The sequence below is a fragment of the Condylostylus longicornis genome, unplaced genomic scaffold (genome assembly GCF_029603195.1).
Source record: "Condylostylus longicornis isolate FDR11 unplaced genomic scaffold, ASM2960319v2 ptg000033l, whole genome shotgun sequence".
Taxonomy (NCBI): domain Eukaryota; kingdom Metazoa; phylum Arthropoda; class Insecta; order Diptera; family Dolichopodidae; genus Condylostylus; species Condylostylus longicornis.
In genome coordinates this window covers 767972-1056329 of record NW_026578002.1, presented here as the reverse complement: position 1 = coordinate 1056329, position 288358 = coordinate 767972, and the positions used below count along the sequence as shown (strand labels likewise).

The 288358-nt window shown below is 26.5% G+C and overlaps 23 protein-coding genes across 25 annotated transcripts; 18 read left to right on the top strand and 5 right to left on the bottom strand.

Moving 5' to 3' along the window:
- Positions 1–19048: 19048 nt before the first annotated feature.
- Positions 19049–25340, top strand: LOC129608589 (cuticle protein 7). The gene is made up of 3 exons (XM_055520205.1): positions 19049–19215; positions 20597–20713; positions 24351–25340. Exons 1-3 carry the CDS (start codon positions 19201–19203, stop codon positions 24813–24815), a joined length of 597 nt encoding a protein of 198 aa, XP_055376180.1. The 5' UTR covers positions 19049–19200; the 3' UTR covers positions 24816–25340.
- A 20252-nt stretch (positions 25341–45592) lies between these two features.
- LOC129608590 (larval cuticle protein A3A) lies at positions 45593–59604 on the top strand. The gene is made up of 4 exons (XM_055520206.1): positions 45593–45864; positions 47624–47720; positions 47788–48021; positions 58958–59604. Exons 1-4 carry the CDS (start codon positions 45757–45759, stop codon positions 59071–59073), a joined length of 555 nt encoding a protein of 184 aa, XP_055376181.1. The 5' UTR covers positions 45593–45756; the 3' UTR covers positions 59074–59604.
- A 30798-nt stretch (positions 59605–90402) lies between these two features.
- Positions 90403–119571, top strand: LOC129608637 (putative mediator of RNA polymerase II transcription subunit 15). Of its 2 annotated transcripts, none has more exons than XM_055520280.1 (5): positions 90403–90533; positions 101284–102117; positions 117725–117924; positions 118002–118347; positions 118817–119571. In XM_055520280.1, the coding sequence occupies exons 2-5, from the start codon at positions 102091–102093 to the stop codon at positions 119210–119212; spliced, it is 969 nt and encodes a 322-aa protein (XP_055376255.1). In that variant the 5' UTR covers positions 90403–90533; positions 101284–102090; the 3' UTR covers positions 119213–119571. The 2 variants fall into 2 exon arrangements, with proteins under 2 accessions (XP_055376255.1, XP_055376254.1); XM_055520279.1 differs by lacking the exon at positions 90403–90533 and adding an exon at positions 91003–91021.
- Positions 119572–150327: 30756 nt separating this feature from the next.
- On the top strand, positions 150328–168546 carry LOC129608682 (cuticle protein 19.8). Its single transcript, XM_055520344.1, has 4 exons — positions 150328–150460; positions 163074–163220; positions 168066–168258; positions 168333–168546. Exons 1-4 carry the CDS (start codon positions 150458–150460, stop codon positions 168419–168421), a joined length of 432 nt encoding a protein of 143 aa, XP_055376319.1. The 5' UTR covers positions 150328–150457; the 3' UTR covers positions 168422–168546.
- A 32055-nt stretch (positions 168547–200601) lies between these two features.
- LOC129608685 (protein catecholamines up-like) lies at positions 200602–203857 on the top strand. 2 transcript variants are annotated; one of them, XM_055520348.1, is made up of 4 exons: positions 200602–200615; positions 200689–201045; positions 203385–203501; positions 203570–203857. In XM_055520348.1, the coding sequence occupies exons 2-4, from the start codon at positions 200757–200759 to the stop codon at positions 203671–203673; spliced, it is 510 nt and encodes a 169-aa protein (XP_055376323.1). In that variant the 5' UTR covers positions 200602–200615; positions 200689–200756; the 3' UTR covers positions 203674–203857. The 2 variants fall into 2 exon arrangements, with proteins under 2 accessions (XP_055376323.1, XP_055376322.1); XM_055520347.1 differs by having other exon boundaries at positions 200610–201045.
- Positions 203858–209917: 6060 nt separating this feature from the next.
- On the top strand, positions 209918–210935 carry LOC129608683 (histidine-rich glycoprotein-like). The gene is made up of 3 exons (XM_055520345.1): positions 209918–210364; positions 210442–210558; positions 210625–210935. The coding sequence occupies exons 1-3, from the start codon at positions 209956–209958 to the stop codon at positions 210741–210743; spliced, it is 645 nt and encodes a 214-aa protein (XP_055376320.1). The 5' UTR covers positions 209918–209955; the 3' UTR covers positions 210744–210935.
- A 4279-nt stretch (positions 210936–215214) lies between these two features.
- Positions 215215–216171, top strand: LOC129608684 (histidine-rich glycoprotein-like). Its single transcript, XM_055520346.1, has 3 exons — positions 215215–215544; positions 215603–215719; positions 215789–216171. The coding sequence occupies exons 1-3, from the start codon at positions 215250–215252 to the stop codon at positions 215911–215913; spliced, it is 537 nt and encodes a 178-aa protein (XP_055376321.1). The 5' UTR covers positions 215215–215249; the 3' UTR covers positions 215914–216171.
- Positions 216172–218728: 2557 nt separating this feature from the next.
- Positions 218729–219342, top strand: LOC129608624 (histidine-rich glycoprotein-like). The gene is made up of 3 exons (XM_055520258.1): positions 218729–219008; positions 219079–219195; positions 219248–219342. Exons 1-3 carry the CDS (start codon positions 218729–218731, stop codon positions 219340–219342), a joined length of 492 nt encoding a protein of 163 aa, XP_055376233.1.
- Positions 219343–221815: 2473 nt separating this feature from the next.
- On the top strand, positions 221816–222511 carry LOC129608690 (histidine-rich glycoprotein-like). Its single transcript, XM_055520354.1, has 3 exons — positions 221816–222105; positions 222179–222295; positions 222353–222511. The coding sequence occupies exons 1-3, from the start codon at positions 221826–221828 to the stop codon at positions 222445–222447; spliced, it is 492 nt and encodes a 163-aa protein (XP_055376329.1). The 5' UTR covers positions 221816–221825; the 3' UTR covers positions 222448–222511.
- Positions 222512–225153: 2642 nt separating this feature from the next.
- On the top strand, positions 225154–225800 carry LOC129608689 (protein catecholamines up-like). The gene is made up of 3 exons (XM_055520353.1): positions 225154–225433; positions 225511–225627; positions 225685–225800. The coding sequence occupies exons 1-3, from the start codon at positions 225154–225156 to the stop codon at positions 225777–225779; spliced, it is 492 nt and encodes a 163-aa protein (XP_055376328.1). The 3' UTR covers positions 225780–225800.
- Positions 225801–228847: 3047 nt separating this feature from the next.
- LOC129608688 (protein catecholamines up-like) lies at positions 228848–229464 on the top strand. The gene is made up of 3 exons (XM_055520352.1): positions 228848–229118; positions 229196–229312; positions 229370–229464. Exons 1-3 carry the CDS (start codon positions 228848–228850, stop codon positions 229462–229464), a joined length of 483 nt encoding a protein of 160 aa, XP_055376327.1.
- Positions 229465–232001: 2537 nt separating this feature from the next.
- Positions 232002–232645, top strand: LOC129608687 (histidine-rich glycoprotein-like). The gene is made up of 3 exons (XM_055520350.1): positions 232002–232301; positions 232379–232495; positions 232551–232645. Exons 1-3 carry the CDS (start codon positions 232022–232024, stop codon positions 232643–232645), a joined length of 492 nt encoding a protein of 163 aa, XP_055376325.1. The 5' UTR covers positions 232002–232021.
- A 2054-nt stretch (positions 232646–234699) lies between these two features.
- On the top strand, positions 234700–235345 carry LOC129608600 (histidine-rich glycoprotein-like). The gene is made up of 3 exons (XM_055520220.1): positions 234700–234997; positions 235079–235195; positions 235251–235345. The coding sequence occupies exons 1-3, from the start codon at positions 234700–234702 to the stop codon at positions 235343–235345; spliced, it is 510 nt and encodes a 169-aa protein (XP_055376195.1).
- A 1524-nt stretch (positions 235346–236869) lies between these two features.
- On the bottom strand, positions 236870–237493 carry LOC129608623 (cuticle protein 19-like). Its single transcript, XM_055520257.1, has 3 exons — positions 237232–237493; positions 237047–237163; positions 236870–236986 (listed from the first exon to the last, which is right to left on the bottom strand). Exons 1-3 carry the CDS (start codon positions 237491–237493, stop codon positions 236949–236951), a joined length of 417 nt encoding a protein of 138 aa, XP_055376232.1. The 3' UTR covers positions 236870–236948.
- Positions 237494–241047: 3554 nt separating this feature from the next.
- On the top strand, positions 241048–247144 carry LOC129608622 (histidine-rich glycoprotein-like). Its single transcript, XM_055520256.1, has 6 exons — positions 241048–241370; positions 241469–241585; positions 241645–241678; positions 244759–244768; positions 245966–246275; positions 247007–247144. Exons 1-6 carry the CDS (start codon positions 241088–241090, stop codon positions 247102–247104), a joined length of 852 nt encoding a protein of 283 aa, XP_055376231.1. The 5' UTR covers positions 241048–241087; the 3' UTR covers positions 247105–247144.
- A 1497-nt stretch (positions 247145–248641) lies between these two features.
- On the bottom strand, positions 248642–250903 carry LOC129608634 (glycylpeptide N-tetradecanoyltransferase). The gene is made up of 4 exons (XM_055520275.1): positions 250732–250903; positions 250451–250579; positions 249753–250393; positions 248642–249698 (listed from the first exon to the last, which is right to left on the bottom strand). The coding sequence occupies exons 1-4, from the start codon at positions 250838–250840 to the stop codon at positions 249132–249134; spliced, it is 1446 nt and encodes a 481-aa protein (XP_055376250.1). The 5' UTR covers positions 250841–250903; the 3' UTR covers positions 248642–249131.
- A 766-nt stretch (positions 250904–251669) lies between these two features.
- LOC129608663 (COP9 signalosome complex subunit 3) lies at positions 251670–254096 on the top strand. The gene is made up of 10 exons (XM_055520319.1): positions 251670–251829; positions 251941–252095; positions 252151–252244; positions 252312–252532; positions 252591–252785; positions 252839–253012; positions 253082–253213; positions 253317–253499; positions 253556–253632; positions 253737–254096. The coding sequence occupies exons 1-10, from the start codon at positions 251775–251777 to the stop codon at positions 253750–253752; spliced, it is 1302 nt and encodes a 433-aa protein (XP_055376294.1). The 5' UTR covers positions 251670–251774; the 3' UTR covers positions 253753–254096.
- Positions 254097–254307: 211 nt separating this feature from the next.
- Positions 254308–256220, bottom strand: LOC129608621 (beta-1,3-galactosyltransferase 5). The gene is made up of 2 exons (XM_055520255.1): positions 256037–256220; positions 254308–255454 (listed from the first exon to the last, which is right to left on the bottom strand). The coding sequence occupies exons 1-2, from the start codon at positions 256218–256220 to the stop codon at positions 254562–254564; spliced, it is 1077 nt and encodes a 358-aa protein (XP_055376230.1). The 3' UTR covers positions 254308–254561.
- A 15729-nt stretch (positions 256221–271949) lies between these two features.
- On the bottom strand, positions 271950–276652 carry LOC129608601 (cohesin subunit SA-2). Its single transcript, XM_055520221.1, has 11 exons — positions 276447–276652; positions 276057–276375; positions 275817–275990; positions 275558–275762; positions 275381–275475; positions 274057–275326; positions 273628–273986; positions 273381–273540; positions 273193–273323; positions 272601–273138; positions 271950–272544 (listed from the first exon to the last, which is right to left on the bottom strand). The coding sequence occupies exons 1-11, from the start codon at positions 276512–276514 to the stop codon at positions 272495–272497; spliced, it is 3369 nt and encodes a 1122-aa protein (XP_055376196.1). The 5' UTR covers positions 276515–276652; the 3' UTR covers positions 271950–272494.
- Positions 276653–280212: 3560 nt separating this feature from the next.
- On the top strand, positions 280213–282598 carry LOC129608655 (acyl-coenzyme A diphosphatase FITM2). The gene is made up of 3 exons (XM_055520312.1): positions 280213–280320; positions 280393–280639; positions 281223–282598. The coding sequence occupies exons 2-3, from the start codon at positions 280522–280524 to the stop codon at positions 282326–282328; spliced, it is 1224 nt and encodes a 407-aa protein (XP_055376287.1). The 5' UTR covers positions 280213–280320; positions 280393–280521; the 3' UTR covers positions 282329–282598.
- Positions 282599–283188: 590 nt separating this feature from the next.
- LOC129608635 (dehydrogenase/reductase SDR family member 4) lies at positions 283189–284504 on the top strand. Its single transcript, XM_055520276.1, has 4 exons — positions 283189–283467; positions 283544–283946; positions 284004–284138; positions 284196–284504. Exons 1-4 carry the CDS (start codon positions 283295–283297, stop codon positions 284364–284366), a joined length of 882 nt encoding a protein of 293 aa, XP_055376251.1. The 5' UTR covers positions 283189–283294; the 3' UTR covers positions 284367–284504.
- LOC129608636 (EKC/KEOPS complex subunit bud32) lies at positions 284437–285272 on the bottom strand. Its single transcript, XM_055520278.1, has one exon. It carries the CDS (start codon positions 285169–285171, stop codon positions 284497–284499), a length of 675 nt encoding a protein of 224 aa, XP_055376253.1. The 5' UTR covers positions 285172–285272; the 3' UTR covers positions 284437–284496.
- A 671-nt stretch (positions 285273–285943) lies between these two features.
- Positions 285944–287605, top strand: LOC129608669 (probable ATP-dependent RNA helicase DDX28). Its single transcript, XM_055520329.1, has 2 exons — positions 285944–286771; positions 286839–287605. The coding sequence occupies exons 1-2, from the start codon at positions 285989–285991 to the stop codon at positions 287556–287558; spliced, it is 1503 nt and encodes a 500-aa protein (XP_055376304.1). The 5' UTR covers positions 285944–285988; the 3' UTR covers positions 287559–287605.
- The last annotated feature ends 753 nt before the right edge of the window (positions 287606–288358 follow it).

Here is a 288358-nt window from a genome sequence, read left to right as displayed (position 1 = left end):
AATAATTAATATTTCTAAAAGGTACAAATAACTGTACATTCCTAAATCAAATTTTCTTATTAATTATATTGTGAGGCGGAAAGACTTGTATGATGCAACCAATTGTATGAAATTATAAGAATATTTATTCATCTGTATCAGACTCTTCCTAGAATTTATAACTCGATTGCGATATCAAATATTCTAAAATACTGATATATGTATGTATGTTTATTCAGTTTCTTTTCGAATTTACTAAATTCTTTAAAAAATATTCAACATTTGATTTGGGTTTGCAAATAAGAGATTTTTAGGTTTATTCTACAAGCGCAATTGTGCAACTTCCGTTTTCTTATTGTTCGTCTATAGAAATCTGATACTAATATTATTTTTGTAGATTTTAATCTACTTAATTTTTATTGCTGCTGTTTTTTAAAGTTATAAGAAAATACAAAGATCATAACAATCAAAAAGTGATTTAAAATGGAATGGTAAAGTTTAAATTTGCAAAATATTACCGTCATTTTGATTGTTGCATACAATAAGAGTGACGACAATTATTGTGAATTTAATAGCGTGAATTATTCTGTAATTGTTCAGATTAATTACAAATACATATTGATTTTATTTTCTTAAAGTTATTCGTGTTCAGTGTGACCATACCATACCTCGAATAATAAGATTATTTGTATTTTTTTTATTAATCATGTCCGGAACACCGATGATGAGAAAGTATTAACTAAATATAATGCAAATTTTAAATTTGTTTCTTAAACTACAAAATATACATGAATTTAATTCTGAATCATGTAAAATTGGCACTCCCTTATTTTCAAGGTTGTTTCTGTTATTGTTGTAACATAGTGGAAATAGAAAGAAAAATAAAACATAATTTAAATATAAAAAGTTGTAGACCAGAAGTTTAAGGCGTAAAAGAAAACTGCAAATGAATTTCTTTATTAAGTTTTGAATTTACACGGAAACCTCATAGATAAAAATTAATTTAAAAATAAAATTAACATCTTATTTTAAAATTCACGCTCATAATTATTGAAAGAACTAATCTTATAGTACAAACTCTATTCCTTTGTGTATTGAACTAAAAACTGTAACCTTTTTTATAACTTTCACATACATTGTATTCGTCCAATTCGATCACAATAGCCAGCCATAGTTTATTGTAGCCCTCCCATTTTCAACTTAAACTAACTCGGTTCCAAGTAAATACTTGGAGATATACCTCAGAGAGTTGGATGTGATCTCCCAACACTGAGAAAGCCCTGCTCAAACTATCTACATCTTCAGACAGTCAGGACAAGACAGTCACACAGAATATGTATGCCCGTCTTCTTGTCGTCGCGGCAGAGTTTACATAAAAATGAGTCGGATTTATTTAGTTTGTGGAAATGATATTTCACTTAATAATGCCCTGAATAATAAAGAAGCCAGTAAAAGCGCAAACCCGATTTCGATCTATCCCACGTAGCTTTGAGGAAAACCTCCTTGAGCAAGATGGAAAGAACAACTTCGCATAATGACATCCCTCAGCAGCCTCCCAGGGCAAGTGGAACGAAAGATATCTCACATCCCTCCATACCAATTCGTGAGCAATGTCGTTGCAATGTGCCCCAGCAGTCAAATGAGCGTTATTCTGGTTGTGCCGGTTGCACTTCGCTAACATGGAATGTATATCCGCCGAAATGTGGAAAAATGTGGTACTATCGCATAAGCTCGCTTACTGTATGCAATGTAGTAACTGAGCCTCAAATTTTGTTGCAGTTGTACTATACAAAGATAAATACTAAGACCAAGTCGTTAAAAAATTTTAATTACTAGGTACATAATTTCCTAAATAGAGCCTCCTTATTTTTCCCTACGTTCAACTATATATAAAAAAATTTTGAGTGTAAAGTTGAGCATTACTTGCAACAAATTAATTACATTTTAATAAGTATAATAATTTAATTTTAACTGTTATACTGCACATTCTATTTTTTTCTTCTAATTAGCATCAAGCTCTTGATTAAACTAAACTAGGTCATTACTAATATAATATTAATATTTTTACCCTAGTTTATTTATGAAATTGATTAATATCACAATTGGTAACTGCTTCCATTCTTGTCTACTAAACCATTTGGTATTATATAAATTTTTAATTTAGATTATTATTTTATACTACGAGTACAATATTTATTATTATTTTGAATATTATTGTATAATATTATTTAAGTCATGTACGTATATTTTTTCGATTAATTTTTTTTCCAAATTTAGAAATTATATATAGCTAGATCGAATTTAAAATGATAACGGATTAGTTGAATTTATAATTAAATGTAATGATATTAAGCCAAAGGCCATATTAAGGAAATAGTATGGAAGTAATATTTAGTCAACATTTGTACATATTTAATGTGTGTATGTACAATAGAATAAAAAATTAACAGATTTTGTTTAGAATAAACGGTTTTTTAAAAAATCACATTTTGCTTTAACAGTGTAATTTTCTGTAGTCGTTAAAGAAGTGGGGTAATGGGGGGTAATTATATAAGCTTTAAAAAGTATTGAAACCTTATAAATTGGACTGGAAAACAGAATTTTTCTTTGGTGTCGAATTCCACTATTAACTTCTTTTGACATAACTCTATTTTTTTTGCCGAATTTTAAAAGTTTCTCTCATTATACTTCAATTTCTCGTTTGACGTAGTGTAAAGATTTGTGAGAGAACAGTAAAAATTTATAATATGGCCAGACAATTAAAGGTACCAAAATAATAACCACATATTTTCTTATTACAGCACATTTCTTGCATGCTAAAAATTATGCTAAAAAGGAAGTGGACTGAAATGTGCTATGAATACGAGTATGAAGCGTCATTTGCAAATATGTTACATAATATTAGATAAAAACATATGTTTGAAATCAATGTGTGCGACAAAAAAAAATTTATATGATGGTTACTATGTGTAATATATGGATATTTGTTATAGGTATGTAGGCGTATACTTCAAAAGAATATTACATTCTGTTTTTGCTTAAAGTTATTTGCATATTATAATTTTATATAATGTAGGTATTTGAAATTTTTCAAGTAGGCTAATTATACACGTGTGGAGCACAAGAATAATTATTTCTTAAATTAAATGATTAGAGTTGACTGAAAGATTTATTTTACTATAATTAGAAAACTTATTCTTTAAAATTTTTCTCGGATCATTATCAAGTTATTAGTTCATTGAATATCATTATATTAAACGATAAGAAAAATTGATTCTAATTATTCAATGATTGCAGTACATTTTAAATATCTACACTGCATATTGTAAGGCACTCGGAATTTAGTGCTAACGATACAATGAGATATTATCTCACAATCTTGTAATCGTAAATCCTCTATAATCTTTTGAAGGGTCAGTTTAGCAATTGCGGTTTTTTTAAAACTATTTAATATAAAAATTTGTGAAATTGTTGTATATTGCAAAAATTATGAAAAGATAAACCAAATGGGATAATTAAATTCAAAAGTTGACGACCAAATTGTTTGTATGTAATTACATGGTTAAAATATTCACGTTCACAATTTTACATTATAAGTTATGCACTATAATGAACAACTATTTTGACGATTTTCATGCAATAAATTATTGGTTATCCACAATTTTTTAACTGATTAAATTAATTATAATGTACTAAATGCTCGTTGAGCAGAATCAAATGAGGTAGGCGCGATTATTATCTATATTTTTATTGATTTATTTTATTTTATTTGAGGTTGATGTTTGGTCAGCCATAATTTATATCTATTATAATAATAAATTTATTCATAAAAAATTAAGGGGGATAAAAATTAAGTGCATTTGACAATTATTTTTTTACAAAGTTTGTTGGGCATTAAAAGATTTTTGCACTAAGCGATCGTATTTCGAGCTACTACATTAATCAGTTGTCAATAGTTGCTGTCAGCGATTACCGTTATAATGACCAAACGCTTAACAGACTTTCCCTCGTTTTCTAATACATTTACTCATTGTTATACTATAATTCTCAATATAACTCTATAATTTTGTGGAACAAATCCATATTTTTGTAAAAGACTAAATTGTTTTAATGCATTAATTGTGAATTTTTCAGCATAAAGATTGGACTTCAATTCGAATAATAAACTTTTAAAATAATAAACTAATAACTCGGAAAATAAGCTTTGTATTTAAATATTGGCCCATTATATTGTACCTCATAATGGTCAGGTAATAATTGTATGACAATAACAATAATAATACGAATTAAAATAAAAAATTAATAATTTGCAACTTGAATGCATTTGCAATCCAGATAACCGTATTAAACGTTATATTTCGAAATAACTGTAATATTTCATAGAAATGAAAAGGGTTAACATGATATTAAAATTTTATTAATTATTATATTTAATATTTTTTTGTCTAATTTTCAGTTGCAGTTGTGATTATAAAGTATTTAAACCGCGTACAAAATCAGAAAATTGTAATTATAATCAATATTTTTATTACACGCTCACAAAAATTCTGTTCTTAAAAAATGGTTATGTTTTGTGGTCAAATTAATAGAATGGCTAATTTAAATTCAAAATTTGGTTGTTAGTTGTTACTTTGAAAAAAAAAAACACTTGAGGAAATTCGCCAGATATAAGGAAATTGCTAAGGAGAAAAATTCTCTTTTAGAAATTTGTTGTAATTTAAAGCTTTTAATAGATAAGCGCTAAATTTTTTTAAATATTTTAAAAACATTTAAAAACATCGTAAAAAACATATGTTAACCTAGGTCACATCGACTTGTCCACCTGCACATGTGAGGATAAGACTTCATCCCTGCTTTTATTCTCCCTGTCTATGACACCAGGGAACCCTTTCAGCAGCAGGCGCAATGACCCATCTACTACAACCTGCGATCTCATTTCCCTGTACTCCATTGCGACCGGAAATCCAGCATACGCTCATCCTGCACATATCGCAAAGTGTCCTTAGTGCTTCTCTCGATCGACTTACCAAAACTGACCTAACTGAGCAGGACGCCAGAAGCCCGATCGCTGCCCTACTATCCACGAAGATATCCATTCATCTAGCCAATTCCACCGCCTTGAGTGACGCTAAAATCTCTGCCTGGAAAACCCTACAGCCATTAGGCAGCCTAATCGACAACTCTATCCCCAATTCCTCGGAGAAGAATCCTGCTCCCATTCCTTCCATAGTCCCTCCAGCACCCCATTCTTTTGTTTGTGGAATAAAAATCCGGTAATCAACCTTTCAGTCGGTATATGGCAACACAAAGTCAAACTTAACGTCCCTAGTATATGCACTCCATTTTTCCCCAAGATCTCCTGTTTGTATAATATCTGCTCCCTAGTATACTTGTCATAACCCATGTATACGCAGCTATGAAAGATTACCATTAACCAATCAATGATAACCCGTGTAGCATTATTGGCCGGGGGTGTCCCCAAAGTAGTGGATATAGGCTTGCTATATACTAAAAGGAAAAATTAAATGTATTTTAATAAAACTATTTTTGTGTCAATAAATTTACGCCTCTGTTTATTGAAACAAATCTGTTATAAATTTTAACTCTCTTATTATTGTTAAAAATTATAAAACAAAATTGGCGGGAAATTTTTCTTTATATCCGATTTATTCTATATATCTACACAATGTGTACATTTGCCTGTATACATTTACTTAACTGTTACTGTTAATCACTATATATCAACTTTAAAATAATTATGTATTCGTAAATGGTAAACATTTTTCACCATTATGAAATTAATATTATGTTATACTTTTAATATTATTATTATAAGCCGGTAAGAATTAAAGGAAAAAAAAATTTAATATTAATGTGCTCGAAGAAAAAAAAAAAAAAAAGAGTTCAAAAGTTTACCTTTTGTTTTTTTTTTTTCTTCCTTTTGTTTATCGAATAAAAGGTGTGTTCAATGCGCTCGCTTTTCAGTGTACACGCTACAAAACTCATGGGCTATTGTTTTAAAAATTTTTAATACATAATAACTGCGAATGGTCAATTTAAACGATATAACCTTGTCAATGTCGTTACTATTTTGATATAATTTTCATTTTAAATCAAGTCTCATTTTTATTACTTCGTATTTTTTTTTAATTTAGATTTCTCTTGATTACTTTATATGCTTTACTTATGCTTGCTGTAAGAATTAATCTTATGGGTTTAGTAACATTCATATATTATGTGAATTTGCAATTATAACAAATCTTTATGAAATTAATTCTTTAAATTTACTAAATTTTAATTTCTATTTATTATTGTTAGTCACGGTTATTCTAGTATTATGTACTAGTATAAGGCAAATTCGATGCAGTAATTTTTATATATATTGTAGTGATGCTAGAACTACAACATACCCTATTTATGTAAGAACTCAATAAAATTTTTAATCTATAATATAAAATTTAATAAATGAGTTTGGGTATTTTGTTCAATAATATTTTGAATTTGTTTGAATTTTATTATAATTGAGTAAATTATTATTTGAAATCGGGATTATATGGTGCCAGGATTTACATATACTCGTATGTTGTGGATAAATGATAAAATATTGAATATTATATTGCAACGAATTAGAAAATAATGACATGTTGTAAGAGAAAAATTAAATTTTAATTTCGTGTGATTATTTTCTGTTATATAAGAAATTAAAGTATTCATTATTACCTTTAATAGGTTACTGAAATATAAATATATGAATGCTTATATATGGTTAATTCAGTTCCAAATGTTAGTCTACTACATATATTACGTATACGATTGTCTTTAATATCACACATATAGGTTTTCTCCAATATGAGTCGCCATAATAAAGAATTATTGAATATAAATGAGTATATGAAATTAAAAATCATTAAAATAAAATTATGGGGCACATGGTTTCGATATTGACTTATGATTTATTGTGTATGGGTATAGAATTATGAAATTTTGTATGTTAATATGAAGAAAAACTGAAATGAAATTAAAAAAAAAAAGTATGATTTATGCATTTTAAATTTATTAGAATATGGTATAGATAGAGTGTGAAAATTGTTCTCAATGTTAAAATTTAGCCCTATATGGACTTTTAAATAGAATTTCTCATATTCGCTTATAAATTTGGAATAAAATTGTACCAGAATATCCGAATATCGCTTTTGGCTCAAAGAAACAAACTTTAAGTAATGTAATAGGTATTGGTGTGAACATCGAATTTATTAGGATTTTAATTGATCTCTGAACCGATAGTGTCCAGATAGGAGATTTATGAGTATTTACACGTGGAATGTACTCATTCGTATTATTTTCGTATATAGCGCCTCTGGTCACAATTGTCTAGAAGCTCATTAGCCTGCCTCAGCTCAGGATGGATTCTCCATAACTCCAATCTTGCCATTTCTACTTCCTTCTTGAGTTCCTCCGGAAAATCCCACAATATGGATCCGGCACGATGAGGGGTTTATTGACCTCCCTTTTTGCTAGCACGGTAGTATACCTTCATTACCCTCTATATCAACATACTCCAGGTTCTAGTACAATCTAACTCGGCTCCGTCTGCGTAACACATTAAGATTATCAAGACAGCCGCAAATAACTGTGGAGGTTAACGAGCATAAGCTCAAGGTTTTAATAGCAGTGCGACTGCCAGATAAGATCGCTTATCAATTGCATACACCTATGCCCGGGAGGCATTCGGATATGTTCTAATAGGATCAAAGTACCTGAACCTTGACTCATATACTCCAACGCCAGTACCCATCGAGGTTCTCGATCCATTAGTGTACCATTTTATGTTGTGCGATCCTATATCGGATATAGCTCTAGTAATTATATTAAAAATTAAATTTCGGCATATATTTCCGATGATGTATAAGGAAGATTTGCCTAAGAAGTATTAATTTTAATAAAATTGTTAAAAATGTTAACCTTCAACTTATTACTCTAAAAATTAATTAAATTTTAAATTCGGATAAAATTATAGTTATTTTATTAATTAAGAAACTTTAAATATTGTAGGAGTCTTGGTATTCTTGTATGTACATAAAATTAAACAAATATATGTGTGGAAATAATCCAAAATCGGTAAATTTGATACTTTTATCTTACATAATTAAAAAAAGAATTATACCGTAAAAATAACAGGTCCACAGCAGTTCAATATTAAAAAATCAATTTTTCCAAATGTTGATTGATTTTTAATTTTATTTTTTAATAATAATTTTAAAGTTATTGAAATCCAATGTCATTTAAGGAATTAACCATGAATATTTAACATGTTAATCTTATTTTTCATCCTCTTTAGAGAGATTTTCAAATACTGAGCTGAAAAAGTAGATTAGATCAATGTGAAATACTACAAGTTTTTGTAGATGTAAATGTAGTCATTTTATCTATAGAATTATGCGATTAATACACGAGTGTTTTGTAAAAAGTCACGAAAATAATTATTCCATATAGTGCAGAATGGAAATCATAGATCAAGAAATCCGGTTAACATTTAATTTTATTGTCAAACATTATGAATTCTGATTTAAATTTTTTACGAGATCATTATAAAACTCGCATATACCAAATAATTTTACAACCTTGATCTGGAAAAAAAACGGCGTACGAGTATTAAAAAAAACATAGTGTGCAAAAACATAAAAGTAAAAAATAATTTTATAATTTTATTTAAAAGGAAAATTTGCTTTAATTGTGACCAATTTAAACAATATCCTTTTCGAACTTTGTAAATTTTCAAGTGATAAATCAAAATGCATTACAACTTACCATGTTGTCTTAAAGCTGCAGTGTTGACTGAAAAGTTCTTGTTGACTAATATTGAACAAAGGTTATTTATTGTGCCATAAAATTCCCATGAATCGATTGATCGACATTTTAAATAAGCCTTGGCTCCTTTGTTGTTGAAGTGTCCAAGAATTTATTATACTCGTACCTATAAAAGTATCAAATTTATTGGATCTTTTCCAATAAAAATAACATTTTATAAGGTCAAAAGTTCTATCCTGTTTTGTGTTAATTAAACAAAATTCAACTCTATGTCAACTCAGAAGTATGTTAAACTAAAACATGGGGTCATTGTCGAGTTGTTTCTTTGATTGTATATGGTTAATTAAAGTAAACAATTTCAAATGTAAGTTCTTATTCAAATAAACCTTTTGTCAACAATCCAAACTATAATAGGAAAATTGATTTTTAATTTTTTATTACGTCCTTACTCAATATTCAATTTACAAAATTCCTTTTTTATCTTTTTCCATTACATATTTTATCTTTTCCAAAGTATTGTCCAGTAAGTTATGCCTTCATGTTTTCAAATATTTTATTTGTTCAAATCAAAATAACATAAAACTATCTAGATTATATTCAATAGTTGTATTTTATAATCCATGAAAAATATAAGAAAAAATAATTTTAATGAATCGCTACTATAGGATACTTTATTTTAGTATAAGCACATATTGATCGGACATAAAATAAATCTAATATGGCTAAATCAAATTATATGAAAATATGAAATATGACAGTTTTGTCTGGATGCTTATGATTGAAAATGAAAGCTGAGTTAATTTGACACTGACAACTTTAACGAATCATATGTGAAGTTATCAAAACTGAGCTTGTAGAACAATCTCTAAATCCAATATAATTAAATTTTAAAACATATGTACAAAATAATGGACAGGTTCTGTAGTCCAAAAAAAACTGAGCTATACTCATCATGAAAATTGGATTATTAGAAAACACCCTGTACAAAATATTGAAAGGTAAAGCATAAATATATTTTTCCAAAATGAACGTATTCTTATTTCGCCGTGTCTGGAGAAAATTGATTTTATTTCATAGTTATAGCAATAATTTTAGTTTAACAATAACTTATATAATTAAAATTCTGTTTTAAAAACCATTATAAACCGTTTATGTCTAAATTATCGAAAGTCACATTTTCATTTCATACTATTGTTATACATAAATAATACGAGTTATGAGAAAATTTACAAAAAATAAAAATTATGTAAGTAAGTTGTAAATTACTACTAAATAGAATGGTATAACACTTACCAGACCTCTTATCTTATTACAAATTTTGAGTGAAAAATTTCGTAATTCGTATAACATTAAAAATAACAATGAATTGTCAATTCAATATAAATATTTTCATGTCACATACTATTGTGTAGGTGTTATATGGGTTACTATTATTTTAGAAATAAATTCTATGTAAAGTAATTCTAATGATAACAATCTTCTAGTACATAAAATAGAATTTTATAAGAACAGTAAGCGTTCTTAACATTTTGTGCTTGTGTTAGGCGTTCTCAACATTTATTAAAAGCATGCATGCAAGAACTTTTATATTGAGTGATTTTTCTTTTAATTTTGATTTAAAAACGCATAATAAAAAAAAATTATAACGGATCATAAAAATTGTTGATTCCATTAAAGGTACTTTTATAGTTCCTGTTTCTTAAAAATTAAAATTAATGTGGACTATATAAAACCTATATAAAACAAAAAAAAATTCTGCATCCTATTTTTGAGTTAAAAAAGAAAAAAAAAAGAGAAAAATCCCACGTATCGACTTTTTAGTCGTGCCTTTTTTAAAACACAAGTCATTCGATTTTCTTTTGATTTTTATTATTTTTATGAATTTTTGTGTTACTGTTATGATAATTGAGCGAATTGGTAATAAAAATATCGGTAATAAAATTACATACGCGAATACATTCAAAATAATAACAAGTAAAAACGTTTCACTCGGTATGAACCGATTGAATTATACCCTGCACCTTTCATTGTTGTATAGCGATTACTTAAACCTGTGAAACCATTCTATAGAAACTTCACGGATATGTCTGACCTATAACTGAACACACAACTACCAAGTTTCATGAATCTAACTTTATTACTTTTCCAAATATTTAAAATAAGCTTTTGGACTTGTATGGGAGCCACTCGAACCTGTCAAGCAATTCCACCAAAACTTCAGAAATATCTTTGACCTAAAATTGGACACACAACTGCCAAGTTTTATGAATCTGTCTTTATTATTTTTCCAAATATTTAAAATTAGCTTTTGGAGTTGTATGGCAGGTACCCGAACCTGCCAAGCAATTCCACTAAAACTTCGCAAATATATCTCATCTATAATTGGACACACAACTGCCAAGTTTCATGAATTTGACTTTATTATTTTTCCAAATATTTAAAATTAGCTTTTGGAGTTGTATAGCAGGTACCCGAACCTGTCAAGCAATTCCACTAAAATTTCGCAAGTATATCTGATCTATAATTGGACACACAACTGCCAAGTTTCATGAATCTAACTTCTTTATTTTTTCAAATATTTAAACTAAGCTTTTGGACTTGTATGGGAGCTACTCGAACCTGTCAAGCAATTCCACCAAAACTTCACAAATATCTTTGACCTATAATTGGACACACAACTGCCAAGTTTCATGAACCTGACTTTATTATTTTTCCAAATATTTAAAATAAGCTTTTGGCGTTGTATGGCAGCCACCCGAACCGGTGCAGCTATCTCATTAAAATTTTTAGAGCATATGTAGAATATAATTGGACACATATATACAAAATTTTATATTTATACCTTTATTAGTTTTTGAAATAATTAAAATAAACTCTTTGAGTTGTATGGCAGCTACCCGAACCCGTTGTCCGAATTGGTCCAATAACAATAGGGTTCGTCCTTGGCACAAAAGAAGCAACTTGTGAAAGTTTGGTGTCGATTGCATTATTCGTTTTTGAGTTATCGTGCGATCGGACGGACGGACAGACGGACGGACGAACATGTCTAAATTAACGCAGAATTTTACGCTGAGCAAGAATATATATATATGTCCATACCGCAGATGACTCCTTCAAGTAGTTACAAACTCCATACCAAAGTTAATATACCCTTCACGAAGTGCAGGGTATAAAAATACGGTATGATTAATGTAAAATAATTTATTGCGTAAATTTGAAATCAATTATTGATATTAAAAGAGTTCCGACAGCATTTAGGAGTGATACGGAAAAAGTTTAATCCGGAAGGAACATTTACATATACCCATGATATTTATTAAAATTTTATGGTATTTCTGACGTGAGATCATTTTTGTAACTTCAATATAATTCAAATGCTTTGTCACTATAACATAGTGAGCTCCCAAATATCGTCTCAATAATTATTATGCATGAAGAGATCCATAAATGTGGTGAATATTTTTCAAGTGAGGCGTGCATATTTTTCTAGTGAGAACTTTTGCGATGATTCTATATGAATGTATGTATATGCTTTCAAGTTCCTTTGCGCTTTCTTCACTTTTATATCTGTTGCCTTCCTGATTTTCATCTAAGAATTGTTTGCAAAATAAAGTTATTGAGTTTAATTAGAGTAAGAGATAAAAAATTTTAGTATGTCAGACTAGATCTATACATAAGTATATGTAATAAAACTTTTTGATTTGATCAAATTTATTTTTCCGGTTTTATAAATGTAGACACTTACAATTATTATGAACAAAGACAAAATTTAAACTATAAAATATACTAGGATTTTAAAAAAAAATAAATAAAACACCTGGCAGAAAATAAGTTTTATTAACTTGTAATTAAAAACAAAAAATCTACTTTTTAACCTATAAAAAAAGTTCAAAAAACAAAAGTATTTTGAATAAAGTACAGAGAGGTTAGTAACTCTTACTCATTCAATGTCCTTGAACAATATACAATAAACTTTAATGGTCACTATTGTAATGTAACGTTCAACTATAATTCTATTGAAACTAATCCGTAAGTATATTAGGAAATTTAAGTACATGCATATTGTATAACAGTATGCGTATTTGATATTGTCTAATTCTCAATATAACATACAGACATATATATATGCATATCTTTTGCATACAAATTATGTAGACCAATATTTAAATAATGAATATTTCACTAGAAAAAATTTAAATCATTTAAAGGTTATTCAAAATTATGTAATTCAGTTGAAACTCGTGCCATTTTTTCTTGAAATGGAATTACTAAATGTAATAAATTAAATAAATTTTAAAATTTATATACTTACACATGTTATATTAGTCATAATTAAAATCGGAATTAAAATTAATATTATATGAACAAAGAAATGGTGAAGCCAGATGTATGTGCATTCATAAGCTCCACCAAAGCTTTAAGAATATCTCATTCATATAAGTTTATTAATATTTAATTAGATAAAAATTCTTAATTATCTTCAACTTAAGTAATTGTTATACATATTATGTAGAATAGGATGTTTTTTGTAAAACTTTAATCATTTCAGTGGGAATATTAGTAACTGAATTCAAAATTAGCTTAAGTGCAGCGATTATGGAAATAATTGTGGATTCTATGCGTATTTGTCATTCATTTTAGAATAATAATTATTAAATTATTAAAGAATTATTATAGATTAATAATTAGAGTTGTAACATTGACCGTCGCCATTGATTTTTGCAAAATTAATTTTTTATTTATTTTTATAATTCCAAAAAAATTAACTCCAATTAAAATAAACCATTCATTGTAATATTTAATAGTAATTAAAATTTTGTATAATAGTTTCAATTGAAATTTTATATCTTATATTACAAAATATGCTGATGAAATTTCTTAAACATTGTATAGCAATGACAGTAAAAATATAAAACTATTGAACTTTATTTTTTTTTTTAAATTGTCTCATTAATATTATGAAATAATTTTATAAAATTAAAAATAAAATTGAAATATGAACTGATATAATGTAGAATTTTCCCATATAACAAACATACACATAAATATGAGTGTAATATGTAATGCAATTTCAAGTACATAAAACATCATCTAAATGTCAATTAATTGCAAAATAGTCAGGTAAATTTACAATTTTTAAAAGGGTTAGATAACCTCAGAATAAAATATAAAATAATATTTTGAATATACACATTCACATATGTCATACATACATCATAATATGCATATACGTATATGTAATGTGATTTAGACGTATGAGTACAAATAATTTGATATTAAATTCGTATAAACTCTATGTTAAATTTTTCAACTTCAATAATTTTTAGATTGATTGCGAGATTTTGGATTTTGGCGAGAACAGAATTAAATTAACTTCAAAAAGTCAAAACATTTGCTCATCTAGTTATTTGCACTGACATATTGTAGTTATGTAGAAACATAATCATTCACAATATTATAAATTATTATGAATTTAAAGTAGAAAATCAAATAAACCACAAAATGATATAAAATTCTTATTTTATTTTTAATTTTTTTTTGTTGAATGAATGAAAAAAAAAATTCTTCACATAAAATTTGAGACAGAATTAAAAGAATTTTATATGTGTAGCCACTCATGTATAGTTTGTAATGAGTATGTTGGTATAATAGTTTTGAAGCGGTACCGCAAAAGAGTGCAAAATTTTATTGTACATTAACCGGTATTAATGTCTCTGATGAGTTCTGCTCAATATTGATTTCTTTCAGTATGAAAGCTCATTTACCTTTTTTTGAGGTTATTACTTTTAGTTCTTTAATTATTATTTTGTAATTTATTAAAATTATTATGTTATTTTTAGGTAAGATTTGGTAAGAATATGTAGACGTTCAATATGTAATACTTTGAAGACATTAAAATATATTCGAAATCAAAATAAATATTAAGTGAGAGAATTGAACAGATTGTGAGAGTGTTTCGTGTACCATTGAGGTAGCCTCTTTAGTTTTCGGTTTAGTTTTGAGTACAAGAGCCCAGATTGCAGAAGGTAATTCTGCAATATTATGGGTCGACTTTACTTATTTTGCAGATTTGTGCAGATATAAAGTCAGTTATAATGAGAGCAAAAAATGAGAAACAAAATGACGGCTTAAGTTATTTAAATCTTTCTCACATTTTAGTATACTCTTGTTTTGAGGCGAATAAAATTATAACAGTAAATATACATATATAAAATTAAATTTAATATTAAAGTTTATGAGAAAATTTTTCAATTACTCATAAACTCTTATAATATGAAATGTTCTTTTTTTAATTGTATTTATTTTTCTTGTCATTCTTAAAAGCTTATTATTTTTTTTACCATAAATTAATTTTAATAATAGCCTGTGCCTCTATAAATAGGAAAATAATATGTTTTTATAAATTTTTTTTATTAAAAATCTCTTCATATGCTACTTATATAATGAAAGTTAATGCGTTTATGATTTGTTCTATAATTTTAATCATAATGAAAATGAAAATCATTATTATTGAAAGTTGCTATTTATTACGTAGTAGATTACGAAGAACACTTGCATTTAAGTACATGTATGTATATCAAGCGTTCATTTTATATATATATATATATGTATATTTAATTAATTGCAATCATTAAACATTTTTCATATTTTAAATAAAACTTAAACATTTCTGGTTCATTTACGAAATTTTTATTATAGTATACGTCACAGTCACGTTTGTTATGCTTATATAATATTGTTGATATTTTGCCTGTAAATATTATTTCCTGCTCAAAAGTAATTAACTTGTATACATATGGAATGGTTTTTTTAATTATAGAAATACAGGATTTTATAACAGTCTATTGTACTCTAGTTCCTTCTTCTATAATAGTGATATATTATTTTCTGGTGTAAATTGAAATTAAATGTTAAATTTAAATAAAAGTTAAAAAATATCGTCGTCGAACCTTTGACGTGATAATGCTCTCATATGTACGGCAAATTCCGCCGCCACCCCCTTCAATAGAATGTCCATCGAAATAAGGTTGAAAAATCCCTCGAGCTTTGTGTGAGTAGAGCACAAAACCTAATAATAAGACTGAATTTGCATTTAACATCTTTTAATCCGTTGTTACTGATTTAATTTTTAAACTTCCTATTGAATTTTTATAAAATTTTCAAATTGTCATTCAGAAAACTATAAATTTTTTTTTTTTTTTGCAAAAACATTCAATAAAAAAATTCAATTATTTGCATTCTTCAGAAATAAAAAAAAAATCTAAAAATCATAATTACGGTTAAAATATTTCAGAAATTGCTTTTTTGTATTTAGTAAAGTTCAAGTGTAGCCTTATAAAATTGCAATATTATACTTAGATTTTAAATTTTTTTTAATGTTAAATTAAAAAACTAATTTGTAATATTCATTCATTCATTCTACATGTCCATGATACTTAATTTTAGAATCGATTGTTAATAGGTGTACGTATACTAATGTAGGTATGTTTGTATGTAAGAAGTAGGTGAATAAAATCTTAAATTAAGAAATAATTTGCCACAAATTGTGTTGATTTTGTATATATTTGTATACTAATATAATTTCTCAAGAACATTATATAATATTATGTAAAAAGAGCTTACCTACGTATATGCTCTACTCCAATTACTTTGTAAGAATAGCATAGCTGGACTGTAGAATGTTTTATGCATACACTTATGCTATTTATTTTCCATCCATATAAACTCATGCACATACATATATATATGTATGTATGAATATTTTATATAGAATTTTATAACTTATTTCTAATGATTTTTCTTATTACTTTTAATAAAATATCAAAATCCGATAGAACACAAAGATAAATATTATTAATTTAATATAAATTTTAAATAAAGAAATACTCGTAATATAAGAAAAACCCATAAATCCATATACTTATCTTTGATATACTTACTTAGTTAGTTAGTCACCTAAGTTTTAACACACATAAAATATTGAAATGCTTAAATTTATTGTTATACCATAGATGAAAGAAAGACTAAACATGTACGAGGTATTTTGAAGTTTTATATTCAGTCTGCATATTCTGAACGAAATATTGAAAATTTTTCAAATTTTTATTTTGTTAACATTTAAAGCAGAAATCAAAGAATTTAATTTAATTTGAGTGCAAAACTTACGGATATTTCGCGATTGTTTTTTGTCAATTTTTAAATATCTGTGTACCGTATTTTGAATCTTGAAATCATTTTACAGCTGAACTCATTTAAAAATATCTTATACCTACATAATTTAGGGCAACCGTCGACAAACTTTTGTGGGTTATGGGCAAATATGTAGTATGTGAGTATGAGTATGGGCGACTGGACTTTCTTACATTACCTGCTTGTAAGAAGAAATAACATTTTCAACTGGTTGATGTTAAAATTTTTTTTAAAAAAATTTGTCAAATTTTGATAGTCGCAATTGAATATTTTTTTTGTTGCAAACAGAATGATGGGCTGCATGCTGCCTATAGGCCGCACTTTGCCGACGACTGCTTTAGGGGAAACGTGTTCAACGCCTTTATTTCAATTTGTTTAAAATTGAAAATTTTATATACTGTAAGTGAATTTATCCAAAAAATTATGCATTTAATAGCTGTAGACTTATTTAAAAATGAGCACTTAACTAGTAAAATTTGAGTAAATTTTGCGCGAAAAAAATTTTGAATCGAAAATTTTGACAATAAAGCCCAAATGCGGAATATTAGTTTATTATAAATCTCTTCGACTGTATTTGTTTTACGTTATCGTGTCTTCTTACTCATTTTACATTTGCTCAATATTTAACGATTATTTGCATGTTATATTTATTCATATAGTTAAAGACGTAACAAAACTGGAATTACTGTATATTTTGAATCATTGTGTTTTGAAAGACACAAAAATGTTATTTTGATGTGGTATAAGCAGATACGCAACATTTCAAAAATTGCATGGTATCATTGGATTTCTATAAAGAAAATCTTTTGCATCAATTAAAAAAATGTTTACTCTTTAAAAAGTAGATATTTTAAAACACAAAGTAGGGGTTCGCCCTGTAGGGAGTGCTGTTTTCTATCCGCCCTTAATTAATTTTTTACAAGACGCCATACATTTCAAAATGTTATTGATTTTTACAAGAATGTAAAATATTCAGAAAACATTAAGCCCTTCAAACATATTTTATAGAATTAATTGAAATTTTTTCGAATTTCTCAAAATTGCAAAATAGATCTTTAATAAACAAAGTACATAGATCTTATAATTTAAAAAAGACACTTTATTTTTGCTATTATTTAGTATTTAACATATGGAACATGTTCACTTTACGGACGTTAATCTTTTTCTATTCAAAGTAAAAGTAAATTTTGCATGAGGAGATAAAAACTTTCATACAAACAGTTTTTTCCAAAAAAGACTGTTGTTGATTGAATTTCCAAAGACTGTCGATTTGATAATATCTTAATTTTACAAGATTTAGGCTGAATTCTTAAGATTAACTTCTCTGGACAAAAAGTACAGATTTATTAAAATTATATTGAACTTTGCTTTAGAATCAATATTTGGGAGTTTGGATTTAAGTTGCTTATATTCTGCTAATAGTCTGCACCATATAACCGAAATCGTTAATTTACATTTTCCCACAAGCTTAAAGATATTTTATAAATCTCGTCCAATATTATTTGAATTTACCTCATATTTTTAATGTAATTTTTAACATTGAATTTAATTCTATATAGATTTCATTGTGTAATTTAATTCATAAAGATTTTTTTATAATAAGTCAATTTGTTGTGTGTTGTAAAAGGCAAGCATAATCTGTTAAAATTATAATAAGTACACATACTATTGGAAGAAATAAAATTTTTAATGCAACAATAACAGTTGAAATGCATTAAATGTTCACAATTATTTGAAAATAAAAAAAAAAAAAACAATAAAAATAGTGTTAAGCGTTTAATACTTTTAATTTTAATGTTTCATAAAAACTACCTACATTTATAAGTGTACATAATGTTGCTAAAAATGTTATTACTGATTAACATTACATTACTTGTATTTCAATCTGTTATGTTATATTTTTCATATTATTATATTTAGTTACCTGTATGTTTTTCTTTTACTTCTACAATTGCAAAAAAATAATTTTATTTTTGCCTTTGATTTTTTTTTTATTCTGCTACAATTTATGAATCTGATCAGATTGTAGTTGACTATATAAAGAGGGTTTTCATGTGGGTTCTAGTTATCAGTAACCTCAAGTCATTTGAAGTGTATTGTACTCAAAACTACAAGAAAGGATTTTTCTTTTTTATTTAAATTATAAAAAAAATAAATAAATTTATTTTAAATTAAATATTCGATAATTTGTCAAAAAGAAAAAAAGCAAATAATATAAAAGAAATGGCTTTCATTAAAGTGAGTGAGATTTTAAGTGATTTGTTTTTTTTAAAAAATTGCGGCATTTTTAAGTATATATTAGAATTTAAATTATAAAAGGATTATTAGCTTGGAATAACATAAAAAACATTTAACACATTAGAAAAAAGCATATTTGAAAATATTAAAATTCAGTCAGAGTGTTCTTTTTTTTCAAATATTTCACATTTGGACGTTTCTAAAATTATCTTAGTTCTGTGATACTGCAACAAGAACTAATTTTATTGATAAATTTTGACTTGTGTAGATAATCTAATTGCATATAGTTTTTGTCAAGCTTAGAATTTTGATCTTGTAGTAAATCATGTCATTTCAGAATATTTTTGATTAATTTTTTGGAATGTGGATTAAAATGGAAATGAAATTTTAAAATTTTTCCAGAAAACAATAATTTCACAATTGTTAGAAATTTTTTTAAATTTTAACAAAATATAGTGAATTATTTTTCATGACAAAGTTTCCTCGACTTCCAAAATGCTGTAATTGGTTGTTAATATATAATTCAGGAATTATCACTTATAAGCTGAATTTTGTATTAATACTGCATTATTGCATTTTGGAAGTCATTCTAATTAAATAATTATAATGAAATTGTAAAATAGATTTTGCTGGAAATAAAATTCAATATTAATTCGATAGAATTCAAAATTTAATTTATAGGTTTCTAAAAGGTATTTTTGAAAAAATTGTATTTAAATTTTGATCAATATAATTTGGAAAAATTGTATTGGCACATACATACATAATTTCTGGGAATTATTATTACTTCCAACATAGTACAAATTGATATTTTCATAAAAACTTGAATTACTGTTATTATTAACCCATTAATTGCTATAATCCTAAAAAAACATTCTCTTTAATTTCATACCATTGAAGATTTTTCAGTACTTTTGTAAAATTAAAGTTGTTATGCTTTAATTCTCAAGGATAGTTGTCAAATAATTCCAACAACAATATTTTAGACATCTTAATTGAAACTAAAACATTAATATTTTATTTTGAAAAATTTCAATATGTCAAACAAGTTTTCGATCTAGTTTTCATTTCATTTCAGAAAATAATTTTATAAATTATTTAGAATTACAATTTGAATTTTTTTTTTTTGAATTTGACAACATAATTCTACATAATTTTTACAAAATTCTTGTTTAACTAAACATAGCATGAACATTATGTTATAAAATTTATTTTAAATGAAAAATATTACGAAATTCTCAACAAAATATGCTTAAAATTGTAGAATACTCCATTTTATTCTCTGTTAAACTTCAATAAATTAGAATACTACTAACAATATGATATTGGAATTATTATAATTTAATAATAATTTTGTATTTATTATTATTTATATTTACAGTCAATTGTATGTTTAGCAGTTTTGGGTGTAGCTGTTGCATCAGTAGTTCCATTAGGTCATCATGCTGTTTATTCAGCTGTACCAGCTCATCTTGATGAAGAACATTTAGATTATTATGTAAGTTTTATTTATATTTAACATCAAAAATAAATTTCTCTACAATTACATGCCTTTAATATTAATTACATAATTAGTATTGTTACCATATACTGTTTATATTTAATATCAAAATATTTACTTAATTTAAAATTCAAATTGTCTTTGGTTTTAAAAAAAGAAAATTTTAAACTCGTGTACCCATATTTCGTTAAAGAACTAATTTTAGATTTCAGTATTATTGTTCATAATTAATATTCTAATCAGATCCATGATTATTTTTTTCATAAACATATAGAATTTCCTTTGTCTACATTATTATATACCAATATTTAATCTTATATAGACAAAATTTTTACTTTCTTATTTGGTAAGATTATATTTGCATTAATAATAATTATGAATTACGAATTGATATTATATAAGAAAACATAAACAATAAATCGTGATTTATGAATTAAAATCGGAAAATTTTAAAATATGCAAAATAATATGGTGTCTGTCATTCAATTTAATCATACATATATAATTCTAGAACGATATAGAAATTATTATACTAAAAGCATAACTTTAAGATATTCCAATGCATTTTGTTTATGAAAACATGCACCTGGTTACTTGAAAACAGAAGTTCTTTTTATATTTCTGTTGGTCATTGCTTTTTTCAAAGATTCACGACTTATTACAGAGTTTAAAATAATAAAGATTAGAATAAGGAAACTTGAAGCTAAATTTAACAAATTAATTCATGGTCTTGGAATTTTTATAATTTTTTTTATAAAAAATTTCTTTTTCCAATAGAATATCTTTTGTGTTATAAAAGCCATTGAGAAATTTTGTAAATATTGCAAGGAATGAATGAATTTTAATTGTTCATTCTAGATACTGAATTTGTATTCAGTTATTTCTTTAATTTCGGAGTTGATACTGAAATAATTGTTGACTGAATTTTTAGACCATTATTGGTATTCTGAACTTTAATTAAGTTATTGTGTCCAAATACGTTCTAGCGACATAATTTATTGTACAAGTTTATAAATTTCATGAAATAAGGTTTGAAATCAATTAAAAAATTTTTAATTAATTGAAATAAAGCTAGTTCACTATGTATTTCATATCAGAATTTTTAATATATTACAAAACAATTTTAATGATTCAGGAAATTCTAATTCACCCGGATAAACTAAAGTTTTCTACATCTGGTTGTAAATAAAATCTTATTCGCATATATAACGCGAGTGACCTTTAAAATTTACTTCTGCAATATTGCAGAAACAATAACAAAAAAAAAAAACAATTTGTCCTTGCACCGGTTTATGACGTAAAATATTTTTTTATTTCATTTCAAGAAAGAATAATTATTTCATCGTTCACTTACATACACACGAACAAATAATTCATATATAAAATTAAAGTTTTACTCAGTTTATGTAGTATTTTGACAAGTTGACTATAGCATTCTGATTCATAAAAATATTTTAAGTTGTAAGTATTGTAAGAAAATCAAATTCAATTCTAGTACATGATAATTACAAGGTTATTGAACGAATGTTCGCGTTTAATATTAATCTCAATTCAAATGTGTATAACATAAATTACAAAATATTTTTACTGTTATACTGTTACTGTTATTTATTGCTAAATGATTCTAGAGAAAAAATTTTTTAATTGTAAATAATACCGAGAATTTTTTTTTATATTGCAAGATTAAGGCAACTGTAAGTAAAACAAACATCCGGTTAATTCTGAATCTCTAATTTTGGCTTTTCTGGTTCGAATTCTATATTATTTTAATTTTTTAAAATTTATATTTTATTATAATTTTTTTTCACTCGGATATATTGTTTAAAATTAATATTTTTATAAAAGGATCTAAGATAGTTAAATTTAAAAGAGAAGATTAAAAAGAATATTAGAATGGTAAATTTCAACTCGAAATAATAAATATAAAGTTTTAAATGAGAAGAAATGAAACATTTATGTGAAAAGAGAATTCTCAAGAAATTTATTTACTGTTATAACAGTTACCTTTAGCATTATTGTCAAAGAACAAAAATTGGCATTACAAGTAATCGAATAAAATTTTGCTGATATCCCTCCTGCTCAGATTAATTTAACATCTACTATTGCACAAGATTTTCTATTAAAATAATTGCTTTCTATTAAAATTTATTGAAATAAAAGTTAATATTTCCTCTTATTTATTAATTTTCTCCATTTTTAAAATTTATTATTCTCGCATGCTAAATTGTACTAAAATTAATAATAAATAAATTTGTTCCCAGCTTCAATTTTGAATATTTAATAATATTAGCAGAAAATTTTCGAAATTCCTCAACAAATTATAGTATTTACAAAATTAACTTATTTTTATTTCTTAAAATTATGTCAAAGATAGCAGTTAAAAAAAATAACAATTAAATTAATTTTAATATTATATATATACATGCCAATGTTGTTAGTTGCAGTATTAAATGTTACTTATACAATTTAACTACATAATTATGTATTTTTATACATTTTGCTTCTTAAATTACTTTATTCATTATTAGAGCTATTAAAAATAAACAGTGTAAAATAAAACGTGTTTAAAATTACATTAATTAAATTAATTTAATTGAGCAATAACCCTGGCAATACTTGACAATACATAATATTATACTAGATCGTATTCTACTACTTTATCGTATTTGTACTCGACAATTTATTTCAGTGTATTATAATTCATTGAGAAAAATACTGTAAGAAAAAATGAAAGTGTTTTTTTCTTCTATAATTATTTATTCTATTTAAAAATTCAATTCATTTTCTATTCGAACTTATTTAATATAGAATTTGTTATAGATATTTAATGTATGTGTAGTGTGCGATGGTTAATTTATAGGAATTCTAAATGATCATGTTTTGTGATGAAAATATTAATTATATTATTAAAATGTTGTCATTATACAAATTAAATAAAATTAAATACAAAATATAATATTGTTATGTGGACAACCATATAGACAGTTGTGAAGATAATTTTAGAAAATAGATTTTTTAGCACCCCAACAACACTTTGGAATTTTAAGGTTAAAATTTAGTGTAAATGATTTTGATTTAATAGACCTATTAAAATAAAATGTTCGTGATTTCAATAATTTTGTTTTTGATTTGCTTTTATTTTCGAAAAATATTACTTTAGTGCTTGTTTCTTAGTTCTTTTGCAAAATTCTTTTTATACACGCACGAATATGCTAAATAAATATTGAGGTTACCTTTTTCGATTTTGAATTTAATACAAGTAGTGTTAAAATTGATTTCATTTAAATTTATCTAATGTTACTACAATTACTGCATGCTAAATAACTGCTATGCAAATATATTTATTGTATGACATAATGTAGTGTTATGGCACTATTAGATAAAAGAGGTCGCAAAGTATGACAATTTTAATGACATACTTAACTGCTAATTTGTTTTAAAATTTAATTTTATTCAAAATTTTCAATTCCTAGTGCTATAAGTGAGTTGTTTAAAAAGTGTTCCACATTAATCCTAGCCAATATTTTCCACCTTAAGAAAAAAAACATAAAATTTTGTTTGAATTTCATTCTTAAACTTATTTAATTTTTATTTTATTTAATTTTTCCATTTTTTTTTTCTGTATTTTAAACAGTCTCATCCAAAATATGCATACAATTATGGTGTTGCTGATGCTGTAACTGGTGATGTTAAATCACAACATGAAGTACGTGACGGTGATGTTGTTAAAGGACAATATTCATTAGTTGAACCTGATGGTTCTGTTCGTACAGTCGATTATACAGCTGATGATCATAATGGTTTTAATGCTGTTGTTACAAAAACTGGACCATCAGTTCATGTTGCACCAGCAGCTCATGTTGCACCAGCTGTTGTTGCTCATGCAGCTCCAGCAGTAGCAGTAGCTCATTCTGCTCCAGCAGTTTTATCACATGCAGTAGCACCAGCTGTTGTTGCACATGCCCCAGCTGCTGTATCACATGCATCAGTTGCTCATCATGCAGCAGTACCAGCTGCTGTACATGTTGCTCCATATGCTGCATATGCCGGTCCTGTAGCTTATGCTGCTCATGGTCATCATGGTTATCATCATTATTAAAACAGAAAACTTAAAAAGAATGTGAATACGAACTTTTGAAAAAAAGAAATGTATTAGAAGAATGCAGGCTATATATTTGATCAAAATGAGTTTTATGAATTGTGGACCCACCAAATTGATATTGAATTTTTTTTTTTATTTTAAAAATTTTAATTTAGTATAATTTAAATGAATGAATTGAAAAAATGTCTTCCCATCTTCCTTTTTAACTATATTTTTCGCATATGAACATTTACAAGTTATATACATACATACATATATTGTGTTTTTATTTTAATATTATGAGTCATTCTGTATAGAAAAACTGCCAATATAATAATTAGAAAGTAAATGTTAAAAATGTAAAATATTTAATTGTAATTGTGAATTGTACAGAGTGTTACAGACTATTTTCATTACATATACTCATTTATACAAGCATATAAATTTCAACGAATTTTATGTAAATTTATATTTTATGCTTTTTTATATTTTATTTCTTATATTATTTAATTTAATAAAAAATTATCTATAAGGACACTGAAATATTTTTGGATTTTATTTATTTTTTCCTTGCAATTTTTTTAACAACAAATTGTACGTATAACATCATAAGGTTATGAAAAAGTTATAAAAACTATTACTTAACAGTCAATTACAATTGACTTGAAAGTTATTGAAAATATTTTTGAGAATTTTTGGACAGTTTCCGTTATAAATATCATAAAGACATAAAGGATTGAAAGTTAGGAAACGCTTATGCAAAGGCATATGTATATTTGCATTAACAAAGTTTTGATGTTTTCATCCTTGACAGGAAAAGAATTTCGAAAAAGGATGTTGTGGTAAAGGTATTAAAACAAAATCTTTGCATTTTTGTATTCTTTACATTACCTTTAGCTTTTAATCATTAGCGAATTTTTGGAGATTTCAACAAATTACCGTTAAAGTCTCAATATGAAAAAGCAATATGAAGAGTCTAAACTGTGAGAGATGAGGATTTCATGAGCATATTTTCGAGTTTTCTTATAATCAAGCCTCTTTATAATCAAGGATCTTAAGATCTAACAGAGCCGACTTCCAGAAGTATATTCATAAAAAAGTTATTAAGCCTGTCTAGATCTTTTATTAGTTTAATATACACATTATACATAAGAGTGGGGCTCTAAGACCTTCGAACGATAACTCAAAAGTGATTGATCTAGGCTCACCAAACTTTCACAAATGATTTTTCAAAGTAAATTTGGGAACCCTATTTGAATTGGATGTGATATTTGGTTGAGGCAGTGGTTCAGGTAGTTGCCTTACAACTTCAAAAGTTATTTTTATACCTTAGAAATGATTGAAGCTATAATATTGGAGTTTCGCATAAGCAAGTATATATGACGGCTGTTATGTGTAATAAAAATTTCTGTTATTTGTTATACCGACATATATCGGTACGAGAGAAGTCCCGTTTGCGTCAGAAAACAGTTTAAAAGCGGCTCTAAGGCGGAACTTTAAAAATTTTTATAAAAATCGTTCCGACTAATTCTTCCGAATTTAGAATGAAACAGAATGGTTGTTCGACAAAAAAAGAAATGGCTGCCGCCTTAACATCATCTGATATTTGGATGCCGGGTATCGGTTCGCTTTTTCTATTTCAAACAAGCAATTATAAGGTTTCTTCTAAAATATTGTTTCAAGAAAAAATATGGAAAAGACACTCAAGGCTTCTTAACAAATAGGTTTTGTTTTAAAATAAAGTTAGATTTCTGTAGGTATAGAAACGAACACATTTAAAACACAAGAAAATACCAGAACAGATATAGTTGACCGTGTCAACTCTGTGATACCCGTACGAATAAATGATTTTAAATGTCCGATAATTGACATACGGTTTCGAAGCTTTCGAACATACGTTCGTACGGGAATGATCAGAATTATAATTATATGCAAGAAATATATAACTTAGTTGTGGTAATCAAAGAATAATGATAAAGAATGTCATAATAAAGATTTATATTAGCTAATTATATATTCATATGTACATTCTTAGATTAATTGTCTTTATATTATTTAGTGCCATTGTTTCTCCAACTATACAAATGTACTATACAAATTTGATATTTTTATATTTCTGGTGATTACCGCGCTATCTATTAACGGATATCAACATTAACTGAATTACATTGAAAAAATTTTTCTTACCGTTTCGATGTCGTTAAAATATTAAAATTTTTAATTTCAACAATTAAGTTTTTTTTTTATTTTTTGCTTTGTACACTGAATAACGAGAGATATAAAATTAGGTTAACAAGGCAATTAATATATTATCCCAGGGATCGCTGCTAGCTCAAAGTTGAAAAATGATATTTGTTTCTATATTAAAAGCTCTATATGCCCGTATTTATGAATTATTTTACGTTAAACCAAATTATTAGCATTATCGTATTTAAAATTTCTTTTTAAAACTTAAAACTTATTTTAATTGTGTTTAATATTTTTGGATTTTTGGTCACAAATAAAATCATGACTTCCCATATATTTACTATATTGTGTGTTCTAATAATATGAGTTTGAAAAATTAATTTATTCTTATATATCTTTGTATTAAAAATTTTTACTTTTGATAAACCACGGAACTTTAACAAAAACATTATTCCAATCAACACAATATAATGTTTATAAAAATAAATCTTTGGGCCTTTCCAAGATTTTATACCCTTATCCAGAATACCTATGATTTGGTGATTTTTATGAATTTTATAAGTAACTGTGAGGAAAAAGTATTAGAATTAGAAATAATTTTTAAAATGCAAAATGTGAGAAATGAATTTAAAATAAGGCTATAAGACATTTTCCAATAATTTTTTTATATATTATTGTTTTTTTGAAATTTATTAAAAAGCAAAATTATGAAAAATTAAAAATTCTGTAATTTATTCTATATTAGAACGATTTAAGACAAAAAAAAACATTATTGTTTAATAATTTCTTGAAAGTTTTTATGTGAAACCGCATAAAATTATTTTAAAAATGTGTTCTTGACCGATCAGAATCAGATCGAAAAATTTTTAATAAAACGCAATGAATGAATTAAATTTTAATCAAGGCGTTTGCAATCGTGTTTAATTTTTAATATTCTTTGGTGTAATTTCTGAATTTTATTAATAATGCATTAGAATAGTATCGTAATGTACTTGCGTATATTGTATGAATAAGAGGATTAACAAATTTAAAGTTCATTTTATTATGATAATTAATTATCTAGAAAAGTTTAAGGTTATTATCGAACGTAACATTAAGAAATTTCATTTTCAAGTTTAATTTTTCACTAAATGTAAATATATATATGTATGTATATTATGAAGTCTATTGTACACTTGAATTATTTTCTGTATGTTAGAATTTTATAAGAAAATAATGAAGTTTCAATCAAATTTACAATGTTCAGAGAAATTCTTACACAATGGAAATAAAGAGTGTTCTTCTATGAAAAATTTAAATCTAAATACGCATAATTTCTAATAACTCAACTGCTGACTCTTTCAAAGTTGTAACTTTGAAAGTAACAATTTTTTAGTACCCGTTTTTGTAATGTAAATATGTTTCATCAAATATTTTTAAATGTACATAACGGTAATTAAAATTGTTAAATAATTTAGAAGGTCAATACCGTAAAAAATATATGCGAATAAAATAATTATATACCATTTTTTAATTACCTATGTACTCCTTCTTATTTTATAATGTTTCATACATAATATTTTCCAACATATGTCTTTGCATATATGTAGGTTAAAATTGCAAAATTACAAAATTTTCCAGTTGTAATCCAGTTCAGTTAATTTTGAATTCGGTCCATTAATTCGTAATTAAAATTAATAAAATCAAATCATTCTTGCCTCTTCATAGCTTATTATTAAAGAGTGTGACATTTCGTTACAGTTATTAATTTAATTTTTATTTCTTCTTTTGTAACTAGGTATACGCAGACACTATGAATAGTACCTACCGCAATATTTAAGGCAATATAAGTATGTGTGTAGAGTACTTGTGTATGTACAACATGTTTAGGTAAAATATGCATGTATCTACGTGAAAACAATGTGATGACAAAATTAAAAAATTACAAAATAATGTTATTTAATTATTTTTTACTTTTTTATTACCTCTACCGATTTAATTTAGTATGAATTAATTGTAGTAAATAAAATTATTTTTCAATGTTATAAACAAGACATTTGAGCACAATATATGCGTGTTTTTTATTTTGACAGCTGTCATCTAGCCATTGAACTATATAGAATAACACAGTGATGGGAATTTATATGAATTTGCAATCGAAAAAAAAAATTCGCGTATAAGTATGAAATTGGAAAAGTGAATATTATTTTGAATTATTGGATTATTACGTAAGTGATAAAATCGGAACTAAAATTTATTCAACTGAAAGAATATACTAACAAATTGCAGTATTCTTAATATTCTATTGAAAGTTTAATATACAAAATTAATGGCATTAAAATTAATTACTTTTCTGTGATAATTTTCAAAATTTTGATATATATTTCAAAGTGTGTCATAAGTATAAGTGAATCAAAACTATTCAGTTAGTTTATTCCATACAACCAAAAACTCCTAGAGTATTGAGTATTCCGGAGTTTTATATTAAAAGATATCTGTGATAAAACACTCAAAATTTTGCTTTATATAAATAAAACATATAAAAATGTTAGAAAATTTCAAAACATAAATAACTTTCGTTTTCGTTCTCACTATTCGTTAACGCAATCGTTACGTCATAATGCAATATTTCCTTTATTACAAAAGTACCTCATTTTCGTGACAAATATCCACAGAATACTATTGAATTAATGTCCGAAATCTTGAAATTTGCCATTAATAAAAGTAAGAATTTTAATATTTTTTCTTTTAAAATTTTTATTTAAATAATAAACTATTGAAAATATTGAAATATTAATAGGTTAGAGACTTTGTCATAAAAAAAAACAAAGAATGTCAAAATGAAGAGGAACTATGCAATATAATTATAGTTTTTAAGTATTTCATTTTCATCTTTTATGCTTCATTTATTATTTATTTGCTTTTATAAAGTTTAAATATTGGAAAAATGCGGTGTTACCTTAGGCGCTTTTTTTTATAGTTCATAATTTTAATTTTGGTATTTCAAGCAAGTACAATAATAAAAAGTAAGTTTATAGAGCACATTTCCAGTAAAAAATTTTTTATGCTTGTTCTTATTGTTTGAAGGGTTTCTATTTAAATCATTATTCAAATGGTCTTACCTATAGCTTCGCATAAAATTACAAATTTATTATTAAATTATAATAATAAATATGTTATTGTAATGTAATAGTATAAATAACGGTTCCAATTTTATACTGTAATATTGGAACAGTCGAATTCATATTCTATGAAAATTTGAAATAGAAATAGATAAAAACATTTTTTCTTTAATAGTTCTAAAAACATTCAATAGACATGCAATTTGAATAAGTTTTTTTTAAATACCTAAATCACTCAAGCTTTCATCAAATCTTTTGAACAATTCCAAAATTCAATGCAAATAATTTTGCAAAACCGAAAAAAAAAATCATCAAAGAAAATCATTTAAGTGCTTATTAAAAGAATAATTTCAATATTTTTTTTTATTGTTTAACCAATTCAAATAAAAAATAAAATATGGGAAAAAAAGTGATTATTAAAGATCATGTAATCGAAATAAAATTATAAATTAAATAGAACAAAATGACATTCACTGATTAATGGTGGCACACAAATATTCTTTATTATGATTTCCGTGTAATTCTTTTAGATCTTGTATGAGTTGCTTAAGTCCAGACATAATCTATTAAAACTAATTTAGTGCTTAATTTATTCTACGCAAGAAAACCAATATTTTGGTTACACTTGAAGAATTAAAGGTGCTTAACAAGCACCAAAAAATTGATAATGATGATGTTGATGATAATCGATTGGAACATTTCTTAATGGTGCCAGTAGCCTTGTATGATTTTTTCTTAGAAGTTTTTGTTTCTTCTTTTTCTATAAGAAAAAATTAATGTTTATTTAAACAATTAATTTCTGTTCACCCATTTTAAATGTGTATAAAGCTTGCGTATTATAAGAAATTTAAAAATTACTGCTACTTCTTTTTAGATTTTTTTTAGATTTTAAAACTGCTAATTAAGACATTAATCTTGAAAATAAACTACTTTGGATACGAGTTAATTTGAATGGTTGTGCTGGTAAATTGTTGGTTAATTGCTGGTTAATTGTTTTTTGGGTTATAGAAGTACCAGATTCTTCTTGTTATAATAATCTTTGATTTTAATAATAAAGTAGGGCGATTTTTATAATTATCAATATTTTATATTACAATTTTCAATTTATTATTGCTGTTGAAGCGACATTATTTGGCTTTGTGTCCCTAACAAACTTGGGTCGACGACGTTTGGCCTGAATTTCAGCTAATCCAGTTAAGGTCCCTCCAGTACGTAGAACAGATCGTCGTTAGAGGGTTTTATGCACCACAGAGACGAAAAATTTTTAATTTGTTGTAAACAATATGATGTCGCAAATATGTGTGTAGGATGCTAATTGGGTATTTTGTTTTATCATTTTGCTTTTGCTAGAAATTATAGATCCTATTAATTAAATTTAGAATACCTATGCATATAGCTGATAATTTTTGATTCAACTGCATATCTTTTTTTTTTCAGAAATTTATTAATCTAATTTTTTCAATTAACTACATAAACTATAACAAATTATATATGTCAAATGAAACTTAGACATTATTTTAATGTAACCGATATTGAAAATATTTAATAATTTGCGCTAAACGCTACAAGTTAATTACATAATTTCAAAAGCTAACAGTAGATTTATAACACTAATGAGATTATTACTTGCGTTTCGCATTGTGACTACTCATGTAAAATTAAATCTGTAAGTATCTGAGTTAAATTAAGACAATTATTATAACGAACGATTAAAATAATTTTTATATGGCCGGTTATCCGGATTTCAGTCAAATAACTTGTTAATATTGTAGTTAGGTATATTAAAATAAAAACAATATATTTATTAAGGAACAATATTGTAAATCGGAATTTTTAAACTTTATCTGGTCGGATTTCGCAGAATGGCTCGGGACTATAAGGAGTGATGTTTTAGACTCACTGGATAATTCTTCTGTTGCTCAGCAAGGTAGTAAAATTTTTCTCGAAACTGTGCCTCCTTACTATGTCGTCTCTAGCCAGTGCCTGAAGCCGAATCACCCCGACAAAACGATCCTGATACCTTAGCCCGATAATTTCAATTCTACTTCTTGCCAATATTGAAATGGCAGTCTTAGCTCTCATCTCAACAAGAAGGTGTAAAGAGATGAATCCCAAAATTATCTACTTTACAAACACCTTCAAATGCAATCGTTCCAGTTTCCATCTAGTCGCTCTAAGGGCTACCGTTCTCAGCCATGTATTGCATCAATTCGAGTTTCTGCGATCGTTTCAGGTTCTTCCGAGCTGTTTCTAGAGCAACCCTTCTAACCCATGCTCTGCTCCATATATTAACATTATTATCTTGGGACAACTACTCTATTTATACTTGTTGTAGCGTTGTTGTAGAACATTACACTCCACAGTGACTTCAATTTTTATAACCTCTATGAGTTAAAAATAGATTCCGGTCAATGATATTCACCATATCCACTTTAAAACATTATGAAATGCACATATGAAAACAATACCCGTTGTATAATGATAAATATCTCAAAATATACCAAATCTATTGGAGTATATTTACCTACAAATGAAAAAGAAAATTTTTTTTTAAAAATATTTACAATTTCCCTCAAAATCCACTCGAAGAAAAAAAAAAACAAAAAAAAAACCTTCAAAATTTTCCCATAAAATTGAAACCTATAATCTATTTTATGCAAAAATTACAAAAAAAAAAATTAAAAATTATAGTTTTGTACACTATTAAAAATTATTTGAAATTATTATATTTTTAAAATTATATTAAATTTTATTTTTTTTATATAGGTACCCATAAAAACACCTACTTACAATGACAAAAAACAAACAAACGAAGAAAAGAAAATAATATGAAAAAAACCTTCAAAATCAAATTGTTTGTTCTTATAGTAACTGAGGAATAACTATAGTAATCAAATCTATAGAACTGCGACTTAATTTTCATTTTAGACCACATTAAATAGACATTAAAACGACACTATTTAGTTAAGATCTCGCATAAAAATTTTCTTATTCTTGTCATTATTAAAAAAAAAAATTTTTTCATATAATTTGTGACATTATGCTTGAATGTGTATAAGAAGTGTTTTATGATTAATAAAGCAAAATATTTTGACATAAATGGCTAGTATAACAAAGAGAATATCAATTTATTTATTAATTATATACACACATACATATATTTTAGGTTCATTAAATTTAAGTATTGTGTATATTATTCATGGCAAACAGTAATAAAAAAACAAAATATTAGAACAGTTCTATAATTTCTTAAATTATTGGTTTGCTGGTATTAGTCTTTATAAATTTGATGGGATTTGATTCGGTCTAATTAATTAAGAAAAACAAAAAAATGAATTCAAGGAAGTAATGTGGTTTACTTGCATGTTAAATACTCGTACCATAAGAATTTTTTTTTAATTTTTTTTTTTTGAGTTCAATGCCATTATGATATCTTTAAGATCTTTATTTAATAATGAGATCTCCATGAGAATTTTTTCTTTTCACTTATATAAAATAGTACAACTATACAATTATTGTTACTTAAGTAAAGTGATTTACAAAATTTTAGTCTTTGATTTTTAATTTTTCTTCTAAGAAAATTCATAGTTAATTTATGATAGTCTGGTTTGCTTTGTTTGCTAAAAGACAAAAAGTGGCTAAAGGTACACACAAATTGAAAAAAAAAAAATTATTAAAAAAAAAAATATAAACTTTTTTTTTTCTTTCCTTATATTGTTTAATTTTTGGTGGAAAATGAAGGTGCAGATTTTTTTTTATGATTAACGAAATAGCAGTCTGAATTTCAGTTCAAATAACACCATTTATATTAAACAAGTTAATAAGGAAGTAATAAAATTTTAGAAAAAGAATAAGCTTGTATTAAATTTTTTTTTTTTTATTTTTTTCCTTAAAAAAGAATTTTCAATTAAATTTTTTTTATTTCTTGGACTTGAAATTCATAATTATTATTATTATTTTATAGTGCAAAAATTAAATGAGATATTAGACTATCGAATACACATTTACGGTTTCTTTCTCTTGTTAAAGTTACTATTCTATTTAAATTAAACCTGGGGTTGAAAGAAAACTACAAATTTTAAAATTTATAATTTACTTGCAAGGGTCTGTTCCTTATTAAATCAACTTTATTTAAGTTATATTCAAAAAATTTTCTCTTGTGATTCTTTCATTTTGTTGCTAGTTGAGATGATTTAGCTATAATATTAATTGATTTTCTAAAACTGTTTCCAACTGATTTTCTATTGTTTACTAAAACCTGGTAAAATATTATTTAAAATTACTGTGTTCGCCTCTAGTTACTTAATATTTAAAAAGAAATCAATTTCTTTAACAAAATGAAACTGTTTCTAATATCGGAAGGCTATTGAACTTCAAAAATACGCAATATTATTCTAGATTCTAGATTAATCAGTAAATTATACGTTATTTAGTAGATGTGCGAATTTAAAATATATTTTTAATAAGTTCAAAAAATATTCGACGAAATAATGGTATTATTAACAAAATGTTAATTAAGACCGTAATATAAAAAAAATGCTTAACTGTTTGATAGTTACTTGCACTTTGCATTTTATCAGCAAATTTTAAGGCTTTGTTGTTTAAAATTTTTATGTACCTTTGTAATTTTCTGGGAAAAATTTATCAGAAAATGCTCATTGTTTACTATATGCACTCATACATACGTGCTTGTATTTTACATGTTATTGGTATGTATTAGGAGCTGTAACAGTGGTGAATTAGGAGTGAAAAAAAAATCATCAAATAAAAATTGAATAGTATAGAACTTAGTTTAGAAAGGTTTCGCATTTAAGTTTTCACTATGGTCGAAATTACAGATTATATTGCCCTAAGTTTATATATGCAATACAATTAGAACAAAAAAGTGTTCCAATGATTCCATATTATGTAGTCATTTTGAACCAACCACTCGCTATTTTTAGTGCCCAATTAAATACAGCGTCTTTTGAATCGGGCTTTAAAAAAGAAAGATAAAATTTCTATTTGAAACATCGTATGTCCTTTAAAACTAACTACACAATACATTTTCAATTTTATAGTTCAGTTTTAATTTTCTACATACTTAAACAAAATTCACGGAACAACATTGAGTCTTTAAAGCTATCGATTCATGCGTTCGATACAGTACAGGCCAATATTACATTATTATGCAAATTTAACCACAATTCTATGCCGTACCGCAACATAAGGTAAGCTTTTTATTAAATTCAATGAAATTTTTTTTCCTATCTGCAAGATTTTTTCCAATTTTACTTTTTAAATTGTGGTACTATATGAATAGTATAAAATAGAAAAAATTTTAGGATTGTAGAAATTATTATTGTTTTGGCAATTTTTTTCTTATAGTTTAAGTTGTTAATAGTGGAGGGAAGACTTCTACTTTATTTCTTTTTTCATAGTATTTTAATAATATACAAATAATGGGTACAATGTGAATTTTTACTATGTAATTTTGTTAAAATTTCATTGGATTGCAGCAATTATTCGTATATTTTAACTATTTTTTACTTGATTACAGAGAAATATGACATTTTTTTAAATAAGAACTGTAATAAGTGGGAAAATTAATTTGACGATTTGGTACAATGTTCATATGAATTTTATTTCTTACCAAACCAGTCATAAATCTATATAATATATGCATAAATGTTAACAGTTAGAGTGATAGATTTTTTGAATTTGATTAAGAATTAAAATGGTTAACAAAAAATACAACTTAATACAGTGTACCTCATTTCGAAGTGCACTGCTATAACGGTATACAATATAGATAATCAATGGTTTTTTAAAATTGAAAATTTGAAAATTCAAATTTTTCGAAATTTAAAATCATGTGAGATCGAAATTGGAAAAGGTTATAAGTAATATAGATATTCATGTGGAAGTCGTTGTTCTCAGATTTTCAAATCATATTTAATTATACGTTATGCGTCTACCTAAAACAAAAACCGAGTTATATTTAAAATTTCCAAATGTAAAAAAAATGTGCCGAGATTGATTGAGTGTCAAACATTCTTTCAAACGAAAGAGTGACCCACTAATGAAGTTCTATGCGATCGTATATAGCAGTATATTTAGATTCAAGACACTCTGATTAATAAAAATATTTTCTTTTTTTTTCTACTAGGTGAAAAAATTTCGAAAGACGAAGAAGGATGACGGTACCTGCCATTTTCCTCCGAAAGTTGGGGAGCGTGACTCCTACTCTAAAACATCACCTAAACTCTAAACGGATAAAAATAGTCCTATACAGACCAACTATTATCTCTGCGTTAACTTGGTTTTTCCGTACAGGAATTATATACCTTCCATAAGGAAATTTCGTGCTAAATCAAAAGGTCTTGTTCGTTTAAGTTTTTCCGTAATAACGCCACTGTCTAGCAGCCGGGCTGCTTCCATATTTACATGCTGTTCTAGACGAGCCCTATGCTTTGTAGCACAACTCCTAATTTCATCTACAACCGAAGGAACCCCTAAGTCCCTGCGGATATCACTATTACGTATATACCATGGCGCATTTACCATGCCCCCTAGAACTTTATTCTGGAAGGTTTGAATTTTGTTAATGTGAGTCTACTTGGCACAACCCCACAGTTGAATGCCATACAGAAATATTGGTTTAATTATTTGGTTATAAATCAATATCTTATTATCAATTGCCAAATTGAACTTATATAGGAGCCAATAATTTTCTCTATACATATTTATTTTCTAATTCTATGTGTTTCTTCTTTATATGCTCTTTCCACCTTAGCTTGACATCAAAAGTCATTTTTAGATATTTTGCTGAGCTATGGATTGCTACGTTCGTTCCAATTAAATTAATTTGTGGTGGATTCAATATTTTCCGATTGGTGAAGTTTATGTGAATCGGTTATAATAAATATGATATGTAATACTATTGTTATTGCTAAAATTCTTCTTTTTTATAGAAATTATAAATTTTCATATTCAAAAAAACATTTTCAGTACCTCTAATTTTGTATATACAGTGTGCAACTGTTAAAGTCTTATAAAATAATTATATTTTTGACAACTACCAGCTTTGGTTCAAATTGAAAATATGGTCGACTTAAAAACAGATAAAATTATATTTTTTATTACTAAAATTTAATAACAAAAATATTTTAATTTTAATTACATTTTATGTTACTGTTATGTTACTAGTGTACTTTATTACAAAAAAATGTAATTGTTTTATTGTTAAATAATATTAAGATTAATTTGTTTTTTTTTTCTGTCTTTCTAAATTAATTATTAAACAAAATAAACTTGTTAATATTTGTGCTATATTTATTTTAACTATAAATTAATTTATTACATACATAACTTTTAAATTTATTTATGCATATTATTTAATTTTGCAGTATTAGAAGAAAAAACAATGGTAATTATAAATTAATGTTTAAAATATACAATTAAAATTATATCGAAAGAAAATGCCGCTTTTTTAATTTTTATATTTTTTTTATAATTACAAACAATTAATTTCATTTTATAATCGCGCGCACATACACTTAATTAATCTCGCATAACAAAACTTGTTATCAATGTGCGCACACACATATGCAAGTATTTTAGTGTATACAATAAAAACTACTGCTATGCAGAAATTAATATGTGAGAAAATTTTTTAAATTTTATTTTAAATTTTTTTATTCTTTTACTTTTAACCACACTGACAAAAGAAAATCACTTAAAAAGCAAAATTTATTAAAGTTGAGAAAAATGAAAATTGTATTTTTAAGTTAGGATTTCGGTTTGATCCACGCAGAGGTCAAATTGTTCTAAGAAAATAAAAAACCTAACAATTTGTTAAAAAATCACAAAAATTTAAAAAAAAGAAGAAATTAATGTAAATAATTTGCAATAAAAAAAATTCGAGTTATCCTTGAATTCAGTTTTAAAGGTGCTGTTTTATTTGAGTTTTGTTTAAAGGTCTTTAATTTTTGAATAAATTTTAATTTACAAAGCAATAAGAAATTTTAACATTTTCTTAATTATTTTCTTTAATTTTCAGATTAAATTTTTTCGGCAAATTTTATGACTCTATTATATTATTTAATTTTCTGTAATTTTTTTAAATAAACCATGTGTAAGTATTGTTGAATATCATGTTTAATTGCCTTAATAAATTCTATAAACGAGGGCATTTTTATTTTATTTTATTTATTTTTTTAAATACAATAGGAGTACAAATATTTATTTTAAAAATGTTGTTAACAAAGTAATAAAAGTAATTATATTGCATATAATTTATTGGACTGGAATTTCACTATATGAAAAAATTTAATTAATTTTTTAAGAATTTTGAGAATTTTCTTAAAATTTGAATCATGAGATATTTGGACATTGAGATAATAAAAAGGTCCTGATGGAAAGTAGTTGATAATTTTAATATAAAAGGGATATGCAATCTAGTTACTCTTCGGTGTTAATGAGTACTAGTTACTATTTACTCATAACTATAGGTACTGTTGGAATTTTTTTCTTTTGCTTATGTAATGCTTATACGATAATTCTAATGTTAATGTAAGATTTATGAGCGTTCGATAAAACGTAATTGAACTAAATTTTAAATTTACACATTCATACGTCATATTTGACAGTATTTGTATGTAAATGAAAATAATTCATAAAATCTTTGCACTATGCACATTATATGTATGCAACTTAAGTATTTTCAGTGTATTAAATATATCATAACCACACTTATGTATAAGAAAAAATACATGAAAAAATTTTAATACTACTGTGACACATTCGCATTATTCCAATAACCTATACTCGTATATTCAGAGTTGATGAGACTTAATATGTACTCAGGAAGGAGGATGATACATTGGGTCTAGTCGGACCAAAAACGTCTTTTATACTCTCTATCTCAAGTTAAGAGACCTTAAAGTTGATTTTATTTGAGAGCCGCCCAATTTTTACAGTTATTAATCGGAAAATATGAGAGGCAAAGACAATTTGGTGAACTTATTTTAAAGTTCATGAAGAACATAAAATTTTGGATATTAGCAACTGTCAGTAAGTAATTGGATTTTTGGTATTTCATAATAATAAAATACGCAATAAGAATCGTAAACAAGACTTGGAATATTTTTGTTAATTTTTACTTGGAAATTACTTAGATTATTTTTGAATTTGATTTTCGATATTTGCTTGTAGGAATTCTTAAAATTTCTGAATATATTTAGTAATTGCGCCTTGAAACCCCGATTGATTAAATTAATATTAGAATAGATTATTTAGGAATCTGCCCGATTAGTGATACTAGGAATATGAGGAGCCGATATAACAGATTTTAACAGAGACAGAACGAGTACTCTTCATCTAAAAGTAATCAACCACTACGAATTCTCATGTAATGCATTCACGGATAGTAATAGTATATCACTATATTATACAGTATAACGTTTGTATAACACTCTCAACTATATCTTTCTCATCTTTCAGTAAAATTAAACACTTTGAAACATTTTTGATTGCAATAAATATAAAATTACGTTCTTAAATTCTGTGTTCACCTAACAAGTTTTTGTGTTATAAAGATACGACAACATTGACCTTATGACGGTCGTATAACATTTTTTTTTTCAATTTTTCACATGGAATTTCAATATTGCAAAATTATATTAAAATTAAATGTTCTATTGTGGTTTCAGTTTATTTAAAAATGCAACCGCACAATGGCCTATGAATATTTTCCATGAACCTTAATATTTTTTTTTTTAAATTAGAACAATTTTTTTTCTTTTTAATAAAATTTAGAACAATTTTATTGCATTTTATAAATTTTAATACTTTAAGTATATTTTTTAAAGTTTAATGAAAAAATGATGAACTTTATTATTTTTCAATAAGTAGTCAACTATGATTTTGTTATACTAAAGAGTTAAGTGTTTTAAGAGGTCTTGTGCTCTCTTTTTTTTCCAAATTCAATTAAATGCATCCAGTCCGATTTCTTTGTTTTTATTTTTATTCCAATCAATTCTTAATTAAACAGAAACCAAAGAACAACGTTGTTTATTGATTCTACATCTGGTTCGGATTTCTACATTTGAAAATGACCGAAGAGCCTTTAACTTTATATTTTACTGTGGCATACTGTGCAACGAAATCTGCAAACCGTGTATAAAGAGCTGAATTTATACATCTTTTAGCTTTTTTTCTTGTTTTTTTCTTTTTCTTACTATTTAGTTTTTAATAAAGAAAGGCTAGTTTAGATAATAGAATTGCTACACACTAGCATTTCCTCTATAAATTCCATAAATTTATGATAATAGCTTATTCTTTCTATTCAAGTTTATTGGAAAGAGTGTGAAATGAAGTGTTAAAGTGAAAATGGACTTTTAATAACCAATGCACCGAAAAGTTTCCTGCATTACAGTTACTGAAAATTAAAATTATTTTTTTAACTTAGTTTGTTCTCTGAAAAAGAATAAATTTTGTTGTCTACCTTAAACATTGTTGCATAATGTTGCTGTATTGTGATTGTTAATAAAAAAAAAGCAAAAACAATAAATTTGCATTAAATTATTTACTTTAATTGTAAACGATTGTTTACAACTTTGTTAAGTTACGTAACTTAGACTTAGAATAATTTTAAGTTTAAAATTTTATTAAAATTTTTGGGGCACAACAGTAGGCAATCATTTATTGCAAATTCTTAGTCCAAATTTTAAACAATAGCATAAAAATGATTTGTAAGTTATAGAAACTGACCTTTGACTTAAAATTTAAGTTTTCATAAATTTTAAATCAAAATTTTTCATAATAAATAAATATTTTGTGCAACGATCTATAAAGTACTAGAAAAACTTTAAAATATCAAATTATGAGCGGATTATTGAACAAATAAAATTATTCCTAATATTGTAATTCTTGTCTTTTACAAATGGTAATGAAAGAAGTATCACGTAGAAATTTGGATGAAATTTTTTTTGTTATTATTTAAAAACATTAAAAACAAAGCAATTTTGAACTGAAGATCTCACTTTGAATTTAGAATTATTAAGAACAATTAGTAGAAAATAAATAAAAAACAGTCATCTTTATTTCCGGCGTCCACCGGACAAACCTGTACGATCGGCAAAAAACTGGTTTGTGAAGTAGCCTTTTTCAGGTTCAACAGGTAAATGGCCGGGTTTTTAATAAGCAATCGTCTTATTATGACATTTTTTTCTTTTGTCTTCAACCTAAAGTCTTTATCCTTCTCTGTTCATCTTCTAGTTTTTCTAGTTCATTTCACGAGGTTCCGTATCTATATTATGTACATGACATACCAAAATTCAAATATTATGGAAAAATTATTGCATACTTTTAGGGTTAAACCAAAAGTAAAAGTGACATTGACATACGACGGCAAACTTGAATTAAAATACTGTTACTTACCATAATTGACTAAATTTAGAATGAAGGCAGAAAAAAATTTTCGATACGAGAGACTCATAATCTTCTGGAAGTTGCATAAATTTCAGATACTTAGAGTCATCTGATAGAAAAACGATTCTGTGATAGTGAAAAATTTTCTTCTAGAGAAGTAGGTTTCTTGCAAACATTTTGTAAACAGACCGGGACGGGCGGATGTGCGGAGTAAAACTAATTAGTACATTATTTTTCAAGTTCCGTTAGATATGTGCTCGAAAAATCTGAAACCACCGACAAACAGGTGGGAAAAGACAAAAGCATTTTGTTGAAGAAATTAAGAAAAAAATTTTTGTTTCTCTTATTTTAAATTTTTAAAATTAAAAATTTTGGAGGTATTGGATTGTGCAAAGTTAACAAAATTTTTGTGCAAACATTAATTTTGATAAATTTTTTCCTGGCCAAAAGAAAAAAAAAAGAAATTTATATTTTATTCTTTATTTTTGTTTTACTTTTATTTTGTTATGACTCTGACCGCTTTTAAATTATTTGAAACGTTTTCCAATGTTTGTTTGTACTTTAACAAATTAAAAAGAAATGAAAACAATGCGCGCGGCGTGCGTGTTGTGTCGGTTATGGCAATTTGTTTTTGCATACATATGAAGTCTAAGTTTGGAATTCATTATTATAATTTTTAACTTGTATGACCTTGAACATTTGCAGTAATTATATAATAGAAGAAAATTATGTGAATTTTACATATATGTATATACACACTGTGTGTACCTATACACATGTAGTGAAGTAATGCTCAAAAAAAAATATTGAATTAATTTAAAAGAAAAATTTCAGGTTCATATTTATGTTTCCTTTCATCTCCATTAAAATTTTCTTATAATTGCGTATAATGTTGGTTCAATGAAATGGAATGGGAATTCGTATATTGCTCCACATTTAGTTATAATTGAAAGTGGCTGCAAAATTTATAAAAAAAATTCCATGAATGTGGCTTGTTTTTAAAGGAATTGGAGTCGAAGTCGTTCCATATTTGGAAGTAAAAAATTGCAAATTAAGTTTGAAATTATTTATATTGCAGCAGTCAAATAACAAAATGTAGCCAAAACATAAAGATCAGCAAACGGAGTGGAAGAAGATGGGTCAACAAGGCGAACACATAGTTTGAAAGTTTTTTGATTGCTGGTTAGGGTCAGAATCGAAATCGTAGAGCCAAAAATTTAAAACTTCAAATAAGGTCGAACTCAACATCAGTTTTATTGCAAATTTCAGTGACAAAGAATACCATATGACTCTGTCCAAATCGAAATTTTCACAAGAGACTTTTTTTTAAATATTTTTCAAAACGTTCCCATAGTTAGATTAACAACTCTTATTACTTCTCCTCATTACTTTTAGCTTTTAACATTTTGTAACGAAATAACTAGTTAGTGACTAAAATATTAATGGAAAAAATTTGGTGAATGCGAAACACACTCTACACCATAACACAATAAATTTTGTTCTTTAATGACTTTTTGTTTTAGGTTTTTCATTTTCATTTCTTTGTTTAGTGATCCAATTTTTAAGACTGTTAAAATATAGGTGAATTGGCGTTGCGTCTTTTTTTAATTTATGTAGTATGCAATTTTTTTTTTCTACCTGGACACATAAAAAATATTTGCTCAAGTGTATCACGCAAAATAATGATAAAAACATTGATATTGATTAAAAATTGATTGAAATTGATTGAAGTAATTTGAATCTATTATTTTGTGCGTTGTATGTATGGTTTTAGAGAATATGGTGCAATCGGGTATATCAGGTATATAGATGAGCCGCAAAATATTACAAAAGTTGAAGAAAATAAAAACAAATAAAGAAACAAATGAAAATTGTGAAAAGCCAAAACTCTTTCATCTTTCTTTTAAAAGAAAAAACAACAAAAAAAAGAAAGAAAAACTTGAAATATCACAATCGTAGTGAAATGCAAAATATAAGCATAATTGTGTGTACTTAAGATGAAATATTTTTAATAAGGAAAATTTTAAAGTGTGTGGATTGAATGCAATTTTTATTTACAGATCAAAATATTTGTGTATCTTTCTTTTAATTACTTACATTTTGCATACGGAATCAAAATGATGCAGAAACCACAGAAAATAAATATTCCTGTGAATAGATAGGGGCTCTCGTTATAGATTTCATTATAAATTGGTGGAAATTATATTGAGTGGTATAAACGATGAATTAATTATTTCAATTGGAACAAGCCGTTGTAAACAGGTACATTTATTGTTAAAAGCCATAATATTTAGGCTTTTACAGTTGTTTTAATTGAAATTCTCAATTCCATACGGCAAAAACAGATTACATAAGGAAAAATTTAAAATTATACATTGAAAATTCTTAACACTGTGCTCAATTATTCATGACTATCACCGTGGTAAATTTTACACCAATATTCTCGTTGGTATATAAAAATTTCTATTATAAAATTAGAATATACTTGCATTTAAAAGTATATGTATAATATCTTTCCTTTCTGCTCGGCTTCGGCAACCTGATCTAATTATAGAATACAGAAATTAACACCTAATTTAACAATTCGTTTGTATTGTGAAAAATCTCGCAAAGAAGACTCAGCTTATTCTACTGCCTTTTAATTATTCTTTAATCTACGAAGAAAATTTTTTTTTAATACAAGTGTCTAAAATCATCGAAAGACAAAGATAGGCGGACTCAAATTATTATCAGACCTATCAATAGTGAAAAACTTTAATTCAACCTAAAACGCACCTGGATGGTCATAAATTCGTAAAACTTGTAGAACTGACTAACCATTAGTTTTGCTCCATTGTGTTTTTATGTTCATATTTCGTGAAAGAAGGCACGGAAGTGCTGTCACAGTACTCTTGATTAATTCGAGGGGTCTCGTTCGGTTCAGTTTTTTTTGTCCAAATCCTCTCCATAAATTGTAAACAGTAAGTTATTTTTGTTTACAGTTCTTAAGGACTTATCAACATTAGAAGCTCTTCAATTAGAATTCTAATTTTTATTTACTTAGAATTCTAATTTTTTAATAAGTGTGCTTTTATGCCAAAAATGATTCGGTAATGATGAAGTTTGAAAATATTTTTGGATTTTCATGAAGTAGCGATTCCGTAAGTAATATGATTTGCTTGAATTTTTTTTAATAATTTATTGTTTTTTGATATTATTTTCTTTATAAACGCATTTTATTGAAAAAAGAGTAAATACCAAACACCGACGCCAATTTTATACTAGTGCGGTTAGTAAATTAACCAATTTTCTTATGAACTAACATTTTTATTTTATTTTGTAAATTGCTGTTTTGTTGACTTTATGGTTTTGTTTTTAAATTTTTTCTTTTATTTATTTTATTATTTTTGTTTCTCTTTCTTTTCTCAGAGAATTTCGTATGTATGATGCTAGTTTGTTTTGTTATATTATTTCTATTGTTATAACAATAGTGTGCTGCAAAATAAAGTAATACTGTAATAATAACTATGAAACATAATTTTTTTATTCTCTATACACAAATATTATTCTCATGCTAATATACTGTTGCTCTTTTAATAATATGTGAGTGCAAAATTTAAAAGATATACTAGTGCTAGCGTTATTTTTATTAGATGAGATTAAAATGTAAAAAACAATATATAGAGTGTAGGTATGCGTCATTAAAATATAAAAGACTAAGATGATGACAGCTGAAAATATGGTAGTAAATTTTCAATTGTTGATTTTCTATTCAAATATTCGCAAATTTACTCAAATATGCTTAGATTGCTTATACCATTTTCGTCTCTATATACAATGAATATTCATCCCCCTCTTTGAGAAAAATTATATGTATGGGTTTTTGTCTTGGATATTTTTCATATTATTAGGAAAACTGTGAAATAAGTTGGAAAAAAAAAATACAAAAGCTTAGAAGTATTTTAGGTAGTAAATTTTATTTATGTTTTTCTTATTTTTTTCTGCAATGTCATTTGGTATTGTAATTTTCTTTTTGTTGTTTGTTTTTTTTTTTTCTAAAAGTATTTAATTGGGATTTTGGTTGGGAATCAGTACAGTTTTTCGTGTATCTTTGAATCGGTTATATCGGTGTTCCATTGATCTAATAAAACTTAAAAAATAACAAAGAAAAAAAATATTGATAACCCGAATTAAAATTTGAATTTGATTCTAAAAGAATTTCTTATTATTTAATTTATTAATTGTTAAAAAAATACAAAAAAAAAATTAAATCGAAAAAAATGGTTTCAAAATTGTGTTTAAATGTTATCCTTGCCATTACTTTATTCGGTTGCAATGTTTTAGCAAAACCAGGATATGCTCATCATGGATATAACGTTGATTATTATGTGAGTGTGAACAGAATATAGTGATAAAGTTTTGTGTAAGGTTATGGTGTATATTGAAAGGACACTAAAATAAATTAACAGGATAAATGACAATCAAAAATAATATTTGCTGTAATTTTATGATAAAAAAAAAGTTTTATAAAATTAAAAGAAAAACAAAACAATTTCGATTACTTGAACTTTTGAATTGTGATTAAGAATTTTATCGTTGATATTAGTTATTTACTTTAAAAGGATTTAAGTAAAATTTTTGCTAGGAACGGGTTCTTTATACTCAAAGTCTCAAAGGAAAATTAAAAAATTTTTTCGTATGCATTTGATTTTTTGGATCATTTTTCACAAAAAAAAGAAAACAATTGTACTCAAAAATAAATATTGCAACTCTTTCAAAATTTTATTCTAAAAGAAAGTAAATTTTAATTACAGTGTTGCCATGTTAAATTCATAAGTATTTACTTAATACAATCTATACATTGTATAACAAGTTTATTCTAGATAAATAAAATATTTCTGAGATTTCAATTCTTTAAAAAAATTTGTGTTTACAAATGAAGAATTTTATAAATATTAAAAATTTTTTGTATTTCAACGTTAATCAAACTAATGTATTTGAATTATTCAGAACAGCATCTGTACCATTTATAATTATGACTGTTCTACGTGACTATTCTGTTAAACTTTTAAAACAATATTGTAAATTGTAGAAATATTTCTGTAAATACTCAATGTTAGCAAACATTTAACGTGATCTTACAAAGTTCCAATTATTTTTTAAATAAATTATGGAGCATAATTAATTTTAAAGTTTTTTTTGTGAGGAATATAGCGAATATATCATTGATAGTCGGATATCCTGGTCAACTATATAGTAAAATCCTAATCAAATGTATCATGTATACGGACAGCTTTGAAATATTCGTATTATTTTAATTAATAACCTTAGCGATCAAAAATTAAGTTTGATTTTTTTTTTCTACATTTCAAATTGCAAATTGTTTTTTGCAGTGTATCAAAAACCGAATTTTTGAAAATTTTCAAATTTGAAGAATAACAAAAGAGGTGAACGAATTCTTCACTTTTTCAGAATCCTAAAATCGGTTTCAATTATTAAAAAGCGAAAAAGTTTTCAACGCTAGATAATTTGGAAAATATTTTATTAATCTTAGCTGACAGTAAATTTGACTCGATTTGCAAGATATTTTGTTATTTATTCGATTCGAAAAATAATTTACGGTAAACTCGACTAAATTGCTGATCATTTTCGGAAGAAATTGTGTTCTTGTAGAAGTTGCATTAGTGTGACCAAAATATCATTTTTGTAATAAATTCACCATACAATTTAGGAAAGAATTTATTTTAATTTTTTAGTTATTCGTTCGTCTAACTTTCTACTCTTGTATGGAGTTTTTTTTTCAATTATGTACGGTTTTTACATTCTTTTGAATATTGTAGTAATTTAACACTAAAATTTTTTCCAGTGTAAAATACAAAATATCTCGTAACTTCTTTTGCATTATTGAATGAAGCATAATGTTAATTAGGTTAGGTTGTCGCAGCTCCCCAAAGGGTACACATAGGCCAACTAGGCTTGTTGTGGTACCGCCTGATCTCTTCCCTCCCGCTCCTCATCTGAACCAGTCCGACCCCTTAAAATCGCTTCAAATTCCTTAATGTTAATTAACATTTTATGAAAATTTATTATTTTTATCAAGAAATTTTTATAATCAAAAATTAATTATTTATTGAAAAATTTTTTAAGGATCATCCAAAATATGCTTTTAATTATGGAGTAGCTGATCATACAACTGGTGATGTTAAATCACAACATGAAGTGCGTGATGGTGATGTTGTTAAAGGTAATTAAATCCCAAAAGCAAATAAATTTAAATAAAATTTATCAAAAATTATTTTTTATTTTTATAGGACAATATTCTTTAGTTGAACCTGATGGTTCAATTCGAACAGTTGATTATACTGCAGATCCTGTTCATGGTTTTAATGCTGTTGTCTCAAAAACAGGTCCAACAATTCATCATACACCAGTAGTACATTCTGCACCAGTTGTACATGCTGCTCCAGTTGTTCATGCTGCACCTGTTGTACATAAAACTATTTTGCCAGCAGCACCAGTTGTTGTTGCATCACCAGCACCATATGGTAAGTTCTTTCATGTACATTAAATATTTGCTATAATTCCAAAATTAATTTATAAATTTCAATAGATGTGTAATTTGTAACAGTGTCTGTGCAAATCTTTGTAGAATTTTCATTTCTTTCTGTCATTCTGAAGTATGTGTTTTTATTGTATTTTCTGGAATTTAGTCGAATTATTTTAATTTTCCATTTGAATTACTAAGGTAATTACTAAGTAAAATACTAAGAGGGATTAGGCTTAAAATTGTTGTTTAAAAATTGGGAATTGATGAAATCTTAGAAAAAAATCAAATTATTCACTTTGTAGAAGTCAAACACAAATCAGTTTTGGTATTCACTTTTTGAAGAAAGTATAGCACTGGGTAAAATAGCTTTAGTATGAAAAACTTGTTGAAAATTTTATATTAAAGTGAATTTTATGTTTTGTTTAGGAATAGACACTTATAGAATGATGAAATTATTTAAACCATATGGACTCTCAAGGAGATATTAAAAACAGAATTAATTTAAATTGTATAAGATTTTCGATAAATAACAACTCAATATTATTGTAAGTAATTAAAACGTTAAATTAAAAATATCAACTTTTCCAAGACACATTGAAATTAAACATGGCCCCAAAATATATGCAAATTTTCAAAAAATGTCGGCTGCAGTTCAGCTCAAATATATTGTCGAGTCACATGCAACTAATATCGTTATGGCATGAAAACGTTTCGTATGATTTAATAAATGTTTAATTTATAAACGTTTGGGAAATTTGTTTGATGAAATTAAACTCTAATTCTTATAAAACAAAACTTATGAACAATGGTTAAAGCCTGATACTTGCCTGATTTCGACAATGCACTTTAAATTTCTTGAATTTCTTAATATTCAACAAAATTTTTTAATAAATTTATGAATAAATTAAATTTTTAGTACAAATGAATTGTGACATTTGTCTGCGATTTTTCATTTCCCTGAAGTAATTTGCAACTAAATCTAACTTAAATCTTAGATTAATAAAACAAAACCACCTAATTCTCATGTAAACTCTTTCTAAACTCATAAAATATTATGAAATTTCATTTTTTTTTAAATATTAATTAAAAAAAACAAAAATTTCTTACTCATATAATTAAAAATAAGTCACTCTTAAATTTACGGGAATTCTTCAAAAAATAATAATAATTTGCCGCAACTATATAGCAATGCTACAACCATAGAGTTGCAACAAATATGGAAAATTTTATATTTTTTCTTTTTTTTTTTGAAAAATTTAATGTGCGAATTTTCCCACATGTTGATTTTATTTATCCTCACAGGTGCTATACTGTTCAACCTTTAATTAAGAAGCTTTTTATATTTAATTAACATTTTGTTAACGTAAATTAATGTTTGTGTGTGAGAACATCGGGTACAACATTTTGTATATAGTTTGATACTGTTTTGATTTATTCTATTTCAAAGACCTAGATTTTATTCAGAATAAATCAATTTCTTTGTTTTGTTCGTGTTATACTCATATTGTTTTTTGTCTTGCTAAATTTTAATAGAAAATGAATTTAATAAGAATTCCGACATTGTCTACTTTTTTTTTCAAACTAAATTATAACAGATTTATTACAATATTACTATGACATTTATTTACTAATATGTTTAAATTAAAATTTAGAATCAAATGTATAAAAGAATTTTAAAAGATTAGTGTACCTATATTTTAGAAAAAAATTTATTAGTTGCGGTCACCGAAACTGAACTTATATAATGTGTTATACTAGGTGAAATACTGCGAAATTCTGTCATATAGAGGAAGGCAGATGGAACGTTGGTAGAGCTGAAAGTAGTAAAAAGTATTATACACATTTTAATGTATATAACACTTAGACTTCAAATGTATAACACTTTCTACTATATCTATTCCAATTCAACAAATGTCAAATACATCAATATAAATCTGTAGACTAAATTAATTTCTGTATAACAGAATGTCCATTCAAATCAATGTTCGAATCGCAAATTACATGCTACTTTTCTGGGTGGTATTTCTAACTTTAAATACCCGTTAAAGAACTGGTACATCTAATATTCTCTTTTATAATGTTTTTTAACTTCAAAATTTCAACTGCATAGGGGGAGCAGTTGTATAAAAGAAACTATGAAATAATGTTATGACTACGTTTATAAAATAAAATATTCAAAGTGTCACAATAAAACAAACATAAAATACAAAAGAAAAATTAAACTAAAAAAAAAAGAACACAAAACACCAAATAAAATCGAAAATTCACAAATTTATGGAAATAACAGTAAATTAGCAATAGAATAACAGTATATAATGTTGTACTAATTGAAATTTACACAAAAATTTACAATAGTCATTGTTTGCCATGACTATTGTATGGTATAATAAAGTTATAAAGTGTCTTAACATTACCGCATCATTTAAAGTGCTATTACATGTAGGTATGTAAATTTTTGTTGTACATTTTCATTGCAATAATGTTATGATAGCTTTCTTGCTTACCAAGAAGGTGGATAATATTATTATGTGCTGTATGAAAACATTAAGTATAAAAACGAAAAAAAAAATATTGGGTGTTATGTCACGGATTTTTCATCCATATTTATTTTCTCAAATGTTATTCTATCTACATGTTATTTGATGGTTCATTGTTTATTTACATACATGTTTATATGTAAACGCTTCTATTTGCAAGCAAGCATATTTGGCGTTTTTGTTACAATACTAAATTTACATTTATAATCCTTTTGTATGCTTTATATTGTATAGGAATTTACATTAAATGTTTGACTTAATATTTAGTTATCATTTTATCATTGAATTTTTGTCAGTGAATTTTTAATTCATGAGCTCATATTAAATACCAGTAAAAAAGTTTAAATTTAAACGTATAAAATTATCTCAATAATTTAAAGAATCTGAATCCCCTTAGTATCGTAGCCGTTTAGAAAACATACTGAGTAATTATTTTAACTAAATTTTAGATTTGCTTTAGCATAGAGCTAGGAGAGTACCCAAAAATACTTATTCTACGACAATTAATACCCAATTGTAGTAATTGTTTTTACCGAAAGAGCATTTCCGCTTTAGGTATACTACTGTTAATTTTAACTACTGACAAAGTGGTGAATGGTGATTAACTTCATAACAGTTATAGTAACTCTAAAGTATTTTGGGAATTTTAAAAATGCTTTTGTCATTTAATTTTTATTGGTTGTATTTGAATATTTCAATAAAAAAAACCATAAATAATTGAAAACGTTTACCAAACATTTACAGAAAAGACTATGTAGGATCTACTGAAGATATTTATTTAAAGAGCTATGTAGGATCAATTAAGATAAATTAATTATTTTCTTTTAAGCACTCAATGTTGCACACAGGAAGTGATTTCGTTGTATCGCACTAAATATATAAAGCACAGATTTTGAAAAATTCACTGTTATACAATATGAAGCCCAAAAGTAATAAAATAATTTATATATCTAAAAATCCTACTGTAAAACTTCAAGAAAGGAAAATTGAAAACAAACATTTCGTTTTAACAATTTTTAATTTCTATAACATTTTGTGTTTTGACACTATTCTTTTATCGACTTGCACTATTCCAATTAATTATTGTTTTTATACCCTGCACTTCGTGAAGGGTATATTAACTTTGGTATGGAGTTTGTAACTACTTGAAGGAGTCATCTGCGGTATGGACATATATATATATTCTTGCTCAGCGTAAAATTCTGCGTCGATTTAGACATGTCCGTCTGTCCGTCCGTCCGTCCGTCCGTCCGATCGCACAATAACTCAAAAACGAATAATGCTATCGACACCAAACTTTCACAAGTTTTTTCTTTTGTGCCAAGGACGAACCCTATTGTTATTGGACTAATTCGGACAACGGGTTCGGGTAGCTGCCATACAACTCAAGGAGTTTATTTTAAATATTTCGAAAACTACTAAAGCTATTAATATAAAATTTTGTATACATGTGTCCAATTATATTCTACACATGCTCTAAAAATTATAATGGGATAGCTGCACCGGTTCGGGTGGCTGCCATACAACTCCAACAGCAAATTTTTTATATTTGGCAAAATAATAAAGTCAGATTCGTGAAACTTGGTAGTCATGTGTCCAATTATAGGTCAAATGTATTTCTGAAGTTTTAGAAGAATTGCTTGACAGGTTCGGGTACCTGCCATACAACTCCAGAAGCTAATTTTAAATATTTGGAAAAACAATAAAGTGAGATTCATGAAACTTGACAGTTGTGTGTCCGATTGTAGATCAGATATATTTGTGAAGTTTTAGTGGAATTGCTTGACAGGTTCGGGTACTTGCCATACAACTCCAAAAGCTTATTTTAAATATTTGGAAAAATAATAAAGTCAGATTCATGAAACTTGGCAGTTGTATGTCGAGTTATAGGTCAGATATATTTCTGAAGTTTTGGTGGGATTGCTTGGCAGGTTCGAGTAGCTCCCATACAAGTCTAAAAGTTTATTCTTAATATTTGGAAAAATAATAAAGTCAGATTCATGAGACTTGGCAGTCGTGTGTCCAATTATAGGTCAAACATATTTCTAAAGTTTTGGTGGGATTGCTTGGCAGGTTCGAGTAGCTCCCATACAAGTCTAAAAGCTTATTCTTAATATTTGGAAAAATAATAAAGTCAGATTAATGAAACTTAGCAGTTGTGTCCGATTGTAGATCAGATATATTTGTGAGGTTTTAGTGGAATTGCTTGACAGGTTCGGGTACTTGCCATACAACTCCAAAAGCTTATTTTAAATATTTGGAAAAATAATAAAGTCAGATTCATGAAACTTGGCACTTGTATGTCGATTTACAGGTCAGATATATTTCTGAAGTTTTGGTGGAATTGCTTGACAGGTTCGAGTGGATACCATACAAGCCTAAAAGCTTATTCTTAATATTTGAAAAAATAATAAAGTCAGATTCATGAAACTTGGCAGTTGTGTGTCCGATTGTAGATCAGATATATGAAGTTTTGATGGAATTGCTTGACAGGTTCAGGTACTTGCCATACAACTCCTAAAGCTAATTTTAAATATTTGGAAAAATTATAAAGTCAGATTCATGAAACGTGGCAGTCGGATGTCCAATTATAGGTCAGACATATCCGTGAAGTTTCTATAGAATGACTTCACGGGTTCGTGTAATTGCTACATAATAACGAAAGGTGCAGGGTATAATTCAATCGGTTTATACCGACTGAAAGGTTTTTACTTATTTTTTTACATTTCTCAAATTACAAGCTAAAAAATCCGGTAAATTTGCATATTGTCCAAAATATACTTACGCGTTCATTTGAAAATAAAGGCACGTACTATTTTGTTTAAAATTCACAATATTTTTCATACTTATTATATATTTGGTTTGTTACACATTACATAACATGTATACTTGTACATTAGAATGTGTCATACAATGTATTGTGTACCTTAGAAATGTAAAGAATTGCAATTACAATAAAAATTTTCTGAACATAAATACTCGTATTAATAAAAAAATAATAATAAATTTTCATTTTCTTTATGTATTCACATATATACATATATATACAGTCAGACTCGTATATAAGAAACTCCATGGTTTTATATTTTATGGTAAAACAAAACTAATTTCAAACTTCCTTCAACATTTCCGTGCCCAAATTAATTTGTCACATTTACCTTGTATTCTTTAAACCGAGTCTCTTTCCTAAATAAAAAACAACTTTTAGCAAAACGTTTTTTTAAATTTCATATGAAAAATGATCCCGACGTTATAGATATATGAAATATAGCCATGCATAACCTTAAACAGAATCGTTGAGAAACAAAATTTGTGCTTATATAACTGCACTCATTTTTAAGGAAAACTAAATATGACCAACTCTAATCGTGAAATTTTAAAATTCTCTTATAACAGGATTCGACTGTGTATACAAACTTATTTTATTATCTAGGTTCTATCCATAAATATTATTGTATAGACAAAATATTACCGACAGGAACTTTATATATATATACATATATATTTTTCCCAAATATACAAATGCATTCTCATATTAGGATTTCAAGTTCATTAAAAATTTATAAAATTTATTTTGTTTTTGTTTTCAATTTTGAGTGGGTTATTTTTTATCTCTTAATTTATTCTCAATAAATTGTTATTAATTTGAGATGCTCATTTCAAGTGATTCATACCTTCATACCAATTGAATTGTTTGACAACAATATTGTGCTATGCAATAGAATTTTTATTTGTGTTTATTATTGAAATTATTTTAATAAATTTTAAGTTGTAAATAAGTTTCGATAATTTTTAAATTTAATTCTTAATATACAAAGAGATTACAATTTTAATATTTGTATAATTATGCAAGATTTCTAAATAGAAGGTGTTGTCAATGAATAAATATACAAAGTACCATTTTAAGATTCTAAGGTTGTGTGTATATAAAAGTGTCATACTATAGACATCATTGGGAACTCAATATTAATTATTTTATTTGTATTTCGTTTTGAACACATATAACAGTAATAAAATTAGTGCATTTCTGTTCACTGTTAAAGTACAGAACGACCAAATTAGATTTACTTCTTCTTAATTTTTTTTTTGTTAATTTTGAATTATTTCATCGAAATTCTCTAACTACTCATAGAATTTATCTTAAATTTAATTTAAAACATTTTATTTTTAAATCATTATCATATTAAAGCACTATAATTTTTACAAGGCAGCTTGGCTTGCTATGCAAATTATAAAAGTCATTGAAGAAAATTCGCAAAATTATAATTATTTTCTTATAATAATCATAAAAAAAAATAAATTTTCAAAGATTCACATTTTTCTAAGTCTTCTATAATTTACCGGTTCATTGTTGTAGGTGAGTGATGCTCCTACGTTCATCATCAATTATTTACAATAATTTTCTTTGTCTTTCATAATGAATAAGATTTTTTCAAGTTCATCTCACTTAAAATTCAATTTTGATTCATTTTCCTTACCTCGCCCAAAAATATTCAAAAAAATTCAAAATTATACTTCTATTTTAAACAAGATTTTTGCGTTTTCTTGTTGGCTGTGAAAGATTAATGACCGATAAAAAAACAAAAAATGTTTTAGTTTTGTTTTTTTTTTAAATATGTTTCGGAAATGAAAAATAGAGATCTGAAAATTTAAACTATTCAAATTGGGAAAATTAACCTTGATTAACCTTCAAATTTGAAAAATTGTTATTTAAATAACAAGCAACAGGTATCGCATAATTGAAGATATTAAAAGTGAAACAAAAATAATGAACGGAAAATGAGAGAAGGAAAAGCAAAAACTTATGAGAAATATGAGGGAAAAAATTTGGCATAGGAAAACGTATAATTATTTTTATGAAGAGAAGGACACGAATAGACAGTTATAACTATATTCTAGAATTTACAAATCATTTTATTATTACATTTTTGGTGGAAAGGAACGAAATGTCTATTATGTAAAAATGTTGTCCCATTAGTAACCAGTAAGAAGACGAAAAGTGTTAAAATTCCTGACGGCACCAGTTTTATTCAAAAATTTATTTTCTTGTATATTGGAAACTATATGTAGAGTATTTGTATTTCTACATTCGTTTAAAACTTTATTCAGCATCTATTTGTTTTTTATTTTTAATTTGCAGTGTGACTCTGTGACTTTAAATAAATTTGTAAACTCTTAACATTATTAAAATTCAATACTATTTTTCCAATGTAACAAAACCATAAAAAAAAATTAAACAATGGAAAAAATATTTTGTATTTATTTTAATTTCAATGACATTTCGCACATTTTATATATTTATCTCGCTTTAGCATATTTATTCTTAGAATTTAGAGATTGTAATAATTTAAAATGTTTAAAATAAATTTATTTTCCTATTCTTTAAACTAACTTTAAGAAAACGATTAGTTTCCCTCATAAGCAGTGATAAGAATGTTAAGAAAAATTTTCAAAAACAAAATTTAATCCCGATATTTTGATACCGAATACCGGCTATACATTTCTCGATTCGTAAAAAAAATGCATTTCTCGACAAAAATCAAAAATACCGAATGTTGTCGTGAATTTCGGAGTTTGATCTTAATAGTGCGCTACTAAATGCAGCAGGATTTTAATTAGAGTGTGAGAGGATTGTTCTAAATCATTTGTAATCTTGTCGATCTATAAAGTTTTAGGTTTTTATTGACATTTTTTCAATACAACCATTGACATTCTTTTTTATATAATTAATATAATTTAAATGTTTATAGTTCTTTAATATTCCCCTGTGTTTTGAAATATTTTGAAAGTCATAAATCAATATTTTAATATAAACTTAAGTTTTACTCACACACTTGTACATTGTGTGTGCCGTCGCTAATCAAAAACAAATTATTCTACTTTTTATAAGAAATGAGACAATGCTGTTTTAAAATGTTCTCTGACAATTAATTTGAACTATTTTAATTTCTCTAACAACATAATGTTTTTCGCTAATTCTTCTATTTACCAAAGCAACTACCATTAAATCAGATATTCTACTTCTGAATCTGAAATTCAACTTTTCATTTTGGTTCACTCATGTTCAAGTTTTTAAAAAATTTAAATATCTATTTTTAATTTTTCAAAATTTATAAAAATTGAATTGTATGATTTTGATTTTCAACCCCCTTTAGCAGTAAAAAATTTTATTTTCATTGTTAATGAATAATAAACGGTAATATCCTCTTTTGAGACATTTAAATACATTTATTATCTCATTTGTGTCCAAAACTATTTCAATATTCAAAATTTTCAATTAACACGTAATTTTATACACGTAATGTTGATAAACAATCTCTATAGAGAGAGAGAGAGAGAGAGATGTAATATTTAAAACAGATTACAGCATGTAGTGTCAACATAATAATATCAACAACCACAATATTTGATTTATTGCATACCACAAGAATAAAAAAACAACAACCATTCAAAAACAAAAATCATGTCATGCAAGTAAAACAAAATTTGTTGGTACCGCTTCTTCTTATTCAATTGCCGCTTTATTTTAAATATAGCGCATCAACTGTCTTATTTGTATGACATTTTTGTTTAATAACAAAAAAAAAATGGCAAAAAAACAGAAACAAATTCAACATCTTACATAAAAATTTCACTTATAAGTCAATCTGTAAATTTTCATTATAAATTCATTACACGAAATATTGAGAGCATTGCTGCTGTGATTTGAATTGGTTTGCGAAAATTTATAAAAAAAACAAAAACAATAATGAAGATTCTGTTATACATAAACAGAAATAAACATACATAATAATTTTCTTTTGTTAAACTGGTTATATTTGAGCATAATACAATTTAAAATTCTGGATCGAACATTTTCTTGTTTATAAAATGTATGATGACATTGAAGTATCATCATCATTCCTATAGCATATCATTATCATCTTAAACAAATCCGTAATTCAATAGACTGTAAATCGGTGATTTTTTTCCCCCAGATTTTCATTTTCATTATTAAATGCAATATTATATCATAGTGTTGTTTTGTTAAATGCGATAGAAGATGTCGAAATGTTTAAAATGGAACGTGATGTTGACTGAGAAATTACATATATTGTTGTTGTATATAGAAAACAAAAAAAAAACTGAATTCTTCTACATTTTATGGTTCATTATTATGTAATGAATTCATTGCAATATTATTAGATGGCAAAAGGAAAAATCGAAGAAGAGGATTCCCCCCCCCCCCCCCCTATTTGATTTTGTTATAATAGTATATTTGTGGTGCATGAAGATTTTATGAAGATTGCAATAAAATTAAATAGATTTTTTTTGTATATTTAATTTTTTATATAAAAATTAATTTTGATCTGAAAATCAAAATTTTTTTCTTTACTGAATCTATTCTAATATTTTGTGATCATAAATCAATGAATCTCAATATTGAGTTTGTTTGTATGTAAGTTATAATGTTATTTATGTATTCATGAACAAATTATAGTAAATTACAATTAATCGATTTTAATAGAATTGGAAATTAATTATAAAGAAAAAAACAACCATTTAATTGTTAATTAAAAATTGGAATTTTTTATTTGAATTTTATGTTAGATGAACTAAAGCAAAAAAAAATTTTAATTAATTGTAATTTATATGAAATTACAAAATTAATGAAAAGAGAATAAATATTTTTCTAATGAGAAATTTTCAAAGTTATTTTAGAAAGTCTAATGCAAATTTAACTTCATATATGTTGAACTGTATAGTTTTTGCAAATTAGTTTTATATTATAAATTAGATTTAATTGCTAATGTTATCTCACTACAAAGCTCTAATAACATTAACAAGTTCTGTGTTACGGCAGATTTTTTATTATTGCTTACTAAGTGTAGCATGAGGAATATAAAATTTCAAAACAATTTTCAGGGTAAGAGTATTGCTCTTCAACATTCTGTCTTAAATACAGTGATACCAAAATATAATACGGTAATTACGAAAATTAAGGCTTACCTGTTCCCGGTTTTTCTTGTCAATGTTCAATACAAAAATTGAATTCAACTCCGTCGAATCTATATTGATCTGCTCTGTTGTTTTGATAAAATGTTTCTGAATTACCATATAGTCGTTCCAGACTTTTGCTCATGTTGACATACTTTTCCTGAAACAAAAATATTTGCGCATTATGTATTGTTTGAACTATGTGTAACAACATGTTTTAACAAACAATTGAAACTGAATTTGAGATTAAGAAAAATTTAAGTGAATTTCATTAATCCTTTAAGAATTTAAAATCCAGTTGATATTTTTCGAATCCAAATTTATTTGATTCGAATTTCTTAAGCTCAAATTTTTTACATTTTTTACGTTATTTACATTTAGATTTAATTTTTAATTCACACAAATTATTTTTATTTTCAGTTGCACAAAAATTACATTATGCATCACCTAGCCCAATTCATTATGATTATGATAATTATGATAATTATTATGATGGAGGGCATTATGGGCATTATGATCATTATGGGCATTATTAGAGACAAAGAATATAACAAAAGAGCAACAACAAATTAACAACAAAATTTTTTATAAAATAAATTAAGGCAGCAGCATCTCAATTTCTTCCTTTTTTTTATGTACAATAATAATTCATTTTTTTTTATATATAATTATAAAACATTAAAAAAATATGTTTATTTTTTGTTTAAATAATTAGAATCACCTTGTAAAGTATAAAATGGAAAATTTTATTTATAAAGAATTTTCCATTTTTTACATTTTTTGTAAATATACTTATATATATAGCAATAACTCAATAATGTAAAGGATTCAAAATTTTCATTAAATAAAAAAGGACATTAAATTACAGAAATAAAATAAGATCAAACAAAATACCAAAATAAAATCAAATATAAGCGTTCAATTAACAAAAAAAAAAAAGTAAAGAGAAAAAAATAATTTAATAAATTTGTAAAAATTTTCATTTTAAAATAACATGAAAAAAAAACCAACAAAAAATATGTAAGTAATTCAATTAATTTAAAATATGTAGAATAATTTTTATAAGAAATGAAAAATTTAAAAAAAAAACGAAATAAAAAGGATAAACTTTCATAATTGTGTGTGTGTGTTGTTTTCTAAAATTATTTTGAGCATTAAGTACAAAAATGTAGGGAAAATACAATTAAAAAGAATTCTAGACTTCATAGTCTTCTAAAATTTTTATAAAAGTGAATTGTATGGGAAACAAGTCAGTAAACATTGAGCACTATGAGAAGAATCTATTTAATTGGGTAAAATCGTCATGTTTATTAGTTGAAATACAATTTGAAGTATTTGAATTTTGACATTTCATGTGACTCTTTTTATTTATAAGCGACCAATACCTTTGTTTTAGAAGATTCTTTGTTATATGAAGATTTTACAAAATTTTATATTTTTAATATTTCCTAAATATTTGACTTGATGCAAAAAATTGTAAAAAACTATATAAAAATTCAGAAAATAGGAAAATGGCTACTTTAGGCTATTGAAGTAGCCATTTGTCAATCCCAGCGCAAATTGATTCATTTTATTGAAGTTTATGTGAAAAGTAAATAAAAAATACTCGAAGTAAGCAAATTATTAAAAAAGAGAAAAAAATAAATAATTTTGTTTGCATATTCAAAATTTCTAATATTGTCTACAAAAAACATTTGGAATATGAAAGTTGAATTATACAAAGGTTCCAATGTGTCTGAAACTTCAAAATCTGTGGAAGAGCCTCACATTATTGTCAAATATTTTAATTCATAAATTAATTTTTCATCAATTTCATGTCAAATCTTGACATTCTGATTCAAATTAATAATTAAAAAAGACGAATTGGAGTAGAATATCAAATTTTTATCTCTAATGGGGGTACTTATTAGCTTATAATTTCAAAAATTATAAAATGAATTGGAAAATTTTAATAACAATATTGATTATTAATTAAATTGCGAAAAATTTTTTTCCATGCATAATATTGGCACTCTTCAGATCATAATATTCAGCGGATTAATTAAGAAATAATAATAATTTTTATACGAAGTATGTTTCTTAATTCTTCTTCTTCTACACATGTTTCTAAATTTAAAATATTCAAAATTATTTGAACATTAAGAATATATTCCATTCCTAAAATCTTTAATTATCAACTGTATGGGAATGTTATGAAGAATATAAATAGATACCTATCTATAGGCACTATGTAGGCTGAGCGCAAACAAAAGATTTAGAACAGAAACTTGTTATATTACACTTTCAAGAAAGCACTTTTACTTTGATGAAAGCTTGATTTAATATTTTCAGTTTTCACTTTCAACAGAATTTTTAAAGTGCTTTTGCCAAAATTCAATCTATTAATGAATCGCAAACGTATTTAATCAAATTGATCTTCACTTTCACATTTTGCAAAGTATTTCTGAAAAATAAAAAAATTATTAAATAAATTCCTTATGTAAGTAATTTAAAATTGAAGAAAAAGGGTACAAAGCCCCTTCATTAAAGAATTAAGGAGTTCATATATTTTAGTAATTTTCTATTTTGCAAATTAAAATTTTATATTTTCAACATTAATTTAACCTAGTTTCGTTTTTACATATGCAAATAATCACACTTGTATTAAGAAAAGCAATGATACTGGTGTAAATAAAAATTCACATAATTTTAAATAAATTTTCCGACATTTTTTATAATTTTCATTTATTTTTCTATTATGTTCATTAAACAATAGAAAATATTATAATATGTAGGGAGATTAAATTATCAAGATAATAATATCATAAAGGAAATCTAAAAAGAGTAGATAAAGGTATTATTGGCATAGGAACATATACAACAAATATTGTAAATTTTGAGGTTAAGGTGTATTGAATCGGAATTTGAAATAAAATTTATTATAAGTACACGCATTACACATAAATTACATGAAAATTCGAGCGTTTAACATATAATGCTTTTTCTTATTTTGTATTCTTATGATATTTATAGGGTGTAAGAAAATTCTGTGGAGTAGCTAGTTACTGGGAGTTTTACTTTTAAATATACATAAACTACTTTTAAAACTGCAACTCAAAATTAGAATTTCTACAAAATTAGTCTTATATTTTATAATGCGCCCTATCAATTTTATGTGTGTATTCTAAAATTTTTTTGCACAATAATCTAATTTTTTGTACATTTTTAGGCTTTTGTCTACTTAGTGCTTAATTCTTGATACATTTTGAGGAAATTCAGAGGGATTATCTTCAATTGTGAGCAATATTTTTTGAAAAATTTTCACGAAGTTTGAGATAGTTTAACATTTCAGTTTCATCTCTACAATAGCTAAGATTAACTGAGCAAAAATGAAATAAACCTGAGCTGAGAATCAAAATTTATTCCGTTTTTATTAAATTAGCAAAAGTACAACAAAGTTTCTCTTTAATGAATTATGTCCTAACTGTAGCCATTTTCTAGTTGCAAATTACAAATTAAATAAATTCATTTCTATTGCGTTGAGTATTGCAATTGTCATTCAAAATAGCGTCAAGTTTTTTGCTGAATTTGCTGAACTTCTGTATATGACGAATATTTTTTTTTTATATATGACGAATATTTTTTTTCCACCCTGCAGTTTGAAAGCATTTTCTGTTTTTTTTAACACATAATTTAACATGTAATTGATATCAGCATAATTTTATTCAGTTCGACTTCTGAACTTCAAAATTTTTATTGTATTCTTTGTTATTTTATTTGCGCTGAGAAGCTTTAACGAAACTAAATAAATCAAATCTCATTATCAAATTTCAAATGTTAATCTTTATTAATTTATCTCTTTTGTGTTTTGTATTTTTCTTTTCAAAGATATACAATATGCTAATTAATTAAAATTTGTCAATCGGTTTGTCGAAGTTTTTGTAATGTTGGCTTCTGTAGAGAAATTTGGGATTTAATTAAAGATTAATAAATTTGGACCGACAGTAAAACTTTAACGTAATGGCTTATTAAATTTTCAGATACCCTTTAAGGATTTGAACAATTTTTATTTGTATTTGTTCTTCAATTATGGTATAACTTGTAATAAAATTTAAATTAACAGGTTAATCTTCCAAATTTGAAAAATTTTTTTGAAAATAGTGAAAATCTTTCCAAGTCTATTACAATTGCATCAGGTGGGAAGTCATGAACGCTCTATTATTAATACAAGAGTGTGTGATTTATAAAAAGTAATATTAATTGTGTTACTTATAAATAATAATTAATATATTTTAATAATAAAAATTTCTACTAAGTAATGGCACTTTTTAATAAAGTACTTGTTATAATTAACTTAGCAAATTTATTGTTATGGGATATTTTTAAATTCTCGTAAGGATTTTTATCCAATTCGTAATTAAAATATTCCACAAATTGCCGGACATTTATAAACGAATAACCTTAAAATATAAAAATCTTTCTAAGATTAAAAAAATTAAAATACCTACAAAAAGCTTCTAAATGAAGATGTTAACGTTTTTTATAAAATTAATATGATATAAATCAGATTTCCCGCAAATTTCCCTTATGGGACATTAAAAAATTAAGTCACTCATTTATTCACTCATTTAGATTTTTTTTTCCTTTCATGTTTTAATTTTTCTCTTAATGTTTATAAAAATTAATTTTAACATTTAATTCAACTCGTAGTTTTGAGAATAATTAAAGTACTTTTTCTAAATTTAACCGACAAAATTAGTTCCATTGCCTAAATATATGCAAGAATCCCCATTTTCAAAATAGTAAAATTTCTGTCATACAATAAAAGTTAATGGAATGCAATCTGATGAACTACTATTTTAGGTTTGAGTTGGTATTCAAATTGCAATAGGCGAATTTCAATGAGCTTTATTGTTATTCATATTCAATTTTACTCAAAAATTTTCTTGCATACTTTTAGCTGAAAGTTGCATACTTCCAACTAAAATTTTCTCAAATTTTCTTGGTGCAAAAGGTGGAAAAAACAAGAGAAAAGCTTTTATGTTGCTATTGTTTTTTTTTATTAGTAATATGCAAAAGTTTCAAAGTTATTACTTACTAATTAAATCCTGTAGTTCTTAAACAATTTTGTTATAACTTAATGCATACTTCTAGGCGATAAAGCAACGTAGATACCTGCATAATGGAAAATCATACAATATTAGTGTAATTTAGGTTTTTAAAATAAAAAAGTTTTCGGTGGTATGGAATAAAATTTTTATTGTATAAACTACATTTTTGAACCAAAATTTTATATAAAATGCGTAAGGACGTAAGTAATATACAAGATGTAAAACATGAAGGTATAGTACATACACCGTTTGCAAAAATTAAATTGAAAACAAGAATGCAATCTATACTGTGGTTACAGATTGATTTATTGCATGTGGAAGTAATAAACAACGATAGTAGCAATTTTTTGAAAAAACTTATTTCATAAACTCAGTCTGATCTGGAAGGTGATATGATATTTGTAAAAATTAAAAAAATTTCTTTTATATTCTTATTTACATAATTATAGTATGGTTATTCTATACCTGATTTTCACAAAAGTTCCTTATTGGCCACAAGTCATATAATATGGCATGTTAGTTGGGATATCTTGTATTCTTTCCAAAGAATATGTAGTATACAATTCAATTTTTTTTAATTTATTTTATGTTCTACTTCAAATTCACACTATAGTCTATTTTTTTTTATTATAGACCAAAATGAGAACTTAATCTCAATCAAAGACGTATGTACTTAAGTTTGAAAACAAAATTATTTTAGGACGCAATATTTTCCAAAAGTAATTCAAGTCCATATTTCCCTTAATATGTTTTCTAAAAAATTTGTAATTATGTAAGTTTTGTAATCTAATTTAGTAAAACAATTCAAACAATTGTTAATAATTTATTAACCGTGAAAATTTTATAATAAAAATTTAAAATTTTCTTAAAATTAGCACTACTCTTGACCTTAATATTGTTTTTTCTTCAAATTCAACAGATTATGAATATAATTTTCCTTTTTTTATACTGGTTATATCAAATTATACACTATAAATTGTGTTCAACACTTGGAGTAAAAAATTTGTTTTGTAAAAATCTTATAGTGTTAATCGCGTCTTAAAATTCCAATGTTCAATAAAATTCCTTCAATTCTGCTAGTGGCATTTTAATCAATTTTACTCCAATTTCGAAAATGTTACCTAAGTTTTTCGTTTTTATATTTTTTAGGTGGTTCGTTAATTTGCTAATAACCTAAATTGTTTTTAGAAATATGAGCCCATCTTATCAAAAAACAGAAAATAAAGTAAAAGGTAACGGATTTTGTTTTTTTTTTTTTTGTTACATCGTTAAAAAAAAGTACTTTGTGTTTTTATTTTCTTATTGTGTTTTCTGGAAAAATAAAACTTAATTGCTGTAAGCTGGTGAAAATCATCTTATAAGATTACAAAAGAAATTATCATGTGTGCAAGATGTCTAATTTTCAAAATTTTTGGGTATTTTCTAAATATTTATGATCGTAACGTCAATTGCCAAAAACTATTTCTCCTAAGATTTAAAATACTTTTTCCTTGAAATTTTCGCATTTCTATATAACTGTATATAAAATATGTTCAAAAATTTTCACCCTGATATTTGACATAAAAGGCTGTATGAAATCTGAATTTTTTGTTGAGTACGTTAAGATAAATCTATGAGCATGCTTTGATTTTTAAAAGTGCACGTATTTTTAGCTCTGACCGTTTCGAGTTATAAAATGAATGCGGAATATTATTTTTTGACAGATATAAAAAACGAAAACTGTTGCTCAGTTGAGCAACAGATACAGGTCTTGTCAATTATCAAATCAAAGAGAAAAAAAATGTAACATTCACATTTAAGATATATACAAACGTCATTGTTTGTGTCAAAATTTCTCTTTATAAGCAATTAAATTTCTCTTTTAACTTCACATTTGCAATAATTCGTCAAAAATAGACAGATAGTCAAAATAATAATAAATAAAAAAAAAATTTATTTTTATCCAAAATTTAAAAAAAAAACATGCTTTTTTTAATAATGGGTGAGAAATTTTATATTGTATTACGTAATTGTCTTAAATTTCAATTTCATCTTATTTACTTGAAGATTTCTATTCACGTAATAATCATTACGTGTGCGTTTATGTCTTTGGAACTGTTGCTTTTATGTTCTATAATGTTAAAAACGTCTGGTTTTAACTTTGTTTAGTATTTAAGTTGCTATTATCACTATAGTGATTTGGTCACGCTATGATTTTAAAAATACATTTAAACTATTTTCATTTTGTTAATTGTAAATATTTATTTTTGTTTTCAAAATTTTTTCTTTTTTGTTTATTTTGAATATTTTTATTTATAAGAGTAACTATTCAAAATTTTTATAATGTGAGTATACACACTAAGTGTATTGAAATAATTAAATAATTTTACCCTTAAGATAAACACAAATATTATTATGTTTTGTTGACATTTTTAAGATGAACACTATTTATGCACTTAAGAAAGTTTTAGTGAAAGCTTCTTTACCAAATAAATTGAATTTTGTATCTGTTGTAATTTCAATAAAAAAATATTTATTTAAGTTACAACATATGAAAAGTTTATTTACATTATTTTGTTTGCAAATAAGCATTAAAAACACTGAACTGATAAACTATAGCAGGAATTTTAATAGCAGCAACAGCAGCCACGAATCAAAATCTTTACTTACTCCTCATCCAGTCTTTAACTTTATATATGGAGCATATGAAGGTGTGTGAAAATACTCTTGGTACTAAGTAGGAGCTCAATGTTTTGTACAATTACTAGAACTTCATCGCATGGGGTTTATTTCGCAACATTCTTATATAGATAGAAGAAAGATATATCTTTCTTGGCATTGAAGGATATATAGAAATCTTGGCATCGATGAAGTACTAGCGATAGCGAGAATACAAACAAGGCATAGATATGGAAACAATTTTGGAGCAAAGACCACAGTAATGAGTGAATTGTGAGATTGATAACCTATTTTGATATTTGGTTCGCAGCGTATATGAAGAAATTAAGCACTATAGCACGCAGATTTAATCGGACCATAGATATTTTGATATTAAGTTCGCAGCATATATGAAGAAATTAAGCACTATAGCACGCAGATTTAATCGGACCATAGATATTTCTTACATAAAGTGAGGAATTGCCAATATGAAATCATAGCATCACAAAACTGGAGACCACCGGGAAATAATGCTAGAATACGGGAAAAATAGAATATCATCGCAAACTATTCAGAAAAAGTAAAGAAGAATTAAGAAGAAAAATACTGAGACAATGGAAATAGTGGCTCCGGTCCGCCTCACCAATATTTTTTCATTGCAAATGCTCATACAGAGTGAAATTTATAATCAAACGCTAACAGTGAGCTTAAAAATTTCTCATACTGGTGCTAAAATTTTTTAGTAATTTATTTTGCTTACAAGTAGTAAAATTGCTAAAATGAAGTTTAATTTCCTGAATGATTTAACAATTAAAATACAATTACCTCACGTTTTACAAAATTAATTTTAAATTTTTTCTAACATATTAAGGAAAAAGTTCAAAATAATTTTAACAATTTTTTTTTTCTCTTGATTTCATTAGAAATAAAAAAATTATCAAAATTTCGGAAATATTTTAACCTACGCATACTTTCATTTCCCATGGCACAAATTATATTAATAAAATCAGTTAGGTATAAAAATAAAAAATTTCAATTTGTCATTACATAAAACTCGTCCGTTAATTAACCAGTACAATGTAATCACCACAAAATTGTTCACTTTCATCTATCTATAAAGTTCAATTGATTGACACTTCCATTTAATATCAAACATCTTTTTTAATAAAAACATTGCCAGTATAATTTATTGGTGTGTTGTTGTATTCAAGACATCATAACGATCACTTATTAGTCTGATTGTTATGTGATCACATTTCAATGAAGTTCAAAATATGAATTAATTGAAATAACCCAAGGGTACACGGAAAGCAAAAAATCAAAAATTGTAAAAAAAGACAAAAACTCATCAAAGTTATGCGATTAAAAATAATTAATTTTTTCTTTAAGAAATTATTGAAAGGTAAATTAGAAAATAAAATTAAAATGGAAAGGTTAAAGATAGAAATTATTTTCTCTGTTTATTATAGGGTCGAAAAAGAAATGAGATTTGACAAAGAGCGTTTGCTACGGAAAAAGTTCAAAGTTAAAAGTTTTCAAAGGTACTGAAAGTTCAATTTATGAATTTTCAAGTTCAGTGTGTTTTCAGCTTTGAGTGAAATCTGTATCTGCAGCTTTCTTGTAGCTAAATTTTTATTTACATGCGAACACCATTTTACAAATCATGACAATTTCAACTGAATATAAGCACTCATAGAATATTATTTCGTAAAATTTTAAAGTGTTATTATAAACTATAAATCTCATAAATACTTTAATTTCTATTTTTATTGAATTGTAAAACATAATTGAGTTATTATAATTGCCTCATTTTACATCATAAACATCATAAATAAAGTAATTGGAGAAAAAAATATTACGAACAACAAAAAGAGAAATGAAAAAATTAGAAGCTTATTGGACATGAGTTGGAAATCATACCTGCGAATCAACTAAAAATAGGCGCTTGTATTTTATGAAAAATTACAAATTTATTGGATTGAGTTATTATTGAATTTTTACGTCGGACATAAAAAAAAATTAAACTTTAAAAATTAAAAAGTACAATCGATCAAATTAATGGGTTAGAAAAAAGCACATTTCACTTTAAAAAATTTTGATTTTAGATTATTATTAATGTATTGTAATTGATTTCAAAATTAGAGTACAAAAAAAATTAAGATGATCTTGCAATAATGGTGGGATTCTTGTTAGTTAAATTACTTGAGGACTGTGAATATATTCTTGACTTCTTGCTTATTATCTTAGTTTATACTGATGAATTAAGTATACGTTAAACAACGAAGTATATGGTTTGGATAGGCAACATTATTCGAAGACCAAAAAATAATATCCCACGAAAGCTTTGTAGATGCCCAATGCTCCCAAAGCGAGTAGAAAAGAGAAAAATAAAAATAATGAACTGACAAAAAAGGAAAATTAATGCTCACATTTTTATATATTTTATTTTTTTTTTTTGAAAAATCTTAAAATTTTTTTTTTACTCTTATAAATTGTTGTTTTTATCTTAATCTTCTGGCTTCTAATTTAATGATGTACCAAAAGATTGGTGTAATTACTTTCCTCTTATTTGTAAATGCAGTCTAATATACAATTGGTCAATCATTAAATAAAAGTAAAAATCAGAAACGTATTTATTTTTTTAAAAAGGTGCGGTAGTTTTACTTTGGTTTTATTTTCAGAATCAAATTAAAACCAATAAAATTTGATTCTTTGGAATTTTAATGAATAATATTATTTTTTAATTGGGAATTTGATTTTCAATATTTCTTAATGCGATTATAAATAAAACTGCAACAGAAATAAAAATTAAAATTTGAAATATAAAAATAATTTCTTTAATTTAAAATATTTTTAAACCCCTATGTACTCATTATTTGAATTGCAATCGCAGAAAGAGATTAACTACTTTTTATTGTATGACTCGTTTTTGTTTTTCGAATAGAAATTTAAAATAAATTTTCAAATTTGTAAAGCAAAACCTTGTTAAGATGAAGAACATTAGAAAAATTTCAAAAATTAAGAAAAGCAAAGTAAATAATGGAATGGTCTATATTAAATTTTTTGATAATTTTTAAAAAAAAAATAATTTCGTAGTTTGCGTCTGCTTTAATAATAATCGAAATATCCAGATATTGTAACATTGACTACAAATTTATATTATTAATCTAATATTGATGAAAACGAACAAATATTATAGAATGTTAAGAGTTGATTTTTGTATGAAGGGATGAGAATTGAAATAAGGTAATAAACAACTCAATTTTGACAGATTTCTACAGCTTTTTTTGAATAATAATAAATTATCATATATACCACGAGATGTCACCATAAATTACCATTTACTTCACTTTATCGCGGTTTTTAAGAATATTTAGTTAACTATCAATTTTTACGAACATAAGATTAAAATTTTCCATTACTTTTCAACAAACAGTACTTTTTATACCGACAACAAAATTACATAAACTCGCGTCTGCGTTTTGTATAATACAAAATTTAATTTGACATATTTTCAAAACTATTTTTAGTCCTATGTTATGTAAGTATGTACCTACTACCTACTCATATATTTATATACACATTGCACACGCGATCATAATTTAAATTTATATCCAGTTTAATGGCGTATATAATGCATTTACAGCTCAATATATTTTGTATTTTGAATAAAATGAATTTATAAATATGAATATTTAATTTTAAACGACCTACGTAAATCCATTCTTATTATTTTTCCTTAAAATTTCACATACTAAACGAGTTGAATATAAAAAAGAAACTGTAATAATTTTTAATTCACAAAAACACATTGTATTTAAATTTTCTTTGGAAAATATTTCAAAAATTTTGCATCATCTGCTTTCAAAAATGCAATTACAATTTTCAAGGTTAATATAATATTAAAAAAAAACAAAATATTGTGAATAGTTGCATACCAGTTTTTCTGTCCCTTATTTAAGATCACTAAAATTGTAATGAACGATTAAAAGGAAGCAAATTACATGAAATGGAATCCGCAGCATTAAAAAACAAAAATAATCAAAAAAAAAATTTAAAAACTTGAAAATTATATGAAAGAAATACTTAAAGGTTAATCAATAATTAAATGCATGAGTTAACACATAAATCACACATAAACGAATATACGTAACATTTGTATGTGCATAATGTATGTATGACACTCAAAATTTCATGAAAAGTGTCTTCTTCTTACGTTGACACGAATATATGAAATACTCATCTATAAAATTTTAAAAGATATTTTTTTTTTCATTTATTAAACGTTCGTAATCGAATTTACAAAATCGATAAATCGGGAATTATTCACAATAATGCAGACAATAATTGTACAGACGTACTTGTTAAACAGCTTTTGATTAGTTATATCTCATATGTATATGTATGTAAATTCCTGCCATCTTCAAAACTTTTACTTGCAAAAAAAAAAACGTTTCAAAGAATAAAGATATAATAAATTTTGACAGCGTCGCTTTATTAGTCTCGCTTCGTTATTTAAAATTTTAGTAAAAAATATTTTTTTTGAATTATTTAAAATGGGCTATCGGTCCAATTTAAGTAGTCAGTATATGATATAAATATTTCAATATACTTCATATAATATTTTAAGTATTTACTGTCATTATTTATTATGAAATAATTGTTCACAATTTTTCGAGGTTATTGGGTATTATTATATTTTTATGAATTACATTAAGCCACCTGTCGGAGTACCTAAATATACTAGACTACTTTTCTTATTTTAGGAGTAATTTTGTAAATGCTCCAGAATGGTCAATTTTTTAAGTTAGTTCTAAAAAAATTTAAGGTTAAAATTGGAATTTATAATTTATTGCTTACCGAATAAATTCAATAAATATCTATTTTATATCAATAGTTCTTAGATAATAAAATGACAAACAAAACAAATTTGACTATTCATCCTTTTATTCATCCTATAAATAATACGCTACTAAAGTTGATAAATTTGTGTCAATTCACAAAATTAACTCAAAACCACGATAAAATTAGCCTTTCGAAATTCTTCAATAAGAATTTTGAAAGGCTAATTTTAAAGTGTAAACACTACTAAGTACGTATAACATTTTTTTTAATGATTAAGGAGTGTAAGAATTTAAAATAAAATTCGCGTAGAAAACTAATTAAAATGTTATAGTTCTACAAATTTATCCCATTAGTTTAGTTTTTACTAGCATATAACACGATTTCCATACAACAGTGTTTCAATTATAAATTATTACGGAATAGTTTAAAGTGTTATATTCTTTTGAAAAGGACCGCACCTAAAATCAACTACGCAGAATTGATTACATAATTAAAAAGCATATTCAAATATTTTAATTATTTGTTACATTTGTTAGATTACTTAGTGTATAGGCAGCGGAGCAAATGTTTCTTGAGGTAATAAATTTATTTTAATTCTACGAATTTTATTTGAAATCAATTACATGTACTATTTTACAATTTTAATCATAATATTAAGAAATGTGCTGAAAGCAATCCTCAAAATTTAATTGGTATCTTATTTCAAATAAAATTATTTATACATTTTTTATAGAAAAATTTTTATTTTTTGTTAATCAGTTGACCAGTTTCGATAAAATTTTTCTTTTCTTACTCTGCAGTTATTATTTTTATCACATGTTTTTTTATCATAATTATGTATGTTTTTCTTTTTTGCATTCAACCATTGTTATTATAATTATGAACTTAAATATTTTATCGAAAGAGGTCAGTAGTATGAGTTGTTGAATTGTGTAATTATTGTGAATTTTACAATGAAAAAAAAAATAAGAAATAAGAAAAATGAAATTCAAAGTTTGTTTTTCTTTCATCTTTTTATTTTATAAAATTATAAAAATATAAAATATTTTTGTAGACTCCAATTAATTGATTAATATTTAATAAAGAGATGATCCAGGTGAGTTTTATAATTTCAATCTTTAAAATATTATTACAAGCATATTTATACACATATACTCACGTATTTTATAATTTTAAAAAATTTGTCTTACACATTCATTGATTTAAAAAATACGATATGAAACTACTGATTGGATTGGGTTGAATTGGGCAAGGTAACGTTTACATTAAGCGTTGTTTGCTGCAATATTCAGTTAAAAAAAACGATTTTATAATTTTTATTCTTTTCAATAATTTATTCAATGCAAGAAAAAAAAAGTCTTAGTATATTATTAAATAATTGTGAAAAAAATTTGGCAACGGCAATTTTTTTATTTTTTTTTTTACTCAATTTTCTATATTTTTTAGCGGGACTCATTTTAATTTTACATACCTAGAGTTATTTTTATATTAGAAAAATTTCTTTACGAAAAAGACTTTTATGAAATTTTAAACAAAGAGAATTTTAAAATCAATCTGTAATTTTTTTTAACTCTCAATTATTGAATTTTACATAACATTTTTGTGAGATTTTCAATAAAATATTGAATTATGTAAATTTAATCGTGTAAAATTTTTAATGGTTATAAAGTTTGTAAAAATTATTTTTTTACACTATTTTTTATATTAAATTATTATTACTTAAATCGTTTAAATGACAGTTTTATGCAGGAGTAAAATCTACTTAAATGCCAAGGACTAATCACTACAGCATCTAATCCAATAATTGTCCTCTCCGCATCTATTATTCTTGGAAATATTACACAAGGCAGACATATCAAAAGAATCACAGGAACTTTCCAAAATTTATATGTAATAGAAATTTTGTATTGTCACTTTTTTTAAGAGTTTTTTGAGTTTTGTTGTAATGTGTTCGTAGTAGATAAATGTTTTGCCGCTATACATACTCGTATATGTATATTATTTTTGTTTATAACTTAGTAATGACAATAAAAATGTATACATACTTCTCTTTGTGAAAATGTGCGCTGAATTGAAGCCGATCACTGGTAGATATAATATCTCAATTTGAGCAAACCGTGATCACACCTCTTTGCTAGATGAGAGAAAGGACGGGATTTATTTGAAAAATAACTATTAACAAAACAAACATTTGAAAAACTTCTTTAAACATAAACTAAATTCTAATGCTGATACTTTTTAAATATTCAGACCGATTCTTGTTCTATTTTTTGCTAAAAATAAAATCTGTTTGCCAAATATACACTTAATTTTCATTCCACTTACTTAATTTAAAAAAGTTTTATATAAAACTAAAACAAAATTCAATAAAACTAACTAGAATTTAAAAAAAAACTTAATAATATTCAAAAAAAGGTTAAATTTGCTATTCATGACAACATTCGGTTTCATGTTTTAAATATTGGCAAGTGTTAGATTAATGTCATAAAAATTATTATGTCAGTTTGCTAAGAAAAATTTATTTTTAATTCGCAGCAACAGTTCTAGCAACATTGTTGCAATATTCATTGAATATTCTAATATTTTTATTCGATTATAATATTAATAATCGAATAAACAAGTGTAGGATGTAGATGTGATTATAATGTTGGTTAGAATCAGAGAATTTATTTTTATATGATTAATTCTTTTTTTATTTTATAATAATAGACTTTAAACACCGTAAATAATTTTATTTTTACAATTGAAATTTTGATTCCGAAAAAATTCAATTTCAAAATCGGATCGACATCTGTACTATCGGTTAGGAACCCTGCATGCGGGTAATTAGAACCCCGACAAAATGTGAATTAAATTAACGTGGGTTAATATTTAAATAAACTAACATCATAGCTTGTTTCAGAAAAAAAAAGTTTGAAGGCTCACTTATTCATATATAAAATTGTTCCGGCGCTGTCACCTAATTATTATGTACTAATACTTCAAAATATGATATTTAATTTTTAAATCCAAGAGTATATGAAACCAAGAGTATACAAAATATCCAATGACCATTTTAATTATAATAAATTATTTGTATAAACATTTTAAATTATAATTTATCTTAAAGATTAAAGGCGTCTACTATACTTAAATACCAAAATTCCTTTTTGACACTCACTTTAAATTAATAAAAAATATTTTGATTAGTTTTTATATTATTTTGATTTACAATTTTGATAAACTTGAATTTTTCAAGCTGACCCATCCTCATACACATGATTTTATTTATTTATTAGTTTTCCGATAAAGCCGTCCCATAAATGAAGATTAATAAACTGAAAATCCAATTTAATTGCATTTTTTTTTTTTTTTACTAAAAATAATGACAACGAATTTTTTTTTACTGATTATTTTACGATAAAAACATTTAAAGCTTAATAATTTCAATATTACGAAGAAAAAAGATGATGAACTAAATTATTTTTTTGTATATATCCATGTTATGTATGTATGTTTGTAATTGAAATTAATTTAATGTTTTTTTTTGTACCGACCGAATTTCAGACTATAAGGGCAGGTATTGCGATGGCACCGAATTTCAATGTAAATGTATTTCCCTATGCTTACCGAGAAACTAAATGAACTGTTTTCAGGATTAATCAATTTTGATGAAAATTTATTTTTGATTTTATTAGGGATATGTCAGATTTCAGCAACTACAAACTTATTACGGAGTGGTTTGATATTGTGTGCTACTTGTAAGAAAAAATTTTGTAAATAAACTGTTTTGACAATATGAGGTGGCCTGAGATTTCCAAGGAAATCATGTGTCAGTAACAAGCTTTTACTGCGGGTCAAATTTTAATTTTCGATCGTATCTAATATACTTATTGAAGAAATTTAACAGATTTATATACTATTTAGAAAACACTCAATGGAGTCAGTCCTGACCACTTCAGATATATAAGAGCTATAGTTAATATTTCTGCAGTTTGAATTATTTTAACCCGAGATTCAATATAATTGGAGATTTAATATATTTGGAAATTCAATATAATTGGAGATTCAATATAATTCTATGTATTTACTGTTCAGATATTAATTAGAAAAATAAAATGATGAGATTTTTTGGAAATTCTGTTGACGTAATTAGTTCTTTTTTAATTATAGAATTTAAAATATAATAGTTTAAAGATTTTTAATCAAAATGTTTGTCTTACAATCATATTTCCAATCAACTATTAAAATCACCAAAAAAACATTATTAATTGATTTCTCATTTCAGTAAACCCGTATTTTTATTTCTATAAGTTTTTATATTGATGTTTTTAAATTATATAATGTGGGTCATTGTTCAATATGATTAAAATTTGATACAATTGAATTGTATTCAAATTGTATGTATATTTTATTTAAAATTAAGGTTAACCAGTCATTGAATTCTTCCTTCCACATTGAGAACAACAATATATTGAATCTCGATAGGCAATCAAATTAATAATGTGAATACCTCAAATATCTATATTGTATTTTAATATCTAAATAATATACATAAACCGCTATTATTAATGAATGAATAAGTAAAATATTAACCACTATTTTATTCTTGATATGATGAAAAGGTGAATAACAAGAAATATAAAAACAAGTAAAAACGTTTCAGTCGGTATAAACCGATTGAATTATACCCTGCACCTTTCGTTATTGTGTAGCAATTACTCGAACCTGTGAGATCATTCTATAGAAACTTCACGGACATGTCTGACCTATCATTGGACATCCGACTGCCAAGTTTCATCAATCTGACCTTATAATTTTTCAAAATATTTAAAATTAGCTTTTGGAGTTGTATGGTAAGTACCTAAACCTGTCAAGCAATTTCATCAAAACTTCACCAATATATCTGATCTATAATCGGACACACAACTGCCAAGTTTCATGAATCTGACTTTATTATTTTTCCATATATTAAGAATAAGCTTTTAGACTTGTATGGGATCTACTCGAACCTGTTAAGCAATTCCACCACAACTTCAGAAATATGTCTGACCCATAATTGGACACATGACTGCCAAGTTTCATGAATCTGACTTTATTATTTTTCCAAATATTAAGAATAAGCTTTTAGACTTGTATGGGAGCTACTCGAACCTGTCAAGCAATCGCATCAAAACTTTAGAAATATGTCTGACCCATAATTGGACACACGACTGCCAAGTCTCATGAATTTGACTTTATTATTTTTCCAAATATTTAAAATAAGCTTTTGGGGTTGTATGGCAAGTACCCGAACCTGTCAAGCAATTCCACTAAAACTTCACAAATATATCTGATCTATAATCGGACACACAACTGCCAAGTTTCATGAATCTAACTTTATTTTTTTTCCAAATATTTAAAATTAACTTATGGAGTTGTATGGCAGGTACCCGAACCTGTCAAGCAATTCCTCCAAAACTTCGGAAATATATTTGACCTATAATTGGACACATCACTGCCAAATTTCATGAATCTGACTTTATTATTTTGCCGAATATAAAAAATTTGCTTTTGGAGTTGTATGGCAGCCACCCGAACCGGTGCAGCTATCCCATTATAATTTTTAGAGCCTGTGTAGAATATAATTGGACACATGTATACAAAATTTTATATTTATAGCTTTATTAGTTTTTGAAATATTTAAAATAAACTCTTGGAGTTGTATGGCAGCTACCCGAACCCGTTGTCCGACTTAGTCCAATAACAATAGGGTTCGTCCTTGGCACAAAAGAAAAAACTTGTGAAAGTTTGGTGTCGATTGCATTATTCGTTTTTGAGTTATCGTGCGATCGGACGGACGGACGGACGGACGGACGGACGGACGGACGGACGGACGGACGGACGGACGGACGGACGGACGGACATGTCTAAATCGACGCAGAATTTTACGCTGAGCAAGAATATATATATATGTCCATACCGCAGATGACTCCTTCAAGTAGTTACAAACTCCATACCAAAGTTAATATACCCTTCACGAAGTGCAGGGTATAAAAAAATATTTTTTTATTTATCGTCTACGCAAAAAAAGAATAAAAAAAATTTAGATGTGTTTTTTTTTTTTTTTTGGTTTTTATCTTCTTTATATACATTTTGACATTAACAACAGAAATTGTCAATGCAAACAACATATTTAACCCCATCTATGAAGTGCAATCTACATTTAATTTCAAATGGAAAGATAACAAAAAATCGAATATGGAATAAACTCACATAATTATTTACCATTATTTTTACGCACAATATTGTTTTGACATAAATGTCACAATATAATTTGTCACTCCCTCACATATTGTAAATAATGACTTAACTTTGTAAATGATATCACAGTGCAATAATCTAAGGTAGAAGGCGAGGAAAATTAGTGTTTGACGTCATGATTAAAGATATTCTAGCAGAAAAACATAAACTTAATTAAAAATTTAGAATGCCATAAAACATATTTTGTTATAAAAATTACACAATTCCTAAATATGTATGCAAAATTTAATAACCAACGGCTATTTTTAATGTGTGTTTGTTTAATTAGATTAAATATTTTTATGTTTGCATACTCGCTTAATTAATTACATATGTACATAAGTAAAACAAGTACATGCGTGTAAAATCTAAATAAAAAAGAAGAAATCTACTGTTAATCTATTCGTTCCTATATTAACCCTGAAATTAAATTATGGCTGCTAATTTCTTTGGATTTTAACATCCACTTAAAAAAATGCTACTATACATAATTTATTAAAAAATAAAATATAAAAAAATTAACTTTCGAAATTATTTTAGATTTTATATCTTAACCTGGCTACAGAGACTGATGGATCTAACAGACTCCGTACGGAGGAAGAAATACATCCTTGTAAGGAAGGTGGAACATTGAACTAAAATCGAGTAAACTAATTGATCTGGATTTCATCTTAGTGATACGAATTTGAACTTATATTAACCAAGTTAGAGAAAACTTTAGGAAAAAGCAAAACCGATCTTATTAAATCTAAGATTCTTTAGTTGGAATTTTTCACAAAGATACAAAATTTAATAGTTTTGTCTTCCAAGTTTAATTTACCAAGTCGAAAAATTAAACTGGACATAATTTTAGTATTAAAGATCGTGTGGCTTATATTTGATTATTTATAGCACTATGTGGAAACGATAAATTATTTATCATATTAATCAACAACTGCGTTGTTGTTAGACATAGCTATAATGAAAGAAATCTTCTTATCTCTTAGATTGGACCTAATCTTTTCAAGTATCAAGCAATCCTATAACAACTTCAAATAAAGCATGGCTTTGTTATCGCTATTTATTTGTTAAAAAAATTTTTTACATATAAATAATTGAGCATCATAAACGTTCAATTATTAAAAATTATATTTCGGATCCTCAGAAAACACGATTTTTTTCTATTTTTTACTTATTAACACAAATTTAAAATTTAACATAAAAAAAATTTTTTTACAAAGCACAGCGATTCCCATCGCATCAGCACACTGTTCGCATGTACTTGTAATTTTTAACAAAAGATTTTATACCAATTATTAATTCTGTATGCATGTACTCTTATAAATGCTTATAATCTCACATAATTAATAATAAGTGGCCTACAAGTAAAGGGTATATGTAAAAAAAAAAATAATTCCAATTTTTCACTACCAGATAAACATCTTTTAAAATGTAATAACCATAAAATTTACAATAACAAAGTATTTGAAAAATATTGTAATCCGAACATGCGTAATCGTACTGACAGCAGTATTTACCTTATTTATTTGCCCATAATAATAGTTTGTAAAAATGCGGGTTAAAAACAAAATGTAAAAAATATAATAAAAAAAAAATTTGTTGCATCAAAAAGGTGTGCTTATGTTTTAGATGATTTTAGTTCCATAAATTTTTTTTTTATATTGATTCTAATGTTAGCGAAACAAAAAAATTTATTGTTTCTTCTTTTTGCCAGTAGATGAGTTTCAATAGTTTTAACGACACACTATGAGATACAGTGTTAATGCTGTCGCTACAAGTAAGATCCTGAAAGCATATTGGAAAAGAATTGTATTCTTAAACTAAAATGTTTAATGTATTTAAATGACAATTTGAATGATAATTACTCAAATCGCCAACTTTCTAAAGTTCCTTTACTGTCATATTTAAATTAAAAACTGTCATATTTTATATAAATTAGGTTTTGCGGCAAATTTTTTCATTGAAAAGAAAAAATGTAGTTTAAGATTATGGTGATATCATATGCACACCTTACGATAAGCTGGATCCACAAGGAGGCCTAATTTATTTAATATACTATTTCAGACTGTTAAAATATTCTATATATAAAATTATTTATTAGACAAGTACGTAATCTATGTTCTTAAAATAATTTTGGAAACTACTGCAAACCACAACAAAATATTATGAGCCTTAACTTAATTTTATACAACCATTTAAATTATTTTAAATAAAATTATCACGCTGTTCGAACGTCAACTATTATGTTAGTTATGATATGTGTTAATTTAAAATCATGTAATGATGTTAAAAAATTTTCCAACTATTGAGAAAATTAAAATAAAAATTTTTATTATAAAAAGTTCATAGAATAATGCAACTTCATATTTTAAGTAGGAAAAAAAATAAATAATAAATTCAAAACTGGGACGTGCTAAAGAGAACATTTAAGTGGTTATGAATATTAAAGTATAAAAAAATACGAGCTTTTGAATTAATTTAAATTATTTTTAATTAACGATCTAATGTTAACATTTTTATTTAGATTGAATTTTTATTAAGAGAATATAAAAACACGGGATGAACAACTAAAAAAAAAATCTAGAAATTAACATGGGGCCAATTAAGGTCTGATTTAAGACACGATTTAAATGGATAAGCTTGTTGATTCGCATCCTTGTCTCTTCGCAAGGAATGGGTGAATATCCGTCAGATACAACAACTGATACACCAGGGGATAGGATTAACTGTTTCTAACAGTAAGATATAAACCTTTGTATCGCTGTACCATAGTTATACTAGATTGCAACAATGTTCCCAGACTGCATATCTGTGTGAGGTTGTGAAAACCGTCGTTCTAGAGGGACGACTCCATCATCTTCTGTAGACGATTGAAAACTCCATCATCTTCTGTAGACCTGAGAAAACTTCTGCCGAATAACCGTTAACAAGAAGGTGAGAACATCACTTCAGGTTGCTGGCGTCAGGGTAGGCTCGGAGAAACTGACAAAAAGGAAACCTTAAACGACTCCAAAGGTTGCTGCAGGAAAATATTAGGCCCTATGTCAAAAGGGATTGAAAATTACATAGATGTAAGAGTGTATCCATATAAATCTGCAACATACTACGGCATGTATCCAAGAGCCTTAAATAGTAAAGAATCTGGTTAAGGGCTTACAGGTGAGCCATTGTACGATAATACAATTGGGGGCAGGCCTAGGACCTGCAAGTTGTTTTTTTAAAAACTAGAATATCTCAATCCAGATTACTATTCCAAGAATCAGGTAGTTGCGTTGGTGAAGGTAAGGTCTTCTAGGGGTTGAACAAAGTTTGTTGTATGCTCATCTTACCGTTCTGAGGCTGTGTTAATCTAAACGAACAATTGAAAGATCTAATAGGCTTCTGTGTTAGAAGAAACTTCCAGTTGATAATAGGGAGTAACGCCAATGCCGTTAAACCACATATTCTTAGGAAGTAGTGATTTAAATAAAAAAGGTGAGTGCCTACTTTATTTCATATGTAGTAATAAATTAAGTTATGAATAAGGAAAACCGGTCGACATTCATAAATGCAATTAGGGACGAGGTTCTTGATATCACTATGTGCACTGGATTTATCAGCAATAAGGTTGCTAGATGGCATGTCCCCATTTCCGATCAAGATTACGTTTGATATTCTGCTCTCCGAGAGGCTGAGGGTGATGTAGTCTTAAATGGGCTATTTTCTCCTTCAGGCCTTTTAAATCTTGAGGTGATGACGGGATATATTTATAAAATACCACTTGCATACACTGGGGAAATCGGACTGTCTCAAGCGCGATTTTTTTCGGGACAATGATGAGACCGCCGTGTACATTCTTTGTGACTGTGGAGCACTGGCTTGTGCTGCTTGAGTTTCCCGAGCTTTCGGTAACTGCTGCCTAATTCCCTTGGAGGTATGTCCAGCGTTATACTTGAATCAGGTATATTACAAGCGAATTGCTACACTGACTTGGGAGTATGTCCTCTTTCTCCATTCGGTTCCCTCAGAACCTACAAATCCATACTCATACACATACATACACACACATTCCAGATAATGATATGCTGATTAATTATAAATATTTTATTAGTTTTTATAATTTTTAAATTAAAAAATTGTCAGTTGCAGAAAACACGTTTTAATTTTAAATTAATTTGGCCTACAACTCATAATTTAATATTATAAAATAAAATGTTTATTAGTAATTTGACGTCTTTCTTAATAAGATTTATATATGAGACTGGAGTTATTTACTTTATAATTAATCGTGACTTATTAATTCAAATCATGTTTTTATATATAAAATAATTAGTTGTCTTTGATTTGACGTAAAAATAGAATCACCTTAATTTCAAGATTGTTCAATTACTCGTATCATACTCATGGAACTGTTTGAAAATTTGCATTATGCATGTTTGTTGATAAGTCACTAAAACCATTGAACATAACACAATGTTCTAAATTCATAAGCCATTGCAAAAAAGTAATTGCCAATGAGTAAATTATTATTCTATTACAAATAACAAAGAGATCCATCAACTAAGACACCTAGACCAAACAGAGGCTGTATTTAAAACAATTCACTAGAATTAAGGAGAAGGGAAATTTTATAAAAGAGGAACGGGAAAACTCGACAAGAACTAGACCGAAGAGTGTTACCGAGTCGGATTTATACTCTTGTATTGTATAAATGATTTAACCTTACTGAGTATCGAGTGTGTGACTTTGACAATATAACAGTGATAACACAATTTTTGACAGTTTTTAAATTTCATTGTGTAAATGCTTAATTTATGTTCTGATTCTAAACCTAAACTAAAGAGGATGTTTTAATTTGTTTAAGAAAAATGTGCTGCTAATATAAATGGTGTAATACAAATTACGAATATCCCTGAAATATTTTGAAATGAAGAATTGTTCACGTTCTCACACGAATTCCATGCAAGTTGAGGCAACTATATTTAGCGTGCAAAAACACAACATAAAATTTCAATGTCATTTAAAAGACAAATCCCGATTTCAATAGTTAAAATGAATAAAATAATGAACGCTTGAGCTTTTTTAGATCCGGTGTCATCAGATTTTAAAAATTGCAATTACTTAATTGCAATAGTATGTACATTCGATCATAATTACAGAAAATAATAATCGCAATTATAAAAAATAAACATAAGCCTTATCAAAATGATTATTTAATTGACCTTATTGAATTTAAGATAATCAACGTAAATATAATTAATTAATTGATTAAATAAATAAAAAGAAAATGTTTTTAATTTAATCTGAATTTAATAATGAATCGTTCATTAAAAAGTTGACTCGTTTGTTAAATAAATTTAAATAAATATAGTATTTTCATATAATAATGAATTTGTATTGAATTGTTAATGGATTTTAATAAGGAAATAATTATTAAGTATTTTAATTTCATAATTAATTTAAACTAAACCATCATTCATCTCAGGTTGCTTTTGAAAGCCCACCATAATGGTAAAAATATTGTTTTACAATATCTTTATTTCTAATACCTGATGGATTATTTTAAATGATTTGGATTATTTTACAAAAAATAATAAAACTATTGATTAAATTGGATGCAAACATATTATAATATGCAGACTAATTTAACCTCAGGACTTTTTAAATTAAGTTTTAAGGCAACGATAAAAATAAAAACAAGTGAGCTATAGATGTGCTATAAAATATGTTAAAAAAACTGTAAAAAAGAAATATGATGACAAGATAAATAACATTTATGTTGTTCAATTAGGAATTTTTTTTATCCATGTATGCTTGTGAGCGATCATATGAAGCTATAATTGTAATTCATATAGAAATAAGTCAAATAATTGGTTCACAATATACAAAAGTATAGAAATGTAGGAGTATTTCCAATAAGAACACCGTACAGTGAATTTCCCGAATTTGGAACAATCATATGATTGCAAACAAATGGGGCCAACACCTCTTCTTGGCCCGGAGCCCTTCTGTGGAATCGGACCATATACTATTCGTTGGGAATTAAGGAAGGAATCAGAAAGAAGGCGGTCGGAGAGCTGGAGAAGTCTTCCGGGGTTGCGACAAGCCAAGGAGCTAGTGGAAGATTATGACAAGAAGCGATTTAAGGAAATTATAGGGATGGGCAAGAACCAGGTGAGGGTCCTCACCGGCATTTTGACGGGTCACTGCAGGATTAGGGAACACCTCAGTCGGCTGGGTCTGGAAAATGAGGATACTTGCAGATTCTGTTTAGAGTATGGAGAGACTTCGGTGCACCTTCTGGGACAGTGTGATGCTCTTGCTCATAGGAGAGGGAGGTGCTGGAGGGCTTTGCTCTTACAGTGGCGGAGTTACGGTCTTCTGGTCCTTAAAGTTGCTTGAGTTCATCAGGATGGTGGGTCTCGAGTGTGTGTAGTAATGCATGCCCCGCACTCGGATGGGGGCGCACAATAGATCCTTATACGTAGTCGCGGTGCACTGTTGCCCCCGTTGTACAAATCAACAATCTACAAAACATAAACGTACAACTGTTTTTATTCTTCCAATAATTTTATATACAACGAAAACTTACGTTCCGGATTAAACAAACGAACTTAATTTGGACGAGAAAAAATAGAGTTGACCGTATCAACTCTGTGATACCCGTACAAATTTGTTATCCTATGTGCGAATAAATGTGCCATAGTTGACTATGGGGCAGGCTATGGCTTTAAAATTGCCGCATTAACATATTAATTCAGTATTGTATTCATCAGTATTGTGTTTTCAATATCTTCTATCCATGACAATGTTTTTGATGGAAAAATTTCATTTTTATTAAATTCAATTTACAATAATAAAATATTTATTAGAATTGTAGGCTTCAGTTGTTGCATTTCTTTTTTTTTAATTAAATTTTTAACATCTTATTATTTTTCGCTTAAAGATAAAATAAATTTAAATTAATTAATATACATGATAATCTTAGAATAATAAATATAATTTTATATTTGATTATTAATGTAAAGAAAATGTAAGGAAACTTTTAAATTAACATTTTATTAAAATTAATATAAAAAATTAATTGAATTGATTTAATTATGTTATATTACATTTATTCAGGTATTCGATTATATTATTAATTTTTATTCAAATTTATTATAAATTCTTACACATTATTTATTTATGAAATATTTTAGTAATCTGTAAAGAAAATCGTGTTAGTTTATATTGTTTGACATGCAAGGTATTCAATTAGAATATTAATAGTCTCTTTTATACTGTTATACTTTTTAAAAATCACATCAGAATATCATTATCATACCTGTGAGACTGACAATGAGCGTTCGCCATTATTCTCAATTTCTTTCGTGACTACCAATCACACAATGTCGTTTAAAATTCTAAATTCTAAGCTGCAAACAGCTTTGCATGTACTTAAAAAGTATTTAATAATTAATTTAATTTATATTTATTTAAATTAAATCTATAATCGGAAACAAATAGTTAGAATGAATAATTTAAATTTTGCAATTCATATTATTTAATGAGATTCGATCGACTGTATGAGATTCGATGAGATTGTATTACAATTTCAAATTTGATTAAAAAATTACAATGAAATTTTTGAAAAATATTAACATTAATAAATATTAATTTGGTGACTACAGTAATGATTGAGATTCACTTTGAGTTTAAAACAAAAACTTTAAAATTAGAATCAAAATTTGTGGAAAAGTATTCAGTGTATTGTTAAGTCAACCGTTTAGTACTTAAGTATCAAAGTAATTAAGAGTAATCAAATAGCTTTCGAGTGGTTCTTTGGAGAATCGCGAAACGACTATGACATTGACTTCTTATTACATTACATTCAATTTGAAACAAAAAGTTGTGTAATTTTTTATTTTCGGAAACAAGCTCTGACAAAGCTCTTTTAATTTATTAAATTAGACTCGAAGAATAAATAATGTTTATCTCTGATTAATAAGTACGAACATTTTTTAAATCACAATTTATAATTCAAAATCGGTAAATCAAACACATAACCTATTGAACTAATTAAACCTGAATAAGCCAGAAATAAATTTTAACATCATGTAATTTGTTTTAAAATTCTGTTTTGAAAATGAATTGAAATTATATGTAGTAGAACGACTTTTACATTCGTTATACTTGTGTCACGTTTTTTTATACGAGTCATACAATATTTATAGCGATTTTTTGAGTGTTATTTACTCAAAATTTGGCAATCTTCAAAATGTTTTATTTTTCTATTAATAAAGATTCACACACTTGGCAGAGAATTTTATTTATTTATGTTTACAGTATGTTTCGCCATTTATTCCAAAAATGTAATTATTTTCGTTCAATTACTGTTTGTACACAGTGTATTCCAGAAATTAACCAATTGTTATTAACATTTCTGCAAATTTTTATGTTAAATTTGTTGTGCGAACTGATACCAAAACTTTCAGTAAAATATAAGTTTACGACATTAATTTGCAAAAACAACAAAACTTCGGACGTTGAATAATTTCTCAACAACAATAATGCTGCAATACTACTGCATCCCAGTACAAAGATGTACATTATCAGAATTATGTATACTATTTTGTGACCTCCTGATCTTAGTAAATACTAGCATAATTGAATTAAGGTAAAAACAGCTTGAATATTTGTAATACACTTTGTAGCAATTATTTTATACTTTATGAAATTTTTAAATCGATTAAATTTCTGTTTGCAAAATTATTGGCATTCTGCCAAAAACCAATGATTTCAATGAACCGTATAGACGTGAACAATATTGGTAACATACGATTAATGTATGCTTAACACAATTTAAAACATGTAGTTGATTTATTGTGTCAACGTACACATCAAGAAATATTAAAGCTAAATACAAAATCATGAAAGAGTCATGAATGTTTAAAATTCAAAAAGTAGAATAATAAACCTTTTCTCTTTTACATTTGTAAATTTTATTCACAAATTTTAAATTAAAATTGTTTAAATAAAATTTAATTATTTCTCGATTTTCTTCACACACATTTTTTTTATATTTATACAAAGTAATCGATAACGCGATTATTATCAGCATGAAACCGAGGGAATTTTTTTAATATTTAAGGTTATTTAAACAAAATGGGAATACTTTCATATTATTATCTCAAGTTTAATTCAGCGATTAAAATTAAAATTCGCCTTTTAATTTAATTTCTTATTGGAATATTGAAGCATAATGCTCGCATTAATATTAATGAACAAACTTGTACACAATTTAGAATAATGCAAAATCTCTTTTAATTTATATCGTAATTCCATAATATTATTAAAATTTACTCAAAAATTTTAAAATTTAAGAAAAATTTTTATAAGTTTTAAATGATAATAATTTCAAGAATTAATTGAGTCCATTATACTTTTAATCATCAATAAAGCACGTAATCAAGGTAATTGTTAAATTTTAAATATAAGAAATTATTACCTAGATGTATATGCGTATGTGAATATTGTACGTATACGTCACATCTCGTAAAATAGTGAAATAATTATTTTTTTTTTCTGCAGTAATTTTTTGTACATTATGAATACGCGGTGCATTTTTAATTCAAGATTATCTTACACATTTACATTTTAATTATCATAAATTATTTCTCAAAGATCTTATAAAATCTTATATATAAAATCACACAATTTGTTCACATCAGAAGGTGACATCAATTAAAACAGATATGCAATCCAAATATGTTAAATTTTATTTTAAAATTAACGTCATCATTTTATTTTAAAATTTATTATGGTTTTTATTAAATATATATACATAATATTATGTAAACTATGGATTATGTATATATATGTGTTTTCTGAAATTCAAAATATATCAATAGCGATAATGTGTACCCGTAAATGTTTTAAATACCATCTAAAATTTTTAATACAAGATCCCCAATAGTTCATAACTTTCTCTATGTACGACTTTGAAAATAAGCTTTATCAGCAAAATAATGACTTCAATATTGTATGAAAACTTAAAACTTAATCATGTAATTTGCGTTACAAATCCTCTAAACCGCATATGGTCATAGACGGCCAAAGGCCATTTTCGCTTTCCGCAATATTTGGTATATGCCTTGTTTTGTTTTTTATCCGCCTCCGATGCTTTCATGGTAGTTGAATTAGGGCAAGTCCTAAACTTGGATGCCGACTTCTGCAGCTTTCCTATTTATGATGTTCATTTTGGTCTGCGCATATCCGCATACGTCTGAGCTAAAAAGCAGATATCGCCTATAAACTCAAGATCGCATTTTTGATACTCTTAGGCCATTCATGGTTTTCAAGTAATTTCTCAATATTTTCAATATTTAAGCAATATTAGAGAATCATTTACAAAATGTCAAAATATTATTCATATCGATAATACGTCAAATCAAATGCTATTTGTACTTTATTTGTATAGCTAGTACCATTTCTCGAAATCATTATTTTCTAGTTTTTTATAATATTAACTATTAAATAGGTTGCTCACAACTCAGCGCTTCAAAAACTTAATTTTTATCAAATTTTAAATCTAAACTTCAAAGTCAATTTAGTAAACAAAGTTTTCTTGAAAATATACATACATATAAATATACATATAAATATTTAACTATCTGTAAATTTTAATGTCGGGTCGGCTAGAATTTTATTTGTGTCGCTCTAACATTAAGTTAAAACATAAAAAATAATTATTCTAATACTCTAAAATTAACCAAACCAATATGATGTTTTTAAATACAAATTCTTGATGATTTTTTTTTAATTAATTGCATTTTTTGATACAGCAGTAATTTTAAATGCACAATCATGTACGTTCTAAAAATCTTATTAAAAATATTACAAAATATAATTTAAAGTTCAAGTCTACAAATCTGCACACGCATACTCCCCTTGTTCAGTAATATATAATTATTTGTTATACATGCAAGCGTATATAATAACTACTAACACACAATAAAAAAGAATCTTCATTTTGTTCATAAGCATTTAAGCCTATCTTTAAAATTACATAAAATATGCGCACAATTATTGTAACATAAAGTAGCACAAAATATTTTAAACCGGCATGCCACTCATAATATTAATATAAATGTTATACCAGTTATGCTTACATATATTATTAAAATAATGTATGCACATTCATTATTATAACATTGATGATATAATTGAGTTGAAATAAATAAAAAAAAACCAGTAATGAAAATATTTTGTTTTCCTTTTTATTTCATATTTTATTTCAAATATAATTTTTCTTAATAGACCCACAATATATTATGTACATGGTAGTAGTATGCATTTAAAAATAAAGTGTTTCATGCCAAGAATATTAATTAATAATTTTATTTTTTAACTTAAATTTAGTTCAGTAAAATATGAATGAGAAAACATTATTATTCCATTCAACTACTTACATCAACTGCTACTATACTTGTTTTATATTTAAGTTGCTGAATTACTTTAAAATTTATTTAACTGCATTTTACGAGTATCACTCTGTACTTATTTACTCAGTCAACAGTAGTAGTTATTACTACTATGTTTTGTGATCTTCATTCTTCAACTCAATATTATTATTATGGATATAGAAAATCAAATTGCTGACATATTATTGAAAATGAGAGTTTTACTCTCACTCTCAATACAATTTATAAATTTCAATATACTCTAAATATACAATATTTTCATTATAATACTTACCGTCATGAAGCTTACATGACATAATATTTTTATTTTTTGTTTTGAATTTATCATAATCATCTTTTTTACATTCCCATTTTTCCTACCTTATTCTTCTCAAAATAATACGTTATATGTATGTATGTATGTATTGTACATAATATGCTGGCTTAGCTGGTATCTATGTACATTTTGCTGACTAACATCTTGTTTACAATGCTATCTCTCATGCGATATTTCTTGCAGATTTACTTATAATAGCTACTACTAAAAAAAATTAAATAAAATGTTTTTTATGAGAAAAGGTTTGATCAAAGCACTTATAGGATATTTTGGAATTAATATTAAAAAAGGCAAATTTTGTCGGACATAGAATAATATTACTAATTTCCAAATTATTATAAAAGTAAGTTGAAAGATGTGAAAATATTGTATCGTAATTTCAAAAGTGGAGAATGTTCACAAAATTTGTTAAAATTTAAAAAGAATGCTTGCAAACTTTTGAAAATGATTAGAAAATAAATGCACTCTGTTTATGCGCTTGTTCGTGCGTCAACTAAATAACCTTATGCAATCGGAAACATGAGATAAAAATAATCTTTACAAGAAAACGCCTTCAAATTCCACAGCGAAAAAAAACAGTGACTTGTTCTTCAATCGCAAAACAACCCACAGCCATAAAAATTTTAATGTCAAAATGACTTTTGGAATTGGAATCTTTATTTTTTCGAAGCTGCTAGGCGTTTTTAAATTTCTGTAAAAACAAAAAAATAGTGGTAATCGCCTTTTCATCAAAAAATATTATGCCATTTTAAAATTTTTAAAATGCTTTTTTAAAAATTTTCCCCTACCCATAAAAATATGCCATATTTGTTCGCGCTAGCTTTTCAACCAAGTTAACATTCTGTCTTTTTCTATGAAAAATTTAATATTCATTTGATATATACATTGATCGCAAAATATATAAAACGTGTTACAATCCCAAATATTCAACCGTAATGTCAACTCAACCAAATATTTCAGACAATAACTAACTTCATAATAAAAATAGTAAACTACTAACGAAAGCGCCCACGGGGTACATTCATCGTTAATCACTACATGTATCACAAAAACTTTTATATGTAAAGATTACTATGCTGATTGTTAGTAAGCATTTATAAAAGAAGAAGAGAGAGCAGAAATCGTAAAAAAAAAATAGAAGAAGAAGACTAAAATAAATTGTTAAAACAAAAAAAAGAAATAACAAAAACAGCTGAGATTTTCTTGTTTTTTATTGAATGATAAAAAAATAGTAAATAAATTAAAAAAAAAAAAAAAGAAAAAAGAAAATAAATTTTCAGATGGACTTCAGTTAAAATGAAAAGCCTAAAAGCATTTTAGTTTGGCTCGTGTTGCCATCGCGTCTATATCGTTTATTTCGTTTCGTCCCATAGATTATTCCATATTTTTCGTCCCCGGAAAAAAAAGTGATTATTTAAATTTTCTTTATTTTTTTTTCAAATTTTTTTCAAAATATAATAATTTTGTAATAAAAAAATAAACTTAAAAAACTAATTTCAATTCTTCTGTCAAAAAGTTGAAACAAAATTTTTAAATTCAAGCAATAAGAATAATATTGAAATTTTCATTCAAAATAAGAAATTCTAGAAATTCAACATTTTATTTAAATTAGAGATTAATTATAAAATCAAACTGTTATACAGCAGTTGTAATAATTAATTAAAAAAAAATTTATAATAGCTATGAAAATTTTTTTGAATTCGATAATTTCGATTCGATTATTATAACAAAATTGTGAAGTGTGATATGACATTGCATATTTATTAAACGGGATTATTTTGTCGTATTTAAATTGAAATTGAAACAAAAGAGAGAAAATATAAAAGAAAATTAAAAATGCATTTGCATGCAATGTGCCACTTTTTCTCTTATTATGCTTTGAAATTTTAAATATGTACTTATTTTTTTTTTTTCTCTTTCGATTACAAAATTAATTTTATTTCTTAATTGTATATAATATACAACAATAATATAAAAATTCAGGTGAGACGATATTATTGAGACAGGTTGTTTATATGTAGATCGTGGGTGAAATATGTAAATTAAAATTTATTATCACATGTTTATTGGTTTATATAGAAAAGTTTTGTACTTGCAATAATAATAATTATTCGACATTTATAGTTTGAAATACTTTTAATTGTGCGAATGGTTTTTTTTTTAGTGTAATTTTTTACTTAGTAGTTATTTCTTTATTTTCTTTAAACTAATTTAAATTAACTGGAACAATAAATTATATTGATTTATTTAATTGCAATTATTGATAATATTTTATAGAATAATTTTTATATATAGAAATTGCATGTTACATGCAATAATTAATTGATTACATTAAATTATGACAAAATTATTGGTATATTCATTTGATTCTTTATAATTTTTTTTTGTAGTATGTAGAAATTAAATGAGAATGTTGTTTTATTCGAAATATTACAAAAAAAAATATTAATTATGAGTTACATTAAGAGTAGATGAATTTATTGTAATTAAATTGCTTATAAGTTCTTTAAAATAAATCATGAGTCATCACCAGTCTATGAAGTTATATGAAATGTAAATAATACCATGGATATTTTGAATTCTTCATATAGCATCTACACATATAAGTGGCTTCGACAAGATTTAAAAATCTTGTGCATTAAAGCGACAAAAGCGAAACAATGTTGGCTTATTACTGACCACACGACAATCTACTAATTGTGTATGTGTATACATATAAATTCAAAAAACTACTTTTTAGTAAGTGACAAAACAAAAACATCGTTATCAATCGACTATCTGACTGGTTGGAATAACACCTAATCCTAATTTACATGAATAAAGATAACTATATGAGAATTAAGTCGATTTTTCGATCCAAGTACTACATAATAAATAGTCGCATATGCTGCGCACTATATGTGGTTTCATAATGAGAACTGTACTGTCAGTAGTTCTAAACGTTCATAGTTTTGCAGTACATCGGAATTCGTATAGAAATTACAGAGATCTTGTACTAAAGAATATATAATTATTACTTTTTCTAGATAGATTTTGTACTTGTCTTGACAACTTTGCAAATCAACTAATTATCATAATTTAATTAGATAAATTTTTTTTACTTATAACTTTTTATTAGCATAATATTTAATTTAAATACATAACAGTTTTAATTAAAATATGTAAGAAAATATCAAGTAGAAGAACAGTAAACAAATTATCACAAACCAGAAAGAACAGGCATCTAACATTATCTGCACTTGTTTCTATTAAAGAAACAGGTGCAAAGAACGTTAGATCCACTTAAGTTGCATATTAAATTAATTATTTACATGTCAAATACAATTGATAATTTAGACCAAATTAACAAGTAAGAATATTTTCCCATACTCTGTACAAAAACTCTCGGCAAACATTCTGCCAGACAGTTTCTAGACCCACAAATAAATTTACATACCAATCGCACTAACATTGAAGAATAGTTTTGAAAATTTTTTGCTAATGCATTTGAATATCCGCATTTCATTATCAAAATTGTCTATACCAGAAGTTATGACAGGAACAGTTTTCGCCAACTTCTTAAAATAACTACGTGACTCACATTCAACTCATGGACTATGGATTGAATATGCCTTGTTTTTATCCTTCCTTACTGTAGTTCATGACCTAAATGAAAAACCATGGGTTATCTAGAATCCTAGTATTTAATAGGTAAACACAAGATAAAATTAAAATCCAGGAATATCACAAACCATTAATCGATTAATACACGTAGCAGCTATATATTATGCAATAACCCTTATGAAATTTATTAATAATCAATTGAATAATAGTTTTCACTTCTTATCAACATAGAAAAATTAAAATTAATATTTACCTTTATTTTAATTTGAACTCATAATGTTATGACCCGAATGTAACAACTAAAATTATAGGGTTTTTAAGTACTCCCACGAAAAATAAATTTAAAAAAAATTTTTTTTTGTTTTGAAAATTTACCAAAACGATTACAACTTAATAGAAAAATATTTTTTACTAGACAACATATTATAAATTTGTCCAAAATTTTTCGATCTCATACTAGAAATTAATCTCTTTGGATAACCATTTTGAACTCTTTTTTTTAATATCAATATATAAAGATACAAAAATTGACATGTACATGATATCGAAAATTCCAATAGCAAAAAATTGCAACATAAAATTGTATAAATTTTTTTCTTTTAGCACAATTTAAAAAAAATTGTGAAAAAATATTTAGTTGTTTAATTTTCTTCGTTTGTCCGTTCGTCTTCACAACAGAGCATTTTTTATTTATAAGCCTATAATAATGACTCATATGTATAATCCTATAGGTGGAAATAAGGATCGCTTAAGTTACCAGTGAGGAAAGCCAAGCTAATTGTCGGTCACTCGGCTGCCTCATTGCCGACGCACGATCCCAACATTTCTGCTGAAGACGCCTCATCTGTTTCAGTCCATACGCCTTCATATGACAACTTGACAGCCCTCAGAAAAGTTCGGGCCCGACAAAAGGCATCGTCGCTCACCATGTTGAAAGCATCTGCTCTTTTGTTGCCATATATACCGCATGCGCCGGGATCTACGGTGGAATAACAATATTCCTTCACCAAATTCCATTTTGGATTGGTAAGAGTCAAGCGGCCGAATCGGTACCTGCCTATACGAGATTATGTTAATACTTTTGTTCACATATTCCGTACGAATGTTTTCACGTACACAAAGGTCTAAAGCAAAGACTTCCGCTTGGAATACCGTTAAAGAGACCCCAAAGCTTCTGGATAGCATAAAGTGCGGTATCAGTTCAAAGACGCCTGATCCAATTCCTTCTGCAGTTTTGGATCCGTCCGTATTAAGAAATACCGCCCATACCGATATTTTGTTCTCCCAGCTTTCCCTGCTACGAAACACCACCTTGAATGCATTGCCACAGTTTAATTTGAGAAAGTTTTCCTACTTTCCTATGCGTCCGAAAATTTCTCACCAAGTAATATATTCCAAGTTTATATATCTATTTAATATTTCTTCGAATTGTTAATTCAAATACTTTTTTTTCTCACTACTCGCAACAGTGTATAATAGATGTGCTTCTCTGCAACTTGTTAATTTACTTCAAACTTATTTATTTCATAACAAAATTTTCTTTCACATTCTGTGAAATTTCATTCAATGAATTACTTATGCGATAGCAAATATTTTTCCATATATATGCACTCATATTAAAGTACATTTATTTATACATCGATCTAGGTAATAAGGAAATAAGATTTGATTTTTTAAGGTAAAATCTCATCCTTCTTACCCTTGTTGCTCTTTGATACATAAAGGTACACTAATAAAATTTTTGTTTTCATTCACCAAAAAATATTTCACACTGATTTGATTATATTTTATAATTTTAGAGAGAGATTGAAAGAGAGAGCATAGGTTACAGCATTTTTGATTATAGCCTTTTTTTTTTGTGAAAAATTAATATGAGCATGACGATAATGTCGAAATGGGATATATAGTGAAAACTACTTGTAACAACTAATAATCTATCATCAAATTATTAAAACAAATTTTTTTTAATTTATTTTGGTTACTAGTATATAATTGCAAAAAAAAAACCAAAAATTTAATATAGATTTTCTGTAAATTTTTGTATGATCAAAACGATTACCAAAAATTGCTTAACAAAATGGTTTTTAAACCTATCCATTATTATATAAGAATTCTTCATACTCGTATACACAAATAATATTGATTTTAATTGGATAAACAATAGTTTCTATTTAATTTTTCATCTTATTTAAAAATTTACAAAAATTGCTACGTTGAATTAAGTAATAATTGCTCAATTAATTTGGTAATATTTTGCGATGTCGCAAAACCTTTAATTCCCTTCAAATAGCAGGCGAACTTCAACTAATTTGTTTTAAACATAAAGCGGGATATAATAGTCTCTGACATTTGATAGTTAAAATTAATCAGTAATTACTATATTAATTTTAATTTAGCGTACAACAAAATTTTTGACAATAAATTTAACTTTATGGGTGTTAAAAAGAGCTCCAGGAACAATAGCTTCTCTTTCTCTTTATGAACTACTTATTTTTGCACTAAATAGACTTATACTTCTTTGAACATCCTCCACAGATCTATGGTAATATTACAACTATTAAACCACTTAATTTAATAACAATAATAAAGGCCTTCATATTTTCGTAATTAACGAAAACATGGCAACCCTGTAATTTTTGAATTAATTAAATACAAATTTTCGATTAAATTTTATAATTCAATTCGCAATATCATCTTTGCAAGCTACGAGTATTAAAGGAATTTTAAATTATTGGTTTATCTTAAAAGTAATTAAAACATTTAATGCGTAGATGCGAATAAGATGTACTTACATGCGATGTACTCATGTACATGTTTATGTTAACATTATTGACCTTAAAAAGGCTCAATGCTTTCATTTTCTTATCTTAACATGTCAATTTCCTTTGTTTCATTCTGGAATCATTTTAATTTTCTTTATCTTAACATTCATTTTGTTGATTCATTAAGTATTTATGAGATCTCAATTTTTAACTGTAAAAAATAAAAGTTTTATACATAAAACACTTTACTTTTCTACTTATTTTTTCTTCAGTATTGCCGGTAATATATATATATATATTTGTAATAATGATGTGCACTTTATGGTTTAAAGACTATCATAAAATTTCTTGTCTCGTTTATAATGTTGGGAATAGAAAAGTTAACATTGAATTTGATATTGTTAAATTAATTTTAAATTTTAACCCAATAGAAGGCGCCCCTTTTAATTTCAGTCAACTGTCTTGACAAAGAAGTTGTAATTTATTTGAACACTTGTGTTAATTGTCGTACTGGCGATTAAATTTAATGCATGATTAATGATGGTTAACATATGTGTTTTACTGCGTAATAATATTTTAAGCTTCGTATTTCTAGTGTCGTATAGATTGTCGCAATTCGTAATGAACATCCAACTGTTCTTCTTAATCTGAATGATTCTCACTGTCACAATTGAATTTAGTTCACATTCATAACCTTGAAAAAATTCATAACAGACACATGAAATCCTAGAGCTCTTTTCTTTACAAGAAAAACTACCTTGCTCAGGTATTTTATCACAATTTTAGGTTGTCGTATGTAAAATTATATTCAAAAAACATTGGTCAAACACATTAGTCTGAATAAAAACAAAAAGTTTCCTTAATTAATTCAGGTTATTAAAAGTCATGTTAGGTAAATGGATGCTTCTATAATTATATACGAGTACAAGATTTACGATAATAAAATATTATTTCGTATATATATAGAATTAATATTTTAATGCTAAAAGCCGATTACTTCATAATTTTTCAATCATAATTTAATTTTATTAATACTATCAGCGATTAAATTTGTTATACTAAATTTATTTTAATTTATTTCAATAATTTATTTATTAAGTAAGTACCTAATTCAAATAAAATTAATAATAATTCCACTTTAAAGTCAAGTGTTCCTGTATGTCCACTTCTACTAAATATTTCCCAAAAATAAATTAAATATTAATTGTACTATTGAATAAGTACAATGAAAATAACTTCAAACACCTCGTAAAGCATTCTTGTTAAAACAATTCCCTTCTTTATTTGGATTATTAAAAGATTAAAATGCAAAACTTATGTTATTAATATGAAAGTTTTGAAAAACAATTATCAAACTCAAACATTTAAAATTCTAAAAATTAGTAATACTTCCAGAGCAGTGTAGTATAACAACGACATATTCCAAGAAAGAGTAAGGCATGATTGAGACATGGTTCAAAAAATTATTAAGTATTTCAGTGTGCTCGTGACACACGTTCTACATAACAAGTTTTTAGTACTCGTTGTGTTTCAACACAAAATTTATCAGATTTTTAAATTTAATTAACCCAATGAACGGACCTCATTGAAATGGACCATTTTTTGTTATTTACTGAAATATTTCAATTAGTTCAAAGATCATTAAGCTTAAAGCGGGACTGAATATTTATTTCTTTCATTATTTCTACACAATTCCAAAAAAAGAATCAAACTGATTAAACTGACAACAGTGTTTGCCATAAAGTTACTTTCAACGTCTCATTCTTTATTATTCTTCATTCTGAAATAATTTTGAAAAAATCATTTTATACACTTGATACGTGGTATGATAAATAAACCAAGTATAGCTTACAACTTTTAATTCTCATTCTAAAAAAAATTTTATTAATTTACCTAAAAACCACTTAATTTATAAGTGGGTCTCATATTCCATTTCCTAAAGGTGTAAAGTTCAATTAAATTTTACAATTTAAGAACCAAATATAAACTATTGCTTTTTGTACCCGTGAACGCTTTTAATGCAAAATCAAAATTGTTAAATAAAATTATTAAATGATTTTTGGTTCAAATATGTACTCGTATATTAGAAAACGGAAAATATAATATTTCCAGGCATGTAAATAAAACATGTGTGTATGCATACGTAGATTGTAATCAATTGGCTTTTAATATAGATTTGTATAGCTTTTGATATTAAAATTAAACAAATTCTTCTCCATATAAAAATCTTGCAGAACTTAATAAAATTCTTTTTTATCGTTATACTTTTGTTATTAATAGCTGTTATATTTTAAGGTCTTGCTTGAATTTAAAGCTAAATTGAACCTCATAATTAATTTAAATTATGCCGATTATAATTATGAATAAAATTAAGATATACCAAGAAAAATTTGGGAATAAATTATTATTACTCTATTATAACACTTACTATGCTTTTCATAATTATGCAAAACTTATTAACTCAAAAATAGTAGCTTCTAGTTAATCGAATTTGAAAATTTATTGTGATGAGAATTTTGAGAATATTTGCTGAAATTTTTTATTTAACTGCTTTATTTCTTACTTGTTCTTGTGATAATTTTTTCGAATTAAACAAGATTTTTTGTATTATTTTCTTTGAAGTGGTTTGATCAAATTTTTCGACCATCCGGACCTTAAAATGATCCTAATTAAATATACTTTTATCGGAATATAAGCAAATTTAATGGAAAATATGGCAAATTTTCCGCATACTCCTTGAATAATTAAGTTTCGATGTTTCTTACATTTCAGTTACGGAGATGTGCATTTCCATCGAAATCTCGATATACCAAATTTGAGTCCATGTATCTGTGGATTCTATTTGTGTAATCACAACTTCTAAAAGTTCTATAAGCTTGCATGCTCGTTTAATGGTTTATTGTACCACTTGTACCAATTTGTAACTATTTTTCAATAACGTCAACTAAAAAAAATATTTTAGCCTCTCAATGCTTCTACCTCTCAAACAGGTTGCAATAGGGGTTTACTATAGAACATTTCTTTTCCTTACTAAAACAATATACAGGTTCACCATTATAAAAAACATCCTGCACGAAAATTTTGTTTAGTTAATTTTTATATAAGAACAAATCATTCGCAAGATTTTTTTTAGGTCAGTTTTTCAACTTTTAAGTTTCGAAAATTTTTATGCACACAATACCCTTTCACTCATTTTCAGCATTCTTAACTTGATACATTTTATTTTCAAAATGGCATCCCATCTTTTATAATCTTTATAACAATAAGGCAGCAATTCAATTTAATTATAGAAATATAAACAATTTGATGTGGTGATTTTTATTATAAAATCTTCATGTGCATACCATAAACTTATGGTATACATGTTGCGTATGTAAGACGGAGTTAAACGTTTAAATTTTCTTAGATTGTTGCCCAATATCATTTATTTTCATATTTTCTTTTCAAAAACAAAAAATTCATTTAATTTCGTGGGAAAAAAACTTACACGAGCAGAAATTACTTTACGTTCGTAAAAACCATTTTTTTTAAAATTTGTAATAAGATATGTTAGAATCATAACCAAATATTTAACCTACTATACCATTCAACTTTTGCTTGAAAGTTTAGGTTACTAATTGTAAATATACGAATGGTAATTGTATATTTGCTCTTTTATGTCATTTTTCTTTAAAGAGAACTTTATCGTATACGGTAAGAATTTCTTACCAATTCAAAATTCAATTAAGAAAAATAAACTTAATCTTAAATTTTTGGTGCAAATGAATTTTTTTTTTCTAAATTAAAAGTGTTGTATCTGCAAATAAACTAGAATATTGCACTTAAATTTGGTAGTAATGCCATTTGGTACGAAAAAATTATAGATAAAACAAGTTACTGTAAAATCACAGCTCTTGCACTAATTTCACTTTTTTGGCAAATTTAAGTTTTAAATTAAATTCATAATAAAATCTATGGATTTATTAGCACAATTTTTTTATACACAACCGGAAAGGTAATTTTCTAAATAATTTTTAATTAATTAGATGTTTTATGGGCAACAAACAAAAAATAGAGTAATTTGCTAGAAAGGTAATGGAAATTGTTCATTAATTCTTACATTAAAGTTAATGTTATTTTAACTATATAAAATTTAGGTACAAAATTCAATTTACTTTGTATAATTTTTTAGCATTATGAAGTTTTATCTTGTAACATAGTTTTAATTAACCTGTTATTACAAAATTTTGTTTGACATTTCCATTTTAATAATTAAATAATATATTCATAGGTTATGAACTTTGCACAAATTAAATTCATAAATGACATTGTTGCAATAATTACGTTATTATAAATAATTATACAAATTGGCAGCACTTATGTAAATATTGCAAGATAAATTAATTGATAATTAATTAATTAGTCCCAAAATTTAATTACAATTTAATTACAAAATGTCATTGACGTATTACTGACAATACTTGAATAATTTCAATGAGAAGCTTTTTGATTTTAAAGCAATTCTGGTAATTAATTTCAAAAACAAATTTTTTAACTAAAAACTATTACAACTTTTCTCATAACTGCGAACTTTGCACAAGAGAAAGAAAAGGTTTATGTTAAAGTCCATTTAGAGAAAACAGATACTTTTGTTTGAAAAAAAACTTTCAATGTTGAGGTATACTCGTAACAAATTTATAGGCTTTCCAAAAATGAAGAAACAATGAAAGGCGAGTACGAAATTCCGAAAGAATGAATTTTATAACTGAGATGTTAACTTTAAGACCAAACTATTAAAAAAATTAGTATAGGGAAAGAATCCGAAACGCTGGCAATGCCTAAGCTTATTCAAACTTGTAAATAATTGTGTTAGCGTAAAAATGCGAATTGGCAGGCAAACTAATTTCTAGAATTCCAGTAGATAATTGCAATCCTTTTCTATCCCATTTTATTTGAATAAGCGGTAACTCTTAATATATGCCATTCTCACATACACTGAGAAAATTTTATTTATTTTTAAAATTTTTCTTTTTAGTTCTTATTTTTCTGTAGATTACAAAAAAATATAAAAGCTCAGTCAGGCAGGAAATTATTAAAAAATTTTTCCAGTTTTCTTTAAATTTTTTTCCTTTATGTTTTTTCTTATTTATTTTTCTTGTTTTTTTTTTCAACCATCATCTGTAACATCTTCTTTCTTGTGTACTTCGTCTTCTTCTTCTTCTTTAATTTCATGCAACTAGCTATTGTGACTTTTCTTATTTTCCAGTTTTATATAATTTGACCATGACCGGTTTTATTTACTTGAATTGGCTGCTTTTTTTTTTATTGGCTAAAATAAAAGTAATAATAAAATTAAAATTAAAATTCATTAAGAAATTAAAATATTTCATAATAAAAAAAAATTATTTAATTATTAAATTAGTTAGTCTAATTGTTTTTATCTTTTTTTCTTCTTAAATTCATTTAATTTACATAATTTTGTAATAAAGAGAAAAAATCATTTGATTTTTAATTACTGTAATTAAGTATACTCGTCTATATGTATGCTAACCTCCGCAGTCTCTCTAAAAATTTCAACCATTTCCAACTCTAAGATTTTAATTTTAATAATCGAATAAAATATGTCTTCATCTCACCTGAATCTTCTTTGAATCTAGAAAGAAAATCAAAAAATGAGTAGAATCGCGCAAAGCATAATTTTATGAAAATTATTAAAGTGAAATATTTTAAATAATTATGTACATATGTGTGTATACTTAATAATATATACACATATATATACACATACATAAACATACGAATATTTTTATAGAATTACAGGTGTCATTGAGAGGTGAATACACTTTGGACTAAAATAAATAAAAAAATAAATAAATAGAAAATATTAAAATCATAACAAAATTAAATTTTTATAACTTACTCATCAAGCATACAAACAAAATTATTATTATTAACAAAACGCAATATTGTGAATGAAATCGATACATAATTGAAAATCGATAATCGTAACTTTTCTATTTTGTAATAAAAACTCGAAATATTGAAAAAGTTATTGAAATTTTACAATTTAATACAAAACAAAAGGTGTGTAAAGTAAATTAAAATATAAAAAAAAAGTCGGCCACATTTACATGTTTTCTAGGCTACTTACAAAAAAAATATACATATTTACATATTGATATTTCAAGAGATTTGTAATTTATAATAAAAAAATAAAAAAAATTTGAAAGTGATGGTTTTAAATTTCAAAAAATAGAAAAAAAAAATGACATTTTAAAATAATACAAATCTATACAAAATTGAAAATATCAAATAAAATATAACAGTTTTGTAAATTTACATGTGTAATATGCTTTTGTACACCCCTATATTCGTATATGAATTGTAAGCGTTTTGTTAATTAATTTCGGGTCAAATTACTTTAAAATTAAATTAAATTATTCGATATTCTTAATACGAGTACAAATTTGTTATAATTAAAAAAACATTTTGAGTTCTAACTAAATTTGTCTACACAAGAGAGAAAAATTTACTAATTGAAATTTTTTTTTATTGGAATACACGAAAGTCTACCATAATTGGATTTTAAAACGAAAATTTATTATCATCAAGCAATAGGATGGCTAATATAATCTTAAAAAGAATGGTAAGAGAAATTTTATTTTTATTGCTTTAATTTATTCAAAATATTAAATTTATATAATTAATCAAAGAGTGTCCCAATATAAATCGAATTTTTTGTAGTTCAAACAATATTGCGTGTGCTCATTTGCCCAAAATGCCATAGAACTATTCAAAATAGCTCAAAGCAATCATTTAAATGAAGTGCTGAAATAAATCTCTTAATAAATTTTTCTGTACGAAAAAGTTTACTTAATTGTCTTTGATATTAATTTTGACATTTGTACTTTTTTTTACATTTTACATAACCTTTGGCATTCCAAATTCATTGATGGAAATTGCAATTATTTTATCTGTTATAAAATTAGAATTATCTATGTTTCTTCCAATCAATAATGTATGTATAACATCATTTATAGCGCCTGGTGAGCAGAATTTTTTTCAGTGTTATACAAACTTTGTGCTTTTACACAAAATTATTGACTTATTATTTGGATGAGATCCAAACATATTCAAACAATTTAATTATGGCTGCAATAATACCTTGTTTCATGAGCAATTAAAATAAAATTTTAATAAAAATTTGAATTATGCAATTTAAATAGCCAATAATTATTTTTGTATATTACTTGCATTAGATTACTAAAAGTTCAAATATAGTAACTATTACTTAAATTAATTTCAAAAATGTGTTGCCAATGATGGGAAACTTATAAATTTTTCTGTTTTAAATTATTTGCAAAAATTGAGTGTCGATAAAAAGTCAGAAGATCAGAGTATAATTATATATTTGTTATGTAACAAGAGTTTTTATAATAGAAAACCCATTAAATATGAGGAAAATATTTCTTCTTTTTTGGTTTCATATTTCCCTTCCGGCTTCAATTATCATTCGGATATAAAAAAACATTAATAATAATTTTTCTCACATAAATTCATTATTTCAATTTGTAATTTTAATAATAGATTTATTTGTGTTTATAGTGGCGGCAGACATATGAATAAAAAGATTTAAAAAAATTTTAGCAAATTATTTGGCAGCCGCTTCAATATAATTTTTTTTAAATTTTAGACTAAAGATAATATTTTCCACTGTTTAAATGAAAATTTCTGTAGGTTTTAAGAGATTAAATAGCGTTTTTGCAAAATGAAAAGTTAGAATTCAGATATGATTTGTCAAATTTAACCGATTGTGGCCCCAAAGGGGTGATTGATTTCACTTATACTATGCACTGACTGCATATGTTTCTAGCTTACTTTGTACAATTCACGCAATTTATATGTCTACATCTAAATACTTAATATTTGCGATACCTTAATAAGTCAAGTTAAACGCGCCCCACCCTTGTGCGCATTCTGGATTTGTTTAGAGCTGGGTATTTGCATATAATATATAAAGAGAATCTCGTTTTTACCGGACAACTTAAGCATATTCTGACAGCTTATTGGAATAATAGGCTTCTGACAGCTTAGTCATTGAACAATATTATTATTTCTGTTAAAATTAAAAGACTTACCATAAGTTGTTAATATTTTAAATTTTTAACATTCTCTTTAATTAGCGAAATTTTTAGCGAATTAGCGAAACAACCCCAATTTTTATTTAATAATTTTAAATTCAAAGCCAAAAGCTATAGGTTAAGTATGTCAAATTAAGTGATTGTATGCTTATAAAGAAGAATTATTATAATTTTTCTTTTAATATGTAAAATATAAAAAAATCATAAAACTCGTTACATAAGAGCATTTTGTTAATAACTAAATTACTTTATTTTTAATACAAAATTATTAAGTTATTCAATGTAATTGGAGTATCACATTTTATTTTATTTATTGGTTTACAAAGTATGTAACATTATATCTTTAATCCAAATAGGTAAAATAATAAAAATCCGATAATTTAAAATATAATCTGTGATCATTAAATTGCATTAAAGTTACTTAAAAAAAATCAAGTAAATCGTATTAAATGTCCTCTTCCAATGTCTTGAATCTTGGGTATTTAAATTGTAAAACTATATACGTTGTATTTGTATAGTTGTTCTTTGACATTAGAGTTTAATACTTAGCTCTTATTAGCACACATTTAAATATTTTAAAAGTATTTAAAATTCTATTCTTTCGAAAATCTTTATTAAGTTTGTTATTGAATTTCCAAAATGCCTTATGGAAAATTTTAATATTAGAAAATGTTGTTTTTAAATGAGAATGATTTGTTGCACCCAATTATATTTCGTAATGATTTAAAATAGTCAACTGCTGAAAAATCACTTTAGATAGAATTTTTTCAATATACCGAAAATTTGAAGCGTAACTTTGAGTTCATAAGAATAAAATCCATTGAAGTGTTAAAATATTTGTTAAATTTAAATCTAATAAACTAATATGAGTTTAAATATAAAAATTATTTCACATTTTTCGATTTGACCAAGATTTAGAAGTGTTCTATTTTTCAAAATTAAATCAAAAAAAAATTCTAATTATAAATGTCCACTGAAATTAAACTGTTTAAAGTATTAAGCTAATTGCGGTGCCGTGGATCTGATGCATCTGTGACGTCAACCAACTGGGCAGTTAATCGGAACAAGTCATACAATTATGAATACGCACTAGCATTCTTAATTTTTTCCCTAAACTTTTCCTAGATTTTTAACATATTTACCAATACAAATAAAAATTGGAATGTTTTTAATTATTTTTTCTTCAATTTAATTAAATTTTCATAAGAATTCTATCTTCAATAATCATGGTATGTTATAGGTGAAAGCGATTACTTAGGAAGTAGTACTAATACTGTATTCTTCGCTACCACTTATTGGGGCTAAAATCCATGTTCGTCGCGAAAACCTACTTCCCTTCATGCTATAATGATTTGGCCCTAAAAAAATTATACCATAAATAGATTCAAAATTTGATACGTAGCATATAGAACTTAATTATCATAATATATTGTTATGCACTCAATTAGAGATTAATGATTCAAAACATATGTGCATTAAACCGTCTACATATACATACCCTCTAAGAAAACTAATAATATTTTTGCTATTTAAACATAAAATCTTTATTGGCGGATATCCGGCTATTGCCGGATATCGATTACAAGTTCTCTTAAAAATTTAATCTTCTTCTTTCGCATAATATTTAAATACCATTTTTAAATATTAAAATACAATTTTAAGTAATCTATCAAATTCAATTATTAATTTTGACTTCTGAATGAGGTAAGAAATTAATTTAAAAATTTTTTTTTTAATTATTTTCATTGTTTTAATGTTATTTAATTTTATGCATAAAATATGAATTTCATTGTACAATCTTAAATTATAAGAACATTAATAAAGAAAAATCGATGTGGTCACCACAAAAACGATTATGATTAACACATAACCATAAATGCAGATTTGGATGTAGATTGTTGAAGTGAGACATAGGAATTCCTTCCCTCAAACCACCGCAGCCAGGCATGACTTATTGTAGGCCCCCCATATTCCACTTTAACCATCCCTGTTCCAAGTAAATACTCATATAATACGTAATAATAGCAACAGTGCAAACTTTAGGGTAATTATAATAATTTTTTAATTCAGTTACCAAAAAGAACTCATGTATTAATTATTTGTTTAGACATGATTATAAATTATAAAACGACCTACCGATACGTAACATTCAGTTGTTTCTACCTGATTTCCGGAAAGCTTATTCTATTCGCCGAATTATTAAGGATATATTATTTAATATTAAATTTCAAAGAGTTTGTTAACTAAGATAATTATACCGACATTCTGCAAAACAAGTAATTTATTAAGGATTTTCCAATATAAACGATTGATTTTCCGTTAGCATGTTCAACATGTGGGTCGATCACGATACTGCCCATATTGTATGCAATACGATCGGTAGAAATCATGTGTACATACATGCGCTCGTATGTACAATAATAATCATTAGAATATTTTTTATCTGCGATCATGATTACTTAATTTTTTTTTACATAGACTCTATACAAAATTTATTGAAAAAAAAAAGAAAAAGAAAATTAAAAAACAATTTTCTTCAACTTGACCTTTATTGCGGCGAATAACTTAATTCCGATTTGCCTTGTAAACAAGACGAAAAATTCTACATGTTTCGTAATTTGATGTACATACTTACGTTACGTTACGTTTTTGTTTTTAAGTGGTAGAAAATCAATAAATTAAATTTTTTTTTCAAAATTAAATTCCGTGATAGAAAAAATAAATAAAGAAAAAAACCAAACAATAATAAATACGCCATTCGTTAACCGCTATTAAATTGACATACACACATACATTAAATTATACAGTATGAATGCATGTACATTTGCACAATGCAATGTTTTTCTTGTTATTGTAAATAATTGAAAATTAAATAATATTTAATTGAATGGTTGTTATTTTGTGGTAAATTAAATAGCAATATGCGACCCCGTTTAAAAAAAAAAATTTTGATTTTTAATTTCTATTTACAAAACCAAAAACATAGAGACACTTTGTATGTAGCTTTTAAGATTACCTCGCTTTAATTGAATATTTTTCGAAGCCGCGTATATATTTAATACTCGTAATTATTAAGTATAGAATTTTATAAAGTCATTATTAATAGAATATTATTAATATTATGTTTGAATTTTTTAATATTTTTATGTTTTAGTGTCGCTGTCGTGCAATTATAGATTCCGTGAAATTTAATTGTATTTCATAAAACTACAATGAAAATTATTTACAATTGTAATTTCTATTGGGAAAAAATTCGAAACATATAATTAATTTTTGAATTTTCTACTGCATTATGCTTTTTAAATAAATTGTGGAAAAATTTTTGAAAACAATTATTTAATTATCAAGTAAATTTGCATTTTGTGTAAATTAATTTTCAGTAACGCAAATTTTAACATAAGCATCTTGAACTTGAGGAATGCTTTAAATAAGCATCTTGAACTTGAAACAATTTAAATGAAAGCAAACTTCTTCGTGGTTCAATAGAAATAATTTAATTTTAATATTATTATATTCTATTTTCTTTTTTTTCTACACGAGGACCGAGGCTCTTAGGCCCCCCCCTCACGTCGACCCATAGGATCTTTTGTGATTCCCATCCCCCCTACATTAGCTCTATTCCTAGGCCCCTGACAAACCGCAGTATGGCAGCTACATCAAGCTGCGAGGTCCTCTCCGTGGTCACAAAGCCCCCCCCGAAGCATCGCAGGCGAGCAACCGCCTCGCACTCACACAGTAAGTGTTCCATGGTTTCGTCCTCCTCTAGGCATAAACGGCAGACCTCATCCGCCAACCTGTCCATCCTTTTCAGGTGGACCCTCGAGAGGCAGTGTTCAGTGAGAACCCCCACTAATGTCCTCAAATTTGGACGACTGAGCATGGTCAAACCCTGTCCTTCCAGTCCCAGGGGACGCACAAATTTCCTAGAGTGCTACAGGCCTAGGCAGCTTGCCCAGTGTTCAACTCTGCATTATATTCTTAAGGCAAAATGGTCTTTTTCTCTGTGGAGATCAAGCACAGCTTTGCAAGTCAAAATTATTGAACAATTTCGACAGTAATGAAAGTGGGAGCTTGTAAAATTTTTAGTAAAATCACGAAATTTTTTAATAAACTAATACGATGAACTCAAATATTGTAATACTTTACGTTGATATCGTATTAAATTCCGTCTTAGATTATGTTATCAAAGATTTAAAAATGTTTAAACATATAGAAAGATTAAAAAATTTCATGACTTTCAATATCATATTATGTTAAGCTTACAAAGTAAGACTAGAAAACGGCGAAGCGAAACATAGAAAATCAAAATTAAAGTTTCTCTATCCGTATCTATATTTCTGTTTTAATTTTGACGTTTCTAATGTTTCTGAACAAACAAACTTTTTTTTTCATATTCAGAAGACCAAATTCGCTTTTAGATATCAATATTGAAAATAATTATTTTTCCGGTCGTAATGTTTGTACGGAACCCTTACATCGCTATAAAATTATGTGGAATAGAACACATTGTTCATTCAAGACATAAATTGAATAAAAACAGTTTTTTAACAAATGCGTTCCACATTCTACTTTTACATCTTAAATAAAAACATTAATTATCTTAAATAAAAACATTAATAAGCATTTAAGTCATCAACTTATTTAAAATGGAAGTAGTTCCATAAATAGGTAAAAAAATTGGATCGAAACAAGTGATTTGTAAAATTGCACTTTTACCTTGAACAAGGGAAAATTCTTCTTTTAAAATATTATTTTATACAAAAATAAAATATTGCATACTTTTTGGGGAAAGAATAAAAATTAAAAGGAAAATAGTCGAATTCGCGAATTAACTAAGTAATTAATAACTAAGTAACAGATTTCTATTAGTTTTCTATCTTAAAGGGCGCAGAAGTTTTGTAAACAGATAAGAAGTGGTAACAGTTTATCATTTTACCACGCACTTCTTTTTGCAACTTTATTTCAATAGTGCGAAATATACAGATTTCCACAACAAAATTTTATTATTTCGATTATGTAACAAACATAGGTAGATTATTTGATCTTAATTGCGTTTAGCTTGTTATCTAATTCAGAAAAATAAAAAATTTTTCATTTTATTAGCATTCAAGACTCAAAGTCGCAATAAAATATAAATTCGCTATAAAGATATTAGTATGCTAAAGATTCAGCCAATAAACGTATTTACGTCTATTTCAATAAACAACCATTACGGAATCGAATTACCACAACAATTTCTATAGCTATAAAATTAGAAACACTAAAAAGTAGTATAAAAAATTAAATTAAAAATAAAAAATAAAATTTATTTCAAATTATTTTAATTTTTATTGCGTGTTAATCGTTGTTCACTTAAAATTATAGCAACATCTCCAGTTCACCTATGTGTAAGTATAAGAAAAGCATCAAAAAAGTGTGAAGACTATTAAAGCATTTAAATTAAAAATATCTTAAAAATATTAAAATGGCTTTAAATTTTATTTCACCCAATTAACCTTGAATTATAGTCTAGTATATTAACCAAATATACATACAAACATATTATATATACGTATATAAACTTGATGTTAAAAAGTAAAATTAATTGTCATTATTAAATTGGCTTGCCGTCTACCTTTTTTTTTCAAAAAATAACAAAATCTGTTAGGAAAAAATTTGTGTGAAAAAAAAAGAATGAGTAAATAATAATCTCTCATTAATTTGCAATAAGCATGTTTCTGCTCTTTACAACATTTGAGACATAAAATTTCTTCCTATAATGTGTTATGGTATCGCTACAACACTAATATGCTTATGCAAAATTTCTTGATAGTACGAACAATTAGGGATTTTCGACATTGTTTTTTACAGTATTTTTTCGTATGCTTTTAAAAATTTAATTTATTTACCATTTTCTTACGTTTCTCTCTTCTTCACCTAAAAAATAACTTACGTTATATTCAATTACATAAAAAAATATTGCAGTTTGCAAAATGAAAGTTAAGTAAAAAAGCTTGTAATTATAAATTTCGTTTACAAAAGCTTATTTTATTTTAATGAAATCCTAACATAACCTGTCTCGAACTTCTTCTAAATTTTGTAGTTATTTCATAGTTTGGTCTCATTCAGCGTATAAAATGCGAATATAATGCAAAAATGTTATATTATTGAGCTTATGCGCCCTGACATCGTCGCCAAGAATTAAATAAATTGAAAGTTTAAAAGAGTCGGAAAAATTATAGTAAAACAGTATACTTTTCTGTAAAGAACAGCTAAACATCTGTTGGACATAACATTTTTAATTACATGAAAATTTATTGTGAAGCTTCTTTATTTTATTGTAACATTGGCAACCTCATATTTTTTATAAATTAATAAACCAGTAGTATATTATATTTCTTAAACCGTGAATTGTTTCTAATTAAAAGTTTTTAACAATTGTAAATCTAGAACTTTTATCAATAATCAAAATTATTGAAGCATCCAAATCATATTTGAATTTTTTAATTGCAATATTAATTTAAATCAAAATATCAAAGGAAATTTTTGTATTTGAGGTGCCATGACACAATTTTAATTGACGGGTGACGAAAGTAGTCAACCGATGAAATAATTATTAAGGAATAATTTTTTCTTTATACTATTTTTAAAATGTCATCTTTGCCACTTAAATTTTTATAAATTTTCTAAATTAATTATAGATGGAGTATAAAACGACTAATATACTAAAAAAATGCCATAACTTATGAACTTGAATAAATTATTTAGATTTTTATAAATAATGATTTTAAAATTTAAATTAGTATCTTGAGTTAAAAATAACACGCTTTTAATAGAAATAATTTTAATTTTAAAGTCATTTATAGAAAAATTAATTATGTTGATTGCCTGTTGTTTTTTCTTTCTAATAATAATGATGATTTTGCATTTAGATTTGGATAAATTACTAGTATACTGTCATAATTAATGAATAAATAAATAATTTGCTTTTGATTTACTTGTTCTAGATTTGAATTTTAAATTAAAAATTAAAAAAAAATGAATAATATTTTGGGCATAGTTTTAAAGGAGTAGCATTCAAATAGGGTAGCATTTTTAGAAGTGCTTTTCGAAATTCAAAACTACTTTTTTTTGATTCAATGAGTTCAATAAATATTTTATTCGCTCAAAGAACAAGGAAATTCGAAAATTCAATGGTGTAATAATTAATATTATGTAAAACTGTTCCGTATTAATTAATTTTGGTTCGAGTTATAAAAAATTAAACTTAAATAAGAAATCGGGCGTATAAAATCTTTCACTTTTGATATAGGGTTAAAGCATGTACTTATATATATAATAAGCAGTCGAAGGAAATTTTAAACTTGTGTGCGATAATGAATGACTGAAAATTATAACCTATTCCGAAAATGAAGAATCAAAACGTATTCTACCATAATTTCCAATTCTAAAACAAGCAATTCAACACAAAATAACAATAATTGTAATTCTTTTGTTTAGTTTTTCTTTTCCAAAATGTTCTGATCTCATCACAGTGTCATTATTTACATTATAACATTTTCATTATCACATAATTGATCGTAAATTACATCATTGTCTCTTGTTTCAATAATATTTTTCCATGGTAGTGAATGAAGGAAAAGTTAAAAATAGGAAAAAACAAAAAGAATAACAAATTAATTTTTTTCACAGCACGCTACACAATCAGATAGAAAACTTTATACTATAATATAATTTCATGTCGAAGTCTTACCACTTTTTTTTTTGTTTACAAGTCTTAAAAGCCTTATTTACACCACATATTGTTCTTATATACTTATCAATTTAAAATCCATATTTAGCGCGCAAAATTAAATTTTTTATTCATACTTTTTGATTAAACACATAGTGTATAATATGGGAGGTATTGTTTCAGCGACAAATTTTAAATATTAGGATTTTAACAGAAATGGTCTTTTCTTATTATAAAAAACTGCACCAATTGCAAAAGCTATTTTTAAGAAAAACGTTGGTTTTGGTGTTCGCCTACATTAGTATAAGTATATTTTCACAATAACTGAATGTTTTTTAGAAACCATTAATGACATCGGAAATATCTTGAAAAATTTTCAACGTGACGCAATGTAAAATATTTTCAATATCATTGACAAATGCGTTTTTTCAACAAATCCTATTGTATTTAAAAAAATATCTTTGAATTGGTTGTCAGACCATAAACTCCGAATAAAATTCCAAATTGTGTTCGCGACATTGTAAATATGTTTCTGATACTAAGATTATCAGGCCAATTTTGCCATTTTGACCGCTTTTGTAACAAAATAATGAGAAGACTGCCATGTTTGTGCTTTTCAACGAATTCACAAATGTGACATATAAAATAAAAGCTTACAAAATTTTCTCAAAATTAATTTAAGTGCGCAAAAATTTGAAATTTATAAAATTTTAAATAATTGACAAAATTTGTACAAAGCGATCGATTTTGTGCTGACCACATTGTGTCTTTTTTTCAATAAAATGATGATTACATAATTGCGTAGTAAAGAATTGAAATTTGTCATTATAAGTATTAATGTTAAAAAAAACACATGAATTAAAATTAGAATTTAAATAACAATAAAAGGAAGGAAAAAACAAGAAACAAAAAATACATGTTTCTGATAGAAAATTATAGCATTCTGATAAAGTAAAGATGATAGAACACGATAAACATAAAAACTCGTAAGACAACATAAAAAACATCAGCTGAATTAAGACCATAAAAGTGAAAAAATGAAAACGTGCTTTAAATTTATTAGCGATTGATTAGAAAACTTGATTAAAGTGTAGTTTTACTCCTTAAAAATATTAATAATGTCATAATTATTAGATAATCTTTACTTAATAGTTACCTGTTTTTACAAGCTGCAATCACAAGTGTTTGTTTAGCAAGTTTTTCTATTATAAAAAAATAAAATATAAAATGGCAATGTCATTTCACTCACACTATAAATAAATCGCACTTTATCAATTAAAAAATCAATACAGCAAAAAATTTTGTAAGTTCATAAAATACAAATTGTTTTTTTTTTTTAAGTAGGCGCGTGTTTAATTCCTTTTTATAATGAATTCATTCTTATAAATGAAGGTTTCCATTCGTTTTCTTGCGGGGAATAATGTTTCAAGAATAGCTCGCAAAATAATTTTATTGAAAAATACTTCGCGATACGTTCGTATTGTTGTTACAGATTTTATCAGCATTTCTTGAATTATTGCAATTTTTTTGAGCGAGCAACAAAATTTCTTTAACATTGGTTTGACTTAACTTTTTTCTTCTACTTTATGTGAATCAATAAAATACTGCAAATGTCATTTACAACAAAAAAATTGTAGTCTTATGTATTAATGGGACACAAATCAGTAAATGAAAACCTTTATTTGACAGATAATATTTGATTATGACATTGACAGTTTTCTTCTTGTTTTGTTTATACCAATTAAATTTTTGAATTTTCTTTGAAATTTTTATTTAATTAGTAAATTTTTGTTATTTACTAGTTGTCATTTTTCTGTTTATCATAGGAGTAATTTGACTGCTCGTTTAGCAAACTTTCTATAAGAGTAATATTATTAAGTGTTGCTGCGTCATGTGAGGTCACTTTTATTTTAAAATTTAATTTCCGAACCAGATTTTAAAAAGAAGTCTTTGAAAAGTAGATTTCGTATAGTTTAATATTGTAGTTTGATATAGAATTGGGTAAAACACTTGTGATTACTGTTCACAAATAATTTTCATAATCATCCGAGCTAAACAGTCCTATGTGAATTATTGCTTCTGCTACTACTGCCTGTCAATGATCTCTTTGTTTTATGCCGCTCCTCCTATGCACTTCAGGAACTCTTTTAAAATCTTTTTTTTTACAATCCTTGCATTGTCCATTCTTATTAGACGTTCTAGCCATCTAAGTTTTTGTGCCTCTTTGAACCTGATTATATTTCGCTTTTATATTATATTTTCAATTTCGTGATTACACCTAATATGGTAAAATCTATCTTTTGTTCTGATAGGTTCATAAAATTCTCTTTAATATTTTTTCTTTCAAACGATACAAGTACATTGATATCTGTAAATTTTAGCGTCCAATTTTCACAGCCGTATGTTGGAACGGGTCTTATTAATGATTTGTACATTTGCAGTTTCTATATTAATTTTACTTATCTACAAAAAAATTTGATTTTGGTTTTGTACTAACATCTTTTGATTTCTTATATTTTTGATACTGTTACACTATCATGTTTTTGGTTACAAATATAAAAGTGCCTAAGCTTCGTCTTTCGATTTTATCCTCGAAATTAAATAAAATATAAGAAAACTTTACTGAGAATTAAATAAAATGAGTGGTTTTTTGGGTTCGTCCATGCTTGCGTGTGTACGTGCGACAATTTGAGTTTAGTATGTACTAGTCATCAAACCTAAATGATTGACATTAAAAAATAATTAATAAAGCGATGTTTTTAAGATTTCACTCCATTTTTTCAAAATAATTTCAAAGTTTATGGGAAGATTCTGTTCATTAGTTTATTACGTAATTTTCTTAGAAAATAAAATAAACATATGAAACCGCACAAATTATACAATGTGCTAAATTCCTTTCATACGCGTATAGCAATCAATCAATAATTATTATTGAAACGAATTTATCAAATTTCAAGATCAATTTTCAATTTCGTTCAATATTCATTGAAGGCATCAAATATTTTTCGCACGTATATTTTACACGCACGTACAACTTTTGTTACAAATTGTTTAAATCAAAATTTTTATCAACAACGAAAACCACTCAAGTTTTTTTTTTTTTTTGAATAAATCACTTTCCCATGGCCTAATAATCTTACCAAACCTTTTCATGAATAATTATTTTCTTTTTTAACTTATTTGAGCGCATCTCTTTCAAAAAGAAATATCAAACTACCTAATTTTCAAAATAGAAAAATAAAGAATTCAAAATTTTTAATTTGATTTAAAAACGTGACTTAAAAAATTTCTCACCTTCACACTTAGATTTGCTCTAAATTAAATTGTGATATTAGATTATTGCGCTTTGTTTATCTCAAATTTTGTTTATGTGTTACATTAATTAATTTGAAACCTTTAAAAACAAGAAAAATCACCGTGATCATGAATATGTCATAAAAATTCAAAATGAACCCAATCATTTTATACTTAATTACATATTCCGCGAAATCATTATATATGGGTGATAAATCAAACCTACGAAGTTTTTTTTTGTATCACAAATAATTATTAGTTGACCGCCAGTATACTGTTATTTTTATTTAATTTTTTTTATGCAATTTTCTTTTTTGTTTTGTTGGCGAAGTTTTACACAGAATTTTTTGTTTTACTACGTAGTATTTTTAATTATTATAATTTTTGTCATTGTAGTTAAAATAATATTAAAATTTTATGCTGCTACAAAATCACTGAAATTATACACGGTAGATTTTCGCGGAAATTTTTAAAATTTTGTAATGTAGAAGCTTTGTTTTCGCAAAACTTATTAGAAAATGTTATTTCAAATTCTGCAATCAGTTTTTCTGCAGGCATGAATACTCGTATCGCTACACAGATTCTACAGAATCAGTTTTCTGCAATCAGCTCTGTTTGACTAGTTTGAAAATGTTATGGTCAGATTAGGCCCGTTTTGGGATGGTTTAAAGTCCCTTACTATATTGACACGTCCTAAGATGATTTGAGACCGATTTTTTTATCTGCCGTTGATTTTTTAACACCTGTATTGGAAAAAAGAGATTTTCTGAAATCTACATTCTAGAAAATTTAATTATTGTTAAATTAGTGACTTAAATGTTTTGATCCTGTTTGAAGAAAAGGACTTATTCTATATTACATCCCTTTGTACACCAGCTAAGAAAAAAGTTTTTCAAGTTTTTTGGTAAGTGTAATCTGTTTAACAAAAACCAGAATACTGATTAATTTTCAGCACCCGCTCCTTATGAGGTTAAATTCAACAATATTGAATGGATTGATAAAAACGTGAGAACAAATTTGCCCTGTTCATTAATGAAACATAATGACCGCCGTTGATTTTATGGCATATCAAAGGACTGAGTCATTAACATTCAAATTAAAGTAGAATTTTGATTTAAAATTAAAGCTTTTCATTTTTCCATCCATAATTGAAAAACTTTTTTATATTCAAATATTTATTATTAATAGTCCATTTTGCGGTTTATTTATTTCAAATTTTTAACTTAATACCTGTAATTGATTTTTAACAGAATGCGAGTAAATTTAGTGTTATTAATAGGTGCATTTTTGATAATTTTTCAATATTGTGGTTTTTCATCTGGTTTTCTTTTTCTCCTCGAAATGAAACAAAAAATAAATTTTTTCTATAGTTGGTTTTTTGGTTTTCTTTATGGTTTCGTGAACTTGACTTATTAATAAATTAATTTTATTCTATAGAATTCACAATGAAGAAAAAATTGAATTAAGGAATAAAAATTGTTAGCGAACAAGTACGGCGGGCGCGAATCGGAAAATTGAAAATAAGTGTTGCTTGTTTTTGTTTCTTTATTAAGAGGTACATTAATCATTCTGTGTGGAAGCTTTTCAATGAATTATTGTTTTATATTAACAAAGGAATGAATAACATAAAAAAATATCAAAATAGTTGGTTTGCTGTTTCATTACCATTGAAAAAGTAATGATGGGCAACATTGTCATACTATGATATAGAATTATTGTCGAAGAATGTTTCAAGATTAATTGTTTCACTGGAATTTTTATTTTCTTACTAAATTGAATTTGGTATTGTATCAGATAACTCATAGGATCTTCTGTGATTCGCAGTTCACTTACATGAGCACTAATTCTGGGTTTCTGACGTAGGTCAATATAAAGTGAGTCGGGAGTCGTGAGAAGGTGCCACAAAGCTTCGCCCAAGGCAGAGTTAAAGCCTAAGACTCGCTTAACAGATACTTTATTGTCTCATCCTCTTCTAAGCAGAGACAATGGCTTAAAGCAAGGATCAGGCCCAAGAAATGAAATCATAGTCCACCTGCAAGCCAGTTCACCAGCCTTCTGTTATTTCTCGATTTCTCGATGACCGGATACCCATATTAAAATGTTGTACCTAGCCAGGCCTCCAACGATCTCGATGCCCTTATTACGTCAGACGAAGGAAACTCGAGAACATCCCTGCTGTCTAACAGAATGTAAATACCGCGTCTTCTGAGGTTACTTCTAATGCACTCATGAGGACATGGCTCAGTGGCGCGAATCTCCGCCTGGAAAATCAATATGGAGCATCCGAGAGCTCTTAAAATGGTGACATCCCAACTCAACTCTAGCTTTCGATTCATATGTATAGATTTATCGTCACTGGTCATTTACTATAGGACCAAATAAATGAATACACAATAAATTCCCTTTTAAAATTCATGTGAATTGTTTCGTTCGATTAATTCGTTTTTATAATATGCAAATATCCCTTTAGTTGGACAAAGTAGTTAATTTATTTTAGTTTATGTTAACTTGGGAATTTTTTGGTTACAATTCAGTTTACTTATTTTATTTTAAATTTATAATAATATTTACATTTAATTGCTACTATTTAAACATTATATTCCTGTTTTTAAGATGAAACGTTACCATACCTCTACATCTTTTTTGAGAAAAATGACCTTACATGTGTGTTTAATTGAATTATTTTACATAAACAATCACAATGGAAACTTCCTTCTTTCTGATTTATTATTATTTGCTACCTATTTTTTCAGGCAGCATCTTCTTAAAATAAACATATGGCGCTCCTTCAGTAACACCTAGAAGTAACACCTTAATTATATCTCTAATTAATATCAATAATTTCCCTTGATAACATCTTAAGATACAAAATAATTTCATGCACGATAAAAAAAGACCACTCACAAAACAAATTAATATTTTTAATATCAAAACATAATTATCTCTCGAATGATTGGCGGTATCTTCTACAACAATCTTCAATAGCCATACCCTTCATTTTGTGTCTGTTTTAACACGCAATTCAATTAATATTTTTGCGTACATACACATATTTGTGCTACTTATAATTTTAATGTGTAAATAATTAAATAATTTTTTATTTACAGAATCCAATTCAGATATCTTCATCAATTCTAGTCTTATTAATATCATTATCAAATGCGATAAGAGTTGACTGGAATACTAATAAAGGTCCAATAGTTCCTCCAGTACCGACACAACCACCTAGACCACAACAACCATATCGAGAACCAGCACCAGTATGGGAAGATCAAAGTGATGATATACCAAATCCAAATCCTTATATGTAAATAACAATCTAATTATTATAAGAAAAATTATGATAAAAGCATTATATTTGACAAATGATTTTATTTAATATAGATATGTACTTCCACCACCATCAAGACCACGTCCACCCGTTGATAATTATTTGAGAGCCCCACTTTATCCACAAAATACACAACAGCAGCAACAACATAAATTTAATAATGGACAAGTTATATCGAATCCATCAAAATATCAGAATAATATAGTTCCTAGTTTAGCTGTTCAATATGTACCAAACTATGGCTTTAAGTACAGTGCAGTAGTGCCACAAAAATCATACTATTTGCAAGAGAATGATATTTATGATCACAAATATGAGAAACCAAATGGAAGATATAACGCCAAATTGAAAAAATACAAGGCATATGAAGAAAAGCTAAAATATTATCCAGAAAATCATGTAAGTAAAAATTTATCGTAATCTGCAGTATCGCGTGGAGTTTTTTGAAATTAAAGTCTCAAGTTGAAAATTGTAGAGTGTTTTAAGACTTTTATACTTATGTAAATGTTTAGTCAAACAAAAATACTGTTTTGAGCGAAAAATTTCAAGGAAATTGTTTCAAAATAGATCGTTTTTGAATAACTTTCGCATGTACATATTATATACAAATGCTAGATACGGTAGAAACTTTCTTGAATACTACAATTTTCAATTGAAAACTGATTTGTAAAGGCACTTACTCTTTTTAAGTAATTATTAAGGCATTTTTATTTTGGGATAACTGAAAGTGAAAATTTTAGTTTAAATCATGGATTCATGATTGGATTTAGACTACCTTTAAATATGACTGTTCCACTTTTTATTTAATCTTTTTAACCTTTATTCCATGGCAATTCTTATTTCTGATACTTTTTATATTTCCCAACAGCAAGCGCAACAGCGAGCTCAACAAGTTAACCAATATCAATTTGCTGTTCAACCACAACAACAATTACCATTTTTACAAGCTCCACAACCTTTTAGGACACAACAATATAATCAACAACAATTTAACCAACAACAATTACCATTACAACGGAATCCAATCCCATTCAATAGTCAAATAGATAATACAAAAAATCAACAGCAACAATCTGGACAACAACAGCAGCAACAACAATGGAATCAACAAAATTTTCAATCTCAAAAAAATTTAGAACAAACAGCTCCACAAACATTTCAGAATCCGACACAACCAACATATTCATCACCTCAAACAACAAACGCGTCAATAACACCAACCAATAAATCACAAAATTTAGGAAATAACAGTCGACAAAGTTGAAGTTAAGCACAAATTTGTAATTTTTTTTTTCGTTTCCTTTAATCCTTTGTATAATTATAATTGGCCATAAAATCCGCGCTGCATTTTAAAAAACAAATCTAATTCCAAAAAGAATTTTTCATTCTAATACTCTTAAAATTTTATTTATAAATTTTATAATTTTTTCTCGAACTCAAATTAATTTACTTTCGAAAAATATTTAAGCTACAAACGTTGTGTTTTGTTTTCGAAAATTATTTTAACTATTTTTATTCTTAAAACTTTTCTTAACTAATGATGTTTGTAATTATTGTATATAAATAAAAAAAAAAATAAAAAAATTGGTAACTTACCATCGTTACTTATTTAAAATTTACAAATTTGGTTTTATACTCATTTAGAATTTGTCTATTAAATATAACACTTAAAATAGCTCTTACGCCCGACTGCAGTAGACTTGGCATGTTTTTTCACTATCCTTTATCAGTATCTACTACAACGAACTCAAGTATGTGCCCTTAAAAAAATTGGTTTGAATAAATAGCTAAACTACTTATACAAAAGTTAGCAACAGCAAGAACTTTACTTTTATTCATCCCATCAGCTCTCAGAATAACTTTAATAAGTATAAGACGAACATCTCCGCATTATGCTATCTTTATTTAGTTCCTCAGCCCTGCCTCAACAGAGCCTGTCCGCAGATATAACCGCGATTGTTTGCATTCTTGAATACAATATTAAAACGTGTAATGGGGTGTTTAAACAAATGCAAATCTAAATTATTTGCTAACAAAATTTCAATAGCTAAATGAGTCCAGTTTATGTTAGATCTACAATTTAAGTCGACTCCCATATAAAGATTTACAAATTTCATGTTTATATAAAAAATATTTGTTAAAAACGTTCTATTGAATCAAATTTACAACAGTTATACGCTACATTTACTTTGCAAAATAAAAAAAAAATCAGGCAAAATTTAAAATAAATGCGTTTACTGACGCTCAATAATTTAGCGGCTGGTTAAAATGCTTAAGAAATGGTATTGGTTATAATAAAATTTTTAAGGTTAATTATACTAGCAGAAAAATCTTCAAACTTTAGCTGATCATTTATTTGTATTTTATTTAATTTATGTGGATGTTACTTAGTAGTTTGTCTATTCCAAATTAAATCTCTGAAACTTCCAAATATTTTGTGTTCAGCTACCATGGCAATTTCGACAATTATTTTACTATAACCTGAAGTGTTCACTTAACCTCATAACGGAAACTTTGATTCTTGGATCTTAAATATTTTTCCATACGTCGTGGAAATCAAATTAGTTAGGATTAGAAAAACAACTGCTACAAAACTGCTACAAACTGCTTTGGTACACTGAAATTTGGTATAAGATAGACTAAATAAAAAATAATTTGATATAGGGTAAATAGGGTAAACTAAAGCTTATAGGCAAGTGAAACCATTCGATCTCTTTTCCTAGATTTTTTAAACAAATGATAAATTTATAACACCACAAACCAATAAGAGAATTTTAATTTGTTCCAATATTGTTTCTGACGCATTGTGTACTTTTGTACGTTTGTTATTTTGGTTGTCAGTAGAAACCATTACAAAAAGAAAAGCAAAAATAAAATAAAATTTCAATTTATTTCAAAGTTAATTTTGTTAAAATCAAATTAAAACGAAAACAGAACCAATTTCATTTCTTGTAAAATTTTTTACATTCACAGGGCGCATTACGCCGTATAGGTTACAAATTCAATTTGCAACTAATTTGGTATAATAAAGCAAACAAAGTTGTCATAATATTGAAAATTTTGAAATATTTGCAACTTGTTATGTACATCCACAGAATTATATGAATTCTTCGGATCATTTTACCAAGTATTTTTAAAATTGGGTCACTTTGGTAATCATATTAGGAAAACGTGCAAATATATTGTATGGACAAAATAATGAAATTTGCGCACTTTTATTACAAGTTTGAAAAATTTATAATTATGATCTTTGAAATTACGCTTTTAATAACACAAAATAAATACATATGTAACTACAATTGCAGTTTATAAGGAAATTGTGAGTTTATTTGGAATGAAACTGAAATAATTTTTAATTTTTTTATAATATTTCATGTAAAAAATATTATTAATAAACTTATTTACATACATAAATATTTATGAAAAGGTAAGGCTAAGACTTTGAATTTGTTTCCGATTTTAAGCTAGTCTTCTTTTAAATTTTCTAGTATTACTAAACCTCAAATCGTCTTCTCAATTTAAAATAAATTTATACAACTTTAATTATTACTCGTACATATGTTTAAACTCGAGTTGTTTGACTTGAAAAAGTCTTACCCCGAAAAAAGAATGTCAAAATTACTTCAAGAACTAAAAAATTAAAGACTTAAATGAAAAATTTAACGATTATTTGTTTGTATTCGCCTAAGCGTCTGTTCATTCTAACAGGCATTAAAATATCAATTGATTGAAGATTCTTTAAAAAATATTCTTTTGACATTTGCTTTCCGTTTAAGTTAAGTATGTATATACCAGAATAAATTGCAATACTAACTGAAAAACGTAAAAACTGTGGTTTGCTGCACAAAATTACTTAAGGTTTGGTTGACCACGGAAAATTGAACTATTCCAGGTTGTCATTGGTGAATTTGATTGTTATTCGATACTCAATTATCCTTATGCATGCTTGTTTCAGATTAGCCGTAAATTTTCTAATAACTGGTGGTTCGTATAATAATACAATCGCTTAATTACACAGAAAACCTTTTGTGGTTTAGGCGCGTAAAAACAATGTTGTAGCATAATTCAAGTTAAGTACGAAAATATGGGCAACTGCGGAGAATCTATAAATCAGTACACATAGGCAAATCAGCAAAGCTGATATTATCCAATAGCTTCGTGTAGTCGGTCCTGGTATACAGTAGCGAGATCTGGTTCGTACGAAAGCGGCACGGAGCAATAATAAATGTGTGCTTACAGGTTTTCATTGTAACGTGCATTGGCTCAGTAAAATATCAAACACAAAGCTGGGACATTATGAGCCGGGAACCATTAAAAATAGAAGTCACCATTGAAAGAAGAAAAAAATATTCCAAATTTACAAACATAAAAAATTAAAAATCTCTACAAAATCCTGATTTATTCAATTCATCATTATAATACTGTATGTATATGTTCAATATTACAAGCATATTACATACAATAGAGCATAATAATAATGACTTTCCTTTTGTGAAAGGAATCAACCTTTTACGGAAAATTTTTAGAACCATCAATTTGAAACCAAAAAGAAAATTCAATTATTTGATGATGGGTGTAAGGTATGTAATGCAATATGATTGTGTCAAACTCTATAATTATTTTCCTCTCACTATAATATGTAGTTGGAGAAAAAGTAAAGAAAAATTTTGAAATGAAAACACGATTTCCAATTGATTTATACTTAAAAGAAATCTACAAAAAGAAGCAAAACAATACAATCTACAATGCTTAATATAGAAATGCATCTAAAGAGATGGTGTTGCCAAAGATGAATTTGGAATAATATTTATTATTTTTGATTTTTTCGAATTCGTGCCGATGTCTTTTGTTGCTTATTATTGTTGTGTGCTTTTATGTGTACTTCAAAAAGGAAATTTTATGAAAAAAAATTTATGAAATTGTTAATTGAAAATCAAAGTATTTTACAATTCAAACAAATGGAATGAAAATAAAAGAAAACAGTTTATAAAAGAAGCAACTCTTGGGGTCTTAAATTACGACACCCTATATACTATAAAATAATAGAATCATCACATGTTTGCAAATTAACTTTTTTGCAATTTGATTCTTATATGACAGACTATGTAAAAACTGTAGATGACATCAGAAAATACTATTATAGCACAACTGCATGTGAGCTTTCGTAATACAAATTGTGACCTGCTGGTATCGTAAACTGATGGATAAATATTGATTACACTGTAAAAATTTTATAAGCTAAGCATTTTATTAAAAAAAGAAAAATCAAAATCAATTGATTAAAATTAACTAATAAAGTTAAAAGTTATGCACGTGATTCTTTTAGAGATCTTAGATCTAAAGAAGGAAATTTTCCCAAATGATGCAATATGAATGAAAAAGGTTACAAAAACTTAATGTTGAACAAATTTTAACACAATTGAAATGAGTAGAAGAAAGAGATGAAGAAATGCAATTATTGAAATTAGTTTTCGATTTTATTTTGTATATATATATATATTTTATTAATACAAATATAAATTACAAATTCGATGGCATTTTATTATTCGAAAATCAAAAAATTTTGGGTTTTACTAGTGTATTTTCGAAATGATTGAGTTTAAATTCAAATAAGAAAGTTTTTGTTTCATGCCGTACTACAATAAAGAATCGTAAAATGGTTAATATTGTAAAGCAGTGTTTACACTTCACACTTCACACATTTTTTTTATATCTTATTTCATTTATGGAAAAGTTACTGAAAATTGTGAATGCGAAAACTGTGGTTGATCCTCATCAAACAAAATCCATTTGACAAAGTTTGATGGGTAAGAGTTGATCAATAGTTTCTACAACTTAGTATGTGAGTTTACAGTGAGTGTTTTTTGTTTTTTTTTTTCTCCGGGGACCGAGGCGCTTAGGCCCTTCTCACGTCGACCCAATGGATCTTTTGTGATTCCCATCCCCACCTACATTAGCCCTACATCTGAAATTTTAAAAGTAATGCAAATCATGAGCACATTTTGATACCATTTCGATTAGAAATTTTTATGAGATTAAAAAATTCATTTTCTGTTTTAATTTGAACCAAAGAAAAACAAAGGCTTTAAGTTCTTAACACACTTTTGTTTATGATTATACCGTTTTAATTTTTAATTTGACATTTTACACATTTGATTTAATGTGATAATTTTTGATATATTAATAAATTAAATTTTATTCTTCTGCAATTCTTGTGATTAACTAAACTTTAATTAAAATTTACTTAATTCTAGAATTTAATAAATAACTATGATTACTTTCGCGTAGCGTCAGAGATCTGATCCCTTTAAAACCCGAACAGAACACAGTTTGTATAATTAATTCTACCGTATTTATATGTTTCTAATTGCTTATTCGGCAGTCGATGTTTTTGGGAATAACATTTGAAAAAAGAAAAGTGTAGTGTTAATTGAATGAAAATATGTTGAATTTGCAGAAACTAGCGTCTAAAGCAGAGGTTCCTAAACTTTTATCTTTCGTAAACCTCTTGTCGTGTTTTTACGACAATTCTTCAATTTTTGATAGACCCCCTGCTACTTTCTTTGATAGATGTAAATTTCTAACAATAGCAAAGTACACCTATGATGTAAGAAAATTAAATAAAAAACTAATTCAATTCAATTCATATTTTTTCGTATACCCCTAGCAGGTTTTCGTGGAGCATTACTCCTAAGTACGGAAACGTACAATAAAATGTATACAAATGTAAGCAATCAGGAGAATGCATATTCGACAAACGAAGCATAATCAAAAATTAAAAAATTTGATTTCCCAACGAGCACACCAATAAGTTAAAAATGTTCCTCAAATTAAGATCTAATTAAAAAAGGCAAAAATCTTATTGAGCTTAACTTTTCTATTGCTTTACAAAATGAATTGCATTAACAGAAAATTTACTAAGATTTTATGGCAAAAAATCGAAAAATTTTTGAAATTTTGCACGACCCCCTACCTTGGCAAAAAACCGAAATTTTTTTTAAATTTTGCTCGACCTCCTACCTTGGCAAAAAATTGAAAATTTTTTAAATTTTTGCACGACCCCATCTTGGCAAAAAATCGAAAATTTTTTAAAATTTTGCACGACCTTGGCAAAATATTGAAAATTTTTTACAATTTTGCACGACCCCCTACCTTGGCAAAAAATTGAAATTTTTTTTAAATTTTACACGACCCCCTACCTTGGCAAAAACTTGAAAATTTTTTAAAATTTTGCACGACCCCCTACCTTGGCAAAAAATTGAAAATTTTTTAAAATTTTGCACGATCCCCTACCTTGGCAAAAAATCGAAAATTTTTTAAAATTTTGCTCGACCGCCTACCTTGGCAAAAAATTGAAAATTTTTTAAAATTTTGCACGACCCCCTACCTTGGCAAAAAATTGAAAATTTTTTAAAATTTTGCACGACCACCGACCTTTGCAAAAAATTTAAAATTTTTTAAAATTTTGCACGATCCCCTACCTTGGCAAAAAATCGAAAATTTTTTAAAATTTTGCTCGACCGCCTACATTAGCAAAAAATTTAAAACTTTTTAAAATTTTGCACGACCCCCTACCTTGGCAAAAAATTTAAAACTTTTTAAAATTTTGCACGACCCCCTACCTTGGCAAAAAATCGAAAATTTTTAAAAATTTTGCACGAGCCCCTACCTTGGCAAAAAACCGAAATTTTTTTTAAATTTTGCTCGACCTCCTACCTTGGCAAAAAATTGAAAATTTTTTAAAATTTTGCACGCCCCCCTAACTTGGGAAAAAATCGAAATTTTTTTAAAATTTTGCACAACCCCCTACCTTGGCAAAAAATCGAAAATTTTTTAAAATTTTGCACGACCCCCTACCTTGGCAAAAAATTTAAAATTTTTTAAAATTTTGCACGACCCCCTACCTTGGCAAAAATCGAAATTTTTTAAAATTTTGCACGACCCCCTACCTTGGCAAAAAATTGAAAATTTTTTAAAATTTTGCACGACCCCGTACCTTGGCAAAAAATCGAAAATTTTTTAAAATTTTGCGCGACCTCCTACCTTGGCAAAAAATCGAAAATTTTTTAAAATTTTGCACGACCCCCTACTTCGGCAGAAAATTGAAAACTTTTTAAAATTTTGCACGACCCCCTACCTTGGCAAAAAATCGAAATTTTTTTAAAATTTTGCACGACCACCTACCTTGGCAAAAAATTGAAAATTTTTTAAAATTTTGCACGACCCCCTACCTTGGCAAAAATCGAAATTTTTTAAAATTTTGCACGACCCCCTACCTTGGCAAAAAACTGAAAATTTTTTAAAATTTTGCACGACCCCCTACCTTGGCAAAAAATCGAAATTTTTTTAAAATTTTGCACGACCACCTACCTTGGCAAAAAATTGAAAATTTTTTAAAATTTTGCACGACCCCCTACCTTGGCAAAAAATCGAAAATTTTTTAAAATTTTGCACGACCCCCTACCTTGGAAAAAAACCGAAAAATTTTTTAAAATTTTGCACGACCCCCTACCTTGGCAAAAAATCGAAAATTTTTTAAAATTTTGCACGACCCCCTACCTTGGAAAAAAACCGAAAAATTTTTTAAAATTTTGCACGACCCCCTACCTTGGCAAAAAATCGAAATTTTTTTAAAATTTTGCACGACCCCCTACCTTGGGAAAAAATTGAAAATTTTTTAAAATTTTGCACGACCCCCTACCTTGGCAAAAATCGAAATTTTTTAAAATTTTGCACGACCCCCTACCTTGGCAAAAAACTGAAAATTTTTTAAAATTTTGCACGACCCCCTACCTTGGCAAAAAATTGAAATTTTTTTAAAATTTTGCACGACCACCTACCTTGGCAAAAAATTGAAAATTTTTTAAAATTTTGCACGACCCCCTACCTTGGCAAAAAATTGAAAATTTTTTAAAATTTTGAACGACCCCCTACCTTGGCAAAAATCGAAAATTTTTTAAAATTTTGCGCGACCTCCTACCTTGGCAAAAATTGAAAATTTTTTAAAATTTTGCACGACCCCCTACTTTGGCAAAAAATTTAAAATTTTTTAAAATTTTGCACGACCCCCTACCTTGGCAAAAAATCGAAAATTTTTTAAAATTTTGCGCGACCTCCTACCTTGGCAAAAAATCGAAAATTTTTTAAAATTTTGCACGACCCCCTACTTTGGCAAAAAATTGAAAATTTTTTAAAATTTTGCACGACCTCCTACCTTGGCAAAAATCGAAATTTTTTAAAATTTTGCACGACCCCCTACCTTGGCAAAAAATTGAAAATTTTTTAAAATTTTGCACGACCCCGTACCTTGGCAAAAAATCGAAAATTTTTTAAAATTTTGCGCGACCTCCTACCTTGGCAAAAAATCGAAAATTTTTTAAAATTTTGCACGACCCCCTACTTCGGCAAAAAATTGAAAACTTTTTAAAATTTTGCACGACCCCCTACCTTGGCAAAAAATCGAAATTTTTTTAAAATTTTGCACGACCACCTACCTTGGCAAAAAATTGAAAATTTTTTAAAATTTTGCACGACCCCTACCTTGGCAAAAAATTGAAAATTTTTTAAAATTTTGCACGACCCCCTACCTTGGCAAAAAATTGAAAATTTTTTAAAATTTTGCACGACCCCCTACTTTGGCAAAAAATTGAAAATTTTTTAAAATTTTGCACGACCCCCTACCTTGGCAAAAAATCGAAATTTTTTTAAAATTTTGCACGACCACCTCTACCTTGGCAAAAAATTGAAAATTTTTTAAAATTTTGCACGACCCCCTACCTTGGCAAAAAATTGAAAATTTTTTAAAATTTTGCACGACCCCCTACCTTGGCAAAAATCGAAATTTTTTAAAATTTTGCACGACCCCCTACCTTGGCAAAAAATTGAAAATTTTTTAAAATTTTTCACGACCCCGTACCTTGGCAAAAAATCGAAAATTTTTTAAAATTTTGCGCGACCCCCTAACTTGGCAAAAAATCGAAATTTTTTTAAAATTTTGCACGACCCCCTACCTTGGGAAAAAATCGAAAATTTTTTAAAATTTTGCACGACCCCCTACCTTGGCAAAAAATCGAAATTTTTTTAAAATTTTGCACGACCCCCTACCTTGGCAAAAAATTGAAAATTTTTTAAAATTTTGCACGACCTTGGGAAAAAATTGAAAATTTTTTAAAATTTTGCACGACCCCCTAACTTGGGAAAAAATCGAAATTTTTTTAAAATTTTGCACAACCCCCTACCTTGGCAAAAAATCGAAAATTTTTTAAAATTTTGCACGACCCCGTACCTTGGCAAAAAATCGAAAATTAAAATTTTGCACGACCCCCTACTTCGGCAGAAAATTGAAAACTTTTTAAAATTTTGCACGACCCCCTACCTTGGCAAAAAATCGAAATTTTTTTAAAATTTTGCACGACCACCTACCTTGGCAAAAAATCGAAAATTTTTTAAAATTTTGCACGACCCCCTACCTTGGCAAAAATCGAAATTTTTTAAAATTTTGCACGACCCCCTACCTTGGCAAAAAACTGAAAATTTTTTAAAATTTTGCACGACCCCCTACCTTGGCAAAAAATCGAAATTTTTTTAAAATTTTGCACGACCACCTACCTTGGCAAAAAATTGAAAATTTTTTAAAATTTTGCACGACCCCCTACCTTGGCAAAAAATTGAAAATTTTTTAAAATTTTGCACGACCCCCTACCTTGGCAAAAAATCGAATTTTTTTTTAAATTTTGCACGACCCCCTACCTTGGCAAAAAATCGAAAATTTTTTAAAATTTTGAACGACCCCCTACCTTGGCAAAAAATCGAAAATTTTTTAAAATTTTGCACGACCCCCTACCTTGGAAAAAAACCGAAAAATTTTTTAAAATTTTGCACGACCCCCTACCTTGGCAAAAAATCGAAATTTTTTTAAAATTTTGCACGACCCCCTACTTTGGCAAAAAATTTAAAATTTTTTAAAATTTTGCACGACCCCCTACCTTGGCAAAAAATCGAAAATTTTTTAAAATTTTGCACGACCCCCTACTTTGGCAAAAAATTGAAAATTTTTTAAAATTTTGCACGACCCCCTACCTTGGCAAAAAATCGAAAATTTTTAAAAATTTTGCACGAGCCCCTACCTTGGCAAAAAACCGAAATTTTTTTTAAATTTTGCTCGACCTCCTACCTTGGCAAAAAATTGAAAATTTTTTAAAATTTTGCACGCCCCCCTAACTTGGGAAAAAATCGAAATTTTTTTAAAATTTTGCACAACCCCCTACCTTGGCAAAAAATCGAAAATTTTTTAAAATTTTGCACGACCCCCTACCTTGGCAAAAAATCGAAAATTTTTTAAAATTTTGCACGACCCCCTACTTTGGCAAAAAATTGAAAATTTTTTAAAATTTTGCACGACCTCCTACCTTGGCAAAAATCGAAATTTTTTAAAATTTTGCACGACCCCCTACCTTGGCAAAAAATTGAAAATTTTTTAAAATTTTGCACGACCCCGTACCTTGGCAAAAAATCGAAAATTTTTTAAAATTTTGCGCGACCTCCTACCTTGGCAAAAAATCGAAATTTTTTTAAAATTTTGCACGACCCCCTACTTCGGCAAAAAATTGAAAACTTTTTAAAATTTTGCACGACCCCCTACCTTGGCAAAAAATCGAAATTTTTTTAAAATTTTGCACGACCACCTACCTTGGCAAAAAATTGAAAATTTTTTAAAATTTTGCACGACCCCTACCTTGGCAAAAAATTGAAAATTTTTTAAAATTTTGCACGACCCCCTACCTTGGCAAAAAATTGAAAATTTTTTAAAATTTTGCACGACCCCCTACTTTGGCAAAAAATTGAAAATTTTTTAAAATTTTGCACGACCCCCTACCTTGGCAAAAAATCGAAATTTTTTTAAAATTTTGCACGACCACCTCTACCTTGGCAAAAAATTGAAAATTTTTTAAAATTTTGCACGACCCCCTACCTTGGCAAAAAATTGAAAATTTTTTAAAATTTTGCACGACCCCCTACCTTGGCAAAAATCGAAATTTTTTAAAATTTTGCACGACCCCCTACCTTGGCAAAAAATTGAAAATTTTTTAAAATTTTTCACGACCCCGTACCTTGGCAAAAAATCGAAAATTTTTTAAAATTTTGCGCGACCCCCTAACTTGGCAAAAAATCGAAATTTTTTTAAAATTTTGCACGACCCCCTACCTTGGGAAAAAATCGAAAATTTTTTAAAATTTTGCACGACCCCCTACCTTGGCAAAAAATCGAAATTTTTTTAAAATTTTGCACGACCCCCTACCTTGGCAAAAAATTGAAAATTTTTTAAAATTTTGCACGACCTTGGGAAAAAATTGAAAATTTTTTAAAATTTTGCACGACCCCCTAACTTGGGAAAAAATCGAAATTTTTTTAAAATTTTGCACAACCCCCTACCTTGGCAAAAAATCGAAAATTTTTTAAAATTTTGCACGACCCCGTACCTTGGCAAAAAATCGAAAATTAAAATTTTGCACGACCCCCTACTTCGGCAGAAAATTGAAAACTTTTTAAAATTTTGCACGACCCCCTACCTTGGCAAAAAATCGAAATTTTTTTAAAATTTTGCACGACCACCTACCTTGGCAAAAAATCGAAAATTTTTTAAAATTTTGCACGACCCCCTACCTTGGCAAAAATCGAAATTTTTTAAAATTTTGCACGACCCCCTACCTTGGCAAAAAACTGAAAATTTTTTAAAATTTTGCACGACCCCCTACCTTGGCAAAAAATCGAAATTTTTTTAAAATTTTGCACGACCACCTACCTTGGCAAAAAATTGAAAATTTTTTAAAATTTTGCACGACCCCCTACCTTGGCAAAAAATTGAAAATTTTTTAAAATTTTGCACGACCCCCTACCTTGGCAAAAAATCGAATTTTTTTTTAAATTTTGCACGACCCCCTACCTTGGCAAAAAATCGAAAATTTTTTAAAATTTTGAACGACCCCCTACCTTGGCAAAAAATCGAAAATTTTTTAAAATTTTGCACGACCCCCTACCTTGGAAAAAAACCGAAAAATTTTTTAAAATTTTGCACGACCCCCTACCTTGGCAAAAAATCGAAATTTTTTTAAAATTTTGCACGACCCCCTACTTTGGCAAAAAATTTAAAATTTTTTAAAATTTTGCACGACCCCCTACCTTGGCAAAAAATCGAAAATTTTTTAAAATTTTGCACGACCCCCTACTTTGGCAAAAAATTGAAAATTTTTTAAAATTTTGCGCGACCTCCTACCTTGGCAAAAAATCGAAAATTTTTTAAAATTTTGCACGACCCCCTACTTTGGCAAAAAATTGAAAATTTTTTAAAATTTTGCACGACCTCCTACCTTGGCAAAAAATCGAAAATTTTTTAAAATTTTGCACGACCCCCTACCTTGGCAAAAAATCGAAATTTTTTTAAAATTTTGCACGACCCTCTACCTTGGCAAAAAATTGAAAATTTTTTAAAATTTTGCACGACCCCCTAACTTGGGAAAAAATCGAAATTTTTTTAAAATTTTGCACAACCCCCTACCTTGGCAAAAAATCGAAAATTTTTTAAAATTTTGCACGACCCCGTACCTTGGCAAAAAATCGAAAATTTTTTAAAATTTTGCGCGACCCCCTAACTTGGCAAAAAATCGAAATTTTTTTAAAATTTTGCACGACCCCCTACCTTGGCAAAAATCGAAATTTTTTAAAATTTTGCACGACCTTGGGAAAAAATTGAAAATTTTTTAAAATTTTGCACGACCCCCTAACTTGGGAAAAAATCGAAATTTTTTTAAAATTTTGCACAACCCCCTACCTTGGCAAAAAATCGAAAATTTTTTAAAATTTTGCACGACCTCCTACCTTGGCAAAAAATCGAAATTTTTTTAAAATTTTGCACGACCACCTCTACCTTGGCAAAAAATTGAAAATTTTTTAAAATTTTGCACGACCCCGTACCTTGGCAAAAAATCGAAAATTTTTTAAAATTTTGCGCGACCTCCTACCTTGGCAAAAAATCGAAAATTTTTTAAAATTTTGCACGACCCCCTACTTTGGCAAAAAATTGAAAACTTTTTAAAATTTTGCACGACCCCCTAACTTGGCAAAAAATCGAAATTTTTTTAAAATTTTGCACGACCCCCTACCTTGGCAAAAAATTGAAAATTTTTTAAAATTTTGCACGACCCCCTACCTTGGCAAAAAATCGAAATTTTTTTAAAATTTTGCACGACCCCCTACCTTGGCAAAAAATTGAAAATTTTTTAAAATTTTGCACGACCTTGGGAAAAAATTGAAAATTTTTTAAAATTTTGCACGACCCCCTAACTTGGGAAAAAATCGAAATTTTTTTAAAATTTTGCACAACCCCCTACCTTGGCAAAAAATCGAAAATTTTTTAAAATTTTGCACGACCCCCTACCTTGGCAAAAAATTGAAAATTTTTTAAAATTTTGCACGACCCCCTACCTTAGCAAAAAATTGAAAATTTTTTAAAATTTTGCACGACCCCCTACTTTGGCAAAAAATTGAAAATTTTTTAAAATTTTGCACGAACCCCTACCTTGGCAAAAAATCGAAATTTTTTTTGAAATTTTGCACGACCACCTCTACCTTGGCAAAAAATTGAAAATTTTTTAAAATTTTGCACGACCACCTACCTTGGCAAAAAATTGAAAATTTTTTAAAATTTTGCACGACCCGCTACCTTGGCAAAAATCGAAATTTTTTAAAATTTTGCACGACCCCCTACCTTGGCAAAAAATTGAAAATTTTTTAAAATTTTGCACGACCCCCTACCTTGGCAAAAAATCGAAATTTTTTTAAAATTTTGCACGACCACCTACCTTGGCAAAAAATTGAAAATTTTTTAAAATTTTGCACGACCCCCTACCTTGGCAAAAAATCGAATTTTTTTTTAAATTTTGCACGACCCCCTACCTTGGCAAAAAATCGAAATTTTTTTAAAATTTTGCACGACCACCTACCTTGGCAAAAAATTGAAAATTTTTTAAAATTTTGCACGACTTCCTACCTTGGCAAAAATCGAAATTTTTTAAAATTTTGCACGACCACCTACCTTGGCAAAAAATTGAAAATTTTTTAAAATTTTGCACGACCCCCTACCTTGGCAAAAAATTGAAAATTTTTTAAAATTTTGCACGACCCCCTACCTTGGCAAAAATCGAATTTTTTTTTAAATTTTGCACGACCCCCTACCTTGGCAAAAAATCGAAAATTTTTTAAAATTTTGCGCGACCCCCTACCTTGGCAAAAAATCGAAAATTTTTTAAAATTTTGCACGACCCCCTACCTTGGAAAAAAACCGAAAAATTTTTTAAAATTTTGCGCGACCCGCTACCTTGGCAAAAATCGAAATTTTTTAAAATTTTGCACGACCCCCTACCTTGGCAAAAAATTGAAAATTTTTTAAAATTTTGCACGACCCCCTACCTTGGCAAAAAATCGAAATTTTTTTAAAATTTTGCACGACCCCCTACTTTGGCAAAAAATTGAAAACTTTTTAAAATTTTGCACGACCCCCTACCTTGGCAAAAAATCGAAATTTTTTTAAAATTTTGCACGACCACCTACCTTGGCAAAAAATTGAAAATTTTTTAAAATTTTGCACGACCCGCTACCTTGGCAAAAATCGAAATTTTTTAAAATTTTGCACGACCCCCTACCTTGGCAAAAAATTGAAAATTTTTTAAAATTTTGCACGACCCCCTACCTTGGCAAAAAATCGAAATTTTTTTAAAATTTTGCACGACCACCTACCTTGGCAAAAAATTGAAAATTTTTTAAAATTTTGCACGACCCCCTACCTTGGCAAAAATCGAAATTTTTTAAAATTTTGCACGACCCCCTACCTTGGCAAAAAACTGAAAATTTTTTAAAATTTTGCACGACCCCCTACCTTGGCAAAAAACTGAAAATTTTTTAAAATTTTGCACGACCCCCTACCTTGGCAAAAAATCGAAATTTTTTTAAAATTTTGCACGACCCCCTGCCTTGGCAAAATATCGAAAATTTTTTAAAATTTTGCACGACCCCCTACCTTGGCAAAAAATCGAAATTTTTTTAAAATTTTGCTCGACCCCCTACCTTGGCAAAAAATTTTTTAAAATTTTGCACGACCCCCTACCTTGGCAAAAAATTGAAAATTTTTTAAAATTTTGCACGACCCCCTACCTTGGCAAAAATCGAAAATTTTTTAAAATTTTGCGCGACCTCCTACCTTGGCAAAAATCGAAAATTTTTTAAAATTTTGCACGACCCCCTACTTTGGCAAAAAATTTAAAATTTTTTAAAATTTTGCACGACCCCCTACCTTGGCAAAAAATTGAAAATTTTTTCAAATTTTGCACGACCCCCTACCTTGGCAAAAAATCGAAAATTTTTTAAAACTTTGCACGACCCCCTACCTTGGCAAAAAATCGAAAATTTTTTAAAATTTTGCACGACCCCCTACCTTGGAAAAAAACCGAAAAATTTTTTAAAATTTTGCACGACCCCCTACCTTGGCAAAAAATCGAAAATTTTTTAAAACTTTGCACGACCCCCTACTTTGGCAAAAAATTGAAAATTTTTTAAAATTTTGCACGACCCCCTACCTTGGCAAAAAATCGAAATTTTTTTAAAATGTTGCACGACCACCTCTACCTTGGCAAAAAATTAAAAATTTTTTAAAATTTTGCACGACCCCCTGCCTTGGCAAAATATCGAAAATTTTTTAAAATTTTGCACGACCCCCTACCTTGGCAAAAAATCGAAATTTTTTTAAAATTTTGCTCGACCCCCTACCTTGGCAAAAAATCGAAAATTTTTTAAAACTTTGCACGACCTCCTACCTTGGCAAAAAATCGAAAATTTTTTAAAATTTTGCACGACCCCCTACCTTGGAAAAAAACCGAAAAATTTTTTAAAATTTTGCACGACCCCCTACCTTGGCAAAAAATCGAAATTTTTTTAAAATTTTGCACGACCCCCTGCAAAATTTCGTGCAAATTGAAAATTTTTTAAAATTTTGCACGACCCCCTACCTTGGCAAAAATCGAAATTTTTTAAAATTTTGCACGACCCCCTACCTTGGCAAAAAACTGAAAATTTTTTAAAATTTTGCACGACCCCCTACCTTGGCAAAAAATCGAAATTTTTTTAAAATTTTGCACGACCACCTACCTTGGCAAAAAATTGAAAATTTTTTAAAATTTTGCACGACCCCCTACCTTGGCAAAAAATTGAAAATTTTTTAACATTTTGCACGACCCCCTACCTTGGCAAAAATCGAAAATTTTTTAAAATTTTGAGCGACCTCCTACCTTGGCAAAAATCGAAAATTTTTTAAAATTTTGCACGACCCCCTACTTTGGCAAAAAATTTAAAATTTTTTAAAATTTTGCACGACCCCCTACCTTGGCAAAAAATTGAAAATTTTTTAAAATTTTGCACGACCCCCTACCTTGGCAAAAAATCGAAAATTTTTTAAAATTTTGCGCGACCCCCCTACCTTGGAAAAAAACCGAAAAATTTTTTAAAATTTTGCACGACCCCCTACCTTGGCAAAAAATCGAAAATTTTTTAAAATTTTGCACGACCCCCTACTTTGGCAAAAAATTGAAAATTTTTTAAAATTTTGCACGACCCCCTACCTTGGCAAAAAATCGAAATTTTTTTAAAATTTTGCACGACCCCCTACCTTGGAAAAAAACCGAAAAATTTTTTAAAATTTTGCACGACCCCCTACCTTGGCAAAAAATCGAAAATTTTTTAAAATTTTGCACGACCCCCTACCTTGGCAAAAAATCGAAATTTTTTTAAAATTTTGCTCGACCCCCTACCTTGGCAAAAAATCGAAAATTTTTTAAAACTTTGCACGACCCCCTACTTTGGCAAAAAATCGAAAATTTTTTAAAACTTTGCACGACCCCCTACTTTGGCAAAAAATTGAAAATTTTTTAAAATTTTGCACGACCCCCTACCTTGGCAAAAAATCGAAATTTTTTTAAAATTTTGCACGACCACCTCTACCTTGGCAAAAAATTAAAAATTTTTTAAAATTTTGCACGACCCCCTGCCTTGGCAAAATATCGAAAATTTTTTAAAATTTTGCACGACCCCCTACCTTGGCAAAAAATCGAAATTTTTTTAAAATTTTGCACGACCACCTCTACCTTGGCAAAAAATTAAAAATTTTTTAAAATTTTGCACGACCCCCTGCCTTGGCAAAATATCGAAAATTTTTTAAAATTTTGCACGACCCCCTACCTTGGCAAAAAATCGAAATTTTTTTAAAATTTTGCACGACCCCCTGCCTTGGCAAAATATCGAAAATTTTTTAAAACTTTGCACGACCCCCTACTTTGGCAAAAAATTGAAAATTTTTTAAAATTTTGCACGACCCCCTACCTTGGCAAAAAATCGAAATTTTTTTAAAATTTTGCACGACCACCTCTACCTTGGCAAAAAATTAAAAATTTTTTAAAATTTTGCACGACCCCCTGCCTTGGCAAAATATCGAAAATTTTTTAAAATTTTGCACGACCCCCTACCTTGGCAAAAAATCGAAATTTTTTTAAAATTTTGCTCGACCCCCTACCTTGGCAAAAAATCGAAAATTTTTTAAAACTTTGCACGACCACCTCTACCTTGGCAAAAAATTAAAAATTTTTTAAAATTTTGCACGACCCCCTGCCTTGGCAAAATATCGAAAATTTTTTAAAATTTTGCACGACCCCCTACCTTGGCAAAAAATCGAAATTTTTTTAAAATTTTGCTCGACCCCCTACCTTGGCAAAAAATCGAAAATTTTTTAAAACTTTGCACGACCCCCTACCTTGGCAAAAAATCGAAAATTTTTTAAAATTTTGCACGACCCCCTGCCTTGGCAAAATATCGAAAATTTTTTAAAATTTTGCACGACCCCCTACCTTGGCAAAAAATCGAAATTTTTTTAAAATTTTGCTCGACCCCCTACCTTGGCAAAAAATCGAAAATTTTTTAAAACTTTGCACGACCCCCTACCTTGGCAAAAAATCGAAAATTTTTTAAAATTTTGCACGACCCCCTACCTTGGAAAAAAACCGAAAAATTTTTTAAAATTTTGCACGACCCCCTACCTTGGCAAAAAATCGAAATTTTTTTAAAATTTTGCACGACCCCCTACCTTGGCAAAAAATCGAAAATTTTTTAAAATTTTGCGCGACCTCCTACCTTGGCAAAAAATCGAAAATTTTTTAAAATTTTGCACGACCCCCTACTTTGGCAAAAAATTGAAAATTTTTTAAAATTTTGCACGACCCCCTACCTTGGCAAAAAATCGAAATTTTTTTAAAATTTTGCACGACCCCCTACCTTGGAAAAAAACCGAAAAATTTTTTAAAATTTTGCACGACCCCCTACCTTGGCAAAAAATCGAAAATTTTTTAAAATTTTGCACGACCCCCTACCTTGGCAAAAAATCGAAATTTTTTTAAAATTTTGCTCGACCCCCTACCTTGGCAAAAAATCGAAAATTTTTTAAAATTTTGCACGACCCCCTACTTTGGCAAAAAATCGAAAATTTTTTAAAACTTTGCACGACCCCCTACTTTGGCAAAAAATTGAAAATTTTTTAAAATTTTGCACGACCCCCTACCTTGGCAAAAAATCGAAATTTTTTTAAAATTTTGCACGACCACCTCTACCTTGGCAAAAAATTAAAAATTTTTTAAAATTTTGCACGACCCCCTACCTTGGCAAAAAATCGAAATTTTTTTAAAATTTTGCACGACCCCCTACTTTGGCAAAAAATTGAAAACTTTTTAAAATTTTGCACGACCCCCTACCTTGGCAAAAAATCGAAATTTTTTTAAAATTTTGCACGACCACCTACCTTGGCAAAAAATTGAAAATTTTTTAAAATTTTGCACGACCCGCTACCTTGGCAAAAATCGAAATTTTTTAAAATTTTGCACGACCCCCTACCTTGGCAAAAAATTGAAAATTTTTTAAAATTTTGCACGACCCCCTACCTTGGCAAAAAATCGAAATTTTTTTAAAATTTTGCACGACCACCTACCTTGGCAAAAAATTGAAAATTTTTTAAAATTTTGCACGACCCCCTACCTTGGCAAAAATCGAAATTTTTTAAAATTTTGCACGACCCCCTACCTTGGCAAAAAACTGAAAATTTTTTAAAATTTTGCACGACCCCCTACCTTGGCAAAAAACTGAAAATTTTTTAAAATTTTGCACGACCCCCTACCTTGGCAAAAAATCGAAATTTTTTTAAAATTTTGCACGACCCCCTACCTTGGCAAAAAACTGAAAATTTTTTAAAATTTTGCACGACCCCCTACCTTGGCAAAAAATCGAAATTTTTTTAAAATTTTGCACGACCACCTACCTTGGCAAAAAATTTTTTAAAATTTTGCACGACCCCCTACCTTGGCAAAAAATTGAAAATTTTTTAAAATTTTGCACGACCCCCTACCTTGGCAAAAATCGAAAATTTTTTAAAATTTTGCGCGACCTCCTACCTTGGCAAAAATCGAAAATTTTTTAAAATTTTGCACGACCCCCTACTTTGGCAAAAAATTTAAAATTTTTTAAAATTTTGCACGACCCCCTACCTTGGCAAAAAATTGAAAATTTTTTCAAATTTTGCACGACCCCCTACCTTGGCAAAAAATCGAAAATTTTTTAAAACTTTGCACGACCCCCTACCTTGGCAAAAAATCGAAAATTTTTTAAAATTTTGCACGACCCCCTACCTTGGAAAAAAACCGAAAAATTTTTTAAAATTTTGCACGACCCCCTACCTTGGCAAAAAATCGAAAATTTTTTAAAACTTTGCACGACCCCCTACTTTGGCAAAAAATTGAAAATTTTTTAAAATTTTGCACGACCCCCTACCTTGGCAAAAAATCGAAATTTTTTTAAAATGTTGCACGACCACCTCTACCTTGGCAAAAAATTAAAAATTTTTTAAAATTTTGCACGACCCCCTGCCTTGGCAAAATATCGAAAATTTTTTAAAATTTTGCACGACCCCCTACCTTGGCAAAAAATCGAAATTTTTTTAAAATTTTGCTCGACCCCCTACCTTGGCAAAAAATCGAAAATTTTTTAAAACTTTGCACGACCTCCTACCTTGGCAAAAAATCGAAAATTTTTTAAAATTTTGCACGACCCCCTACCTTGGAAAAAAACCGAAAAATTTTTTAAAATTTTGCACGACCCCCTACCTTGGCAAAAAATCGAAATTTTTTTAAAATTTTGCACGACCCCCTGCAAAATTTCGTGCAAATTGAAAATTTTTTAAAATTTTGCACGACCCCCTACCTTGGCAAAAATCGAAATTTTTTAAAATTTTGCACGACCCCCTACCTTGGCAAAAAACTGAAAATTTTTTAAAATGTTGCACGACCCCCTACCTTGGCAAAAAATCGAAATTTTTTTAAAATTTTGCACGACCACCTACCTTGGCAAAAAATTGAAAATTTTTTAAAATTTTGCACGACCCCCTACCTTGGCAAAAAATTGAAAATTTTTTAACATTTTGCACGACCCCCTACCTTGGCAAAAATCGAAAATTTTTTAAAATTTTGAGCGACCTCCTACCTTGGCAAAAATCGAAAATTTTTTAAAATTTTGCACGACCCCCTACCTTGGCAAAAAATTGAAAATTTTTTAAAATTTTGCACGACCCCCTACCTTGGCAAAAAATTGAAAATTTTTTAAAATTTTGCACGACCCCCTACCTTGGCAAAAAATCGAAAATTTTTTAAAATTTTGCGCGACCTCCTACCTTGGCAAAAAATCGAAAATTTTTTAAAATTTTGCACGACCCCCTACTTTGGCAAAAAATTGAAAATTTTTTAAAATTTTGCACGACCCCCTACCTTGGCAAAAAATCGAAATTTTTTTAAAATTTTGCACGACCCCCTACCTTGGAAAAAAACCGAAAAATTTTTTAAAATTTTGCACGACCCCCTACCTTGGCAAAAAATCGAAAATTTTTTAAAATTTTGCACGACCCCCTACCTTGGCAAAAAATCGAAATTTTTTTAAAATTTTGCTCGACCCCCTACCTTGGCAAAAAATCGAAAATTTTTTAAAACTTTGCACGACCCCCTACTTTGGCAAAAAATCGAAAATTTTTTAAAACTTTGCACGACCCCCTACTTTGGCAAAAAATTGAAAATTTTTTAAAATTTTGCACGACCCCCTACCTTGGCAAAAAATCGAAATTTTTTTAAAATTTTGCACGACCACCTCTACCTTGGCAAAAAATTAAAAATTTTTTAAAATTTTGCACGACCCCCTGCCTTGGCAAAATATCGAAAATTTTTTAAAATTTTGCACGACCCCCTACCTTGGCAAAAAATCGAAATTTTTTTAAAATTTTGCTCGACCCCCTACCTTGGCAAAAAATCGAAAATTTTTTAAAACTTTGCACGACCACCTCTACCTTGGCAAAAAATTAAAAATTTTTTAAAATTTTGCACGACCCCCTGCCTTGGCAAAATATCGAAAATTTTTTAAAACTTTGCACGACCCCCTACTTTGGCAAAAAATTGAAAATTTTTTAAAATTTTGCACGACCCCCTACCTTGGCAAAAAATCGAAATTTTTTTAAAATTTTGCACGACCACCTCTACCTTGGCAAAAAATTAAAAATTTTTTAAAATTTTGCACGACCCCCTGCCTTGGCAAAATATCGAAAATTTTTTAAAATTTTGCACGACCCCCTACCTTGGCAAAAAATCGAAATTTTTTTAAAATTTTGCTCGACCCCCTACCTTGGCAAAAAATCGAAAATTTTTTAAAACTTTGCACGACCACCTCTACCTTGGCAAAAAATTAAAAATTTTTTAAAATTTTGCACGACCCCCTGCCTTGGCAAAATATCGAAAATTTTTTAAAATTTTGCACGACCCCCTACCTTGGCAAAAAATCGAAATTTTTTTAAAATTTTGCTCGACCCCCTACCTTGGCAAAAAATCGAAAATTTTTTAAAACTTTGCACGACCCCCTACCTTGGCAAAAAATCGAAAATTTTTTAAAATTTTGCACGACCCCCTGCCTTGGCAAAATATCGAAAATTTTTTAAAATTTTGCACGACCCCCTACCTTGGCAAAAAATCGAAATTTTTTTAAAATTTTGCTCGACCCCCTACCTTGGCAAAAAATCGAAAATTTTTTAAAACTTTGCACGACCCCCTACCTTGGCAAAAAATCGAAAATTTTTTACAATTTTGCACGACCCCCTACCTTGGAAAAAAACCGAAAAATTTTTTAAAATTTTGCACGACCCCCTACCTTGGCAAAAAATCGAAATTTTTTTAAAATTTTGCACGACCCCCTACCTTGGCAAAAAATCGAAAATTTTTTAAAATTTTGCGCGACCTCCTACCTTGGCAAAAAATCGAAAATTTTTTAAAATTTTGCACGACCCCCTACTTTGGCAAAAAATTGAAAATTTTTTAAAATTTTGCACGACCCCCTACCTTGGCAAAAAATCGAAATTTTTTTAAAATTTTGCACGACCCCCTACCTTGGAAAAAAACCGAAAAATTTTTTAAAATTTTGCACGACCCCCTACCTTGGCAAAAAATCGAAATTTTTTTAAAATTTTGCTCGACCCCCTACCTTGGCAAAAAATCGAAAATTTTTTAAAACTTTGCACGACCCCCTACTTTGGCAAAAAATCGAAAATTTTTTAAAACTTTGCACGACCCCCTACTTTGGCAAAAAATTGAAAATTTTTTAAAATTTTGCACGACCCCCTACCTTGGCAAAAAATCGAAATTTTTTTAAAATTTTGCACGACCACCTCTACCTTGGCAAAAAATTAAAAATTTTTTAAAATTTTGCACGACCCCCTGCCTTGGCAAAATATCGAAAATTTTTTAAAATTTTGCACGACCCCCTACCTTGGCAAAAAATCGAAATTTTTTTAAAATTTTGCTCGACCCCCTACCTTGGCAAAAAATCGAAAATTTTTTAAAACTTTGCACGACCCCCTACCTTGGCAAAAAATCGAAAATTTTTTAAAATTTTGCACGACCCCCTACCTTGGAAAAAAACCGAAAAATTTTTTAAAATTTTGCACGACCCCCTACCTTGGCAAAAAATCGAAATTTTTTTAAAATTTTGCATGACCCCCTACCTTGGCAAAAAATCGAAAATTTTTTAAAACTTTGCACGACCCCCTACCTTGGCAAAAAATCGAAAATTTTTTAAAATTTTGCACGACCCCCTACCTTGGAAAAAAACCGAAAAATTTTTTAAAATTTTGCACGACCCCCTACCTTGGCAAAAAATCGAAATTTTTTTAAGATTTTGCACGACCCCCTACCTTGGCAAAAAATTGAAAATTTTTTAAAATTTTGCACGACCCCCTACCTTGGCAAAAATCGAAATTTTTTAAAATTTTGCACGACCCCCTACCTTGGCAAAAAACTGAAAATTTTTTAAAATTTTGCACGACCCCCTACCTTGGCAAAAAATCGAAATTTTTTTAAAATTTTGCACGACCACCTACCTTGGCAAAAAATTGAAAATTTTTTAAAATTTTGCACGACCCCCTACCTTGGCAAAAAATCGAAAATTTTTTAAAATTTTGCGCGACCTCCTACCTTGGCAAAAAATCGAAAATTTTTTAAAATTTTGCACGACCCCCTACTTTGGCAAAAAATTGAAAATTTTTTAAAATTTTGCACGACCCCCTACCTTGGCAAAAAATCGAAATTTTTTTAAAATTTTGCACGACCACCTCTACCTTGGCAAAAAATTGAAAATTTTTTAAAATTTTGCACGACCCCCTGCCTTGGCAAAATATCGAAAATTTTTTAAAATTTTGCACGACCCCCTACCTTGGCAAAAAATCGAAATTTTTTTAAAATTTTGCTCGACCCCCTACCTTGGCAAAAAATCGAAAATTTTTTAAAACTTTGCACGACCCCCTACCTTGGCAAAAAATTGAAAATTTTTTAAAATTTTGCACGACCCCCTACCTTGGCAAAAATCGAAAATTTTTTAAAATTTTGCGGGACCTCCTACCTTGGCAAAAATCGAAAATTTTTTAAAATTTTGCACGACCCCCTACCTTGGCAAAAAATTGAAAATTTTTTAAAATTTTGCACGACCTCCTACCTTGGCAAAAAATTGAAAATTTTTTAAAATTTTGCACGACCCCCTACCTTGGCAAAAAATCGAAAATTTTTTAAAATTTTGCACGACCCCCTACTTTGGCAAAAAATCGAAATTTTTTTAAAATTTTGCTCGACCCCCTACCTTGGCAAAAAATGGAAAATTTTTTAAAAAAGAAAAACTAAATTTTTTAAAAAGGTAAATTAGTTAAAGTTATAATAATTTTTCCCAAAAATTTTAATAAAGGATCTAGCTTATTTTGGCGTCGCACTTAAACTTATTGTTGAAATCTCCAAAATTTATTGTTTTTTTTTCATACGTTCTAATAATTTAAAAATGCAATTCGCACTGCATGTTGAACTTTAGTTTTCAGATTATTGCCAGCCGTTTTTACTCTGTTACTAGCAAAATATAATTTCAACTCTTTTCAGCCGATTTAAATCACATCAACCATAAGCCTTGTCTCGGCTTGGCATTTACAATTAAAAAAGGTGAGCATATTGACAACAATTGTTTCACATGTGGAAACTGTAACTTTCACACTATAAATACAGAACTACTTTATTAAGTTAAATAAAAGCAAACACTTAGGTAGAAACCAAATTTTTACAAATTTCTAGATTTATTCGTTTGAATTTATGAAAATGACTCTTTAAATTCAAGATTCACTTTATGTTAAAATTAAAAGTTTAATTGTCCAAGAAGCTGAAAAAATTTTAATTTTTTTTTATTTATTGAAAGCATCACCATATTGATTACAAATTTTTAACAACATAGAATAAACATAACAATTATAGCTACCAATATAGTGTAAATCATAAAATACTTTGAATTCTCATATCAATTCAGTTTGCTCCCGTTTTTAACTCGTCTTCGTTTACTTTTCAAAAAATCAAAATACCAAATAAACATATAGCATTACACATACAAGTGCTATATAAGTGTGGATTTTTCAAGGCTTCGCATAATGCCAATTTTATTATTATTTAGAGAAGAGAATGCGAATTCATTTAAAATTTAGTTATTATTTATGTACCAACATTTATTCTTTAAACAATTTTTAACCATCATTAAATTGCACCAGTTATTATAAAGAAAAAAACTAAAAATCACAATAAAAAATAACATTAACTAAACTGGTTGCAACAGATGAAGAAGATGAGAGATGTTATTTTATAATTGCTGTAGTGAATGCATGCATGTGAAATATCGTTTAATACTTCGGTTCATTTCAATTTACCAATTTTTACGATTCAAAGAAAAACCGCGACAAAAACAAAAACAACAGCAAACTGTTATGCGTGATTCTCATTTGCTATATAAAATGGTTTGTAAATAAATCTGGATAAAAAAAATAGTTTGTAAAGTAGCACTTTTCCTTTGAACAAGTAAAAAAAATTGTTTTTTGTTAAATGAATTATACTTCAATTTTTTTCATTCATATATTAAAATTATACTATGTAATAAAAAAATATTGCATACCTTCGAGGTGAGAACAAAAATTAAGAGAAGATCCATTGACATAATGTTTGAATTGGACGGGCAATTAAGAGAAAAAAAAACAAGCAGCTTTGGAAAAAGAAGAAGACAAAATTTTAATTTTCCTAACTTTATGAGGCGGGTGAGTTTTTTCCTCCTCCTTTCCCTTCAGCAAGAAAATGAAAAAAAGAAGGTTGCTCCAACAAAACAAACAATTCCGTAAAAGCTGACAAAATCTTAACAGTTCCCTTCTATAGCGTGCTGCCTAACAGAGAACCGATGAAATAAAGAACGTTTTTAAGGAAAAGGTTAATTTCAATAGCCATTTTGTTATTTTAATGATTAGTTCTTCGAAGATCTGTTTGTGTATGAAATTTCATCTTTTTATCCTACAAATTATAGAATTTTTAGACAGAAAACGCCCGGAGGACAGAGTTCGGCGAATAAACACTTTACTTTCAAATTTTGAAAGACGCTATAAAATATTTTTTGTTTCCTTCGTAAAGAATTGGGTTTATTGCAGTGTGTAGAACATAAACAAGTTTCATACATATATGTATTTATGATCTACTCGAATTTGACATAATAAAAATTTTAAATATAATTTGTAGCAATTGTGCTTTTTTTTTTGTTTTTATTTTAGAACTGAATGCAATTATAATAAAATAAACGTTAAATAACAAAACATGATATTTTTAATTCTTGTATTTTTACTTTCAAAAGTATGAAAAAAACGCAGCAATTATATTTTTCATCTCTTGAATTTTTTTGTGTTTTTGTCTTTAAACTATAATGTTCGTGGAACGTTTTAATTACAAATATTATGAAATCCGATTTAACAATATGGAAAAAAATTCAATAATTGTCAGGTAATTAAGTCAAGATTGAAAATTGAACAGGATCATGTTACATTACAAATTAATTCAAGAAAAAACAATTAAGAATTTATTAAATTGCCAATATATAATTGCGATTAGAAAAGAAGATTCACTGCATTAACTTGAATATCTCGCATTCTATTCTAAACTCTGACGTTTTTCAATTCAATCGTTTATGTCAACCGAGGCTATACTTATTCAACGATTAGATATATTCTGAATCACAACACTAAGTATAACAAGAAGGAAGGCTAACCAAACTTCATTAGTTTGACCCTCTTTTTTTAACGTTTGATTATTGTCTTTTAATAATAATCAATATTGTAACACAATAGTTACATAATTACCTAACCTAATTGTATAGGGTGTTGAATAATTTTTGGGTAAATGTCCTATGTTCGGCTTAGTCAGCATTGTTTTTCAGCAGTAATAGGGCCATGTTTTTTCGAAAGGATTGTAATAGAACACAAAAAAAATTATTCTAAATGATAGAGATTGAAAATCAAATTAAAATGTATGAATGAAAATCATGTTTATATAAGTAAAGTTTTACTAAAAAATAAATTCTTATGTGCAAGAATGTTAATTTTTATTTTGTTTTAACATTCAGAAATCCGGCATTTTTATGGCCTTGATAAATGCAGACACACTTAATATACATTCGTATTGTATAATTCATGGTTATTTAGCATCTATGATAATTTACACTGTAAAACAATAAAGCCAAGATGTAAATATTGAAAAGAATTTCATTTTTTCTTCTTATACCTTCTGTATACTTACCTACATACGAGTATCTGTTTCACAAAAGCGCTAACAGAAAATATTTTAAAAATAAAAAAAAATTAAAATATTTTAATAAAATCTTTATAAACCATTAAAATAAAGTAAAATCACTAGAACACAGAAGACTAAATCATATTTTTATAATCTTTAACACTGATATTAAATTTTCAGATTCAGAATGTTCTTTTTAGCAAAGACTAGTATTATTCGAATGGATTTAATATTAGATACTCATACAATGTTATTTTATAAATTTTCTTATCTTTCCCATACACAATGTAAATGAAAAATATTTTTAATATTGTTATAACATTCTGGTAGCCTGGTCATAATATCAAAATCAAAAATATTAAATTCTATGCTATGACATCTCCTTTAGGTTTATTCATGATTCTCTACCATGAAGAAATTCATTTTGGTCTGAAAACTCTCCCTTATTGTCAGTGAAAAGAATTTTAGAACATTTGGAATATGTTATGTATGGTAAGCAAAGAGACATTCGTCACATTACTTAAAGTAGCAAATCCTTTCATTTACTGAAAATCTGCATAACCTTACATGTTGAAACAATTTTCGAAACACAATTTATAAGAGTTAATAGAAATTTCAATATTGGTTCGTTAAAAATTTTTTATGTATATTGCCTAATATTGACCAATTTTATATTTGAATGCATCGTTTTCTTATGAACCGTTTACAAAATCTTCCATACTCTTAATGTTCTCATATATACACAGTTTTGTTATATTAATTAGAATAAGGCCATTAAAACTTAAATTCTCCTAAAGTTTATTAAAAATTTGCTTTTCGATTTAGTGTACGTATACGAATTCAAGGTGTAATTTACTGGCATATTTAATTAGTTTTCATAACATCCAAAATACCTATGTATGCTTACATGTTTATTAATCATAAACTAAAGTAAAAATATATAGAAACGCCGCTCATGAAACATCTATAAATAGTTCTTTGCAGATTTATTTTTTTCTACTTTTCTTTTTTGTTATAAATTTTCTTTTTTTGTCATTTAAAAAAAAAAATATTGCTCCAAGTTATTCTACATTTTTATTAAAATATATTTTGCACAATTTTATTATAATAATTTTTTTTCTATATTCTCCTATCTAAATTTTAATTTCTAAAAATAAAAAATAATATTTGTAATATTAAAAATGAAAACTCGGCAATAAAACTATTTTACTTACCATATTCACGTTTATTTACGTTATACCTTGATGCTTGTTTGTGCATAATGTGCATATCTGATGAATGTATGTATTTATAAGTAAATATAATATGTTTAAATAAATTAACATAAAGTATTTCTTCACTTGTTTTATTATGTTGTTCTTGAATTGTGGCATGAAATCACATCTTCAATAATAACAACAACAACAATACAATAGGAGTCTTGAAATTTTTTTCTTTACTGCAGAATAAAAGCTCATCTATAATAATAAACACTTCTTATACTCCAATAGATCGCTTGTTTGTATTCAAACTCAATAGAAATGTACAAGTCGAGTACATAATATAGAATAATAAAAGTTAAAAAATAATCAGAAAACCCGCATTGCTTTCAGACTTTAGGCTTAGACTTTGAAAGTACAATTTTATTTTAATATGCGAGCATGTAAAGTTTGAATATTTTTTTTGTTCCAATATGCTTGTTTTATTTTAATAATAGTTTTTTTTTTTTTAATTTTAGATTGCATATTTTTATTTATGTTTTCTATAATTAGTAACTAATATTTTATGTGGAACGGATTTTAGATATTTAGTTCCGTTATTCTATTCAATAGCGTCATCATTTAAGGATGGGCTTGTAGGAAAATAACTTGCGATTTTAATTTTACAAAAGTAAAATTATTTAATTAAAATAATATGCACATTTAGTTAAAAAAAAATATTTTAATAAGAAAATTGCATTTCTTGTAAAAATTTCAAAATTCGGAGTTTTTTTCTAAATTAAATTTTATTTATGGCTTGGGAAGACATACAACTTTTAGTTTTGCAACTGCTTAATTGTTAAAGTGGCATTCACAATTACGTTTTCACTGTTATAGAAGTTTGGAAAAGCTTGAAATTTAAGGTACCGAAAATTGTAATTCTACAAATGTCGAGATGCGATAACTTGTGAAGGGATGGAAATGGAAAAAAATGATATTTAAACAAAATAAAATATTTATGAAGATTTTGTATTTAAAATTTCGCAGCCATGAAATTTCGGACTTCTATTTAAAATTTAATACAACTGAATGTTATCATTATGGTTACATTATTTTTTGAATACTCAAATACGTGGTAAATGTAATTTTAGTAATTTAGTTGCACAGTACATGAAATGAAAGTAACTAAATTCCGGCTTCTTATCGTTTTTATGAACAATATTAGCGAAAATGTTGGAAAAAATATAAAAACAATATTCACAATTTCCTCACTTAACATTTATGTATAACCAATACATTTAAATTTAAAAGTGTTTTTTGTTTCTTTAAGAGTTTGATCAAAAAACAATATTACATATTGAAAATCGTTTAATTCACAATTCTTTTTTTTTAACAGTTAGACGATCATTTTCGTTTCATTTATTTACCGATCGTTTTCTATATTGTACCCAACCAATAATTCTTTTTGCGGATTTTAAAGAGTGAATGTTAACAATTCTTTTCTATTTTTCTTAAAGCGTTACAAAGATGAACGTCGTTGTACGCGACGATAGTTTTTTTTTTGACAACAATTCGTATATATTATAAATAATTATTGTGTAAATTTTGTTCAATTTGAAATTATTTCAATACAACAATAAAAATTATACACATGTATATACATATGTACACATAAAATACATAATATTATGTACACGTAGTACACGTTAATATGTACGTGAATGTATACTTAAAGGAAAACGTACACAATACAATTATTTAAAACAAAAATGAAGTGAAAAGAATAAAAATAAAATTTCATATTTTAAAAAAAAAATAAAATAAATACAAAATGTATGAATGTAAGTATGTTGTATCTGTGGTTATGTTGTTATGTATAGTGATATTAAAAGAATACAAGAAAAAAAAATTAAGACGTGTCGCCGCTTTATGATAAATAAACAAAAACAGAAATAGCATCTAAAAACAAACGAAGAGGAAAAAAACCATCTTCCCACTCGTCAGGTTGTTAGCCCTGAGTAATCATCGTAAAATGTGATAAATCTGAACAAAAAATTATTCGTGTACAATTCACAAAATTGAAAGGATCACGAAATTTTAATTAAAAATAGAAGTTAAAAAAATACCTACAAAAAAAAAAAAAATTGGAACAGTTTGAAGCAGAGTAGAGCGGCAAAACTGTTTTCGTTTTTGTTCATCTTCTTTTTCATTTTATTAATTTTTCTCGTTTGATTCTTGCGTCTAACGGTTTTTTTTTTTTTCATTTTTATTTTATTATGTTATAGTTTTACAGTTAGTTGAAATTTATAAAATTATCTTTTGTTATTAACGTTAAGAGTCATCTACAACACGGTTGGTTCGTTGTTGTTTTAACTGTTCCATATTTTTTTTTTTTTGTTTTTTACAAAAAATTCTAATTTATTTTTATTTTTTTTAAATTTTTTGTTAGTGTTTGTATTACAAAAAGAAAATAAAAATTGTATAACTAAATATTAAAAAAAAAAACAGTAAACTAAAATTAATAATAAAGCATTAAAAGTGACAAATGTCAATCAGTCTGACAGATTTAAATACAAAAATCATCACAACATCGGCTAAAGTCATTTCTCATTGTGAATGCTCTAATATTGTTTTATACAAAATGCAATAGCAATAAAAGCTGTAAAATAATAGTAATAATTTCAAATGACTTGAATTACAAAAAAAAAAGTTATTGGTTGGTTGTTACTTTTCATAAAAAAAGAAAAATTTCAATTGCCCTCATTGTAAATTTGGTTATAATAATAATAAATAAATCGTGACTTAAAAAAAATTCATTTAATTTTTGAAAATAATTTAAAATAATTCCAGGAATTCAATAAAGACTTGAAAAAAAGTAATAGTTACATTTCTAGTTAAAAAAAGAAAAAAGGAATCCGAATATTGTCAAGGTCCAAAGTTTATTGATTTAAAATTTATTAAAATTTATTGATTTCATCTAAATTCTTGGAATAAATTCATAATATAATCGGACAACTTTGATAAACGTAACCAACGTGTGGTCGTATGGTAAGTAAAATATTAAACTATTTCTACTATTATTAATATTGTGAATTGATAAGCGTGATAAAATTAAATAACAATTACCAAATTCAAAGCCGACATTTTTGAGTGTTGATCAATGAACAAAGTAAACGAAAATAATTTTCAATCAAATATGTTAATTTTAAAGAAAAACAATATGAAATGCAATAGAAGATTTGTGTAAGTTTTCTTTTTGATGTAAAAAACACGTAAGTGATCAAACCATTCAGTATTATTGCGATTTAGGAAGCCCAAATTTATTTTTAACTTAAAAGGTGGCGCCAAAAATATACCAACCGAAAGAGAAAGTTCAATAAAATTGTAATGTGGTTTCGATTCCTGCCACCTGCTTCTACTAAAAGGTCCCTAATTCATTTATAGCAGTTTAAATTTTTGAAATTTATGCAATTTGGAAGCATTTTTTAAAATCGTAACATTATAAACCTAATCAAAACTATGTATTTCTATATGTATGTACATATATGTATGTAAATATACATTTTTGAACGAATTGAAAGTGTGAGTATGAGTATGATGCGTGGTAGTATCAATTAGAATGACCTTGAATTGGTATCACGAAGGATTTAAGCAATGTCGAAGAAAATCTCCAAAGAAGTCTTTGGAGATTTTTTTTCCTCACCTTCCTTTCGATCTTCGGAAATAATTATAAGTTTTCCAACTTTATTTTAGGTTTAGTTAATCTTGCATTGTTATACATACATTACTTTGGCGACTATTGAGCCGCAGAATTATTTTGCATTAAACTGCATATAAATATAGTATCGAAAGAGAAAAAATCTTTCAAGTATTGTTATTCAAGTTGCATCAATTTACCATGTTATATTTTTATATCACTTATTATGTTTCTTTAACTGATTCATTTTTAAATTATGGCATCAAAACATGCAACCAATATGAAATTTAAAAAAAAATCATAAATTATTTTTTGAAAAACAAAGAAAATATCATTTAAATGCAAAATATATTCTGAGATTTTATATAAAATTGCCTAATTTGTTAAAGTACCATACTACCATTGAAAGTAATGTCCTAAGCAAATCAAACACAATAATTAAATACAAAGAGAACAAAATTGAAATGCAAAAATTGGTAAATGAAAATTTGTTTTTTTGTTCTGATAGCACACAACTTCCTTAAACCTCATTTTGAAATCGCACATGTTTTTAGTCTTCTCAAATACTTTGAATGAACAATATCCTATAGCCAATAATCGTTATATCGCATTGCAAAAAAAAAAAAATCTACTTTACTTTTAAAAATAAATGTTTAATTGAGAAAAGGGCACGTGTATTTGAAATATTGTTCCTTTATTTTCAAATACAATATTCTATAATACAAAATTAAATGTTACCGCGCATTAAAGTATACCCCAATCTTTTGAGAGTCTATCCAATATTATTCATTGTTTCTATATTATACCGACACAAGATTTGCAATTTCACATCATACAAAAACAATCACGTTTTTCATTTAAACAATAAAACGGTAATGATGACATCAAATAACAAATGATTTCTAATTTCATATATCGTACTTCGGCATATATGATTGTAGGTGCACAACATACTCGTATGCATATTTACAAGTTCTTTATATAAAGCAAAAATTTGTTAACTCTTAGTTTCCACGTGATGCTTGATCTCAGTTTTGTTTTAGTCGTTTTTTTTTTAATCTCATTGTATTTTTATGAAATATGTTTAAATAGTATGTACCGTATTAAGTTTCGCGTGATTAAGTTTTTTTTTCGATTATGAATCGTGAGTAAAGAAAAAATATCAAGTTAATCTTCAAAAACAAACCAAGAATTTCAAGAGTATCACAATTCAAGCAAAGTATGATAGTATTTTATAAGAAGCATAAAATGCCATACCAATATTTTGGTTCTTTAAAAATTTTACTATTTGTAAACCTTTGCATTGACTTTTCTGGATTAGAGTCTGAGCCCTGATATTAAAATAATTTTAGAATGACTTGAATTTCCTTCAATATCAAAAAACAATTTAAATCTTCACTATTATTACTATAGTTTGCAGGTTTAAAGAATTTTAACTGAGAGTCTGAATTTGTAGAAATGCTAAAAGTAATTTGTACATTTAAAAATTATGCGCATTCTTTTAAGAAAAAGCAGTCCTACTTGCACTAGGAAGAACGAAATTGTTAGTTAGTTAGTTTGCAGTTTAATTGATTGCTCATTTTAAATTTGCCGTAATTGTTGGCTGACGAATAGGAATTTCAAAACTAATATATTAAATAGTAACAGACCCTTATGGTGAAATGATATACAATAATCCAACACACTATACACTTTATATATGTGAGTTTTAAACATAGATTGTGAATTATTAGTTGAGTTGTGTCTCGAAAAGGTTGTCCGCGCAAATTTATTTATACTGTGTGGGCTTACAATTTTCAGTGGGGCAAAAATTTGTTTCTTTAAAGGTGTTTTATACAGTGGTGTGTTAACATATACAAACGTGTAAATCTTTAAGTGTACCACAGTAGGTAGGAAACTGTTTTTTAAGAGTTACGAGTTAAAAAAAAAAAAATTTTTTTCTGACTTTATCGAAACTAGCGTATAACTGTGGCTACTTTTAGAGATGCGTTGAAAATTTAATAGGCTATCCAAAAAGCATATACAACGAACTTCGCAGCACTTTTACTTTCACCAATACCACATTCGTTCAAAAACTGAATTTTTGGAAATTTTTCCGTTTCTCTTTAAGATAACGGTATTTTTCAGTATGATGTAATATTTCAGCTTTTCGAAATTTTCCTCAAAATAGGTTTCCAATTTTCCAAGCTTTCTATCAAGATACCAGCCATACTAGTGGAACTCTTAAACGGAATGTTAACCGGCGAAATTAAACATCTTAAATTTTACATTAAAATCTCTTTTAGGAAATGTAGTGAAATTTAGTTTTTAAAAATTTTATTCCTTAAATAAATTTCTTTATTCGAAAATGCAGAATATGCAAACCGCTTTTTTTGTAATTTGTCATATACGACGTATAAAATATAAATTTGTTGTAAAGAATTTATGATTAAATTAAAAACTCCAAAAGTTTCAAAGTAGAATACTAGATAAATTTTTTTTCTTAATATTACAATTCCCAAATACATTAAATTTCTAAGTGAGTATTGATAAGTGCGTGATTATCCTATTAGCGCAATATGAAAATATAAATGATGCAACATCATTTTCTTTCAACTAGCTTATACCGACATACTAACATATTGACTAGATTATGTATAAGTATAATATTTTGTCTAACTAATTAAACGCCTTCCAAACTGGAAAATTTACTTTTGAAATTTTGTTTTAATCATCTTGTATTTTAAACTAGTTTAACAAATCTGTACAATATTTGGGGTACTTTATGTTTTCAAGTAATATACGGTTTGCATTTTCTTTAAATGCTTAAAATAGTTAAAAATGTAAGCTGTTAATTACAGATTAATTTCTTTTTAAATACTTTTTTTTAATTTCTTGTTTTCGAGTATTTATAAAACAGGTTAATAAAAATGCATCCAAACTTGTTAAAATAAGGAAAATTTTTCATTTGCTCCAATTTGCTTCCTTACGTGTTTTAATAAAGTGGCATAAGGAATATGAATGAAATTGGGTTTTATTGAAAAAAAAGAAAAAATAAATTGAAATTAAATTCAATTTTTATTAAAATTATTCTTTTATTTTTTATTAATTACGTAAAAAAATATACATGTAGAGAATTAATGTAAAGATTTTAAAAATAAACTTTAAAAAATATTTTCTAAAATTAATTTCAACCACAATACCATAAACAAGTAAAACAAATGATAACATTGTGAAGAAGAGTATTGCCGATTGTTTTGAAAAAATGCAAAGATTTGCGGCTGGACCGAAATTTTTCTAAATTTAAACAACTGATTTCAAAGTGTAGAGGAGCAATCTGAATGAATTAAAAAAGGGGGACGCTTGTAAACATACATAAATATGTGTAACTTCTTCAAAATACAACCTGGTATAGTTCAGAAATGTTATATGTGCATTTAACGCATGGTATAATATGCAATTTGTTGGGAGTGTCATTTACCCTTAAATGGAACACACCTAATCCAACAATAAGTGCAGTTATATTGATGTGCGAAATTATAGTGCTTTATTAGAGCAAAGTAGTTTAATTAATTTTAAAATGTCAACGAATTATTCATGTACACTAAAATATTCAAAAACCATTAATTCTAAAAATTATTTAAAATTCGAAGTATTCTTCTTCAAGTAACTTTTGTTTACAAAATCATACAATTTTTACATTCATAATTATTATAATAGTGGAATACAAAAAAAAAAAATATGACATTTTGCTTTTTCATGAAAACCAAAATAATGGTAAACAAATAAATGCCAAAATCAAAGACTATACAAAATAATTATAATATTTTTTATGTACATATGTATGTATATAATGTAAGTATGTACGTACATTTATAATAAAATGATAATAGTAATAACACCAACTAAGTGTATAAGACAACAGAAACATCATTTAAAAAAAAAGCTGATAAACAACCGCAGAACGTAGACATAAAATGTTTGTCTTAATAAAGTGTCATTATTTTACAGTATTGTTTTTGTTGTTGTTGTTGTTGAATTACTTACGTTGACCTTCATAATAACCTGAGTGAGTTCATGTTTTATGTCATCAGATGGAAGGTTGTAATATCTTGACAGTGAAGCTGACATAGAATTTTTTTTTTTATTTTGGTTTTGTTTTGTTATATGGAAACAAAAAAAAAATCTGCATTGTTTTTTCATATAGTTCTTTGAAATTGACTCTTCACAATTGAATATTGTGTACCCACTGCGATGATTTGCAATAATGTGATCTTACTGAAATCATATTGGGATAAATCATACTGTATATATGCAAATAGTTAAACAATTGCAAATAATTTTAATAATAATGCACGGTATTTTGAAGGTGTGTTAAATAACATTCAAATTGATTTCGTATGGTGTCTAATATAAATAGAAATTAGTATTTTTTTTTTTCATATTTTAAAATTAGGTATTTAATAAATATGTTTTTATTATGTTACCTTTTTATTTTTTTAAAATTTTATATCACTACTCACATGTGTGAATATTAAATATGACAGCTGTAAATCACATCAATCAATTCTTTAATTTTTGTATATATTATTAAAAATCACAAAAACCTTAGATATAAAGACATACATATATGTACATAATATGTATTTAATTATAGATTTATAAAAAAAAGAATACATAAATTAATTTGACGTTGATTAGCTGATTTAAATTAATATTTTCTTGTATTTATGGAAAAAGGTATTCGATATGGAAAAAAAATCAATTTAATCCAAATATTCCGCCCACTTCTGTAAGATTGCTATCATAAAATTAAATATACATTTTATTTTAATATAAAAATTAATGGTTTTCATTGAATTATTTTATATTAATAAGAAACTGTACAAAAACTTATTGTAAAAATATTTTTATTAAAAAGTTTTGTTCTGCAATTCTCGGAGACAATTGAAAAACTAGCGAAATAGCAAGCTTTATTGGGTATAGTTCGAATAAGAAGCACGCACGCAAAACAATATTCAATTTCCTTCTCCAGATATTTTCAAGGAGCTTTTTCGGTATTTGTGGTAAAGCGAGACCTATTTCCGAAAGCTTTATGCGAGCGAAAATATTACAACTCTTCAATACCTTTTCAAGCATATTATTAATGTCTTTATATCTAACAAGTCCCAATGCTCAGAGAGAAACTTGAAAGCACACCTTATTTTATATGGCCTTTTTTAAATCGAAGTGGCTATTTTTTGAGAAGAAATATTAAAATAAATTCACACTTATTATAAAGCAGGTAAAATTTAGAACATATATTTGAAAAATCAAAAAAATGTATTAATATTTTCATTGATAATTATTTTAAAATTTAAAAAAAAGCGGAAAAACAACAAACACAACCTTCGCCTTCAACGTTTTATTTGTTACTGAAAGCATTTCATTATTTTTAAGTGAACAGCTTTTTTTTCTCATAGGGTAAGTTAACGCAAGATATGGGAAGTACCTGTGGTGTCAAGTTGAAAATATAATTAATGAAAGATAATTCTTAAATATTGATATAAATACATAGTAAAGAAAAAATTTGAAGAGGGAATTAGAAAATAATATCTAAAATACAATCAAATATTATTTGTTAAATACAAATTTTATATAAACTTCAAAATTTTACCTCTATTTTTATTTGAAAAAATATTAAAAACTTACTATCATTTATATCAATTACCTAAGAAAAAAAAATATTTAAAATGTTTGGAAAAAACAATCATATATTTTTATGACCGGATTTGAATATTTTTCTATTTTTGAAATAAATGGTATTTTACCAAAAGACTCGAAAATTCCCACTGTAAAATAACAGGTATTTTAAAATTTTTGTTCAGGTATTTTAAAATTCTTTCCGTTTAGAATTAAGATAGGTCATACATACACATGCAGGGACATTTTATAAATAGATTGCTCTTGTTTACCTGCTAATAAAATATGAAAAAAGAGCACAGCAAAAATTTTGAAGCACTCAATATAACATGTTTGAAATAGTTTTAAAATAATTATTTAAAAAAAAATTTATTGGAAGTAGGTACATACATATTTATTTTTAATAATTTAAAAACTAACTGAAATTATTTGAAACAATTTTATAAGTAACGTATGAATAATCGAAATGAGATAATTCAAATTGTTGAAATGTGTCAACCTATATTACTTTTAATAACATTTTTGTTAGCCGACACTACTCAACTTACCTTATTGGGAAATACAAAATGTGCATAAAAAATCATACATCCTTCCTCATTAACATTTGAAACCATACTGAAATATGAATTTGAAATTTTTTTCATTTTTTCTTTCCTCCTACCTTTCTTTCTTTTTCGTGCAATAGAATTTAAATGGGAAGCTTTTTAAAAAATGTGTATAATATCCTGAGATTTTTTAAAATATTAATCTCTTTTTTACGTAAAAAAAAAGAAAAAAATAATAAAAAATATGACACGATCAGTGGCATTTAAAGAAAAAACCAACAACGAGGCCAAAAATTCGTAACATTTCGTAAAAAAAATTGAGTATTGGGACTTGTTAGATATAAAGACATTAATATTATAAAAGAGTACTCTACCCTTAAAAAATACAAGAAATATTTTGCTGCAGAATCCAAGGTTCACCACACAAAAATAAATACAATTCTTATAGTGCTATATATTCCGTTTGGTCTAAAAGTTCCGAGAAATTACAATTAGATTTGCAAAGTTTTTAAACTGTCGGAGATTAAAATCGGTAATTTAAAAAATCTATTTATTTAAAAGGACTATAACAGTATTAGAATTGAAATCAGAATGTCGTATGAAATTTCAAAAAAACGTAGCAGTCGGAATCAGGGTTGAAAGTTTTATGCACAACCTCTGTTATATAGTCAATATACAATAAGAAAATATTTTATTCTACAAGTAGATTTCGATTTACCGCACTATTTTTATGTAATGAAAATGAAATCTTCCTTAATCCATTGTAGCAAATTGTATTGTTTATTTCTGTATTAAAATCAAAGTAAAATGAAAACGCAACTTGAAACTATGAAATGGATATTGAAATGAATTCAATTGAATTATTTTTTTTATGATTTATTTGAAGAAAATGAACTTTGTTTTTAATGCGGCAATAGAAACCAATTTCAATACATTTTGTACGGAAAAATACAATATCACGTTTGAGAAAAACTTTACACAATTACCTATATATTCAATTAAAATCCACTTACCGGCATATTTAATCAGTCAAATTGCTAATCAAATGCAGTTCACTTTATCATATTCATTTATTCCGATCCAGGCAACATGGTGAATATTCACTTACAATAGTTTTTCCTAAGCAAGATTGCTATATAATTACAATTTTCCAACTTGTCATATACTAACTATAGCCCGTTTATATTATTTATTTGAGGTTGATAATCTTGAATTTTAACAAAAACAAAATACACAACGCAATAATATGAAAAAAGAAAATCCGGTTGTAGGAAAAGAGGAACCAGAAATTTTGTATGCGTATATTTATGTACATAATTATGTACGTATATTATACTGCACATATTGAAATTCATGAATGCTTTTTCTTTGCAAACATTCACAAATTGTTACGTTATGATTTAAAAAAAGAATTATAGAAAACTGCAAATTAAATATTTGAAAAGACACAAAATGGTTCGTATACAGAGATGGGTAAATGAACATACTGCTAAGATGTGTGTGTATGTAACTGTGGTTAAATAACATAACTAAAATGGCCAGTTTTTGAATAGTTTTACTCTATTTCTTTAAACTATTTCATAGATATTTAGAGATTGTGGACAATATATAGTAAACTAGTGGAGCAACATCATATAAATAGCAGTACCCAACGCATACACATAAAATTTGTACAACATTGCACATAGACTGCAATAGATACAGACATGCTAAACAGCATTTTTGTTTTCTTGACAAATTTTGAACTTTTTTTTTTTTGTAATTCCCTTTACATTTTATAATAGACTTTTTAAAAGAAATGCAAAGTAGAATTAATTTTAATGATGCTATATAAGATACGTATATTCCTGTTCTCTTTTAATAGAATGGGCATATAGTGCAGAATTATTATTGAAGCATGCAAGCACAAGACCAAGAACAAGACGAAAAAAAACAATAAGAAAGTTTGAATTGATAAGGTTCAATAATATCAACTACTTATCTGAATTTAAATACAAATAATCTTTCCAGAATAAGATTTATTTGTTTGGTCCCCAATATAAAAGTGTTAAAATTCATGTATTGTAAAAGTTGCCATATAGTTCTTGCGTTATTCTTGAATTTGCAATTTGTCAAAAGGTTATATGGCAAAATATCTTATGTTTTATAAATAATTGTTTTGCCGGGATGCACGATTTTCGGTGGAGGAGTGAACAAAGACTTTCAATAAGGAAATTAATCTAATATTGAGGAAATTATATAACGCATCGACAAAACTCGAAGAAGATTTCAGCGAACTAATCGCTAACATAATCCCAATAATAAAGCAAAGACATTAAAGCAAGCGATAATAAAGACAAGACAACCAAAAGTTAAAGTTAAAGTAACGATTACAGAAATAGATAAACAGTAGGATTTTAACTCAATCTATATGTTACGAAGAGTGCCTGTTGTCTTTCATTCTCTTGTCAAGTGTAAAGTCGAAACCATCAGTAGAAATTGTAAAATTAGAGAACATCGTTGACATAATGTTAAAGAAAGAGGTTATGTGAGAACGAAACAAATCGAGACTAGGCAAAAAGAAACGAACAAAATGTCTACTCTATCTAGAGGTGACAAAAGAAGAAAAGTTAAGGAAGAATTGCAAATTTAATCATGACATATAGGAGGACGACGATTCGTGCTCAATATTCAATAGTGAGATGTTCTGCTCACGTATATAAAATAACTCAAAACACACACCCAAACCTCTCTATATTAAAAAATATACAGTGTATTAGAAACTCAACGGTAAATAATGTGCACAACGGAATTCGTTTTAATTTAAATTAAAACTTTAAAACAACTTTGTAATATCTATTATAAGCACTTTTACTAAAAATAGTATCCATAAAACGAAGTAAATAATCACAAGTATATAGAGGTATGTATTTTACACAATATTACACAATAATTTGTCATTTAAAAAAGAAAACAAACTAAGTTGCGCTATACAGTCAATATGGTATGAAATTACAGCCGGTGCATTACACACTCTTACATTCTTAATTTCAACGAAAATATTTGTATAAAGAAGGTGTACATATAAATTTCTGTTTACGTACACTTGCACATATGTATGCATTATACATTATTTTAAATACGCAGACAGGTTATAAGAGCTGTTTTTGTTGTTATTATTGTTGTTGTCACTTTTAAATTTTTTTCAATATTTTATGATGCTCGAAATTATGTGAAAATTACGTGAAAATTAGAGAAAGTTACTTAAGACTATAATTTAATAAGATGAGAAGTAATTGTTTAAAATCATAACTTTAGAATTATTTGTTAAATCAATGATAAATAAGAAACAACAATTTATATTTAAATAAGCGATATACGGTATTCGTAGTTTTTTCCAAGTCTTCCTAGAAACATAATAATAAAAAGTCTTTTCAGCACGTTAACACAAGCAATAAGCATAGGAATGTTTTCTAAACAAAACGGAGACTTTCGAGAAAAACCACATTTGAAGCCGACAATTACGACCACAACCGAACCGCATCTTCGGGCGCCACGGGTTAAAGTCAAATTAAGAGTAACTCTTTCTCTTATTCAACAACACAGTAACGAAATTTGTTAAAATTTAACTCTTAATTTGATAAATTGATCTATGCTTGACGTACTATAAATTTCTAATTAATTTTAAATTTTAGAATGTTGTCGAGGCATTGAATTCTAAAACTAATTTATAAATTTACTTCGAAAGTGAAATGTAAAATTTTATAAAATAATTTAAATAATTTTATGGTAATATTATGTTGTTATATTAACATTTCTCTAGAGAATGCCAGAAAATTGACACATTCTTCATTTCATTTCTCATCTAATAGTCATGCAATTTTACAAGAACACAAAGTGTTTACTCAAAAGCAGTCTTGCCCAAAATAAAAAACAAATTATAAAAATTTGTCCAAATAAATTTTCATTTTGCAATCTAAAGAAAATTTTTTTTCACTTCTATATTAAAATATTCCATATAATTTTTACACATCAATTCGCACTTTAAATTATGTATACATTCACAACGATAGGTACATGTATAACATTTACATATTTATATAAGTGTAGTAAAATGAGCATTACCATTAAATTATAGCATTTATATATAACTAATAAAATTTTTATTAAAAATTAAAAAAATAAAAATAAAAAATTATTAAAAATACCATAAATAATTTCTAGTTGAGGAATTCTAATTAATTCTGCAAGATATTTGCGACAAAAACACTATACTGTTATAATATACGCGTACGGAAAATTGTATACAAAATATTTGTACTGGAGTTATCAAAGATTACTAACCAGAAGAAAACTAGATTTATAACTTATTTTCCAATAAAACCTGTACTTATACATTTAGGAATCGAGTTGAATTTTATTTTTAATTTCTATCTAGTACCTGCATAACTTCTAACACAAACACTTGGCTCAGTAATTTTTGTATATAAAATAATACAGTAAAGTGTGTTATCAAATTTAATATTTTTAAAGTTAACAGAAGAATCGGTATTTTTTTGCCTTAAAATTTGCGTATATGTTATATGTTACGAAAACAATAAAGTTTTGGCTCCTTAAAGTAATGGTCAAAATTGGTTTTATTACACTAAAATTTTGTATGAGTTCTTAGTCAGTGCTAATAATGAACTGATTTGTAATTGATTTTAGATTGCCCGATTAGGTGAGGCTCCTCATTCTGAGTGAACATATTTTGTCCGTTATTGACTTACTACATATTGTGTTCGCTATCTTGTTGTACAATTACCAAAAATAACTAAACCCACAAACTTTGCACTTCTCCATGATTAGCAGTACTTTTGAAACTGAATATTTTGCGGGAGCAATTCCTTACTCAAAAACAGCTGAATACCCAAAATTATTTAATTAGTGTTGCAACAAAATTTTGCATTGTGAAAATTTCTACGGCTGAAAAATATTCCTTACCTTAACTGTAAATAAAAGAATGCTGTCTATTATCCATTTATAGAATCACAATAAAATAATCGTTACTGAAATTAAAGTGTCAAAATCATATTAAATATTTGATTTTTTTCTTTTTTTTTTTAACACTTATGGTAGAAAAATTTTTAAGCTGGTTTTTAATTTATAATAAATGCTATCACTCATATTATGCTGGCTATTGCAGATATCAACATAAAAAAAACAAGACTCATTTTGTCATAAATTTTCAAATCACCCAGTTATTAGCACAATGCATACGATCATAAATGACAAATTAAATTTTTAAAAATGTCTAATTTGTAACAATTACTTGCATGATAGTACAGAATATTTTTCATATTAAAATGTGGAAAAATCTAATAATTATTGAGCAAAAATTTTATTCCACATTTTTTACTGCGAGTTTTCTGATCTCAAAGTTTAAAAAATAAAATTCCAAGAAATGTTTCAAATTGTATACAAATGGTCATCTGTTAGGATAAATCAATTTACGCCGTATTAAACGAAATTATTAATTGTTTACAACTAGAATCGTTATAGGAACAATTCGCGCCCTCAATTCGTTATATGATAAATCCATCTAGAGCTCAATTTACTATGTTAACATATATAAGTAGATTTGATATTGAATATGTTTATACTGCAACCTGATGTTGGAATGAATTTTGTGATTGAAATATTTAATTTAAAATAGATTAATTTTATTGTAATATCTTAATATTAATGAAAGAAAATCAATATAAACGAAATTAAAATATTTTTTATTCGTGTGTTTCAGGAACAAGATCACAACATGATGTTCAAAAAATTTCTGCAATGGTTTCTTGTGATTATCGGCTTAATAAATATTTTCGTAAAAAGTATTATTGCCAATCAACTTGTTGAATTTTTTCAAGACTACAAAAATAATCACATAGAAGATAAGGTAATATAATTTAAATTTCATTCAAAATACTTTTATAATTTGTATATTTGAGACTCAAACATAGAACATAATTTCAAATAAAATATAATATTCGAAGCGTTACTGCCTTCGCCAATTTCCACTAGCGCTCATCGTCTCAAGTCCAGGTTCAACGGGGCCTCGTTCAGATCTAGATGCATATTTATGTTCATTGGTCTGCAATTTACAAAGATTTGACACTGTTTGAAGCTAAATCCAGAATATGAAATAGATATTAACGGAAAAGAACATATCTTTCGAACAAAAAAAAAACGATTTAGGCTTTGTACAGTGAAAATTTCTTGGTAATAAAACCAATTAATAAATTACTAATCTATGATTACGCTTGTAAATTTTAAAAATTTCAGATAAACGCAATATTAACAGTAATTTATCGCGAAATTTGTTTTGAATCAAAACAATTAGATAACTCCTATGTGTATTTTATTTAAAAATTACTTCCTCTCTTTTTGACAAAAGCTCATTAATCATATAACATTTTTTTTCTCAAAATTTTTCATCAGAAGTTTTAAAGATTTTGCATTTCAATTTATGATCCAAAATAACTTTATATCATGTTTTATATAAAAAAATAATTGATTTTGACAAAATATGTATACAGAATAGACGTACACAGCGGGAGCAATTTCTAAAAATAGAAACTGTAAAATTGTTTTGGCACCGGTCAATTTATTATTTTTTTTCTTTTTTACTTCAAAAGCTGTAAATATATTCAGATTAGGTACACAATAGCCAGATGTATACAGCAAATAATAAATAACAGAGCGCATATATTAATTTTACGCTAAATTAAAAACTTGCAAATTTCTCAAATATTATATTTAATAAATTCATCTCGGTTGAGAGCTCGCATTCGGTAACATAATAGCACATTGTTATAATTGTCTGTTGTTTTTCTTTTTGATTTTTAGACTGTGTAAAATTAATATTAAGACATTATTTTAAAAAATTAATGTAAATGGATCCAATTATAGTATTTTAATCTCTAGTTGTGTAAATTGAATAATATAGTTATATAAAAATTATCAAAGCACCTGCTGTTTACCCCACTTAAATTAAATTATGCAATAAAAAAAAACGTGTTAATAATAAAACTATTAAATTTTTTTCACTTTGATTTTTTATTTATACATTTTTAATTATTTGTAGACATTTTGTTTTTAAATCAGAGAAGAAAGTTTGATAGACCTATAGCAAACCATTTTGAAAAATGAATTTTCACATAATTAGTAATTTTCAAATATAACAAAGAAGACACACTGAATTGTAGTACAGATTAAATCCTACTCACCAGAAACAAAGAGCCCATTTAAATGTCTTTTGAACCGAATGTGTTTATGTTGGTTTCATGCTGTTTCAACGTCTGTCTGTTTGTCCTTTTTTTGAGTATTTGTTTAAAAAGTCATCGAAGTAATAAGTTAATTGGAGTAATGCATATTATGCTTAATTAGATAATTACTCCCTAATTTACATATTAGATGTGTTAGAACTCCAACAAATATTTTTAAAATTTTAGATTATACAATTTCTGTCATTATTTAAAGTTATAAATTTTGATTATTCAACAGCCCGTCGTAAGCTGAAAGAAAAGTGAATTTCTCCATCCGGTTAATATTACATCATTAATCATTTCCGTACTTTAATAGAATTAGAGATTCAAGAAAGGAAAAGTTTTTTAAACTCAACAGAACCAAACCTATAATAACAAGATTATTAATATTTATTGTCTTCTTCACAATTATAATGATTTAAATTAATAATTAATAATTTAAGCTTCCCTGATTTTTGAAAAAAAATATACTTATATAAAAATTAAGCTCTTATTAAATGATTACCTAAACAAATTACTATCCAAACAAATTTTCCTATTCTATACAACCGACAATATTTATTCATAAAAATGCATGACAAATTCGCACAACAAGACAAATTCTTGTAAAACTAATTAAAACATAAAATAAACAATGCTCCTAAAATCTTTACAAAATTCAACTTTTTGCTTGTTAAAACTACAAAAGTTCTCAGTGCTCTAGTGGTGTAGAATATTTATTATAGAAAAAAATAATCTCTTATTAATATTTTAATTATCAATTATTAACACAAATTTTGAATACATGCCATCACTACAAAAGAGCATCAAAGACATACGAATGTTATTTAAATATAAAAGATATAATTAAAGATTGTATAACAAAATTTGCTCATCATCATACCATAGTACGTACTAAAAGCAAAAAACTCTATTTAAATAGAAAGAATAATGGAGTATTTTTTTTTTGTTTTCGAGTACCAGATTTTGAAGTATTTCAAACCACATTAATAATTACTTGAGTATAAATTAATTATCAATTGGGTAGCTTTTTTCTATATTATTTTTATATTCAAAATTTCGTCATCATCATAATATTTTTAGTTTTAGGTCTCATTTGTTACATAACTGTCATACATATGATATATAATTAAAATAATTATATTATTCGTGAATTCAAAATTCTACATGTTTTAACATTATAATAAACTCAAATAAATCCATTTTGAACACTTTAAGTAAATGAAAAAACTTAGATAAGCCCATATAAAGAAGAAAGTAGAGTTTAAGGCCGTAAGTCTAAACGGAGAAAATCTAAAAATTGTGTCACACAATGATTTTTTTGTCTTGTAGTTTTTGATTCAAAATTATTAAACTCAATTTAGTATAGAACAAGTTGTCCGTCCTACAATAGGGTGACAATATTAATACCGGAACTCTAATAAGTGTTGGTAAAATTGGCCGTATGGCAACTGCCTTCCAAATTCATAACATCTATTGTTTTTTTTTTTAAATCTTGAGCCATGTGGATGAAGTATTTTTTAAAATTAGTTAGCTGTATGGTTAGTCATGGTTCATTTAAAATATTTGAGAATTTTGACATAATACCCAAAAATTTTTAAATATGTATGTAAATAAAAACATTCGTTTGTGCGAAATTTCGGTAACAACATATTCACATGAGGTTTGTGTAAAAAAAGACCCAAATAATTTTTGACTCGATAACAATATTTGAATAAGTACTCGTACACGAACCGATATCGTCCATATCGCATTTTAAATTAATAATAAGTTCGGCATGACATATTTGCAATATAGTGATGAATGCTGCAATTTAGACACTATATAAAGTTAATGTTAAAGTACAAGGTAGACGACAAATAGTTTGACCAATCTTTATTCGGAATTTTATCAATCCGAATGAATCAATACGAAATTTTAATTCGGATCTCTCAAATTTAGAAAACTTAACAATTGTGTGCAAATTCATGATAGTTCATAGTTCACTCTTATTCTAATCCTAGATTATACACATGAATAAAATTTTTCTAATTTTTGTACTTCTCTATATTTTTCTACTACCACATAATAAAAATATTCTTAATGTATGTAAAGTTCATCGTTTTATTTTTAAGAACAGCTCAATGATAGAAGAATCGTGAAAATTTTATAAGAAAAATTAAGAATTGAATTTGCATAATAGTAATTTTTTTTTTTGTTTAGTTGTAATGACGCTGTGTATCTAATTTGAATACACTTGAAAATAAAATACAAAAAAAAAACAAAAATAATAAAGAAAACATGAAGTTCACGTTGTTTCTTATATAAATGAAATCTTCAGTCAAAAATTCAAGGTTCATAAATTTTTTTTTATTATGAAAACTTGTCTGTCTCATATTTATACACTAAAATAACTATGCATGTATTAAGAATATGGTATTATATAAACCAAACAGGTGAATATGTTTACTTCCGACAAATAAGTAGTGAATAGTAAGAAGTAATGAAAATTTGAAATAAACAAATTAGAAATGTCAAAATAAGAATTAATGAGATTTCTCGTTGAAATTTTTGTTTTATACTTTTTTAAAAAATATTTATTTTTTTTTTGTAGCAAACCACGCATATAAATTAGTATAAAACTTTGTATGTGTATGAATGTGTGTAAAAATAATTTTCCATGCTTCAAAAATTCTTTTAAAACTACAAAATTCGTATGTGTCATAATTTAACAATGACAAATTAATTTTCAAAAAAAAAAAATCAAATTTAAATCTTATATTATTTACGTCTTAATTAAGTAAAACAAATTTTAAATAGAATTAGAATGTTTGCAGTCTTATTAACAAAACAAATCATACTGTGTGGAAGTGTGCGCGATACGTGCGCAACATACATTGCGGGCATATGTGATATTGATATAATTGTGTGATAGTGATATTGCTATGGTGTTAATATACTGGTCAAGAGTTTTGCAAAAATTTTATGAAAATGTGAATTCATAATTTCGAGGCATCTAACTTGGTCGGCTTAGTACAAATTCTAGATATTGCAGCATTTGATTTTTACAATTCAAACATAATACAACCAGAAGAATTTGGTGATATTTGACAATTTTTTTTAGATTTCCAAGTGTCAAATTATTTGAATAATTCTAAATTTGAGAAAAAGTCGGTCCAAAAATTTCACCAAATTATTTTTTTATAAAAAACTACAATAATTTCAAAACACTGGTTAATTTTAAAGAAATGTTAATTTGGGAATAATGTAGATTTTGTATAATGAACAAAATGCAAACATTTGTGGATTTTAATCTTAAGGAAAGTTAATTTGACTTAATTACTTTGATAACAAAATTTGACTTAATCAGTTTTGTGTTACTGCCACAAAATAACAGCTTATATAATTGTGTATTGAAGCAAACAATTTTAAAAAAATATTCCTTAAAAAATAATACAAAAATTTTAAAAATTCTAAAACACTTTTTAAATTTACAGGTAAACTACTCTTTTCGTTATTATATTGATCATCCGAATTCTGGGGTATCACTTGATCATTGGGAAGATCGAAAAGGACAACACGTGCAAGGGCAATATGGATTAGTTGAACCAGGCGGTGTCATTAGAAATGTACATTATGAAGTGAATGGAGATAGTGGATTTAGAGCAATAGTTCGAACTAGAACACAAAGTATGAGAAGTTTTAATATATTTTCAAAATTAATAATTTATAATACAATTTAATTACATATTTTATAATTTTAGATAGTCGATTTCATCAATTAATTCATACTGGTGCACCTCAACCTAAAATACCATATAAACATAAAGATCCTGTTGCCTCAATTATTTAATTCAATTGTTTCAGTATAATTTTCTATAAAAAGTATTACCTTACTATAATTATTAATTAGTAAATATTTTGTTCTTATTATGAAGTTATTAAAAACTATTTGATTGGCATTATACTATAAATGAAATAGACTCATAATATTTAATTCTAGTAAATCGCATATTCCAATAAGTTTTATTGTCAATGTTATAAAATAAAGGCTTATTTACTTTTTTATATAAATTATTTTCAAATGAAATTCATATATAAGTTTAAGCCGATATACAGGGCGAATATTGTAAGTATTCCAGAAAATTACAATATAAGCAAAACATAATCAAATCTACTATGGGTATTTAATTTGATTAAAAATAAACTTTAGGTGCAATAAGGTCGTCGCTGTTCCAAAAATGCATTAAAGATTTCAGCGAAATTTTCTAATGTGAACAGCTAATCTTACAATATGCGACAACTAGGAACTTTGGTGTTGGTAATTTTAAGTCCTATCATGTTTTATTTTCTACTTACAGGCCACAATTTCTGCTTTAACCCTCAATTACAGATTCATCATCTCACCATATTTAATTTTTATCAATTACAAAAAATGGACACAATTTTTAACAAGTTCAACAGAAATTAACAAATCTAAGAATATTTTTTTTCCATCATTTATACGAGTAATCAATAAAAGAGTGACATTTTATTATCTTCGTAATACTAAAAATATTTTCAATCAAATTTTCAATTAAAAATCGAACGAATTAACAAATATTTCATCAATAATCATAAAAAGTTGAAATATTTGTATCGAAAATCGATTATCTCTTGTTTGTTCACCCTCCAGTCCGACAGTTTAATAACTATTGTAACTCATGTTATATGAAGTTAGAGTTGACCTTGAAATGGCTAAAGCAGTAGAATGTTGATCAACTAATTTGACATATGTTATAAATTAATTTTTTCGTTTATACCATTAATATGTGAAAAATAAAATTACAGCCCTACAAATAGTATAAGAACCCCTTCTTTTAATGAAAAATTTGTTGGACAATAGCATTTTTTTCAAAGGTGTGCCAATGTGTACGGATTACATCTTGTATGTGGATGCTACACTTCTATAAGAATTCAATTAATTTTCGAGCTTATTAATATTATAATTCCTATTTCAGAAACACTCTTAAATTACTTAATTTAATCATAAATGATAAAAACAAGTTATTCGTAAATTACGTTTTGATAAGAAGCTCAATTGAATTTTCAGCTACATTGTACCTGTCAAAAAATATGTATATACATTTTTATTATAAAAATACAGCTCGAGGTTCGTATACGAGAATTTGGGTATAAGTTTTCCATATCACAAGAATGTGTATCTTAATATTCGCCAACTCTAAATATAATTTTCATTGGACCTATATGTCAATAACAAGAATCGTCACAATAATTTTTTTTTTACATTTCTCATAAAAAAAAACTATTATTATAGAAAGCTAATTGAAAAAATTGATAATTCATTTTATGAAATGGAAAAAAAAATCTACTTTCAATAGAAACTGGTTAATCCCTTATTCAATTTTATTTCATATTGTCATTTCAATTCAATTAAAAAGAATCAATAGGAAACCAAACAATAATTTTATTCTTCACATTTAAAATTAAAATAGTAATAGAAAATAGAGAAGAATGAAGACAGATTCAGTCAAAACTAATGAAAAAGCTAATGAATGATTAAAAAAAAAAAGAAGAAAAAATTTAATGAATGAAAATAATGAACGGAAAAAATGAATGATTACACCATTATTAATTCCAATGCTGATTCAATGTCAAAAATTCTAGGGTGCAGTTGAATTTTTTCTTCATTTCTTTCAAAAAGGAAATGTTTTGTAATAAATGAAAACTGTGTTTCTTTTTTATTACAAAACATAAAAACACAATAATAAAAAATACAAAGTTGTAATAAATTTTTTTTATTAATTAAGCAATTAATTTGAGGATTAGAATAATTAAAAAATCTTTATGGTATTTTGTTAAGGTTGTTTTAAAATATTAGAAATGTGGGAATTTGATAAATAAATTAAAACGCAAACTTCTGCAGAACTCACAAATTAGAATAAAATTTGAAAAAAAATTTCTTCCTTCTCGCAAATGAAAGTACAACTAATTTTTGGCTCTACAAGCCCTCCGGCTTATAGAACGGCACAAATACACTAGTTTTACCAGAGAAGTCAATTAAATTGTTATCGGGAAACAAGAGTGACTATACCAGGAAAATCGACTCTCTAACAGTTTGACACTTAACAAGTTGACATAAACGTAAATTACATATTTATCTTACACTAGTTTTTAATACAGATTTGTGTGAATTAAAAATAAGCACATGTGGAAAAATGTTTTTATTTCGGCTTTTAGAATCTAATCTGAATAATAAAAATGAATTAAGGAAACTCCAACAATGAATGATCGTTCGTAGGATAGAAGCGAGACAATTTCCAGCCTCATAACATATACGTATATATTGTTCCTCGGTATCAAATTCAAAATCGCTCTTTTCATATCTGTCCGTCTTACTCTCCAACTGTTGTTGATAACGCGAAGAGCTAGAAACTTAAAATTTGGCACAGATGTACAAGATGGGCCTGCTGAAACTGGTACCAACCGGCCTGGTAAGAAGATTAATTCCGCGTTTAAATAAAATGAATAATAAGTTTTGAATTTAAATAAAATGAACTTAAAATACACGGGTTTTTATATTTGACAAGAACCAGTATTAATTTTACTATTTTATATTAAACCATCCAGAGTTTTACTTTTATCTCTTTATAACTGAAATTTTTTTTTCTTGAAAAAAATTCATAATTTTACTGATTCGCCTAGTTTAACATTTTTTTTGTTAATACTTATAGTATTAAATTTATATAAATGGGTACCTTCATTAAAGAGTAAAAAAAATGGCCACCCTAAAAGTATGCAATATAAATTATTAAAATTTTTATAACACTTTATCTTAAACCCGAACCAAATTTTACGAAAATTTAAAGTCGGGTTCAACTCTTAATTAAAGCTTTATGAAAGTTTTAACTAGATAACCTTATAAGTTTTTAATTCAACTTATTTTATGTCAGAGCTTTTTCCAATTAATGCTCAAATATTTCACTCAAAATTTTGTTTATTTTTAAGCTTATTTCATTTTCACCGTTAACAACTTTTAAACTTATTTTTCGTTACATTTTTACAATATTCGTGCATGTATGGTTGTATGTCATTTAGCATGTCGATAAAAGTATTAATAAAAGTAAATCTGTTTTATTTTGTTTTGTTTACAAATGTCATTTGGAACAAAAACAAAAATTTATTTCAAGGTCAATATTCTCAATTTCATTTTTTAAGTAGTTTTTTTTTTGTTTTGTAAATACTTTGTTTAATTATTCACAATTAAATGGCCCAAATATTTGGTTATTGTGATTGCATTATGATTTTATCAACAATATATTTAAGAGGATATTAAGTAGATTTAATTGAGAAAATTTAATAATTATTCCATTTTGGAAAGCCTATGTAAAACTGCGTAATAATTCAATACTACACTTAAGTATTTTAAATACAGTTTGCAACATTTTCACTGACAATTACTTTTAAGTGTCATTATTTTAATATGAATATTTAAAATCATATAATAGTTCCAATTTAATTATAATAATGATTGAAATGAAAAGTGGCCAACTTTTCGTTTTGGCAAAACAAAATATTTTAATGCATAATAAAAAAAAAACGAACGTAGGCTGGTGCATATTTTTAACATTTAAATTCAAATTGGGTGATATTTCAAAATAAATATAAAAATTTCGATTGACATGTGAATATTAGCTATACTAAGTATATATATTGTTGTATAACAGACTCATTGTATTATGAGAAAAAAATTATTTAATACAATTTAAAACAAATTTGTTCTAGTATTTTTTTTAGGTGTATGAAAAGAAAACTCCCTTTTATTCGGAATAAAATAGTATTCCTATTCCTAGTATTCCAGTATTCCTACGTATAAATAAGATTTTATTTTCACTCACCAAAAATTGTAATAGTGCAAACTGAGAACTTAGAATTGGAGTAATTGAGACTTGCGTCAAATTGATGAAGTGTCAAACTATTTTAAATATAAATTACGATAGTCTCAAGCATATTAGTTTGTAAAATGTAAATTATACAGACGAAGCGATTTCCGACAATAATTCATTTTTACTTCAAAAACTATTTTGAAGAAATTTTTATAAGTGCATTGAATTTTGAGCTTGCAAATTACTTGTTTTACATACGACACTGGTTTAAAGGATTTATTCTTTGTTAAACATAGCATAAATAGCTGACGCTTTCTAACTCCATCTAAATGTAAGCTAAATAACTGTGGTATAAATGCAAATATGAGCTGTAATACAAATGTCACAAAATGACAGCTATGAATGCCAAATTATAAAGGAGGGTTATATTATTGTGGAAGTTTTAATGAAAAAACCAAAAAATTAATCATTTAATAGCAGGTGTGCGTCTTCCAAAAATCAATGTTCATCATCATTGAAGGTACCTCTACATATTTGCTAAATTTAATATTTTCTCTGTTAAAATCACCCTAAAATCATAACAAATAATTAATTTTGTTAATAATAGACAATTACATACAAGCACCCTTATATATACTCATGTGCTCTACTTTAAATCACCATAGATTAAGAAATTTATTAAATTTATTTCCTATATAACTCCTTTACCATTATTAAAATTATAGTACTTAAAAACAGTAAATGAATTAATAATTTTTTTTCTATATTATTATTTTTTGATAAATTTAATGTATAGAACTAAAAATATTAATTATTAATTTTATAAAACCTTCATTGAATTATAAAAGTAAATTTTTTTAAATTCATAATCTTTTTGTTGCTTTATTAGACAACCATATCTATATGCTTGTAAGTTCCACATATTATATCTTTATAGATAATGCAAAAGGTCAGAACTTAAAATTAATTTCCGTTAATCCACATTGAAAAAGCATTTATACACAAATGAGAGTTGAGATTAACAGGATCAATGAATAAACTTGACCAACATGATATGAACTTTAAAGTAAATGCATAAAGTATATTTTTGTTAAAAAATTTTGGCAATTCAATTATTGAAAAACTCTATTAAAATTATAAAATAAAAGAAAAAATTTCAAAAACAAAAATTATCGCATGCCAATTTCCTGGAGTCCTTCAAATTAAACATAGTTGCTTATTCTATATTTTGTGTATAGGAATATTATGTGTGATATATAAGATTTCTTTTTAAATAAATAAATTAATAATAAAAAAAAATTATATTTGCACCCATCAACTTTAAGATATTTTTAATTATATTAAATAAGAATCCATTCCATTATTACAAAATTTTTATTTTAACTGACATCTCATATCGTAATCATATCTTATCGGCGTGTAGGAGAATATGGTCACATTTGGTAAATGTTGATAAAATTCAACATGTTTAAAATTCTTAATTTCAAGTCATCTTTCAACTTGTAATGCTAAAAAAGAATGAAGAATAGTTTGAAATTTATCAATTTTTCTTTTCAAATTTAAATTCAATACGTTTGTTTAACTAAATTTTAAAAAATCCAATAATGAAGAACAAACTATTGAGCAAAGAATATCTAAGCCTAGGAGTGCATTCGGAATTCTTTTGCCGGTGTGGAGATCGACTAAAACAGCAAAACGAACCAAAATCAGAATATTTGATGCCTGCGTCAAGTCAGTGTTGCTCTACGAGAGTGAAACATGGCTTGTGTCAAAAAGTAATATAAATAAATTGCAAGTGTTCCTGAACAAGTGTCTCAGAATTATATTACGTATTTTCTGGCCCAGAAGAATAATGAATGAAGAAACCAGTCTGGGTCAAGATAAGGCGAAAAACGTGGAGATGGATAGACCACATTCTGAAACGCCTAACAACATCATTGGCGCGTTTCATTCACAAGGAAAAAGAAGTATTGGCACACCAAGAACCACTCGGAGAAGAACCGTAAAAGCAGAATGCGAGCGAATCGGCAAGACGTGGTCCGAAGTTAAAAGAATAGCGCAAAATAGACAGAATTGGCGAGGATATGTGAAAGCCCTACCTTCCCTAGAGTAATAAAAAGGAAAAAAAACAAACTATGACCATTAAAATTCAAATATGTATTATGAACGAAACTAGATTCTGTTTATGTTAAGAATTAAAACTCAAATTACATAAAACATAATTTTGTTATTAACACTTATCTACAATAAAAAAAAAAAGCAACTGTAAAAAAAAGGTGTAATTCATACCTATACCAAATCTAATTAATCTTGATTCAAGTAAAATTATAACAAAGCATGAAACAGAAGTTTTCCTTTCTTGGACAATGAAAAATTTAACAAAAAAAAAAATTTAATAAATTTTTTTTGTTAATTTTTTTTTATAATTTTTTTTTTATTTACCTTAATCACATGAGGTATCAGCACACGCGTCAAGAATTTTTATCTATGACATTTTTTAAAACCTCTAGGCATTTTAAAAATTTTATGCACAGTATAGGATACATGCCAAATCAAGTACACAAGAATATGAAAAAAAGTCAATTTGGCATTGAAAAATCATCGATTTATTTTTTATGCGTTTTTTATACTTCACGACAGTTTTTTTTTCCTCTTGTTTGCTACAAATAAAGCAATTACAAAACACATAAAAAAATTTAAGAAAAAATTTTCAAAAACGTCACTTAAAAAAAATTTTTTTTTTTTTCTCTGCGATTAAAAAATTTTAATTAGAAATAAATATAGAGAGAAAAATTTCATGTTAAAATGGCAGGCAATTAGATTTTTTTAATGGAATTTTAGTTTACCGTAATAAATATTTCACATGACTGCGAAATTGATCTATATGTAGGTATGTAGGTATGGATAATGTCAGGCTTTCAATTGATATGCATATAACATTTTAAAATCGAATTTACTTGCGTCCCAGTTAAAAATGTAGAAAATTCCAACTGTATAACAATCCCAGTTATAACAGTCTATGTAATTCCAATTAAACAGTCTTTACATACATATACATATTCGATTTCAGCATGTGAACTTTGTTCTATATAACGCAAAAACATTTGAATGTGGAAAATCACACTACCAAAAAAAAAAATTGTATGTAGTTGAATAGTTTTTGTATATGAATATAAACTTTTTTGTAGTTTTTCAAAACTTTTGCAGCGATAAGTATGCAGCGACCATATTAACTTAATTTTTCAAAAACCTTTCTCTTAGGGCTTCTGAAGATCTTCAAACTGTTGTCGAACAAAAGTTAAAGAAAAGCCTAACATCAGGACCTTTGACTTTGGAGAGCCGATGTTGAAAACTTCTGGTCCAGCTTTGTATGTGAGGTACCATTTCCAATGTGTCAATCGTAAATATTATCAATGCCGATTTACGAGCAAATATCATGATGTCACATACGTCATAACAAAATGATTATACTACCTATATAATACTTATAAACTAGTATATTCAGTTCTTTAGATCTCGTAATATTAAAAATATATTTCCTATATTTGATTTGATCCCGGCATAATATTATTCGAACAATTCAAATTTTTTTTAGTATGTTCTTTTTAAAAATTTTATTAAGTCAATCGGTATTAAACTGACGTTTAATAATAACTAAATAAAAATGTCCTGCTTTCGGTATTATAAAAAACAGAATTTTGACATATCAGTTACCTATTTCTATTGGCGATATTATATTAGAATATTATTCGAAAAACTAAAAATGATTAAAAATTAATTTTTTGTTGAAAATCATAATAGTGCCAAATAATCTAAATAATTCACATAGGCGGAGAAAAATAAAATTTATTTCATAATTTTATCGCATTTAATATTAAATTGGGATCAATCTATGTTAATATCGTATATTCATACATACATACATGTATATTAGGAGGTCACCATTGTATACACATATTCACATTATCAAAGTTTATCCAATTGAATAGGATTTTTAAAAATCTTATATTATATTGGAATTTCAATCAAAAAAATTGCTTAACATTTCTATGCGACTACACCTACTTACATAGTTGATACGTACAAGCATTAACAATAAGCACCTTTTATCCCATATAAACAATAAGTTATTAAAACTAAATTGAATTTTTTTTAAATATTTCTCATTAATATGCTTCATAAAATTTATTTTATTAGGATAAAATTTCTATTAGCCATCCCCGTATACCATTTTATTCATAAATGGTTCGTAAAAATTTTGAATTCAATATGAATTTTTTTAAACTTTTCTATTATATATTTTACTTTTGTATATATAAATGCATGTATATCCATTTGTATAATTATGTTTTACAATCAAATATAGTTTACATTCCAAAATATTCAATTGAATCTAAAAGGTGATAAGGAAGTAATTCTCAAGTAGAAAAATTTTAATGCGCCTCCCAAACATTATTATGATTATTATCTACATTTATGTATAAATGCATGTGAATGTGTATATCAGTATACAAGTATGTAACATGAACAATCCTTAAAACATAAAAATATTTAATCCAAATATTATTTTATTAAATTATATATATATATATATATATATGTACTTAATCTAATCGCATTTCAAATGGCCTGCCAATTTCAATCTAAAATGACCTCAATGTTAAAAACAAGTATATTATGTAAGTATATGTTTATTAAAAAAAATTATTAAATATTTATCTCGTCAATAATCTACACAATATATAATAATAATAAAATTCTTTTCTTATAAAACATTTTATTCTCTAATGCAAGTCAAATTACATCTTTCCTAGGGACCACTTAAAAAAAATTATTTTGTTTCTCTTTTATTTTAAATATAATTGACTTCCAAAATAAGCATGATCAATTCTTAATAACCATTCAGATATAAGTGCATGATACAAAAAAAAAAACCCTATTTATCAAAAAAAAAATCTTAATATTCGTAATTTTCATTCTTTTGATAAATCAATTCAAACGTCGAAGGCTAATCACATTACATAACTTTAAAGCAAAAAAAAAAACAGAATAGCACCTTACGCAGCGAAAAACATAATAAAAAACACGAAAAAACCGCAAAGGAACACCAACATAACACAACGTAACACAATAACGCTTAACAACAATAACAAAACCAAAAAACCAACTATCTACACAATTTTACATATAGAAAAGCTAAAGCATAACTATGCTATGGTATTTTTACATGTGTACCTAGTTCTGTTGATCGAATTCGAGCAAATAAATTACAGTAATGTTAAATTGGAAAACAAAAATAAAAAAGACAACAACAACAACAACGCTATAGAAAGAGAAAATAACTATGTACATATAATGCTAATGTACTCTGACGGAAAGCAAAGTAAACAACACAAAAATAATTTTTTTTCTTATTTTCATTCTGGTTGCAAGGTCGTCTAATTTAACTTACTGAACTCATTTTCACTAGCGTCTTAATATACTACATAAATAAATTTTTTACAGGAAAAAATCTTAATAGTTTAAGAGCATAATATAATTCTGTAAGTTTATTGGCCCCGGTGCTTTGTTTACAAACTGAATAAAATGAAAACAAAAGCTAAAAAAAATAACAACAAAAAAAAACAAAAGAAAAATAAACAAAAAATATTAACGAAAATGCTTTGAAATTTTTGTTAAACCAACCAAGAAGGTAAGTATATAGCAACAACAAGAAAATAACAGATTTAATGAAACTGGCTTGTGTTACAGAGTGACTTACCTAAATTCTTAATGCTAACCTGCATACACTAGTTTAAAAGACAACTAAAAATTTCAAATAGCTTCATACAACTGCAGAACAGATAAATGAAATAATGAAACACTATGTAAACACTATGAAATAAAATTGCATACTTACAGGGTAAACATGAAACTGAAAGAAACCGTAATTAATTATCGAATTGGTAAGAAGAAGGAGAAGAATGGGTTCCGGTAAGGAGAAATTTACCGTTATTTTATTGCTTTTATATCATAAGTCAAATGATTTTGAGATTCAAAAAGGAAACTAGATTTGTTATATAGCGAAACAATGTTATGATTAGGAGTGAAATTTTTAGAAGTTGGACAGATCATAACTTGCAAATTCGAGGATCACCCTGCACTATGAAGCAAAGCAAAAAATGCTTATTGTAAAGATATAAAGATTTATTTTTAATGTTCATTATTTTTATTTGCACAAGAAAAAAGCAAGAAAACATAAATTTTTTTTATTGCATATCGGCGCCGCACTCAACTCTTTTTTCTTCGCCTTCTTTTCTTACCTTACCTACATATTTATTTTTATTTTTTCACCATCTGGTATTTTAGATCTGAAAATGTTTCTGAATATATGAGTGTGTGTTTGTTTGCTTGTGATATTAATGCAATTTTTTTTAAAGTCATCGTGTATTTTTTTTTTACTTTCAGTTTTATACAAGTTTTTGATCTTTTTTTCCAAATAATAAAAGAAAATTATTATTATTGTTAAATTTTCATTTATTTAATCAATAGTTTATTATTGAAAATTTGATGTTGACAATTGCAAAAGTAACGTTTCAGGTTGAGTCAAGGGATTTTTGAGAATTATTTCAAATAATTTGACAGATTTGAGTCAAAAGAATTTTTTTACTTTTTCCTTATTTTTTTATTTGAGATTTCAATAGCATATTGTTATATTGGAATTATAATTTAGTTTATGAGAATAACGGTAATAATACGTTCTCTTTTTTTAATCTCTTGTAATATTTTTATAAAAGACTTGTTGACCATTGTGATATTAATTTTTTTTTCTTTAATTTGCTGAAATAATCTGGGTTATAGGCGATTTTGTCAATATAACAAAAAGCTATTATTAATATGTATATTCTTTAATATTTTATTATAAGCCGTATAACTTTCGGGTATAAATAGAAAAAATAGAAAAAAAATAAAAAGAAATTTTAACATCTAGCAATTTGTAGGCGTTTTTTCGTTTTTTTTTTTTTGATGAAATTTTAAAAAATGCAACTTTTTTCTTTCTTATCTACTTTTTTACTTTCGAATTAAATTTTTGTTTCATTTAGGTACATTGTGTTGTATAGAGGTGCAAAAATATTTAATACAATTTTTAGTTCATTGTCTTTTATAAGTATATTAAAATTAGCCAAATAATTTGCATAATTTGTTACACATACAAAAAATAGTTGGCAATACTTATTATTAGAAAATATTTTCTTAGCCAATCTGTGTATATTGAAAATTATTTCATAAGATATTTGAGAGAAGATTAATTTGTAAAAGAAAAGTTAATCCAAATATTTTTGTTGTTGTTAGACAATATGGAACGAGTTGCACCCTAAAACAAGAAAAAAAAGGTATAATAATAAATTTTATATATGCAATTGCATAATGAATAAAAAAATCTACAGTATTTTCTCGATTAAAAAAATTTGTAGTATAATAGTTAAATATTACAGTTTAGCGATTAGTATGTTATTTGTTAAGTCACAAGTACAATTAAAGTGTAATACTTACCACCTGTCGATTTGCATGTCCGTGAGAATAATCCACTATTAATCTTCAAAATAACTTTAGAAAATGTGTTATCTCTAACATTCAATAGATTCAATGAATAGTTGTTATTACTTAAATATAAAACCGTGTACAAGCTCTATAGGAATAAACTGTAAGCAACCTCCTAAGATTTCAATTGCTAAAAATAAACAAACTCTATTGATTCTTGACACTCTTCTCATAAAATTATTCTAAAATTTTATTTTCCCTAGAAAGCGAAAATATTTTATTCTCAACAAAAATTTTGCTTAAATTTTCCAAAATCTCGTTTTTCGCCAATATTAATTAATTATAAAAAAAATTGAGGAAAAAATCATTTAATTGTTGATGGTTGTAAATTGCATTTTTGAAAATTCCAAATACATATATCGAAAAAAGTTCACCGAATTTTAACATTTAGCTCTAATTTCTAAGAAAGTACTGTACTTATTCTTTATATATATGTGACCATTTACAATAGCGTAAGCATAAAATATAACAATAATATTAAATGGTTAATTAATTTTATCACTATTTAATAAAATAGAAAAAAACGAAAAAATTTCCTTGTTGTCCAATGTCGAAATACTTAAAAAGAGAGAAAAAAAATAGTATAGAAGAAAAACAAAAATTAGCACATTTTCATTTTTTATGCTCCCATATGTCGCACGTAAAAATTTTTTTCCAATATTATTTTTATGCATAAAAGATAAGATTTTAATATTATGTTGTGTGTTATTTCATAATAAAGATATTGTAATCGTGTAAAATATTTTTGAAAATTTATCAAAAAAAAAAACAATAAAAAAACAACATAACAAATAATAATATTAAACTAGTTTAGACAATCGTTATGTGGTAATCGGATAAATTACATTAAAGCTTTTCTTTTACAAGTAGCGTTTTACAACAGCAACAACAACAACAACAAGATTACTTATTTTTTATTATTACTCTTTAAAATTTACTTAATTCAATACTAGACTATAGCCATATTATTTGCATGAATTCATAAAAACATTATAAGATCAATTGTATAAGTGCAATAATTGCAATCGTTCAAAATAATATTCAAAGTATATTGATATACATGTGTGAGTGTGTTTGTGTGGATGTAAGATATTAACACTTTGTTATAAATCAAAATGTTGTAATAATAGGCTATTATAATTTGCATTTAAAATCTCTCTTACACTCTAATCATATTATTAATTTTAATAATTTTGTGTTGTTTGAATCTGTTATAATGCATTTCTTTTAAGCTCTCGCTACTGTGATGAAAATAGTGTAAAGAAATTAAGTTTTTCAAAGAATTTTAAGATTCGTACAGTGATCCTCTAAAAAACAAGTACTTTCTTAATTTCGGTTTTGATCGTAAGTGTAACCTTGTCCATACCCATTCCATATGGTTTGCAAAGGTTTTGTCTGTCTCAAAATTCTCAATAAGAATTGGGAACATATTTGCACAGAAATTACATTCTTTAAAGAATTTTAAAATTAGTACAGTGATCAATTTTCCGTATATGATTGTATCTCTTACCTTGCCTATACCTATCACATATTGTTATAAAATTTTTTGTATTCAAAAATCTCAAAATATTTAATTAGAATGAGGAAAGAACTTTGCACAGAAATTTGGGTTTTCAAGGAATTTTAAGGTTAATACAGTGTTCCACCATAAATCACGTATTTTCTTAATTTCCTCGTTTTTGGACGTATCCCTCACCTTGTCTATACCTATCATATTTGTTTTACAAAATTTTTTTCTTTTGCAATTGCAATTTGATTAAATAAGTATGATTAGTGGTAATTTTACTTTTAACATTGTTAGTTTTATTTTAATATATAAATATTTCATTATAAAGTTATTTAATGTTATTCATAAATTATGCTTTTAAAATAAATTGAGTACTTTGAGAATTACTTAATTTAAATGTTAATTATTTAATTTAGATGGGTAGAATTTCAGCATCGCAATATATTGAATAGTTACTAATGTACGGTTTAATATTTTTTAAGGGAATGGAACCCGACAGGATTACAACGGTTTCAAACTAAATACAGGGTAGAATATTTTTATACAGAAAACTGACAGAGTTGAATATTCTTATACAGAGAAGTGTTGTTGGTTAGAAAGTCAAACAAATTCGAATATTTTTGTGTTGTTCCTTAACGGATAAAGATCGCATAGATAAATTTCCATGTTACTTGTGAAATAAAGCTACCTTTCAAAAACTATTTTTGATATAAAGCTACTTTTCTTAAATTTGTTATTAAGAAAATTGTAAAATTCGAATATTTTTTACTAACTTCAACCCGAATTTTCTTCAACCCAAAAACGACTTACAGTATATTTCAAGAATTTGATAACAGTGCTTAATTATGCTTATGAAGTATAGTTTTATAAAATCATAATTATCTGAGGCTGAAACATTTAATTATTGCTGAAATTTCGTTTTACATAACTTCACATAATATGCGTTCACATACATCGAAATTTTTACAAGACGTTCTCACGTGTACGGCTTTGTTTTACAAAAAAAAAAATATTTGTTTATTGTATTAAATTGCACTCATATTAAATTTTACAAATCATTTTTTTTTCTTAATTGAAAACTTTTGCATTTACAAAACAAAAAAACAGCATCATAAATTTATTTATATAACATAAAAAACAATTTTATAGGTTATGCTTGACATTTTGGTTTTTTCTTTCCTGAATTCCATTTTTAAACTCAATAAATTATCATTACAATGAATTCGTGCTACAATTTTTCCACCAATTTTTATTTTTTTTATTTATTTTTAACCAAAGCAAATTTTTTTGAATTATTTTTTTTTTCTATTTCAAGTACTATTGTTGTCCATACAATATTGTTGTCCAATTGCAAACTATATTTGCTTGTAAGAATTTTGAATTGCACGAAATTTTAGTGTATATAGTGTTCAATTATACGTTATATAAATGTGCCTCATACTTTAGTTAAAATGTCTCCAACTGACAATACTTTTGATTTATCTTCGATTTTTCCTACCTAATTTTTAAGTTTTTTATTTTCTGCCCAACTTAATAAAAAATAACTCAATTGCATCTCTAATAATACAGGTGCTGGGTTTCAAAAAAAAAAATATCCTAATATTCCAAACTATTTCATTTTTTTACAAGAGCATAAAAAAATTTAATTCTTAAATTTTTTTTATATAATATTTAATAAACTGGAATCAAACAACTAGGTTGTAAAGTAGCACAATTCCCTTCAAACACTTCTATGCACTTCAACACACTCTTCACTAAATCACTAGATTGATTTAGAAAACACTTCTAAAAACATTTTAGAAAAATCTCACAAATATTTTATTAAAATTGTTCTCTCTATACATATTAATAATTATTGCATACTTTTGGGGCTTGACAATAAAATTAACATTGACAGTAATTAACATAACAGACAGTTTCAAACTAAAATCAGGTTAATTAATGTAGATTATGACAATTATGATAATGAATTGTTCCAGTTTTTACAGAAATTTGAAAAATTTGGAAATTTGAAAAGTTCCGGAAAAATAGATTAAGACAGAGTTAAAATAATAAGCATTTTTTTTTTAAATTTTTTGTGTTTTTAATGTGCTTAAAGTTAAAAAAAACAAAAAAAATGTAAGAAATTCAAAATGTAAGAAATGAGACACTTCACTGTTGTATAGCGGGGGCTGACCGAAGAAAAACACAAAAACAAAAGTTGCATAATCGTTACAAGTTCTGGCTGGTCAAGATATTGATATTAACAAATATACTGAAATTGCAAGTATGAACTCTATCTCATCACGATTTAGACTTACACAAAAAAAAAGCAAACAAACAAGAAATGTGTACATAAAATACCAAAAAAAAATGTTAATAATTGTAAAAAATCCAAGTTACCTTTTATATTTAACCTGGAAAAAAAATTGTTTTATACTAAAAATAGAATATTGAAGGTCTAATATTGATCGTTTTCTACACTAATAATGAAGTTTTAATACCTGCTGTAAAATACGATTTGTATGTTTTGTAAACGAATGATATTTTAAATTAATTTTTTCCCTCCAGTTCCATTTTCAGCTTTAGAGAAAAGAACAAAGGAATTGCCTTGAAGGAAAATATAAAATACCTTTAATGAACTTTAAGAAAACAAAAAAGAAAAAAAAATACAATTAAAAATTTTGTACAGTTACAAAAATCATGAATTCATTAAAATTTTCTTTTATTTGGTTGTTATAAAAAATAAAATGAAAATTGTATTCAGAAAGAACTTTATTAAAAAGTCTGCATTATAGAGCAGTTGAAACACAAGTGCTCTAATTTTTCCTATTGGCTATATTTAAAAAAAATATTGTGTACGATAGCATTTACACATTGCACGCTTTTATAAATTAATGACTTGTTTAACATATAATGAGCAAAATTTTACAAAGTACGTCCATTAATGGTTTTGTTAATTAACATTAATATTGCAAATTATTGTTGTAAACTTATAAATGTTTATATAGTTGCTATTAATAGTTAAAGGGAGCTTTTTGAGTATTTTGATTTTATCATTTTAATATAACTGATCATTTATCATTTTAATGTGTCAAATTTGACATTTGACACATCACACCATTAATAAATCGATAAGCATAAAAGCATTTCTCAAGAAAACTCGCAAAATTTATTCAGATTCAATTTGACAAACCGGCTTTGATAACAATTAAATCTATCAGAGTTTCAAAGAAGAACCTAGCTCTCGAGAGCCATTTTTAAATCAAAAGTCATTATTTATTGCATGTATTGTGCTGTACTGTTGTTATTGTCTCAATATACTTCGTTTAAAGCAAAAAAATAGAGAACGACAAGAACGTCAAGAATGGAGACCGCTAAATAAGGGTGAAAACCAACAAATTTTGCTTCCTCAACTGAGTACTATTGAAAAAATATCCTTAATCGAAAATATTATACACGGAAAAGCAGATTTTACTCAAATGAGGTTTTATTACCCCTACAATATATACTTTTATATTGCTTTGAGATTTTTAATTTGCGGTAGGCTCCATTACAAAATACGATCCTGTATAACTGAATCGATTTTTTTGTGGTTTTAAAACTCTCAGAATGTTCAAAGATTCCTCTCTCACACATCATAATATTTTATATAGTATATGTTTACTAATTTTTGTAATTTTTTTATGGCCGCATTATCATATAAAAATGGAGAAGAAGGTTTTTGAAAGAAGGTTTTCTGATAAACGAAAAACTTTACAGATTCTTCCGTTGTTTCATATTGCACTACTGCAAATATTCAAACCCAGGATAAAATACCAAGAAATTAAACCCTTTTAAACTATGAAACTCATATTATAAAGAAAATACAAATATTGATTTAAAAAACAGAATCGCTTCAATTCAATATTGATCTAGCATTGCAACTTTGTATTTTAAATTATGACATTTACTCAAAATTTTTATACATCATCTTGTACAATAACAACAATTATATAATGGCACCAAATATCCTATGTCATAAATTCATCATATTTCAACAACAATATATTTTAGATTTGTTTCCTACATATACTTAAAATTTCAATTAGCCATAAATACACAAAATCCATTTTATTGTTATTCAATATTTAACCCTTTAGCGAAAAAATGAATAAATCAAATCATATTTAATGTATTACAAATATATAGAGGGCGTTACGAACGATCAAACTGACATAAGTATAATTATTTTAACATACATAAATTTATTAAAATTAATATCTAAAAACAACAAATAAAAAATTAGAAAAATATACAAGACTTCTAAGATTGCAAAATCACCTAACAAAATCATATATAGAGCATGAAAAAGTAAACATTATAGAATTTATAGAAAAAAAAATAATTTGCAAAAAACCAAATTGTTTTCTTAGTTTTATTTTCTTATTACTCGCTAATATTATCATATGATAATATGCTAAAATTAAAAAAAAAAAATGGAGTTATTTGAATTTTTTAAGGCTATTGCAATTTTAAAATCAACTAACCAAAAATGTCATAATAAACCACAATAATTGCATTTGTAAATAACATAGTAATTGAACTGCACAATTGCGATTGTTAATAGCATTTTGCATTTTAAATATGATCTTAATTTTTAATTTGATTGTACAGTAGAAAAAATTTTTATACGAGTACAAACAGAGTGTTTCAGTGTTTGTTTTATAAAAATTTAGATTTTAATGGAATTTTTTTGATTTAATAGTACTTGGGGCCTATGTTCACTAAGGAAAAAAAAAGGTTACTTTAAGTGCCACTTGCATCACATGTGTAATCCGTAAATTTAAAAAACCTTTATTAAAACTTCAAAAAGCTTATATTAACTTCACTTCAATCTCGTAAATATTTTTTTTTTTGGCGTTAAAAATTTTTCAAATCTTATAACTCAGCTCTCTGAAAACCTACCAGCCTGTGAGGTGGTTTCCATTTTTTCATCTCCATCATTTCCGGCACAAATTTAAGAATTTATTAAATGGTTGCAATAATTTGTATTAAAATAATAATTTTATTATTTTAATTAACTTGCACCATGCCAATTTTTAAAACCGGAATTGTACAAAAAAGAAAATCCAAATTTTGAAGTATCGTCAAATATGACTGGTACAAACATTTGCAATTATTATTGTGTAAACAATCTTGTTTTGTTTCCCTTTATGCTCATTGCTGGCGTTGCATTATTTAAATTTGGCATTATGAACGCTATAATATGTTTGAATTAAAAATATGGAATGAAATCACCCAGTACCTATTTTAAATTTAAGTAATCTAAATATTCAATTCCGTATCTTACAACATAAAATAAGTAATCATAATAATATGTGGTAAATATCTAAAATATTAAATTGTAAAAAATTACAACTGATTAATTATACATTATGATTCGTTATGTTTTATGCTACATTTTTATAGTCTAGTCTAGTACATAAAAATGGCAAAAAAAATTTATATCTTAAAGGATAACTATTAATTAAAATTAAATAAAGTATAATATAAGAAATAAAAAGTAAAAGCAATAACAAGAAAACAGAACCATGAAATTATTGGTAATTTAATAAATTGATAGTTTCAAATTTTGATTTAATATTCAATTAGTAAGCAAATTAGTCTTATATAAAATTTTACTTAAAGGTGTCGAATAAAATTGGATCATAGTTTTTTTTTTTAATTTAATTTTTATTTTAAAATATTTAAGAAATTTAGAAAAAAAATGCACCTGTTTAATTGGCATATGTAAATACCAAGAGTCATGAAATCAATTGACCTCTACAGATTTTTCTCTATTTTAAACAGATTATTTATTTTTCACTTACATTAAGTTGGATTCATTCATTGCTACATCGTTTTTTGATAAGAGGGTTGTCATATATGTAAATACTACACGTAAATCCGGATCTAATTAGTCTTCCAAATTTCGAACATAATTTGAATATTAAAAACAAAATCTAGTTCGATCAGAAATTCAGATTGTCACACACAATTATTGCTTGCAAACACAATTAAATATAAAAATATTTTTTTATATTGCAAAAGCCAAAAATCACATAAAAATTGACTTATAAATTAAAAAACTAAAAATTTATAATCAAGGAACTAAATTACAATCACCAATTCAAATCAATCAAAAATCATTTTGCCAAAAGCAATTGATCTTTATATTCTGCGAACAAACTCTCTAGTGACCCATGGTCTCTATGTACTATGCAATTATTTTTTATTGCATGTAAATTAAGAAAAACAAAAAACTTTATATAAAATATTTGTGATTACATACAAAGCAAAATTACTGTAAATATTTTTAATTTTCCTTATTGTTTGACATACCTAAAATGAGATTATGTTTTGGTGAACTAAATACGTTTTATTTTCTTGCATAAACCAAAATTATTGTTTATTTTTTATTTAAATATTTATATAGGAATTATATTGGAATAACTATATAATCCTGTGTATATCTATGTGGTCATAAACGTAACATTATTTTCAACAAGATTTAAGTTTATTCCAAACTTTGATTTTAATGGTCTACTCTAAAATAAAACCAATAAAATTAAATATTTTTCTAAAGTGTTACATAAAGTCAAAACCCACACATATTTTACTTAAATAATATTTCATTCATTATTTTAATAATATTTCCTCAACTATCTTGTTATATTGGGTGAAACGAATTTAAATTTATTTCTCATGAGAAATTAGAAATAAAAATATAGTGTTAAACTTTTGAAATTTTTATTTAAAAATTTATTTTAATTAATTAATTTGAATGACGACTTTCTTAAATTAAAAAATCTTTAAAATTTTATTTAATATACTATTTCAATAATAATTCTATTATTTGAAACTGTTATATAAACCATTGAAATTGTTATATGGATATTTGTGAAACAGAACTTTTCCAATTTGATTTTCTTTAAGCCTCCGAGACTATGGCTACATGTTTGAGTCAACCCATCCCCCCCACGAATAAATTCTCTGCTAAAAATCGCAACCAATAGTTTCAACACCAATTGCCGATCAGACTGTAGGTTATTTAAGACAAAAGATAATGCAAAGAATTTTCAAAAAATCAAGCCTGTATTCTCGAATTCTTGTTCGTTCGCAAAATAAAATTTTCCAACAAGACTCCTCTTATAAATTATAATGATTTTTGTAAAACTTTGGAATTTGAATTTAAATTGTGGCTCTTACTCCAATTTTACTCTCAGTTTTAATATTATGAAATGTGTAAATTTAAATAACAGGGTCAAATTTGAATTTAGAATTTGTGAAATATTTGACACGAATTTGAAATTATTTTTTTTACGAAAAATTTTATTCTGTACTCAAAATTAAAATTTAGTTTTTTGTAGAATAATAAAAATTTTTTTAATTTTCAACTAAAATTCAAAAAATTAAGTTTGATTTGAAACTTTACATCAAGCAATTGACATCGGAACTGAAAGCATTCCAGGACAAACCTTGATGAGTATTCAATACCTCAACACGTTAACACAAGTATGAAAATCAAAGCTTTCACATAATTTAGCCTAGAATTTCTCATTGACTATCCTATAATGTATTCCTTCAAAATATAACATTGAAATTAATTTTTAAAACCACTAATAAAATCCAAATCACTAATTATTGTACTCTGATCTAAAACTTCATTTACAACATAATCAAACAACAAGAATCTAATTGTGTTCCTAATTTGACAAAAGAATGCATGTGTAATATGTAGGACGACCAGAATTATGACTTGCTTATAGTTAATAATTTTATTTGGTTTTAAAAATTATTACAATCATTTTCTTCTTTTCTTTATTACAAAGCTATTATAGGAATAGCACTTTATTGTCATTTACACAGAAAAAAATATATTGTATTTCAATGTTTAATTCATGTAAATTATTTTGGGTACATAAAAATGTTTTGTTCTCTTAAAGTAAAACACAAGAATAACAAGAATTATTGCTTGTGTTCACCTATATTGTTTGTGTACGTATGAACAATTGATACAATCGAAGAACAAAATAAGAAATTTATTGTAAAAATTATGTTTATTGTTCCAAATACACGCCTCGCCAAAAAAAAAACAATTACAAATATTTCAAATTCAATATTAAAATCATTTTTAATTTTGCTTTTCAAATATTTTTGAAATGTTTTCAAAGGAGTTTTTTCGCGGACATTGAATTTATACAATGGACTCAAAACAAAAATTTATTAATGATCTTATTATAATGATAAGCCAAAACACAAGCACATTATTTGTAATAAATAAATTTACATATGTAGAGCAATTGAGGTATTTAAGGTCATTTATTTTTGTTTCTTATATTAAATTGTTAGAGTCAAAAGAATTTTTTTGTTAATAAGTATAATAAAATTTATAAGTAAATATATAAAGTCTTTAAGAATTTCATTATATTTAATTATTTTCGAATATGGAATAAAGGAATTTTTATTAGCCTTATAGTCATAAACGCATTAAGGTTGGTTTTAATATTATGAAATATTTTTATTCATTCTATAATCAAATTGGCTTATGATTGTAGTTCTACATAAAAAAAGATAATAACTGGAAAAATTTATATTAAACGTTCAAGAAGATGTACGAAATTGTGCATATATCCTCAGCAATTTGATTTATATCCTCAGCCATTAGACTACTTACCTAATTACTGACATATGGATCTCAAAGTATGTTTTGCATTTAAATTACTAATAGTAAAACTGCTGCAAGTAAATCTATTAATTATGACAAATCTATTGTATTATTTTGCAATAATAAAATTGCAGAATATTCAAATGTGTAGCGAAGCAAATAATAGTTGCTATCTACGTATAATTATGGGTCATCACAATTATTGTGCGAGCAGAATTTGAACTAGAATGTTATGTTTAATTTTATAAAAAAAATCGTTTGTAATTGATTAATTATTACTTCGTTTGTATGCTGTTTTCTCCGGTTATTGCACAGCATTTCAGGTTCTATTTATAATTTCCGAAAACCATCAACATACAAGAAATTCTATTTGAATTCCTAAAATATTTAAATTGATTACAAAACAAAGAATTGATTAATTTTTTTTATTTATAAAATAAACACCTTCGTTTCAATTTCATAATTATCTAATTAATTTGTTTTCAATTTTAATATTTAAAAGAAAAAAAAACAAAAATTGAACTTTCAAATATTTATATTAAAAATTCCACACTTCAATTATGTTTGTATTTTTTTTTTGTTTTGTAAACGAACCGTGAAAAATTGCATTGAAATTATATTGGCCGCATATTCATCAGTCCATTAACATGTCTTTTAAAAAATAATTTAATTAATAAATTAATTATAGAAATGCAATTCTGACACGCTAACTTTTTAACATAATTTTATTAGGCTTCTAATTCTTACAAATAGCAATTTATTTGTTTCCTTATTTTGATTTTTAAATTAACCATTTTGTAATTCAAGAATTTTTTGTTTTCATTTTTTAGCTGTCATTACTTTTAACAATATTTGTATATTAAATTACAATCATTTTTAATATAGCAATTTTGTAAAAATAATTAGAAAAAAAAATAAAATTTAAGTACTTAATTATGCGCTGATTTTGTTTTATTCGCTCAATAAAATAAAAGCGGAAGTATGAAAATTCAATCTCAATATTTTTAACATTTTCCTTCTTGAATTACTTTTTGAATTTAGGATATAATCACATGCAGCTATTATACGAAGGATAAGAAGACAATAATTCAGCATATTCGACCGGAACATTATAAAAATCGCAACACTCCAAGGACCATATTCAAAGGCAAGTATTTCAAATAGCTGACCTGTAGTCCTCATACGGGTTTCCATAGTGACTTTGAAACAAGAGTTTAATACACATGATTTGCAAATATTTTAATTCATTACATTTTTCAATATGCACTTAAAAATTTTACTGTCAATAAATTTCAATTAGATAATCTAGAATTCATTATGGAAAACTTCTTATATAATAAACGGTAAACGAAGTCGAGCTATAGTAAGCTGTCAATAACAATAACACTGCCTGTGCCTGTGCAATAACATTTTAACCCAGCATTGAGTGCAGTGTTAGTTTATATTTAAGTCTTACAGAAGACATTATTTCTGTAAAATAAAATTTTTTCGTTCCAAGTTACGGCTCTTCAGAGTGGGAAAAATTATTTTTTCTTTTACGAGTATCATATAAATATAGATGCTTAAACAAATTTCAGACTTTACAGCCAATTCTTGAATTATAGTTGATGAACTGTTGTTCGAAATCGGTCTTTCGCTCATTTTTAAAATAGTTTTTCTCTCATATGTCAATTAATTATCATTAATCTGATTTTTACAGATATCAATCAATGTCAATAAGGATTTTATATTTCACTAGAATAAAAATTTTAAATAAAATATACAAAGAAAATTTCTTTATATACATTTGCAACAGAGCAGATGAATAGCCCAACCAAGGTAAGGTGGAGATCTTTACTAAAAGGTGGAGATCTATACTACTTCTTTCTATGAGTCAATCTCAACTGCAGAAGAATGAAAAATTATCGAAGTTGCTTTTCTGCAGTACTTGTCATAATGACATTTATATTACATTGATTACGTGCAATATATTCCATCGTCGGTAAAACACACTATCATGAGAACATATTACCATTACTACAATTATACAGTTATAATTATAAGGTTTTTAAATGTAGATAAGTACAAATAAAACAAAATTAAAAAATAGAATTTATTCAACAAAATGCTCACACAATTGTCTTTTAAGCTCAGTGTGATAATTTTAAGTGTGATTTAAGTTCTAATGTAAAAAAATACATTATTCGTCTATATTGAACAATCAATACATTATTAACAAATATTTTATTTAAATAAATTTTATAATCGCTATTCAAATGCTCCGAATTCAATCATTTCAATCATTTCAATCAATCACACACTTTTTACAATTAAAAATCCAGATAAATTTTGACTTTACAAGCATATTAAATTAATTTACTAATGATAATGTGCAATCAAATCTATAGAGATAATTTAGATTTGGAAATTCGAAAATCACAACAATTTTAATAATTCTTAAGCACTTAGACTTGGAATTCAGAAGAAAAATAACAAAAAAACAATAAATAGAATTTTAAATTTTTTTTCTTTTTCTTATCAATTATTTTAATTTAATGTCCTTCAACAATTTTATTACCATAAAACTACCGTAATTTAAATTTAATTAAAATATTAAGTCTTACAACTATAAGATTTGCAAAATAATATAATTAATTTTTTAGATATCCGGTACAATTAACAAATATTTTACATTTTGTTTTTTAATATGGAGCACAAGGCAGAATTGAACAAAAAAAAAAAACAAATTGAATTATTAAAAGTGTGTAAATTTTATTAATGTTTTTTTTATTTTTTTGGCGGCAAATTTATCATTTTTCTTTTTTTTTGATTAATAGAATAATTGGCTGATTAAGCAAAAACGAAAAGTATGAAATGAAAAATTATAAAATAGCATTTTGGTTTTATATATGTATGTGATAATCAAATTGAAATACCACACAGCATTATTGAAAATAACAAAAAAAAAACCAATCTGATGTGGTCAGTACATGACCAAATGGAAATGTTTGTAAATATTTTGGAGTTTAATGAAAGCGTTGCACAAAATTATGAAAATTTTGCTTAAACGCTTTCTCATTATTTGCTTAAAAAATGTAAGTCTACTTCTTAGTAGAGGTTCACCCTAGAAAATCGAATTCCCTTGAGAAATTCGTTGTAAAACAGAAGTAAAATTTTAAATTTCTAGAAATTTCATTGATAATTTCACTAACAATATGTCAAAAATGTGAAATTGAACCCCAATAGAAGTTAAATTTTTCGCTATACCCAAATGTTGATGAAGCCATCAAATTTTCAAAATTACTTCAAAGAAAATTAAATACAAAATTAAAATACACGACAAACTAGACAAAGGAACAGACAAACAGACAGGCAGACATCTACATTTCCAAAAACAGTTTACTCCCGTCAAAAATTCGACTTGTGAAATTTGGTGCCATCACATTACTTACCTCTTTGTCTGTATTACAGTCGGTAAAAAGATCAAATACACAATGAATTAAATCAAAAAAAAAACAAAAATGCCATGAATTTTTATTTGATTTTTGAAATTTTTTTTATTTTTTACACTTCTGTCAAGTCACAAATTATACGCTTCAAACCGATTAATAAAAAAAATCTCTTTTTTTTTCCAACTCATAACCATTATTTTTGCATTTTCACTTTAAAATTATATTAGCAGACAATTTTACCTAATACACATGCTTGCATGTATGAAAGTTAAATGATTATGTATTGGGAAAAGGCGTAATTCAGAATGCATAAATCAAGTTAAATTTCAGAAAATGCATAATAATCTTTCATAAGCTTATTATTGTATATGTATATATGGCAACTAATATCTATGACGAATATTTACGAAAAAAAAAAAATTATTAAAAAATTTTAAACGGTAGCTATTAAAAATATTTTTTATTTGATATAATCGCGGATATTTTTATGATTATTTATGTAAAAAAAAGGTTATACACAATTCAAGATTTAATGTAAATGATTTTTATGATAAAACTTGTTGATAATAATTTGCTACAAGCCGAATTGTAAAATTTATATGCAATTATATTTGTTATTCAATTTGTAAATAGAAAATTCTAGAATTAACATTAAAAATAGTTATGTAGTATAAGTTTCAAAAATTTTATAATTAAATATTAAGAGTTTTAAATTTAATTGTAATTTTAATATTGGAGTCACCAGAAATACACAATTTAATTATATAATTCCATTTTTCAAAAAATTTAATTAAGTCTAATAATTTGTCACAAATATAACTCTCTGCGTTTATTTTATTACAATGAATATTAACTCTATTATACTAATAATAGGATATTGGTCACAGAAAAAAAATAAAATCTGATGTGATCTCTACATAACCGACCGTAAAGTGTATTGTTTAGTTTAGTAAAGTATTACAGTACGTTTTAAACACTTTTTTACAATTTTAAGGACAGCAGTAAGTTTTTACTTAACCTTCCTTGAAATATGTAAAATCGCCCCATAGTTCGGTTTCCGAGCCCATTCTTGTCAATAAAATTTTTAGGTTCATTGCTTTAAAACCCCAAATTTAAACAAATATTTTATTTCATGGAAATTGATTGATTGTTTCTCTTTATATGCGCAAAATTGTAAGATCGGCTCGAAAAATGATCCAGTTCCCGAGGCATGACACATTCCAAAGTTGATTAATCCGTGGCATTCCATCTGTGTAGATTGATAACAATAACCACCGACACTTTTATATTAAAAAATTAGTTGTGATTTGTTAACGTTAATATGATGCTGACATTTTTTCTTATACAGCATCACCCGGCCAAAAGAAACTTAACTTTGTCAATCATTTTGTTTCTTATAAGCGAAATTTCTTTTTAAAGGCGCCTTCTTGTAGGAAACTTAATCTTTTAATAACTCTATACAAAATAAGTATAGAGACTCCAACTATTTATTTTTAAATAAAAGTGGTTTCTTATAAACGAGCTATACAAGTCATTGAGAACAAGCCAGTTACAAATAGCAAAGTTTTCAAAATTTTTACTCAAACTCAAATTAAAATTGCACAGTTTTTACATTCTTCAATATCGAAAAAATTTATTAAGCCAGAACGTACATGAGCAGTCTTATAATCTTAACTTTGTCAGATGAGAAAAAAGTTATAGATTTTATGAACCACAAATCTTTCTCTTGAATTTTATATCAATTTTTAAAGAATGTACTCAATTTATTTTATAACAGAGCTACTATCAACAAACGTTTTGTATGGAAAATTGTTACTCTTTTGTGTTATACTGTTTTGATCAAATTATTTAGATAAATCGCAATTTAATTTAATTTTACAAACATAAAAGAATTTTTAAAATAATTAAATAATTAAAAAAAACACGATATTTCAATATTATCCACACAGTTTTCTATTTATTATAAATTTAATACTCGTATACAAAAAAAACCAACAAAATATTGTCGAAATATAAATTTTATATTTCTATGTGGTTTTATTAAAATTTTATTAAAATTTATTGATTCTAATTATTTTAATTTATTTAAAGCCAAAAACTAATTACCTTAAGCAATTTACTCAACAACAAAATTCAATTTTTTTCAACAATAAGAAAAATTGAGAAAATTAAAAAAAAATTTTTTAAAACAATTTAAACTTGTATACCAGATTTTATTAAAGTAATATTTTTTTTTTAGTTTAAAATTGATTTCGTATAATTAATAAAATAAAACTACAAGGACATTTGTTAATTCTTTAGTTTTCAACCCAGGATTGTCGACTTTTGCAGGTGAAAATTAAAATTTATTAAACTGATTATAACACAGGTGTAGAGTCAGTCATCCCAATTTTATTTTCATTTTTTTAATTTATATTTTTATAGAAAAGAATTTGTGATTCAAGTGCCATATAAATATTTTAATAATTTGAGAGAAATTGAAGATTTAAAATCAATACCCTCGCAATTAAAATTTAACACACTCTAATTGCATGAAGTGTTCTAGTTGAAAAATTCACCAAAACAAGACAATGTAAAAAAGACACAGATTGGATGTTAATTATCCAATCAACCTAGAAGAACAAGAATAATTATGGTTGGGATAAATGCAGTTCCTGAAATTTTCTGATCCAAATACATCTGTTCTTGAACACCAGTCATTTACTACACTTTTAAATTATTGCCGTGATTCCCTAAAACCTAATGCTCCTAATAATCTTTTTTTTAATATGAATAAGTCCGATGTCATTAAAACAAAATATTACGTTTTAAACACTCTCTAAATCAAACATCACCTCTTGCAGTTTCGAAGAATTTCTGAAGTATCGAAGATTAAGATTATATAATCACTTATATAACGACTACAACAAAATGTTTATAATAAATTTGTTCAACTCAAACCAAAAACATTGAAAGTAAAATTTTAATACTAACATTACTAAAAAATTTTTGGCATGTTACAAAAATTAAAAATAAATAAAAATTCAAACACAAGCGCCTACTCATTCAAAGTTTAAATCCACTACGAAATCTCTTACCTCCGCATGCAATTCTTACAACCTATAAAAACCTTTTTCATATCAGAAGTGTATCGCTATTATACGAATTGCATGCAGTAACACATACATGTGTATAAATAACATATATGACTACATTTATAGTAATTATGTATGTGCACATATCCTCGTAATTCAAATTTTTTTTATGTTTCTTAAAATTGTTGACCAAACATTTTATATTTTTTATTGAAAATATTTTGTGTTTATCGTTTTTTCTTTTGTTTTGTTGGTTGCATACTTGTACCACACAATTCGATTTGGTTGATTTGTTATCGTTGCGCAAAATTTTAGCTTAGAATTTTATTTTAACTCATTTTAAAATAAAAACAATGCTTTAAATAAATAACAAAAAAAAATTACATTAACCTTACTATACGTCTATTAATATTAACGTTTTGGAAGCAGTTAAAAAAAAATTCAACGAAAAAGAATTCCTATTAAAAAATAATCATTAAATTGATTATCAATAATTGGAGCGGTACAATAAAACTTACACACTATTTTAAAAATAATAAATTTACTATTTTAGTATATTAAAAAACGATTATTATAATTCCCAATTTTATGAAAATTTTTTTAGAAAATTCCTGAATAAATTAATTATAAATTTTATAGTTAAAATTCGCAAAGTTATTCAATACAAAAGGTGTACATGAGAGAATAAACAAATAAAAAATAATTTTTTAATTATTTTGAATTTAAAATTTATTACCAAGTGTTTGTAGAATTTTAAAGAAATATTCTAAAACCAATTGTTCCACTACAAAATTTTAGCAAAATTCCACTGAAACATACATAATTACTTTTTCAATTTACGAAGTTTCTAGCTTAAGTCTTTTGTTCAATCCATTGGGTTGGGGGGAAATATTTCATAGTACATACCAATATTATGAAGTGTCAACGAAATTTTTCCAACTATTTTTAAGAGTAAAAACTATTAATAAAATTTAATTGATGAAATAAAAATGTTTTAATATCTATGACATTTTTATGACAATTAATTTCATAAATTTTATGATCACAGCATAAAAATCAATTAATAATAGCAGTGCAATTTTAAAATAATGAGACTACTTAGACAGACAAACGCTATAAAATTTATTAAAATTGCAAAAACAAAACAACGAATAGAAAAACAATAAATTTGTTTAGTTATAAACACAGAAATTTTTAATAGATCTCGCTTCAATCACTAATACTCAAAATTATAAAAGTACTCAAAAATACTCAAATTTTAAATTTTATTGTGGATTTAAGGGCTTTAAGAGGTTTGTTGGCATTCTCAGTTTTGTTTAATTTTTGTAAAGGTACTTTTTTTTAAACTCTGTATAAATTTCAGGCACTCTTTTTTTTAAATTATCCTATTATTTAATATTAATTTCATTGTCCGATTCTTTAGCTCTTATCAAATAATTGTCCAATTCCTTTAAACACGGAGCAATATTATTTTAATTTTTTTTCCATTCATATAAATTATAAATGGCTTTTTGTTTTTCTTAGTCTCAACTTAATATTTTAATTAATTTTTTTTTCACTTCTGTTTGAAATTTTTCTGTGCATTTTCCTCATATACCCATATGCTATAAATCTCAAGAACACCTCTGAAATAATAAGAGTAGTATAAATGGACAAAAAAGAAGTAAAGTAGAATTTCGAAATTTTCTTTTTTTTCTCTCCTTTATTATTATTTACTAGCTTTTTTGTTGTTTAATGTTTGCAAATATTGGTTAGTAAGCTATTGTGTTATACAGTTATTATTATTTTTACTGAACTATTCAATTCATGTTTTATAAATGCATATTTACATTCAATTTTTAAACAGTGGTTTGAAAAATGTTATCTTTTTGATTTATCATAATTTTAAATTTTGTATTTAAAAGTTTTGAAAATTTTGAAATTTTGAAAATATGAAGACTTTAAGAAAGTAAAGTAAAAATAACACTATGACAGAGTGTCAAAATAACAAAATGTCAAAGTGACATTTTCTATAGGAAAATTTTTTTTCAAATTAAATTGTATTATTACAAGTGCTCAATTTTACGATAAGCGAAGAAAATGTAAACATTATACTTAATTTTTGTATAAGAAAAATTAACCCTACAAATTTTGTTTATTTATAAAAAAAATTACTGAATATAAGAAAATGGTAAAAATTTTGTTTCGAATTTTTAATATGGAGGAGATTACCATAAAAAAAATTGTTTAAAAAATAAAATTAATGCAACAATTCAAATATGGACAAATGTCAAATGTCAACTTTCATCTGTCACCTGTCAAGTGTCATTTGCCACCTGTCACCTGTCAGCTATAATCAGTCAAGTGCCACCTGTCATCTGTCAGCCGCCATTTGTCACCTGTCAAATGTCAACTGTCATCTGTCACCTGCCAAATATCAAAGCTCATCGGGTTTCAGTGACACATATCAAATGCTAAACTCAATTATTTCGGGAAATCAATAAAACTTCAAAAATTTAAATCGTGTTGACGAAATATGAGCAACTATACTTTTGTGTTTGAAAAAAAAAATTGACTTTCCATAATATTTTGGATTTGTTAGTTCATTTCAATCCAAATACTTAAAGTAGAACATTTAGAAATCACTGATCACAATATTAAACTGCATGTTCACAGTAATGCACTTAATATGGTAAACATTTGACATAAAAATTGCATGTATTTTTTGCAAGTTAAAAAAGAAAAAATGCTAGTTATTTGTACATATTAAACTCAAAGAAAATATTTAGTTTATTAAGAGCTGTAAAAGGTGTGCCTAATTAAATTTATATTCTATTTTTCTGTATGTAGAAACAAACTAAACTGAGTATACTGCATCACAACTTAATCAAGTTATTAACTCAAAAATCATAATTAGTTCAACAGTGCAAACTACAATTAAATACCTTAAACCGCATTTGCATGAAACAACATTGTTTGGACAATTAAAATTTTTAATTAAATTTTTCAAAAAGTTGGTTTAAAAGGGAAAAAGCTACACAGCTGTTCCCAAAGCATATTCATGAGGAGAATCAAATTATTCGCTTTCCTGAATTATAAACATTGTATCATTAAATCAAAAAATATTCAAATTTCAAATTCTCTAATTTTTTTAATAAAAATCCCATCTAACATACTTACAGTATATCGGAAAGTTCATCTTAGAGCAATATGATAAAATTTAAATTTTCTAATTCAATACACATTTCTTTTTTTACCAAACAAAACTAGTGATACACTTTTGAACCCACTAAATAATTGCAATATATATGCGCAATCAATAGATAAAAATTGTATTTAGTGTATTGCATATAATAATCTTCCAATTAACTTTTATAAATGAAAAGAGAGCAAAAACAGAAAAATTTTGTGTCTTTTTTTTTTTGTTTTTAGTATACCGCGTCGAAAATTACTTGCAATATGCTAAAAAAGTCGTTTTTTATTCAAAAAAAAAAAAAAAACAAAAGCGCAGCAATAGCAACAGACAATTAGAAAAAAAACAAAAGCAAAATAGTTTGTAAAAGAAATGCTCATTTAACACACAAACATCTCCCAAAAGAAACAAAAAGAAAAACAAAACGCTCGCAACAAAGGCAAAAACAATTCTTTGTATTTGATTTTCAATTTTTTATTTTATTTGTTTTAGTTTTTTTTTTTTCTTCGCAAAAATTTTTCAATTTGGATTTCTAGTTGTTTTACTAGTTTAATGTGCGCTCAGTTCTCTTTGTAAATATACGATGATAGACGATGTAACCAAAAACTTGCAATTTTTTTGAAGTGCATTTCTACCGCCAAACATCACAATAATACATTTTGTTCGAGAGTATATAAATCAAGCGAAAAATTCATATTGGCATCAGTTGGTCATAAAACGTTCTTAAAGTTAGTGTTACAAAAAAAAAAAATATTAACAAAATTGAAAATATAATTTAAATTTTAATTTTTTCTTTTTTAGTTATTTAACAAAAGTTTTTAGTTAACAAAACAATATAAAAATAATATTAAAAAAAAATTAGAGTCAAAATGCAATTATTTAAAATTGGTTTAATATTTGGACTTGCTAGTATGGCCACTGCTGGTTATCATCATGGTCATGCTAGTAGTTATGCTAGTGTTGTTAAACATGAAGATTCACATCCAATTCATCATGGACATGAGCATGGAGGTTATGCTCATGGCTATGGTCATGGACATGATGAATCACATGATTATTATGCACATCCAGCTTATAAATTTGATTATGGTGTAAAAGATTCACATACTGGTGATAATAAAAATCAATGGGAACATCGTGATGGCGATCATGTTAAAGGTATGTAGAAAAAATAATTAATCTTGTGATAAAATTTAAAGTGTACAATCTTGATAAAAAAATACGAAATTCTATACGAAAATCTAAAACATTTGTTATATGTTAAAAATCCCAATGTTAAATATTTCAATTTAAACAAGAGCCTTGTCTCATATAGATTTAATAATGCTTTATTTTGAAATGCAAGATGATATTATTAAAATAATTCCAAGTAAATTAATTAAATAGAATCTTTATGCCAATTTTTTAAAGAGTTGCCTGGAATTCTTTACATCATAGAGATTCTGCTGGATAATGCTTCAAACTTAACTGCTTAAGTTTTAAGGTAGTTTTCAGAAACAACTCCCCTCTAGATAGATATTTTGGACACGAGAAGTATAAAAATAAATAATTTAAATTTAATTTATTGTTTTGTTAAATGTTGACTTTAATTATTTTCGACATAAATCAAAAAGCTCTTCAAATTTTATGATTACACTTGAAATACACAGCAGAATACAGACATATAAATATTTGAGGTCTACTCCTTTCTTGATAAGATTTATTAAGCCAATAAGTCTTATTGGAATTCCCATCCATTTACTGCTCAGGAAGTTCCAGGAATTGCCAATTTTTTATAACAGTAAAGATCTCTTACAATAAAATTGTTTTTTCTATTCAATATAATACAAAATTTCTGGTACCCTTTCAGTATGCAATAAAAATGTACAAATTACTTGCATGTTCAAGCAATAACATATGAACATAAAACATCATTTTATTATTAGAAAATAAAAATGAAAAAACCAGAATTGTGTACTATTTTACAAGCAATTTGTCTGGTCTCAGCTTATTCCTTTCATTATCTCTCTTCAGCAATAACATCTCTATTAAAAATCAAATATTTGTTATTTTCCATTAAACAAATAAATTTATTTCACACTTAGTTTTCAATTATTTTATTATAATCTTATATACATACCAATTATTAATTATAAGTAAAATAAAATTACTAAACATTTTTATCATTTTATGATCATTTAATTTAAAAACATGTTACTGTAGCCGTTAAAGCGTGTTCAGTTCATCTTTTATATTAAACGATAACTTAACAATTTTATTAACCTTTTATCTATTATACTTATGTGTTTAAGTGTAATGAAAGAAGGCGAAATTATTCAATTCATACACCGTATAAAAATTTTGTTACGGATTATCAAATATTCACGCAATAATTTTTTTACAATTAATATACAAAACGCTCCCCATATTTATGCATTTATTACCCATAAACCGTTTTTTTATTTATTTTGCGAAAATTAAAAAAAAATGTAAAAAAATTAATGATAGTATAATAAACGAAAAAATTAATTGATCTATAATTATAAAAAATAATACTTACTTATTAAAGAACTAGTAAATTTTTAAAATTTAAAAATATAGTTAAATATTATAACAGCTGTCTCTTAGGATTTGGAAACTTGTAAGACATACAGTTATATAACATATTGTATAACAAATAACAATATAACAATATTAAATAATTGTTAAGCAAAATTTCAATATTATAATGCGAAAACCTGCAGAATATTGCAGAAATAAAAAACAGAAGTAATTTTTGGAAATACAGCAACTCTGAATACGTTAATAATTCGATTTTATGAGAATTACAAAACATTGGCAATACTACAAACAGAAAGATGGTATAAGAATCCCAAATATTAAAATTATAAAAATAATTATAATAAAATTAAAATATTAAATTATAAAAGTTTAACTTAAAATTTAGTATAGTCAAAAATTTAACTTAAAACTATACAGAGTCAGTCTTGAACTTTAAAAAAGAACTATAAATCGAAATCCTCTTTTCTGTGAGGAAGTCTTCTATTTTTAATTGAGTTAATGAATGAATGACCAAGAGATTAGTAGAGGGGTCCACTCAAAAATTTTAGTATAGATAATAAAGTATGAAATCATAGTCATGAGAAATCAAATATAGAACTATTTAATTGGTGGCAGTTCGAGTCATGAGAAATCAAGTATAGAACTATTTAATTGGTAGCAGTTCGAGTCATTATATTTTAAACTAACTGTGTAGAATTAAATCTTATGATTGGCAAGAATTGCATTTAATTGAAAGAATTAACAACAACATTTTATGTATACTATTATTTTCTGTATGGGTACTTCTTAGTTTGCAAGTTTTTCTCAGTTTTGAAGAAGAAGTTTTGATCTGCAGTAAAAAAGACTATTTTAAAGTTAAAATTAAGAACATGATTAAGCCTATATGAATTTTAATATATTATTGCTTTATATGTGCTATACGAATGAATATTATGTTTTTTATTTTAAATTTACAGGTGCTTATATGCTTCATGAGCCTGATGGTACAACACGTATCGTAGAATATACTTCTGATAAACATGCTGGTTTTAATGCTGTTGTTAAACGCGTAGGACATGCTCATCATCCACAAAGTAATTTTTTATATTTTTAAATTATAATATTCATATCAAAATATAACATCTTTTTTTTCATTCTAAAGTTTATGGACATGATGATCATCATAGTCATGGACACGAATATGCTCATGGACATGGTCATGCTGAAAGCTATGCAAATTCAAATTTACATTCTCATCATCATTAATTTAAGAATATCAAATATATGCATATCCATTGAAAAATTTCAAAAAAAAAAAAAGAAAAGAAATCTAATATTTATTTAGGAATTTAAGTTCTTCATTGTAGAATATATTGAGTACTCAATAGTTTATAATTTACCAATTTAATTCATCACTGCCAATATTTGTTTATGATTTTAAAAAATTTCTTTAAAATATTTTAAATTCCGAATATATTCTGTACTATGAGATACCGAAGTAAAATATTTTTTTAAGAAATTTTTGAAAATCGTAAAAATTCTAATATTTCTTTTTCACTCTTAGAAAAAACTTGTGATCAATTTTGTAAATAGGAATTTTCATTAATTATATAATATGTATACGTGTTATATAAGCATATACTTACTTATACATAAACATAAATAATTTTAAATATGAATTTTTTATAAGAAAATAAAGAAAATCATTATAAATTAGTTGTTGCAATGAAACTGATTTTGTTTTAATTTTAATCTTCAAGCATAATTTTAATTCTTAAATAATATAAATATGCAACAGAAAAATAGATTTTAATCCTTATTAAAGCAATTGTTCACCTGTCGGAACGTTTTTTTTTATTTCTTCTGCGATTCCTTCCATATTAAAATAAAATTGATTAATTATTTGACCTGAAATAACTTGTCCGAAATTTAATATTATCGACACAACTTCTAATTTTAAAGATGCGGAAGATACATACCATATATTAACAGATTCAATGTCCCACCATCCCGAAAATTAAATCGTTTTGATAAGTTATGTTGATTATTTGACTTCAGATTCCCTTTCATAGCAATGAAATTCCTGAAATTTATCATTTTTATATCGAAATGAAAGATAGAAACGGGTCTTACTTTGAGTTATAAGAAACGTACAGCACAGCATATTAATTGACGTTAAATATTAATTTTGTGTAAGTGACAGCAAGAGTATAATTAAAGAAAAGAGTGTACAAAAAAATTTTGCTTAAATTATGCTGCCATATACCAAAGTTAAATGATTTTAAATGTTTCCGTTGTAATTTCTGAAAATTCCATCGACTTTAAAATGAGCTTTAGAAGCTTGTATAACTGTTCTTGAATAGTACAGACGAAAATACCTTCATGAGAGAGGATTCTTAGTCTGAACATTTTATCTACACCATTATACTCGAGAAATACGACTGCGAGCCTTAATTAATTTAACTTATACGCATAGTTTAAAATAAATGGCCTAATGCGAAATAGACTTAATCGTCAATTTAGAACATTTCACAAAAAGATTTTTTAAAGCACTTTTTCAATATTTTTTTTTACTATAATAGACCTGAATTAACATGTCACAGAAATGTCATTATTGACATTTTAAAGAATTAATAATAATGATGAAAAATAACATAGAATTACGGTAATTTAACAATTAAAAAACTTATGTTTATTTAGAGATTATGATTACTTATCGCCCCCCCCCCCCCCCCCCCCAAAAAATGCATTTGCAATAACACATAAGTGTTACAATCACGCATTAAAAAAACTGCAATTCATAATGAATTGTGTTTTATTATACCAAATATCATAGGTAATACGCAAATTAATAATTTTCATTCGATTAAATATAATAAATTTGGATTATCAAAAATGTACGTGTATTTTTATTATTTCTTTATAATAAGAATTTAATTTGAGCTTGAATTATAAGTTTGAATTTTTGAAAAAATTGGTTTAAATTGTTTAAATTTGCTTAAAGTTAATAAAAAATATCATAGAAATTGCTATTGTGAATGTCTTTTAAAATTAAATGAGCGACAGTATTGACAAGTGTATCAGAAAATCTTGCTCAATTATGATATGTACTAGCGGAACAATGTTTTTTCCTTAACAATAATTTGCCCTCTATTCTGTTAAGCGTTTTAAATTACTTTGATTTTGTGAAGTTCCCACATTTTTTATGAAATCACAAAATAATGATAGGATATTATTAATATAAAGTATCGATAGCTGTCGATAATTTTAAGTATCGAAAATACTAATAGTCATTTCTCACCGATCTCACTGATAGTCATTTGAAAAATTCATTATTTGGGAGTTAAGGAATCTATAAGGCCAACAAACAGAAGTTATTTTCCGAAATATTACAATCGGAGAATCTTACAAAAACAATTCTTATTGTTTTATGTTTTCGAAGTATTGCGATCGAAATATATTTTTTTATTTTTCCTATGAAATTTTTGAGTATTCTTTGTGAATCTCATTTTATTTAGTATGATTTTGAAAGCGATCTAGACCATAACCACTCTTTTTTCTGTTTTTTTTTTTCAAGTTCTTTTTAAACTCAATTTTATATTCGAAATTTTACTCTTTAATTCAGTGCCTATTTGGAATACAGTAAAGGTTGTCTGCGTCAAAAATTGCTTTTTTTTTATTTTAAATGCATTTTACACACAGAATTTGCCAACCAATTTTATTGAAATTTAAATTTTAAACTAAAAAAGATATGTAGAATCAGTAGAATTGAAAATTTTAATCAATTTTCGACACCCCTTTAATTTAAGCTCCATATAAATTTGAAATTTATTTTTGGCTTTTTCTCTGAGCTTGGCCTGACAGATATATATATATATGGTATTAGGTGTAGTATCGTTTTTAACGCATTGAATTTATTAAAATAAAAATAAAAACAACAAAATTCGGAATAAAGTGTTTTGAAATGTAAAAATATATTCTTTAACTTAAAGTTGAAAGTAGTGCTACTCAACCTTAATGATATATATATGTAGACAAACGGTTAGCCATGTTGATCTTCGCAGTAAAATATACATGATTTCTTCAATAATTGATAAAACTCTATCTATTCATGTTGTAATTCCCGAAATTTTTCTTTATGTCTAGATTTAAACTATATTATATAAAATAGTGTTACATAAACATTTTAATGTGCCATTTCAAACTACAAAAAATACGCAAACGCAATAACGAAAAGAGTGTTTGAATTTCCTTATTTTTCGATACAACTGTTCAATTTTCAATTATAAAAACTAGATTATGATTTCTTTCTAACCCTAATGTTTAACATCCTGAATGTATTTCTAACAAAAAATTATGACAAATGACAGTAAGGTATGAACAACAATGATACACCTACTAACAAAATTATAATAGAATTTAAAATAAAATTTATATTTAAAAGAAAAATTTATATTTTAAATATATTTTCTATAATTATAATCTGTATAAGGATTAAAAACGAAAATGGCGAACATTACGATAATATTTTTACAAATTTGCACATATTTGATAAAAAAAACGATATTGGAATGCTACTTGTTTTCACACACTATGTTATACAATATCGGATCTAAAATGACAATACTGTTATTTATTTCCAAAAGAAAAAAAAAAATTCTTTATTATTGTTAAACAAAACTAAAAATAACCTACTTATTATATAATTATATTAACCTTGAATTCAATGAGTCTGCAATTTATTTATCCAAAATTTTTACTTCTTTTCTCATTTTGCTTTAGTAAAATTTTTTAAACTGAAAACAACAAAAAATCTATTTTCACGCTAAACTATATAGAGTCTATAATTATAAAGATTTTGTATGTAATAGTGGAAAAAATAAGTTTATTAGGTTATTGTATATTTTCTTTTGCAGACATATTTTTAGCCTACAAGGCAACAAGAAATAATTTTAATCACAAACAAAAAACACCATGTAATTAACTATAAAATTTATTGAATGATTTATTATAGGTTATTAATATAGGTAAATACAATAATAGTTATATTATATGTATACATATCTATATAAATATATACGAATTTGAATAAAAATCGCCTATAATATTGGAATAAGACGATAAACAAATAAGTATGCAAATTACATTGTACAATTTGTATTCAAAAATTTGATTATTCAAATAATTTTATTAAAATCCTGTTACCTTCTTATTATTTAATAATTATAAAATTTTGATTAACAAATTTTTAAAGAACAAATATAACATTTTTTTTTGTATTATTCGACAAACTATTGCAATCGATTTGTTGTTGTTCCTTGTTTGATTAAAAAATATGCTGATTTTGTTTAGAAATAAAGTTTTGGTGTATAATTAAGTAGCACAAAAATTAAAAATAGAATTTTGAATTATTTTGAATTTTGAAATTTTAAGTAAAATCTAACAAAAATTAATGTTACTTTAAAATTACTGAATCACGAAATATCCTATGGGTTGATATAAGAAGAGACAAAGCCTCTCGATCCTCCATGAAGAAAAAAAATCACAGTAGTAATACTAAAAAAAAAAATTCCTTAATTAAATTTATTAAGAAACAAGTGTACATTGTATGGTTTTTGGTAAAAAGTCGCCTTTATTTTCTTACTTACTCTTTTCCTTAATGGCAGATCACAAAATAGAACTCTGGGTATATATCTGAACATCTGGGCCAACTTAACTTATCTACATATATAAAGAAGTAGTTATAATGGGACCATTTATGCACATGTATTTTGGTAAAATACTTTATATTTTTGTGTAGAAAATAAAGATGAATACTTATTTAAATTTGAAAGTTAGTTTTCACTTCAAAGATAATTTCACTAAACGGGCCGGGCCTTTGCTGTGTAATTCGATTTTGGTAAAACGATTTTCGTATTTTCAAAAATGATAAGGTGTTGCCAATCAATTTATATGATACTACCTTCCCATTTGTGCAAATACGAAAATCGAATTACATAGTAATGCCCATAACAACGTTTCAATTACAAACTCTACAGTGGTTAAATACCGGATAGCGTGCAATATGCTGTATCACATTTCAAGTCTCTTTCCGTTCTCGAATGAGCTATTTCCACAATAAACAGACAGACGAACGAATATAGCTTGAAGACTCAATTGATTTTCTTTTGTATATAAGTGACATGATATACAAATGAATGTCACTGTAATAGAAACTCCTAATCCGCATTATCGACTTAAATCAACTTGGCTGATACTTTAATATAACTTACTAAATTAGGTCAATATACACTAAATTAAAGTATTTAGCAAAAAAACTCACTTTTTCGCCATTATCTAAATTATTATTACGGTTTCAAAAATTAAATATACATGAATTTAGTGACTTCTGGATTAGTTTATTACTAATTTAATTTTTATTATTAATTTATAACTAACTTTCCAATTTTTTAATTGAAATTATTAATTGTAATAAATAATGTTTCACAAAACATAGGTAATATTGTTATGGTTTAATTTGACTACAATGACACCATGACATCTGCGACAAATATCCAATTTTGATTGAAAATTCTTTGACATATTCATTTTTGATAGTTGACAAAATCTTAAATTATTCACATTTAGTGCATAAAAAAATAATTAAAATCAATATTCCACTTAATTTCTTTTCAGTTCTAAAATTTTTAATCGATTCTTCATGAACTTCCTTTAAAATGTAGCCTCAGAGAATATAATTCTCACACTGATTCGATTTTTGATAATAACTGGAAACATTTATGTGAAAAAAATGAACCTTAGGAAGCTTGTCCTTCCAATTGTATGTAGGAAGGCTAAAATCTTAATAAATAATAAACTACTCAAATATTTAATTCGAAATTTAAAAAAATAATAAATTTTACACTTTTTTTTTGTATTTCTCATGTGTCCATTATCATTAAAAAACGCAACAAATAAAATCCATTCAATTCATAAAATTAAAATAAAATAATTGTAAGTTTTGCTTCAGGCCTTTTAAAATAAAATTTTTGAAAATTTTAATTCCTTACTTATGTGACTTAATTTTTTACAAAACATACAATTAGTTATAATACAAATTAAAATTCCAATATAGCTAAAATAAATACAAATTAGTTTTCAAGGAACGAGATATTTAAATCATTAACTGTTTTGATAACTTAATATTACCATTATGAACCTTTTTCAGTATTAAATGAACAAGTAGAAAACAATCAATTAAAAAAAATTAATAACAATCTCCCACCAAAATGATCTAGTTACCATTATTTTTAAAGCGTATATGAACTCTTAACTCTTGCACAATAAAAAATGATTCTGGTTTTGTTTTTGATTTTCTTTATTTACAAATTTTTTATTATTATTTTCTCTTAGTATTTCTTTTATATGTGTGTATTACAGTTAGATTTTGCATATAAATTTTTAATGATTTTAGGATAAGTATAAATTTGGTCCAAATCAAACATAACGATATCATTCGTTCGTCAATTGTTCCAACGTTCAGATCAGTAAAAAAAAAATAAAATAAAAATGCAATTATTTAAACTTGGTTTTGTGTTGGGATTACTTGCGTTAGCATCGGCAGGACATCATCATGGTCATGCTAGTAGTTATGCTAGTGTTGTAAAACATGATCATCATCATGGTCATGGTGGAGGTTGGGATAATCATGGTCATGGTGGATGGGATCAACATGGATCTGTTGCTCATCATGATCATGGTAGTCATGGAGGATGGGATCAAGGACATGGTGGTCATGGAGATTGGGATCAAGGATATGCTGCTCATGGAGGTTGGGATCATGGACACGGACACGGACATGATGAACATCATGATCATCATTCACATCCTGCATACAAATTTGAATATGGTGTAAAAGATTCACATACTGGTGATAATAAAAATCAATGGGAACATCGTGATGGTGATCATGTTAAAGGTATTATGACAATTTATAATTGAAGCTTTATTAAAAGTCACTAACGTTATTGTGTCTTTTTTTTTTAATTAAAAAAGGATCTTATGAACTTCATGAACCTGATGGCACAAAACGTGTTGTTGAATATACATCAGACAAACATAGCGGATTTAATGCTGTTGTTAAGAGAATCGGTCATGCCCATCACCCACAAGGTATAAAATAAATTACAATAAAATTATTTTTAAATATTAACAAAATGCAAATTTAAATATTTGCAGTTTATGGACATCATGAAGGTCATGGATGGGATAATGGACATGGACATGGTCACGGACACGGTCATGGACATGCTGAAAGCTGGGCTAATTCAAACTTATTAAATCATCATCATCACTAAGTCAAATATTTATTCATTCGAAATTTAACGAAAACTGGATTATTTATTAAAATTCATTGTTTTTAGGAGACGATCACTTTTCTTGATATTGTGATCGTTTCAAATTTTTTTATGATTTCAAGTTTAGGAAATAATATTCTTAATTATAACTAAACAATTTGTAAATATGAATTAATTTTTTCTTAATTTAAAAATAAATAATATTTAAGTAGCATTCTAATCCAAGTGTTTTTGATTCACAAAATGCTGTTCAAGTTACTTGAAAACTCCTTCATATCTAAGCCATCACATAAAAGAGCAATTATAGTGAGTACAGACTATTCAAAGCAGTAGATACACTGTAAGGATTTAAAATTTTCAATAGCTACACAGAAAGGCATAAAAGAAACTGTTTTAATAGGAAATGTAGAAAAAAATAAAAACCACGAAATTTGCCAACTATACTGAGATGTCAGATGAATATGTTAGACTAGCCAGTTTTTTCTTTACTCGAGATAATAATGCTCTTATAAATTAAAATACTATTATGAGAAATTAAACATTCTTAATTGTAAATTCTTAAATTATAAAATTTGTTTTTGCAAAAATTTATTGAATGCTTGAATATTACACTTCATTGTACACTGAACAGACTTGGATATTGTAGTTCTATAAAATACGAACTCGAATTTGAAATAATAAATTTCGGTAATTTGTAGTAATATTTTACGACACGAATCTTTACTTCAAAAACATTATCCTAAACTGTACTTTTTTTGGCAACTTCCGTAGATTAAGTAATTTATATATCTATAATGAGTATTTAATTAATTTTACTGTTTTAATCTACATTTCTATTAAATTATATGGTAATTCATTAAATTATGAAAATTGCGACACTCTAATTTAGCTTAAATAATTTTTTGCAAATTATATCTTTTCTGTCACTCATCCAAATCTTCTCATCGAAATGTGTCATAGAATACCAATTATATAAAATTAAACAGAAACGGTAATATGAATCTAATTGTGGACCTAAATTTAGAAATATGTGCAAACAACGGTTAAAATATTTTGTGAATTCTAAAATATTAAAATTTTAAAAATGTTTTGTAATTTTCCGCTTATAATAGTAACCAAATTTTAATCATCTAGATTACATGATTTCTGTTTATTTAATAGAAATTTGAAGAAATAAAGTATGTGTCATTGATTCGAAAAATTATTTAACAACAGTTTAGAGATCTTATTTAACTTTACTTTCAAATTTAAGAATCCTTAGAAGAATTTATTTTTGAAAAATGATTTTAAAATTAATTAAACTCTTATGCTAAATTTTATGTAAAGTAAAAGAAATTTTTCACAAATCCCAAATATAAATTGCTGCCCAAGTTTTCTATTGTCGTTAATATTCTGTTAAAATTAATTTTACCATCATTTGGATGAATATAGATCTATATACAAAAATACTAGACTTTATTGGGAATTGTGCAAATTTTTTCTCTTTCACGTAACATGAATTAATTTAAAACAAATATTAATTTCACGAATCCAACATGAATTGCGAAATTTTTGAAAAATTTAGCTAATCCTATTCATTACATATATGTACATACAACTATTTATGATGTCCACATATTTTAGAACTGTTCAATATTTAATAGTCGTATATTTGCCAGTCCGTATTGTTATAGCAATTTAATAAATAATTGTTAATTAAATATTCAAAAATTTAGACAAAAAACACTAAAATTACTGATTGTTACTGATGATTTTGGATTTTTTTAATAAAATCTTAAAATTCCAACAGCATTATCCTAGACGCTATATTTAAATAAATTGTCTGTTAAGGCTACTATTTACGTATTTCAACATAACATACTTGGTTCAAAAAAAAACTATAATAACACTTGCATTTCCTAATTGTTTCCTTTTTTAAAAATTTCCTTTATTTCTAATAAAATGAGCAATGAAACAAAAAAAACATACCTAATTTTTAAAAATTTTACTTAAATCAAGATCTAAATTTGTATTTCTAAAATTCATTCACAATAAATCGTGACCCAAATATTAAAAAAATTTAAATCATTTCACAATTATTCAAAATTAAAAAATAAATATTCAATTATTTTATTACAACACTTGATTATTCATAAAATATATCATAACTTCCATATAATCATGATCGTGACCTATAGATGCCTTATAAAATTGAAAAATAAATGATTAAAGTTTAAAATTTTCAATAGAATTTTTTTTTCAACTCCTTTGAACTTTAATATTAAAAAAATTACAATAGCCTAGACATTTTGTGATAATTTGTTTATTTTAGTTTTTTTCTTTTGTTTTTTTTTTAATTAATATTGAAATATGCAAATTTACAAAATATTTGTAATATTAATTTTAAAATTTAATTTAAAGTATAAACTTTTCAATTTTTTTTTGTTTTTTTAGATCAAAAACAAAAAAAAATTAAAATTCACTCTAATATTTTATTATTCACAAATAATTATTGAGTAATTATAGAATTTCTTAACGCTAGAGTTAATATTTAATTTAAATTGTACATAATTTTAAAAAAAAATGTGGTCAGCATCGTGTATTTTATGAAGGAAGTTTTAAAAATTCCAATAATTCTACTTGCAGGTACTGTTTACGACATATACGACAAATCCCTAGACTTAATCTGATTCGGATGAAAATCGTATGTATAAATTCTGTTTGACATCTGACTTTGTCGGACGACAACTAACAAAAAATTACTCAATTCTTTTCTAATTTACTATCAGATTCTTAAAAATAAAATAGTGGCAACTAATTTTTTGAGAAAGTTTTGGTGATCAGCTGATTTTTATTTTGATTATAATTTAACATAACAAATTGTTAAATTTTGACATAAATTCTAAATAATTGCGGTTCGATACTTGTCGTAAATTTAATTTTAAATTTTGTCGTGAATGTAAATAGCACCTTATAAGTCTAGCGATTTGAAGAAAAAAACTAATATAAAATCGAACTAAAGGAATCTAATTTCTGTGAAATTACTATTTTAAAATATGTTATACAAAAATATAAAACTGCCTCCTTGTGAAGGTTCAATTGTATATATAAAAATACAACTTCCTTGAAAATTTTACAGATTTGTTCAATAGAAAAGTAATTCGGAGATTCCAGGTAATACGGCAGTTATTAGGTTATACATATATAGACATGTGTAGTTAAAAATATAAATTTCGCTTAAAGAATCAAATACTAGGACTCGAAATACATACCTTAAAATTTGATCGACTTGTCACATTCACCCAGGAAACTAAGATAAATTTTCATACGAAATTAAGATAGAGGAGTTCACAAGCCCGAACATTATGCTAAAAATATTTTATTCCCGTTTTTTAACATATAAAATTTGCTGCAATCGCAATACCTTCCTTATTCTATGAAATGTGATCGTACAACACAAAATAAATTAGAAATCTTATTGCACATAATTAAAGATCTAGATTTTTTAATGAAATATTATTTAATGTTTCTATATTGCATACAATTTAATTATTTACACAAATATTATGCTTAGTATGGAAAAAAAAAATTTAATTCTAAATTCTAATTCACAGTTTATATTTTTCATATATTGAAATAAAGACCTTAAAGACATTTTAGTTGTATTTCCGAAATTTGAAGGTTATCAATAATTTTTTATGAAATTCTTGTGTTATACGGATAAGGTATTTAATTTTGTAAAATTGATAGTGTTATAATAATTAATTGAACCATTAATATAAAAACATGCTACCGTAGCAAATTAACAAAATAACAACATTTTAAACAACAATTAAAATAGAAGCACATATACTCTACATATATGCACTTGCCATAAGGTCATAAAAATAACCAATATTTATGCTGCCAATCATAGTTATAATTTAATAATTTAATAAAATGTTAAAAAAAAAAGAAACAAAAACATGAAGAAAAACTCGTACCTTATACGCGAATGCATTGTAATTTTCAATTTTTTTTTTACCTTTATTTCAGCTGATTAAATTATTAATACCATGGTTAATTTAAAATTTAATTCAAATAATTAAAATAATAAAAAAAAAAAAAACAATTTTTTTTTTATTATAATTATTACATTCATTAACATTAAATTGATTTCCATTACCCTCGACTTTATTTATGTGAAAGATAAGAAAAATCACACTTTTAAAATTAAGTGAATAATTTTCCCACCCAATATTATTGGTGGTGGTGGCGTTATTGTTGTTGCTGTTATTGAAGCAAAGTAAATCAAACCATTACACAATAGTAGTTTTTATTATTCTTTTTAATAATTTTTTTTTTTTATTTTTTGTAATAATTACTTTACTTGTAGCTGTTTTACATTTGTGTATATGTATAAAATGTAATTCTTTTGTTATTTTCTCTTCTGGTTACAAAGTATATAAATTGAATTAAAATCGACTCCAGTGGTATCATTCGTTCGCGAATTGTTCTATTAGTTAGATTAAAATCAGAATAAAGAATATGCAATTATTAAAAATCGGTTTCTTTTTCGGATTAGCAGCATTAGCATGGGCAGGCCACCATCATGGTCATGCTAGCAGTTATGCTAGTGTTGTAAAACACGAAGAACCACATCATCATCATCACCATCATTATGACGATGGACATCATGGACTTGATTATAGTCATCATGGTCATGATGACCATCATGATTATTATTCACATCCAGCTTATAAATTTGAATATGGTGTAAAAGATTCACATACTGGTGATAATAAAAATCAATGGGAACATCGTGATGGGGATCATGTTAAAGGTATGTAAATATTATATTTTGAGCTAATTTAGCTCTTTAATACTATTTTTAAATGAAGGCGCCTATGAACTCCATGAACCTGATGGTACAAAACGTGTTGTTGAATATACATCAGATAAACATAATGGATTTAATGCAGTTGTTAAAAGAATTGGTCATGCTCATCATCCACAAGGTATACCTAAAATAAATTATAGAACATAGAATGAATTTTTAAATACATTTAATGTGAAATTTTTTACAGTTTATGGACATCATGATGGTCATGGATGGGATCAAGGACATGGACATGGTCACGGACATGGTCATGGACATGCTGAAAGCTGGGCTAATTCAAATTTATTAGATCATCATCATCATCATTACTAAGTCATCACCATATTGTCATATAGTCTAAAGAAATATGGAAATTATTTATTGAATTAATTATATAAAAAACATTTATCTCATCTTTATTCAAAATCATTTTTATTAAAACACCGATGATTACCCATAATTGGGTTATATATACATACATATATATATATATAAGCACAAATGTATAATAGATTTTGAATATTTATATACATACTTCTATTATAATTACTTCTGTTGTACATATTGTATTTCATTTTGTAAATATGTTTTATAATAAAGAAAAAATAAAATAATTTAAGTAGCATAAAAATTCAGGATTTTCATATATTAATTTCTAATAATTTCTGATTAAAGCGAAAAGGTTTTTATTTTAATAAGCTACAAGCGATGCTCTAATGTGCTTTTTTAGAAGCTATTTCCTCTTTAAAAAAATCAATACACAATCTCACGGTTAAGAAGCATGTGGAATAACTTTGCAGTATCAAGGACTTTAAAAATTAAGTAATGGTTTAATTTTATAAATGATTGAAGAAAGTTGTAAATTTCCAAACCAAATCAAAAACATAAACGAAACTCTGTATGAATCAAAAAACTGTGAATGTTTCCTGATCAGAAATTGATTAAAAAAGCAGGCTCATAATATTATTAAGATAAGCAAAAGAGGTATCTGCTATTTTGCGGGAAAATTATCAAATTTGTAACAAATTAATAAAAATTTTTACATATTTTTTAACGTCTTAATTTTTTGGCGATACTTTTTCTCAAATTTTCCTTAATTCTTAATTGACTCATGTAAATTCTGTTAATAATCTTTTATTTTGTGTAAGATTACACGACAATCCATCTCAATAATTATCCACTCAGTATGAATATATTTAAAAGAAGTTTACTTAGCAGGCTATTCTTAAAATTTGTCAGTTATTCATTGAATATTATACGGATATTGATAAAGTTTGACCCAACCGTAATGGTTTGTATTATAGCACTTTTCCCTTCAACAAATGAAAATAGTGCTTTTAAAAACATTCTACGTTTACCCGCTACACACTTAAAATTACGAAATTATTGTAAGAATTGCATACATTTAGGAAGATTGATTTATGCAGTCTTTGAAATAAAGCAAAAAATAAATTTAAAGAGGCGTTAACTTAATACTCGATTTTAATGGTTAATCGCGTGAGTTAAGAAAAATAATTATATTTTTTCATGGCATGGAATTTACCGTTAGCTTAACTCAAATTCACATTTTACAAATTTTATGAAAAAAAATTTCCTTCTAACGAAATTTCAGGCTCCTACAACCTGAGGTCTAGAAGAAAACTAATATAAATAATTTCGAAACAATTGATTTTAAGTTTTTTAAATTTCAAGTAAGGTATGGCCGCGATAGAAGAAGCAAATCATTTCTTTTCATTGCTTTGCAAAATTTGAAAAATGCTTATAGTTTCATTGCAATAAATTAGTTAAAAATATGATGTTTTTATAGAATAGGGTTTTGGAGGTAATAACTTTTAGAGGGGGGAAGATAGGCAAAGATTTTCTTCTACGAAGGGTGTGGAAGTTCAAGATTTTCTTCAAGGGTGTAGAAGTCTTGTAAACAGACATACGAACAGACGGACGGACAGAGTGAAACTAATAAGCACTTTTTTTTCAAAAACTTTTTGGAAAAGTGCTAAAAAAGGGCCTCTTCAAATTTCTATAAAAAAAACACAAAATCGCCCTTCATGTCTGTAATTTTATAATACTTATTTCACCTTATTAAAGTTATTGAACTTAAAAAATAGTATTATAGCAACCTGCTTCGCTTAAAGTAAAATATGTAGGTTTAACAAACGTCATTATTCTAAGACAATGGCCACTTCAATTAACCGTTTTATTGCATCGTTTTTCTCTCACTTGGTAAACAGTAGAATCCTGATGTTTGTTTTAAGTTAAAAAACAAAATTATAATTCTGATTAAGTGGTTACTCCGACACTATTGAATTGGAAATATTTCAATTAAAAAGTCTTTATCAATTTTTTATGAAAACAAAGTAAAGGGGCAAACGTCTTCTTTTCAGAAAATATAACCAAATAACTGATCTAATTAACTATATGTTATTATATTAATTACTTCTATTACTTTTAGTTTTCTCTTAAGGTATACAGTAGAATGTTATAAACATAGTAATGTGTCCGCTCTTAAAACACACACTATTGTTAATTTATATAACTTTGCATAATTGTCTTAATTATAGTTTTTAAATTCTTTAAATTTATAATTTTTACCTTGACTTAGTATGCGAATTCAATATAATTTCATCATTTTTATTTTACAGATACTTGCAGGAAACGAAAAAAGAAACTAATCTCTTAAGGCCTGTAACTCTAATTTTTCCAAATTTTTACATCTATAATTTTTCCGTCCCTAGTTTCATTTAACCACTTTCTCACTAGTTCTACTAAATTCAATTCTCATCATCGACGTCACCAGTTCTGCTTAACAACCCTGGGTTTTTTGAAGCGCTTTTAAGTAAAAATTCCGAATAACTCAAAAGTTTATAAATTTTCAAATAAATTGTAGGAATTTCTGCAAATATTAAAAGTAGTTCACAAAATTTAAATAAATTCTTAATTGTTTAAGTATTTGTGATTTTTACCGATTATATTTTCCTGTTACACTAACAAAAGTAAATAACAATAAACATTCAATAAACTTTTGTTATTTGGTAAACAATTATAAAAAACTTAAAGATTGGAAAACGTATAAAATGGAAAAAGTTCACACCATTTGTATCATTCTTTCGTCGCTTGTTCACCTGTTTAAACAGACCTGAAAGAAATAAACATGAAATTGATTTCAATTATTTTCGCTTTAGGACTTGTAGCTCTTGCTTATGCAGGACACCATCACGGTCATGCTAGTAGTTATGCTAGTGTTGTAAAACATGATCATCATGGTCATAATGAACATCACGGACATCATGGTCATGAGGAACATCATGATCACCACGATCACCATGATCATCATTCACATCCAGCTTATAAATTCGAATATGGTGTAAAAGATTCTCATACAGGTGATCACAAAAATCAATGGGAACATCGTGATGGTGATCATGTCAAAGGTAAATAAATTATAATTATATTTTTTGTTATTGATGCTGAATTACTATTAACAAAATTTTTTTCATGAAGGTGCCTATGAACTTCATGAAGCTGATGGTACAAAACGTATTGTCGAATATACTTCCGATAAACATAATGGTTTTAATGCAATTGTTAAAAGAGTCGGCCACGCTCATCATCCTGAAGGTAAAAAAAATATTTTTATTTATAATTACCTTATCAATTTTGTCACTTGCAGGACATCATGGTCATGGATGGGATCATGGACATCATGAACATCACGGACACGCCGAAAGCTGGGCAAATTCTAATTTATATGATCATCATCATTAAGTTTTCTTCTACAGTTTAATGACCAACTTATACAATAAAAAAATTATTTATTTAGTTAATGACTATTTATAAATTAAATGCTATGTTAAAATTTTTTTAAAAAATAAATTTTAATGTTTTTCGAAATATTTTTGTTTTTATGTTTCTGACAGACATTGGTTGTTGTTTTAGTCATACAAGCAATTAATTGTGCGGCTATTTGCACAATTATGAAAGCATTCTCTGTTGTCTTCTTTCATTTGCATACGCCATAATCAGCGCTACTAAAGTGGATATCTTCAAAGTGAAGGTATTCTGATCATACTTTTTGTACGAGACTCCAAAATACGATTTTTGAAATTTTAAAATTTTGCATACAAAAATATATTAAAAATTAGGGTTTTTTTACGCTACTGCATTTTTTTAGAATCAGAATTTTTTACACTTTTTTTCATATTTTCCAATGTTTAGTCACAAAATTTGATCAAAAAATCAAATTTAATAGATAACGCATGATACGTACACTTCTTCCTCGATAGAAAATTTTTGATACTCTACGCATCAATTAATTCTATATTAACCGACGCATTAAATAAATGACCATACGGCTTATGATATCATATGTCATTATGCATGTCTCAGATTTGGTTCGAATGGAAATCGTGATGTTCTTGCTCCCCTCCTTTTTTCTATTGAATTTCAACTGAAGATCTCGAAGGGTTCATGAAGATTTTTTTTTAATAAATCTTCGAAGTGAAGACTTTATTTTGAAAAAAAGAATAAATTTGGGCTAAATAGATTAGCACTGGTTATAATTGGAATTAAATATTCTATTTTTTTTTTATTCGTGATAATAATTCAGATGGTTGAAGTGTTAAATAATTAGGTTTAGGTTTAGGTTATAGGGGTCATCCGAGGATACACTTAGGCCACTTAAGCCCGTGATGATGCCGCTGGATCTCCATGTCCCCAACCTCACGTGAACGAGTCCGAGTTATTTATAAACCTTTTTAGGGCTTTGGCATTTACATTCGTCAGATCCGTAGTTCGCGAAAAGAAATGCGACTCAAAGAACCGCCTTCTGCTAAGCTTGACATGAGCATAAAAAATAAGCCGAAGTATCCTCCTCCTCGTTACAGCTGCTACTGCAGAGGCCGCTAGCGAGGCGTCCCAACTTACTTACGTGTTCGCCAATCTGACAGTGCCCAGTTATACCCTCTATCACAAACGCCGAGGGACAGACAACAGGTCCGCTGTGCGACGCAGATCCAGTCTAGGCCAAAGTTGCCTGGTCGTTCATTTTTCCATCTGCTATTAGCTTGCTCCATTGTCACATAGCGTAGAAACAACTTGCACGTGCTAAGAGGCATAACAAGTCCTCCTTTTCAAGTAGAATCCGAAGAGTCGTTTCATGCTAGCCAGTTCTTCCGACCTGCAGTTTTTATAGATTTCAGTTTGGATCGGAACCCAAACCAGGTTGATTTTGAACGATTTCGCCATCTCGTTAAGAAACAATGTGCAATCCCGGACCGTTTTTGAAGTGAACGTCTCCGCTTGCAACGTCCTCATCACAGCCTGATTGTCCGTGAAAATTCTAATGCAACTGTATGTTATCAAATTGCGCACCAGCCATTTTATAACTCGTTTATAGGAAGCACATCCGTCTGAAAGACGCTACAATAATTCGGAAGTCGAAAGGAGATCTCCATCCCAAGTTCTCTGGAGAAGACTCCCCACCGTGTAGAAGTGGATACAACTGCCCCAAATATTGCATTCGCTGTCCCACATTAATTGCTTTTATTTTTATTTAATTAAAAAATCATTACTTTGTTTTTGGTTCCATATCAACGTTTTTTTAAGAAAAGTGAACACTTTTTGACAAGAACGGTTAATGCTTCTCTTCTGGAAAGACATTATATATACATAATTGTATGCATATAATGTCTTTTTCTTCACATTTAGCTTACTTACCTTGAGAATTGCATATTTTAATTTTCATTTTGTTTTTTTTATTTCTATTTTATGAATTATTATGAATTATGATACCTTCAAAAATATTTTATTAAGCGAAAGTGTTTAAAATGAACCAAAAAGGTAACAAAAACATTGTTGTTGTAAAAACAAAAAAATTTTTTAGAACTGAAATTTTATTTTTTTCTAATTCTTGTCTTACACTTTGTCTTTAATACGGACAAACATTTACATAATACACAATAACACAAATAAAACACTTGCAAACATTCAAACAATATGGTCACCTTAGGAACGAAATTTAAATAAATTCTTAATTGTGTGAAAGTATTTGTAAATTTTTATCAATTACATTTTCCTGTTATACTAACAAAAATAAATAACAATAAAAATTCAATAAACTTTCGTTATTTGCTTAACAATTATGAAAAATTTCAAGATTAGAAAACGTATAAAATGGAAAGAATTCACACCATTTGTATCATTCTTTCGTCGCTTGTTCACCTGTTTAAACAGACCTGAAAGGAATAAACATGCAATTGATTTCAATTATTTTCGCTTTAGGACTTGTAGCTCTTGCTTATGCAGGACACCATCACGGTCATGCTAGTAGTTATGCTAGTGTTGTAAAGCATGATCATCATGGTCATAATGAACATCACGGACATCATGGTCATGAGGAACATCATGATCACCACGATCACCATGATCATCATTCACATCCAGCTTATAAATTCGAATATGGTGTAAAAGATTCTCATACAGGTGATCACAAAAATCAATGGGAACATCGTGATGGTGATCATGTCAAAGGTAAATAAATTATAATTATATTTTTTGTTATTGTAGCTTTGATATTACTATTAACAAAATTTATTTCATGAAGGTGCTTATGAACTTCATGAAGCTGATGGTACAAAACGTATTGTCGAATATACTTCCGATAAACATAATGGTTTTAATGCAATTGTTAAAAGAGTCGGCCACGCTCATCATCCTGAAGGTAAAAAAAATGGTTTTTATCAATAAATAATTATCTTATGAATTTTGTTACTCACAGGACATCATGGTCATGGATGGGATCATGGACATCATGGACATCACGGACACGCCGAAAGCTGGGCTAATTCCAATTTATATGACCATCATCATTAAGTTTTCATCTACCGTTTAACGACCAACTTTGACTTTAATTATATTAAAGCAAAAAAATTATTTATTTAGCCAATGACTATTTATAAATCAATTGCTATGTTAAAATTTTCTCATATCAAAATAAATTTTAAAATTTACAAAATATTTTTGTTTAAATATATGTATTATATTTCTGACAAAATTCGGGTTAAATTCCTGCTTGAACAAATATTACATAAAATAAAAATTTATAGCTTTAGTAGTCAAACTGTTTACTTTACTTAAGTTCAACTTAACTAATTTACAAACTAATTATGAAAATTGTCACTTGTCTATTAAAACTATTACAAGTTAATTCCGAAGAAATATTTAAGTGGCCTCTTATACACTCTTGTATAAACCCTCATGACTAGACAAAAAATTTGTATGGAACAATGTTCTCAGCCAACAGAGGCCGAATTGCAGAGGGTTAAAGTAAATCTCGGCTGATTTTTTTACCTTTTGAAATTTTTAGTACAACTGTAGGAACGTCAGAACAAAGACTTTGTTATGAGTATCTGCATTAATTATTTTCTGTTCAGATTTTGACATATGATTAAATTTTTTTGGTGACGTAATATTGTAGTTTTCATTAATCTTAGCACACTTAGAATGCTTAAGTTATTGAGAAAAATAAAGTACTGCAAATGTTTTTTTATACCAAATTTTTTTCTTTAATGGCTTTAAAATATGTTAACAATATGTTAAAAAGACGTATGTATTATACAAATGTTCAACTTAAAACTGAGTCTCTGTACATTTGCAAAAATTAACGACCCATCAGAAAATGTCATTTGGCATTTTTCATTAACACGTCATTGAGTTACCATTGACTAGTCAGTTTCGCCTTTTTGAGACAAAATTTTGCGAAACTGAGCGCACAGGCATCTAAAAAATTATGTGCTTTAAAAATTTTTCCATTTTCACTCTAACTACGATTTTAATTTCGTCACTAACTTATTGGTGTTAGTTATGTAAATTTACAAAAGTAATAAGATATAAATTTAACCGGGCTTCGTTCTATAAAAAACAGTGCGCGAATATCTCAAGCTCTCTCCCCAGGCAATAACAAGAATAATATTCTTAACAGTAAGCGTTTAGAATATCCTGTTGAACCCAAATTTTTCGAACACGTACGTACACTCTCATGGACGTAAGGTACATCTCGTATTCTCATAAACAACTCACAAAATAAGGTTTTTTTGCAAAATTTAAGTTCTAAGTTTGACTAGATACTCTTTAAATTAAAGAGGATCTTGACAATTACTATTATAAATCTTGGTTCACATTAGTTCAATTTTTACCAACCGTATTGCATACAATAAGGAAGATTATGTGGTGGCAGCAAATTTTAGTTTTCTGTACAAAAAAAAGTGTACAAAAATTATTTTTAGTAAGATGTCGGTCTGTTGGTCTGTCTCTCTGTGGATATGTGTGTGCATGCTTATATCTCGGCTGAACTAATTTTGATGAAATTTTATATTTGAGTTTATTTTCACTATGTCACGGTTTGATCAACACTTTGGATATATCAAGCCTCGGTAATTGGATCTTTTTGTGGGCCGCTTTTACATTTTGGCGTTTCTGAAGAAAAATAATCGACCAATTTCCTTCAAATTTAATATTTGAATATCAGGGCCCGGCAACCATATTAGGGGCTGAACTTACATTTTTTTTTGTCATATTTATGGAATAAACTGACGAAATTTCTTGAAATTTAATATTTTAATTCTATTTGTTACCGAAATTAACTGTCGAACTATTCAGGGAATTCAGATAATACAAAGAGAAACTCTAATATGAGCCAAATTTTCATTTTTCTAACTCAGAGTTTTAAGTTCAACAAGCGTATAAATGTTTAATACAATGCCATTATCTCAAAATATTATTTCTCAATATTACAAACGGAGCGGTAAACTGATATTATGATAAATATACGTTGACAAATACTTATAAATAATTAGAATTTTCTGCATCAGGAAATAAAAAATCTAAAGTATTTTTATTTACTACATATTTCTATTGTAAAAAACACATCCTATCTAATCTTATGATTAAGTATGCCAATTAACATTTTTATTAAATTCCTTACACTTAGCTTATTCACCTTGACTTACGGTAAATTCCAAATTTTTGTTTTTATTTTCGTTTTCTTATTTCTATTTCGTATTTTCTTACGATACTTTCAAAAGACCTTATTTAGCGAAAGTTCATTTATTAAAAATATTCAAAATAAAGCAGAAAATATTGCAAGTAAAAAAACGTTGTTTTGGAAGAAAAATTCTACTTTTAATATTACCCCAGTAGTACCAAATTTTTTTAATTTTCAAATTAACGGTATATAAATATCTATCAAAAATATTTACATAACAATAAAACTTCAAAAGGTTTTTCTATCATGCAACATCATAACACACAATATGGTAAGACTAAAATAATATGGTCACCTTAATGTCAAAATTTAAATAAATTCTTAATTAAAGTATTTGTGAATTTTTATCGATTACATTTTCCTGTTATACTAACAAAAATAAATAACAATAAACATTCAATAAACTTTTGTTATTTGGTAAACAATTATAAAAAACTTAAAGATTGGAAAACGTATAAAATGGAAAAAGTTCACACCATTTGTATCATTCTTTCGTCGCTTGTTCACCTGTTTAAACAGACCTGAAAGGAATAGACATGCAATTGATTTCAATTATTTTCGCTTTAGGACTTGTAGCTCTTGCTTATGCAGGACACCATCACGGTCATGCTAGTAGTTATGCTAGTGTTGTAAAACATGATCATCATGGTCATAATGAACATCACGGACATCATGGTCACGAGGAACATCATGACCACCACGATCATCATGATCATCATTCACATCCAGCTTATAAATTCGAATATGGTGTAAAAGATTCTCATACAGGTGATCACAAAAATCAATGGGAACATCGTGATGGTGATCATGTCAAAGGTAAATAAATTATAATTATATACTCTGTAAATAATTAGGACTTTAATATTGTTATTAACAAAATTTATTTTATGAAGGTGCCTATGAACTTCATGAAGCTGATGGTACAAAACGTATTGTCGAATATACTTCCGATAAACATAATGGATTTAATGCAATTGTTAAAAGAGTCGGCCACGCTCATCATCCTGAAGGTAAAAAAAAATATTTTTGTTTATAAATAATTAACTTATCAATTTTGTCACTTCCAGGACATCATGATCATGGATGGGATCATGGACATCATGGTCATCACGGACACGCCGAAAGCTGGGCTAATTCCAATTTATATGATCATCATCATTAAGTTCTGTTCTAACGCTTATCATGACCAACTTTAACTGTGTTTATAATAAAGTAGAAGAATTATTTATTTAGCTAAAACTATTTATAAATTATATACGAGTATGATACGTGAAAATTTTCTTAAATCAAAATAAATTTGAAAATTTTTCGAAATATTTTTGTTTTTATATATTATAAGTTTTGTTTTTAGCAACAATTGGTAAGGGCAACGTTTTGAATTACTTTACTTTAGGCTATAAAAGCAGTCTTTTTAGCTTTTCTTTAAAAAAATTAATCACAACTGAATATTTCATTCAAAGCTATTCTTTTGTTAGCAGATTTTTGAAATGACAACATCTATACAAATAAAATTAAAATTTTTATATTTATGCCGACTTTAATGAAATAGCGGACTTCTGTTAATTTGTTTGCAAAGAATTGAAAAATAAAATTTATATATTGACTCTAAATTCTTTGCAACTTAATTATAGATTATTGGGAAACATCAAAAATATGAAATGTTCAAATATTTCAAACAAAAGAATAATCCAAAAATACAATTGACATGCAATTTTCTGTCAGATTCAAGAAAAAATGTAAAACTATGTACAAAACTTTTTTTTTAGAAGAAAATTTTCCTACCAGATATAAGTAACTAATCCAAATACTAATCTAAAAAAGTAAGTAATAAAGTAACTAAGTAAGTAACTATATGTAAAAAATTACATTTTTATCAGCTTATGTTTTCGAAGCCGTCAAACTCTTTTTAAATTTCATAAATGCAAAAATATAGCAGTTTGCTTTGCATATCATTGCATTTGCAAACAATGTTAATCAAAGTACTCGTATATATTGTTTAATAAGTTCATTCACTGTCTAAAAACCGTCCGTTTCAGCTGGAACCTATACAACTTTCAACTCATTTAATAGGTCACAATAAGATTTCCAACAGTAAGAAAGAGAGAAAAATATTACAAACAAACAAATGTGGTAAAAATGATGGAACGATATTTAAAATAAACAAAATCAAAAACGAAATTTTAAAAAATTAAAATAGATCATTCAACTTTAGGAGCCAGAACTCCTACCGGTTTAATTTAGAAAACATACTCCCTGACCCTCTAGTACAAGCAAAAACAAAAAATCAAAAGGTCCTTAAAAGCTCTTTGCAAAATCTCTTTTTGTTCTTTTTCTTTAGCAAAAATCTAAACATTTTTGAATCATTACGTACCGTAAAAGCTGCTAAGCGATTTTTGATTCTCAAGATATAATAAAGCTTTATTTAGAACCATGTTTTCGTTTTCATATAACATTCCGTTACGTATTATGTAAGTACATGTGGCTAAGTAGGTATTTCTTTATGATGTCGTGTAAAGTAAAAATACACATACACATATATGTGACATTCAGTTTATATTTTGTATAAATAACAGCCCTAATTTTCTAATTTAGTCTTGTAATATTTATTAGTTTACCTGACCTGACACAATATTATAATTGATTCAGTTACAATATATTGACTCAATTATTTAATTCACATAATTCAGTCAATATACGTATGTATAAATTCATAAAGTAAACTGGGTTATAGTTGATCAGATACAATACACCATTTAAGATATAGCATTACGAAAAAATTTGGATAGCATCTTTTGCTAACGTTTTTCTCTTACAATCACTGCTACATATGGCAAATTTAGAAAAAAAGGAAATGATCTTTTTGCTACATGGATTTGTATGATTTGTATTATAGGTATGTTCAAAAAAATTATATGAGGTTTCTGTAAGCAGAGCTTGAAATTATTTATTAGTAGACATACCTTGGTTAAATATTGCAGCTTATACCAACTTTTAACATAGACGAAAAATCGCTTTTCTTTCAGACGGGTTTCTTTTCATTTATGGTTACTAAATATTATTTCGTTAGAAGATTTTTTTTCAGGAGCATTCCCCGGGCCATCGCAGCCACTCGCGACTTATTGTAGCCTCCCCTATTTTAATACCTAAGTAACCGCAAGGTTTTATCATTGCTTCTTTTAGAATTCGTTCTCTTCCAAAAGGTATCCCATAGCAATGACGAATAATTTCGACTTTTAGGAAACAATGTAAATATATAAAACATTGCTCTTTTTTTTAAAAAAGAAAAGTTCTTTTATTTGGAAGGGTACACTCTCCAATCCATTCGGGTTTTATGAAAAATTTGCTTTCAGGTTTAATGCGATAGTAAATTGTCAAGTCATAAATCTTAACACGTTCCCTTTCCGCTGAGCCACATATGGTTCAGGAAACGTGCGTTTGATAAGCACTGATACGTTCCTGACCCATATGCGCGTCAGGGGGTTTATGAAACTTTTAAAGCAAATTATTCGACTGGACGTAACGGAACTATACAATTTCTGCAATGGACGTGCTGGTACGACAATAAAGTAAAGAAAAACGCCGGAACATACAAAAAAATATTTTTTAAATTTTGCATTTTTGTATTGCGACAGGGAACGTGTTAATATCAGGAACTCTTTACTGTAAACATAACGATATAGCTGCTACAAAAAATAAGTCATTGATATCTATAATCTTATAACCATGCATACCTACTATCAATTCATATTTCTTAAGTTCTTTACACTTAGCTTTTTTTACCTTAATTTCACATTTTAATTTTCGTTTTTGTTTTCCTATTTATTCTTTTGAATTTTTTTATGATTTTCAAAAACAATTTACATAGCCAAAGTTAATTTTTCCAAAATATTCAATAAGTCACTAGAAGTAAATATTAAAATCACTCATCCTATATTAAAAACAAACTTTTCCCATAATATGCCAACACTAAAATAATATGGTCACCTTAATGTCAAAACTTAAATAAATTCTTAATTGTGTGAAAGTATTTGTGAATTTTTATCGATTACATTTTCCTGTTATACTCACAAAAATAAATAACAATAGAAATTCAATAAACTTTTGTTATTTGCTTAACAATTATGAAAAATTTCAAGATTAGAAAACGTATAAAATGGAAAGAATTCACACCATTTGTATCATTCTTTCGTCGCTTGTTCACCTGTTTAAACAGACCTGAAAGGAATAAACATGCAATTGATTTCAATTATATTCGCTTTAGGACTTGTAGCTCTTGCTCATGCAGGACACCATCACGGTCATGCTAGTAGTTATGCTAGTGTTGTAAAACATGGTCATAATGAACATCACGGACATCATGGTCATGAGGAACATCATGATCACCACGATCACCATGATCATCATTCACATCCAGCTTATAAATTCGAATATGGTGTAAAAGATTCTCATACAGGTGATCACAAAAATCAATGGGAACATCGTGATGGTGATCATGTCAAAGGTACATTAATTATAACTATATGTTCTTTAAATTATTAAGACTTTAATATTGTTATTAACAAAATTTATTTTATGAAGGTGCCTACGAACTTCATGAAGCTGATGGTACAAAACGTATTGTCGAATATACTTCCGATAAACATAATGGATTTAATGCAATTGTTAAAAGAGTCGGCCACGCTCATCATCCTGAAGGTAAAAAAAAATATTTTTGTTTATAAATAATTAACTTATCAATTTTGTCACTTCCAGGACATCATGATCATGGATTGGATCATGGACATCATGGTCATCACGGACACGCCGAAAGCTGGGCTAATTCCAATTTATATGATCATCATCATTAAGTTCTGTTCTAACCCTTATCATGACCAACTTTAGCTGTGTTTATAATAAAGTAGAAGAATTATTTATTTAGCTAAAACTATTTATAAATTAATTGCTATGTTAAAATTTTCTCATATCAAATAATAAATTTTGAAATTTTCGAAATATTTTTGTTTAAATTTGTACATAATTCTGGCAAAATATTAATTACAATTTTAACCCGTACAAGCAATTAAACAAATATTCTTTTTAAAATAATGAAAGTACTCTCTGTTTTCTTTTTACGTTAGCTAACCAGTTTATTTGCATCAAAAACTATAATTGAAGACTTGATAGCAAAACTCACTTGTAAAATTTTGTCTGCTTGATCGTGTAGTTCACCACTTTCCAGAACCGAGTCACACTTATATGGTTAGCGATCCAGCTTTCAAAGTAATAGAAAAACAAAAACGGGAAGTTCAAAAATTCTAATTACATTCGCTTTGGCAAACTATAGACAAGGTGTTTAAAAAAATTGAATGTTATTGATATATGGCAATAAATGACTTATACGATTTCAAAACGGCGTTACATGTTTATTATAATAAATTTTACATAAAGCATTTCGAAAAGAAAAATGAGCTATTTCAAAATATATACTTTTTATTTACACGAAAGGCAAAGCTGAAGGCTTTGAAGTCTCAATTAACTATTCTGGTAAGGATACTGTATTCTTTCAGCTACCAATAAAAGAAAATATTAGTGGAAATAAATTTTTACTGAAATTATTGACACATGTGATTCAATTAACTGAAAAATATGTTCCTCAAGATAATATGCAATTTTAGTTAAATTTAAAAACTCTGACACCACATTTATTGAATTTAGTGATTAAATGTCAAAAGTGCAAGATTTTATTAATAACTTTGATTTTTTGTGCAAAAACCATAGACAACAAATTTTTTTAACGTAGGAATAATCGTTCTTGGACGAATTTTCGAAAATATCCTAAAGAACAATTAACTAAAAAATTAGTAAATCTATAAACCTATTACAAAATCCAACCACTTTGTTTTCTTGTAAATTTTTTTGTAAAACATTGAACACTAATGTTTGTACATTATTTTTGCATTCATAATTATTTTGGTGTATCGCTAATCTTTTTTGAAACTTATCGAGATTTGTAAACTGTTAAATTTTGAGATTCATCCCACACATAATGAAGGAGAAAAATCATTTCAAAAGTTAACGAAAAGCCAGTTTGAAATAACAATTGAATAGAAGAGCCAACTTTGAACTGAACTGAAGAAACAATTCACAAGTAAAACATTTGTTTGTAATTTTTTATTATTAAAGAAAAAAATTTCGTTTCTGAATAATTTAAATTTTTTTATTTTATCTATACAATTCGATTCACTCCGTTCGTCCTTCGGTATCAAGGTGTACTTCCTGAACGCCTACACGGTTTAAGATAAAGAGATTCAGTTTTATACTGCAACTTTCTGTCTTAAAGGTTATAGTCTTTTATAGGAATGTAACTTTTAAAAAATTTATCTTTTCGAAACCGTTAATACTTCCTAACTTCCCAAAAGTTTAAATATAGTGATTTTCTATTTCAAACGTCAAATTGGGCGGTTAAACATTACAATATCAAAACACCAGTTTAAACTAACCGTAATAGACGAGCTAAAGAAATCTTAACTTTAGTTACACTGTACAAAAATTTACATCTTAATGACAAATCTTTTTCAATCTATCGCCTGTTAAAACTTGAAAAGTAATTTCCGGCAACTTATTTCTTTGAAGTTAAACTTCTCAAACTTCTATATTAAAAGAAGTAGAGCTTGAGGTGATCTTTACTTTACTTTTTCTTTTTGAAGTTGTGGCGTTTAAATTCTTGTTGGACACATTTTACTCAATAAATCAATAGCAATATTACACAGCATTAGAAGAAATAGCACCAGGAACTGCTCTTTTTAAACATAATAAAGGTTGTGCTCTAAAAAAAATGCAACCCAGTTATCAAATTGATATTTCTTTAATTTTTCACATCGACCTTATTTACCTTGAAAATTGCATATTTTGATTTTTATTTTCTGTTTGTTTTTCTGTTTCACGCTTTATTACAAATTATGATACCTTCAAAAATATTTTATTAAGCGAAAGTGTTTAAAATGAACCAAAAAGGTAACAAAAGCATTGTTGTTGTAAAAACAAAAAAATTTTTTAGAACCGAAATTCTATTTTTTTCTAATTCTTTTCTTACACTTTTTCTTTAATACGAACAAACATTTACACAATAACACAAATGAAACACATGCAAACATTCAAACAGTATGGTCACCTTAGTGCCGGAATTTAAATAAATTCTTAATTGTGTGAAAGTATTTGTAAATTTTTATCGATTACATTTTCCTCTTATACTAACAAAAATAAATACTCGTATAACAATAAACATTCAATAAACTTTTGTTATTTGCTTAACAATTATGAAAAATTTAAAGATTGGAAAACGTATAAAATGGAAAGAATTCACACCATTTGTATCATTCTTTCGTCGCTTGTTCACCTGTTTAAACAGACCTGAAAGAAATAAACATGCAATTGATTTCAATTATTTTCGCTTTAGGACTTGTAGCTCTTGCTTATGCAGGACACCATCACGGTCATGCTAGTAGTTATGCTAGTGTTGTAAAACATGATCATCATGGTCATAATGAACATCACGGACATCATGGTCATGAGGAACATCATGATCACCATGATCATCATGATCATCATTCACATCCAGCTTATAAATTTGAATATGGTGTAAAAGATTCTCATACAGGCGATCACAAAAATCAATGGGAACATCGTGATGGTGATCATGTCAAAGGTAAATAAATTATAATTATATACTCTGTAAATTATTAAGACTATAATATTATTATTGACAAAATTTATTTCATAAAGGTGCCTATGAACTTCATGAAGCTGATGGTACAAAACGTATTGTCGAATATACTTCCGATAAACATAATGGATTTAATGCAGTTGTTAAAAGAGTCGGCCACGCTGATCATCCTGAAGGTAAAAAAATATTTTTGTTTATAAATAATTACCTTATCAATTTTTTTACTTCCAGGACATCATGGTCATGGATGGGATCATGGACATCATGGTCATCACGGACACGCCGAAAGCTGGGCTAATTCCAATTTATATGACCATCATCATTAAATGTAATCCTCTTCATAGTCGCCTTTTATAAAGAAAAAAATTTATTTATTTAGCTAATGATTTCATAAATTATGTAAAATATTCTTAAATCAAAATAAATTAAGTTAATAATGAAAGAACAATTTAAAATCTATTATTTCAACTTGAAATTATACATTTATACTCGTACCTGTGCAATATACTGTTATAAATATGGCTTAAGTGAATGTGGAGGGTTAGTTTCCTTTCAATACGACGTAAAGTCTATACTCAAACATAAAATTATTTCACAGTAACACTTTGTTTAGCCTAGCTTAGCGTAAATATTATATCAAATGTCGTAAATATCCAACAGAATATTAGGGCACAAAAAGTTTTCTTTATATTTAATTAGATTCGCTCATTATCATGAGCTTTATATGTATTTAACAAAGAAAATATATTTATACAACTGTAGAATAAATGGATGACGTAGTCTAAGGAACGAGTTGCTTATCATAAGGGTTATTGAGTCAGTCAGCACATAAGTTGTATTTTCTAGTTTGGCACAACATTATGAAAATGTTCTTCGAAGACAACTTCCAAACACGCTAACAAGCTTGTAGTTAAGCAAAATGTAAATTTGGTTTTTAGTGATTCATGCCATCCGAATTCTTTAAAAGTTCGACAGCTAGTTCCGGTAACAAATAGAACTCAAATATTAAATTTCAAGAAATTCTATCAATCAGTTATCAAAAAATGTAAACCTGAAGTTCAGTCTGAGTTTATCAAACCGTTTCATATTGAAAGAAAACTGAAATATAATTTTGCGTGAAAGTCGGTTCAGCCGAACTTGAGATACTGATCCGAAAAATAGTTTATTTACGTTTCCCTAGCATGATGAAACATATTTTTGCCGAAAACTCGACATGTGAAATTCGGTTCCATCACATCACATGCCTTATTGTACACAATACGAACGGTAAAGAAAACAAAAAATTATTTAATCAATAAATTAGTTTTAACAAATTATTTCGCCAACCAGTATCACAGAACAGAGCTTGTACATTACGGTGAAAATCAATTATCTTGTCATTTTAACACATTTTAAACATTTTTTTCCGGTTCACAACTACGGCTTTCTACAGTCAAGTGCAAAAGTATATCCAGGTTCGATAGGGTATATAAAGGAGTAAATGACAGGAATAGTGTAAACGAAGGAAACGCACGTATTGCAATTAAAAATTTTGCTTCTAACTCACATTATTTTTCTAAGTTATTTATTATTTTCATTATTTTTTAATTTAGGAAGTAACTTAATAATAATTGTATCATTTTCAATTAGTCGAATTAAGTATATGTACATGAAAGCCGCAATTACCTTATATAAAATTAATAGGTAGAGTGGTGAAAAAAATTTGACCCTAATAAATTTGATAAGCAATACCGCAAATATCATAAATAATTTAACCGCAAAGCAATAAATTATTTAATTTCAAATAAATAAATTTACTTTCATATTATGCTCCGTGATTGTGCACATACACTTATAAATATATGCGAGTAACTGTTTTAAAATGCCGTTCAATGTATAAAATGTTCACTTTAATTTAAATAACAATTAGTTTGGTGCTTAAATTAAAAATTAAAAATCTAAAATGCAAGTTTGAAACTACAAACAAATTTTTATCGCTATTGCACACTAGAAAAATTTTCTTATGACTTATGGCAATTGACAAAATTAAAATTTTCTAAAGTTTTGAATTGCTTAATTTTTTAATGGAATTTTGTGTAAAGAACACATTACACGGTTGAAAGAAATGACATTCTAATGCAATTTTATTGATTTCAAATTTTCTTTTTTATTTGCACCACTTTTTTGCAAATTTTCTGTTTAACCTTTTCGATCTTTGATCTTATCAAGTACAAAAAAAAAAATAAGAGAGAAAATTAAAAACTTGATGGAAATATTTTTATTTGCAAAAGTCAAAAAGAGAAAAAGTGAAAATTTTTAAAACAAACAATAGTATAAATAAGATCGACGCAAATTTTGATATATCATTCGCCTACAGTCAGTTGTACCATTCGGACTAAAAATGGAATTACTTAAAATATTTTTAACTTTAGGATTAATAGTCTTAGTTTCGGCAGGGTATGATCATGGTCATGCCAGTAGTTATGCTAGCGTTGTAAAACATGATCATCATGGTCATAGTGAACATCACGGACATCATGATCACGACGAGCAACATCATCACGAAGACCATCATGATCACCATGATCATCACGATCATCATTCACACCCTGCATACAAATTCGAATATGGTGTAAAGGATTCACACACTGGGGATAATAAAAATCAATGGGAACACCGAGATGGTGATCATGTCAAAGGTATAAAAAATGAGCAAAATATATACACCTTAATTAAGTTGTATAACAATTTTATTAAAATTCTAATATTATAATCTAAAGGTTCATATGAACTCCATGAACCAGATGGTACCAAACGTGTTGTTGAATATACTTCTGATAAACATAATGGATTCAATGCTGTTGTGAAAAGGATAGGTCACGCCAGTCACCCACAAAGTATTTATTAATTTAAAATAACAATTCTATGATATTTTAATTTTTAATTTTATAGTTTACGGGCATCATGAAGGTCATGGAGGAAACCATGGTCATGGACATGCTGAAAGTTGGGCTAATTCAAATTTATACGACTCCCATCACCATTAGAAAAATAAAATTTCAATTAAAATTATTTTAGAAGAATCCTAAACTTGTAATTATTTATTATTAAATTATTTTAAAGTAGATACTATTTATTTACTTCAATAAATTATGTATATGTAGTCGAATGAATAAAAAATTAGTTTTGCAAACAAAATATTCTAAGTGTTATGATGAAAAATCTGAACTCCATTATTTTATAATGCTGACCTTGTTCGGTATATTTTTTGTTTTTTTTCTAATTAAAATATTATTACTTCTTCTCTTTAAAGAAGAACACTTAATCTTAAATCTACAAATAAGTAACCAAAGTTTTTGGCCGGAATATTTATTGGTAAATCTTTTTAGAACTGAAAACGTTTAAAAGCTAGACTACACCTACAATTCCAACACCCAATTCCAACTAAACTCTGTGGTTTTTAGTGACCATTGTGTCAGATCTTACGCTTTTGCCCGCTCGGTGTGAAGAACGTTAGTGAGTATCACATAATCGTAAAGTTTCAATTGAAGAAAATGTTAAATAATTTTGTTTCGGAAGGGCACTGCACGAATGAGAATCCTGACTTGAAAGTAAATTTTATTAGAATATAACTTTTAAATGTTAAGCATTCTGACATGAAGCATTATATATTGAAAATGAATCTTAAAATTTTTTCGATCCTGGTATTGAGATTGGGCATTATTTATTGATATATCGACAAGAAAGCCAATTTAATATTTCATTTTATTGTTCTGGCAATACAACTAATCAAAATAATTTATCTTTTGAAAGTGTTCATAGTTTTTCTGTAAGTTATTTTTCTCTCGCTTTTCCTCGATTTTATCTCACTCCAGAAGTGAGAATTCTCTTATTTTCTAATGAGTATTTCTTTTTCTAAAAGATTAATCATTTTTCAATTGGTTTTTTTGCGTTTTTTCTCAAATTATCGACTGAGCGTCTCACTTTGTTTTGGAAACATTTGGTGAATTTAGCTCAATTAGTTTTTGAATTATCGTTGGGACGAACGAACGGACGGACAGAAAAGCTAAATCAACTCAGAATTCGACGCTGATCAAAAACGTACACCTGAGTCTATATATCAGACTATTATTGCTAGGCGTTACAAACGGTAAGGAAAATTTAATATACACTTCGAACATACCTTTCGTATGGGTATAAAAAGAGCGAGATTATACATTAATCGAAAATTACATTATACAAAATATAGGATAGTTACTCACTTTCTTCTAATTTGGCGAGCAAAATAGCGAGATAGAAGATCAGGCTCATACTATAGATAGGGCTGATTATTGTCACTGCTGAATAATACAGTTGACTTTAATGAACATGTTAATACCAATAAAAACACCATACCAATAACGTTCGTGATATTGCGATACCAATAAATGTTCATGATATAAAAAAAAAGTTATAAAATTAAATTTTTTGCTGCTTTTTATTATTCATTTCATAATTTTTGGTTTGCAGAATTTCACATCAACATTTTAATTTACACTATACTATTGTGCAGTTAAAAAATTAAATACAAAGAAGTGCATCTACATATAATTTAGTCTTATGTAAAAAAAAATTCTTCTATCGTCTCATTGTATCGCCATTTTTTTAGAATTACCAGCCATGACTGTGTCCACCATGATAACCGTATGCTAAAAATTTATTAAAATTCATCAACTTTTTAATAATTGGAAAATACTTTAAAATTTTACAATGAGCATGATGGGCATGTCCAACTCTTTTGACGACAGCATTAAATCCATTATGTTTATCAGCTGTATATTCAACAATACGTTTTGTACCATCAGCTTCATGAAGTTCATATCCTCCTAAAGGCATTTATTTGTGCAAGAGTAATAGAATTAAAATATTTTAGAAATCTTTACAAAACTATTACCTTTAACATGATCGCCATCACGATGTTCCCATTGAGATTTGTGATCACCAGTATGTGAATCTTTTACTCCGTATTCAAATTTGTATGAAGGATGTGAATGATGATCATAATATTCATCATGACCATGATCATAATAATCACCGTCGTGATGATGTCCGTCGTGCTTTACAACACTAGCATAACTACTAGCATGACCATGATAATGTCCAGCTGATACAAAAGCAACTAATCCAAGAATAAAGCTTACTCTTAATAACTGCATTATATTTTTTTTAGAATTTAAATCACTTTGAATATTATTGATTAACTGATATTTTAATTTCCAATAGTTTAACTATTTATACTCTAAAAGAAGTGTGAATATTAGAGTGGAAAATTAATTTTTTCAATTGTTTTTTTATAAACAGAATTAGCTAATTTAATAGAATTTTGAAGTTTTCAAATTTTTTGCTTAAAACAATTGCAGGAATAGTGGCTAATGATAATTTTCTGCTGCATTGATTTCAATTTTTTAACCTTAATACTTAAACATTTTTTAATATTAGAATATTATTACTTTATTTTTAATATAAAATAATAGAAGCGCTTTGCTAAATCAGAAAAAATTCGCAGTGACCGTTCATTTTTACTTACGAATTAATTTCGAAGTTAATGTGAATTTACATTAATATTGAATGGATTTATTTTTGACCCGACTTTTTTTAGTCTTATTTATTCTATTTTGAGCACTTAAATTTTTAAAATCACGGCAGTTCGAGTGCTTAAAATTTAAATTTCATCACAAACATTCATTCATATATTTTAAATACTTTACTAATAACACGTGAATAGTAGATTGTTTTACTAAACTTAAAGTTAAGAAGAATATAAAAACTATAGAATTTTGATCAATACATTTTTATTTTTATAGTGGGTGATGAAACTCTAGACTATATACTTTTAAGGTCTTAACATTTTCAACTACATTACATTAATAACTACATATTGTTTTTTCTTGCATGTTTCCATGTGTTCGAATTGCACATTTGTTTGTACATATATGTATATAGATATGTATATAAATAGTGTATGTAATTTGAAAAATTGTACATCTGTTAACATGTTTGTTTTGATTTGATGCATCAAAATAATAAAATAAAAATTTTTACATTTTTATAAAAAAAAGACCATGCAAAGAAAATAATAACAAGTTAAAATGTTTCAGTCCGTGTTAACCGATTTAATTACACCTTGCACCTTTTATTGCTGTATGGCAATTACTTGAACCTGTGAAACAATTCTATAGAAACTTGACGGACATGTCTGACTTATAAGTGGAAACACGATTGCCACGTTTCATGAATCTGGTTTTTTTAATCTTCCAAAAATTTAAAATTAGCAAAAATTTAAAATTAGCTTTTGGAGTTATATGGCAACTACCCGAACCTGTTAAGCAATTCCACCAAAACTTCAGAAATACATCTGACCTATGGATTGGACATACGATTGCTAAGTTTCATGAATCTGACTTTCTTAATTTTCCGAATACGTAAAATTTGGCTTTGGAGTTGTATGGCAGTCACCCGAACCGGTGCAGCCATCCCATTAAAATTTTTGTGTAAAATGTAATTGGACACATCTTTACAAAATTTGATATTAATATCTTTATTAGTTTTTAAAATATTAAAAAAAAACTCTTTGAGTTATATGGCCGCTACCCGACCGGAACCCATTGTCCGAATTAGTCCAATTACAATAGCACCCGTCTTTGCCCGTCTTTGTCACAAAAGAAATAACTTGTGAAAGTTTGGTGGTATATGCCTCATTCGTTTTTGAGTTATCGTACGATCGGACGGATTAACGGACGAGTGGACGGACAGAGTGAAACTAATAAGCACTTTTTTCAAAAAAATTTTTGGAAAAGTGCTAAAAAGAGGAAATGAAATAAAAAGATACAGAGTAAGAGCCCTATTTAAACATTTGTGAAAAATACGTAATATTTCAAAATTTTTTCTTCCTACATGTACATACATACATATGTATATTTAACAATAATTACGTACATAAAAACGTGTGAAACAAACATAAAGCAAATAAAAGGACTTTAATTTTTTCTTTTAAACAATTTTCACTTCACTGTTATAAGTCACAGATACAAATATTTACATTTTGTTGTTATATATACTAAAGCACTTAGAACGAATGATGTGATCAGTTTTCTTGCTTTAAAAAGGTTTCACATTCCTTAATTGTGAAAATATTTTTCAATCTCTGTCAAGTTTGAAAATTCAATGCAGCTACAAACAGCAGCAAACAACAACAACAATAAAACAACAACAGCAACAAAATTATCTTAATTATATCAAAATATAAATTTATAATTTAATAACAAATAAAATTAAAAAAGCAAGAAGTTATTGATCGCTTTTTTTTGAAAAAGTTAATAATAATAACGAGTAATAATAATAATATGGAGTATTTACTTAAAATGGTGTTAAAATGTTTTGAAAAATCTATTGTAAAAAACTTAAAATTTTGAAGGTAGGCATATGGTTATGTGGTTACTTTCAGTACATTCTATTGTTGTTTTCGAATTTTCGTTACGAATTTTTACCATAAAGCACCGAAATCACAAAAATCACTTGAGAAAAAAAAATTACAAAATTTTTCAGAATGGTGTTGAGATTTTGAAATTTATCGGACTATACAATATCACAACTTATCTCAACAATTGCATATCCAGAAACCTTAGAATAAAATGGATTGAAGTTGAACAATTGTGATGGCTTTCCCAATCATAAAATAATTTTTTTAAGATGTTCAAGTTTTTCCGTAACTGGACGAAAATATTTGAAGGTCTGGACCTAATGTAGGACCCAAGAATCTGAAGAAAAATTTTAATAGTATGGTTAGTTTTGTGTTTAAACATAATATAATGTACAACAGTTCGACTTTAAGCTGAAAAAAAATTCAGCGAAAGTTTTCAAAATTTAAAATATTGATGACAAAAATTACTATTCGAATTTGTCTAAGGAAAAAATTGGCCAATTTTATTACTTCTTTGTACCAGCTTCAAATGTCCAAATGTTTGTAAATCTATTACAAAAAATAAATTACAATAGGATGTAGTTTATTTAAGAACATATTCCACACTTAGCTCCTGTGAGCAAAATATTAATTAATCTCATAAAGAACGAAATACAGGTAAAATTTATTTATTAAATAAAAATTATAATAATAAAAACTAGTTCCTTGATTTCATGAACTTAAACAATTGTAAAAATTTTGGTATTTAAAATTGTATGTAAATGAATTGTTAAGATTTAATTAATTCTTATTTAACACATAAATATACGGCATATAGTATATATATTAATATATTTTCCACTTTAGATTGCTTAACCGAATTAATTCAATCAAGTAGAACGATCTAATTTTGATTTCTCTGATACAAAGTATACACAAACATATGTAACTATAAAAACTATATACAATGCTTTAAATCCAATCAATATAGTCATAATTTTATTTATTTTCTTTAACGTATATTGTATATCGTATTGCAATATAGCCTTGCAAAATATCTGTAAAAATATTTCTCTATTATAAACAAAAAATTATAATTTTTGTTACTTATATTTTTTAACAAATATTTCCTCCTACTCTACATATATAATATAATTAAATATACAACTACAAAAATAAGATATGTATACGTTAAATTAAAAAAGGCAAAAATATCGTATAATTTATTCAGGTAGAATTATTTCAGCTATTAAACAGATATATAAAAAGCCAATTAAATCGATTTAATAGTATCAGTCTTATATCATTAGTTCTAAAAGAAACATTAATTTTTAATTTTATTTATTTAAAAATGCAATTACTTACAATATTTTTAGTATTTGGATTAGCAGCTTTAACATTGGCAGGACATCATCATGGACATGCTAGTAGTTATGCTAGTGTTGTAAAACACGAAGAACCACACCATCATCATCATGATGAACATCATGGACATGATTATGGTCATCACGGACATGATGATCATCATGATTATTATTCACATCCATCTTATAAATTTGAATATGGTGTAAAAGATTCACATACTGGTGATAATAAAAATCAATGGGAACATCGTGATGGTGATCATGTTAAAGGTAAATTTCTATAAGCTATTATATGCTTTTATGAGCGCTATTTTGTTTTAGATTTCTCTGACAGTATCTTTATATATATTTGTTTTTGTGCTTTGTAGGTGCTTATGAACTTCATGAAGCTGATGGTACAAAACGTCTCGTAGAATATACAGCTGATAAACATAATGGATTTAATGCTGTTGTAAAAAGAATTGGACATGCTCATCATCCTGAAGGTATAACTTTATAACATTGAAATAGATTTTATCTATAAATAATCATTTTAATAATATAGTTCATGGACACCATTATGGACATGGTCATGGTTGGTGAAAAATTTAAACGAAACAAATTTTGAGATTCATATTAAAGACCAATGAAATATTTGTGATGCTATATGCAAAAAAAACAATTAAATTAGTCAACTTAAATTTCTATAAAATTTAATAAATAAAAAGAGCTTAAGAAAAAATTGAAACTCTGTTGTTTTATAAAAACTTATTCCTTTATATATAGTTGAAATATGAAAAAACAAATTTTACATGGTATCATAGCTAAAGTCGATCACCATCAAACATTAATAGCACTATACAAAAATCCATATTTGCATATTAATTCGAAATAGCACAAATTGATTTTATCCTTCTCTGCAGCCCGTGTGGAAATGACTTATTTTTACATTATTGCCCAATATATATATATACTATTCCTTAAAATATTAAATTTTAATTTTGGTGTTTTGTGAGAAAGCTTGTCCCCGCAAATCGATCATTGAATATAATACAGTAACAACTTTCCGTATTTTTGACGAAAAAAGCGAAAAAGATCTTAGGAGAATTCTACAAGAATTCAATATAATCTTTAATATCCTATAGCTCCAGTTTATTTATTTTTTCGAAAATTACCTTTATTAATTCACTGTCTAGTTGCTTTATTTACATAAATCTACCATTACTTTAGTATAACTACATACAAAATAATTTTTATTTTCTGAAATGTCAACGTATAACAAATTAATTTTTACTTACAGCACTTATAACACTATTATTTAATAATTTTTATTATATGTATATCAAAATTTTGAAATTTTTCTATAATTTAAATCTAAAATCATTTACAATAATTTCTTTATTTCTTTTGATTTTTGCTTTACCAATTACTTTATAGAAAAAACTTAACTTGAGAGCAATAAAATTAAGCACTGCAATTAAAATGAAAATTGAAATATGCATTACACCGACACAAAAATTTATAATTTTTTTAACAAAATAATTTCAAAATAAAAAAAAAAATTTTTTTTTCTTAACTAATATCGCACTTTCAAATTTTAATCAAATTTCTAACTGATTTGAAATTAAAATTTAAAACAGATTTTGTTTTCCTTTTTTCTTTGTTATATTTAAGTACAGTGTAAATTAAACTAAAAAATTCGAATAGTTTAAAACTGACATATTTATTAACTCTCCCGCTATAATTTATATTGAATTCTTTTAGACAATAAATTAAGTGGTGTAGTTACACCATGCCATCTTTAGGTAATTCATTCACAATAATTTTCTAATTACAACTTCCTACTCATTTATTACTAGTTGTGTCATGAATTTGACAATGAATTAGAGCAATAAAATTTCGTGAAATTTTATGTATGTATATATGTATGTATGTAAATAATTTAATTCAATTCTTTGGCATGACAATAATCTAAAAGTGATTTTGAAATTTTCGAAAATTTAAGAATACAATTGATAAGTTGAACATCACTTATTATCACCAACTGTGTGTCATACCATTTTTCGTAGTTGAAATTCGCAATCAAACTTCTTATAACAACAATCAAACTTTTAATTAATTCTACATACATTAAATAAAAATCTATTTAAAATTTCATAATACAATTCGAAAGGCAAATTAATATCATAATGCCAAAAAGAAAAATAAATTATAGGTACAATGGAAAATATAAAAAAAACATATAAAATTTTGCATGAAAATTAATTTTTTAAAATATAGACTTACTTTTTCTTCTACAATTTTTTATTTTAATTTTTTTAATAATTTTTATACGTAGTAGTAAGTAGTCGTAATCAAAATTGTAGAAGTTTCGTTTACTAAATATGTTGAGGTATTATTTTCATTTTATATGTTTTACATATCGTGAATTTATACATGTATAAATTTAAATTACAAGTGTGATCTATTGTGCATGAGCATGGGGAACTTGATCAAAAGAATAACAGAGTCTTTTTAACAAGCATTTAATATCCTGTAACTATAATTTCATTAGAAAATTATATTTGAGCACTACAACACTACCCAACAATATCGGCTTAATTTGCAAATGTTGTATTAGTCTTTTAGTTATAATCCATTATTCGAGCGATTTTTAATTAGCACCAATAAGGCTATTTAGAAAATACTTTAAAGTCCAACATGTCATAAAATTTGTCAAAGTTTATAATTAAAATTATAAAATTTTTTTATTCTAATTATATATTTTTAATGCTTAAACGATTTTAAAATAAAAAAAAATTCAACTCCATAGTTCATTGATTTTAAGTTATTTTATAAAGAAAAAATTTCCAATTGCAATTTATTATTTGGTTTTCAATTAAAAATTATTTTAAAAAAAATATGTGCACTATTTAAAATAAATATAAAATACATATAGATAATACATACATACGTTTTATACAATATCTACCCAGTAAAATTCAAATGAGATCTAAATGCAATAAAATGAATAAATTTCAAAACATACTTAAGCAAAAAAATTATAAAAAACAAAAATGCTTTCTTTTAAAGTTTACAGCATCTTTCCACGTATTTATTAGATTCGGACATAATCGATTTAAATTAAATTTTGTTAAAATCCCTTCTGTATCTAGCAGGAATTTAGCTCCTTACAACCAGTTGAAATTTGGTGTTGTCCAAACAATTTATTTTAATACTCATTCCTTACGTACAATAGAAATATAAATAAAGCTTTGAAATTTTCTAAAAATTTTTACATCTGATCCGTTCTACTTAACAAATTACAAATAACAAGGATAAATAAGTAAATCCATATAACAATTGAACTATGTATATTTATAATGGTACTACAATCACTATATATAATTATGAAATAATAAAAAAATTAATTTTTTGTTGGATTAAATTCTTCCGGAATTATAACAATGTTATGTTGTATGTATGTATGTACATATATACATAAATTTACATTTACATTTACTATGCTTTATTGTTATTTGATTAATTTTTCTAATAGTTATTGTAAAATACTAATTTGAATTATCATTAATCAATTAAATATATACATATATATATTAGCAATTTTTTATCTTATGAATTTATTTTATGAATTGCATAAACAGAACTTTAATATAAATATATTTTTCAATTACAATAGGTACGTTACTGTATTTCTTTGTTCAATATAAAAATTTGCTTTCAAAATTTACATATGTACCAATATCCTAAGAATTTACATACAAGTACATATGTGTATGTATGTATATTGGTCCAAATTTAGGTGACTACTTATACTTTCATACTTACAAATTCATTTATTGCAGCCAAATCTAAAAAAAAAAATCTGACAATTTATTTTTTTTATGCATATTAGTTTAAAAAATTTATTTACCAAAAAAAAAATTGAATGAGTATGAAGGAAAAAAAATAACAGCTTATCATTCAAAAAGGTTTAAAAAGTTCACAGCAATAAAACAATAAAAACAAAAAAAAGGTTCAAACAGGTTATAAATACCGAATCGATCACAAATTAAGTCAACCTTGAATATCTCATGCGTTTTTTTATTTTTTGTTTTTTTTGTAAGCATAAGTTCATACCCATGTTATTACAATTGTAAGTACCAATATGACTTTTTTTGGTTGATAAGTACTTCACCACTTAGACCTACCAAATTAATACCATATTTCATTCATTACATTGAATTGAACTATAAAAACCATTTATGGACAAATGAACCGTTATAGTTTTGAATGAATAAGATAAAAAAAAAAACAGAATTAAATTACGAAATTAAACTATTATAACATATTGTACTTTATGTGTGTGTATGTATTTCTATGAATATGTCTAGATTATTACTATCACCACCTGCTTGAAAATATTGTTTTACTGACATACAACCAATAGAAATGCATTCATTTCATACAAATAGTTGGTACATAAAATATAGGTAAAGTAAAACAACTGCATGAAATGGAATGTATGGCGAATAATATAAAAAAAAATGTTAAAATTATCAAAAAAAAAAAAAAATTGTGCAAGAAACAAAAGAATTTTATTTGGGGTTTTTGATTTTTCTCTTTGGAATTTTTTTTTTTTTTTTCTTAAATAAATACCACATACATAGGTACACTAAAAACTTAATTAAATTCATGAAAATATATTTTTTTATTTTTCTATTTTCATTTTTACTTCTTATTTTTCTTTTGGTATTGCATAAGTTTTATTGGTACCTATATAAATTAGTGGTTCAATATGTGAAATTCATCAGTTGCAAATTGACCACAGTTCTAATAACATTAATTCTAATAAATATAAAAAATATAAAAAGTTTTAAATTTTAATTTAAAAAAAAAGAAACAAAATGTGTTCATTAAAATTTGTATTGTGTTTTGGATTAATAGCTGTTGCTGCAGCTGGATATTTACATGAACATCATGATGATCATCATGATTATTATTCACATCCAGCTTATAAATTTGAATATGGTGTAAAAGATTCACATACCGGTGATAATAAAAATCAATGGGAACATCGTGATGGTGATCATGTTCATGGTGAATATGAATTACATGAACCTGATGGCACAAAACGTATTGTCAAATATACATCAGACAAACATAATGGATTTACAGCACATGTAGAAAGAGTTGGACATGCCCAACATCCACAAAGTTTGTATAAATTTTTTTTTTTTTGTAATAACATGTATTTTTTTTGTAAATGTTTTCTATTATTTGAATACATCCTAAATTGGTATATACATGCATACATGAATATTTTCAAGTGCATAAAAATAAGGCTACTTAAATGTTAAGACTATGCATGTTAAATAATATTCATAAAGTTGACAAAATGTGTCTATCTACTTACTCTACAACTTTTTTTATAATATCATCAAGCCAATTTTAATATATTATTTATTTAATTAGTGATTACAATTTAATATTAAATTTGCTTCAATCCTTGATTAAATTTGCATTCAATTACATACATATGTTTGTATGTACATATGAATTTTCTAAATATGTACTAAAAATTGTGTACCAGCAAATGATTTTAAACCACATTAAAACGTTTTAGAAAAAGCGCTAATATTAACATTATTTTTAATTTTAAAAAACAATATGTAACAAACTTGTATAATTCACATCACTTCTATATCACATTTTTCAAAGCAACGAGACACTTTGTTCTCTGAATTCTATTCTCTGTATACGATTCTATGTTTCTTTGTTCATATTTACATATTTTTATTTTCATACGTTCGTACACGTATCCAATAATATAGTATAATTAAAGTCCTTATTAAGTCCCAAAAATAGGAAATCGTTCTAAACATTAAAAAATTTTATATTTGAGTACAAGTATTTAATTTACATTTATGATATTTAATATTTTACAGTTTACGGACACGATGATGGACATCACAGTCATCACGTACATGGTCATGGACATGCTGAAAGTTACGCCAATGTTAATTTGCATCATCATCATCATTAGAAAAACTGATTATATAACATTATACGGCTTTCCTCATAATCTTCATACAAACAACTTAAATTAATTTACATACTTATGTGATTTTGTAAAATTTTATAATATAATTATATGTACATATTTATTTTAGAAAATTTAAATAATATTACTTTTAATACATAAATTAAATTGTATAAATGTATTTCGAAAAAAAAAATATTTTTTATTTTGAATTCACTTACATACTTAAATAATAGATAATTAAATGTTAACTGTTTTCCAAATTTACCTTCAAAATCTTCCCCGTGACTATGGTCAACATTTAGCATCATCTTGAATCCAATAATTTTTGGAAATACATATTCCAGTTGAAAACTGCTTCGTTTGACCTGTTCCAATTTTCACCGTTGGCCTTAAAATTAGATTTAATTTCATATTTTCAATTAATTTTTTAGATGGTTTGTATTCAACCTGCAATAAATCAGTTTGTTTTTATATAAAATAGTTGTATTAATGTAAAATTACATTTGTATATTATAATTTATAATAAATACTTTAAATATAATGAGAACTATATAAGAAAATTAATTACTTTGATTAATTAATAATTTTAATTAATATCACGGGAAAATTATCATCTATAGCCCCCATTGCCGAAACCTTGAATATTGCTTATCGTTAGTCCAAAAATTTTACAATGTGTTCTTCATATTCATTGAATCATTTTTTTTATTTTAAAAATAATTTTTAAATTTAAAAATACACATGAAATTCATAGAATAATTTACTATAACTTTTAGCTGTAACAAATTTCATGCTAATAACCAATTTTTTTATTATAATCTTGTATCAAGTTATGGGATACATACACATGTATATTTACATGAACATTTCTCATTTAAATAAAATTAGAATAAACAATAATATCAACCGTGTTGTGTTTCCTATTTAAAGATAAGGCGAGAAAAATAATTTTTAGTAATTACGTATATAAAATATTATTCATTTGATAAAGATATTTAAAATTAAAATTAGAAATTATGTTCAAAAATGCTTATAGAAAATATTGATATGTATGTATTTTTTTGAAATAGTGATGTAAAAATTTTTTAATATATTAGAAGAAAGCTCCCTCTTATTTGGAATCGAATTATTATTTTTAATATTTCGTAAATGAATTATGGTAAAATTTATGTAGATTACGTATGTTCGTTCGCAAAACTGGATTCAAAAGTTTCCCGAAATAAAACTCTTTTTTTTTTATTTAAATTCATTTATTTCAACAAAATCTAAAAAAAATAAATTTATTATAGTTTATTAGAAAAATAAAGTGATTTACAACAAACAAATATGAATGCACGTATAAAAAATTTATTTTATATAATATATAATGGAGTGCCACATAGCCGATTATGTTAGCTTCATTATTTTAGGTTCGAAAAAATTATAAACGTACATAGTGCATTTTAAATGAAATTTTTTTTAATAAATTTTATTTAAATGCACTTGTATAATTTGCTTATTTATCCATCAATGAAGATAAGAAAAAAAAACGTACATGTAATATATAAAAATTTTATTTGTAATATTTTACCTTCAAAATATTCTATATATGTAGATAAAACAACTAAACAAGTTTATATTCAATGTAAAACATCATAGGAATAAAAAACAATCCCTAAAAAGCAAAAGCAAAATTTTATGTTTGATTTTTGTTATTGTTTTCATTTTATTTGTGTTTTGTTTAAATCTATATTTAGGTTTAAATTCAATATTATTTATGTTCTTCTACATTTATTTCAAAATTTACAGTAATGCTGTTTTGTTTTTAATTTGACTTTAAAGAAGCTAATAGTACCCCTAGTGCGAAATATCTTACTATGCTTGTGTCAGATATAATTTTATTTTAGACATCACATAGTGAAGCTCAATTGTAAAAATACAATTTGAGTAACATCCAATTAATTTTCATATTTAAATCATTTTCTACTGCAAGTAACTAAAATGCAAAATACAAAGTATTGTATTGCATTTTTAGTTCAATTTCCGAACTACATAAGTATTAAAGCTACATCCTCAGGCTTCATACTAGGGCATTTCCAATTGTACAAATAATATTGTAAATTTCCATCACCAGTACCAAATTTTAATTGCATTAAATATTCTTTATTTTCCATTAAATCAAGTGCATTAAAAACATCCATTTGAATATTTTTAGCTGAAATTAAAGCATCATTCATTAATTCTAACCAAGGTGTTCCAGACGAAACATTATAAAAAGAGTATGCAGCTTTAACTTGTTTGTGGACAGGATGATGCATTACTGTTGATGGTAAGCTGTAGTAACTAACCATATCAGTTATTTCACCTTTTTCATTCTCAACAACAAAGCAATCTATAATACCCTCTTGTGGTGTGAACCAATGCTTAAATTCCTCAGGCGAAAAAACAGGTGTTAATTTGAATTTTTTTAAATAATCTTCTAATAATTTCTGGGCTTTTTTCATGTCTTTTTGTTCGATTTTTCGGAAACCTCTTGTCTTCGGTTGTTCTGGTAATTTATACAATTTTATTGTACGCTGCATTGTCATATTACGTGACAGATGAGAAAATTTCACCTAAAAAATAAAGCTTTATCGTACAGTTCAAGTAAGACATGTTAAATATATTACATCTATTAATTTTTTCGGATTTAAAGATCGATGCCAATACCGACAAGTAGATATTGGTTTAGGTAAAACAACACCAGCTGTATATGCCGCCTGAAATATTCCAGTTAAATTCACACGTCGTGTGATTTCTCTAATTAAGACGGGAGCAACACGTTTGCTCCGCAATTTCTTATGAACGCATAAAAAATTTATTTCGACAATTTTTAGGACTTTTTCATAACACCTCAAGCGACTAGGAATTGCTGATATAAAGCCAACTAAACGACCAGATTTCACGACCCTTACACCTACATGCCAATCTTGTTTCCAACCGGGTGGCTGCAAGCACCATTTTAAGAATTCTGGTTGATAATCAAACCGAAACATAGAATCATCATCTTCAACATAATTTTCATTCAACAATGTGTATAGCTCCGTAAGAATGGTTGAATCATTCAAATCCAATGTATCCCACGTAAATCCGCTGGGTAACGTGTAAGGTGTTGATCGAATTTCAGACACCTCCTTATCAGGCTCAATAGATTCATTAGTTGACACTTCTTCATTTAACTTAGGTACAGGTTGGGTAGACCAGAAAGCAAATTTTTTTGTCAAATTTTCACGAAAAAATCGTTGGTCTAAGCTTAAATTCTCAAGCAAACCTGTAATTATATTTATATTAAAAAAAATACAAACAAAAATTTATTGATTTTTTTTACCCTTAACGCTCTCATTTATTTCTTCGGGAAGTTTTTCGGCACTCGGTGATAAAGCAGTATTCGATGTCGATGATGAATTTTCCAAAGATTTTGTTATATCATTGCCTTTTGTAGTCGTTAGTTTCTCATCTGTAAATAAAAAGGTAAGTGTGCGTGACCAATTAATAATTAAAGTATGTGTAATCGCATTATTAGTGTGTAATTAAAATTCCAAATTTACTTTTAATTTTTCATTAAACTTCAAAAACACTTTGTCTGCAGTATATACACATTATACTTACTCTTATTCTTATTTTTGTTTTTTTTTTTATTTTTCTTATTTGATGATTTAGTTACATTAACCTCATTATCGCTTGCTTCTCCATTATCCAGTTGCTTTGCTTCACTCATTGTATTAAAATATTTAAATTAAAGCCTTTTTCGACAACCAAATTTTAACTCGCCTAGAAATTGTCAAAAATAAGGCAAAGTGAAATGACAAACACAATTTATAAACGTCATCTTGATTGTTAACTGGGCAAGAAGAAGGGCTGTGCAAAATTCACACCCTTATTGAAATTCCTACTTAACTGTCACTAGCAAGACACCTAGCGACTCCAAGATAACTTTTTGTAAAAATATGTATAAAAGTAACAAACGACATATTACACATACTATTGAAAACACCATACTAAATATTTAATAAATTGAGGTGATAATTTTCATTTAACCAAATTGTTTTAAAAATTGCCTCGATACTTATTATTCGACACTTATTTCATTTGTTTGAATCTGTACTTTTGAGTGAAATTTATTTTTGTAATTTTGTTATGTTGTTGAGATTTGAGAATGCTTCATAAATTGATTGTATGAAGAATCAGCTGGTTGTCAGGAATTAAAATTCAACTAAATTATTTTTTAATTTTTGTTTCGTGATGAAACTTTATAATTTATATTTATTTAATTATTAAAGGGATTCTCTATATGTTTTATTGTATATAAACATATACCTTTATAAAAAGTAATAAACTTCATAATTATGCTGTTTCGTTATGTTATTTTATGTTTCTGCGACAACTCGACTCGCGAGCCTTAAACCAAAACCAACTCAACTCAATAGAGCTATTCAAACATAAATTTGATGATTACTAAACTGTCTTTTTGACTGTCATTTATCTTTTTTTTATCCGGTTGACACAACAATAAAGAAAATCCGTAAACTACTCTCAATGTCAAAGTTATGTCAAATATTTTTTTTTTAAAGATCTAAAGGTAAAAGTGATGCGGAGCTTTTAATTTACATTATTATAAATAATTCTTCAAGATATAAAAAGATCAAAAAATTATGGCATCGGCCTTAGAAAATTATGTTAACCATGTACGAAACTTTAGTTCTTCTGGTAAGAGTTTTTTATACAAAAGATCATCTTGTGAAAAGAAAAATACTTAACCTCATAAAAATAACTAAAAAAATATTTTATTGGCTTTTTTCATTATTTAAAAAATTATAGACAACTTTAGAGAGTTAGCAGAATATTTGAACGAATCACTAGAACTTTTAACCAAAAATTATAACATTTTGGATAATGTATTAGAAACTCTAGATATACAACAACATTCTCTTGGTGTTCTCTATGTTCTGCTAGCAAAATTGGTTAATATTGTTGTAAGTAATTTCAAACATATGTAATATATTTTTAATTCAAATAATTTTGTTTAAGAAATCAAATGCTGACTCTGGGAATATCGTGAAATCTGTCAAAGATTTTATAAATCTTTGCAACGGAGAGCAAATACGTTATGCGGCACAAACTTGTAAGAAAACATTAATGCTAAATATTTGAATCTTGTTGAATAAATAAATGAAATAACATTATTTCAGATTTTGAGCTTTGTCATGTTTTCACTAGCTATATGGTAACACAACCAAATGTAATACAAGCTATAAAAATTTTATCAACCGCTATTGAGAAAGTCCGCTTGCACGAAACGCAATTAACTTCCGTTCATGCAGACTTATGCTTGGTCAGTTTAAAAGCAAAATGTTTCAATACAGTTTTAAGATTTCTAGATGTCGATATTACAGCGATAGCTACAACTGATGTAAGACGCCTTAGTAAATGCACAATAAATTATTAATTATATATTTAATATCTCGCAGGATGTTCATGTTGATTCAAAATATTTTCTTTTATATTATTATTACGGCGGAATGATTTATACTGCTATTAAAAATTATGACAGAGCATTATATTTCTTTGAAGTAGCTATTTCAACCCCAGCAATGGTTATGTCTTGCATTATGTTGGAAGCTTACAAAAAGTTTATTCTTGTTTCTTTAATCTTGCATGGCAAAGTAAAGTGCTTTTAAAATTTATTTTCAAACTTAATATAAAAAATACTTTTTAGGTCATTAATATACCCAAATATTCGCATATTTCAAGATTTATGAAACCATTAAGTCAAGCATATTATGAATTAGGAAATGCATATGCGACTTCTTCAAGTGACGAAGTTCGAAATGTAATAAACAAATATAGAGATTTATATAGTAGAGACATTAATTTAGGACTTGTCAAACAAGTGAGTATCGATTATGTTTAAAATACACATCACAAACATTTGCTTCATAAAAACTTATTACAATTAAAGGTCGCACAATCCTTGTATAAAAAGAATATTCAACGATTGACAAAAACATTTTTAACATTATCATTAGCAGATGTAGCAAGTAGGGTTCAGTTATCTAGTGCTGTGGAAGCAGAAAAATATATTTTGAATATGGTAATAATTTATGAATACTTTTTTATATTTTGAAATTAATTGATTTAAGATCAAAATAATCTGAATATTCTTATTGCTATAATATAATAATTTTAAATTTTAGATAAAATCTGGAGAAATTTTTGCTTCAATCAACCAAAAAGACGGCATGGTAATATTTAAAGATGACCCTGAAAAATATTGTTCTCCGGAAATGTTCCTTAAAATTCAAGAGGATATGAGTCGCGTCATGGAATTAAACAAACAAATTAATAAAATGGAAGAGGATATTATGTTAAATCCAATGGTAAATTAAGTATACTATTTTATTTAAACAAATAAAATAATTCTGATTTTGTATAGTTTGTTAAAAAGTCAATTGGTAATCAAGATGAAGATATAATGATTTCCGGTCAACATTCTAAATCATCATATTCTGGGTAAGTCAATTATTACTTTCGCCTGATAAACAACATATATGTATGTACATATATTGTAATAAAAATCGTTTGTTTATTTGAATTTTGTTTACTTTAAATTCCAGGGATCCAACAGATTAATGACGACTGATAAAACTTGGCTATGCTGTAATTATGAAAATTAAAAGTTTATATTTCATTTTATGATCTATGGAAATTAAAACAACATTAATTTGATATTCTCTCTGTATTTTGCTGTTGTTGCTACAAATGAAACGAAAAAAAGAAAAAGTATTAATTTTTTAGGAAAGACTTCATTGATAGAATAATAATGGTTGGAAAAATTTTTTTAAATTTGTTTCAATTTAAATTTACCAAAAAACAAAGCAAACAAAGTAATATATTTAACAAATTTAAATTTTGTATACTTTTTCATCGATTCAAACAAAAATTAATTTTTCTTGTATAAAATCAATATACAGAATTTAATTTTTACAATAAATAATTTAAACAAGAACGGTTAAAAATTTTTATTACTTAAGGATACAAAATTATCGATAGCTGTTAGAAATACATATTAAGTTTATCAATTTAAAAGAGGATGATTTCTGTATAATATACATATATGTACACACACATCTAAGTGACTAAATTCTAAATTAATTTAAAAAATTTTTTTAGATTACCTTGCTTATGTAATGTATACATTTTATTTCAATCTTAGAATTAAAATATCAAGGTTTTCCAATCCTGTCAATATTTATAGAATTGTTCGATTACTAAATTTTACTCAATTGAATTTCAAAATTCATTATTCATTGCATGAATATGATACATTACATTTTTGTTGAAAATTTATTAACATCAAAAAAAATAATAAAAAAAGTAATGTCTTAAAATTATTAAAAATTACATCTAAAAGTTTTGGTGCTGGAATTTCAAATACAAGTTCAAAGTCTCAAGGAACGAATGAATGGTTCTCCATGATCTCTTTCTAGTAAATTTTTCGCTTCAGCTACACACGTTTTTTTTAATGACTTATTTTCTGGACGCGTTTTACATAATTTTAACTTTAAGTAACATTTTTTTATCTGTTGTAAAAAATTGATTATCAATTTAGTATCACCACCATTTGGACCCACAAAATATTCACATTCATAAAAAAAATTAATTGAATCTTTTAAACAGCACTCTAAAAATTGTGAATTGGCTGAATACCAATCATTAAATTTAATAAGTGCAATATTTAATTTATTTCTCAAAATACCAGTAACGAATATGTCATCAATCCAAAAAAAATTTTCATTCTGACTTTTAAGAACAAGTTTCTTACATGTTTGTTGATTTGTTATATAAAGCCATCCAGATAAATAATCTGGATAAAAGTTATAAAAATATTCTTCTTTTGAAACATACCATTTACTACCTTGGTTTCTTATAGTTTTTTGATTTGATAGAACATATCCAGCAATATAATATTTATCAACTGGATGAAAATATCTTAAAAATTTATTTATATAATAAATATCAAAAACAATATCATCATCAACTTTAATTATAAACTTTGCATTATTACACCTTTCTAATACCCATTTTAATCCCATTAAATGTTTGTAAGTTAAATTACGATATGCTTCATTAAAGTTTCCTTGAATGAGATCATTGAACCTTAATTGTTCATCAATTACTTGCTCTTGGCTTATAAATTTTTCATTTTTTGGAATTTCTGCTAAAAGAAATACTCTTAAAAAACCAAACTCTTTAAGCTGATCTTGAGATATAGCTTGACGATGAGCTGCTCTTAACTGATCATGTCCAATATAGGAAGTAACTAAAATTATACCTAAAATAAAAATTAAAAAATTTTAAATATGTGCACAATATTTAAAATATATTAAAATTATGTTATATATAATATATACATTACTATACATGCTTACATGCACCTACGCACATAATATACTATATAAACAAAATTAGAAGTATGTATGTTATGTATTCATAATTTATCAACTGACCACTAAGATACGAGTTCTAAGATACCACTTAAATATATTCTTTTTTACCGACATTATAGGGTGCCTAGATAAGTTTGTACATAATTACGAGTACAACAACTTTTAAACGGCAATATATATGTATGTAATATGTACATGAAAGACCCATTGAATAAAGAAAATATTTCAAAGTAGGTTTACAAATTATGCTACATAGGATGAGTATAAAGTTAGATCTTAGACTACTTTTTAAAATTCTATATATTATATTTATTTATGTACACAATAAAGCACATAATTACATGCTATATACACATTCATACATAGTTTACAAAAAATAGAAAATTTCAATCCAATCTAATCAAAAATATTTATCAACAGTTAGCCTACTTTTAATATTTATTTTTTAGTTCTTGAAACAAACAAACCTAATAATTCTCCATTCATTTGTGTGCAAATATTATTATTAATTATATATTTAAAATTTTTTAAATTAACTAAATGACTTGGTTCAATATTAGCTGAATTTAGATCATCATCAGTAACATCTTGAATTAAACGAACTGTAATATATTTGTCTTGATATTCACTATTAATATTTCCAACTTTCATTGCATTTACAATGATGACTATTAATATAATTAAAGGAATTAAAATAATAAATAAAAATTTAAATTTCTTTCTTATTTTAAATGTCATTTTTAGTTCAATCTGAAATTAAATAACATATGTATGTACTTCACTTAATAATAATAATAGAAAAAATATAAAAATAAGAGAAACCTACACAGGTCAACACGATTTTATAAACTTTTTGTTTTTTATTATTCTTTTTTATAAATGCCTTCTACCATGCCATCATTTGAGTTACGTTAAAGCTTAGAACAACTTACTGTTAAACCTGAATATAAAATATGATATGCGATATATGATCTTCAACACATAGAAAAACAGCTTTAAGCTTTGAATGTGTGGTAGATATAGGCACAGGCATCTTTATATTATAGGAGTCTATAATATAAAGATGTAGTACATTATAGGAGTCTATGGTATAGGTACCTACCTAAATACTTATATCAACAGCAAAGGTTTTGGTTAAGAGGTACTAATAAATTAACAGCGAATATCGTAAGTTCAAATATCTTAGCAAAAAATATTCAGTATTATAAATTAAATCTTTGATGTTAGTTTTCTGTGAACAAATTGTTTTTATTTAAATTTATTAAATTAAATTAATTTTTAATCATATTTTCTATTAAATTATTTTAATAGAAAATATGATTAAAAACTTATTGAAATACACAAAATATAGATGCATTTTTGAAGCTGAAGAACAGTTTGTTTCATAGGTATCTTCCATTTTTAAGAAATATATGTAATTTGTATATAAATTAAACTTTCACATTGTTATTTCTTATTCACACATTTTTGATAATAAGGAATTTTATTGAAAAAATATGATGTATCCAATTCAATAAGAATTTGTGAATATTATAAATGTCAGATTGTAGAGGAGATCTGCCTAATTTTTGTCATACACAGATACTAATTAGTTTCAGATATTGAAAGTTAATAATCGACGTAATCATTATTTCGTTAGAACTTTCTAGGTAGGTATCTCCGTGCAATTTATTATCTCTAAAAGTCTTATATATATGTATGTACTTATTTAATTCCTTGAATTAAATTTATTAATCAACAAATTTAATTTTATACATACTGTTATAAATGTGTTAAAATCACAACTTTAAATCTTCTCCGAAATTTATGCAAAATTTTATAATAATAAGAGAACTATTTTAGTGCGCCTAGCTTATAAACCGCTGAAATTTGTAAAAAATACAAGTTAATTCGGAATATGGTCGACTATATTTTCATTGAGCAATATAAAATAATATATTTAAGTAAATAACAATCTTAGATTTATATAATTAAAAATACTTTTATTTATATGTTAAACCTATAAAACCTTATAAGTATGAGGACTCATAAGTATTTAGGTAACGATTTTTGTTTATGTTCATATCATATACATATATATGCTATATATATATGATATATATGCTATACTAAATAAATTAATACTTACGTGACTAAATCTGAATTTTAACTATTTTTTTGTAAAATGGTATACAGTTATTATTTAACATTATGTTGCAATAACAAACTGTTTTTTCTGTTATACACATATTGTAATTAATATAATATCATTAGTTTCATAGTTTTTTTTTTTATTAAACCTTCAAGATTTTTTTGATCTTAAATAAACAATATAGATTTGAGCTTTTTCAGTCAAATTCTAAAAATGATAATCTATACAATATGAATAATTAATGATCTTAACTGATTTTCGTTCTCTTATCGTCAAAATATATTTGTTCAATTTTAAAATATGTGTGCCCAATATTTACAGATGTTAGGACTTGTGGTTAGAACTAAATATATTATGTGGTATTTTTTAATTTTATTGTGGATACTACTTTTCTTACCGCATTAATTCAAAATTTACTAATAACATTTTGAAGTTAACATTTAAGCTTAATTAATTGCAATAAAATTTGCCTTTATAGCATTGATTGGTCCAGAGAAATTTGTAGTTAACTATAATTAATTAGAAGAAGCTTAAATATTACCTATCATGACACCAAAGACATGTATTCCATATTATATTAGGTATTAAATTAATTCGAATTTATTAAAATTTAATTATTGACTAGACAATTACTTATAAGTAGACAATATAGGAATCTCATATATTAGTAAAGGAATACAAAGGTACTAAAAAAAAATTAATATAATTTTAAAATAATTATAAATTTCGATTTTTTCTAATGCAATTTTCATTCTGTATTTTAAAACAATTTATGAAAAAATCGCTCTCATAAGTTTTTAGTTATATCAATGAGAACTACGGGCTTGTGCATTTAAGGGCTATAATATTTTAACATTTTTATATATTTTCTGTAGACAATATTTTATCACGACCCACTTAAGAATATAAATAAGATATAACGTGATATCAGGTGAATATTAATATAAATAAATAACGTGATATTGGGTCAATTATATCACACCATACTTAAAATGAGTAGACAGAAACATTATTGATTACACTATATATGTATGTATAAACACTTTTATATTTAAAACACTTGTTTCAGAAAAAAATAACAATAATTGTTTTGGCTATTTTCCAAAAATATATAAATAATATTTATATTTGAATGTACATACATTATATTGTTTTGTTTATAAATATTTCATTTAATCAGACATCACTCAAAAATCTAAAATTGATAAGGTGTTGGAATTTTAAAAATATTTCACTTTTATTTTAAATTTAATATTTAAATAATAATATTGCGGTATATCTCAAAATTTGTAATTTTTAAAGAATTTTAATAATTCACGAGACTTAACAGTGATTACAAATCATATATGGTTTGCATATACCATATGTATGTACATAATTTATCATTACAATATAATTCTTAATATAATAGATATGTATAGGTAAATATAAAATTAATTATAAAATATTCTTGTCAAATTTATATTCTATAATACAAGCTATAGCGAGATTCATAGAAAGCACATAACACAATTGTAAATTTCATTTGATTTAACTGTTAAATGTTAAAAGAGAACTTACATTGATATTGCTGTTATATAAGGAATGGTGAGAAGATTAATATTATACAAAATTTTCATTTATATGAGGTCTCAATAATATGAGATGCTGGTGACAATAGACATATGAATAGTATATCAAAATTTCATACGTTCAGCAGAAATGTAAGTACGTCTATTGTCATGACACAAAAAATGTTGTAGTTAAAGAAAACTACAAATTATTTAAAACAATGCAAAATTAATATTCAGACATTTTATGCGCAACTTCTACAATTTTCATTATTTTCATTTGTTAGCCTTTTGTTTTAGAAAATACATTTACAAATACGTACATAAATAAAATCAAATAAATATATATGTAGCAGGTTTTAGAAAAGGAAAATTTATAAAAAATAATATGAACACACGTACATGCCATCATGACCAATTTCTTTTGTCTTAATTAACTTCTCATATATTTTGGCTTGTTTTACGGAAAAATATACTTTACATATAATAAAAGAAATTTGTGATCTTGACATTTCAAAATTATTTTTAGAATAAATTTTAGAGAGTAAAGAAAATTTTATTTTTTATTTGTTTTCTAGTTTTAACAAAAAAAAAAATATACGCAAATATACATACATACATGCACGCTCTTTTGCAAAGTGATCGTCACAACAAATAAAATTTATATAAATATTTTGGTTTTTTTTTGTCATCCTTTTTGTTTTTCCAGTATTGTATAGTTTAAGTGCACATGTACCCTACAGCAATCTTTAAAAAAAATTCCATGTATACTTCTATGTACTGTATGAGTTCAAAATATATTTTGGGGCTACATGCATAAGTACGCAAGTCTATTGCAATTGCATAGGTGAATGACCTTCAACAAGGTGAACAAAAAGTTATAATCTATTTCTTAAAAGTTATGCTAAAATATGAAGTCATTACCATTTGATAACTTCATCAAATAAATTGATTGATAACTTTTGAAATTCTAATTTGAGGAAGCTGGAGATCAGTTCAATTTATCAAATCTAAAATTGAACAAACTACAAAACTACAAAAATTTACCTTTAAAATTTAAAGTAAATATAATTAAATTTAAATTGGGTGCAATTTTATTTCAAAAGACTAATAAAAAAGATTATAAGATGCGCTAATATTATGCATTTTAATTAAATTTTATATTGATGTTACTAAATTTTGTAATAAGAATTTTAATTGTGCAATTTTTGGAACGTGACTTATTCTTTTATATGTATACTTAATTATTGAACGTGACTCGTGTGCATATATAGTAAAAACAATAATGACACAACTTTTACATTTTAAAATTACATAAATTTAATTTTTTTGAAATTACATATGAAATACAGGACACTATTTATTTAACAAATTTTTTTTATCATTATATTATAGAAGTTAATTATCACTCTTTTATGATATTATGGAAATTTAAAAATTATTATTTGTACTTGTGCTTAAAATTATTGTGTAAATGTATACACAATTATTTTGGTTTTAAAGAATTTGGTTCCAAAAATGTTCACGAGGAATTTGTAGGATTTTATTTACAAAATAAGAAAAAATTGTTAAAAATAACTTTATGTTTTAATTCAATAGAAGATTTTAACTCACCTTAATGTAATTTTAACAGTTCTTAATAGAAAATGCATGTTATATTTATATTATATGTAAAAAAGAAATAAATGATAATTAAAATTATTTGACTAATTACCCATAATAATAATAATACCATTCAGTGAGAGAATCCGTTTCAAGAGTGTTTATACCAACTTATTATTTATAACTCCATCTTAATGTAGTAATTTTAACTATAATATAAATTGAATCATTGTGAATTGTAACTTAAAAAACCTATTTATTAAAAAGAAAAAATGTTATTTAACTAAAAACTATTTAAAATTATATTGTAATTGATGGCATAGTAAATTCATTAAATTTTTATAATAATTTTCTATTCTCTCAAAAATTTTAAACAATTTTGTAATTATACCTGTAGATTGTAGATTTTAAGAAATATAATTACAACCGTATGAACGTATATTTGAAAATTATTCGATTGTAAAACTTACCAAGTCGATTTAGCCATGTCTGGCCGTACAATAATTCAAAAACTAATTATTTTCGTTAAAAGTCTTTGATATAGTGTGAGTTTATGCATGGTAACTGCCATATATATTATGAATGTATAATAGAAAGGAACTATGTACACAAAAAAAACGGAAAGGTATTATGAAGCAGTATTTTATTTAAAATCGGGTAACTCTACCTACTCTGGTTCTTGATTAATTTAAAAATTGCTCTTTATTCAAGATTGAGTTAACAATGAAATAGAATTTTTGGGGCAAATTTCAAATAAGACGCAGTAAATCTATAAAGAACCAATAAATATTTCTTAAATATTTAAAATATAGTTTTGATTAGAGGATAAACAAAAAAAAAATCATAAAATATTTGTGCTAATTTTTATTAATAGAATTTTTCACATACAAAATAATTTCATTTTAAATGGCGCTCTACTATTTTTATTATTATAATATTTATATCTTATCAAAATTTTTATATATAGCTCTTATACTCGTATACTTGTGACTTGATAAACTGAAAACAAAAGAATTAATATAGATTTGAATATATATGAACTAAAATATTTTCAAATTGAATGAAAAAAAAATTACACTTTTCCTTTACTTTTTTTATTTATTATATACGCTAATTTTTATTTATTAACGGGTGATTCTATTTGAGATTTTCGTGTTTTTATTTTTAAAACTTTTATTGTTATATTTGTCAATGTCAAATCATTATTTTACAATAGAAAAATTAAAGTCCGAACAGAGCTTGGAAATTATTAATATATTATAATAAGAATCCGAGTGCATCCCTCTAAATTATTTTGTTTAGGAAAGCGTATAAGTTGATTAATATTTCTTATTTTGAAATTAATTGTAGCTTGCATAAACACATTTGTAATAAGGACGTGTAATTGAGTAAGAGAAAAGTAGCTCAAAATTTTATACATTAAATGGAGCACTTATAGTACAATAAAATTAAATTAATTTCGGAAAAAAATTACACACAAAATTTATTTCATTTTCTTATTTAATATCTACAACTACTAAGCACTTATAAAATCACCCATTAAGATAATATGTATAATAGTCTGAAGTCTGAGGTCTGACCGATATGCAATATCAAAATTAAAATAATTGTGTCTCGTTATAAAAAAACAAAAAAAAAATTTAACATAATCTTAAAATTATTCTACAAACAGTTTATTGCATATTTTTTGTGTTTAGTTTTAATTTTTTTTTATAACATTTTTAAATAAGCTTTAATAAATTAAATTGTGTATAAAATGTTTTATCATACCAAATATGCAAATTTAAAGCAAGAAAAAAAAAATTATAATTAATAAGTATGTACATAATATATATGTATGTATGTACGTTTATCTTTTGAAAAGAACCATCATATAGTACGATCGTAGGAAACTCAAAATAATGTGGAGAAAAACATTTGCATGAACAGAAGAAAATTTGATGATGATGACTATATAATAATGAAATAAATTTATTGTAATAAATACAAAAATAATAATGAGTGCATGAGTTATGAGTAAGCTAGTTTATTGGTACAGAAAAAGAAAACCGGTTTCGATATTAAGATAAACTAATTCTAAAGCTAGTAAATACCGCATATTTAATTCCCAAATTGCTGAGAAGGTTTTTGGAAAAAATGAAGTTTTTTTAAATAATTTTTCTTTTTTAATTTAAAACAAGGCCATTTACCTAAAAGTTAACTAACATGGAGTAAATAAGACATGAATAAAATATGAGCCATGGACCGGAATCGAGAAATTTTTTAATATCATTGATCTTGGGCTGCTGTCTTAAAAATAATTTTTGATAAATTCTAATTCTGAAAGCAATTAAATATAATTCTTAAATTACTATTCAAAGTCGTCTTTTTTAAAAATTTGATAAAATAATTTAGAAACATATCGAAAATTAAAAACCACATTGCCATATCATTCAAACCAGCGCCATCTTTCTGCATTTTAATCCGATACATAATTCTACAAAGTCGGCACATGATGTCTCAAGCATAAACAAAAATCAATAATTTTTCTATGGTAACACAAGAATTTTTGTATAATTCAGTTTTGAAGTGAATAATTTACAATTTGTTAATTAAAATTTAATAAATTTGTCATAATCTTCTTTTAAAAAAGATGAAAATTTTTTTCAAATCATTACATTACATATGTATGTATTTATTATGTGGCAAGGTGGCATAAAATAATTTGCATAATTATTATAAATTGTCACATAGATGGTTATTTCATTTTTGAAAGTGCAAATTAAAAGAACGTCAAGCAAATAAAATAAAAAGGTTATAATTAAAATATACTAAGGCAATAATACAGTTGACCAGCACAAATTGCTATAAAATATCTCATCGACACACACACATACATGAAGACTCACGATATGTAAAAAAAAAAAAACTTGAAGTTTTCAATTATTTAGTCTAAAATTTCGCATTTGCTTATGATTCTAATTTATAATGCAAATTATTAATAATCAATATTAGTAAAAAAATATATGTAAAATAAAAATATTGCTTAAAATAGCAAATAACCACCCACCAAAATCATTGAATTCTTGTTATGTGCAAGCACGTAATACATGTACTATAAACGTACATTCTTAATTCCCAAAATCCAACTAGTTTCAATTCCAATACATTCAATTAAATTCAACATTTAAAATGTTGAAAAAATGTAAAAAAAAACACGTTTTAAACAATAAATTGAACACGATACTTTTGATTTTCGTATACAAAATATTCTCATTCTCAATAGTTTATTAATAATATTATTAAAAATTAAAAAAAACAAACTTGAAATCATGGCGATTATTAATCTACGGTACTTAACACCATCATGGTCCTCTATATACCTGTATGTGTTTGTGTATGTGTATACGTAAATTGAGAATAGAAGTAAATTTTTTTCTTTATTGAAAACTATAAAGATAAATAAGAGTAAATAAACTATCATTATTATAATTGGAAACTAAAAAAAAAAAAACAAAAAAAATATATACATATGTGTATATAAAAAAAGCTTTATCTTATAATTTTTTTAATACTCACGATATATACATATATATATATATATATAAGTAGATATATAGGTACATAAGCACGGGCACATAATGAACAGTGCGAGAAAACTAGTTCTCGCAAATTACGATATTATTTTGAAAACAAAATCAAAATATTTAATAATTTTTATTTTTCTAATAATACCAAACAACTATAGGGTACAGGTGTGTTATTACGGGTGTGTTTTTGAAAAAATAAAGAAAACTTTCTAGGCCACACAATGGAACACAATTTCAAAACTACCAGGCATAATACTTGCAAGGCTTGCAATGCAAGCACATATGACTAGTTTTCAAAATAAAGGCTGCAATTTCAAATAGAAAAAATTTTACAGAATTTTATTATTAAAATTTAATAATTTTATTTAAATTTTAAATAAATTTATTCAATTTAATTATAATGTGTTATACTGTTATATATTCCTATATACCCGGTGTTATATAAAATTTATTATAATTAAGCCTCGATTTTTAGTTTTATGTTGTTACCAAAATTATTTTTACGATCCCTTTATATAGTAACAATCTATGTCTAAGTTCAATTTTTATTTGTTCTCTGTAACTGTAAATAATTTTGTGAATTCAAGCATTCAAACTTCATGCATTTTTTTTAGTCATATACATATACATAGTTGGAACTGTTATATATTTATATATCAAAGTAATTATAAGAAAGCGATTATAAAAAGTTTGAAATCGATTGTTTCCCTCTTTAATTCAGAGGAACTCACCGAAATTTTGACGAACATGGAGCACACCTGTGGGACCATACCCTACATTGGATTATTTTTTTTTTAAAATATCACTAGTTGTTTACCAGTGGATTATATTTGCTTATATTAAACATAATTCAAACAACCTGATATCGGAATTGAATTTCATTTCTAATTTACTACACAGCATTCTATTTACAAATGACATATAACATAGTTGCAGACTTTTTCAATTTAGATTAAAAATTTTTTTAAAAATTTGTTTCCCTTATATTTCTCCTATATTTTAAATAATATTCAAACATACATAAATTTTTAGACTTAGGTACATATGTATATTGTTTACGGAAAATTTGTTTTAAAATCATGGGTTAATAAAATAAAAAAATATCGGAAATAATGCAAAAATACGGTATTAATACACAATTCAGCTTATAAGTGTTAATTGCTGAATTGTGTATTAATATCGTATCACAGTATTTTGGAAGAAGGAATTTTTATTGCGATCGATTAGTTAAAGCGTTTAATGAATTTTGTGTGTAACTTAAAATTTTTTTTGTAAATCATTAAAATTTACATACCTACATCAACATATAAAACGTTAAATGAATTTATTAATAATGCACCCAAAATTAAAAAAAACATCTAATATAAAAGAATGACAATATTATACTTATTTTATATTTGTATAATATCATATATATATACCCATACATATATACACAAATACATACCATATAATATTTATTTACTTTTGATACTCAACTAAAAAGTGTGCGACGAGAAATTTGTTATTTTAGTAAATAAATTTTTACGATGACTTTTTTATTTTAGTTTTATCATTGAGCTTCAATTGAAAAGTTTTTAAAATCGCGAAAATTATTTAACTTTAAAAAAAAATAAATATCCAATAATTGCAATTAAAACAAAAAATTTTTAATATACAACATACATACATGTACAGAGTATGTATACAAAATATGCGCTGGTCACACATACCTAAATAATAATAATAATAATAAACACAAATAATATTCAAGAAAAAAAAAAGCAGAGAAGAACCTTCTTATTTTTGTTTTCGAAATTTTGCAGAGATTTCACGGCTAAATTTAAAATCGTCAACAAAAGTAAATGTAATTCAATATTGTGATTTGTATACCAGTTCATTTGTTTTATATAAATATAACAATTATACATATATATGTATGTGCATGCCATGTATTTAATTTATTTATTAAATCAATTAAAAATTTAAATAAAAAATTAAAAAAAAAAAAAAATTATACGAAAAAAAAAAAAAATAATTAATTATTTTTAATTATTATAATTTAAAATTTGTTTTTTTATATTATGTTAGATATGTTAGCTTATATACCAATTATATTAGCATATATTTTTATAAGTTTATTAGCATGTATAATTTGTTTTATAATTATATTCGTATCGAATAAAGTATATATAATGCTGGATTATAAAACACCATTAAAACTTGAACAATATACAAAAAGGCGACTATCATCAGGTAATTTTAATTTTTAAATAATAATATTCTTTGTAGTACATTATAGTTACGGAACTTGAAATATAATTAATTATAGAATTTTAAAAAATCAAATAATTTTTCTCGCATATTATCACTATCATATTGTATGTAAACCACTGTATGCTTACTACATGATTATAATTAATTATAATTATAATTTACGAATAATAAGTTTAAAAAAAAAAATTTATATTTGAGTGAATCAAAGTGACCATATCAATAATTTTAATTTCATTATTTGAGTATTTTAATGAATCAAGTGAAATGACACTAAATCCCACTAAACTTTAATGTAAATTCATTAAAATTTATTAACAATATTTTTTTTACAATTTGAACTTTGGGCAAACACTTGCAAATTATTTGACTTATTCAGTATAATTTAAATTGTATTATTAAATTTGTGTTAAGCTGAAACTTGCATTAAGGTAGATGCACTTTATGTAAACCATATAATATGTAGGTATTTTATGTAATCAAGTAAAATCTTAAATGTTTTAAGTGTTTGCATTTTTTTTTTTATAATTAAGTATTTTCGAAACTCGGATCAAACCAATATTTTGTAAAGTAGCACATTTCAGTTTTATTGAAAACAAAGTTTTTGTTTTCAAAATACACATAAATATAATTGCATACTTTTAGGTGATTCTAAATAGTAAACTTAGTTAGTAAGAGAATGAAAAGGTTAAACGAAGAACTATATAATAGCCGAGTTACCCGGCCGGTAAAATACGTACATAGTACGTAAAATAGAATTTTTTTTTTATTTTTATTATATGCATGAATTTAATAAAATTAATTATATTAAAAATATATCTTAATGTAAAATTTTGAAATTTGGATAACTTAGGAGATATTTAGGAAATATAGTAAAACTAGTAGAAAAACTCGTACAAACTATTGAAAAATTCCAGATTTCTAAAGTCAAATGTTAGAACTTATTATTAAAATTAGCGATAACGGTAACAGTTATTTTATTATCGCTATATTTCTGAATTTATAAATAGCATTTTTTATAGGTAGGTTTGACACCATAAGTTCTCAAAGAGTAGTACTCGTATTGCATGGCTCTGAAAGATTACAGCTTTTAGTATATATAGGTAGGATAAATAAAAATTTTCTTCGATAAAGAAATAGATTTCCGACAAATATCCAATTATGTGTGTGTTAGTGTGTCAAATATGTATGCCTTATTTTTTATCTTGAAGACTGTAGAAGTTTTATATACAGATTTGCGAATAGATTGATATATATGCGGACAGGCAAAGTGAAATTAATAAGGAGATTTTCCTTTTTTTTTTATTATGTACAAAAATTTTTTTTAAATATGTAAATTTTATTAATTGCATAAAAAATTACATTTTTAATACGCATTCTTTGTTTATTAGCTAAATATACAAAGTAGAACAGCGCTTAAACTAACATATATATGTACACATACGAATTCTTGTTGAGAATACATATAATATGGCAATCCAAGAAAACTTTTCGATATTTTATTATTGACAATTATTTATAATTTTAACAGTGTCGCTGAGTAACAGGAGTGTAAAATAAAATTTATTAATTTTTTTAAAATCGAAAAAAAAAATTTATTGGTTTATATTTTCTCACATAAATTTTTTACAAAACACAAAAAAAAACCATTTAAATTATTCTAAAACTATAATTGAAATCTTGATTTTAAAGCTTTTTTTGTTAAATTGCACGTTTTGTTTGAAAACACGGAAATTTATCATTATATATATATTAAACTTAATTAGTTTTCTTATTAAAATAGAATCTAGATGGCAATAAATGTAAATTTACCCTATATAATGTTCCCTATATAACATATTGCATATATTTACACTTGTGTTTTAAAATAAATAATAATTTTATATTTTGTAATATAAATTATAGCATATTCGGTGTTATTCCCGAATGTGAACAAGCTGTCTAAAACATAGAAAGTATACTTAATAGTATTCTATAGTATTCTTTTTCCACCCCCTCCATTTTAAGCTATTACGCTTGAAAGACATAGTCGTTACCATCTAATTAATCAGCAAATGATATGCATCTAATATTCTGCATAAATATTTTAACGGGAATACAATATTTGTGCGCCATCCTCTACAATAAACAAAGTATTAAAAAAAATAAATGTATATATGCACATATATGTATGCTTATGTATTTCTAAATTTCTAGTATTTTTATAATGTTGTCATATTTTTAGCAAAATAACAATTATTGCTACAACAAGTTTCTAAACATTAATGATTGTAGATCATATGTACTCGTGTGTATATTATTTAACAGTATATCAGTGATTTCAAAAATATTGTCATAATTTTAAATTGCAAATCTCATTTGAAAATTGTATAGTACGATATTAAATCTCTTGCCCGCGTTGACGTAAATATATTAAGCAAATCAACTTGTAAAGGTAATTAATTGAAAATTCTCAAATCTGTTCATATTAGCACTTTAACAAATATGCAATATTGAATAAAAATATATGCATAAATATACATAATAAAATCTTTGTTAAAAAAATTTTAAAAAATATTTAGTTAATTTGAAGAAAATTTACTTTGAAATTGAATGTGTGCAAAATTTAAGATAGATAATAAATTTCCTATTACCGCTTAACTTACATGCTACTTTTAAAATTATTACAACAATTACATACTTTAATATTGTAGTAGTTCTAAGCATTAGTATTATAGTATGGTTTATTGCAGTTTTGCTACCATAGAATATTATTGAACTAGCTTAAGAGTAAAAAGATATTTTTATGACATATATTTTAAAATTGTAATATTAAATCACTTTTTAAAATATCGTTTTAATTAAATAAAGAAACTAAAATTTTTTCATCTCATTTGCAATAATTTTATATCATTGAGAGCAGTTTATTTAGCCATGCATCTACAAATTCCTCTTATTAAAGCGCTAAGTAATTTTTTTCGTTTCGGAAATTCTCCAGATAGAATGATTTTTTTGTTTAAAGATAAAGTATTACAATATAACTTCCTCTTCCCTACATAAGTTCCAGATATATTTTTTAGAAGTTCTTACGAAGAAATGAACTATTTATTGTCCGTCAATATTGATACGGTATTACTGCATTTTAGAAGTCAAGTCCGTCACAATAAATATTATGCATATACAAATGTATTTTAATGGACTAAACATAAACCAAGCCTTCTTTTTTAATGTTTTATTGAAATAGTTTTAAGTATATAATCAAAAATAAAAATTTTATATGTTATTATAAATTTTATACGTTTTTAATCATAAATTTTAATTATAAATATTATACATAGTCATAAATTTTATAAAAAAATATATTATTATTAATTATTTCAGTTCGGCAGTGATTTCAACTAGTTCGACAATTATTTCCCAGAAATGTAATTGATCGATGTCAGAGACAGAATCAATAACGGCATAGTCATAAAAATTGTAAGATGAATAATATAATATTACAGAAATCCAGTAAATCCAAAATTGTCCGAATAATAAAAATGTAACAACTACATCAGTATATCACCACTATTGTAATTCAAATTCTCTTCAATTATTATTATGTATATATGTACATATATAATATATTTCTTTTTTTGGTTTGAAAAATTCATTATTTAAATAATTAAATTATTATACTCGTATTATTTAAAAATCGTTATAATTATTTTAATTTTTGTAATAAAATAAAATCATTATAAATATGAAAAAGAAAAAAAGATTTTTAAATAATAATGCAAGTTATATTTTAATTAATATTAAATTAATAAATATTTTGTTAAAAATTCCAATGTAACATAATGTATAAATTATAGAATAATTAGAAATAATTAAATATTTTCTATAAATTATGTAAAATAATGAGACTGAAAATTTATTTGTACATAAAAATTCGGTTGTATGAAAAAAAAAACAGAAAAATAATAAAGGAATGTGCAAAATTATTTATTAGAATTTTCAAATTTTTCTGCAAATTTGTACTACTAGACTAGACCTACTAGACTGTAAATTCCATTTTTATAATTTTTGTTCTACTTTTAATTCTCGGGGTTAACCACAGTTGTCTACTTAACTCATAGAAAAAACTATCAAAATCTTAATTCATGTCCTTAATTTTTTCATTTATTATATTTTATAATAGGAATACGAGTACCATTATGTATAACAGTTTTGATATACAAAATACAACACATTTATTTTCAGTTTTTAGCTTCCACCTTAACTTAAAATACTACAATTGACAAAAAATAAAATACTTTTAGAAGGTATTCCAGAATAACTATTAAAATGTATTAATCACTTCAGCAAAGATTTTTTAATCCACAAAACAATTTAATTTAAATCAAATTTTTAATAATATAGGAAATTTTTTCTTTATTTTAGTATTATGTATTTTTAAACCTGAACATCTTTATATTTTTTATTATTACTTTTTAGCCTAGCAGATCTAGACTTATTGTTTTAAAAATAAAAATTAACAAGTGAATATAAAAAACAATGATCATATCAATTAAAATCCCTAGAATCAAAGTTAATTATATTTTTTTATTTTCACTAGCAACTATTTCATCATTAGTATTGGGGTTGCCTGTCACCCATCATATTTTCGATTTCATATCACATTTTGAAAATAATTTTTTTGGTAAGTATGTAATAGTGCATCTTGAAATTCAGTAAATTAATAAACACTTTAATGGGCTTTTGAAAACTTAATCTAACTTAAAAATTAATAGAAGCAATAAAAAGCAAAAAAAAAACAATAAAATCTTTGATATTTCATAATTTTTAGAAATTAAAAAATTATTTTATAAATTTTAGATGAAAATATCAATTTCCAAACCACTATGATCGATTTTTTCATCAGACGATATATGAGTTTAATATTGTATTCCCTATTCAGTTTCTTAGGAGTTTTTACTTTGTCAAATATCATGTAAGTAGAATATGTATATATTTATGTGTACACATTCTATAAATGAAAAATATATTTATTACATTATTTAATTAGATACTCAGGAATCAAAACTTTCACTTATTTTAATTCTATTCGACAAAAACGGAATAAACAACTTCATAATGTAATAAACTTGGAAAAAATTGATAAGTCAATGAAGAAGATTTTAAATGTTAAAAAAGAAATTTCAAAAACCAAAATTCAAAGAAAGCCTTATGAAATTAAAAAATTAAGAAACCAATTAGCTATAGATCGATATTTAATTGATTGCTTAATATATGAATTAGAAAATGAACGCCTTAAAAACGAATTTTTCGGAAAGCGAAAAGAAATTTTAAAATTTTCAATAGCAAAAAATGCTGTGAAAATTATCAAAAATGCTCTTTCAATAAAAAATTTAAAATTCATAACTGATCAGTGTGATGATATAGAATTTTCTCCTAATATAAAAAATGAAACTTCCAAATCAGTGGCAAATCAATCTAAAATTGCATTAATGCATTCGTATGAAAAACATGAAAATAATCTTATTCAAACGAAGGCCGATGTTATAGGTAGAATGATCAGGATTGTTTCAACAGATGAATTGATAACCATTAAATCAAAAAACAAGTAGCACAATAATTATAACTTCTAAAAGCCATTGAAAATACAGGGAATACCATTTTTCTCGTTTGAAATTGTTTTATTTTTCTCTTTTAATTATCTACAAAAAAGGTTCATCGTGCCCCGACTCAATTAAGCAATATTTTATATAAAAACTATTTTTATATATAATATAAGGGTGGAAAATTTTAAAAATATATCATAACAAATATTCAATAGTAGCTAAATTAAGAGAAATTCACTTAAGCTCTATAATCTGCATCGTGTTCGTCATCCTCTTCATCTTCATCATCTAAAAAAAAAAAAATAATTTTTACAAAAAATTTGATAAAATAAAAAAAAAAGTACCATGATCGGCACGTTTCCTATTGTAAGCTTTCTTAGGTGCCTGAGTTTGATCTGATTCACCATGTAACAAAGAATTACGATATGAAACTAAAGGCTGCCATTCATCACTTCTGCTGGATGGCATACCAGGTGATATTCGACGATCCAAAAAACTTAGCATTACTTTTTTATCTTGTTTTATCAATTTATTTGTGAATTCATTTAAAATATCTAAGAAAAGTAAATTGCTTGGGGCAGCAACTGGATCCTCTGGAATTTCTTGGACCGCGAATAAAATTCCAGCTCGGTGTAAAGCTATCATTGGTTCACGATTTTTGACGGCATCTAAACCAAATGATAATGCAAATCGTTTCGCCAGTTCTTTTAACTCATTGAATTCTTGTAATAATTTTCCAGTAATATTATTTTCAGATAATTGTTGTAGTTCTTTAAATGCTGTTACCAAACTTAAACATAAGGTCATCGAAAAATTTATTTTATTTATTTCACGTACTTTGCCCAATGTCGTTTTTATTATATCTCCATATTCATTATAGCACTAAAAGATATCAAAATAATAATTTAGCTCACTTTTTACCATTTTAACACATACTTTGAGGTAATGTCGAAAAACGTCAGCTGCAGATTTAGTTGGAATTATGTTATAAACAATTAACTTGCAATAAGCTGCCAAAAAATTTCGCTTTTTGTGTAATTCTTCAATTCTCGTTTCGTCGTGTCCCTCTAATAATTAAAATTTGATTATAATTTAACCAAACTGAAATAAAATGAAAAAAATACCTTCTTGCAGAAGTGTAAAAACATTCTGAATTAAAAATTGATTTAATATAGATTGTTGTTCAACTGAGGGTTTATATTCCAAAGTACGAACTGTTCGGTTTTCATTTGTGGAAAGTTGATCAGAAAATATTATAAAGAGGTCACAAACAGACATATATGCCTACAAGATTATTAATACCGTTACAATTTCGAATATATTTAAAACACAATATTCTTTGACTATAAATTAGCAATTGATTAAACTTACAGCTTCACGTATTGTTGAGGTTTTCCCATATTTAATTAACTCGCAACAAGCATTTATATACTTATTCAAATTAATACGCAGTTCATTACATGACGATTCAATACTTGAAGTTTCACAATTATTTTCAATATGATAAAGGGCCCACGTAATAGAAAAGAAGCAAGCTTCAATACAATAAACTAAGGCTTCATTTGGAAGACCCCTCTCTGTATTGTTACGCATTTGACTTTCATCTATATCTTGATATATTGAATCGAACAAATTCCATGGATTTAAATTATGACAGGAATATAAAATTGAGACGTTTTTCAATGAGATTATAATAGTGTATATTTCATCTTCATTAGGGAGCTCTTCACCTGTTAATCATATCATAAAAGAAAAAAGGGTTTGAGTGTAAAATGAACCTTATGGCATTAGTCACTTTACCTGCAATTAGATTTCTCCAGTCATCAATAGCTTCTTTGTATTTGTTTACACACTGATCAATAATATTTCCTCTTGCAATGTCACATCTGGTATATGTTGCTGTTCCTTCAGTACATAAATATTCAAGCGTTTTTGAGCAAGTTTCTAGAACTTCACGGTCTGTGTGAATTGACATTATGTGACTCATTTTATCTAGTAAACTTTGCAAATTTGCTTCCTGCCTTGATGTTGTATATATATCTAATTCAAAATATTGTGGAACAGCTAACAAATTAGTTAATTTTTCAGCATCTGCTTGATATTTTTCTAAAAGAGGTGGTAATGTAATAATAAAATGTTCTGTGAGTTTTACTTTGTCATCTTGTATTGCTTTTACTTCCTTTGCATTTAACGTAACTTTTCGATTGCTCCCTCTTCCAACAGGAGCTTCTCCTGTAGCAGATTGTTTAATACTACTAACCATAATTTCAATTAAGGTTGACTCTTGTTTATTATCTAAAACCTCTTCATTTGGCCCAGGTTCTTCTAAAAGCAAATCAGTCATACACTCCCAATCCTTAACCATCGGATTATTGTCAATAAACGAGTCCACCAAATATGCACCATGTTCATGTAATTCTGATTCTATAAAAAACTGAACTAAATCTCTTATTAACGGTGTGTTTGGCAGACGTTTTTTCCCACGCTTAGTTTTATAGACTTCCAATTCATCAGTTAAATGAAATAATCGAACATTCAAAAACTCTGCTGCTGCTTGTGCTACACCACGATGAGACGAATAGACTAACTCATACACAATTTCACAGTCCTTATCGGTCAAAATATCTGGGTGAATCTTAAGAATACTTATAACCAATTTTACAGCATGAACGGCCACTTCAAATTCTTTATCCAATGTCATTGCAACGATACGATCTTTGAACTTTGAAGTAAATAATTCAAGTTTTCCTTTTAACTCCTCACAATTATACAGAGGCAGTAATGCTTGTAAACAGCGAAGTCGAACTTCCCCAATTTTGTCATGTAATGTCCAACCAATATACTTCAAATAAGAATCATCCAAAAAATTTTGTGAAAAGTTCTGCATCCAAACACCAATTTCAGTCATACAAATAGCCCTAATATCGGGTAACGTATCACGATATCTATGCACAAATACTGATTTGAACATATATGTCAACATATTTTTTATTTCATCCATATTTTCCTCCAATTCTGCCCGCTTTGACATCAAAGATTCAAGACGTTCAGGTGCTCGTTTATCACGACTCTGAAAAAATTTTTCGTTAACTTTTATGATTGCATTAAGTAATTTTACGTATACTTTCACATGCTCTGCTTCATACTGCCTTGCAGCGTTATCGAAATTTACTGATACCAAAAGAGCAACGTCCACAAGAGCTGTCATAAGCTTCATAGCTTATAAAAACCAAACATCAAATTAAAAACACAATAAATATACAAACAGTTTCATATTCTTTATATTATAAATTGCGCCTACCTCCTAAAGTTGCTGTGTGACGAAAAGCTCGTACTTGAGAATCAGACAAACCAGTTAAGAGTGAAATTACGTTATCCATTAAAAATTGATCATAAATAATTGCATACTGACATTGCTTAACCAAAGTTTGAACGAAATCACAGAAATTCATTTTGAATTTTTTCCATTGCTGACCAGGCATTATTAAAGGATATTCGCCACTTTCCTACAATGTTAAAACAATGATATGATATACAATATTATTCAATATATTCACAACCTCATCAAATTCTTCTGTCATTTTCCGAATAATTGCTGTGTGCTCCATTGTTTGTTGCATTTCAGCAGTAATTTTCCCCTTACAACCACTTGCATTTATAAAAAACTGCATAAGAGCTATTAATGCTGTATCTCTATTGGTTTTATAACTTTCAATCCAATCATCAACTATGCTCTGTTTTTTTATGAAAAAAAAGTAGAGTTTAATAATCTATGATTGAGTTAAATTTGATTTACTTACAGCAATTGCCGATCTGGAATGTCTTATAATAAAATATAAACTTGTCTCATCAGTTGTTACATCTCGTTCTATGTCATAATATTCAATTTCTTTCTCTTTAACAACTTTTTCTTTTTCGGGTTTGCGAGGTTTTTCTTGCGGTGCCTTTTTGGCAGGGGTTTTGCGTTTTTTAACTACTACTGGAGTAAAGAAATCGTCTTCATCTTCATCAATAATAGGTGGTTTATCTCGAACTCCACCCCTTGCTCTTAAGCGAGTCATACGTTTTCCTGCAACTTCTGCCTCGGCGCCATCCGAGAAACTTTCATTTAAATTTTGCCTGAAAATTTATAAATTGGTTTTAAAATTTTACTTAAATTATTTTTAACTCGAGCTTAATATTGCAATTACCCGCCTTCCTCATATTCAGGAATCGGATCATCCATACGTATTCGTTTTCCACCTCGTCTTTGCATCATTTTAATGCTAATTTTTCCAACTTTGAATCCTATGGAAAAAGATTTTTGTGTTTTGCAAATTATAACAAAATTCTTGTTTATTTACAACAAAAATTTAACGCGCTTCTCACTATTTTATTTTTCTCCTATATTACAAAGATAAACATAACTCATAGACTACACAAGACTTTATCATATACAAGAAGACTTTCAATTTCAATACAATTACAATGTGTGACAACATATAAAAATATCACGCAGCGTTTACACGTCAAACAATTAAATTCGCGTAGTAATTTTTCTGCAGTTTGAGTACTTGACTTAAAATCAGCTCAAAACTCAAGCTGCGTCTCTACTATGCCAACTTGAAAGCCCGAAAATGACATTTCATTACAAGTCAAGTAAGCAAAATATTTTGATTGACTTTAATGAAGCCCGCCTTCAACTTAAGTAACATTTATATAGAGTACGGAAATAAAATATGCTTCAAGTAAACTTGAAGCTGCCATATAAACGGGAAAGTTTTTATTAAACTATATAAAAATTTCGATGAAAATTCAAAACAAAGAAATATGACGCTAAAAAGCCTTTCATACATGTGTCATGATATATTATATTTATGCAAAACCTTCCGCTTAGTTGTTTCATATGATAAAGAAAATATAGATTAAATTTTTAGAGAAAATATAGATTATGTTATAAGAAATTTTTTTAAATAAATCTGATAAAATTATTTGTTGTTTTCTTCTTTGCTTTAATTATGCTTCAAGAACGTTTGCAGATTTCAATCAACACAGTTTTCATTGGCAGTTTTTGGATAACTATTCCTGCTTTAAAGTTTGACATACACCTGACATGTCTATAGACTGATTTTGTGGTTATATTAAAAAAAAATTTAAAGTGTATTAACTATGGACGTAAGAGTCGTCGTATCAATACAGCTAATGTACACATAGACGTTTACGTACTGCTCCATTAAATCGAAAAACTACGTTTGTTAAACCAAGCAGCTTAATATAAAAACTTAAGTAAATATGTTAAAATTAATATTTGTCAAAAAATTACACAATAATTCTTGTGAAAAGAAAGATGCTCACAATTGTAGATTCTAAGGGAACTGAGTGGGGACAGGAGCATCCCCCAAGCCACCGCAGCCATTTTTGACTTATTGTAGCCACCCCACTCTCCCGTCTATAATATCCCCGTTTCAATCACAAAGCCGGAGATATCCCTAAGGGAGTTGGACAATAGTTCCCGAACACTTAGGGACCCATGTCCAAGACAATTGCGGCGCCGAACAGCCAGTGCCGGACAGTCGCAGAGAATGTGCACGGCGGTCTCATCGCCACCCCCACAAAATCTGCACAGGGGGGAGCCCGACTTCCCCAGCCTGTGCAGGTGGTATTTCACCGGGCAGTGCCCCGTGAAGAAATTCGCAATAGTGCGAACCCGGCTCCTGCTCATCCCCAGCAACTCCGCAGCGAATCCGCCGGAGCACGCCGGAACAAACACCTTCGCATGACGGCACCCTTTCGTGTCCCGCCAGTGACGACTGCATTCCGCCGCGAGTAGGCAGGCAAGCCTGGCCCCCACGGCGGAAGAAGGCAGACCACAGAAAGGCAGCGGCTGCACAAAGGCAGCCCCAGATCCCCTCCGCGCCAACTCATCGGCAACTTCGTTGCCCGCATGGCCACTATGGCCCGGCACCCAAATGAGCATCACTCTGTTTTCCGATGCCAATTCCACAAGTGCAGCAAGGCAGCTCCAGACCAGCTTGGATGTAACCTGAGCTGAACGGAGCGCCAGCAGTGCAGCCCTGCTGTCTGAGAACACATAGATGGTGCGGTTTCTATACCCCCTTTCCAAATTGATTCTCAGACAGATCTCTATTGCATGTATTTCGGCCTGGAACACTGTGCAATACGGGTCAAGGGTTGCATATACACGCGTGTCCGGGCGGACACCGTATACGCCCGAGCCCACACCCGACTCCGTTTTGGATCCGTCCGCATACCACACGCTCGAACCCGACCTAAGTACCGGACCACCCCGATCCCACGTCCATCGATCAGGAAACAGAACCCTGTACTTGTGGTCGAAGTTGTACCGCGGCAGACAGGTATCTGACATGGTTATCCTTAGAATCGGATCGCCCTCAATGAAGTCTCTGTGAGTTCTGTGGGCCAACTTTAGCCCTGCCCCGTCCTCGCCAGAGAGAAGTCGGTAAGTCACCAGCCGAGCTTCCTTCAATATATGGAGGTGCAGTGGCGGCAATCCGATCATCACCTCCAATGCAGCGGTGGGAGCCGTCCGCATCGCCCCGGTCACTCCCAGGCAGGCCAGCCTCTGTAGCTTTTCCAGCTTGGCCCGCACACCCGCCTGCTGAGCTTTACGGCACCATACAATCGACGCATAGGTGACGATGGGCCTAGCAAGGGCCGTATATAGCCACAGTGCTATTCTGGGACTAATTCCCCAGGTCCCCCCGATGAAGCTCCTACACGTCCACAAGGCCGTCGTAGCTCTCCCGATAACTCTATCGATATGGGTATTCCAAGAGAGACGATCATCCAGGGTTACCCCCAGATACTTCACCTCCCTCGAGTAACTAATACGTTCACCAAACAGAATTGGGCTCGTTAATCTGTCCCTGCTTCTGCGTCTGGTGAAGGCGACCAAAGTGCTCTTGCTTGGATTTATATTTAACTCAACGCCTTTGCACCACCTTTCCACAACACGTAAATTTTGCTGTAGAAGATCAGAAATAGTGCTCTCAAATTTTCCCCGCACGACGAAGGCCACATCGTCAGCGTATCCCCAGACACGCGCCCCGGAGCCCCTGAGAGCAGCTATTAGATCATCCACTACAATGGACCACAGGAGGGGCGAAAGAACCCCGCCCTGCGGACATCCTTTTGCAGCGGAGATGAAGAGTATATCGTCAGCTATGGTGGACTTAATAATCCAATCCTGTAGCATCCGATTGACCCATCTGCTAGTCGTCGCATCAATCCCTCGTTTGTGCAACGACTCACAGATGACATGATATGGGGTGTTGTCAAAAGCTCCCTCTATATCAAGGAAGCAGCCAACTGCTACCTCCCGCACTTCCAGTGAGTTTTCAAGGACCCCCACCAGACTCTGCAGAGCGAGTACAGTAGACCTTCCCGACTGATAGGCGTATTGAGATTCATGCAAGGGATTGCTTCCCAGTGCACCGTCCCGTATAAATCTATCAATCACTTTTTCCATTGCTTTCAATAGAAAAGAAGTAAGGCTGATTGGACGGAAAGACCTTGGGTGGTTGCTTGGTCGCTTACCCACCTTCGGAATATACGTCACTTTAGCCACCCTCCATGCCTGAGGGATGTAACCCCACGCATAGCTGGCGCGAAAAATTCCCAACAGTGCTCTAGCGATATGTTGGAAACCCCTCTGCAAAAATGCAGGATATATCCCGTCATCACCTGGAGATGCTCACAATAAAAAGCTTATTATTTTTTACACAATAACAATAATAAAACATATTAATATTAATACAATTTATTAATTTTAGGAGGCGAAAAAACCCATTTGTACATACATATATTATGTGCAAGTGAAATCTCTACTCATGCCAGTAATTTGAAAAAAAAACTAGTAGTATTGACTTTAGCATTTTCATATCCATGATGTTTACTGTCTAAAATTTTAACATCTGTAACAGCAGTGAAGTGATGTGACGATGTGACAATGACAATGACATTTTTGGAACTTTGCTCTTACTGTGCATCAATTTTTTGAGAAATCTAACTAGTCAAGAGTTTTAAAATTTATTTCTAAATAAAGTAAACTTTTATAAGAATTAAATTTAATTTTCTACTAAAAAATAGTTTGTACTTAATATTTCAAAATTTTAGAACAAAATGATGTAATTGCTTACATTAATGCCAAATCTGTTAAATGAATTTAGATGAATACACAAAATCATAATATATTCTACAAGTGAGGCTTTAATTTAGCAAATATTCTACTGTAAGTTAATAAAAATGGCTAGTAAAAGGAGGCCAATACGGCCCCAAAATGTAAATAACACATCGTCCTCATCATCATCGAATATGAACTTCAGAGCTGGGTTTACGGAAACATCTAGAGCCGAAGCTAAAGGTAATTTTAAACTTAAAAACGTGATAGAAAACTATATTTTTCAATTCTTTAGACTACTATCATGGCTTTTTAAAGAATACATATATCTATAATCTTTTTGCCAAGAATTTTAGTACGTATCAACTTTCCAAGTTCTATTTTAGGTTATTAAGCAAAACAATGTTCAAACTAGCTATCTTTTGCCATATGCATTACTTTTTATTTAAAACAAATAAGTTTTAAAAAAGAATCAAAATCAAATTGTCATAACGAAATTTTTAAAATGATGTATGTAGATACATATATATCTATTTACCTACATAGATAACAGTGGCGTTGAAGATAATTTTAAACATTAATATTTTCTCAAAACTTAATAACAAGGAATATAACAAAGAATTGCTTCACTTTCAGATTTAGAGTTTTATTCCATGTATGAATCTTAAATTCTTAACAGGATAGAATGCATCTGTTAATCTGTTAATATTATATACTTGCATATTTTAGTAACATTATAATTTTCCTTGATTTTCTATTTCTATTATAAGCTATTTTATTATTTACCATTAATTTGAGTTATAAAATATTTTTTAACTTGTTTTAGGAACGAGACCTACAGCAAAACCCTCTTCAATAAAGGAAGTTTTAGTAATGATGATTCTTCACATCTGCAAAAAGACAATATTTTTTGATACTGACATTAAAGTAGCTATTTATTTAGGTAGCTTATTTATAATATCTCTTTTAGGTGACTTTATTCCTTTCCCGAAAACATATTTTTCACGATCTGATAATTTATTCAATGTTTATTTTGTGAAAATTGGTTGGGCTTGGACTTTATTTTTTACGGTGCCGTACTTATTTATGACATCTTATACAATATGTTGCGGAAATACGCAAAAATTTTTAAAGCAACATTTACCAAGAATATTAATTGCAACCTCTTTTTGGTTTGTATGGACGAAGTTCTTTAATATTATTGAGTCGACATACGGCAGATGTACAGCTCGTAATTATGATTCAAAACCTAGTTGTCTAAAAGCGGGATTTTTATGGCACGGATTTGATATATCAGGACATGCTTTCATTTTAATTTATTCAAGTTTAATTTTAATAGAAGAAGCAAGACCTATAATAAATTGGGAGTCAATTAAAGAACATATCAGAAATGAATTATATAATAGAAGCATGCAAGAAACAACAAGTACTAATCCCTTGCGAAATCTAAGTAACGAGGAAATGAGAGAGCTAAAATTTTTATATGAAAGATTTACTCCAGCTATTAGGACTTTGTTTATTGGTATGACATGCTTACAGCTTTTATGGGATGTGATGTTAGTATCCACTATGCTGTATTACCATAACATGATCGAAAAGGTATTGAGTGGTATCTTTGCTATATTAACATGGTTTTTTACATATCGAGCTTGGTATCCATCAAAATCATTTTTACCTGATTCTGCTGGGAAAGGGAATTTTAATTACCAGAATGTTATTTCAAAACAAAGTACAAGTGGATTGTCTGGAGCTAGAAGAAGGCAAAGTTTATCACCTATAAGGCGGAATGTTGGACAACAAACTGCTCAAAATGTTCAAATACCCAAATTTATGGGTATGCCTCTATACACGAACACAAGAGCTGCAGCGGCAGCACAAGCTGGTGTCAACAGTGACGCAAACAATATTAACCAGCAAAATGAATTAACATGATATCATCATAATGGTATCAAAAACGAGATTGTAAATTAAATTAAAACGAAAAATTTATTGATATTATTTTAAAAATGAGAAAACTACATACATAGGTAGATAGTAAATATTTTTGTCTCTATTTTCTAAAATATTTATAATAACAATATGCTTTTAAATTAATTTACTTTAAAATTTATTTATACAGAAAATCCTTATAGGAAAGTTGGTTATTGGTAAATTTTTGTTTTGTTGTTTGTTTGTACAGTAAATTAATAAATTTTTTAAATACCAAAACATTATTTTTTAAAATGCAATACATCACGTCGCCTATAACTTTTATTACCTATTTTATTCCAGATAAAGAAACGGTTTTAAGAAATCTATGTGTATAATACAAGAATACATTAAAATATGACCAATATTTCCTTAAAAGAGTTTCTTATGCCAAAAAATAACCGTTATCAAAACAGGCAATCCAAAGATCAATTTATGAAATGTAATTACTTTTCCACTTTAAACGTCTAATAATCTTACTAAATAATATAACTTTAATATTTTAATTCAAAGTACCTGTATTGTAACACTATGTACGTATTATTAACCCTTTGAATTCACATTTCAAAACAATATAATTCCTCACAACTAGGAAACCCAAATTACATATTCCTTTAGTGGGACGTATTAGTAGACATCATTTTCAGAATCTTTATCTGAACACCTGTATTCTATTGGAAAAAAAGGCTTAAAATAGTTTTACTTTGGATGACATATCACAGAGCAAGATTTTTATTAGACAACGGTGACAAAACATTAGAACATATGGAACGAGTCTCGCAATATATTTTCATACCGTAGTTGAGTTTATTTTTATTTACATTTAATTGATTAAGCTTTTATCTACATGTACATTTATATAAAATATTAAGACAATATATTACCAGTTTTTGCATCGTATAATTAGAAAAGTAATTGACGAATATTGTAATGCTTCCAGTATTAAAGAGAAGTAATATTCATTCCAAAGCATTGCTATCTAATCTAAAATCAAAGTACAACAGTGACATTGTAAAACAAAATAAATGCTTCTCATTGTCTACTAAAATGGAGCAAAAGAGACATGATGGAAAGGTTGCAATAGTTACGGCCAGCACAGACGGGTAATATTTTATTTGTAATAAAAATTTTAAATTAAGATTAAAATAAAAACAATTATTTTATATTTACAAATTATAGCATAGGATTCTCTATAGCAAAGAGGTTAGCTCAAGATGGGGCAAAGGTTGTTATTAGTAGTCGTAAACAGCAGAATGTAGACAAAGCTGTTAAAGAGCTGAAAAGTTTGAATTTGGATATTTTTGGTATTAAGTGCCATGTAGGAAATGCTAGTGATAGAAAAGCTTTATTTGAAGAAACGATCAAACATTACGGTAAATTAAATATTCTTGTATCAAATGCAGCTGCAAATCCAGCAGTTGGTGATGTACTAGATTGTGATGAAGAAGTGTGGGATAAAATATTTGATATTAATGTAAAATCCAGTTTTTTACTTGCTAAAGAAGCTCTTCCACATCTAAGAAAACAACCTAAAAGTAGTATAGTTTTTGTTTCTAGTATTGCAGGATACGATCCATTCGCTGTATAAATTATGCACCTTTATTGTTATCAAAGTTCTATATTAAAATTATTTTTTTAGCTTCTAGGAGCATACTCAGTTAGTAAAACAGCTCTTATTGGTTTGACCAAAGCTGCAGCAAAAAGTTTAGCCCCAGAGAATATAAGAGTAAACTGTTTAGCACCAGGGATTATTAAAACAAAATTTTCTAAAGCGGTATAATTTTTACATTTTTTCTACATTTCTTTAACTCACATATGAAATCATTTTTAGATGCATGAGACAAAAAGTGCTAACGAGGCGGCCATTTCTCAAATACCATTGGGACGATTAGGTGAACCGGACGAAATGGGTTCGGTCGTTTCTTTCTTAGTTTCCGACGAAGCATCCTACATTACCGGAGAATCTATATTGGCTACGGGCGGAATGAGTGCAAGATTATAAGATTTTAATTTGAAAAAATTTTTAAAAATAAGAAAATGTAGACATATAAAAAAATGAAATTATTTTGTTAACAGGTTTTTTTGCTCATTGGGTTCATTTATTATAATGCAAACAATAAAATTTTTGTATATTAACCTATCATCGTGCGTTTTCTTCCCCGCGCTCTCACTTCTTCAAATTTTGTTATAACCTCACGACATGATTTTTCATCCACTGTTTCATATGCATCTAATACTTGATTAAACATTTGGGGTGAATTACTATGAGTACTTAAAAGTGCTCGTTCAAGTACATAAATATCTACGGCCTTGTCTTCAGCACTTTGACTATAATAAGATAAACCAAAGTCTATAACAATCAATTCGTACTCATCAAAATTATCTTTAGATTTTGGATTTACTAAAAAATTCGAGGTAGTTAAGTCTCCATGAATTATGTTGTTCTTATGCAACTTTCCTATCAGCTCGCCTATCCCAACGCATAATTTATACAATTTTTCTTCTGATTCCGATAAACCATTCGAAAGATATTCATTTATATATTGTTTGCTAGTTAAGCTTCCAGAAAAATATTGCATGAAAATTTTCCGGTCTTCAAAATCGACATAAAAAATTTCTGGAGTAAGAATTCCAGATTCTGTACATCTTTTAATAGCTTTACTTTCAGCTCTCATCCTTTCTTTTGTTATTTGTTTATCTAAATCAGGATGCCTGTACTTTTTAATAAATCTTTCTTTAATTAAACATTGTTTTCCCTTATAATCACCAACATAAATCTTTGCTTCTGCACCTTGGCTTAATAGCATATTTTCGTATATCTAATTACAACCAACACAACCAATAAAAAATTTGTTTTCTTTAATACGCCTCGCACTCCTTATTTGAAAATTGAAATTTACTATTTACAATTTAGCCTTAACTCTAACCTGAAAATTTCGTTTTCTTTGCGTAGATTATCAACACAGGGTTGAACAAAAAAAATTCATAATTTCAAAATATTTTGTTTACGTATGTAGGTAATGGCCGTAGAATAACTAATACGTCTAAGACATAAAGAGATAAAGTAAATCACAACCCACTTAACATCAACCAAAATTTGTATAAAAACCATAAAATCAAACAAAGAATCATTCAAAGTTAAGAAATATGCAAGAGTACTATAGAAAGATACAGGCCCAAGAATTTAAACTCTATTTCCAAATTTTTTATTTATTCAAATACTTGTAACAAAAGCATTTTTAAAAATGGATTGTCAAAATTGTAGGTACTTCTTTTGTTTTAGGTTGGAAAATATCTCAGGTTAATTCTATATTAAGGTTTGTTGAGTTTCAGCTGAACGCCTACATTAATGTGGGCGAAAAAATTAAAAATTTATTCATTGTTGAATTGTTTGATTTTTTATTAAATTCTTGAATTTCTTATTAAATTTTGGTAAGGTGTTTTACGGTTCTACTACATTATTTAAGAGTAAACATTGCTGTAATTTTTTATATTTCAAGACTCGATTTTAAAACAACCAACATGACATTGATCACTGACAATTATGTACTAATGTTTATTTTTATTAATAATTTTTTTTTAACCAAACAATTGAATATAAACAAATAGTGTTCTGAAAACGTGATGATCCGTAAATTTTCAACTGCTTTAAGACCGTCACAAATTCCTAGACCTTCTATAGAAAAGCCTCTTATAACTTGTAAAAATGCCAGATTTAATTTATATTTGAGTCATGTTCGGGATACAAAAGTCAAATTTAAAAGTATACCTTTAGCTTCAGATGGTTGGTATCACCGTAAATCTAAAGGGGATTTTTTCTTGATTCATCCAACAGTAGAAGGAATATTGGAGAATGCTTATCAAGTATCCAGCATTTCTAACGAAATAAATAGTGAGATACTAAAAAATTTGGAAAATGAATTTGAAATAGAAAATTTAACCGACATCCAAGTTAAAAGTATTCCACAAATTATCAGCGGAAATCATGTTTTGATAGCTGCCGAAACCGGTTGTGGTAAAACGTTAGCGTATTTGATACCAATTATACAAAATATACTTAATACAAAAGAAAAATTAAAATCAAGAAAATTAAACTCGCCTTTGGCAATGATTCTAACTCCAGGCCGGGAGCTAGCTACTCAAATATCAGAAGTGGTTTCGAAGCTTACAAAAAATACAGATTTAAAAGTAAAGGCTGTTTTAGGAGGAAACACAAAACAACAAATGAAAAATCCTGAATTTGAAGACATTGATATATTTGTTGGCACAATGGGGGCTACTACTAAATTAGTTACAACAGGTATATATAGAATAAATGAAGTGAGACACGTAGTATTGGACGAAGCCGATACTCTTTTAGATAATAGTTTTAAAGAAAAATTAAATATTTTCTTAAAAAAATTTCCGGTAAGTTTTTTTTATTTATTGTCTTGCATAAACTATTTTTTTCTATGTCCTCAATTTTACATTTCAGTTTTATAAAATCAGTTCAGAATTGAAAAATTCAAATGAAATTGCAACACAATTGATTTTGGTTTCTGCTACTATGCCAACAAATTTAAGAGATCTTCTACTCAACATAATTGATACTGAAACTATATATGAAGTTGTAAGTCCAAACTTACACAAATTACTTCCTCATGTTCAGCAAAAATTTTTACGAATGAACAAATCAGACCGTCCAGCTGCTTTAGTTTCTTTAGTAAAATCAGAATTGAATAAAAATCGCCCAATAATAGTTTTCGCTAATAAAACTCCAACATCTGATTTTGTGTCGATATTTTTAAACGAATCTGGTGTTAACTGTATAAACTTAAATGGTGACATGTTAATGAAAGTTCGTATTGGACGATTTGAACAATTTCAAAAAGGAAATGTTGATGTTTTAGCTACAACTGATGTTGCAAGTAGAGGTTTAGACACAAAAAGAGCTAGACATGTAATTAATTTTGATTTTCCAATACATATGTCTGATTATATACATAGATGTGGTCGAATAGGAAGAGTCGGAACTTTAGAAAAATGTTTTGTTACAAACTATATTTCGGGTCGTAGTGAAATATCAACGGTACAGAGAATTGAGCATGCAGCTCGAACAGGTGGATATCTACCAAATGTTGATGCAAATATCACACAAATAATTGAACAAAAAATATTAAAGGAACTAGGCGATATTGATGAAAGTACATTTTAAAACGTACACTGTTAATTTATAAAAATTTGTAAAATAAAATTTTTTATATATACAATATGTATATTTTTTTGCTTTAACATAGTAATGATATAAAACTCGTACCGTTTATCCTATATATTATTCGAGTATATTTATCCTATATTATATTAGGAACAAAGTATGTATATACACATAGAACTTTCATTATAATGTTTGTTGTACTGAGGATACTACGAATCTCAGTGTTTTATTGAAATTTTAGAATATTCAGAAAGTACTTTAAATGAATAAAAATTATAGTACGTTCTCTAAAAACTATAAATATGCGAACATGTGAAATACTTCGTACCACTTACATATTAATATTTATTCGAAAACATTAAAAGTAAAATTTTTATTTTTATATTTTTATTTTAAAAACTTTTGATTTTGATTTTCTTATAAAATTTTTGTTAATGTTGAATGATTTTTTAACAACCAAAATGTGATTTAAAAAATATTCTTATAAATATTATCATTAATAATATATTATTATCTTCGTTTAAAATTATAACCATATTTACATATATCTCTATTTACAAAGTACATAGTTTAATTTTTTTAGCTTTACTTTTTTTTAATACATTATATCTATATATTTAAATAAATTAAAATTTATTCGAGTACTAAAATTCATTATTTTCTTAACCACAATTTAATACAATTATAATTTTAGCATAATTATGTTTAAAATTAATTATACTTAAAATTTTTTTTATGAATTACTAACATAGTAAAACAATAGTGCATATTATAATATACACACTATAGTAAAACTTTAT

Coding starts and splice junctions, on each gene's coding strand:
- LOC129608601 (XM_055520221.1), bottom strand. CDS start 276,514: ATGATGCAAAGACGAGGTGGAAAACGAATACGTATGGATGATCCGATT. Junction 273,541..273,627: donor CCTCAACAATACGTGAAGCT/GTAAGTTTAATC, acceptor ATAATCTTGTAG/GCATATATGTCTGTTTGTGA. Junction 273,324..273,380: donor TTTTACACTTCTGCAAGAAG/GTATTTTTTTCA, acceptor TTTAATTATTAG/AGGGACACGACGAAACGAGA.
- LOC129608634 (XM_055520275.1), bottom strand. CDS start 250,840: ATGAGTGAAGCAAAGCAACTGGATAATGGAGAAGCAAGCGATAATGAG. Junction 250,394..250,450: donor AATAAATGAGAGCGTTAAGG/GTAAAAAAAATC, acceptor ATATAATTACAG/GTTTGCTTGAGAATTTAAGC. Junction 249,699..249,752: donor ATCCGAAAAAATTAATAGAT/GTAATATATTTA, acceptor TTTATTTTTTAG/GTGAAATTTTCTCATCTGTC.
- LOC129608682 (XM_055520344.1), top strand. Junction 163,221..168,065: donor ATAATCACATAGAAGATAAG/GTAATATAATTT, acceptor TTAAATTTACAG/GTAAACTACTCTTTTCGTTA. Junction 168,259..168,332: donor AGTTCGAACTAGAACACAAA/GTATGAGAAGTT, acceptor TTATAATTTTAG/ATAGTCGATTTCATCAATTA.
- LOC129608635 (XM_055520276.1), top strand. CDS start 283,295: ATGCTTCCAGTATTAAAGAGAAGTAATATTCATTCCAAAGCATTGCTA. Junction 283,947..284,003: donor CAGGATACGATCCATTCGCT/GTATAAATTATG, acceptor TTATTTTTTTAG/CTTCTAGGAGCATACTCAGT. Junction 284,139..284,195: donor AAACAAAATTTTCTAAAGCG/GTATAATTTTTA, acceptor AATCATTTTTAG/ATGCATGAGACAAAAAGTGC.
- LOC129608655 (XM_055520312.1), top strand. CDS start 280,522: ATGGCTAGTAAAAGGAGGCCAATACGGCCCCAAAATGTAAATAACACA. Junction 280,640..281,222: donor ATCTAGAGCCGAAGCTAAAG/GTAATTTTAAAC, acceptor AACTTGTTTTAG/GAACGAGACCTACAGCAAAA.
- LOC129608688 (XM_055520352.1), top strand. CDS start 228,848: ATGCAATTGATTTCAATTATATTCGCTTTAGGACTTGTAGCTCTTGCT. Junction 229,119..229,195: donor TGATGGTGATCATGTCAAAG/GTACATTAATTA, acceptor TATTTTATGAAG/GTGCCTACGAACTTCATGAA. Junction 229,313..229,369: donor CCACGCTCATCATCCTGAAG/GTAAAAAAAAAT, acceptor TGTCACTTCCAG/GACATCATGATCATGGATTG.
- LOC129608685 (XM_055520348.1), top strand. CDS start 200,757: ATGCAATTATTTAAAATTGGTTTAATATTTGGACTTGCTAGTATGGCC. Junction 201,046..203,384: donor TGATGGCGATCATGTTAAAG/GTATGTAGAAAA, acceptor TTAAATTTACAG/GTGCTTATATGCTTCATGAG. Junction 203,502..203,569: donor ACATGCTCATCATCCACAAA/GTAATTTTTTAT, acceptor TTCATTCTAAAG/TTTATGGACATGATGATCAT.
- LOC129608636 (XM_055520278.1), bottom strand. CDS start 285,171: ATGCTATTAAGCCAAGGTGCAGAAGCAAAGATTTATGTTGGTGATTAT.
- LOC129608624 (XM_055520258.1), top strand. CDS start 218,729: ATGAAATTGATTTCAATTATTTTCGCTTTAGGACTTGTAGCTCTTGCT. Junction 219,009..219,078: donor TGATGGTGATCATGTCAAAG/GTAAATAAATTA, acceptor TTTTTCATGAAG/GTGCCTATGAACTTCATGAA. Junction 219,196..219,247: donor CCACGCTCATCATCCTGAAG/GTAAAAAAAATA, acceptor TGTCACTTGCAG/GACATCATGGTCATGGATGG.
- LOC129608689 (XM_055520353.1), top strand. CDS start 225,154: ATGCAATTGATTTCAATTATTTTCGCTTTAGGACTTGTAGCTCTTGCT. Junction 225,434..225,510: donor TGATGGTGATCATGTCAAAG/GTAAATAAATTA, acceptor TATTTTATGAAG/GTGCCTATGAACTTCATGAA. Junction 225,628..225,684: donor CCACGCTCATCATCCTGAAG/GTAAAAAAAAAT, acceptor TGTCACTTCCAG/GACATCATGATCATGGATGG.
- LOC129608589 (XM_055520205.1), top strand. Junction 20,714..24,350: donor AAGAACATTTAGATTATTAT/GTAAGTTTTATT, acceptor TATTTTAAACAG/TCTCATCCAAAATATGCATA.
- LOC129608687 (XM_055520350.1), top strand. CDS start 232,022: ATGCAATTGATTTCAATTATTTTCGCTTTAGGACTTGTAGCTCTTGCT. Junction 232,302..232,378: donor TGATGGTGATCATGTCAAAG/GTAAATAAATTA, acceptor TATTTCATAAAG/GTGCCTATGAACTTCATGAA. Junction 232,496..232,550: donor CCACGCTGATCATCCTGAAG/GTAAAAAAATAT, acceptor TTTTACTTCCAG/GACATCATGGTCATGGATGG.
- LOC129608690 (XM_055520354.1), top strand. CDS start 221,826: ATGCAATTGATTTCAATTATTTTCGCTTTAGGACTTGTAGCTCTTGCT. Junction 222,106..222,178: donor TGATGGTGATCATGTCAAAG/GTAAATAAATTA, acceptor TATTTCATGAAG/GTGCTTATGAACTTCATGAA. Junction 222,296..222,352: donor CCACGCTCATCATCCTGAAG/GTAAAAAAAATG, acceptor TGTTACTCACAG/GACATCATGGTCATGGATGG.
- LOC129608663 (XM_055520319.1), top strand. CDS start 251,775: ATGGCATCGGCCTTAGAAAATTATGTTAACCATGTACGAAACTTTAGT. Junction 252,245..252,311: donor ACGTTATGCGGCACAAACTT/GTAAGAAAACAT, acceptor ACATTATTTCAG/ATTTTGAGCTTTGTCATGTT. Junction 253,500..253,555: donor ATATTATGTTAAATCCAATG/GTAAATTAAGTA, acceptor GATTTTGTATAG/TTTGTTAAAAAGTCAATTGG.
- LOC129608623 (XM_055520257.1), bottom strand. CDS start 237,493: ATGCAGTTATTAAGAGTAAGCTTTATTCTTGGATTAGTTGCTTTTGTA. Junction 237,164..237,231: donor TGATGGCGATCATGTTAAAG/GTAATAGTTTTG, acceptor AAATGCCTTTAG/GAGGATATGAACTTCATGAA. Junction 236,987..237,046: donor ACATGCCCATCATGCTCATT/GTAAAATTTTAA, acceptor ATAAATTTTTAG/CATACGGTTATCATGGTGGA.
- LOC129608669 (XM_055520329.1), top strand. CDS start 285,989: ATGATCCGTAAATTTTCAACTGCTTTAAGACCGTCACAAATTCCTAGA. Junction 286,772..286,838: donor TTTTCTTAAAAAAATTTCCG/GTAAGTTTTTTT, acceptor TTTACATTTCAG/TTTTATAAAATCAGTTCAGA.
- LOC129608600 (XM_055520220.1), top strand. CDS start 234,700: ATGGAATTACTTAAAATATTTTTAACTTTAGGATTAATAGTCTTAGTT. Junction 234,998..235,078: donor AGATGGTGATCATGTCAAAG/GTATAAAAAATG, acceptor TATAATCTAAAG/GTTCATATGAACTCCATGAA. Junction 235,196..235,250: donor TCACGCCAGTCACCCACAAA/GTATTTATTAAT, acceptor TTAATTTTATAG/TTTACGGGCATCATGAAGGT.
- LOC129608590 (XM_055520206.1), top strand. CDS start 45,757: ATGGTTTCAAAATTGTGTTTAAATGTTATCCTTGCCATTACTTTATTC. Junction 45,865..47,623: donor GATATAACGTTGATTATTAT/GTGAGTGTGAAC, acceptor AAATTTTTTAAG/GATCATCCAAAATATGCTTT. Junction 47,721..47,787: donor TGATGGTGATGTTGTTAAAG/GTAATTAAATCC, acceptor TTATTTTTATAG/GACAATATTCTTTAGTTGAA.
- LOC129608621 (XM_055520255.1), bottom strand. CDS start 256,220: ATGAAAGTTGGAAATATTAATAGTGAATATCAAGACAAATATATTACA. Junction 255,455..256,036: donor AATGAATGGAGAATTATTAG/GTTTGTTTGTTT, acceptor TTTTTATTTTAG/GTATAATTTTAGTTACTTCC.
- LOC129608637 (XM_055520280.1), top strand. CDS start 102,091: ATGGCTAATATAATCTTAAAAAGAATG. Junction 102,118..117,724: donor ATATAATCTTAAAAAGAATG/GTAAGAGAAATT, acceptor TTTTATTTACAG/AATCCAATTCAGATATCTTC. Junction 118,348..118,816: donor AATATTATCCAGAAAATCAT/GTAAGTAAAAAT, acceptor ATTTCCCAACAG/CAAGCGCAACAGCGAGCTCA.
- LOC129608683 (XM_055520345.1), top strand. CDS start 209,956: ATGCAATTATTTAAACTTGGTTTTGTGTTGGGATTACTTGCGTTAGCA. Junction 210,365..210,441: donor TGATGGTGATCATGTTAAAG/GTATTATGACAA, acceptor TAATTAAAAAAG/GATCTTATGAACTTCATGAA. Junction 210,559..210,624: donor TCATGCCCATCACCCACAAG/GTATAAAATAAA, acceptor AAATATTTGCAG/TTTATGGACATCATGAAGGT.
- LOC129608622 (XM_055520256.1), top strand. CDS start 241,088: ATGCAATTACTTACAATATTTTTAGTATTTGGATTAGCAGCTTTAACA. Junction 241,371..241,468: donor TGATGGTGATCATGTTAAAG/GTAAATTTCTAT, acceptor TGTGCTTTGTAG/GTGCTTATGAACTTCATGAA. Junction 241,586..241,644: donor ACATGCTCATCATCCTGAAG/GTATAACTTTAT, acceptor TTAATAATATAG/TTCATGGACACCATTATGGA.
- LOC129608684 (XM_055520346.1), top strand. CDS start 215,250: ATGCAATTATTAAAAATCGGTTTCTTTTTCGGATTAGCAGCATTAGCA. Junction 215,545..215,602: donor TGATGGGGATCATGTTAAAG/GTATGTAAATAT, acceptor TTTTAAATGAAG/GCGCCTATGAACTCCATGAA. Junction 215,720..215,788: donor TCATGCTCATCATCCACAAG/GTATACCTAAAA, acceptor AATTTTTTACAG/TTTATGGACATCATGATGGT.